General features: G+C 41.0%; 14 protein-coding genes and 4 non-coding genes across 25 annotated transcripts; 7 read left to right on the top strand and 11 right to left on the bottom strand.

Moving 5' to 3' along the window:
- Positions 1–546: 546 nt before the first annotated feature.
- LOC113127135 (cilia- and flagella-associated protein 47-like) lies at positions 547–36,057 on the bottom strand. Of its 2 annotated transcripts, none has more exons than XM_026301415.1 (67): positions 35,748–36,057; positions 34,730–34,887; positions 34,491–34,606; positions 33,692–33,830; positions 33,329–33,413; positions 33,075–33,215; positions 32,545–32,714; positions 32,076–32,182; positions 31,672–31,901; positions 31,393–31,591; positions 30,876–31,101; positions 30,482–30,631; positions 30,067–30,265; positions 29,848–29,944; positions 29,394–29,610; positions 29,059–29,303; positions 28,657–28,787; positions 27,162–27,284; positions 26,937–27,068; positions 26,769–26,846; positions 26,428–26,575; positions 26,219–26,304; positions 25,871–26,060; positions 25,663–25,748; positions 25,159–25,375; positions 24,106–24,325; positions 23,176–23,293; positions 22,661–22,788; positions 22,256–22,356; positions 21,907–22,026; positions 21,549–21,774; positions 21,352–21,423; positions 20,619–20,756; positions 20,320–20,401; positions 20,003–20,086; positions 19,541–19,718; positions 18,863–18,960; positions 18,350–18,466; positions 17,890–18,024; positions 17,356–17,468; positions 15,956–16,106; positions 15,792–15,880; positions 15,382–15,468; positions 14,876–14,940; positions 14,610–14,746; positions 14,201–14,306; positions 13,606–13,832; positions 13,281–13,416; positions 12,734–12,861; positions 12,344–12,409; positions 11,869–12,012; positions 11,128–11,301; positions 9,650–9,761; positions 9,104–9,151; positions 8,883–8,980; positions 8,455–8,630; positions 8,102–8,209; positions 6,988–7,099; positions 6,485–6,589; positions 5,641–5,797; positions 5,448–5,531; positions 4,853–4,997; positions 4,394–4,578; positions 4,011–4,185; positions 2,044–2,205; positions 1,171–1,339; positions 547–883 (listed from the first exon to the last, which is right to left on the bottom strand). In XM_026301415.1, exons 1-67 carry the CDS (start codon positions 35,889–35,891, stop codon positions 704–706), a joined length of 9,270 nt encoding a protein of 3,089 aa, XP_026157200.1. In that variant the 5' UTR covers positions 35,892–36,057; the 3' UTR covers positions 547–703. The 2 variants fall into 2 exon arrangements, with proteins under 2 accessions (XP_026157200.1, XP_026157201.1); XM_026301416.1 differs by having other exon boundaries at positions 4,394–4,582; positions 4,878–4,997.
- On the top strand, positions 11,627–11,697 carry trnag-gcc (transfer RNA glycine (anticodon GCC)). Its single transcript has one exon. It is a non-coding gene; the product is annotated as a tRNA-Gly (tRNA).
- On the top strand, positions 32,244–32,315 carry trnad-guc (transfer RNA aspartic acid (anticodon GUC)). The gene has a single exon. It is a non-coding gene; the product is annotated as a tRNA-Asp (tRNA).
- A 522-nt stretch (positions 36,058–36,579) lies between the features above and the next one.
- LOC113127137 (sodium-driven chloride bicarbonate exchanger-like) lies at positions 36,580–73,243 on the bottom strand. The gene is made up of 26 exons (XM_026301422.1): positions 73,164–73,243; positions 71,467–71,496; positions 58,473–58,554; positions 54,867–55,010; positions 54,563–54,704; positions 54,163–54,323; positions 53,491–53,679; positions 51,749–51,837; positions 51,234–51,391; positions 51,003–51,090; positions 50,094–50,240; positions 49,406–49,506; positions 45,157–45,331; positions 44,938–45,071; positions 44,552–44,797; positions 43,819–43,924; positions 42,935–43,096; positions 42,550–42,663; positions 41,960–42,121; positions 41,603–41,854; positions 40,850–40,918; positions 40,166–40,339; positions 39,952–40,074; positions 39,765–39,829; positions 39,152–39,265; positions 36,580–38,401 (listed from the first exon to the last, which is right to left on the bottom strand). The coding sequence occupies exons 1-26, from the start codon at positions 73,209–73,211 to the stop codon at positions 38,326–38,328; spliced, it is 3,351 nt and encodes a 1,116-aa protein (XP_026157207.1). The 5' UTR covers positions 73,212–73,243; the 3' UTR covers positions 36,580–38,325.
- Positions 73,244–74,872: 1,629 nt separating this feature from the next.
- On the top strand, positions 74,873–83,836 carry stk24b (serine/threonine kinase 24b (STE20 homolog, yeast)). The gene is made up of 11 exons (XM_026301425.2): positions 74,873–75,639; positions 77,354–77,584; positions 77,891–77,947; positions 78,132–78,240; positions 78,546–78,703; positions 79,164–79,349; positions 79,439–79,587; positions 79,878–79,995; positions 80,311–80,379; positions 81,002–81,138; positions 81,730–83,836. The coding sequence occupies exons 1-11, from the start codon at positions 75,598–75,600 to the stop codon at positions 81,764–81,766; spliced, it is 1,293 nt and encodes a 430-aa protein (XP_026157210.1). The 5' UTR covers positions 74,873–75,597; the 3' UTR covers positions 81,767–83,836.
- A 1,500-nt stretch (positions 83,837–85,336) lies between these two features.
- Positions 85,337–93,795, bottom strand: slc15a1b (solute carrier family 15 member 1b). 2 transcript variants are annotated; one of them, XM_026301424.2, is made up of 23 exons: positions 92,462–93,795; positions 92,270–92,298; positions 91,976–92,060; positions 91,667–91,808; positions 91,243–91,362; positions 91,060–91,159; positions 90,434–90,524; positions 90,263–90,346; positions 90,041–90,123; positions 89,794–89,880; positions 89,617–89,706; positions 89,353–89,397; positions 89,192–89,224; positions 89,020–89,108; positions 88,556–88,637; positions 88,353–88,469; positions 88,124–88,264; positions 87,862–87,908; positions 87,526–87,633; positions 87,321–87,432; positions 87,084–87,221; positions 86,828–86,935; positions 85,337–86,109 (listed from the first exon to the last, which is right to left on the bottom strand). In XM_026301424.2, exons 1-23 carry the CDS (start codon positions 92,466–92,468, stop codon positions 85,861–85,863), a joined length of 2,187 nt encoding a protein of 728 aa, XP_026157209.1. In that variant the 5' UTR covers positions 92,469–93,795; the 3' UTR covers positions 85,337–85,860. The 2 variants fall into 2 exon arrangements, with proteins under 2 accessions (XP_026157209.1, XP_026157208.1); XM_026301423.2 differs by having other exon boundaries at positions 92,270–93,795.
- A 123-nt stretch (positions 93,796–93,918) lies between these two features.
- On the bottom strand, positions 93,919–138,628 carry dock9b (dedicator of cytokinesis 9b). 4 transcript variants are annotated; one of them, XM_026301420.1, is made up of 52 exons: positions 138,280–138,628; positions 124,869–124,985; positions 120,900–120,989; positions 119,750–119,832; positions 118,546–118,615; positions 117,822–117,917; positions 117,305–117,439; positions 116,953–117,127; positions 116,511–116,566; positions 115,939–116,013; positions 115,661–115,801; positions 114,664–115,011; positions 114,490–114,572; positions 114,061–114,183; positions 113,879–113,958; positions 113,591–113,778; positions 112,968–113,033; positions 112,437–112,529; positions 112,121–112,232; positions 111,785–111,903; positions 110,984–111,070; positions 110,768–110,857; positions 110,510–110,625; positions 110,150–110,219; positions 109,920–110,045; positions 109,644–109,715; positions 109,406–109,552; positions 109,133–109,216; positions 108,913–109,024; positions 107,878–108,056; positions 107,554–107,661; positions 107,262–107,370; positions 106,943–107,073; positions 105,019–105,133; positions 104,855–104,921; positions 103,409–103,456; positions 102,766–102,902; positions 102,032–102,147; positions 101,805–101,942; positions 101,427–101,609; positions 101,175–101,288; positions 100,723–100,938; positions 100,529–100,586; positions 99,670–99,776; positions 98,855–98,977; positions 98,319–98,432; positions 97,292–97,438; positions 96,760–96,970; positions 96,144–96,334; positions 95,958–96,058; positions 95,439–95,577; positions 93,919–95,004 (listed from the first exon to the last, which is right to left on the bottom strand). In XM_026301420.1, the coding sequence occupies exons 1-52, from the start codon at positions 138,391–138,393 to the stop codon at positions 94,888–94,890; spliced, it is 6,237 nt and encodes a 2,078-aa protein (XP_026157205.1). In that variant the 5' UTR covers positions 138,394–138,628; the 3' UTR covers positions 93,919–94,887. The 4 variants fall into 4 exon arrangements, with proteins under 4 accessions (XP_026157205.1, XP_026157203.1, XP_026157204.1 ...); XM_026301418.2 differs by lacking the exon at positions 138,280–138,628 and adding an exon at positions 131,698–132,258; XM_026301419.2 differs by lacking the exon at positions 138,280–138,628 and adding an exon at positions 127,750–127,978.
- Positions 138,629–139,665: 1,037 nt separating this feature from the next.
- On the top strand, positions 139,666–165,052 carry LOC113127263 (bone morphogenetic protein receptor type-2). Its single transcript, XM_026301685.1, has 13 exons — positions 139,666–140,612; positions 149,173–149,358; positions 149,718–149,897; positions 153,184–153,291; positions 153,472–153,563; positions 155,846–156,076; positions 158,263–158,377; positions 159,640–159,800; positions 160,235–160,382; positions 160,692–160,828; positions 161,235–161,407; positions 161,503–162,836; positions 163,235–165,052. The coding sequence occupies exons 1-13, from the start codon at positions 140,534–140,536 to the stop codon at positions 163,486–163,488; spliced, it is 3,198 nt and encodes a 1,065-aa protein (XP_026157470.1). The 5' UTR covers positions 139,666–140,533; the 3' UTR covers positions 163,489–165,052.
- Positions 165,053–168,354: 3,302 nt separating this feature from the next.
- On the top strand, positions 168,355–170,586 carry fam117ba (family with sequence similarity 117 member Ba; the record flags this gene model as incomplete). Its single annotated transcript, XM_026302289.1, has 7 exons — positions 168,355–168,441; positions 168,745–168,828; positions 169,013–169,123; positions 169,405–169,548; positions 169,736–169,943; positions 170,045–170,165; positions 170,361–170,586. Coding segments are annotated over 7 exons (981 nt in total), but the record flags the coding sequence as incomplete, so codon positions are not given.
- A 2,162-nt stretch (positions 170,587–172,748) lies between these two features.
- ical1 (islet cell autoantigen 1-like) lies at positions 172,749–181,717 on the bottom strand. 3 transcript variants are annotated; one of them, XM_026301995.1, is made up of 15 exons: positions 181,634–181,717; positions 180,868–180,900; positions 180,539–180,713; positions 178,925–178,997; positions 178,554–178,677; positions 178,217–178,415; positions 177,991–178,116; positions 177,701–177,799; positions 177,540–177,625; positions 177,259–177,308; positions 176,983–177,027; positions 176,152–176,709; positions 175,392–175,676; positions 175,206–175,298; positions 172,749–175,070 (listed from the first exon to the last, which is right to left on the bottom strand). In XM_026301995.1, the coding sequence occupies exons 2-15, from the start codon at positions 180,876–180,878 to the stop codon at positions 174,955–174,957; spliced, it is 2,040 nt and encodes a 679-aa protein (XP_026157780.1). In that variant the 5' UTR covers positions 180,879–180,900; positions 181,634–181,717; the 3' UTR covers positions 172,749–174,954. The 3 variants fall into 3 exon arrangements, with proteins under 3 accessions (XP_026157780.1, XP_026157781.1, XP_026157782.1); XM_026301996.1 differs by having other exon boundaries at positions 180,868–180,895; positions 181,634–181,707; XM_026301997.1 differs by lacking the exon at positions 176,152–176,709.
- Positions 181,718–182,316: 599 nt separating this feature from the next.
- On the bottom strand, positions 182,317–186,159 carry wdr12 (WD repeat domain 12). The gene is made up of 13 exons (XM_026301750.1): positions 185,999–186,159; positions 185,587–185,681; positions 185,395–185,489; positions 185,152–185,258; positions 184,849–184,964; positions 184,613–184,767; positions 184,482–184,527; positions 184,309–184,394; positions 184,049–184,189; positions 183,709–183,814; positions 183,474–183,606; positions 182,744–182,816; positions 182,317–182,644 (listed from the first exon to the last, which is right to left on the bottom strand). Exons 1-13 carry the CDS (start codon positions 186,037–186,039, stop codon positions 182,567–182,569), a joined length of 1,272 nt encoding a protein of 423 aa, XP_026157535.1. The 5' UTR covers positions 186,040–186,159; the 3' UTR covers positions 182,317–182,566.
- Positions 186,160–186,644: 485 nt separating this feature from the next.
- Positions 186,645–190,889, bottom strand: nop58 (NOP58 ribonucleoprotein homolog (yeast)). The gene is made up of 15 exons (XM_026301721.1): positions 190,734–190,889; positions 190,251–190,327; positions 190,087–190,139; positions 189,724–189,848; positions 189,502–189,638; positions 189,251–189,315; positions 189,010–189,144; positions 188,724–188,869; positions 188,359–188,485; positions 188,008–188,171; positions 187,792–187,926; positions 187,472–187,533; positions 187,238–187,380; positions 187,013–187,146; positions 186,645–186,897 (listed from the first exon to the last, which is right to left on the bottom strand). Exons 1-15 carry the CDS (start codon positions 190,776–190,778, stop codon positions 186,832–186,834), a joined length of 1,614 nt encoding a protein of 537 aa, XP_026157506.1. The 5' UTR covers positions 190,779–190,889; the 3' UTR covers positions 186,645–186,831.
- Positions 188,242–188,325, bottom strand: LOC113127612 (small nucleolar RNA SNORD11B). Its single transcript, XR_003295454.1, has one exon. It is a non-coding gene; the product is annotated as a small nucleolar RNA SNORD11B (small nucleolar RNA).
- On the bottom strand, positions 188,565–188,648 carry LOC113127614 (small nucleolar RNA SNORD11B). The gene has a single exon (XR_003295456.1). It is a non-coding gene; the product is annotated as a small nucleolar RNA SNORD11B (small nucleolar RNA).
- Positions 190,890–192,314: 1,425 nt separating the features above from the next.
- On the top strand, positions 192,315–196,072 carry nufip1 (nuclear FMR1 interacting protein 1). The gene is made up of 9 exons (XM_026301819.1): positions 192,315–192,620; positions 192,896–193,080; positions 193,177–193,239; positions 193,330–193,406; positions 193,535–193,627; positions 193,753–193,928; positions 194,354–194,491; positions 194,647–194,888; positions 194,997–196,072. Exons 1-9 carry the CDS (start codon positions 192,398–192,400, stop codon positions 195,534–195,536), a joined length of 1,737 nt encoding a protein of 578 aa, XP_026157604.1. The 5' UTR covers positions 192,315–192,397; the 3' UTR covers positions 195,537–196,072.
- Positions 196,073–196,212: 140 nt separating this feature from the next.
- On the bottom strand, positions 196,213–198,030 carry LOC113127363 (glucagon-1-like). Its single transcript, XM_026301847.1, has 6 exons — positions 197,939–198,030; positions 197,701–197,807; positions 197,299–197,454; positions 197,018–197,134; positions 196,397–196,540; positions 196,213–196,299 (listed from the first exon to the last, which is right to left on the bottom strand). The coding sequence occupies exons 1-6, from the start codon at positions 197,939–197,941 to the stop codon at positions 196,260–196,262; spliced, it is 567 nt and encodes a 188-aa protein (XP_026157632.1). The 5' UTR covers positions 197,942–198,030; the 3' UTR covers positions 196,213–196,259.
- Positions 198,031–198,616: 586 nt separating this feature from the next.
- Positions 198,617–207,289, bottom strand: LOC113127558 (dipeptidyl peptidase 4-like). The gene is made up of 26 exons (XM_026302243.1): positions 206,874–207,289; positions 206,712–206,799; positions 206,240–206,335; positions 205,883–205,974; positions 205,708–205,782; positions 205,567–205,619; positions 205,347–205,419; positions 205,102–205,222; positions 204,345–204,499; positions 204,096–204,193; positions 203,857–203,986; positions 203,317–203,355; positions 203,072–203,170; positions 202,814–202,884; positions 202,645–202,698; positions 202,403–202,515; positions 202,265–202,312; positions 202,081–202,179; positions 201,036–201,105; positions 200,736–200,930; positions 200,419–200,473; positions 200,189–200,288; positions 200,033–200,091; positions 199,850–199,922; positions 199,438–199,511; positions 198,617–199,290 (listed from the first exon to the last, which is right to left on the bottom strand). Exons 1-26 carry the CDS (start codon positions 206,874–206,876, stop codon positions 199,198–199,200), a joined length of 2,226 nt encoding a protein of 741 aa, XP_026158028.1. The 5' UTR covers positions 206,877–207,289; the 3' UTR covers positions 198,617–199,197.
- Positions 207,290–211,619: 4,330 nt separating this feature from the next.
- LOC113127430 (grancalcin-like) lies at positions 211,620–217,268 on the top strand. The gene is made up of 8 exons (XM_026301993.1): positions 211,620–211,776; positions 213,571–213,807; positions 214,270–214,339; positions 214,748–214,791; positions 214,925–215,072; positions 215,223–215,336; positions 215,580–215,638; positions 216,287–217,268. Exons 1-8 carry the CDS (start codon positions 211,753–211,755, stop codon positions 216,311–216,313), a joined length of 723 nt encoding a protein of 240 aa, XP_026157778.1. The 5' UTR covers positions 211,620–211,752; the 3' UTR covers positions 216,314–217,268.
- Positions 217,269–242,065: the final 24,797 nt, after the last annotated feature.

Genomic DNA, 242,065 nt, shown 5'->3' with positions numbered 1-242,065 from the left:
AATGTTGGAATAAAGGAAGTCTGTAACATTTTACTTGACGTGGACTTTGAGGCGTAATAGAGACAATAATTATTAGCATTTGTTTCTCATCTGATCTGAGATATGCTGAATGTGTACACCCCCAGGAATGTCACTGGAACATATAGATTTTTCTAGGTTAATCTTCTCCAATCACAAAGGACAAAAGGATGAAGATAAGCAGATGAGCTACAGTATAAAGTAAAGGTGGTGTGAGCCAACTTTAGCGTATGTGACAAGTGATGGGGACTTTGGATTGCTGAATTAGGACGGGACTTCAAGGTTTAACAATAACAAAACTGTGATGAAAGTGGGTTTAAGGTTGAGTAAAAGCACAGAAAAAAAATTGAGCATCATTTCTTCACTTGCCATAGGGCATGCAAAACCATCGTTGCATCGACAGGAAAAAAGCTCATTAGGGCTGCTGATGAGAAACACTAACATGACTAATGAACCACTTTCAGGGAAAATCGAAAAATGGTGAAACTCATTATAATCAATGTGGCAATGACGCTCTCTCTCAAATGCTGAAAATGTAAAGGAATCTCTTTAATTCAAGGTGACCATTGTGTGATAAATGTTACCAGTTGAAAAGCCACAGTGGCTTTTAAAGTAACATAAAAAGTCAAATGGGAAGTGAGTAAAAACTGGACATCCTTAGCTGTATGGGCTGGTGCTGATGTTTTCATCTGTTGACTTGGAGAGGAGACGAGTTAGCCAGGGAGGGAAGTCGAAGGTTGCGGACCACAAAGTTCCGCTGCCGTTCACTGGCTTCATGAGGAGCAGAAGAGCTGCCATTGGTGAATGTGGTACAGTGGGGCGGTATCTTCCCTCTCACCTCATAGGTCCACTGCATGTCTGCTGCCTGTAAGGAAAGGGGTCATCTGTCAGTCGTGCAGCTTTGATAGCTATATTTTTTAAGCATGTGATTGGGTCTACACTGCAAATGATGTCAAATACTTTAAGATGCATGATTTTAATTTGGACCAATATACTTTACCATCGTTTCTATTCCGAAAACTGATGTATTCAAAACAAAATTTCTCATAAAACTCTAAAAGTTGTTAATGAGAAAGACAAACCATTTAGAAAGAACTAAACAGACATCAATAGATAGAAAAAGCAATAGCAGAGAATAAATAAGTGAAGTACCTGGACAGTTAATCTTGCTCTGTGCTTCTTGCTGTTCATGGTGGGTGTGAAGAACACTGTGATGAGGGCTCCACTGGAGCCAACAGGGGGTAACATTCCTGAAGCTGGAGTCACCGTGAACTCACTGCTGCTGCCCGACAGGAATGTTACTGTGAATGGCTCTGGTCTCCTGGAACCCAAACCTCAAATTACTACCTGACAAAAATGACCCTGTGTTGCTAACAATAGTAATAATATCATCTACTTGTGTACAGTTTGCAGGGTGAATGTTACTGTGTTCTTTCACTGATTGCCAATATTGCATTTCAAATGCTGCTGCTATGTTTAAATTGGAAAAAAGAAGAGTCTAATTTGCTCAAAGTTCATGATGTGGCAGATGTGATATATATGCAAAAAGAAATCCAGAAAGTGGATTTGATTTCAGCTTAGTTCCTTTGGTTGCAGAGTTCCTCTAACTTTTTGGTCATAAAACTGTTTATGACCAATGGCTTATACTTTCTGATGACCCAGGATCTCTTGGGTAATCAAGTAAACAAAGTGTAATTTGATTATTACATGGAGGCTTCGTACTAAAGAAGAATGAGATAAAACCCTTGCAAACAGAAGTTCAATTTCCATCTTTACATGTCTGCTTTGCATCCATTCAAACAATGCACCACAGCAAAGCAAAGCAAAGACAAATTAAAAAAAACAATTACCCTTTAAAGTCAGTTATCAAACTAATTTTCATATTAAAAAAATGGACAGAAAAAGAAATTATAGTTTAGCTATATGGCTACATGTCATGTTACAGCTGTAGTGTGTTGCAATTAGCATTCAATGATTAAAAAGAGGATATGAAACAACGCAAACTAAGAATGTTAAGACACAAACCTGGTGGTGCTGGTCAGGCGGAAGCCCACAGCTGAAGTCTTGCCCAACTCAGTGGCTTCAATGAGGATGACATCATCCACCTGAGGCTCTGTAGCGATGAGAGCAATGGGAAACTCCCAGGTGCCGCCGGACACATGCTGCACTACTAGCAGCACTGAGTGCCTAGTCATACACACACATCAACACACAACTCAACATAGAGAAGTAATGTCAGCTGAATCAGCTTGTTAAAATACTCAACTTAAACAATAATTTTTTGACATCAAGTTCAGATATATCACAACATATAATGACCTCATGGTGGCACTGGAGAAAAAGCCAGAATCACCAACATTAATAATAAATAACAACAATAATAATACATTTTGCAACAATTTCAGGACGTCACCCTAAGAAGTTAGTAGATTCCCAGTCTGCAGGGTTCATCCTCTAATGACCATGAAAGCCTGTCCCAAAATTTTCTATAAGTCCATGTCCAAGTCCATCTAAACGTAGTGTAGACCAAAGTGATGGACTGACAAATAGACATCCCTACAGCTAGCCCTCCAGCATGGCTAAAATCCATTAGAGCAGGGATGCTCTATATTATATGTGATGAAGAGGCAAATATATTCTGTCTTGTATCTGATACCAGCTGATTTTTCTAAATACCTTTATTCAGAGGTGAGGAACTCATCAGTGAAATAAGCTGCTGTAGGCTTTAACTGAAATAAAAGTTGGCCCACAGATGAATAGCTCTGATTTTAAGCCTTCCATGCACTAGTCTGTTTTCTTCTGAGCATTTTTCCACTCTAATCTATCTTGAAAAGTGTAATTTGAGCTTAACTATTTATCTCGCCAAATATGATTCGTAAAACGGGTCTTTAATATTCCCACTTTCGCTACATGACACTTGGTCCTCTCATCGTGTGAGCCAGGACAGAAAAATAACATGGCTAATGGAAGAGCCTATTAGCAGCACCACACCCCCCGTCATTTCCTCATGGAGGAGTCATTAGCTCTCCGAGATATTGATTTTACCAAGGCACGCCTCATTAATGGACTCCACAGATGAAGACGGGAGCTGATAAATGAATGCACTATTCACTCAGCAAGATGTCACATGCAACGTATAATAAGGACAGAAAACACGAAAATTCGAACTTAGTGAGATTATGAGGCATTTTTCCATTATTTACATGTCAGAATGGATATTTGGTATTTGGTAACAACAGCAGTCGTAGTAAATGAGCTAAGTGACTGCTCAGTTCTCTGTGACAATGTGGCTAATTGTAAAAGCACAAGGTCAGGTGGTTTAAACTCTGAAAATGTTTCCAGGTCACACCAATGATAATGTATTGCCTACGGGGATCTGACTTCACGTGTCAGCTGCAACTGCTGTTGGGGCAGAGGCAACTAATGAACTGGCCTTCCCTCTTACCTCAGAGAGCCCAGCAACCTTCAGACACAAACATTAAGACTCAGCACATGTAGACAGTAATAAATGAATGCAGAGGCCACACCAACTTAAGAGAGAAGTAGAGAGAGAAGATAGTAGAAAGAGTGAGGGAGGGGGATAAGGGACTGTAGAGCAAGAGAGACGAGAGATAAATGAATGCAGTGTTTACTCACAAGGCTGAGTGCTAGCGTGCTATCTGTACTTAACACAACAGAGGGAGAGCAACGCCACACAGACTGTGTTGCTATGCCTTCCTTGCTGTTGTGTAGGTTGTGTTTTTTCACCTAACTATATGTGTGTGAGAGGATGTTCTAGTCCTGTATTTGCTTGTTTTGTTTTTATCTTATTATTAGCACCGTTTTGTTTTTTTCTCAGTGTGGGTTCTCAGTACTCTCACAGCCTGTGCGTGTGTTTAGTTCCCTCTATTTCTTGCTGAATGTGTGTGTATATTTGTGCTTTTGACTGGATTTATTTTTCTTGCATACTAAAGTTTTCTTCAAACACGGATATGTGTGTTTTGTACAGTCACCTGCATGGCTCCACGGGAGTGTAGAGTATATTAAAGGTGAGTGTTACATTGCCAGTCTCAGGGTTCCTCGCTGCTGCCTGAATGGAGGCAGAAAGGTACTCCTCCACGTCAGCGTGCTTCGCTTTGCTGTTGGGACGCACCTCACACAGGAAGTCTTCTACAGCCACCCAGGAAGCTGTTAGAAAGTAAAGAGAATGGACACAAGCAACAACTCATCTAGTCATCAACTCCGTTCGATTTCAGATTTTGGTGTGAACAGTTATGTTCTTAAATGATGGCCATCAAAATACTACCATCAGCATAACTGCAGTGGGTTTAAAATGTTTTCTGATATTGCAGGACCACCTGGACAGAATAGAAATTAGACACAAACTATTGCACACCTTCCTGTCCTTTCCGGTGTTGATTGCCCAGCACACATCCACTGAGCAAGACTTCCATCTTCTTCTCCAGCTGGCATCCCGCTTCACACTGGAGTGTGCCAAGTGGTGAGTTCTCAACAGGCTTTTCCTTGGGAATCCCACAGAGAGGGTAAATCCAGCAGATGGCTGACAATTCTTGCTCTGGCCTGAAATAGTGTAGTGCATTGTTTACTTGTCAGTATTTGGGATTAGTAATGAACCATAACTGGATCTGAAATATGCCTTTCTAAATTTGGATATATGTGCCAACTTTGCTCTGCAGTGCTGACTAGACCATTTTACTGGTCTTTTGTTTACAGTGACTAACTTCTGAATAACAGAAAGTAATGAACTTTACTGGATTTCAAGAAACTTTTCTGACACTAGGCAGATACTTAGATTTAACAGCTTAGGCAGACAGTAAGATGCATACATACATACCTGATGTTGTCTGTACTAAGGTTACTGTTGTCCAGTCTGCTGATGGGGTTCATAGTGATGCAGAGCCAGGCCTGTCGTAGCTCCATAGAATTAGGTGCAAATACCACAGGCACATCAAAAGTGGCCCCTTCGCTGATCTGTATACCTGCAGTCAGGAAACAACAGACGTATGACCTGGACACCTGCAAAACAATTTTCAGATTGATTTCAAGCAAACCATCAAAAACAAACTTATCCCCGGGGAGTGTTGTCTCAGGCTGATTTATTTACAAGGTGCTGGAGCTCTCCACATTCTTACAATGCTGTCTGGACATCTACAAATATGTTTGTCTTTTGTTACCAACTGAAATGATTTGTGTCTCTTTAAAAGTTGCTCCCTTTAAACCTAATGATTTTCATAAAATCAAACCCTACTTTAATATTGTTTTATGATTTTATTACAAAAGCCATGTTGTTTACATTGTATAATTACTTCATATACCAAGCTAGAGAAACTTATGATCGATGTTTAAAGAATTTTACGCATTTCCTTGTGAGATATGTTTATCGAACAGTTTATCATAACACGGTGAAGAGCTGTCATCAGTCACCGAACCTTCAGGAGGGCTCAGAGGGACAAAGAAGACCTTCTTGTCTGTAGTGCCTGGATGGCAGTCACTGATGACACTTGGGTCATAATCTGAAGAAATACCAATACACAGTGTGTTATAACCATGTCTGAGTGTGTCACATGCATGCAACAAGAACTAATGACTGTGTGGTGAAGACAGCCAAGAAGTGCCTGTGACCTGTAAGTGTGATAGTGAGGGTGGCTGGGTGCTCTGTGGGATTTGTGAAAGGAATGATGATGGAGGTGCTTGTGCCAATCACAGATGAGATGCTCAGAGGTTCTTCTGTCTCTGGTTTAAGGCCACGCCCACTCAATAACGCACACCATTCCTGCAACTAAAGAGTGAAAGATTAACACATGCACACAGGTCCATAGGAAGAAAAATTAAAGCGATTAATCTTGACTCTTGGCAAAGATGCTAGTTTGTTTATTATGTATTTTCCACAACATGGAACAATTTTTCTTTTAAAGTTGCAACAATATCTTTGAGGTGTCTAACTGCAGGTATCTGAGACTGTAAATAAAATTTCTATGCTGACTGTATTTTTATCAGACAGAGCATTTGTATCCACCAACACTAGTTAGTTAAACGTGTGTGTGAGCTGTCTGTTCCATATGACTGGAAAGAAACAGCTTTGTTTTTGTGATGTGATTGGGTGTTAGTCTGTTGTCAAGCAATGTAACTCAATGTAACTATCAGAATTTTAACTTTTCTGGTTGTTGAAATATTTCTATTGGTGTTTAAACTGTTTACATCACCCTTGGCCAGTGAAAAGCTTTATGAGCTGATCATAAACTGAGCTGATCATCTACATAAAGCTCCCAGCTTTATGTAGATGAGTGGGAGCGATGAGGCAGTAAATAAAATGAGCACCTGCTTTAACCAATTTAAGAAGAAATAGAATGATGCCTGCACCTAATATACATGTATGTGTATGTGTGATCGTGTGTCCAATGAAGTCTGGGGATGGTGATTTAAGACCATTTTCTGTGTGTGTGTGTGTGTGTGTGTGTATTTGTACCTGAGGACATGTGAAAGTGATCTTTCCTGTGTGATTCCCTTCGCCAATGGATGAAGGACTAAAGCGGACATTAAGCTGTGTGGAGGAGAGGGGCTCCACAACAAACTGTACACACACACACACACACACACACACCAACAAACACAGATAATAGCTGTCATGGGGACAATAACGATGGATAATCACACTCATGCTTAAAGACACAAACCCTGTAAATCACACTGCTAGACAGCCCACAGCTTTCCACCCAGATATACAACAGGGCTTTTCCCTCCTGCTGACAGTGACTCCTGGTTATTATTAAACATGAGCAAAAGGACAGAAACTGGGTTAAAGTGTCCTGATCATTGAACCACCACACTATCAGATCTAATGGTAAATCAAATTTGCCAAGGGAAGAGCTGAACATCAGAAGAACTATATGTTGGTGACAAATGAAGCTCTAGCTGAAAGAATGAAATACGGAGCAGCAGGCACAAAGGTGGGTATGTGTATGTACTCACAGTGCTTCCTGAGTCCATTTCTAGTGTGTAATTTCTGGGGTTGCTGTTAGCCACAGTCAGCGCCAGGGTTTCAGCTCTTGGGTTAACCAGGGGAATGGTCTGCCTGATCCATCTGGCACACACATTCAGCAAGGTCAAAATTGTACAATATAAATCCCACACAAGTGATTAATATTCCATGATTAATTATATTAGGAAACTCTAGACAAACTGACAGAGTAGGAGCATCCAAATATTAGAAGCAAGGCTGTGAAGAAGAGTACTCAATTTTATATAACCCTTTAGAAAATGAGTTCATATTCAGTAGTTGACAGCAGAGACATTTTAGAGCTTTTTATCTCATAATGAACTCGCCTTATGAATAACAGCCTTAAAAACAGATTAAGGCTGTTTCTGCTGTTTAAGCAGAGAGGAAAAGATACACCTGAGCCCTACAGGGCTTAAGTTAAAAAAATGAATGCCTGGTGAGGTCTCTCTGACCCAAACGCTGCATTCATAATTTATTGAGCTAATTTACAGTCTGTGCAATTAATGTGCTGCTATAATCACCATTCATTAGCTGTTACTTTGGTGTTAAAGGTTGAGTTTTAAGCAGTGGAATCTGAGTTCCTCTGACATAATTACCATGCAAAGCAAAGCGATTATAGTCAGTGGTAATTCACTGCTTTGTCCCTGATCCAATAGAAGTAATGACTGTATTTTTCAATCTGTTGATACGTTCTGATCTGAAGTTAACCCCCTTCTCAGCAGGGTAGACCAGGCTATCATGGTGATGTACAGCAGCTAAAAGCTTTTTATTTTGCAGCAGTGTAACACAACATACAATAGCCATCACTACATTGTGTGTTCAACAGGTACATATTGCTATTGAAAACACCCAAAAAAATGAGGCAAAGAAAACTTTCTGAATGTTTGATAAATTACAAAGTGTAACAATCAACTGAAGGTTGAGGATTAGTAACCATTTTATTCAGGGTGTGCACTAATGAGCCAGTCTAAGCACAAAGCTATGGGAAATTTTTGAAGATGGGATTGCAGGTAAGGACATATCCACAATATTGTGTATATGTATTTCTGGCAGAGAAATAATGTGTGCTGACAAGTGTGCACCTACTTGCCCAGCTGACAGCAGGCCTGTGGTAGTGTGCTGACAGGAGGAGGAAGAGCATAAAGTTCCAGTTGATACCAGACTTCCCCCACCAACTCTGACTGGAAAACCACACTGGCAGAATACACACACACACCCAACAATGTTCCGAATGTACAAAAAAAGAAATGCTGCCAGCTTATGGTAGGGTCTACAGTACATTGTATTCCCAATAATAACAGGATGCTGTTGCAAAATTGTGTCAGTTTCAGGAAGAGTACATCGGTTGTTAGGCATTTAATGAGCAGTGATCTTTAAATGATCAATTGTCTAACGACCCTTTTCTTACATCTTATCTAAGGTTAAACTCTGAGTCTTACCTGCCTCTGCTCTTCCCTACTCTGCTAGGAGAGAAGGTAGCTTTGTAAATGAGGGTCTCTCTTGGGGGAATTGACACCAAGTTGGCCCCACTCAGGTCATCTCCTTCCAGGCACACATTTAGCACCAGCAGTTCTCCTTGTGGGTTGCTGACAGGAATCTCTATGGAAACTGAACTCTGGAAACACAACATTTCAAAGATGTTGTTCTTGTGATGCTCTGATAATCTTTTGATCTAAGTATAATGGAAGCATTAAGTCCCAGCAGCAGAAAGAGGGCTTGTGTTTTAGAAAGTTATTTTTAACTCTAATTTGAATTTACTATTTCCCCTTTTGTTTATTATAGTTCAGATAAGCAATCATTAGACCAATGCTCTTTAAGCTAGCACAAATGTATTGTCTTGCTTACCAAGTATGTTTGCTGAACTTACCTGAGCAGCACACTGTACTTCCATGACCTGGATGGGTTCTGCTGGCTCACAGATAATCTCCAGAGAGAAATACACCTCATAGCAATGGACTACATGCCCTGTATAAAAACAGCATAGACGCAAACACGTGGAAACACAATTGACGCAACATTAAAATCTAGGGAAAATAGTGGATGTTCTTGAGCTCTAATGAACAATAAACGGTAGAACAACAATCTTACCTTTGTCTGCCACTTTTATGTCATTGTTTTCTACAAAATACACACAGCCTGCAAGAAAAGTTACAGATGCAATGTTCAGTTTAGCTTTTTAATTTATTTTTTATTTGGGTTTGTAGTTATTCTACTGTTGTTTAACTGAATTAATAAAGTTTATGTACACACACACACACCTGTACACATACATGCAAAAGCAGTTTTCATATCCTATGCAAACATACTCTAATAGAGAAATACAACTTAGCTTTACAAGGCATGCAAAGCATAACACTCGTGTACACAAACTACAGTATTTGGGATTACTTAAAATAGAAATTAAAACTAAGGTTTAGTTGTGTCAGTTTAAACAAATATAATTTAAGCTCATATTTGACCACAACTGCTATCCTCAAATAACAAAGTCCAGTAAATTCCAATCTTGCTGTATTTTGCCAAAATAACCTCGTTTGAACACTATACAAAGCTCATTGCCCAAACACGGCCTGCCTCCATCGTCTTACAGACAGTATTATTATTACAATAGCAAGTACACAGCAGGAAAAAAATCACCTGTCTCTTTTCCTTGTTTCCACGGAGACACAGCCATTGTGTATGGCACAGTACAACCAGCGTTAATCTCCAGGCAAGGGTTGCCACTCACCACAGATAGGTCTGTCACCACCTATGTGCATGCACACAGTGAAGCCACACATAGTAAAAACATTGCTGATTTCTTTCTGATGATCCTTAATGAACAATGTTTTTGTCCAATAAATTCTACTAGTAAGTGTGTTTGTTTGGCTGTTGTCCTTTAAGCTCCTCAGGGGTTGCCAACAGACACAGAACTTAGTTGATGCTTTTAATGTGGATTCCCAGTTAGTCTTGTTTGTACAGTGACTTTAGCTGTGTCCTTGTTACAGGTTCCATAAAATTCCCTTCAGAGAAAAGGGGTGCTCTTTGTACCAATTTCCTGTCATTGCATCCTTAGTTTCTGCTGGGGCTCCAACTAATGATAGTTTCATTATTAATTTATGTGCAGATTCTATCACAGAAGACTACAAAATACATAAACTCCTTACATTTCAGGAGCTTTAATTAGGAAATGTTTGGAATTATGGATTGAAGATGACTTACATCAGTGGTCCCCAACCACCGGGCCGTGGCCCGGTACCGGTGTGGGAAGCATTTGTTACCGGGCCGCACAGAAAGAAATAATTCATATAATTTCCGTTGTATTGATTTTTAGGGTCTGAAAGGTATTTCATTTTGACGTAACATTCACCTGTGCCTCTTGACACGTCAAGACGCACGTGTCGGTCACGTGATACGTTACTAAAAAAATAAGCCCGCAAACTAATGAATGAGTAAAAACAAGCGTCTTTGGAGAGCTTCTTTTCAAAATGGAAAGGGCCAACTGAGGGGCCAGAAGAGGAGCCTATAACCTCCAAGAAAAAGAAAGCTTCTTTTAATGGACAATATCAGGAGTCATACTTAAAATACGGGTTACGCTCTGCATAATATGTGGCGACGAGCTCGCCAACGAGACAATGAAGCCTTCAAAACTACTTCGGCACATGGAGACCAAGCACCCTGGATTGAAAGATAAACCTTTGGAGTTTTTTGAAAGAAAAAAAACGTGAGCAAGAAGGACAGAAGCAATTAATGAGGGCCACCACATCAACAAATGCACATTAAACCGGTCCGTGGTGCAAAAAAGGTTGGGGACCCCTGCCTTACATGACTAATATCTTAGCTATTTCCTGCACTCTCCAGCTTGATTCATTAAGAATAGTAGTTAAAAATCGCAGCACATAATTTTCACCAGAGCATCGTTGATTTTCCTCTGCTAATCACAAAACCTTAAGGCAACTCTGCACTTACCCCAACACTCCTCTTGTATGCATCACATAGTGCAGCAATTGCTCTATTTGGTTCCATATGACACCGGGCATTCTTTCCTTTAGAAGGATTATGTAGTGTAGAACTGTGGATGTGTGACTCTGCATCAGAATAAACTGTCAACAGCTTCCTTGCATGTATAATTATACCTTGAGAGTGAGTTTGTTCTGGCTGTAGTTGGGGACATCCAGCTGAGTGTGTGTGGTCTTCCCGACAGGACAGTGTAATACCACATGGTCCACAGGCAGGGGGTGCTCTCCCACTCCTCTGAGCGTAAAAATGTGCTCAGTCCCATCGCAGTCATTATGTAAGAGCAGGCTGCCCTGTGGGGGTAGTGAAACATTTCAGGCAGGCAATCCCCCACACAAACAGCTTTTAAAATGAAGTGCTCACACACAGGAACACCAGACACTGTACTACAGTCGAGAATATGAACAATGAATGGCTGATTATAGACTCCAGAAAAAGACCTTTGAATGCTTTTGAAATCTAATCTAAAAGACATTGGGGGATTTTGTATTTCCTGTCCTTCAAATTCCCTAATCAAATTTAGACGAAGAGACACAAAGTCAACCGTAGCACTGCATTTTGCTACTGGTTAATAAAGATAACCTTTTCTAGCCCCGCCCCCAACACAAACCATGTACTGCATTGGTGGTTCAGTGGTAGAATTCTCGCCTGCCACGCGGGAGGCCCGGGTTCGATTCCCGGCCAATGCAAAATACTTTTCTCCCTTAAATTTTGATCTAACAAAGCACAAAGGTACATGCAGAGGACTACATATTTCATAATATATCACTATCTAGCTTGGATTTTAAATGCCCAGAAAGTAACAAAGGAAGATTGAAACAAATGAAAGAAACAATGAACCCACAAAAGAAAAGAATTACCATGACAATGCATTGTGCAGAAGGCTGAAATGTGAGAGGGTAGCATGCTCTCGTCCCAGCTGGTACATTGAAAACTTTTGGACCAAAGAATCCTTCACCAGACAGGTCAGCTTGCATGTTCCAGTCTTGCTGGGTGTCATTGTGCTGGGGTAGACACATAAGAATGATCACTGGACTTGAACTCACCATTAAGCATTTGAGGAACATGATGCAAGCCAATTTTACAAAACTACAATGATAACCATATCTATGTTCAAATGTGCATGTCAGTTTGAGTCATTGTGAAAGTCATTTAATTATTAAAAAAAACATTTAATAAATGCTTTCTGGTTCCTGTATATTTAGGACTATCAGGAAAAGCCTTATCTGTGTGCAAATAGTACAATCACTCACACTCACATGCTTTTGGTTAGCAGTACACACACACACACACACACACACACAATCTGACTAACACACAAGGTTTTTGTCTTACCAGTGGTATGTCTTGTGTGACTGAATGGTGAGCAGGCGAACTGAAGTCCAAGTGAACAGATGCTTCCTGTGGTTAAAAGTGAGATTTGGTAACCTAAAGCTTAACTTGAACTAATCCAGCACCGACTGAATATACTGTTGTGCTCATAAATTTACATCCCCGTGGCACAATTTGAGAAATACTGGCTATTTTTGGACAATATTTCTAAACATACAGAACATGTCTGCTTGTAGAATCATGACAACTTCAATTTGCAAAGATACTATGTGACCAATTTCTTTATAAACAAAAGTTTTCTGCGTGATCATTTATAGCTTTTAAAAATGCACAGTATATTCCAAATTGTACAATTTAAAGGTTTAATAAGCTCTGAAATCAGCTGTTATCTACCTGTGAGGTAACCAGTGCCTCTAGCATGTAGGTCCTGGTATCACACCAGGACCTCAGGACCACCTGGCATGTAAACTGCCCCACAGAGTCTGCCTGGAACCGTAATGGAACATCCACACAGCCACAATCTATTAAACAGAGAAAAGAGTTGGTGGACATCCAAAAGACAGAGTGTTAAAGGTACATACATAAATGACAAGCACGAGTGAAACTATTATGTCATTACAGGAACTTACAAGAACCTTGAGAGGAATGGGCAGACAGGGCCAGCTGCAGAAACACTAATGCACTAATGCAGAAGCGAGAACCTACAAAACTTTTTATGCTTGTGTGCTCAGTGTGTAATGTACAAGTGAGGCGGTTTCCATTCTGGAGTCCAATACTGTTGAGCGTTAGTGAGAGGTAAGTGCTATGAGACACTGAATTATAAGATGGTACTGTCAATCATTCAGTGTTTCTTCATCAATGACACATAAAAGATGTAGTCTATAAAATATAAAGTGGTTTGAATGGCAATGAGTGTGTGTGAGTGTGTATGTGCATATACCTGCAGGATTCTCCCATGGTATAGCACCGTCTTCTTTTACAGGGATCTTAACAATACTGGGTAAAGTGAAGTACTGTGGCAAAGACACCCCCACTCTGTATTCTACCACTTTACTGTGGTCAGTACTTCTTATTGGCTGGGCCAAAAGGAAAACAAGCCAAATGTAAAAGCAGGTAAAATATAGACACCAGGGAAAACATCAAGATTTAGTGTTATGGAAATCCTCCTCACTGTTTGCCTGCTTGCCCAGCAGCCAGCCAAACACAGCTTCCTACTGTACATCCAAAGATCTGCTTTCCAGTGTGTGTCTATGCATGTACTGTACCTGCTGTTTGAGGAGCTTGCGTACAGCTATGGCTGTCCTCACGGTGCTGCTATGCAAAGTGTGTGTCAGCAGCCGCCTCCTGTGTTCACTGGCACTCATGCTGTGTTGACCCCACATGGCCAAGGCTTGTTCCCAGGCCATATTGGTCAGTGGAACATGCATCACCTCCTCACATACCTGATTCACCTTGCAGCATAGGCTTAGTACTGATACACACACAGGTGGGTCTTTTGGTGGAAAAAAAAAAATCAATATGGATAAAAATGGCTGCAATACTAATACAGTATACATATTTAAGAGGTACAGCTAGAAAGTAAATATTGTCGCCACCTCTAACATTTGAATTTAACAACAGTAAATGGTATGTCTACTTAGAAACAACATACTCCAAGCATATTACATTTTTAGCTTTGTAACAGGACCACAAATATTTGCATTCAAAGGGTTAATGATTAATAATTTGAAATTTGATATAATACTTTATAGTGTTCATAATGTTCAGTTAACTGAAAAACAGCAACAATAAATAACATTTTGCTATTTCCCCATGTCCTAAAAAGTAATATGATTAATGTTTGTGTGATAGGTTTCTTACCAGAGTTGTTGGGGATGGACACGATGTTAGAACTGGGCCTGGCAATAAGGGGGGAAGGAAGAGGCAATTCAGCTGTGGCCTTCACCATATAGACCATGTCACCTACCTAAAGGGACACACACAGACAGACATACAATGCTCTGAGCAAATAAAGGTCTCTGGTTGGTCCACACTGGTTGGTAATATTTAAGTAACTGTCCTACAGGATAGGCCTGGTGTTTTTCTTTTTCTTTTTTTGGTTATTTTCCACAAATCTAAAGCAGAGCCTAAAACAGACTTTCTATACCATATGAGAAATTAGAATTTTCTCTTCAGCATGTCTTCAGTCATCTCTGCCATTTGAAACATACAATTAGAATGGCCAATCTAATAAAGAGAACTGAGAGACAACCCAAACACACACACTGACCTGTGGGCAAACTAGCAGCACAGAGCAGTACTTGGTGCCTGGGCAGAAGGGCAGGTAGTGGATGTTCAGAGTGTCAGCTTGGCCTGACTTCAAACAAACACTCCTCACTGGACTCAGGAACTCAGTGGCTTCACTGTCTGCACACATACAAACAAATGTAGAAACTGTAGACCACAACCAAGGAGGCACAAATAAAGTAACGTTCACAAACATGTAGAAACAGTAATCACAGGAGTACAGAGTGCAAAGCATGTATTAGTACATACTGAGATCTGAGCACTTCTCTTCCGTCTCCTCCCCACATCCCCTGTCATAAGTAATCTTCTCTGTGCTGAAAGGGGATGGAGGAGAAATGAAAATCAGTAATTCATACATCAGACTACACAACCTGACTGTGATGAACTACAGATGACCTCAGTTCTACTTCAAATCCTCATGGTTTTACTGTAATTCCTGATTAGTAGAAGCAGCTGGAATGTTTGGCTTTGAAGCTGTCTCAGATGGAAACAGGTACAAACAAACTCACACTTCTTTTCACTTTCTGAACACCGTTTGCCACATAAGCTCCTTAAAGTTATTTCAAAAAAGCTACTTTTACTGTATAGCCTTTTAAAATGGTAGAACTGGGGGAAATGAGTTGGTTTGTGTCTTTTTCTGAGATCTGTGTAAGAAAAATCTAAGCTATGTAGATCTAATAGAATTCAAGTGCAATTAATACTGTGTACAATATGTGGGTCCCTGTGCTCAGTGTTGTGAACAGTGCATGTGTTACTTGACACTGGAGGAGGCCATTTCAACCAGGCTGTCATTTTTCTTTTCAGGCACTAGTGGGTTGAATGGAGATTGCACCAGCACCACACTAAACACACACACACACACAACAGGAAAAGAGAAATCTTAAAACTGAAAAGGCAATATAACATAAAATCATACTGTACTGGAACTTCTATAGAAAGTCACCATTACGGGGGAGTGAACATTATTTTTCAGTGTGGTAGGCAACACAAAAAACTGCATTAATCTTCACTGTAATGGGCAGTCATACAAAGCTCAAGACACACAAAACATAAAGCCTAACCAAAACTACCTGGACAGTTTGATTCCACTAGGTGGAAAATATTTTTTGGTACTTTGGGTGCACAAACTTTTTACATTTTTCACATGAACTTAAGTCATACTTACCTGAACTTCGCTTCCTTACTGAAAGGATTAGTTATTTGCAGTTGGATCACACTCGGCTGGTAGCATGGAGACTTACACTTCACTATGTTCTATGGAGAGAGAGTAGGTGCAGTAGGTGTAACTGTTGATGTAGTGATTTCAGCCCTTTACTTAACTATACTCACTGTGGGTGTGATGTGACTGACGTGGGTCTTTAGACTGAAGGTGAGAGTGGTGCCATGAAGGCCAGAAGTAGATTTGGAGATGAGCAGAAGGACGGCCTCAATGGACTGCAGGAAGGAGCAGCTATAGAGGATGGTCAGTTCAGTGCTCGCTCTGTGAAAATAAGCACATTATTTCATTACTGTTCAAGAAGCATCAAACAACATTACATGATTTCACTGTATAAACTGTCAGGTATGCAGGGTACAGGTCTGCCCAGAACAAGTTATTTTGGATGTGCAGATGCAAAGACAGCACTTTTTCACTAATGATGCCAGTTACAGTAAAGTATCTGTTGTATATGCAGACTACAAAGGCTACAGTGCTTCATAATTACAATGTTTTTTAATCTTCAAGGATATTAATGCTCTAACCTGGAAAAACATGGGAGCATTTCATTATGTACTGTGTGTTTCCTGAGCAGACCGTTTGTGAACTACATAAAAGTGGGTTATTGTATTAAAAAGAAAAAAATGCTAATTTCAAGAACTCAACTAGGACAACTTGAATCTGAATCCAGCTAAGTTATACTAGGCTGCTTGTTCAAGTATAAAATAATAGTTGTAAGATGTTTCTTTTAACTTTTTGTCATTGAGCATTGGCAGATTTAAGTTCTAGATAAAAAAGAAGCATCATACTCTTCATTTATTATTCTGGAACCCCAGGGAGTAGAACATGGCAGAAAATGGCATATTGTAAGTATGTCAGATTGGCAAATTGCAAGAGATGTGGAAGCCCCTTTTTAGAGCCCACGAAATGATTCACTCATATGGTCCAAATGTTTTTAAATGAATGAGTACCTATAGAAACGTGATGTAAAAGAGCATATAAACAAACCCTAGCATGCTAAATGTCTTCATTTACTTTGTTTCTAAAGTGGAGGAACACTGTTAGAATATCTTTCTTCAGACATTCACATTTGTACTAGTTGGGATGACAAAGCTGGATTTTAATGCTTAACTGTCACAGTTCATTCATAGTAGTAGCTTTATAGCTCATTGATTTTTGCAATAAATATACTAAAGATCAACCTCATACTTATGTGTAATACCTGCAGTGGTGGTAGCAGAAGTCATTATTACTTAAGTTGCTGTTTAACTTAAATAAAAATAACAATTACTTTATATACTGTTATATATACATTTCTAAATAAAAACTGTAATCTTAAAATTACCTAGTAACCACAGCTGTTAACTAAAAGTTAGAATATCAGCCTCTGAAATGTAATAGAGATATATACATTTAAGTATATTATAGAAATACTCAAAGTGCCAATACCTCAGATATAGTAAAGCACTGCATTACATGGGAATCACTGCTTTGATAAGAGAGTGCAGTGGTTTTCATTTTCTAAGAACCATACTTTGGAGGAATGGTGACAGTAGACCCATCAGGTAGGGAGAAGAGATGGGCATCCTCTCCTAAAATGAAGGCCTGGTATTTGACAGTCTTAGAGGATGGGTTCTTCAGGCGCACCTGTAATACCCACACACACACACAAAAAATAGTGTGTGTTTTAAACATATTGTACAAACACATCTGTCAGAAAACTCCACAATAAAAGCTGTCCTGGTTAGCAATGACAAACTGACGTCTGTTTTGTTAGGCCTCTAATGTGGATTATTATCCAATGTATACTTCTCCATGTGTGTAAGCCTGTTAGTGAATATGTGTGTGAACATGTGGGAGAGTGTTTGTAATCCTGTTAATGTGTGTGTTTGTGCTCCCTCCTGCACTGTCTGCATGTCTCATTATCTACTCAGGAGATTATTACTCAAGTCATTTTTATATTCAACAGTGCACTTTAACTTGATTTCCAAGCCATGCAGTTAAACTTTTATTCAGGTGTCTTTTAAGACCAACAGATTTGCTATATATGTGTGTGTGTGTGTGTTACCTGCTTGTTGACAGCGGTGTGCAAACCTCCCGACAGAGTGATAGTGCGTAGTGGCAGGTACTGAGGCAGCCTCTCATACAAGTGAACACACAGCATTAACATCTGCACTGGATTAGGATCTGACAAGTCTGTGGGCTGCACGCACACGCACGCACACACGCAAACACACACACACACACACACACACACACACACACACACACACACACTGCATCAATTGTGAGCCTTTATTTAAAACTACACAAAAATATTATCCTTATGGATTTGTAAGCACATATGTAGAATACCTGCGCAGACAGCTGGGACCTGAATTGCAAGCCTAGTTAACAGAGTTCAAGCTTAGCCTGAAATAACCTGACCAGGACCAGGCTGTGTTATTATTTAAAAATGGCCTGGTTTACTGGGGTAGCCATGTTTTAAGAGGTAATGTTGCTTTATGTAGCGTTCATCTGGTATTTACCTGTACACATATATTAAGACACAGTGCAGTTAAGGCCTGGACCACAATAATGTTGTTGTGGAGGATCTGCTCCAGGCTGATGGATGTGGTGTACATCCTTCGGAAGTGGCTGTTGATCTAATTAGGAATAGTGGATAAGTGGGATGTGAACAACATGACAGGATTCATCTGTAACATCACATTTCAGTGGGTTGATCTCTCCACTTTCTCTGCCACTCTGAACCGTATTTGGCTTGCAACAATCAAAACACATCAACTAGATGGTTCCATTACAAAAAATACAAAGCTGCACTCTGTCAACCACTTACATTCGCACACACACTCACACACTGCTCAGCATTATAGCACACAGTGCTTAGCATGATAAGAAGCTTCTCTAATCTTGTTCAGAACTAATTGAGTCCTCATCACATCATTCACAGTACAACCTAAAGGGATTAACCATTGCTCCCTGACTTACACACACTGACGATGTTCAACACAAAATTAACACACACACCAACACACACTGACCAGATAAGGGCAGTAAGCAGCAAGCAGAGCAGCTAGGACCAGTCCATCTGTCAGGTCCCAGTCAAAATTCACTATCCAGCGTGCTGATGGGATGGCACCTGCAAACCATTACCATGCTTACATTCATTTGGTTTATTAGGGCATCTAAGAAGAAAATATAGCCCCAAGCCATACAGCATAATATTAACCAATGTTTCCAATGTTGAAAAGATACTTTCACAGGGAGTAGCTTAATTCCCACAGAATAAAAAATATAAATATAATATAGTGTTGCCAAAGTGGTTAAGTCCAAACAGTTTGAAATTTGCTCAGCAAAGTTGTATTGATCACAAAAGCTGATGAGCAGTCTAACATGACAAAGCAAAAGCAGCGGAGGTATAATTAGGTATGTCAGTATATACTCTACTTGTGTAGAGAATTAACAACTTCTGTCCTCTGTACACTACCACTGCTATCTTTTTGCCTTCATGTCAGAATTAGTCCTGAAGTGAGGACAGCAAGAGGAGAGAAAAAGGTTGGGAAAACCTGTGACTTGAACTACAAATGTCAAACACAATGTGCATATACACAGCAGCTATCTGTGCACCCACACACAGTGGCCTTTTTGGTCAGTAAATGACCACTAACCCCTCTGAACTCTGAATCTTAATAAAAAGTGTGTATGTGTGTGTGTCCTACCTGCAGCCCAGACAGTTTTCCTCATGCTCTGGTAGTGCATGTTGAGCCATGAGAGCAACTGGAGCTCAAATGAAGAGTAGATGTTACTGGCCAATGGCTTGACAGGGATTCTGTCTACTTCTTCCTGGGTCTGAAGTGCATTCAGACTGCTCTCTGACACACGACACAACACCAACACCTGAGCATGTGCAGAGGAATAACCAATACTGGTATTTGAAGAGACGGGATTGATGGTTTTCACCATGAGGTTACCATTAAGTTGCTGGAAGATTGAAAGCATTGTACCAATGACTAGAACATAAAGACAACATAAACAGAAGGGACTGACAGAGGGAAATTGTGGCTTCTATTAATTGCAGTGGTGCAGAAAATGAGGACATAAATGTATTTTAAGAAAGAAAGTCAAATACAGCACACTTTAGCAAAATTACAACATTTCACAATGAGAAAAATATGTTTCACCTTGTATATTTGTAGCAACACATCAGTCCAGGATCGCTTGCTCAGAGACTCATAATCAGCACCACAGTAGTTTAATTCATTTGACTGAAACACAAACACACATATTGTACGGCACGAGAAACTGTAAATGTACTGTACTTAATGTGTGAATGAAAGTGAGAGACTATGAGGGAAACCAAGAGGAATTTTTCAGACACTACGATAAAGCAATTATTTGGTCTCCCAACACCCCAAAATTTGATTTTAGAGAACACGCTATTTAATTTACACAGTGCAGGTCTGGGACCAATGTGTTGTGTGTTCATGGGTATTTATACCTGCAGGGAGCACCAGTGTTTGAACTCTTGCACGTCAAGCAAGTACTCTGGTCTGATGTGGCTCAGACATGCCCCCTGCACCCTGAAAACCAGCAAACATAACACTGACAGTCTCCCAACAAGTTGCCAAAATGTCATCAAAGTCATTTTCAGACATAAAACAGTTGGCTTCTTCTATCAGTTAAAGTAAGGTCACATGCATTATGTGGCCATTACATAAATGTTTTTTTTATTATTGTTTATTCTGATCTAAGATGTGAGCTGCATTGCAGGACTGTATCTGTGTGAGTGACACATACCTGAGAAAAACAAGCACAGCTTCATGTTGTTTTAACAGCTGCTCAGTGCGTTGGTCTTCATCACTAGAAAATGGCTGACAGACAGGAATACCAGGAATCCGTGTGCCAGTCAGGTGATGAAGCATGTCTACTACAGACCTAGACACAATACAGTGCAGTCATGTCCATCATGTCTGAAGCCAGATGATGAAATTACATTAGGCTCAGCTGTAGAGTCTAACCTCTGGTTCTATGACATCAGTGAAAATAAGTGATGAGAACTCTGTTGTGAATAATCTAAATTTAAGTTGTTCTTTTTACATTCACCAGTTATGTTTTTAAGTGTTTGCCACAAAGTTCTGGGGTTTGAGGTTGCTTGGATAATTTGATTTGGAAAACAATCCATTTTTAGATTTACACAGTTCCATGATGCATTTATTTCTAATCTGCATAAATTGTGATTTTTCTCTCCTGGGTCTTTGATATTCTGTACAATTTAAGGGAGGCAGCTTTCTGCTTAAGGATTTGTAATATTTCAGAGTTGATCCAAGCTAGTTTGCTGTGACGTCCTCTTGTTTTTTTTTGGGCAGAACTGAAATTTTTATGGACTATTTCTACTTTTGTATGAAATTCCATGTTAATGACAGTCACAATGTCAGCCTTCGCCACTTTGCAGTACATTTGCTTCAGGCACATAACGGCAAAACTTTACTGCTCAGAGGGTGTGTACTGAAAATTGACCACACACACTCACCTGGAGTCTTTACTTTGAATGACGCGATATGTCTGCCCACTGGACTGATTCATTTGAGTTTTTGACACAACCCTGGAAGGAGAAAGGGGTTGGTTAACTGATAAATATGATGGATGGCCAAGACTGTAAAAGAGGGATGGATGACTACACCGAAATGTGGCCCCTGAGCTAAGTACTGAAAAATCTTTTCAGTATACCTTCGGAGCGTGTGTGGTACAGAGATAGGGTGAGGTCCATTCGGCCAGCCAAAGAGGCTAAACCACCTCTCCACAGCCAATAATATGCTCTGGTGACAGAGTCCTTCATCTGAGTTGGCAGCAGGGAATTCTAGGACACCAAGACTGGCTGGGGTGTTTCTCTTAGGACAGACCACTTGATCTCTGCTGGCCTCACTGCTCACACTGCCACTGTCTGGAAAGGAGTCTGAAGGTGGCAAGATACATACAGTGGTGAAACACATACAAAAATACAGAGATGCACTCAAACATTACACACACATAAATCACATAAATCCATCGTGCACGCAAACTCCGTATATATATTTCATTTGCAGACCTGAGAATGAGTTCTTGTTTGCTGAGCTGTTGTGATCAAATGAGGAGGACGATGATGTCAGAGCAGAAGCAGGACTTGGTGTGTGATAGCACTGAAGGATCGCCTCCACAGCCGTGCCCCCTTAATCACAGTCACACAATAATGATAAACAATGTTGACACAGTTCTGTTTTAAAGACACAGTGCAGTTATTTAGGCATTGGCACACACTGACAGGCTCAGTACTGTCACTCCCATTCACTACTAATCTACTGACTTTTAAATTGATCATGAGGTCTACCCCTTCAGTCTCCACCTTCTCTACATACTATACAGAGTGCATGGATGTAGGTTTGGACATGTTACAGTACCAGTCTTGAGAACTATCTGCTGCTCAGTGCGGTGCAGTGCCATGTAGGGCCAGACTGTCAACAGACAGTTGTCAGCTGTAGCACACAACTGAACCTTAAACCTGGAGAAAGAGACAGTGGTAGAGAAAAAACAAGGTGTTACCTTCATTCAACTTTGAATTGACAGTTAAATATAGGTTTCCCAAAAGTATAAAGTATAAGTTGTGAAGGTAAATTACAGGCATATGATGAAATGAAACAAAAAAAAGACCTGAAAGACCCTAAAACCACTCATGGTTCAACATAAAAAAGACAGAGGTGGATTTTAATATTTCGTGACGAGACCAAGTGGAACCAAGTAAGAGAAAGTAGGACAAAGGAAAAAAGGAAAGAAATGTGAGGAGTGGGGTTATAATAGTAGAATACCTGTTGTGGAGGTGGTCAGTGAAGGTGATGGTTGTGCAAAGCGACAGAGGGACAGTGGAGCAGAAAGACACGCTGCAGATCAGAGTGGACACATTGGATTCCTGGCTGTGGATGCCTACTGGATGTCTCTATGGGTGCAGACAGAACAAAAACTGGGATGATTCCACAAATCACAAGGGATTTCTGTTGAAATGTCACCCAGCAAAAATCAGACACTTGTCATTTTAATCCAGTTCTTTTCAATTTATCACAATGATTCTGTGGCAGACCTGAAAGAACATAAAAAGGGTTTTCCTCCATTAATATCTTCACTGAAAGAAAGAGTGAAATCACATGTAGCAATTACATGTAACAACTGATGAGATGTGACTTTTCACAGCAGGAACTATTTCTGAGAAAACATCTCTGCCACTGTAACTATAATAAAAAAAAAAAAGAACATATGACACAGAATTCTTCACTGAGATCTGATGGATCTCTTTTAGTTTTTCCATGACTGAGTCCAAGCACTGTACCTGGTCCTGGTTGTGGGCAGGGATGGAGCTCCCATCAGGAAAGATGACAGAAACAGGCTGTATCGTGGTGCCATCCTCCAGTTCCACCTCATCCACGTCAGCTGACACCTCGGTTCCACTGTAAAAACAGACAGGCTATAGTAACACCCAAACGAGATTCTGCTATATATAAATCTAAAATAGACACAGATACCTTTAAACTGTAGAATTTAGTCAACATTTACATATCCATGACAAAAAAATCTTTCTGCTGATGATCATGTGACATTGCCAAAGATTTCCAACAGCTGCTAAAAAGGACCTTTGTGTCACAACTGAAACCTACTGGCAGATTTATCCTAATATCAAATACTTATACAAGGACTGTTTCTGTGCATTTGCAAGAACCAGGTCAAAACATTTCTAATTCATTTCTGTGTCCTAGATATGATCTGTTGTTAAGAATAAAGATCTTTATGGATGTGTTGTTTTTCTGTTCTGATTTGTAACAGCGCAGCCAGATTTCCCATTCACCCTGAAACCAGTGTAAACCACCTAGGACTGGGGATTAGTTTGCTGGCCAACATGAGTACAGACCTGCCAGTTAATAAGTCCTGGCCTCATTGATAAAAATCCCATGGAAATGAATAATCTAATTAGAGTGTGGCTTTGTTTCCTCTGCATTCATGTAGATCCAGCGCCTCAACACAGGTGGTGAATTGCCACAAGCTAAAAAAAAATTAAATACAATAAAAATCCATCATCATTATGGCTCAGCTCACCCATAAAGCTAAAACTACATATGCGACTGCTAAGCAGTAGTCCATGTGTCATGATCGAAATAAAATGAAATGCTCATAAAATTCATAAAATGTAAGTTTCTGAAGCAGATCTTGACATAGCCCTTGGTGGGTGAACAGGAAACACTGTGTCTGTGGTGTGCATACCAACCTGGGATATCCTACAGCCATCAGGGTCAGTGTGGCTGTTGTGCTGGTTCCCAGGGGTACTGGGGTCAGAATGAGCTGTGGAGGGTGGATGGTGATAGTGGGAAGCTGGAGAGTAATGGTGATGGACAGCTCTCGGTAGGGCTGATGTTTCTCCCTCATGCCCTCCCCACCTTCATCTCCCAGATAAAGAGGGAGGGACAGCCTGGTCAGTTTACCAGACACTAGGAGAAAAAAATATACAAAGAAAGAAGTTATGTCAATGACCTGGTCACATATGGTACATGGCTCTGCCACCAACTAGCATTCACCACATTGTTACCCACATTTAGTTTCCAATTGGGTGTTACAGTTGTGGTTGGATGGATACCTCAGAATGAGTTAGTTCTCAGAGTCTCTAAACAGCATTGTATTTGGCACAAATTAAACTTTAAACATTAATCATTAATTCTTTACAGGTAAAGGTTAGACGTGCAGGTGAAATTCATTTGTGACTAAAGTGTGTGCACGACAGAAGGGTGACCTGTCCAGGGTGTGTCCCGCCTCCTTGTGTCTTTTAAACCTTCACATAAATAATCCTAATGGCTATACTCTGGATTTGGAGTGAAAAAGTAAAGTACTCTTTATAAAACCACTGGGCAGAAATGAAAAGGAACCACTGACCTCAACCTGACAAGATGAAGTACTATCTTGAGAGTCTAGGTCCAGGAGTGAAATATAATTTAAATTTATGGTCCATCACTAACGATTAATAAGGTCCTTTGATTTATCTCAGTTGTCTTTGTTTTATTTCTTCTTTGTTTTAGCCCATGTGAAATTATATACCCAGGGAAAATACACTATTAAGCTGTGACATATGTTGTGTATTACCCAGTTTTCCACCTGACATGTGGAAGATGATATAAATTGTGATGGTGTAATCTCAGCATGTGTGTGAGAGAAAAATGAAATTTACAATGCTATGACAAGGCACTGAGAGACAAAGTCATCCATCATAATGTGTATATGTGTGTGTGTGTGTGTGTGTGTGTGTGTGTGCTTTCCAGTAATTTCTCACCTGTTCTGATAGCTTCAGGCCTGATGCTGACCACCAAGCAGATGGACTGGCTGGGCCCCAAAATGCCAGATGATGGAGAGACTGTACATAGGTCCTCCTCTCTCCTGCCCCCTATTGGTTCTGCTATGGCACTGCAGTCAAACCACCAGTACACTTGCTCCGGGATGACACCCCCCCAACAGACACTCTCATTACACGCTGCTTTCAGCTCCACTGTCTGAGAGAACCAGAAAGTAAGGGAACAATGCTGAGTGACACAGCAGAAACCAGACACACATATGATAAAAAGTAAGACTACTGTATTTCTTCAGTTATTTAATATTCAACTATGTGATCATGTTTAATGGCATAACAAAAATTAAGAGCAAAAATGAGAACAAAGTTGAATGAAAATGTAATAAATGCATTAAAGTTGAAGGAATGACCTAATGAGACCAGAATATTTAAAACATGTCAGTGGAGGAACCTGATCAACCTGATAAGGAGATACATATTTGCTGATACCTTAGTGTAAGCATCAGACTGCGATGCTAAAGGTTCCACATGGAACTGAAGACTAGTCGGGGCCATTTCCAGAGGGGCACACAGCACTAAGACATTAGGGAAACAAAAACCTTTTAGCTTCATGAAACCTGTGCTATGTGATGATGCAACAGTATTTCAGCATCACTCACTGACAAAGACAACACCAAGTCCACATTAATGTCCCCACCTGTGGCCTGTATGCGTGGTGTCGCCACAGTGACAGAACGAGAAAGTTGTTTGGCCATGTGCTTGTGGCTAACAATGGACAGCGAGGAGGAGGTAGATGATGAGGACGGAGTGTGGAAATGAGATGGAGAAGCAGTGGGCCATGTCACTCTGTTGACCATCAGCGGCAGGTCAAAGTCATAACTGGCTGCCTGTAGGAAGACATTTCCTTTACTGTTCCTCTGTTACTTTAGATTTTTTCACGCATCAGTTCTACAAACATTTTAAAGATATGAAATTAAAAATAAAACAAGATCAGTAATAGACCAGTGCTGGCACATTTTTTTAATGTAAACTGTGTATTTTTCACCTGGGTAGGTGAGAAGACGAGGGAGCAGTCCACAGTCTGGCTGCCATGCACTTCCACAACACTCACACCTGGCTCCTTCTCTGCTTCTAGAAATGCACAAGAACAATCACGAAAAAAAAAAAAAAAAAAACGCTGTGTATTTATTTGTGTCCACCATATATCAACTCTAACCCTGCTTGAAATGCTGCATTGTGTGCGTGAATGCATACTTGTGGAGCTCTTAGGCAGCTGGAGAGAGAAATCAGCATATTCTGACAGGTTAAAAGTAACCTGGGCTGCAGCTGACGAGTGGTTTATCAGACTGAATGGTATCACTCGCCTAGAACCAGCACAGACCCCATCAAACTGGAAATGGGACTGAAAAGATGCAAGGAGAAAACTTAACTGCAACCACCCATCTAATCTACACAAGTGTACCAAAGTTCAGTTCTTTTCAGGAACTCTGAACAAAAAGGTTACAGAACAGCCACGTCACAATTGTCCTGGTTCCTACACTGACTTAGGTTAAGGAAAACAGATTTTTATCATGTTAACACACACAAGAACTCACCACACTGATTTCTACATTTGGAGGTTCCACTGATCCAACCACTCTGAGTTCAACACACTTCATGTTCCTCAGAGCTATCTGTAACACACACACATGCTTAATGTCACTTATCCTGTCTTACACACACAAACACACACCAATACATGAAAATAAAAAGCCTTTGTTCACTTCAATTCTGGTGTCAAACTTGATGACAGAGTTAGGGTTGAAGTGGATCTTGATCGCAGCCTGCCCTCCAATTGGCACCACACCCTCAGACGGACTTAGAACCATGCCTGGCAAAGGGTACGCATCTAGCACCTGCCTCATACAATCACACAGGAGAAGAGAGGCTATTTTACTTGCTTAATGTGCAAATGTATCACAAACAAGTATGTGTCTGTGTGTGGGCACCTGGTAGTAGGCATGGTTCTGTCCAGTGTTGTGTAAGACTGCAGTTCTGACAGAAAGCATGTTGAGAGGCGCTGATCCAAATATGATCTGTTTCTCTGCCAGTTGCACACGAGTAGATTCAACCTAAGAGAAGGACAAACAGGAAAGAAAGATATTTCTCCCTATGCTGTACAGTATTTTGGCATTCAGAGATATTCAGCACATTTATTTATTTAGCACATACAATGCAGATTCTGGTTTTGTACTTGACCTGCTCTACCTTATTCCGCCCTGGTCTCAAAGCACTTGTTTTGGGAGCAGATACACGGCTCAGTGAAAAGAGCAATAGTGATGATGGTGATAATAGAACAGTCAATGAGTGAGAGCTTTTCCACTAAAAAAAAGTCACAAACCTGACTTTTAAAACTCAATTTTTGCTGAACTGCGTTGTGGTCTACTGAGGCTGCTGTCAGAGGAGAAATCAATATCTCTCTCTCTTTGATGGATTTGGCCTCAATTGTTGAACACCGGTTAAAATTTAAAAAGTCTGCAAAGAGGCTCCATTTGATCATGTTCCCCTTTAATTTATCATTGATATTTTAGACTACTAAAAATCTTGTGCTATTGATTTTAGCTCTTTTGGTGACGTCACATCATTTATGTTTTGCCACTTATTCATAAAGGCAGGAAATCCACCACAATGCAAACAAGAAGAAAACTCACCAGAAATTGCAAGACAGTTGCTTAAGAATTGGATTTTCCAACTGTGTGTCATGAGTGGATTGACAGGTTTCTATGGTTGTTTTGAGACCTCAATACTGTTGTAAAAACACTCTCACTGTTAGAATCAAATGCAGCCATTACAGCCATCCTTTTACATGAAGGCACAAACACTTTTAACAGCAGAGATTGAAGGGGTACAGGGGTTGGCTGTTTGATATGCAAGTTTTGGACCCTTGTGACAGAGAAGGTCTCACAAATGAATCCAGGCACCTGCTTTAAAATCAAAATACCATCAAAGACTAGAAACATGGTGAGGAAATAATCAATGATTTTAACTGATCAGGCTGGAACCTAGTAACTGTTTCTGTAGTGTTGGATACTGGATGAGAAAGATGATGCGTGATGAGAATGGACATCATTGTCCTCTTGTATAATTCAAAGAATTCAATGATCCACTTACTTTAGTAGCTTGATCTTTTTATGTTGGCAGTGCATTTCTTTGTCCAACTTTATAACAGTAGCTGCTGAAGCACAGCTTTGCTAAAATGAGTGACCGGCTTCAAACACCCCATCAGACATCAGTCTTAACTAGCTGCAGGTATTCACGTTCAAAAGCCCTGATATAGACGGGTCTTGGAGGTGTGGATTATGTTGCGAGAGTGGGTTCAAAAGTTTCTATGGATTACAATGTGAAAGTCAACAGTGGATGATGAGTACTTAATACTAAAGTGACTGATTTTGGGGTGTAGTGTCACCATGTTGTTCAAACCCTACATGAATTCCTTGGACTTACTTTAGCAACACAGTGCAGGCGCCCTGTGTTGCCCTCATGGACGCAGAAGTCAAAGTCTCCTTCTGCAGAGGAGGAGAAGGAGGGATGCCACACCACTTCACAGTCCAATTCACTGTATGCTTCCACTGTACCTGGAGTGGACAGAGTATATTTACTGCATCACCTGTAATTTAAGCAAATCTTTTGATTGAAATTGCCTATTGACAATAAAGCTCCTTAATAACAAACAACTGAGACAGAGGGATCACAAAATACCTCCCCTGATAATTGACTCTGACCTTGCTAATCCAGGTACTAATGGGAATCAGTTTCTGTTTGTCTTTGTGATAGAGTCCTCTTTGAACATTCTCCTTTACTTTCTACAGTAAAGTGAAACTGTGAAACTGAGCTGTGTTGAGGCACCTGTAGCTGGTCGAATAGAGAACAGGATGCCACTCTCTGTGACCACTGGCCTCCACGTGAACTCTGCAGCATGGTTACGCTGGTTTCGAACCGTAACTGAGCTTCTGTATTCTGACTGGGCAAGCAGGGTGGGGTTGGAGCGGAGCACCAGCAGAGTGGTAGACAGCTCCAGGGCCAAGGGAACGACTTGGGCCTGGACCAGTATCTGACCAGGGTGCCGCTGGTTTATAGAGTAGGACACAGTCCTGGAGGATAAAAACATACATATTTCCATTTGAACTGAAACCAGTGATTTTCATATAGTAACAGAACGTTGAGCAGCTTCCTGCACCAACCTGAAGAAGTCACGCAGCTTGTTGCTCTGGAACGTTAGAGGTATGGAGTTGTGGGAGCAGGGTGGAAGGACATGGGAGAGGGGTGAGGAGCCTTGCAGTTCTAGGCAGTCCACCTCCAGCTGCACCCAGACATACGCTGGCAGATGATTAATCAGCTCCAGCTTCTGAACACAAATCGAATGCACACACACCTTTCCAAAGTCCACTAATGATGGACCTAAATAGGAAAGAGTAAGAGTTTGACCAGGCTTATCAATGTGAAGACAATTCGGACATATCAGATCTGATATGTATAGAGGAATCTGTTTGCAGATTAGATTCCTTTCAGAGGACATACAAGGAAAGAGAACACAAAAACCCCACACTACTACTAGTTATACTTTTATAGTATTTTGTTTGTACTCAAGCTATTATTAGAAACAGGGAGTAGAGCTTCTAAAACTGAACGTCCTACCTATGACAACGTTGTAGAGCTCCTGAGGAGTCAGAGTCCTGCTGCAGTCTGCCACCTCCTGGCTGTTAGAGGGGACTGCATGCATGCCCTCTGAGAACTGGAGAAAATGCAAAAGGTAGGGAGATAAAAAGAACGATTTTCCTGAACCCGTGCACTCAAAGTGTACTCTTTAGAATGAATTCAAATGGTAAATAAACCAATGTTTTCCTCTGATCTCACCTGACCATTGACCTGCTGGGACCTGGATGTCATGTCTGGGGGACAGCTGCATTTGATCCTTGGGAAAGCAGAGCTGTAGTTTGTTTTGCTTTCTGAGACCTCACTGTTCCACATGTCACTGACACAGAGCTCAGGGGGAACAAGTCCTTGAGAAGGAACAATCCCAATGTCCACGTCATCCTCTGCTTTTTCATGGCATCTAGCATGAAAAACAAATATTCTGTAAGGGTCAATTTATTTTTGAACCGCATGCAGAGTCATAGCACCTACTTGAGATACAGTAAAGATGTAAAAACTAATAATAAAAGCTACAACACTCCTTTACTGAAAGTAATTCCTTTCTACCTTTTGGATACCCGATGCTCTTCCTGTGAAGCCTCCCAGTCAGTGGTCAGGTACTCCTATTAAAACCTACCTCTTCATCCTTGACAGCCGGGTCTGTCTGAGCTGTTTGATGAAGTCTGCATAAATCTGTCGATGCCGTCGTTTCTGCTCCTCTTCCTCCTCAGCAAAAGCATAGTCAGTGTCCACGTGGTGATAGCGGGGTACACCAGTAAATATGGTCCTGAAGAGGATAAAGACAGGAATACTGTTGGAGTACAACATGAAGCAACAATGCGGGTTTATAACCTAATAATTGTTTTTAACACAATAATGATTAAGCAGCAATTAATAAACCAAATCTTTCTGTCAAATGACTGTATGCACATACTTCAACATCTATTTCATGTTTTGAAAGGATGTGAATTCAGTCTTCGATAAAGAAAAGTTGGAATCTGTACTGAATTTGTCAAAGTGGGTTTTCTAACCTGTACTTTCTACATGCAGACCCCGGCCTGATGCTGGAAGCTCGATAGTTAGGAAAGGCCAAGAACTCCTCCTCTGAGTTTCGGCTCCTCGCGATGCGGTGTGCGTGAAGTTGCGTTTCATGGGTGCTGAGGACAGCAGGAAATACCACCCCACGACAGCGAGGCAGCTCACTGGACAGCTTGTGAGGCTGTGACCCATTTGGATTGCTCACTGCTGGAGTGATGCCTGGGAGGCAGCCAGTCACAGCGAATTACACCCAGCAACTCCAGCATGTTAGCCAAATAATCACAGCCACTTAATTAAACTCACATTTTCTCTTTATGTCTACACTGTTTTTGTTTTACAACATATTTACACTCTGCCACTGGAGGGGTAGTGTAGTTATTGTATTTTCACATAGAACAAAAACACAAAACAAAACACACTGAATTCCAAAAACTGAAGAACTCTGGGATGGCACATTAAACATCAATCTGTTTTGCATGTAAACGTGTTCTACTTTTTTAATATTCATACCTGGATTAAGCTTGGGCCTGGGATGTGAAGTTTCACTCTGGCAGACAGCAGACAGGTGGAGAGTGATGGCGTGGAAGCTGCGAAGCTCAGCAGTAACAGCTGTGTTGTCACTGCTCTCGTAAACATGACCTAACACATCTATTATCTGACGCACCCGGAAGCTTCCTTGCTGTCGTGCAGCGAAAGACAGAACTACATCCTGGGGAAAGCAGCAGAGATAAACTAGTCCCCACATCCACTGCCTTTGAAATACATAACTGAATGAAGCAGCATCCTTACCTGGCACTGCCCAGGGGCTATGGTGCCTGTGGAAGGCTTTGCAGTGAAATGTGCTAACTTGCGAAAGTGGAAGTTCACTGGAAGTTGAGGGCAGAGGTTCTGCAGCACACACAGTAAATCCACACGCTGGCCTGTCACACAAGTGAGGAAATCAAATCTTCGGGAAGGACTGGGGACCAGAGACACAGGCAGGCCTGAGCCTGTCACTGCTAGTTCCACACTGCTGTTACCTAAAGAGAAACAAAGGGGGAAACAACTAAATGAAAAAAAGATCATCTAAATATGATCTAACTTCAATTATAAGTGATGATTTAATCTGTGAACTGTGACTTCATAAGCTGGACCAAAACTTGAAACAGTCCTTAGAGCACATTGGTACAGTGATGTGTGTGAGTTGTGAGTACCATTACGGTGAGTGAAGCCATGTCTGCTCCCCACTGACTCAAACAGCAGGAAAATACAATAGTCCTGCCGTGCAAGTGAGGAATCACGTCTCTTCTTTTCAGGTTCACTAAAAAAGATGTATCATGGTTAGGATAAAAACAGACTGTTCCAACCTTCTTTGTATCAATTCCTCGTTAGTATAGTGGTGAGTATCCCCGCCTGTCACGCGGGAGACCGGGGTTCGATTCCCCGACGGGGAGTGATCGTTTTTTCTTTTCTACTTCCCTGTTGGCCTGTGGAATTCTGATTATTTTTATTTCTACTATTTTAATAAATGTTGCTGTGGAATAATTACATAAATACAGCAAGAGTGACTTTTGTAGAAATTATTTTAGTAACAATTGTTTGCATATAAATAACGTTAAGACCCATGGATAGTTCTAACTCTATTTTAAATGCCTTAGTTTTCAGATACACACAGACAATCACCTCCTGCAGATGGGGCTGAAGCGTACTGCCATAGTGGTTCTGTCATACGGCTCCAGTCGACCCTGGTGAGGGACACATGCCAGGACCTGACTGACTTCCTGTTTGAGAGGGCTGCACTTCTCAATTCCTTCCAGCAGGGCGGCGTCTGAGGACCTCTGCAGGTCTGTTCCCTGCATCAACATAGATAAGGCCTTGTTTCATTTCAGGGTATCTGCACAACATTTTGAAGTGGGCAGAATGTTTTACATCAGTAGCATTAATATCGATATGTAATACTGAAGGACAATAGTAAATGCAATGTATTTCACTGTTATGAATTAAAACAAAACATGAAATAGTCTAAGACAAATCACAGACAACTGCTGCATCACTGACTGTCTCTACTAGTCTAAAGCATCACCTACACAAACAAACGCAGGCTTGCACAAATGAACATGTTAAGGACTGCAGTCAGACACAAACTGTAATCACCAAAGGTCACCAGAAGTTCTATCAACCTATCTGTACTATGTGGAACAACAAATTCTCACCAACTCAGTTCCAGCAGCAGTATCCTGGACAAGGCAGACCCAGTCGCAGGTCTGAGGTGAATTGTTACTCAGAACCACATTCTTTATGCGGGAAGTCCCAAAGTACAGGGGCCCAAACCACAGACACGAAACTGGAGCCCCCTGTAAAACAGCACAGCATTTTGTTTCTACAGACAGAAATGGTGAACTTTGTTTTCAATAAATCACATACTATATGAAGTACTAAATGGGTTCCACTTGGACCACTGGATTACCTGCAGATCAAAGACCTCAAGGCTTTGATCCACCACCTCAGCCCTGATACTGAGAACTACAGGAGAGCGATTCTGGAGTTTGATCCTAGGACAGAGGCGGTGCACAACTGTTACTCAAAGCAATGACTTAATTTTATTTCATTTTCTTAACAGTTATGTTTGCTCTTAACAATAATCAAATGTAATACTAACATTTTATTTACTAATAATATTTTTCCCATAAGGAAACATTATGAGCTAATTTCACGTTTCTATAAAAAGGCCTTTAAATATTATTTTTTTATTTAATAAAAGGGGACATTGTTTTCTCCTTTCTGTTCAACTGGCTGCAAACAGTGAACTGGGGTTATAAATCTGTCTTACAGAGCCTTGTCATCAATCTGCTTGGGTCCATCTGTGCGCAGTTCAATTTTCAGCCACTGGGTGGAGCCAGCTGCAACGATTCCACTACGGGGTGACAGTGAGACAGAAGAATCTCCACTGTACTGCACTTGGAACACACCTTCAATACACACAAATACATATATTTTTAACTTAATGCAATACTGTCTTATGTTATACTGATTTCTTTCTGTACATTCTTATTGTCAAAATCTGACAGATATGATTTTATTTTGATGATTTAAAATCTACTCATATTATTATTTTATAATGTTGAGGATTATTGTTTTGAATGTGAAAAATAGGTCTGAGGTCTGTGATATGGAATCAGTAGATTATATTACAGCTTTATAGGTCAACATTGGGATTTGAGCTTCTTCTTCGACTGCTGTTCTTCTACTTGTTATATTGGCGGTGCCATTTGAATGAGTTCTGTAGATGTTACAGCTAATGTTCTGTATGCTGCCACCTGCTTTACCGGAGGCCAATACAGCAAACATATCAATTACATCCAGTGGGATTTTTTCATAGAAAGATTAAAAATGCGAGAGAAACACAGGAAAAACGGGAGGGTTGACAGGTACATATATATATATAAATAACTGTTGTTGTTCTCATCTATATAGGTTGAAGTATTTGCAATTCCTGCATTATACCACTGTTAGTATCTGATTAATAAAAACCATTTGAACACATTTTTCAAAAAAAAAAAAAAGACATGTCATTGCTCATGAACAGGCTGAATATAGTATCATCAGGCCAAAAGACCCGTCTGATTTACCTGGCACTGCTCCTTGATTGGTTATAGGATGATGTTTGCTGATCACCTGGCTGTTAGCAGAAATACGACCAAAGTCTAACATAGAGTCCACTAGGAGCGAGCAAACCCTGGGTAACCTACAGGAGTGGTACAGTGACTTAACATTTCAATATATTAGTGATGTAATTGTCCACAAAAACTAATGCACAGTACATTTATATCTTTAATGAATATCACACAATATGTCGAGGCCTGCTTACCCCAGCAGTGGGATCTCAATGGTCTCTGCACCTTCTACATGAATCAACAGGCAGTCTCTAACCTCCTCCTCTTCCTCTGGAACAAACTTCAGCAATCCACTTACAGACAGACCAGGGACCAACACCAAGCCTGGGCTACTTGTTGTGAACTTGAACAACTTCAGGAGAAATAAGGAGGAAATGAAGAAGAAGCACTTAATGATACATCCATCCCAAATAACGAGTAGTAAATTTCGTGTGCACTCTAACAGACGTTTAGTTGGTTAACTTCTTCAACTAAAAGTATCTGAGCAAATGACAACACGTGCAAACCTTGCGCAGACCGCTCTATTTAAGTGAAGCTTTTGCACGTTTTTAACGTTTTGCACCTGGAGAGTTTGGAGCGCAGGAAGAAAAGGTGCAGCCGATTGAATTAGAGGATGCACATAAACATATTGGCGCTTCTTCTTTTCCTTTGGGCTCCTCCCTTCAGGGGTCGCCACAGCGAATCATCTGCCTCCATTTAACCCTATCCTCTGTATCCTCCTCACCCACACCAACTATCCTCATGTCCTCCTTCTCTACATCCAAGAACCTCCTCTTTGGTCTTCCTCTAGACCTCCTTCCTGGCAGCTCTAACCTCAGCATCCTTTTACCAATGTATTCACTGTCCCTCCACTGCTCCCTGCTCTCACTACAGATGTCAATACAATGTCATCTGCAAACATCATGGTCCACGGAGGTTCCTGTCTAACTCGCTGCTTGTTGATCAGGTTGCAGGTTTATTGTAGTAAATCAGGCCCATAGAGACAAACAAACACTCGCTCCTATTAGCACGTTATTGTCACCTGTTAACCCAACCTGCATATCTCACACGGAGACAACACGCAAACTCCAAACACACAATCACACCTGTGTCAACTGTTTAACATTCCTCAGTGTATTTTGACATAACATATCAATGGGCCCCTGCAATTCGAATTGAATTAGTAATTTAAAGTGACTCTGTAAATGTTCAAACACAACATATTAAACTCACCTTTAACGCAGGCTGTCCAATTATTATTTTCTTCGAAGTCTTCCCGACGTTTGTCGCTGTTACTCTCGTCCTATAAACCTGCCCGACTTTTACGTCTTTGAACTCGACAAACTTCGGTTCAACTCGAACACAACTTCCAGCCATGATGGGACGTTAAGCTTCGTATTTATTTACTGACTCTAAGTGTCATAAATAGTTTTTTCCTCCCGTTAAGCGGTTTTTATCACCGCATACCGACACAGCCTCACGGTGTTTTCCTCGAAGCAGACGTTGACAGAGCAAGTGGTTTCTGGGCAACGTAGTCGCGCTCGTTTTATAACACTGGACGGTCCAGGCGGGCGGGGAAGCTGCTGCCGCCCTACATGTCATCATGATCTTTTCTGTTTATTTCAATTAGCTAAATTAAAAACAATCACAAGACATGACAAGACAAAAAGCATGTTTTAAAACACGAATCTTCTCGTACTGCTGTAACAGGGTTCAATGAAGGTGTACATTTGTTTTGATTCTGCAGCGTGTTGACATCTAAGTAACAAACACCAGAGGAATGTTGTTTTTACATGTTTGTTCTTTTGATGAAGGAGGAATGAAAATAAATAAACAAAGGTGAAAAAAAACATATATTGTCTATTTTTTGTTTGTTACATGTTCCTGACACTGTAGTTGTCACTATATTTGTGTAGGGTCATCATGGTTACATGTGTTGTGACACCTTAGACGCTGCACATTAAACAGCTGTATACAATTACACTGCCCCTATGTTTGATGGAATAACACTGGAAAATAATAAAAAAAAAAGAACATGAAGAAAACATCACATGATGTCAGCAGAGGTGGTGTAATATCTTTATTTATGCTCTCACTCGCTCGCTCTCACACTGTCCTGAAACAAATCACAGTTGAACAACAGAGATGAACCGGTAGAGTTCTATACAGGTGGCTTAAATTATTAAACAGAAAGTGTACAGCTATCACTACTGAATTTAAGGCAGAATTCCACATAAAGGTGGTCAAAATATTTCATACTTTGACACATTATTGTTTCTCTAATCAACTAAGAACCATCAATTAGACAGTGGGAAAAGAACATCTACAACAAAATCCTGCCTTCAACAATGACTTCATGTTAGTAATCTATCTGTAACATTTTACATGAATAAAATATACTATGTATTATACATTAAGATTCTCGACCATTTATTACATGTTGCCCTTCCCAGAAAAAAGGTATTATTGCATCTCTAGAAGTAACCATGGTCCTGCAGCAAGACAGTCAGGTCGGTTCCACCGTCATGCAGGTTTTTTTTAATTTTTTTTTTAAAACAATTAGCTTCAGATGCTGACACATTTAGAGTCATTTGGAGAGGAGATGTCCATGGATGACACTTACCGACAAAATGTATGCAGGTGGAAAAACAGATTTCTGTACAGTCATCCTAAAGTTCAGGATTTGCAAATTTGATGAGTTTTTAAAAAGCCAAGACCAAGTAGATACTTAAGTTCCCAAACTGTGCTGCCATGCTAGCTTGAAAATATCGTTTTCCAATAAGCTGCCCCACCTCCCCCCCGAAAATACTGTCCTTAAAGAAACAGTTTGACACTTATTTGCTGACTTCCCAAGAGTTAGATGAGATGATCTGTTTCTTGTGTCTGTGAAGTAAATATAGTTAAGACACCAAGAAACTTGTAGAGCCAGAAGGTGTTTTACACCTTGGTTTATATACAAATGGAAGAAAAAGCCTTTAGCACATTTCCATTGGACAAAGCCAGACTTGCTGTTCCACTGTTCAGTGTTTTGTGCTAAGCTAAGCCAGCCGGCTGCAAATGGACATGGTGGTATCAATATTTTCATCCAGTTCTTGGAAAGAAAGTGAATGAGTGTATTTCCCACTTCCTTTAACTGGCACAGGAAATGCATTCCTGGAGGAGATATACATGTAAAATAGCAATGGAGAAGACTCTTCAGTGATATGAGCTATCATTGTCACAAAACATATACAGAATATATAAAATGTATATTTACTGGAATACTTCAAAAAAATTTACTAGATTTGTTATATAGCCCACTCTTGGATAGCAATGAAATATGTTAGTATTGGCAAATATCTACTCTTTAGGTTTTCTGTTGTGAGGTGCATCAAGTCAATAGCGGCATTAAATACTGCACACAAAATCCACACAATTGTGGTTTGCTGTGGCAGGTTTTTAAAAGGACAACACACAGTTGTTGGAAAAATATACAAACATACAAAATACAAATAAAGTTGATTTAAAAATTGTTTAAAACTTTTCTGTAATTGGCCCATAAACACAGCAGTTACTGTAAGTGTTAGTTCTGGCTTCCTTCTGTTGCTGGTATCACCAAACACTAATATACATAGAAAAGAACACTATTGTGTCGTGGTTCCTGGCGGTAATACTGTTTCTAACAAATGTTTCTTTGTTTTACACAACTTGCACACAGACGTACATGACAAAAAAACACAGTGTAGCACAGTACAGAGGTGGTTGAGTGTGGCATGGTATAGATTTTCGGATCTACTGATTGACAGCACAGTGGCACTGCCAGTATGTGTCATCACAAACTTGTCTCCCTGTCCAAACTCTTGTCATGCTTCCGCCGCTTGTGTCGCTTTTCACCACCACCAGAACAACTGCACAAAAACAGACAACAAAACCAACAGAAATATCAAGAAGACAAATAATAGTGAGTGCATCAATGTTCATGTTTTGATTCAGAGTGCAAATGCATTGCCAACTGGATGACTATCAACCCATCCAGATCCAACAGCATGCAAACATGGATTTTAAACCTTAACAGCAGTCTGCCCTAACTTCAGTGTCTCGGACAACAAACTGCTACCACTTATGACTGAGATATACTGTTAGTGCTGTTCATTTAACAACTTTTACAACATGCTGCAACTGACATCACTGAATGTGTCCTTGAAGAAACATGCACACTCAGACCACATTATGTTGCCAACCCACCAACATCCATTTCCTATTGATTTATCTCAGTGTTTACTAAGTACAGTAAACCCACATTGTGAAATCTGAACTTGCAGCACAGACCAACAATGGTTTTATCATGCAACAATCAGGGACTGAGACTGGGAACAACTTACCTTTGGGGTATCAGCTTCTGAGAGGTTAGGAAGGGGAGCTAAGGGGTGGAATTGAATAAGAGAGGCAGGCATGAGATATGATGTTAGTCTACTCTCTGGGAAATCTGTGTGGGCAGGGCTTCTCTTAGATAAACCCTTTTATCCAAACATGTTTTTTTTTTTTCAGTAAACAGCTTCCAACTAAACACACAACCCTTTGAAATTGATTTCTGTCTTTATGCAGAATTTGGTATTAAAACCAGCTGATGTAGTACTGGTACTGCTCAGGGGACTAACCTTTTAACGCTTGCTTCCTTCTTAGTGCTCTCAGCAGGGTTGACACTCCTCCACACATTCCCAAAAGCTCCTTTGGACATCTCATCCGTGATGTTCACTGTGGATGGGTCACTCCTTTTAGAATACATCAGAGAATGACAAAGGGTATTATTTCACTGTCAACATGATGTTCCTCTAAAGCAGCATACACATGTGTAGTTGTGCATCTCTGTACTTGTTATTTTTAGATTTTTAGGTCATGGTGAAGTGCCAACTTACAGGGATGTTTAGCCTGTCACAAATTACTGCCAGCAACACAAATCTTTGTGTTATGTTTCCTTCTGCTTTCACTTTGTTTCTCTGTCCAATTCTCTCACTCACTGTTCCAATATCAGTCTCTACCTCACCAGGTATTCAACAAAACAATGGCACAGATTTCACACCTGCTTTGAACCGTAAAATACATATTGCATGAGCTTTTTATTAACTGCCACTCAGTACCATCCTTTACTAAACAAGGACAAATGTAATTTGACTGTTTAGCCTGCAGTAAAGACAGCTCTCGGCTAAGGACAATGTGACACAGTGGCTTTTGCCTGAAGCAATGGCAAACAAAAGGCAGAATGAGCCTCACTTATAATGTCCCTCCAGCGGCACTTGCACAATGCCTTCCTCCTCGGCAATAATACTGTGTTCCTCCTGAAGAAGAAGACAAGAGAAAATCTAAAACACAGCACGTGCACGTTAGCAGCTGCAGCTGAGCATGTTCAAAGTGATCAGAGGCAGCTTCTAGTCATCTAAGCTGTGGTCTCTTAGTGCACCTCTTGTGCTGCATCCTCCAGCTTCTTCTTCTTCCACTCTGGCATCAGATCATCCAGCCAGCTCAGTTCTCTCTTAGTGAAGATGAAATCCAGCAGTTTACGAATGAACACCAGGGCCAAGACCTGGAGAGCAGAAACGGGTATCAACAATTATATGCATTATGCACACAACACAAATAAACAATGCGCACATACGCAAAAATGTTCAGGTTACCATCATGGGGAAGACAATGGCAGCCTTGGAGGTCTTGATGATCCAGAGCAGGACCAAGCAGCTGAGCTGGATGATAGTGAACAGGTGCACTTTCCTCAGAGGGACGTGACGAAGGTAGATGAAATCTGGCTGATGTTTGGCTGGCATGCCGAACAGTTTCAGACGGTCAAAGAACTGCAGACAGATCCAGATACAGACAGAGATTTAAAAATTCATCCTGTGTTGTTCTGAATTAGTTCCATCCATCCATCCATTTTCTATACCCGCTTATTCCTTAACCAGGGTCACAGGGATCTGCTGGAGCCTATCCCAGCTCTCCTCAGGTGAAAGGCAGGGGTCCACCCTGGACAGGTCACCAGTCCATCACAGGGCCACATAGAGACAAACAACCTCACACACTCACACTCACTCCTATGGGCAATTTAGAGTCACCAATCAACCTGACATACATGTTTTTGGACTGTGGGAGGAAACCAGAGTACCTGGAGAAAACCCACACAAGCACAGGGAGAACATACAAACTCCACATAGAAAAGGGTGGGTTGCGAAAGGGTGGGTTGCAAACCCACGACCTTCTTGCTGTGAGGCGACAGTGCTAACCACTCATCCACCATGCTCTTTCTCTTCCTCTTTCTCTGAATTAGTTCTTCTCATTAAATACCAGCAGGAAGCATCTGGGCTCACCTGAATACCTCTGAGTGAAGAAGCCCCCATGTACAGAAAGACTCCATACAGCACTGGCATGGGGATAAACTGGAGACAGAAATATTCAGAATCACTATGTAGAATATGTAGATGTCTTGTTCATATATACCAGATATAGTTACAGTTTCCCAAGAAAACAAAGGCACAAACTAAGAGACAGTGAAAGCTTTAATCACTAGGCACAGAATCCTAAGAACAATTCATAATATCTCTACATTAACAAAAGCCACATACTGTGACAACATAAAGGCCCAATAAGCAGAACTCCCAGTAAAAATGTCAGAGTGATGCTCAGCTAGTCTCTCTCTTATTGTTTGAGTCAAATCTAAAGACAACATAGGTGAGGAGACCATGGATGAGAAGTTTTCCTATTTATCATCAGCCTTTAAAGTAGTTTGCCGTGTGGCCCAGCAGAGGGCGCTATTAGTTTGATCTATTGAATGTTGACCAGTAAACCAAGTTGATAAATCAAAAAATGAAGGAGCACTGTAGGACATGAATCACACCACACCTTTAAGAATTTGTTTCTTATGTAATAGATATAATCATTAAAGTGAGACTATGTAGTACACTGACCTGCAGCAATGCAGGGCATCTAGGAGACAACAATAAATTCTAGAGTATAAGATAATTTTTTTTTTCAATTCTGGTAAGTATTTTTATGAAACATATGACTAAATGAAACATGGCTACACATCTTGTGTGAGTGTGTATTTTGTATTAGCCTCTGACCTTGAGCACAGAGGTCATGAAGACGGAGCAGCCCATCAGGGTGAAGATCATGAGGCCGGTGAAGCGCTGCTCTCGGATGCCCAGGAACTTGGGCTGCTCTCCGGGGGCTGAGCACTCCGACTCCAGCTTCAAGCTGTTCACGTGGGAGATGGAGAGCACGGTGGCTGCCACGAACCATGGCAGGCCCATTACAGAGCACACGCCCAGCATCACCCCCACCACAAACAGGTCCAAGTGGTAGCCACAGCCTTTCTACAGGAGCCAGACATGAGACACTATTATTTAGCTACAGTACAGTTATTATTAAGATATACTGAAGACTGTTCTAAAGGACTTTACATGGCAGATTTCAAATACCTTCAGTTTGTGCTCCTTCCTGTTAATGATGACAGCTGTGATCTGCTGGTCCATGAAGATGAGGATGGTGCAGAGCAGAGAAGGAATGAAGGTGATGATGACAGTCCACCAGGGGTTTGGCCCCACAGGGTTTATAACCCAGCCACGATCATCCCTGGTTGGCTAAGGAACCAAAGAACAATGTATATTGTATAAATCAGCATATTTAATCAAAGTCAATACGACAGTTGGCTGAAACTACATTTTAATGACTTGATTCTTATTGTAGTTTAGCATTTTATTTCATTTGTGCCTTTTTCATTGTGAGGCTTATGATAATTCATCACTACAAACTAGTTTAATATAAATCAGCTGTTTCTTTCATCTCCCATAACTCCATATTGTTATTGTGGTCATTTATCTATTATTTTTCCATATTCTTTTGAATAGTTGTTTCACTTCTCTCTCCATTTCTTTTATTTTTCCTGTTTTCCTAAGTATGAAAAATAGAAGAGAGAACAAAACCTACATTCCTGCCAACATTAAGCTTTAACATGAACTCTGACTAGTATTAAAATTGCTGTGCTGGGGAGGCTTTTATCTGGACTTACTTTGAACTTGTTGGGGACCTGCAGTTTAGGTGAGGGGATTCCCAGGGCATAATCTACCAACACCATAGTGAGGATGGTAATGAAGACAGCAAAGTCACTGATGATGGACCGCACCTGGAGGAACAAATACATAGATACTTTTCCAACAGAGTCCATGCTACATCTAGATGTTACCACACTTATTACCACAAGGTGGCACCAGTGTACTACAGATTACTATGTCAGCATCACGCCACACATTACACTCATGACTGTCATCTCAATGATAACTCATAGAAACTGCAAACATAGAATGGCCACACAGAATGCAGGCCTTTTGCTGTTTCATAAAACAACCAATTGATGGCAGTATAATCTAACTCTGTGACTGTTGAACGATACCTACTTTGGTGGGGAAGTAGCGGCTCGTCTTGAACTCCTTGAGGAAGGCAGACATGAAGACGGTGGAGAAGAAGAGGACCACGCACCAGAAGAGGACGTCAGGGATGTAAGGACCGTGGGGACCACAGGCGGTGCCCTCGAACTCCCCATGCAACATCTCGCACTCCTACTGACGCCAGAGGACATGGTAGTGGTGATGATGAAGGTGATATTAATCAGGATGAAGAGCAGAGGAACGACAGGGATAATGATGCCCATAAAAATGACCAGAGTGACAGTGGAGATGAGGGCATGGATAGATGTCGGTCATAAATTAGTGAAGTCTGAATACCAGCAATCTTCTATTTCTAGTTATTACAGTACTTAAATTGTATATGTTGTACAGATATTTATATCACCCAACATGATTCTGCTGTTAGTCTGTCTACCAAGCACGTGTAGGAGTGATGCAGCACTGCCACCACTGGTGTGACTTATTTGTGTCTGACAGTGAGAGAATCCACTCTTCACACTACATCTTCATGCTGATTCTGCACAGCAAAATCCTGTGAAATCCTGCCCACGTGTTCTTAATCCACGCCTAGACCTATGACGCGTCTTGATAATGCAAATGAGTGACATAGTGTGGTGGCAGACTATAGGAAATATCTAGCTTTGTGTTTTTGGTTGGAGTTTCTGGCAACTGTTAGCCTTTTCCCTTTCCTCCTCTACTCAGGATGATACTTTGATTTACCATAACAGCTTATAAATCCAGATCTGCTCTGGATTCTTTATCCAAACTGGTAGCTTATTTTGGCCACATATGTCTGTGTCACAAATAACTCTTATTGCTATGTAACATATGCACAGGTATGTTGTATTTTCGCCCAGATGTCAAGGGTTCCCTACCTTGACCTCCAGCATGCTCCAGTTGACCTGCGAGGACGTGATGTTTCTGTCCTCCCAAACACGCAGAGTCTCATTGCTGGGGTCCCTGGGCTCCACACAGGCACATCTGTGAAAGATAGTTTTATTCAGCTTTCTTAAGATACAGATGGCATGATGATACTATGAAGATAAAATGGGGAAAAAAAACATAGTGAAAGACAGAGAGAGAAACAACAACAGAAACACTAACCAAAGCCATTTGACTTTCCATTCAAAAAAAGGTAGGATGCCAAATAAAGACTTCTTTTGTTTACCACAGTTTAATTGTACTGATATTTTTTCCATGAATAATAATCCTGTACAGTTATTTAAAAAGTGTAAAAACAGGGGGTAGGCTAAGTGGCTTCTGCCTTGAATAGCATTTGCAGATATTCCTTTCAGGCTGTAAAGGTTAATCATTCTGGGGGTGTGAGAGAGAGGGGACCTGAACCAGGTATCATTTGTTGCATCATTATAACATTCCACATATTCCAATAATTTCCACTTACAAAATGCTTAGCCACTAATATGAAATTACTTATTCTGCTGGCATTTTACAGAACTAAATGTCAGCATCCCCTGCTGTCCACTACACCAGAGCAGAAAACCACAGAAGTGCTAACTGTATGTAGCAGGATAAGGCACATTTTTTATTCAACCAACAGTCTGAAACCAAAATTCTAATGACAGAAATGAAGAAAACAGGAGCACGTACGAGTACTGTGTGAGTTTCTGAAGGTTGTTGTTTTTATTGATGGGGTAATGCACTCCCAGGTGGATCAGCTTCTCCAGGGCCTCATAGATAAAGATGATGCAGATCAACGCAGCGAAAGCTTCTTCAGTGAAGCGTGTGATGTAACAGACAAGCGAGCTGGCATCTGTGGCCACCAGCAGTAGACAGAAGAAGGCCGTCCACAGGCCAATACAGGTCCTCAGGGAGAGGTAGGAAAGACCATACTCCCTGACAAAGGACAAGACACACACTCAGGAGGGGAAGAGATGGATATGTAACTGGACATGGCAATCCACATGCGCATCTAGCTTCTAAATGTAAATATTACAAATGACATATTTGTACATCAGAAGAAAAAGATGACCTACTTGCAGAACTTAAAGAGGATCTTCTCAAAGACAAGAACAGGCCCAGTGCTACCCAGGATGGTGAGGGGCTGACCAGCAAAAAGGGAGTAGGCTATTCCAGTCATGGAGGCCCCAAACAGTGACTCAATAGCACTCTGACAACACAGAAAACAAGGCCACGATTCAGCTACTTAACATCAGGATCACAAAGTCTCTTGTGATAAACATTTTGCTGCTTACCACACGTCCCTCTGTGGCCTCACCCAGGAGTCCACCAAAAGTGATGACGGGTGACATGCAGGCGCAGTAGAGGAAGAGGAAGGAGGCCAGACACTGCAGACTGATGGCATCTGTGAAGTCGGAAAGGTAGTGAGGAGCCTTTCGCTTGATATCCAAAAAGAAACCGCCAAAAAACCTGTACAGAAACAAAAATTCACATTAAATATTCCGTATGAAACATTTGAATATGCATGAGAAATCACCAACAAACTACACTATGTCCATTTGTATGTTAAATAAAAAAATACATTAGATCAGGGGTGTCAAACTTACGGCCCGCGGGCCAGATGAGGCCCGCAAACGGGTTTAATCCGGCCCGCGAGATGATTTGAAGTTTAAATTAGCTGCAATTTTTCAATGAAAGAAACTGCTATTCTAAATGTGTCCACTGGGTGTCGCAATAGCGATTATGTTAAGCAGGCAAACTGTTTATAGCGGGGCTGAGCAAGTAGGCCTATACCTGTCAGCCCCCTTGTCGTTCTGCCTATTAAACCTTCTACTTCGAACATTACGCGCTTCAGAAGTTTTTACCTCCGTTTGTATGGTGTGGTGAGTTAGCTCAGGATTAAAATGTGGAAAAGACGAATGAGGTATTCGATACTTAGAGTATTTTGTTCAATCCCAGATAGCCTGTGACTTAAGTTTAAGTTTAAGTTTAAGTTTAAGTTCCAATCACTGAGGCATTGTGTTCTTGAAATTGCACCAATTTTTTCCTCAGAATTTTCAACTAATTTGAAGTGTTTTGTAAAGAGCATTATTTGTGATGTGTTCAGAATGTGCTTGTACTATTTTGGACTAAAGTAAAACAAAGGAAACAAATCTGAAGTTGTCGTTATCTTTAAGTTATTATGCCATTATTTTACCGGTCCGGCCCACTTGGGAAGAGATTTTCCTCCTGCATTAGATACATTATACATTAGATACTGTCAACCAAGGGTTTTTACAGTCCTGTATATCAGCTGTAACTGTAGAATCTTCTATGTGAGCTTGAAAAAGACCATGTGGTTAATGTAAGACAAGGAAATGACAACTATGGTTTAGAATTAATCTATATCTTCTTAAAAGAATACTTTGACATTTCAAGAAATTCTCTTTCTTGTATAGAAATGGGAGCGAATGACACCCTCACTCTAATGTCAGTCTTTTCAAAATGACTCTAAAGCCAGGAGACAGTCTCTGTTATCACCTTCAGTGTCTTTAAACTCATTCTGACTGGTTGTTTGTAGTAACCTACAGGTTGAACAGGATGGGTCTGTCAGGGTGACATAGTTGTAGAAGGATTTGCGGACTTGGGACTGGCATTGAGAAACATTACAAGCGAGTCACTGTGTATGTGCAAGGCTTGTTTAAATATGATTGGACGACTGAAGCGTAAAGCCAGCATAAACGGCTGTGATTGGCACGGCTCCTTTGAGGCCGGAGGAAAAGACTGTCTATGGCAGAGGTTCCAGACCCACGTTCTTTCACTAAGAAAGGACTGGGTCTGGCTGACCAGCCTAGCTCTGTCCAAACAAGATTAAATATTTTGAAAAACTAACGTATTCTATTTTTTTTTTTAAATTTAAAATGAATTCAAAAAGCGACATGGACCAGAAACTAGCATACATGTTACTTCCACACTTTGGTTGTGTGATGTCTTTGAACAGAGCCAGGCTTACTGTTTCCACCAGTCTCCAACCCCCAGCTTCACATTTCTAAAACAAACATTAGAGTGGTATCACTGTTTTTACCAAAGAAAGAAAGTGAATAAGGTTATTTCACATAATGTCAACAATTCCTTACTGCATTGATTCGGACTGTATCACCTGCAGGATGGTGCTACTGTTCTCTACTGCTGAACAAATGTTTGTGTTTTTCAGGATATTTGCAGTGTTACTCAAGTGAATCACAAGACAAAATACTGAAAAGGGGTAAAGTGCCCCCTTGCTGATCCTACTTCTGTGTTGTATCTGTTTATTTCTTGACAAGTTTGTGTGAGTGTGTGTGCAGTCATCAACTCATGCATTCAGCTTTACTATAGTGGTGAATTAGCTGGGGGTGGCTGCTATGGAAACAGTGGGAGGGACATTATCCTTCCAGTCTGAGCAGTGATGCCATGTCCCAGGAGGAGATAGCTGAGACTGGGCTTTCAGCCAACCTTAGCAGGAATAAGGGCCTGTAGCGCCGCATACCGCAGTTCAGCAGCAACACATTACTCACTCCTCTGCTATTAATCCACCGAGATGTACACTAAATACCTTTGCGCACTGCACTACCATTTCATTGTGTCGAGCTGGGGTCCAAGAATTTCCTAGTAGTCATGGGGTAATGACAGCATGACATGTTTTAATCTTTAATCTCATTTGCAAATCCCAGTAATGGCCCTGTGAAGTCTTACTGTCCCTTTGCACCTGAAAATTAATGTGACAAATTTGTATCTTACTGTATGTCTGCTTTCATCAAAGGGTCATAAACAGGAACAGTTACAGACACATTCTGAGTTTCAGTCCCTAAATGCATTGGGTAATTTGGATAGACATTGATACATCTGCACTGAGCTGTACCAGTCACTATGTTTGTGTGTAAAATCCTTCCCAATTTCCTAACTAATGATTTTCAAACTGTTTACTGATTTACTAAACCAGGTTGTGTCACTAAAACCCCTTATTTGAGCAATGGGCAAATCTGTACAAAGTCATTGTAGCATCAAAAGCTACAAGCTACAAACAAAAGTTTTTGGGATCAACTGATATGTTCAACTTAAAACATCTTCAAATCTAATCAATTATCACTTGCTTCAGACACATCTTCCTATAAAAGGAGGACAAACAAGAAGACAATATAAGTTGGTAGCTCCCTGCATAGCAGCGAAAACAACAAGACACTTGTCAGGTTCTAAAAACAATATAAATGCTAAAGAGACTGAAGAGAAAAGTATCCAGTTTGAATACATTACATTACAATAAAGACGCATTTGGCAGGATAGCATGTGGTCCAGACCAGACATGTGAATTTAAGGGTACAGCCACTATTTAAAAAAACCAGCAGGCATGCATATTGTCTCATTCGGTCTCTCCTGTTGTGAATTAAAGTGATTAAGTACTGTAGATAGTTTAAAATGAGGAATGTTGAATGATTGAGTTACAATTCAATTTCAGAGCAGAACAGAAATTGCCCTGCTATTAGCACTGATGAGATGATTACTACACTGAGGAAACCAGGAGTAAAGAGCCATCACTGTGACAATAGGCGTCAGTATAAAAATACTTACACACACTAACAGTAAACATGTAAGCAGCTAGACGTGCTTAGGTTTTTAAAGTAAAAGCACAAATTCTGAAGAAGAAGGTGGTCCTCAGTGATACATCATTATATATGACAATTTGATTGTAAGTGACATGTCACTACTGTAGCTGCTTGAGTTGGAACTATTTTAACTACTTTATTTCCAGTGTAAGTGCAAGTCCAAGGTACCAGGACCCTCCAAAGGGCACCAGGGTAAATCTGATGGGTTGTGAGATAATTAATGGGAGAGGATAAAGTTCTGCTACACAAATTTAATTTTGATAACCTTCATTCTGTGGAAAATTTAATGTGGCTTTTTGTGCCTAGTTGTTTCAGTGATAGCATCTAATGTGAAAATCCCTACTTGGTGGAACTGCTAAGAATTTATATACATGTGACAGGACTCCCAGCTATCACTGCCTTCTTGTAAGGGGTTATTATGGTTTAGAACCCAAAAGATGAGAAGCCACTAGTTTAACTTATGTTTAAATGAGGTTTTTATGTTTTAGAAGTGAATCGTCCTAATACATGTATTGGAGTAAAAAGTATAATATATCCCTCTGAACTGTGTATAAAGTAGCAGAAAATAGATGTAAGTGCAAGCAGCACTAAATTGTACTTAAAGTGCTTTAATGCAATAATGAATGTGAGGATCAGTGTGCAGGTGCAAAGTGTTAAATAATGTAATACTGCTGCAGTACTGAAGCATGTGACTTTATGTGTGGGATTGAGTGCTTGGATAACTCAGAACTCATACTGAATTAAAACTCAAACAAAAGGTCTTTGTGGAGCTGAAGCATGAGGAATAAAAATGGGCCCTTAGGGTGATCTGCTTCTCAAGAGAGCTAAATTTATAGTTTGGCCGCAGCAAGGCAGCAAACAGGCGACAGGAAGACTGGTACAAGCCTGTACATCACAAATCATGCTATGTCTCTTTAACACTTACTTCCCAGTGCGCTGGAGCTCAGGGCCACCATGCCCTCCATGTTCGCCCAACTCTCCGAGATCTGTCACCCCGTTGGGAACAGGAGGAATCTTCCGCTTTTCCTGTGTGGTTAAGGTTATTGTCAGTCAACTGTCTGCTACTGGTCATCATCATAACAATAATCACAAGTGTCATTACGGCATTTTCCGATACAGACTTCATCAGCAGAACAAGCCTAATGACAAAGGAAAAGACACGCAAGACCATGACTATACTGTGACTCACTATATTTATATGCATCTGAAGCACCTTTCAGTTAGATAACAAAATTTCTCTCCGGGACAAGATGGCAGATCACTTTTCAAAGCAGACCAAAATAACTATTGGAGGAAAAACAACTGATGTTCTAGAGGAGATTGAGAGCAGAACCCTGGGGAGCACCTTCAAAGCACAGAGTACAACACAGTTGAGATTAGAGCAGAACGCAGATGTTAAAATATTTCTCAGCAGGCAGTACGAAGCAGAACCAACTTAGGCACATTATAAAAGCAGAGTAATTTATAGACAGAATCTCAAACTCTAAAGTGCTTCAAGATGGCGAATTATGTGGTTTACCTTGCAGAGCAGCACTAATAAACCCTGTCATCTTTTCTAAGCATTTCATACAAGAAGAGTTTTCCCTCATTGCTGAAAGAGAAAAGAAACACACCTGAGAGGGCACATTTTTGGGAGGCTCTATTCTGATGGAGGGATCCCACTCTCCAGGGGGTAACACTGTCACCTGGTCCAGAAACTCGTCAATGCCTGCCACCAGGTCATTCCTGTCTTTGGCCTTATAAGCAACATCATGGAAAATCTGTGGAGGAGATAACAGGAGAGTCAATGAGTAAAATATTCATTTTGATAGTTCACTATGAGCCCACCGAACACATTTTCATACATTTATAGATAAAGTCTCATATCCCACTGCCATAAAGGGTTTGTGCGGGAAATAATTCTCCCCATCTCCAAACAACCTTTAGGTAAACTAAATGCTCACTATGGATGAAAAGCAAAACATAATGGTGGATACAGTTTATTACCATGTATGATGAAGCAGGTTGACATCAGTACGCTACTATTTTAATACATCCCAGAGGACTGCTGCCAATAAAAAAGGCAACATCTGGTTCTGCTGATGGTCAGTAACATTAGCTCATGGCTGCACTGTGGGAAATCCCGACAAACTCTGTTGATCCTCAAACCCTTTTTTTTAACTTAACATAAGGTCAGATTTGGCTTTAAAAATAAAAAACAACCACAGAGCTGGTAGGTGCACTTCTAAATCACAGGGTTGTTCTCCTACTCCATAAGCCACCCTATTAAAATATAAGCATAAGAATAGTCCATGTTCATTGTTCCAAGTTTGGGATAAAACTATTAGTGTTTGACCTTAAACACATTATATACTAAAAAAATAAGATGTCTTGGGTTTGAATCAATGTCAGGATTTACTCTCCTACTGTACATTTAAAACTTCGTTTAACAGAAGAAGTCTCAAACAGATTGCAGATTAGATAGCCCAACATCAAGCACATCAAGTCAGCTCCATCTTTACTAACTACAACAAAGGTCTCACCTCATCAGTCATCAGTGTAGCAATAGACCGGCCAATTTCATGATACTGTGGACCTTTTCCCAGAGGGCCAAGTAGGATGAAAAGAAACCTGTGCAACACAGAATATTTTTCAGAGCTATATCCTTTTTTAATGAAGAATTCAGGGGATTATAATATCATCTATCCAGACTTGATAGAGAACACAGAGAGCAAGGAACCGGACCAAGCAGTAATCTTTTCCGGCATTTTTACCTGGTGGTGATGGGAACCTCAGCCAGACCATTCAGCAGCACGGCAGGAGCCAGGCGGACAAAGGCCACCACAGGGCGGTCTAGGAATTCCAGTTCTCCCACTAGGACATTGGATGCCTCAGCACCAGGAGGAATCTTCTTCATGAAGTGCAGGTCTATCTGTGAGACAGAAAGAAACCAAAACAAGACTATAGTACATGTTTGGTCGAAAGATTAGTATAAATGTGTGTCCTGTTTTTACCTAAAAATATTAAAAGACTGGAGGGGGTTATTACAGTATCATCAGTCACCTAAATAAAATCAAAATAATGAAATAACAGCTGGATCTGACTCTGATACAACAAAAGAAAACAAGATAACACTTTCTAAAACACTGTCTGTTTCCCAGCACAAGAGGCTTTCAGTGACCATTTCACACGTAACCCAGTCTTGGTTAAATATACAGCACCAGTTGTTTGTCTAGCTATCAGTGCCTGTAGATAAACAGCAGCATCAGTGGTGGGTCTGGCTGCTCACCTTGCTGAAGTCCACAGCGCTGTTTTCTCGGCTGACGTCCTGTTTGCCCTCATTGTTGGCCGGCTGGGACTGAGGTGAGACCGTTTGGCCTGTCAGGCAGAGCAGGAAACCAACAGCATGTCAGGGTCACGGAGGCTCAGCCTATCGCAATACTACTTTCCCACACAAAGACAAAGGTCTCCAGTGAGTGGCTACAGGGTACAGTTACATTCTCTGAAAAATGTGATACAACACTGGACCCTTTTGTTTCAGGTGCTGTGCCTTTATTGGTGAAAAGGTTTAGCCCTGATGACAAAGGATGCAAAGCTGCACTTTTCTTCAGAGTGTACCTGGTGACCTTTATTCAGATTATCTGATGAATGATTAGTGGTAATTTTAACTAAACCTTAGACGGAATATTTGCAAATCAAATTCAGTAAAGTAAAAAGGCACAATCTTGAACTTAGTATCTTAGTAATTTAAAATTTACATGTGGAGAAATATCTGTGCTCATTTAAATTTAAAATTTGTTTTAGTTTTTCTAAAAAGTAAAAGATTGCTCCTTTTGAAAAAAATCAGCTTGAAGCAATTTTTGTGATGTGAATTGTAGCTGCAGCCAATCAAAGCTCATGAAGGGTGTGGTTTGTTCACTGTTCAACACTGAACTACTCCTTTAAACAACCAGCCCTAATGCAACAAAATGAAGATTATGTTTCATGTTACTGGGTTAATTTCAAACGAAGGGCTCTACTAGTAATTAGTGACTGTTTAGAATGAGTGAGAAAGCTCCTGTAGATCCTAGTTGTCAGACACACTACTGTGAACAAAATGAGGAGAGTATTATCAAAAAAGGTACATAAATGACTACTACATAAATGCCATCTTACCTCTTACCCAAAGATGCTGAAAATAAAGAAATGACATCAACTTTTCTTGTTATTGCCTCGTTTTGTCTCAAAAATAGAGCAGCAGCAACATGTGGATTGTCGGCTTTATTTAGGGAGAAAGTTGCATGACATTAAAAGCTTTTCTTTTTTTGTCTTTTCTGACGACACGTCAACCATCTGTAACCTCTCATGATGATACTCTCCTTTATTTATGTGTTCCTGTTTCTACTACTATTACTACTACAGAGTCTCTAGACTTTCAGTGTTAAGCATCAGCGATGTTCTGGTTGCCTGTGCAGATTTCCAGCTCGGTGTCGTCCTGTGACATGGGACAGTAGCCTAGGGCAACTGTCTGAAGGACATTAAAATGTCTGATCTTGGTTTCCCCAAAGGGCGTGTCTGGCGTCATGTTGCCATGGCTCAGAGGTGATGGAGGAGTAGACAGACATGGCACGCAACATACTGACCGTGGCCATGCCACACAGGAAAATGCTTCTGTGGGTGGGGCATTCTTGGGGGGTGTTTTTTCAGGCAAACATTTGGGAGAGTTTGTGGTTTGATAATAAAAGCCATTTACTGGTTAAGTGAAAGATACATGCACACACACGGACATGCCAAGTAAAGACAAGAACAAACACATACACAGACACGGAGAAACACAAACAAGAGGAAAAATTGAGATATCCAATAGTAAAACAGCAAGTCACAAATGGGCACTAGAAAAAAACATGCAAAAGATTACTGCATTATATTTACATACAACAACATATATGGTCACCATGGAAAGACCAGAGAATAATACAGGGTGTAGAGAACAGACTGCAGTCTTGAAAACTGGCAGGTAGTGGTGGATGTGTGTTCACACCATTTGCTCACCATTTTTGTCCATTGAATGAGGCTCAGATTGTTTCTTGCCGATATCAGCAAAGGAGCGTACAATGGGAATGCGGTTGGCCAACTTCTTGTGGTTTTGATGGTGGTGCTGTTTGAGCAGGGCCTCACGGATTCTCATCCTGGCATCTTGACCTAGAGGGCCCAAAGCCTCATGCTGATCCAGAACCATGTCTGAGAAATAAAAGCAGAAGTGCACAGATGTAGGTTTGGACAATTATTCTAAGCAGTTCATTTTAATTCAGAAAGGTTGTCAATGTCTCCTGACAGCCAGCAATGCAAAGCTGATTATTTCAACAAAAAGCAACCCACTGCTGCTGATTTAATCACATCAAACCAGGTTAAGTTCAGCAGATCTCTTCAACAGCACAGTTTATCAGATAAACAGGCTCTCCTGCCCTCATAAACTAAAACACAGTTCCCCTATTCCTTTCTACACCAGGTCTAGCAAGTCTGTAAATGAAAAAGTGAAGCATTTTAGTTTGTTAATCAAGCACATTTCTGGGGGTACTTCTTTTGACATATCAGGGCAAGTTTATTGTACTTTACCTTTTAACAACAAGACAAAAGCCAGGGAAGCTCGCAGACCTGCAGTCCTGTTTTAGTTTTAGTCACTGAGCTACAGAGGCCCGTGAGACACTTTTTAGCCCTGTTTACCTGCAATCTCCTCCAGCGAGTTGGCCCTCATGTCCAACATCACAGTGCCATTCATGATGCAGCTACGAAGCTCGAAAAGACTATGTAGAGACAGAGTGGCTACGTAGGGTTTACTCCACCGCTCTCCACCGTCTTCAACATCTTCCTCAAACTTTAGCCATCTGCAAACACAGAAATTTAAAAAAACTCCATTTGTGCTTGATAGAGGAACACAGGTAAAAGATGAAGGTTTGTGATGTCATCCAAGGCTCAAGATGATTTATTTTTTGCCATAAGCATAAAGAGCCCCATGATAAAAGCTTGTAGTCAGATATAAACAGAATCAAAGTCTCAGGTGCAACAAAGGAAAAACAGCACAGCTGGCCAGACTCAGCCCATGTGACTAACTGGAGCAGTGTACCTGGCTGTCTCCTTCCATTCGGCATCCTCGCCCTCCCTGAGGCAGATTTCATCCAGCTCAGTGAATAGAGCGTGGGGGATGTGTTCTTCATCACCATCCTCTGTCCCCAAAAGAAACTGCACCCTCTGAGCTGGTGTATCTACTGGAACAAATGGGGTGGGATTATCAATGGAAAATGACAGTGATATTAATAAATGAAGAATGACTGGAGTGAACTCTCTGCATAGTGTACATTTTAAGTCAGTAATTAAGTCAGTCAACTAAAACTTATTCGACTTTGCTTTGGTCCATCTTGGACACCTACTGTGTGAGGGGGATTCTCGTCCATCATCAGTGGTAGAGTCCCTCTCCTTGGACCTCTTCCTGTGTCGGTGTCCATGGTGACGGTGACGGCGGTGCGACCTCCTGCCCAGGGGTACATGGACCCCGATGTAGAGAGTGCGGTGACCTGGAGACAGTATGAAGGAGAAAACAGTTGATTTTTTTATCAGCTTTGCTGCTTTTCACCACCAGGTTTTGCTTTAATTAAAATTTAAACCAGCATAGAAGACGTGAGATGTAGTCCTGTATGTAGGTTCTATAAATGAAACAAGTCCTCTGAAGCAGGGATTCCCAGTGACACTTAACACAGTTGCCAAAGGGACAAGGAAAGACTGGAGTAACTCAAATTTAAACCTAAAGAAATTTTATTTTTAAAAATCTATATTTGGATATTAGGCAGCATTTTCTCCAGATACTCTGGCTTTCCCCCCCAGTTCAAAATGTCTGTCATGTCATGTATGTTAGGTTGATTGGTGACTCTAAATTGCCCATAGGAGTGAGTGTGAGTGTGTGAGGTTGTTTGTCTCTATGTGGCCCTGTGATGGACTGGTGACCTGTCCAGGGTGGACCCCTGCCTTTCACCTGAGGAGAGCTGGGATAGGCTCCAGCAGATCCCTGGGGCCCTAACTGGATAGATGGATATATTTGCTTATCGAGTCACCTAAACTATAAATTAGCAACAAATTAGCAGTTTATTAACTATCTGTTTTAACAGACGAAATGTTAAACCAGCTAAAAGAGATGGTCTGGAAATGTAAATAGTGAAGGGATCACTCCTTCCTTTAAACTGTTCTGTCAAAATATTCTAATGAAGACTGAGTGGTCAGTTGGGTTGAAGCCCTTTCTACTCTGTGCTATTGTATATGAATAACTATAATTTAAGGTATTATTAAAACCCAGCAGTAGGTAATATCCAGTTAGGCCCTGAAACCAGAAAAGCTCTTAATACTCCAGGCCCTCCTTTGCCTGTGCTTGAATAAGGGGCTATTGCTCTCCTTGAGGATGCTGAAACTGATCTTGAAATTCAATGGCTGTCATAATTAGAAGTATTTCCATCTTAAGTATCATCAATACAGAACAAATAGACAAAATTCAAAGGAACATTATACAGTGTGTGCGTGTACGTGCATGTGCATCCACAGGCTCAGTGTGAAGATAATCTGAGCTGACTTTATCCTCTTTTATTGCGGACGAGCTGCTGGGCGTTGCCTCCTTCCCGCCGGCCCTCGGCTCAGTGTCTGGACACAGACAAGACTATTGGACACCCTGTTCTTTTTATCTGCCTCCTACACAAGATTAAGCACCATAGCGGCTGCTATAATGTGACACCAAACTGATCTGCACCTGGGGCAATGTGATGCTCAGGAGGAATAGGATGTGTATAACAACAAAAATATTCCAAAGTGTATTTGTTAAACTGTAATGGAAGAATATAGTCTGTTGTTAGTGCTTCTTTCTTTGTTGGGGTTTTATTTCAAGGCCACTATACTGTGTCGGCCTAAAACTGCCAAAATCCCAGTGAGAGGAGGAGGTGATTGAAATGCTAAAATGCTTTCACTTATTGCCAAGCACTTAAGCTATGAACACAGGGTAGGATGCAGTAGGATACTGTTTTATTATTTCAGTTTCAGTGTTCAATCTAAGTACATTTTTTCTTTTGCATGTACTCTGAGGTGGAAAAGAGCCCAGTGCCTGGAACTGTTTTCATTCACGTGATGACTAGTCACACCACAGTGCACCCTCATCAGATTCAGGCAAAGCACATAACATGAATCACCAAACAACATACTGACATCAGGACATTTAAAAATGCAAACTCAATACTCTCCACCAATAGGAAAGCAGAATGGAGGTTAACTGAGGTCTCAGATAACATATCAAGAAAACTAGCTGCATGTCCAAATGTGTTAGTAAATGTTTAGGAGTGGCTTTTGCTCTGTGGGAGGTTGTACTGCTGTACATGCGTTGATCCATAGCAAATTGTTGTTAGCACTAAGTAAATTATGTATTTCAGAAAGAGGGGAAAGACTTTGCAAATTTCACAATAAAAGGCACATTCCAGCAGACAGGAAGAGAAAAGTAGCAGAACAAAACATAAGGATGGAGCAGTAGAGCTTTAAGGTTCATGAGTCAAGACTCATGAGTGGATGACTAAAATAGCTCTCCTCCTCCAAGCCTGAACTACTGCTGATGTCATTTCTCTTTTCTTCTGTTGCCATGTCTCAGTAGCTTTTAGTCAGCCGAGGCTTGAATTCACACAGTGGTGTGTGATGTGCTGAGTTTTGGTGTTTCATATCCTTAAGTTTATATGTGTGTATATGTATGTACTGCTTCACATGGCCACAGAGGACAGTCGGGCATTGTGAGTTCTGTTTGGCTGGGTATTGTAAAGTCTCCATACTTTGTTATTCTAAATTGCAGTCATTCTTATAGCTGAATTTACTTAAATGCAAACGGCTAAATGTATTCACTGGTACCATACATTCATTGTTGGTTTTGATATTTTTGCGTGATCTAATGTTAATAGGAAAATTATACAATATCCACAGAGTTATTCTCTAATATGACTTTATCTTTACATTTTGCCATTTGTTTTGACTTTTGTACCGGGTGTGGGATCTCAAGCTACATGCAAACAGCCTGTCTTACTGCTGGACAGTTGAGAGTGTGAAATGAATACCTGTAGAGAATATTCTGGGCTGAAAAAGTGGTCTACTGGTCTTGCTGGTCTACAATTTTGCATGTTTTATAAGTAAAATCATTTTATCTACATTTCAATTATACTGAATGGAACATCAGTCATCCTGTCTAAACTGCCTGTAATGAAAGCTAAAGATGATTTAAGGAAGGTTACAGTGTAGAGGTTTACATAGCAATTCTAGTGTCTTCTGTACTACCAATATCACAGAAAACACAAAATAAATACAAACAACATTACCCTCTCCTTCAAAAAGGATGAAATGCAAACAGATGTACTGAGAATAAAGCCCCTGGTCTTTGATGGAGCAGGACTCACATCAAAACCTAATATCCATTTGTAATGACAGGTGGACTGACAAAACAACAAAACAAAGACACAGAGAATACCAATGATGGTATTTTTTAGAGTTTGATGTGTTTTTTTCTTGTTTCTTTTTACGTATGAAATTCAGTTTATGGTCTCAGGAAATCAGCCTCTAAAAACTGTTACATATTGTAACGTCACCTGCAACACTGGAGGGAACTGAGAAAATAACCATGCTGCTCATTTTATCAGCTTGGGCTTAGAGAGTAGAAATTTATAACGTGTTACAAGCTGTGGGCAAACTGTGAAATGGGTAGAACATGGACCTGAGAATGAAAGACGCTATTGAGCTGTGTTATGGGAAATACAGGATCCAGCATTTTACATTGCTATGCTAGAAAAGTATTGTCTTATCTTAGGGATTAAACCACAAGTTTTCATTCAATTTGGTCAATCTTTCTCTTTTGTCTGCTACTAAATATGTTCTTCAATCTGTCAGTGAAAATTCAGACAGCCACATCACTCTCAATTTGTATTACTCTCAATTGTTTAATGCAAATGTTAGGTTGTATCTATGGCCGTTACCTTCTAGTTCTTCTTTCTCAAAGTTGGTGTTGAGCATGGAGCGTGTGCCCCCACGGTCCAGCACCGCCTCCTCATCGGTTCTCTATGGGAGACACACACAAGGTTGTTGTTCAGCAGGAGCAATCAGGTAGTATATTTTATGTGAGTATGAAAATTTTGTATATTCGGTAACGATAAGACACATGCAGGGGTAATATTACATGTTTGTCCAGGGAGCCTTTCTGTCCTTGCTAAAGCAAAATCCATATTTCATGTAAATGCTACAAGTTGTTACATAAGACTACACAGCTCCCTGTCCAGTGGGAGGATGTGTCCTAAAATAAACACACACACACAGACACACACACGCACACACACACAGACACACACACACACACAGACAAAGAAACTCAGCATTATAAGGCTAACTTCCACTGGCTGTTGCCATGGCAACAAAAGGCAGCCAATGGCAAATTTGATGTTCATCTGTCACGCTGCTTTTGAATCGCAGTTTTAACATCATTGTGTGAAAGCCTGTGATCATGGTAAATGCTCTGCTACTGTACACACACCTCTGGAGCAACCTCTGGAGTGTAGAGTGGAGGGAACAAGAACGGGTGCTAATGGATGCAACCTAGTGCTTTGCTGTTTATTCTGTTCTATAAATAACACTGACCTTGAAAATTGAAAGTATAGCTGATATTTGAATACTCTGCTTTTTAATATTTATTGAAAACACTGGCTTGTTATTCGTGGTGTTTCAAATGTTTTTCACTAGGATGCAAACAGACATGATCTGATCCTGCAACATTAAAAGCGGCCTCCCAAAAATACAGCTACTTAGCAAAACATCCATTCTGAAACTGGAGCGTTTGGTAGTAACATGAAGCAGCATGTATCCAATCACAATAACTTAAGGCGGTGGACACTAATATTGACAGTTTTAGCTTTGGTAAAAAAAGACAACAGGCCCTTCCTGTGGTTATATTATCAAACTGAAAAAACTTGCTGTTTGAAGAGATCCACAGTAATACCTCCAGGCCACGAGCACCAGAACAAAAAGCTGTCATGACCACATCACCTTCTCCCTTCTCTTTAGAGTCCAGCTCTCCGCAGTGACTTTGCTGTGAGTCCAGTTTTTATCATTAAGATTTTCTGCTCAGCCCTCTGGATGACCTCTGTGACTCCATGGCTCCTGACTGGGTATCTGTCTTGCAGCAGCAATTATTTTATTTACTGTCTGAGTTACCTCATTGTAAAGGTCTAGATTATGGATTTAGGGAGCCAGCAGTAGCCTATATAAAATACAATTAGTCCATCCCTCCTACAGTTAGTTAGAGGAGTACTTATAAACCCCATTATTATTTTCCCATAATGTATAATCTGCTTGTATAATCTGACTAGGATGTCCTTCACTGCTCTCCATGTGATTGAAAAACATAGTGCATCTGAGGATGTTATGAACTACAGTATTGGGACAGACTCTCAGCTGGTGTAACTGGAGAAGAGCGCTAATGCACATGACCCCAAAAACATAGAAGCCTGAGGAAGCCGCAGAAACATGTTTTAGTGCATGGAAAACACTGAGCAGCTTTGACATCTTCATTTGACCAAGTGTACTTGAGCAACAAGAGTTTTTGATTTGACTTGAATTTTTAGAACCTGAATTGAGCTTATTGAAACAGAACAACTTAAACACAGCTTTTGAATACTTGGGATGTGAATTTCCTATCTGAACTTAAGAAGTTCAAATGAATATACACTGAAAATAAAGTTGGAACTATTGAGAATGGTGGAAGGTGGAAATCCAACCACATAAATTCAGAAAGTCCATTTTTTTACTGCAATAAATTCAGTGGCTTAGCAATTCAGACTTAGCACTGATTTGCTTCCAAACTAATAGGAATGGACTGAATGGGACTGTGTGCAATGAGAAAGTAGCTGCAGTGACTACCCTGCACATCTTTTATGGGACTCAGTGTAAATCTTGGGCTGGCTTTATGCCTCTAGAGTAGGTGGGTGATTTAACTTCACCTGCACTGGTCAGTGATTCTAATCCAATCCAGAGAGGGTCATTTTTCACCCCCACCACAGTAATTACAGTCTGCTGTTTCTTGGCAAACTCAACACTCATGCTGTAATTTCCATCCTTTCTGGAGCAGGTCCTTACATTTTAAATTGGATCTCTTTGAGTATTTTTGATGTGTTGATCTGCTCCTTCTTCTATTTTTTGCCTTTTTTGTCAGCTGTTTGCTGAATTCTTCATTAACTCAAGCGTGTTGTCTACTTGTTAGTGCTAGGGACACCAGTTGCTGTGTCAGACACTTGTGTCAAGCTTGCATAGGCACTGAAGAAGTAAAAGTAATAATCATAGCTTAAATGCAGCTTTAAAAGAAGAATTTAATTCAGTTACTTTTCAGTCAAAACTCTGCTTTTTCAACCTTGTTCCTACAATAAACAGAACTGTAAAAGTACTGCTCCTCGATCCCTGGTGGCTTCACTAGTCTGTACACAACTACATTCAATAATAAATGACCCAGGAGGCATGTGGTACACCCGGTCCAGCTAACGGTGGCCGATGGTGGCCATCAATCTCTGATCCTCAGAGATTAAGCAACCGGTAGTAGGACAGTCTCTCACACTCACAGACACACATGCCCCACACACATGGACGACCATGTGAGGAAGAGGCCAATGCGTCGCAAGGAGCATGTGGACAGATGCTGAGAGCTGACATGCAGATCTTATTCTACACAAGGACATTAACAGAGGAATTACAGCTACTCTCAGAGACATGTAAACACACAGCACAGACAAGCCCATGAGGATTCATATGTTCCTTTAAGCAGACTTCCCTAGACTTCCCCTCTGAGATAGTTAATGGTGAACTCAAAGAGTTTGACACTTTCTCTGTGTTAATTTTGTCACTGTCCATGACTCTGCATTCCAAATCACTCTGCTTCAACCCTTTACAAACACGCTGACCACTGCACTCTATCAGCTACGTGAGGAATCACACACATAATCAGCACTCAAGACTCAAGTGAGATAATATTCCAGTGTCAGAGTGTCAGAGTGGCCAAAAGAGCTGAAATTGACCTGGGAAAATGTCCTGTTAACAAATCTATTTCAAAGCTTGTTTATCCTCGTGGTAGCGATGGCAGCAAAGACGCAAGTGTTTGTGACAAGCCTGGGAGAGGACCAGGGGGTTAGCTTAGCCTGGCACTAGTGCTTGGCCCTGCAGATTCCCAGGGATACTCCCTCAGTCCCAGTAACACACTGTGTCTCCCTGCAGACAACCCAGGAGAACAAAACACATCTAAATTCAGGGAGTATGTAGCTCAAAGCCCCAGGACAACCACGACCTGGGCCAACATTCTGAGGACTTTTAAACCACCATTGTGCTGCATGAGTTAGACTGTGCATAACCTCCTCTGTCTATCCAGTATACATCTAATGTGTGTCTACAAGTCTCCCCTGTCTATCCCACATCTCCCCTGCATTAGCACTGCAGTGGCCACTGCACCACTGTACTGTATATGACCAGGAGACTAACACACTTTGCTTCACAGAGGAAAACAAACAGTACAGTCATAGCTCAGTGTAAATAGTAGTAAGCTTAAGACATGAAGTTTGTGGTGAACTAATACTACAAGTGAGAAACAATTTCTACTGTTAAATCAGCTGTGCAATACTGTTTAGTGATTTTTTAAAGTTTCAGCATAACAGAAAATGGAACTGTCAAGTACAAGTATCAGTACCAAAATTCATCATTCATTCAGATTGATTACAACTGAATGCTATTAATAGATCCTCTTTGAAGCCAAAGGTGCTCAGATGAAAAAAAAACAATGAAAAAAAAAAATTACTTTGCTTTTTAAGCCAGACCATGTTGTTGCTTAACTCCAACTGAACATTGGCAAAAATAGTCATATAAACATATTTATTGGCTTATTTACATCTACTCTGTAGAGACTGAGGAGACCCTGACACTAATGAGTCGCTGTGTAATGAGAAGTCAAGAGGACACACATGCACACAGATGATCAGACACCTCTATACTGTGAGGATCACGCTCACAGGAATATGATTAATCAAGTTTCCCATGTTTCATGTAAACATCACATCCTGACTAGAACCAAACCGGAATAAAACTCATAACTGAAACACTAATATACGTGTGAACATGTACAATAATATCCTGTACAGAATGAACATTTTGTTTAGCATAGCTAAAGTCTATATATTTATTGAAACCTCATCCAGCTTACAGTCCAGTTATTAATTTATTAATTAAGCTTGCTCAGTATCACATAAAGAATAAATGTATGCAATGTACCCTCAAACCACCAGATGATAACTACCACAGTGCTTTTCCTGGAGAGATATTGCACGCATCTCACCACTCTGACCTATAGTATATGAAAAGGTCATCGCTAGCAGCTACAAAAGGCATCATTCATTATTTTACAAGGTCTTAGCAGCTACTGTAAGAAGTCAAATCATTCCACATTTGACTTATTCACTAAAATCTTTCCTAAATTCTTTCCGTATTAAAAAAAAATCTGCCATGTACAGGCTATATTCTGATGTTCACTGACAGTAACTATGGAGTATGATTTATTTACTCTTTTGCCACCCTCACTGAAACTGTATTATTTTAATAACTTAGTAAAATAAAGACTACACTCTTAACTTTTTTCCTCAAACAATGAATTAGACTAAATAAAATCTCCTTTCTCTATTGGTTTCACTTTTTTATCTTTTACTCTTTCCCCACTGACACCAGTTTATCTGAAATAATGACTATCTCATTTCTCTAAGCCTGATGTTATGCCCCTCTTATTTGCTCCAAACAAAGCTTTACCCTGCTCACTACAACAGATGAGCCAGAATCTCTTGCCTGCAGGTCCCTGCTTCTATTTATAGAAACTGGTTTCCTCTACTTCATGTTGCTGACCCCAGACCAGCCCAGAGGGCCGCATCCAGGCTCACCAATCTGGGTTGAGATTAATCTGCCAGCCTTTACAGCAGGATAAAACCTTGTCTTTGACCATGGGATGAGTGATGGAGGGCCCTAAACTGTGGAGAGCATTAAATCAACTGTTTCTCAGTTAGTCTGCTAGTCAGTGATGAGGGCTATAGGAGGAGCAGGTGTCCAAGAATCCTGGGTAGTCTGGATGGGAGAGGTGGAGGAGGGGAAGATAGACCTTGGAGCTTACTTTCATCAGAAGCCTTTTTCATTTACAGGTTATTGATTTGTTTCTGTGTGCATATATTAACTGTATATGTGCAGCAAACACAGTGTAAAGATTCATACAATGGAGGTTACACATGTACAGTATATAGAGGGACACATTTCATACATACTGTAAGCCTACTAAGGTACACTGTTTCTCCGCAGGCTGTGGTGCAGCAGTGTGGATGAATGAAATAACACACAGGCTTCAGTCCTGACACAATGAAGGACCAGAGGACGTTCTATTGTCATACCATGTTAAGTGTGCCTATGTCTGTGTGTGTGTGTGTGTGTGTGCAGCATTTGTCCAGTGATGGTAAGTGGAGCATCATGACCTTCAGGAGAAATGCCTGACACTGGGTTTCATCTGATCTACATTCTACAGATGTATACAGTAGAGACAAGTGAATATCACCAGGCTCTAGCACTGATGTTCTTCTTCCCATAAACTCACAACTGGCTGTTGTTAGTTACATGTCTTTGTTTAGGGAAATATTTATGTGGACTTTGCATTGGTAATAGCTGTATTAAAGTTTGCCTTGTAACTTTTAATATAACAAATCTGCCTCTCACAAATGAAACATTAAATTTATACAATAAAATCCTTGCTCAAGGACTTTGGATTTTTAAGGACTCAAGGATTTTGGTGCTATAGCCTTTCTTGGACTAGAGAAAGGTGGAAGCAGAAAGGTGACCTCATTTCAGTAGCTTATAAAGGCTGATGTTAGCTAATGTAGTCAAACTAGAGGCAGATACTATAGACTGATAGTGCTGAACACATTTGCTGATTTAATGACACTCTTCTGTTTACTCCCCATTGCGTACACTGCATTTTTAATGTCACTGATCATCACAAAGCAACTGATTCACCAGAGTCTTGGGAAAAGTTACAATAATGTGTCATCCAATCTTCATCACAGAGGCCAAAGACACTACACTTCTGCAGCTCACTCCTCACCTAAAGGCTACATTAGCAGCTACAGGTACACCACACCAAAATCTCTGAATGAACTGTCAGTGGTTAAATTGCATTATGGGTAATTTGGGGGCACTGGAGGAAGACAATATCTCCAAATCAGCTGTATCAGGCTGTTTTTTAACTGTCCATTATAGATCCAGTTTATAGGAGAGAAAGGCAAAGACATTTAGCAAATTTATAACCTTGAATAAAGGCAATTGGTTATTTCAATGTTTCAAAAATGTATTTAATGTAACAAAAGCTTTCTGATAGGCAAAAAACATAACACATTAAGTGACAAGAAATCTTTTCTATAGCTGAAGTACTAATATCCCTCAAATGAACCCCACCAGTGTTCCTCTCTAAAGAACAGGTGTCTCTATAAGTACTGGATCTAGAGTTACAAATTTCCAAACAGGTGAGGCCATAGTTTCCCACGGGCTGATGGTCGACCCCCATTCCAGGGGAAACATGTTGTCAGTCAGGGCTTTGAAAGCAAGAAATGATAATTACAAAATCTTTTGAAGGGCATATCCGCACAAATTCTATACACGGGAAACAGTGGAGTCTTTTTTCAACCAATTCATCTGCCACCTCTCAACACCTCATTCCACACCTCTGGCTGCTACACGTGGTCTGTGTCAAAACCACTCTCCTGATGAGTTTCATGTATTGCATTGTCACGGTGCCTGTGGAAGATCAAGTGATTGACCCAAAAGGACCAACAAATCCACTGTGTCCTTAGCATCACCTGACAGCCACCACCCTAGAGAAAGTGACAACTCAGACATCAACCCTGTTAACCCAAATTAGAGTATATCACAAACTAGCATGAGTAAGTTTAACTGTGTCAAGTTATGAGAGATAGCTTAATTGTCATGTGTGATAACGCGTGAATATTCAAACTCAGCTGAGCTGTCCTTTGAAGACCTATTTTGTGATCAGTTGAATATTCCAATCATAAATTCAAGCAACAGCAGGAATCACTTCTTTTCCATGTTCAACAAAGATGAAAAACTTTAAATTTAGCTCCTCGTACCACATATTTATTTTAAGATATCATAAGGGTCAAAACTGATTTCAAACCAGTCATTTGGAATGAGGATCAGTCTGCACGAAAATGGACTCTTCACACAGTTAGGTTTCTACCAGCGCATGGGAATGCCAACAAAAGATGTAGTGGAAAAAAAGATCACATCAGCTAATGCAACACTAGCAGATCATATTATCTATCCAGTGATGTTATCTTTTAGGCGTAACCAGTTATAAAACAACATGCAGGATGTCTTTGAGTGTCAGTGCCTGATTTGTCTGAGAGCTTATATTCTATTTTCCTGGCCAGGATAAATCACAGACCTATTGATTCTCACAAGCTCCTTTCCAGGAATCTCTGGAAAGGGATGATCACATCCCTCTGGGAAGCAGAAAGGTGACCTCATTTCAGTGTTGCTCAGGGACCTCTCCTGAGGCTTTCTCAACAGCATGGATGATGAATGTGTACATTACTATACCTTCAGATCTAGGCCAGGGAATGAACAGTAAAAATCATATTAGATTAAATAAGTTTCATTCAGTATCTGCAGTAAACCCTGAATATTCAAGCAGGTGGCATTTCATGAAAAATCCTTAAGACTAGTTCTTAACGTACATCTATTTACTTTCAATCTGCTGTACTGAGCTAGAGTGATTCTATAGTATGTAGCTAGCTGAGAGTGGAGATGGATTAACAGCTGCTGTACAAACCGTGTGATTGGCTGTCAGCTTCTGTTGTCATGGTTTTCATCCCTACAGATGGCCACGGTTACCTTGGCAATGGTAGCACGATCTGCATCGAGCATCACAGGGAGGAATATGCTAAGAACACCGGGACCATCTCTACATCACGTCACGTGCCTCTAACCTTATCGGACAGGGAGATAGGAAGTGTGAATACTGCCCTCCAAAAAACTGAAGGATGGCAATATTTTGACCTAGGAAGTAGCAAAACTCTAAGACAAAGACAATACATACTGTACATGTACATATACTGTACATGACAAAGTCCTCACACAAATAAATCCAATGTTTACCCATTCCTGCCTCAGAGATCACCAGGGTCAGTACAGAGAGAATAAGCTCCTCTCTCACCCCAGAATGACAGTCCCATCTGTCAGCCAACCTCCTCTGGACCTTTCACAAGCACATCAGCACAACTGGCCCTCACTGCAGCACAGGAGGCAAGCCTCCTGCAGCCTATTAACTATACATGCATTAGCATTATGCAGTTAGCGAAACAATAAGTGCGCATACAAGCTTCCAACTATTACTATTCATGTAGATACTGTTTAACCTCCATGCCACAATACAAGTCCACAAAATCAGTCTGAAACTTGACCCGAAACAGATGCATAGCAATGAAAAACAAATAAAACTCAGCAGTGGCTCACCCTCTAACAGACTGAAGTTAGAGTAACCCACCTGATAAATAAATCCTTTACAGTGGTCCACTGACAGCATGGTGGAACTCCTCCAGGTTAGGGCACAATGCCCGGTATCTCCCCTTTTATTCGCAGCAGTGGTAAGATGAGAGGCTAAGGCTCAGGGCCTGAGCTCAGAGTGTGGTTTCTGATTGAGAATGAAAACTCAGAATAGCAGAGGAAGGCAGAGTCAGCTTTTGTGTTGTGGCCCCAGTTAAAGCCTCTCCATTCTTCAGTCGCTCTCCTCAATCGGTCTTCCCATGCTGGAATATGCCTGCAACCTCATTCCGAAAGCGCCACGAACACAACATAAAAACAAAAGCTGGGAGCTCAGCACAGCTCTGGCTCTTCCTCTGTGTCTCCCTCTGCCTCCAATGGCTTTCATCCAGGGTGGCATCAAATGTTTCTGACAAGCGTCCATCCGCCAATCCCCCAGAGAGATTAGTGCTCTGACATCACTGATGCTGTGGCATGCACAGTTCTGCTCTGCTGAGCCTCCAAGCTCTGTAGCTCTGTTATCTAAGAGAAGTCTTAGGTCGCAGGGAGTCAAATGACAGCATCCCGTATGAGGGGCTTCACACAGCCCCTGTGCGCCTCACAGCAACATGTCCCATGGTCACTGCACACACCTTAAGCAAAAAAAATTGTGAATGCAGTCTTACTGTACACAGTATGTGCATCTTTAGATGCACATTTGTGTGTCTGCACAACCTACCTGAGGCACAGAAACTGCACTCTGGCTGTAGTGCATTGTCAGCAAAACTGTGATCAAGACATTGTGTGCTAGAAACGGATCAGGAGGAAGAAGCAGCAGTTTCTGCAGCACTGCCTGATATGACTGTCAGACTGCAATAATACTGTCTCTGTATATGTCATCTGATATTTTGCAAAGTTATCATTAGCAAGGATGACATAAACTAATATATTATTTACACATGAAGATCAGACAGCCAAACAAACACTTAACAATATACAATCTAATTTTCTATATGAGTCTGTCCTCACTAACCATCTGTTCTCCATCCAAGTCTGTACCCTCTCCCCCTACCTACCTCCATGCCCTCTGCAACCTCCTCTCCACTGACACTGCTATAATTAACCAAGGAAAGGAGCACAGCCGGTCTAGGCTGCTAGCTGCAGTGGGAAGACTTCCTGCCTGCCCGCCTGCCTGCACAGTTGAATCACCAAATCGAACAGAGATTTCACAGTGATCCAAGAACACCATGCTCAAAAGAACAAGCCCAGGCAACTCCAGCAGACTCCCTTCTTCTGTTTTCACCAATCTTCTCCAACCCGTCCAGTCAACCAGCTCTAACTGGACAGCCTGACAAAGAGCCTCCCGTTTTGTCAGGGTTGCAATTAGGATCACACCAGTCAGGTCCAGGACCAGATCCACTTGAGTTCTAGTCAACATGTGGTTGACAAGTGTTCTGAATCAACAAAAAGATCTGTCTCTGTAACTTTCAATATACAACTTGATATACAGTGGCCACAAACTATGCAGTTATCTGACTGGTTGGCATTAAAATCTAGTACAGGAGCAAGGTTTACTAAATATTAATATCAAATATTAATCATGTCACTTCATCTGCTAACTCTCAGGTAACACAAGTGATGTTTAAATTGGCAAACTGCATTTTCCATTTTCCAAAACTCTAATTATATGAAGATGTGAGGGACAAAAATAAAGTTGTAGTAAGTGGAATGGTCACATACTTTATTCTGAGTCTTTCCCTTAGTCTGGCTCAAAGCAATATTTTGTCAGATCAGACAACACACATTCGTCTAATTTCCTGTGTAGAGCTAGTTCCTTTTTCTGTTTACACTTATACTATGGGTCAAAAGCTTGGACACACCTCCATTTTTCTATTTTTTATTTACATATTAATTTTAATTTTTTTTTAAGTTTAATTTTACAGCCAAACACACTCATGGCCTCCCTGTACAACAGATATCAATATTTGTTTAAAAAGTTCTTCCCAACACCATTGCAGAAGTTCACATACACATGTTATACCTGAGGGTGGGTTTGCTTTCACACTCTGTCCAGTTCATCCCAAACCAGTTTGATGGGGTTTAGGTCTGGAGACTGTGCTGTGCTGCTTTGTACTGCTCACTCTTCCTGTCAGTTTCCTCCAGTGCCTTTTGATGATGCAGGAAACTGTACTCACTGACACCTTGGCTTTCTTTACAATTTCTCTAAAGGAAAGACTTATTTACACTATTAAGGGTTATAATGATCTGGTTGTCTTCCTTTGTTAATTGTCTTTTTCCCACCATTATGAGAGCTATATACAGTTTGCTGAAGAACAACACTTAAGACGGCGTAGTAACAGTCTGTTCCAACACTGCTTTTATACAGACAGAGCATAATCATCAAAAGGTTTGCTAAACAACTGCTTTGACGATTTCCAGTCAGGTTTTAGGCCCCATCACAGCACTGAGACTGCACTTGTCAAGGTGACAAATGACATTCATCTGAACATCGAAGCTGGCAGAGTCTCTGTCTTAGCACTGTTGGATCTGAGTGCTGCTTTTGACACAGTGGACCATCTGATCCTGTTACAAAGGTTAGAGGACTGAATAGGTATCTCTGGTACTGCCCTTAAATGGTTTAAGTCCTATCTTGAAGACAGAAAGTACTTTGTTGAAATTGGCAACTGTGTCTCAGACCAAATGGCCTTGACATGAGGGGTCCCCCAAGGGTTCATCTTGGAACCCCTTTTGTTCAATCTTTACATGTTTCCTTTAGGCCAGTTAATATGCAGCAGTAATGTGTCCTACCATAACTATGCAGATGACACTCAGATTTACATATCACTCACAGGAGGTGAATATGGACCAGTCGATTCACTGTGTCACTCTATTGAACAGATCAGTGTGTATGCAAAACTACTTTCACCAAATAAAGTGAGACAAGACTGAAATAATCATCTTTGAGCCACAGAAACACAGAGAAAGTGTCAGCAGTCACCTCAAGTCTCTTTCTCTAAAATATAAATATCAGGTTGGAAATCTAAGGGTAATGATGGACTCAATAACATTATCAGAATTTTACCCCCTTAAAAAACATGGCCAGAATCAGAGGGATCATGTCTAAACCAGACTTGGAGAGACTCATCCATGCATTTATCTTCAGCAGGTTAGATTACTGTAAGGGCCTGCTCACAGGGCTCTCAAAATGAGCTGTAAGGCAGGTGCAATACATTCAGAACGCTGCTGCTCGCGTCCTGACTAGAACCAGGAAGTACAACCACATTACTCCTGTTCTCAGATTTCTGCACTGGCTTCGTTTTGCTCAGAGAACAACAGCACTGCTTGTGTATTAGACTCTTCACTTTTGAGGCTTCCTTTACTTCCATTGCTGCAGAACAGTTCTAAGTTATTAACCCATTACTTCTTCCTGGAAAAAGGCCTTTTTGTATAACTTTGGAAAGTACATTATTATAGTAACCTAAAATTTTTTTCACTTGTGGCAGTTTTCCATTTACCTCTGTAACATTTCAGGTTATTCACTAGACTTGGACTAGTTACACTGCAAAACTACAAAAAGTGGTGGTATTCTAAAACTTTTGACCAGCAGTGTACATTTGTGCATGTTTTTCCAAGACATTTCACATATTAAGAGCCTAAACTTCACTTAATTCCTATTATCTATTATTTATTTACCAGGGATGTCCTTAACCATGTGTGTCTGCCAGATGCACAGTGGCATATGTGATCACTGTGATGTAAAAATACATAAAATTGGCTAAACACGCTGACTAATTAAAGCTAAAACCAAATAAAACTGGGAATACTACTGTTGATTCTAGGTTATAGACAACATGAACTAACATCTAAATGTGATCAGACTTCCGACAGCAGAGAAACTCTACAACTGTTCTGAAATCTGTCTACAATTTTATATTATTAGCTTTCAGTCTCAACTTCAGTTAAGGTAAAAGTATTCAAATGGTTTACTCAAGGACAACTACCAATATAACAATAACAAAATACTCAAACTCCTACCAAAGTAAGAGTTCAGTAGTATTATGAACAAAATGTACTTCAAAACTCAAAACACTGTTTTTGCAGTAAAATGTCCCATTGCTGTATTGGTGGTACTGCAATTCTTTTATGGACTTTTATGGATTTTACTTATTTAATTATGGGTCTTGAACAATTATTTAGCTGAAACCTGAGAAGCTGAGAGGGAAATGTTTCTTTGGCAGAACTGCTAACAACACACAGACATGTGACATCTCATTTAGAAACAACAGCTCTAAAGCATAAAACATTGGAAACCACCACCTAATTGATTTAAGAAAACGTAGCACTGATATTTGCAGGCCAGTTGAAGTGAATGAGAAATGTACTCACCACATCTTTATTTTCATGGGAACTTTGTTCCTGTAAGACAAAGAACGTCAAGAAATCAGTCAACAGGGCAAGCACTCAGTGTGTCGGTACATTAATATCATATCAGATGACTTGTTCTAAAATACGTCCAGACATTATGCACTCAATTGCTCCAACTCAAAAGCAGCACAGGGACAAGGCATCGGCAATGATGCTTTCAGATACAGTCCTTCCTGCTGTAAATACTCCCATGTTTGACCTTGGGAACCAGGCAGCCTGATAAAATGGGGCATAATGTGATGCTTTTTCTAGTCTTGTGCACTAAGGAGCCCCTGAGATTCTTACTATACCAACACCTCACATACCCATACACATCCCGGTGAAACCATGACAACACATTTGCTTGCTGCGTAGGCAGAGGGACCGGGGACGCAGCAATGAGTTACAATGACAGGGAAGCAACCACACTGCATTGAGACTGCAGGGGAAACAGAACGGCCATCCCACGCCGCATCAGCCCTGTCAGGCTTCACTGTGCACTGTGAGCTCCGGAAAACCTAGTCCTCATGTAACATGTCCACAAATAGAACAAACAAGCAGAACATTGATTTGCCTCCAGAGAAATCACTACTTTTAAACAGGGTGACAACAAAGCAATACATTTCATTTCTCTCCTCTGGCACCGGTGGTGCATCCGAGGCAGCGGACATTTTTTTTCACAGCACAGCCTCACCTGAATGCTAATGAGGAGAGGCTGACCGCAGAACTAGGTCCTGCCTTCAGGTGGCTCAGTGTTGCTTGTTTGAAATCTTGCCGGTGAACTCAGAGAGCTGTGACCTAAGTGGACACATTAGGGACCAGTTTGTCCCTTGTTGTACTCCTCCTGATCCCAGACTACAGAAAATAATGTAAATAACTCTTCATCCTTCTGTGCGTCAGATGTAACTGATTGGTGATACCAGGGGAATGGGGGGAATGCCAGGAATAACGGTACACATGTGAAACAATCAGATTACTTCTCATGTCATCACGTGTTGCACGCCCAAAATGGGCCAAACGGGTTATGAAAATGTTGAAATAATCCAGCAAAGCTCCTTGTGGAAAGATGTACAAAAAATATCTCAACATCCAACTGATGAGACCTATACCACCCTCTGTCTCCTCACTGCTAGGCTCATACACCTATCTCAGTGGAACATCTTGGACCCGCAGTACTGTATACAAAAAGCAACAGCTTGTAAGCGGGCATCATAAAAAAGGACTGTTAAGCCGTATGATTTGGCTGAAAGGCAAAGTATTACAGATTGTTTCTATAGGGGGAATTTAGGCTGTAGCTGCCGTGTTAACATCCTATCCACCTGTACAGCATCACTAATCTCTTCTGTGTGAAGGCGCAGGCGCTTGTAGTGTCAAATATAAGATTTTGCTTAGAAATGAAATATGCACATTGAGAAAATATCAATCTTGTCAATCTATGCTGCGCAATGTCCATGTTAACATGATGTCCAGGCGGCACAGCCAGTAAAGCAGCCAAAATATGGGTCATTTGAAATGCATATGTATTAAATAACAGCTATATTAACGTGTCTGGTTTATTCTCAAAAGAAATGAAATAATCTGAGAACCAACAGTCTGATCAGGGTCGTCTATGATTAGAGATACGGTAGGCTACATGACACAGAATAAAAAAACAATAAAGCGTGTCTATTTTGCCTTACCGTTGGTAAGAGCGGCTCCATTTGAGCGCCTTGATCCGTGATGTCCATCTTTTCTTCTCCTTAGCTTCACTGTAGGCGAGTCGTGATATGTTACTCCGTTGTCTGATTAAAGACGAGGTTTGCTTTTTAAGATTACTGCGTTTTTTTTCTCTTTCACATTCACCGGCCGGGTTTTCTCAAATGGAGGTAGCAAAGCATTCCCGTCCTGCCCTACATAATTTACGCATGAAGGAGGGAGGTAACGCTTCCCATTACACGCGTTCGACCCTGGACGCGGCGAGGATGGGGCTCACATAACGTGTGCGCAGACTGTCATCTACAAACTGTGAGGGGTATTCCTCCATAAATGCGTACTTTCAGTCTAACAAACAGGTGTACGGGGATATATATGAGTCTAAAGTACAGACTCTAAAATAAATAATATTCTGCAGCATATTTATGGGGACGTATGTAACATATCAATTCAGGTCGACCTGGTGTCTCATCTATAGGCTGTGCTATGTGCACCATAAAGACTGTTTATCGTCCTCTTCTGGGCTACAGTTTACGCAAAAATGTTCTTTGGCATCTGTTCAGACCATTTCGTGAGCATTGAGCGGACTCCCCTTGACAATGACATCCAGTTTCAAGGCAGCAGCAATAACCACACGGTCATGCGGGCACTGTGTGGGTTCCCCATGTGGATTTTCTGCGCCACACAGGCCCTTTGTTAGAACAGGTTGAAAGCAGCCGCAGCCATCGTTGTGATCAGACATTGTTTGAGCTATAAATATATTGTATTGTATCCCGCACAACATACTGTATATATTCTGCCAGCTGCAGTAATGAACCATCCCATCATTATTTCTAGCCCCACACGCGATGATGGACCGGCATCAGCATCCACATTACACAAGGATGCTGCTGTGCAGCGATGCTGATGCACTGGCGCCCTCTTGTGGCCAAATTCAAGAAACGTCAATTAATGTCGCTGCTGCACAGAATGGGTTGGAAATCATTCAGATTTGATTGGCTCCTCATAATGCGACTGTGTTATTCCAATTCATGCACAGCTGTAGTGATATTAAGGGAGTGTGATGACTGTAGTCTGTAGAGAGACTACAGAGTATATGACTGTAATAAAGTTAATGAATTAATCCAGTCTTTCATGGTTTCAGTAGGATTGCAGGGCGCACGGCCTTAAAGGCTCCTGACAGGCTTTTATAAGGTCCCATGAAAAAGTGAGGCTGTTCATGTGTTTTCTTGCCATACATGGACATCACCACACACACACACACACACACACACACACACCACACACCACATACACACGCATGCACGCGCGCGCACACACACACATACAGAAACCCCCCAAAATAAATAATTACTTTATAACTTTTCAACATACAAGTTAATTACGCTATTACTTTATTAATTACTAGTAATTAATACAATTTAAATAATATGAAATGTAATAACTTTAAATTAGAATAACTGCTGTAACAACTGAATTGCCCCTTGGGGATTTATAAAGTTCTTCTTCTTCAAATGGACTGGTCCATCCATGACTCTTTATCAAATGGACCCCCGACAGCTGCAGGGTTTTGTGTAGCTGTCTAAATGGGTCTTTTCACGGATCATGGACTTGAAAAAGTTTCGGAGACTCCGGTCCATCCACCGGGCATCAGCACCTGGATTACACACAAGTCAGGCTGTTGTTGATCCGGATCCGGATCCGCCTATATCCAGGCGTCACGGCACCGACAAGATGGCCGAGAGTACTGGACGAAAGTGAGGGAGGAAACAAAAACATTGGCGAGCTATCTTTGCCGCAAACAGCACAGCCGTAGAGCAGCCGAGGACAAGTTAGTGCAGAGATAAGAGCTGGGTGATCGGTGTTTTCCAAGACTGCGCTCTGTGCGTGACATTTGCGGTATGCAGACAAACTGTGGTCCGAGCCAGCTCGCTGACACGACGTTTGTCAGGTCGTTGCGTGTGTTGGCTAGCTAGCTACAGAGCTAGCCATGTTAGCTAGCTGACAACTAAACCGCCTTTAGAGTGTGACACTTTTTGAAATCATCTGAAATAAACAGCTGCGAGCTGAGATCAGCTGCAGCGACATAACTTCCCCGAGTGGGAGATTGCATTTTACGCACCGGTTGACGCTTAGCCAGCTGGTTAGCAAGCTAACATTGCGGATTTCTTGTTTGCAGCCTCGGAGTTAGCATTAGTTAGCAAGCGTTTGTTAGCTTGCTCAGCTGTTTTGGGTCACTTGGATTGTTCCGACCCAGGAAAGTACACCGAGGACATTTTCTGTCTGCAGAAACAGTCTCTGAGGTGGCTCTGTTCTGGGGCGGCGCTAACGATAACGGGACTGTAAACACAACACTGAGTCGAGCCGAGGAGACCTCAGCCCTGCGTTGCTGGACGAGGCGCAGACTGAGCCAGCACCACCATGGCCCACTCTCCCGTTCAGGGGAACCTGCCGGGGATGCAGGTAAGACATATGTTCCGCAAGAAGTAGCTGAGGTCGTTGGCAGAACAAAATGTGCGGTCTTGGACTCCCTGCTGGGGCTTTGTGCAGTGCGCACTCGGCGATCTGGGGCTTCGCTGGCGAATGTGTTGGCTATTAATGCTGCAGTGGGAACACTGGCTCAGAGGACTTACATGGTTGAACACGGGTCCTCAGCTCAGTTAGCGAACTTTAACACATAACAGTCGGTGTTAGTTTGTACTTGGCTGTGCTGCCGTCAGTGACATGGCACAACAGACAAAAGGCGCCGGGCGCAGCGGTCCCATATTTCACCCGTCAGTCAGTGCAGCTCTCCATCTCCCCGTACTGGCTCTTGCCTCTGCTGCTATCTTTAGCACAGTGTGTGTAGGGGATAACTGCGTTGGCTAGATAGCTGGAGGTGATAGCTGCTCTAATGTAAGTGCAGCTTCACAGCATCACAGGCAGACAAACCGCTGGGATTAGTCCATGTAAGATATTATAATGACCCTTAAGACGTTTTGAACAAGTGACTCCTGCCAGGCATGTGATGACTGTTCGCACTGACTGTTAGTGAACTACAGAAAACCAAGGCAGGTGGAAGTTGTTGCTCATGAGTGTAATAATACAGGTCTGAGGCCAACATTGGTAAACCTGACTGCAGCACTTATTTGCCTGCCTTTGACCAGGCGCTCTTGTTTCTGTTTCAGCTCTTGTGTCCAAACAAAGCGTCACTGTATCACGTCTTCATCTGTTCTGCACCACACTTTCCATTAGCAGAGTCACTGTTTAGTTTCTTGAATAAATAGATCTTTCAAGGCACCAAAAGGATCTTCTTTGTTTCCATAAGGATCTTGTCCTGCGTAAGACAGCTGCTTCATTTTTAGCTTTCTCAAAACAGACATATTGACCCTTCTCTGCTTAGAAGAGGTCATACAGGAAGCAGTTTTATCAGTGCCTGCTCTTGTGTTTCCCACATTACAGCCTCTGGAGAGTTAAGTCATTTTAGTTGACTTCCTGTGGTGTACAAGTAGGGTTTTTTTTTCACTCCACACTCAGACATACATGCTACAGGGGGCTACCATAGAAAAGATGAAAGTTTGCCTTAGCTGTCATTGGATTCACTGAACAGATCAAGTGTTTCTTTGTCAGAGCAGACTAACACAGCATGAGATCAAACAGAACTACCTGATTTGTCTTTCTTAAGATGTAAAAGTAATCTGACGCTAGACATCTTTCTTTACTGCATCACCTATTGGCTTATTTTCATCTATAGCACCCAGTCTGTTGAAAACCAGTCGGTAAAGAAGTGCACCCAAAGGTGACAAGACACTTCTGTAGTTGTCCCAGTTCTGATTCAGCTATTCCATAGAGATCCATTAATGACATTTTCTAGACTAAACAAAGATAGTCCACGATTAATCTGAAAAAAGGAAAATATTGATGGAAATAAAAAAAATAGCAGTAAATCCAAAGATGTAGCTGCATATTGAAAGGACTAAAATCTTTTGTGTTATTCAAATTATTATTTTTTTTATCTGCATGTTATCCAAATGTTATACTCTTTCCCTATCATTGGCCCATATTTTGCCTTTATGTACACAAACACAAGGTGTTGCAATGAGTGCATTCATGTATCCTGTAAGAATGGTGTTTGTTTTTTGTTTTAATCCACCTTCCCCTTCCTCTCCTACTATTTTCCCATTTCCATCACTGCCAGAATGCCAAAGTGGACCCAGAGGAGCTGTTCACCAAGCTGGAGCGCATTGGCAAGGGTTCATTTGGCGAGGTGTTCAAAGGCATTGACAATCGCACCCAGAAGGTAGTAGCCATCAAGATCATAGACCTGGAGGAAGCAGAGGATGAGATTGAAGATATTCAGCAGGAGATCACTGTGCTGAGCCAGTGTGACAGCCCCTTTGTCACCAAGTACTATGGCTCATACCTAAAGGTGATGTCTCTTGCACACTTGGGCATGGATACAGCATTGAAAGTTTGTGTATTTTTGTCCCCTTCAAGTCAAACCATCAAGTGAGCAAATGGAATGAGGCATAAAAGGATTTCTCTCTCGTTCTACCCACATTTTCCCTCAATAATCCTAAATTAAAAAGGGATTAGCCTCAGATGACTTCAGACTCCCACCAAGTCTGTATTAGTGTCATCATGACTTGTTTAGGAATACACCTGGCTGTACCAAAGCAGTTAGTGGCTCATCTCAGGAAGCTCATTCTCTTTTCCTCTGTCTCCACTGTGCCAGGACACAAAGTTATGGATCATTATGGAGTATTTAGGTGGAGGCTCGGCATTAGACTTGGTAAGTGATTCCCTGTACTATGTTTTGGTTACACTGACTTACATGCTGTATATTTTTTCTCTTCACATCAGAAAGTCAGTGACATTACTGGGTTACAGGTAGATTTGAAACTAGATGCACTGCTGCTTCAGTACACTTGGATTTAGCTAAACTGCAGCATGTGGTTTGATATTTTCTTATAAAGATGGAGCCTGGAGCTCTGGATGAGACCCAGATTGCAACGATCCTACGAGAGATCCTCAAGGGGCTGGAGTATCTGCACTCTGAGAAGAAGATCCACAGGGATATTAAAGGTAGTTTACTGACTGAGAGGACACTGTTTTCAGCTGACTAAATGGTGTCTGTGAGCACACACAAATATCACATAGCGTGGTAATGGTATTGATGTTCACTTGTGGCTTCATTCATGATATAATTTGTATTTCACTTGGGAATTAAGGTGAATACTGCAGTGGTTTGCTAAAAGGCTTCTGATGGTTTTTTTGCTCTTTATTAAATAAATTCATGATGCATATAAACAGCCTGAGCATAGATGTGTGGTATAGCGTCTGTGTCTAGTCTGGCCTGGATCACATCAACCTTCAATTTCCCTCCATAGCCGCCAATGTGCTGCTGTCCGAGCAAGGAGAGGTGAAGCTGGCAGATTTCGGGGTGGCCGGCCAGCTCACAGACACCCAGATCAAACGCAACACCTTTGTTGGCACGCCGTTCTGGATGGCTCCCGAGGTCATCAAACAGTCGGCCTACGACTCTAAGGTGAGGTCACATCCACTGGGTTATCTTCACACTGTACACTACTTTACATTCAACAACTCTTTTCAGACTTTTCATGATCAGCCATTTTTGTATTTTATAATCATTAGAATTTGCAGATCAGCTTACTGTGCTGAGCTGCAAAGTCATTTCTGGCAGCCTGAGACTGTAAAGTTATAAAGTGGTATTCAGAGTTGTTTTGAGCTGAGGTTTCTGGTCACTCTGGGTGATCCAATTCTTCTCAAAGGTAAGAGATTTCTCCAGAAGTTTTGTGCTGAGCATTTTTTGCTGCACTTACAGTTACAAGCGCATCTGAGAATAAGCATTAGGCTTTAGAACTCTAAAACTGTAAGCAATAAAGGCAGCAAGGACCAGGCTTAACCCAAATTATGAAAGAAGTGGATGACTGTAGTAGCTCAGATTGGGGTATCCAGTCATCAACATGTGTCCATGTGTATTCCAGGCTGACATCTGGTCTCTGGGCATCACAGCCATTGAGCTGGCAAAAGGTGAGCCACCTCACTCAGAGCTCCATCCCATGAAGGTTTTATTCCTCATCCCAAAGAACAACCCACCCACACTGGAGGGCAACTACAGCAAACCGCTCAAGGAGTTTGTCGAGGCCTGTCTCAACAAGGAGCCCAGTTTTGTAAGTTCTGTCTCACCTCTGAGGTTTTGCTTTCTGTCTGTGCAGTCTGCATCCTGCACCCATCTAGCTTTCTTTTTTTGTTTCCACAGAGGCCAACTGCCAAAGAGCTGTTGAAGCATAAGCTGATTGTTCGCCATGCGAAAAAGACCTCCTACTTGACTGAGCTGGTGGACAAGTACAAGAGGTGGAAGGCAGAGCAGTCTAGAACCACAGAGTCCAGTTCTGATGAGTCTGACTCGTAAGTCTGATGCTGTATGGTGAAAATTATCTGTAGTCAGACTACTATTTCAGTAGTAGTTTTTTAACTCCTGACTGTATTTTGTAACTTTTCATCTTGTTCTAAGTCTGTTATGATTTCAGCAGCTCTTTACTCCTATTTTAAAAAGTACAAAGTCAAATTAAAGAGAGAAGCCTCCTATGTGCTCCTTGTCCTCCCACACTGGTTATGAGCTTTATACACCTAATGTGCATGACTCCATTACTTACACAGTTAGATGTTCCAGTCCTCTTTAATATCTATCCAATCAGAGAGCAGGATGGCCAGGCGTCAGGCGGGAACGACTTTGGCAATGATGACTGGATCTTCACCATTAGAGAGAAGGACCCCAAGAAGCTGCAGAATGGGGAGGGACAGTCAGGAGACCAGGTGAGACATGAGTGCATCTCAGTTTAAACAGAGAGAATCAGATCATTCTTTAGACTCGATTGTGCTGAGTTCTGACATTAACAGTTTCCATCCTCATCACGTTATCAGCGAATACATTTGCAGACTGTGTGCACCTTTTCACATGAACCAACCCATGATAAGATAGTGTGATGTTACCTGAGGGGAATATGCATGTTGTGCCGATTTAAAAAAAAAGAAAAATAAATAAATAAAAAAGTCCCTGAGGTGAAGCTGTGCTACTTTAACCTGTCTCTGCTCTGCTTGTTCTGATTTCACATGCCTTCAATTTCACAGACGAAAGACATTCCAAAGAGGCCTTATTCACAAAGCCTGGCCACAGTCATCTCTCCTGCATTAGCTGAGGTACGAAGCTCCATCTGCAGATCCATCTGGACAAACTGCAGTGGCCGACGATAAACAAGTCTCCTTCCCACTCACTCTGTAGTACTACTGTGAATATAGTCAAATGTTATGATCCCAACATACACAACACCTTCATTAGTGTTTTAGTATTTTTTTCATGCAAAAATAAACTTGCTGCGTTCTCAGATCGGTTGCATGCTGTAGCAAGACAAATTAGTCTGCAGCACTAGTGCTCAGGAACATTTTGTGACACCAGATGAGAATTCAGTGCCTTGGATTCAGTAAAGTGCAGCATGAATTGCTGTCAGTCACTAAAATATGAATTCCTCATGTTGGTCCAATCGCAAAACTGACCAGAACTAAAAGACAGACCTGGATCATGATTGGGAGCAATAAGTCCCTGAAAATTCCCTGGTTTAAGCAGTTACTGTTCTCTACACATATATAACCATAATAATAATAATAAAAATAATACATTTTATTTATAGAGCACCTTTCTAAAATATCACAGAAACAACAGACTGGATATTTGTCTTAATCAGATTGGTTCTATCACCTAATACCTAAATGTTTTGTCACTGATCAGTAACCAGATCTCTACCTTATCGTCTGTGTCTTTCAGCTGAAGTCAAGACAGGAGCAAGTAAATGGGAACCCCATGGTCTTGGATGAGCTGAGGGAGGCCATCCTGCTGGCTGAGGAGGCCTACCCCGGCATCTCCGATTCCTTGGTGGCCCACATGGTCCACAGGCTCCAGAGGTAACAGTTCCACTCAGATTTCAACAACAAAACAACCTGATTATTACGTGATTATGTAATCTAGATTATTAATCTCTGTTTTAGCATTTTTCAGTCTGTGGTGTCGATTAGAGGGTCTTCAGCTCTTGACAAACCTTTTAAACAAGTTTCCTAAACTACCATTACATCCTATCACTGTACTGTTTTCAGCTTTGCAAATAAAGCTTTTACAGTCAGTTGTTACCTTATGAAACAAGTTTGCAAGGAGGAGACTCCGAAGGACATAAAACAAATGCACCCTGAAACTAACAGACAGTAAACACAGCAGCAGCTGCTCTCAGAGGGCAGACAGTGAATCAGAGCTCAGTGGAAAAATGAATTCCACCGTGGTCAGTAGGTTTCAGTCACCGTACGAATGTATTCACACACAGCAGACATTTCTATGATTTTATCACTTCAGTTGTGCAATTATTAGAACTTACTTGTAAGAAGTGCCTAAGCTGGTACATTTGCACGTATTTGTGCACTCATGATCAGGAATGTACCACCTCTGCCTCACTTTGAGCCAAGAAAAACCCCGTACTAATCTGTACCATTCTTGTCTCCTTTCAGTTTCTCCACAAGCAGGACGTCCTCCTCCTCCCCATAGTGAATGCTCTGTGCCCCAGCCCTGCTCTCCCAGGCCCCCACCCCTCCAAACACCACAGCCAGGTCAGATGGTTAAAAGTCAGGGGTTATGTCATTCAATACCAGCTGACCATGTTTGACCTCCTGTATGGAGGGGGGGGGGCTCTAACCTAGCCTGTAAAAAAAAAAAAAATTACTGAACTCCAAAGCGGAGGATAACAGAGAAACTCTATAGAGTTTTTCTTAGCCACTTATGAGAAGTTTGGGGAGAGCAGAAATTATGGAATCGGCTGTGATGGGATGAGACTCAAAACCAGAGCATTCCACCAGAAACAGAACAGCCAAGTGAGACTCTGGGCTCTGTATATGAGATTTCTCAAGCCTCACATCGCAGTGTCGCTACATGGAAATTACTCGACGAGGAGCTGAAAATCTCCTCCAAAATCCACGACAAGACTTCAGTCCCCCACTTATTGCAGGCGTCATATCCCCAGAACCTCTGAAAGCATGCTTGATGAACCTGCAGGGATACTATCTTAGTGTGAAAGCTGCGTGTGTGTGTGCTTAAGTGCACAACAAGGGTGTTTGTGTATGCATGTGTGTGTATGCACATGTGCTCTTGCGTATGTAAGACTCCCTGTTTAGGCAAATTGCAGCATTCTTAATGAAACCTCAGGTAAAGTGCTTTAAGTGGACTTTGTCCTCCAAGGCAGTGGGAGGAGGAGGAGGAGGAGGAGGGAGGGGGGTCGCCATGCTCTACACAATTACAAGTTGTCATTGCGGGAAAGGAATCACTGTGTACAAAATGGTCATGCACATTTTGTAGATACTGATATGTTTAAAAGTAGATATTTAAAGATTTCAAAAGTTACTCCTACAGAAAGAACAGAAAATGCCTTGCCTTTTTGAGATACACACATCTGTGTTCTGGCATTTCATCACAGAAATTCAGTTCAGTATTCATTGGAGTTTTCTTTCTATGTGACTGAGTTGCAATCTTCCATTTCAATCACCTGCTGAATCATCGAACTAACTTCTATACTAAGCTTACTTTGTTTAGAGGGAGAAGCTTTTCCTTTGTGTTTGTAGTCAGGGGGAAAAGTCCTACCTGTGCTTTGTTATGTTTAGACAATTTCAGTCAGTTTTTAAATTGTTTAGAACAAGAATGAAGTTAGATCTGTCTCAACAGTGACTCTTGAATAACAATATTGAGTGGAGCCTAGAACAATTACAATGGGGAGGGCTATGTAAAATGCTGATATCATGTGAAGTATTATTTTTCCCTTGGCTTGTAATTTGTCCTTAGCGTTACATAGAAACTGAAGTGGAGGCGAGAAATAACTGGCAAAGATCATTATAGGCAATCACATCATGGCACCTGCTCATGGCCAAACTAAACCGTAGATGAAGACAAGCCAAACCGCAGAAATCAACGCCACCATTATTTCCTCACTCTAGACATTTCTGTTTTCACTTCAACATCATGCTATAGAAGTGCCATGTCCTCTTTTATGCTTTCACCAGATGTCTAGTATGATTTGCACCTTTTTTCTAATTTTCAGATCGAATTTTTTTTTCTTTTTTTTTTGTTTTTTTTTTTTTTGCACTTTGAAAGTGTCAAGTATTTAATGAAACCTGTATGAGGAAAAAAAAAACAAAGCAAAATGAAAAAAGCCGCTAATAGCCATGTTTTACTCTATGTTTACTTAAGAGTTCCAGAATTTACTACTGTGCTAATGCAGCAATAACGTTGAGGAGTTGCATCAAGACGCACTTGTCAACACAGGGACTGAAAGAAATTAAGAAATATCTGATATTTTTATAACTGCAAAGAGTTAAGTATGGAAATTATGGAATGCTTTACAGAAATGGGCACCTGCCTTTGGCAAAAATATCTATACCTTACAGAAAAACATATGCTACAGGAAAAAAATACAAAATGTGTACATTTGGTCTCCTTTATCATAGCTGACAGTTTATAGTACTGTATATAATCTTTGCTTGTGTCATTTGAGAATTCCCAAGTTAAATGTAAGCTCCTTGTAAGCTTTCAAAGTGACATGAGAAATAAAGATCTAATGCTAACTGAGAACTTGTTTCCTAAGTAGTCCAGTCACTTTAAAGTGTCTGCAGCTCCAGCTGGAGCCCGGCCCACAGCTGGATGTCACACACTCAGTCGTGTAAAGACAGAGGCATATAAATTAACTATACAGTCACAAGAAGCCGTGAATGTAAAGCCACAATATGTAACTTCTGAGAAGTGTATATAAGTGGGAACTCTACTCTGTAAAATCAGTCTGCCAATTCACGCAGCCCTTCACATAAATCGTGAATGCGCACGCAACACATTATGCAGGTGGCGCAGGCCGGACACAGTGAGCCAAAGTGGTGAAATTAGTGGCAGTAAAATAAGGCAACTCATTGTGCTGCTGTGTAAAAACAGCACGGCGATTTTAAAAAAAAAAAAAAAAAGTCACCAGGTGGACACCTTTACAGCCAGCACAGAGAAATAGTGAGTCGTGCACGTCCGCAGAAAAGTCAGTCAGCTCTATGTGACGCGGTCTCACTCGCTCCTGTCACAAAACACGTGACTACTACGAAGTAGCCAAGTTTGCAAACACTGATGAAGTTAAATAAAACAAACAGTCGAGCGCGGCTGCACCACAGTAATAACTGCTGAGGGCGACAAACAGCAGAATCACAGCAGCTGCAGCAAACGCCAGTCCCCGTTAGCTGAACATTCAGCAGGTGGACGGTAAAGCAGCTAACTAGCATAACGTAGCCGAGGTTAACTCACCGTCACCAATTCACTCAGTGCGCATTTCCGTGCAGGATGGTCGCCAGCAGCCGCAGGCCGGGTGGTCCGTGGATAAACCTGGTCCGCGTGCATGTCGCTGGTTAGTTACCATCATATTTAGTTGGTTTGTTCTTGCATTTCTTCAAAACTTTATTTTCTTGAACTTCTTTTCCCTGTGCTAATGCTGCTAGCCTGTCTGTAGCCATAGCAACGGGTGAAGCACGTTGACATGTTGATTGAGTGCAGGTGTGCGCATCTGTGACGTGGCACTCTGTGATTAGTTCGAGGTCCAGGTCTGGCAGCATGAGTCTGGGTCATTGGAGCCTTTGGTGGCTCCTCTGCACGTTCACAGTTTCTGTGGGATATTTCTACTAAAAACATTTTTAACAGGTTACATACGGTAGCTTTAAGTTTGTCTGCTTCCATATCTTGTTTTTTAATCGTTGCAACATTATGTAGGTAATGTTTGACACCTTTGAATATGACTAGAATACCCCATATAAACACTAAAATGACTTCGTCCATATTTCAAAATATTTCTGACATTATTTTAGCAAGTGTATTTTTAAACACCATGACTTACTCCATCTGTTTATTTTGTTCACTTATCTACACACTGTTTATACCAAGGTTCAATCAGAAAAGTACATTTATTTAAATGTCATTGTACAGGTTTAATGAAACAACTGTTGATACACATTTATGAACAAAGACATATGGGTATTTTTTATTATTATTTTTTCACATGTTTTGCATCATCTTTAGCTTCTCTAACAAAGACATTAAAGAAGAGCAGTTACAATAGGGTAATAAGTATTCTCCCAGGTTAAAATTAAAGCCAAGTTTGAATGTGGAATATGATGAAATACTGTGAGATTATAACCCGGAGTAGGTGGGAACCTCGTATGTATAAAATTGTGACACTATATTACAACAGATATAACACTGCATGGAAATAAATACAAATGGTTGAATATTTTCTTATTACCTCATGCTTTTAAACAAAAATTATATACCCAGGTGTATTGATTATATGAGTAACTCCTTAAAAAGGAATATCCTCTTAAGATTTTAAACCAAAATGGCAATAATATTGTTTGAATTATCTCTGTCAAGATCCTTCACTAACACTGTCCACCAAGAGCTTAACAAGCCCAATTTCTGTCTTTATCGGTCTATACAACTTTTGGACTATTTTACTCTGGTCACCCATTCATTCTAACCACTACATGTCCAGCAGTGCACTGGACTGCACTGACCAAATGACCAAAGGACATGAAACAGAAACAAGCAGCATGCACATAGGAAGAGGGAAAGCTTTAGATCTTGGTCTGTTTAGCTTCCTCCTCATCAGAGCTGGAGTCGGAGCTTCTTCTGTCCTCCTTATCGTGTTTAAATGAGTCCTTGCAGGCCATCTCCAAACTCTTCCTCTTCTTCTCTTCAGGCTTGTTCTGGGCAAACTGGGCTTCTACTTTGGTTGGGTCGATGTAGGTGTAAAAATAAGCCATTACAGCAAAGATGATGCACACTAACACCAGCAGAGAGGCGAAGAGGATATACTCGGCCCACTGGTGAATAGAAACACACACAGTTAGTTTGGAGCTAAGCTGATGATGATTGTGAAGAACATATCTGACAGTATCTCTTATTTTTACAAGCAGCATTAGTTATCAGACTGCTAGGTCTGAAGTTACCCAATAGTGTGAATGGGGCTATTGCATTGTAAGTGCTGTTACTATATTTTTCAAAAACTTCTAGTACTAGTTGTCTAATAAATTTGCAAAAAAAAAAAAGCTCTTTGGCCAGATGAGGGAATCAGAAACAGTTACACAGTAAACACATTGTACTGAATGTATTCTATATTTTAATACATTCTCTTAAAACAGGTTCTTACTGCAGCTGGAAGGAACACCAATGAGAGCCGTCAGAGGCAACCCAAAGCTGCAGACTGAAACCAAAACACTGAGTGGAAGAATCTAAAATGCTTCATAAAGCTGAGAACTGTAGAACCTGGGATAAGTCTCTATCTGCAAAGTAGTCTTGATCCACATTTTACTACAAAAATATTGATTATAGGTGCTTTACTATAAAGGGGCATTTTTATACTCTGGTACTGCTTTTACGTAAGTAAAACATGAACCTCTTCCAACGGTCTTTTATGTTGTATTTTTCGTCATGTTAGGTAGTATGAAGTAAAACCTTGAGATGGATATTTTTTTACTGTCATCAAGAAACCTTGAAAAGACCATGAGTGCAAAATGAATGGTCTCTTTGTTGTCCACCTACCTGATCTGAGAGTGTTGCAGCCTCTGCGACAATTAGCACAATGATGTTCCCTACAGCAACAGTTAACAGCCAACCAGCCTGCAGCACAGACTTCATGTTGCTGGGTGCCTGGAGAGAAAACGAGGATTCAAATAAAACTAGATAATACAGCAAATGGTGTTGACATTAGGACAGACTTTTATGTGCCACTTTTATTTTTTGTGTTTTAAGTACTTTTCAAGCTGCTGTGGCAGTGTAAGATATAAGTTCACTATACCTGTGAGTAGGAGAACTCCAGGCCCGTGACAGAGAAGACCACCTCTCCTGCAGTGATGAGGAAATACTGAGGAATCATCCAGGCCATGTGGATGGTGTTAGGCCTGATATCCACCACTGACTGGATGCTACTGTCACACTACAGTACACAGACAGGTACTCACATCAGATGTGTTACCTAAATACCAAAAAGGTAGACTCAAGCAATGCAATGACTGAAAATGTATTCATGAATTACATTAGGCCCAAATGCGAAAGTTGATGGAATGATGATGGTGAAAGAGCTGCCGAAGCCCAGTTTCTGACTGTAGACACACTCTTGAGCATTGTTCCTGATCTTGAACTGAGCACTGCCATAACAAGACAAACACCAGTCAGAGCAAATAGTCTTGGGTCTGGGAAAAATAATATGTGATAATCAGTATATAGTGAAGTATTCTTACTCTCCCTGTGGAACTGCAACATAATCTGACATATTGTTGGTGACAATCAACCCGAAGTCCTGGTTACCCACTGTTACATTCAGAGCTGAGGCAAATCCATTCAAAAATCTGGGGAAGGAGAAATCAGCACAGGGGGTGAGAAAACAGTCTTCAAGGTTGATGGTTGAAAAATTGGCAGATAATATGATACATAAATTATACTAAATTCTAGAAATAATAAAAATGATTAATATTTTAATTACAAGATGAACCAACATGAAACAAACGTGAAAACAATATCACTCAGGCCTTCTATACAAATTCATAGCTGTAAGCTTCAAACTATTTTAAACTTGCCTCATTGCATTAGCGCCCTGCTCCGGCTTTGCGGTGATGTCGCTGAACTGAAAATAGAGAGACATTTTAGAGTGTTCACATTTTTGTGCTTTAAGTTAAATTGATATAATCCAAGCATGAATGAGAAATAGATTTTTTCCTTTTAGTTTCTGATTTTGTTTCTCAAAGGGGAACACTGGCCATGTGACAGAGAGAGCAAATATATTTGTTGGTAAAATGTTATTTTACTCAGACTCAGATCTTAAGGGACAGGCATGCTCACAGCTTTAGGTTCAAGATGTGGTCCATTCTGAATGATGACAATTGTATTCCGGGTGCCATTTTGTATAGTTGTATGATAAGTGTCTCTAACTCCCAGCTGCAGCTCAAATGGTTTATCAAAGGTCAGGTAATCCTCATTGGCCTGTCAGAAAAAAAGATTACTTAATTTACTCTGTGTTCTTCAAACTAGTATTTGTATATTTGATAGTTAACTGTATGCTGTGTCTTACTTTGAAAGCATTCAAGGTGAACCCATTGGATCCAGCTTTGATCGGCAGCGGATTGTTTAGCATGTTGATGAACTTTGCTTGGCCCACAGTGCTTGATGGAAAAGTAGGCAGGGTTTTCTAGAAGCAGAGCAGAGTTGTGTGAATTGTGCTTCATAGGTTCATGTGTGTTTCCCAACATGTCACTTTATGTGTATTATTCTTACATCAATCTGAATCTGAACCAGAGCTGCAGCCACGAATGCGAGAGCAGCGAGGAACATCCCTACGGTCATCCTTCGTAATGGACTGTAGGACACACACATCAGTTAATCTCTAGAGCTCAGCATTAATTTATTTCTCCTGTTTTCTAACTTCTTAGGTGTACAAAACACAGAATGAACGACTGAGTATAAAAAAACATTTATATAAGCTTAAAAAGAATATATTTCACAACAACTGTTCTGTAGTAATAATTTGAGTCATTGCTACTATAGATTTTTTTTTTTTTTGTATTTGGGGTTTCTGGCAGCTCTGTCAACAAAATAATAAGTCTGACTTATAGTGAAGTTTGTGTTAAAAAAAGGATTTCAAAAATGGGTGAGGGCAGCTTAAAGATGCAAAACAACCAAAATAAACAGATTTATTTACCATTACACAGGAAAATAAATAAATAAATAAATAAACTCACGTGAAGTTTAATTTACACTTGGAAATCAGTGGGTAGAGCACGCTGTCTACGATTGGCACCAAAATCAGGATCAAGATAGGATTGACAGTCTGATGAGAAGAAGGCAAGTCAATCTTACTATAATAACCACTGCAATAACATAAGTAACATGCGAACAACACCAGTGTCTCACCTGCATCTGATCGGGCTGGATCACGAGCAGTCCCTGTTGAAGAAAAGAAGGAGAGAGAAAGACAGACTCATTAAGAAACAGGCCCTTTTGTGGTTTGGGCTCTGAAGTTTGGCACTGCACAAATGCTTAAAAAACAAAAACAAAAAAAAAAAAAAACGTACAAAGTCACCATCCATGGTCGTTGCCTGCAGCGTCCATCTTGAGCCCTGTAGAAGAGACACAGTTCTTATTTCGTCTGTATTAGGATTCTGCCAGCACATTTCTGGAATGAATTATTTATTACTGTTTCTGTGCATATTTGAATAGTGGATGACCTGGAAAGATGGGAACCCAAAGCTTTATCACAAAAGCTATTCTGTCAGTAGACTAAGAAGATACTCTGAGAAACTCACATACAGTGTACGAGTGAGAAAAGTGGTGAATACCTGCTGATCAAAGAGAGCCCAGAACATGGGCAGAGGGATGTACAGGAACAGCACCTTCAGCACCATCTTCACCTGGGCAATTAGGAGTTTCTGGACCCAAGCAGAAAGAATTCTTAGTAAGTGACTGTGCTGTTTGCATTTGCACTTTGTGTGTGTTTGTATGTATATTGCACTTACATCATATTTCTCCTCAGCCCAGTCCATCCAGTGATCTCTCTTTGGGTACTGAGGAGCACGATGCTTAAAGCGGTTCTTGACTGCAAACTACAGAAAGGAGAAACAACATGAGTATGTTAGTTTTGCTTCTAACTACAATTCATTTTGATTCTGTAACTGAACGTTTCCAAAAGGTTCATTTCAAAACCGTTCAAATCCAACCTGAAAACACTTAGAGAAACATAGCCATCTTTGAGAAGCCACTCACCCCAATGCATTTGCAGACTTTCACCATGATGTTGCCTTGAGGGGCAGTCTTGTTGTACATACGACTTCCGACAATGAACACAACTGCAGACACACACGCATCACATATATAATTATAACATTATTTGTGAAAGAAATTACCAAGGAAAATGATGTCATTGTTGCATTACAATTATGTTATTTGTTATATTCACTATCATTCAACTAAAACTAAAGTTCTTACTCAGAGCCACCACCATCAGAGCAGCAGGAACACCAAAGGCCAGTGGGTAGCACTTCTGCTTGGTGTGAATACCACATTCCTGACCTGGAAACCACACAAAGTCATAAAACACAAGCTTTAACATGTGTCAGTTGCATATTTTTGCTGATCACCCTCAGCATCCAGTCCTACCTCTGAGGATGGGGGTGATGACAGTGGACAGCAGACTGCCAGCATTGATGGACAGGTAGAAGATGGAGAAAAAGGTGCTCCTCTGCTTCTCCTGTTACACACAGGAACTTAAACAAGTCAAAACACAAGGCACTGATGCACATTTTTAAGACCATGTTGAATATATTGTTAGAAGCTCTTCCATTTTAACATCATATGCGACCAGTGTCATTAATATTTGATGGTCTTTGTGTGGCCTTGAACAGTGTTATAAATTCACAGACATGTACCCATGGGTGTTAGTTAATAACCAACTAGATTAGATTAAACAGAAATACAAGAAGTGCTGATAAGATGTACTGATATCTGAGTAATGCACATGTGTCCATGCGTGAAAGAGATAATGGTAGTGCATGTACAATTGTTACAGAAAGTCCCTTTCGCTTTTTGCATATCTGTATAATGCTGTAGATTGAATTTTAAATTGATAAAATTTCTATTTTCCTCACAAAGCTACACCAAATGACTCATGATGGTTTTAGACATGTCTGGTGCCAGTTTTCTTCATGAACTTGTAAAGTTGTCTCTGTAATTTTGTCTCCCTTCGTGTGTGTTACTGTATGTGTGTGTTTGGGGAAACACCCCACCTGATGATCCTGAAACTGGTCTCCACCAAACGCAGCCACACAGGGTTTGATTCCACCTGTTCCTAAAGCAATAAGGATCAAACCCACCATGGACAGAGCGCTGAGGACAACACAGCACAGACATTGTGTCAGTACAGGTCTACATGTGTTTATCAGTTGTGTTCTTGAGTGTACTCAGCTCACATGTGGAAGCTCATGTTGTCAGGGGTACCGTCTTTGTTTGCATCTGTGATGTCATGGATAGCACTCACAGCCAGAATGACCTGCCCCACTGCATAAACGATGGACAGGTAAACAATAGTCCTGTGCAGAAGAAGAGAAAAGTTAAACAGGAGTACAACAGGTTCAGCCAGAGAAAAGGTAAACAAGGATCAAAAATCCAAGGATGACACAGCTGACAGATCTGCTTTCACCTTGACTCTCCACACAGGTTTTAAAGCATTTAATATGTTAGCAGAGCACAGGAGGGAACAACATATCTACTGCAACACATTAAGATAAAACTATATAAAGCAGTTTACAGGATTTTGACACTCTCTTAATGAAACCGCTAAAAATCAATTTTTGTTTGGTCGCAGGTAAAAGATTTGTACGATTTGAAACGCACTTGAACTTGCCAAGCCATGAATCAGCCACAATGGCTCCGAGGATGGGTGTCAAGTAGCAGAGAGCCACGAAGGTATGGTAAATGGTGGTAGCAAAGTCATCATCCCACCTCAGAAAGTACTTAAAGTACAGCACCAGCACAGCTGCATACAGCAAAGGAAGTGAATGGAAAGATTACAGAAAGTACAGATGAGTGACAAAAAGTATTCAGACCATTAACTTTAGTAAAATTAGCATTTAAAAATACTCAGAAGTGTAAAGATATAAATAAAATCAAAGAAAACTGCCAACAATCACAAATAAAACTCACCTCGCATGCCATAGTATGAGAAACGCTCACAGAACTCATTGACCACAATGAAAAAGATGCTTATTGGGTAGCCACAGACAGTAGCCTAAGGAGGAAAGGGAAAAGGTTACAATATTATATCACTAACAATATCTGTGCAGGCAGGCACAAGTAAAAGACTTACTGTATATAACCAACCACCTGTGTAGTATATTGTAATGCTATCATGTTGGTATTCAGTAAATAGCAGTAAAAAATAAACATCCACATTTTCCTAAATACTACATACAGTATAATAATAACGGATGGACTTACACATTTCTGCTTGGGATTCTTCAGGTCACCTTTACACAAACAAGTCATACATTAGGCATATTTATATTGTGAAATACACAATGATATTAAATAAGTAAATTCCCCTACAATCTGCAGGAAAAGAATTCCTAAATATCAGTATAGGTTCTTGAATGTCTCAGTCACATGGTTCCCATCCAGACTGGGACTCACCTGCCATGGCTGCTCAGTTTGTTTCTGGGTCCCTTCTACAACAAAGTCCTTCCACAAAAGGAGACAGAGACTAGTGACTCCTGTCTATATCAACTAAAAGAGGCGAGGCCAGCTTCTTATGTGACCTGCTGTCAAACCTCCTGCAACGCCCACTGATGCTGGACTGTGAGTCAATGCACAAGTTACCATTATTCCCACCTTTTACCACCTTCTCTTCATCATTATCACAGCCGCAAGTGTGTGTGTGCATGTGCGTGCGCTCATGCCAGTAACGACTTTATTACTCAGGGAACCCAGGCACAATGACAGTCTTGTCTTTCAGATAAAGAGAATTGGCCAGGTCAGCTGATAAACATGGCAAAATGTAGATGAATTAAAAAATAACAGTTAACTAGTATAGTGCAGACAATGTATATATGTGCAGACAATGTATATGCAGTACATACTTTTCAGTGTCATATGGCTTTAACAGTGGCAACTTTACACAATGACTATTTTTTTCACAAACATGTAGAGGCTCTATATTCAGTTTGTCTACATTGCAGCTAATTATTTCACAACAGGGGATCATGACATGCTTGTCATGAAATTTGAGACTGCTCTGAAGGTTTTTCCAGAATCCACAAACCAAAAGACTGGGGCTACATTTTTAAGTTGCATAGTGAAAAATAAACCTGTAAAAAGGTTACGTTTATAGAAATCTAAATTTTGAATTCTGGTGTATTGCACTAAATAAGGCCTGGCATAAATGCACAAGGGGAGGGGTTTTAATAAGAGAGAGTCAAAGATTTACTCTGGAAGTTCTTGATGTGTGGAGCTACTAAACTGGCAAAATGTAGTAAAATGTTATCAATTATTGAACCAATAGTGTTATTTGTTAAAAGATCTTGTCCCACAATCAAATATCAGTGTACAGTAGAAATACAGCATACAGTAAGTGACAGTGAAGTAGATATCAAGCAACTTTTAAAAGTATTTTCAAACTTACCCATGGTGGCACATGGTGTGTCAGTCATTGGTGTTCTGTATTTAGCAGAAGACTTTCCTCTTCCAGTGAGATGTGAAAAAGCTTTACTGACATTTGGGAGTCTGTAGCTTCTGCTTTACAGATAAGGGACAGCTCTGAGTGTGATCTGAAACAAGCTGAGGGCATTAGAATGTCAGAATCATAGAGTGGATCTGCTAGGACCCATCTGCTCTCACTGCACTGACAAAGTCCCTAAAAAGTCGTACACTCTCTCTCAAAAAAGTGGAAGTAAAATTAAAACCACAACAGCAAAAGATGACAGTGGAGATCAAATGAGTCATCACCATATCAGATACGGAGCTGAATTTTAGAAAACAAATTTCTTACCTGTAACATGAAATGTGACAGGCTGCAGAGTATGCTTCTCCTCGAAGGATAATTGAAGAGACCAAAAATACTTAACAGCAAGCATATACAATCACTGCATGGAAGAAGTACAAATGTTTTCTTTATTGTACCTAACATGTAATAAAAGGCATCTACATGAGAGACTAAGAAACAAACGGGTAGGTTACAAATTGTTGCACCCCTTGTCTTACATTGCATATCATCTTTTTCTAATGTCTTTGGCAAGAGTGGCTTTCTGTGCAGTAGGTAGCAATAGAAAATGTAGCACAGTTCTTTGCTTTACAGAATCTAGGTTAAAACATTGTGTTTCATTTGGCTTTTAGACAGTTCCTATACATGTCCTGAAATAGAGCAAATATAAAATGTCCTAGTTGAGCGAAAAGATAATCTGAGCACAGAAAAATGTTTGTAACACGGCCTCAGTGGATAAGTATAGAAAAAACAAATGTAAAAATGCTGTGCATCAGCTGAAGAATATATGTACGTTTACAGCAGTGGCATTTTTTAAATCTTTAATAAAAACCTTTTTGAAACACCCTTACAAACACTGTACATAAATTGGAGGCTGATAGCTAAAAACAGATCTGAGCCAAACGCAAATACCAATGTTTCTTAGATTTATTTTAACCTATGAACCATATCTATTGGGTTGGAGCTAAGATACCAGGGCAATTAAGATAATATAACGTCAGTCATAGTGCTGGATACACACTTTCTGAATCACATGTGCTCCAACCCACCTTATACAGAATAAAACAAGCTCTGCAGAAGAACAAATGACCCAAATCAGGCAACAAGCTAATAGAATCACTGCTGTCAGAGTGAAAGTCAACAATATTCACTGAAGTCTCCATAGGAAACAAGAACAAAGAGTCTACCAATAACAGGGAGTCAGTCACATTTTCCAGCTCATGTCATGTACAGAAATAACAGGGAAGAAAGAAATGGCTTCCATGTACTGAGATGGTCTCCTAATTAATTCCTCTTGACTGGCAAGTAGTGCAACCAATCATTAAAAGGGAAAAAGGCATGAGACTGGTGTGAAACATCCTTAGAGTATAGTGGTTGATCCATGAGGGTTGGCACTGGTTGGTGTGCCACTGATGGCGTTGAAGATTCCCATGGAGTCAGACAGAGTGCTCCTTGCCCCATCGTCCGTTGGGGTTATCTAGAAGAAATGGTCTGTTAGAAAGATCAGGAAAGATATTTACTTTATCCTGTGTAGCAGTAACATGTACATTTGCATCTTCAACGTAGGGACTTCAGGAAAATTATTTAGAGGACCCGATTTAAAGGATTTAAAGTTTAATCCACCACTTATATATTTTCCACACAGTCCCTTACTAGTTATCTAGAGTACAACAATAACTTTCAATGACAAAAGCAGCAGTACCATCCAGTCTGCTCCGGCCAGCATGAAGAGGGCAGGAGAGAAGACATGATTAGTTAGCTGAAAATGTCACATCTCACAGTTGGCCAGTGACTAACAGGTTACAGAACAAGAATTAATCTGGACATAGACAAGTAGTTGTAGAGAGCAGTACTGGGCTCAAACTCAACACACTTTTCTTAAACTTTAACTTGCTTAATAGGAGTTCCTACGTGTTCGTGCATGATGTTCGACAGCTCCCTGGTTAGCTCCCTGTAGTTGGCCTTCATCTCATCGTGATACTCCTGCTGGTCCTCTTTGATCAGCCGCTCGTTCACTCCCAGAGCCTGACCACAGGCGTCCACAAACTGCCTGGAGAGACATGCATGAGCATTTTAGTGCTAAAATCTCACACTGCAGAAGACAAAGTGAAAGGTGGAAGGCCAGATTTCCACAAATAAATATATAATGCATGTGTATTCTCCACTGTACATTGTTTTTTTTTTTTTAATTGTACTGAACTTTTGCTGTGGATAAAATACCATAAAAATACCAACATAATTCAGACCATGCAATCAGCTCAGGACGTGTGCTCATGTACAATAGTGTACACACACCAAAGGCACTATGTACACTGAACAAATTACATTTATATTTTCAATTTGTTGTATTGTGATGTGTGAAAACAGCAATGCTGTGTCATAGAAAAAAAAAAGTTTACATATACAGATATTTCTGTTATTAATCAATACCTGAAAACCTCTTTAAGCTGTTTAACCTTGTTGTCAGGATACTTCTTGGCACTACTGTCATCTAAGAATGCTCTGGCATAAGCGAGAGGCCCAGCATTTACCTGGGAAATAATTCAAAGATCAAAAATTGCAATGAAACACTCATTTACAGCCTTTTAAATAACAGCATGCTCTCATCATTTGCACCTGAACACTGATGCTGCCCTGTAGTTTGAGCTGCAGGCGGATCATGTCCACTTCGGAAGCCGAGCACAGCTGCCGCAGCTCGGCCACCTTGGCGCTCATTTCATCGATGGCCACCTCTATGGGGCTCAGGTCGGTCTGGTGTTGGTACATGACTGCTATGCGCTTCTTCACATAAGGAAAACAGTGGGTGGCTTGGTAGAATTAAGATTGGGGGAGGAAAAAGTATGATTTTAAAAAATGTCCTCTCAATCATACAAAGCCAGTTTGTTATCAGGAACTCTACAGTGTCATGTGAGAGCAGCAGCATGCTGGTGCTAGCTCGGAGGAGATTAACCATGTTCTACCACCAGTAAGCAGTCCGTAAGTGAGTCTGTTCTGCAGGTCAGTCACTATCAGTCAATCAGTGTGATTATTAACAAGGCAAGATAATGCCTGAACTTTGAGATAAGGTGGACAGTACAATAATCCTCATGTAGCCATATCAGATTGTGATTAATGTTTTAGGTGGATGACATTAGGCGAGACACCAACAGGAATAAATCTTCGTTCTGTGCCTCTGTATTACACATTAACATCACAATATATTTCTTCTGGCTGTCATTGATGCATGACCTACTGGTTAGTACAGTGCGCCGTTTACACTGCTCTTCCACTCCTCCCTGCTTCTTGCCCGACACAGTGAATGGTGTCTCAAACACAAAGCGCCGGATATTGTGGCTTTTCTCAAAGTCTGTCTTCCTCTCCTCAAGCTCCTTGTCTTCCAGGTAGGGTGTGACGTGGGTCACCTGGATGTAGGCGTACTTGGAGTCTAGGTCCTTTGGGTTCACCTGATAGTGGAAAGAGATATTTTGGTTTGCCTGAAACATAGATAGATCTCTGACTTCTTAGCCTCTAAATGCTCCACTATGTTCAGTAGCTAATTTTGTTTATGTGGTAAAATATAAAATACTATAATAAATTATATGAGTTAAAAACATGCATATTGGGAAGTATTTCAATCTGAACTGGGCTGTAACCATGACCTTTCTGAAAGCCACCCCTGAACTCTGCACTACAAAACTTTTATAAAAGGTTCTCCCAGGACCATTGCACAACCGGGGTCTACCATTTCCCATTACAGCTCTATAAACACACAAATGTCAACCCACCCTGCCAGAGTCCTGGATGATCCTAACATTTTCCTGGCCAAATTTGTCAGAGTAAAGCTTCAGGAGCCTCTGGGAAATCTCAGACAGCGGGGTGAACTTTGGCTCTTTGTAGATGTATTCCTTTCCATCCTCATCCTCAAAGAAGCCCTGCAGAAGAGAGGAAGGAAGTCAGAGACAACAGCCTGGTCATGAACTCTGGCACTGTCAGCTGCTTTATCACCTGCCACTATCTTAAGTTCCCAGGATGGAAGTCAAACTTTGAAAATGAGTGTTTCATTCTGCTGGATCATCTTTGACCTATATATTTCAAATCCATGATCTGCATGTTTTTCTATGTTGATATGAAAACACTGTTCAACATTTTTTTTTCCCTCAAATTAAACTTAAAATTTCTTAAGTAGCATAAACAAAGGATAATAATCATTCAAAGAAACTACTTCTTTAAGAAAGAAGACTTAGGGACATCAAAACTAATAGTAACATGCAGACAGTTAAATACTACTGGGCAATTACAATACATAAAAGAGGGGGTAAACATGCAAATATCTGTTCACAGCTGTACTCAAATGTGCGGGTGGCAAGAGGACAGTACTCTATAGTCACTGAAGGAGGAGTCACTGAGGTAACATGGCTGACAAAGGCAAAGGTTAATGGTGAGGTAACCCAGAGCAAAATTACCCAGGATTACAGAAAAGAGTCCATGTGCAACTTTTGCAACTCTGATCCAAAAATGAAAAATACAGCAATGAGAGTAAAATACAGCCAACAGACACAGCTAAAGCCCTACACACTTACCGCAGCCTTGGAGAGGATAAGAAAAAAGAAGAGAAATCTCAATGAAAAACAGTTTCAGTAGAGGTAGATTCAGACTTAGTGCCTCATATGTGTATAAGTGAGTTGTCCACTGAATGTACATACAAACAATAAGGTCAGAGGGTTTTTTTTAGCATTCATACAAGTCAAAAGATGTTGTCAATTCAATCTATTACAACATTTCTGTTTGTCCTGTTGGAAACTTGCCCGTTACCTGTCCAAAGAAGGCCACTCTGAAGAATGTGCCCAGCAGCCTCTTGCCAGTGTGCATCACCTCCATCACTTTAGTGTAGGCACGGTGGAGAGTGTCATACAGGTGTGTCAGTTTCTATTCCACAAAATACAAATGGGGGAACCGTCATACAAATCAACCAAGAACATGATGAGAGAAAAGTTCTGAATACCTGAATTTGAGTGAATAGTGCAGTGGAGAGTAATTCCAGCTAAATATTTTAGTTGCTGTTTATTTAAAGTGCTTTTATCATCTGGGAAGTGTACGTTTTGGACCCTCAGCCTGATGTATGCCTCACCACAGAGGTGATTAATGGCACAGTTTTGTCCTGACATGCAGGGTGAAACCTTATACACACAGTTGTGTTTCTCAGTTTGCCACATATAGACTCCAGTTCTAGAGGAGAATTAAAAGCAAACCTGATGCACCTGAGCACAGTCTGGGGCCAAGTCTGAACAGTTCTGTAAAGGGGAGATTTTAATTTGTGATTTTGAATATATGCTCCTGGTGGGGATTACCTCAAAGTCTCTACGCTGCTCATAGATGGGAATGATGAGCCTGTAGACATCAGCGATAAGCTCATAACGCTCTGCCTTCCACAGGCCATCAGCACACTCCTCCAATAGCTCCATCAGCACCTCCTGAACACGCAGATAAATAAATGTATTAAACTTTCATGCCAACTCTACACTTTCAGCACAGAATAATTGCTGCAAAGATAAACATTTGTGCTTGTTATTTGTTTTGATGTTATGGTGAACTTAAACTCAGCAGAAACAGCAGATGGGAAGGAAATGGATTTATCTCCTTTCTTTTTATTGGGGAATGACACTGAATCCAGCTCATAAAGAGAAAAGCTTCTCAGAATAGATGGAAGGTAAAAGCACTTTTCACTGCCTACATGTCTGTTGACCAACTCATAAAAGCTCACACGTTCTCTGGCCATCACTTTTAATTTCACTGTGCTATCAATTTACCAGGAGACTTGGTTTCAGGCCTCTGTGTCAACAAGTCTCACTCTCTGCCTCTGCTGGAGTGTCCATGAACTAAATCCTGAACAGCCTTAACAGTGCTGACACCAAGACTGCTCCTTTTCTTCCAAAACAGCACATGTGCCAATCCCTGTGTCAAAGTCTACAGTTTTTTCATTTCATTATTAACTGCACAGAGCAGCTGATACTCCCTAAAGAGATAAGAGCTCTTCTAACAGTCATTATGTAACACGTGATGCCAACGAGGAACTTAGAAAAACATCCTAAATGCTTGGTCAACAGAGGGACCGACTGCGTACATTATATGGCACGTAGAACAGACTGCAGCAGAAAAGTCTAACCTCGTTGAAGTGAACATCCTGCATCCCTACATCCTCCATCATGGCTGCCTCCTCATCAATGTTTGGAGTAATGACACGGAAAGCTGAGCATCCCTGCCTGAACATACCTGATACACAGTATATTGTAGACACAGGTGGAACATGAGTTAATCAAGCACTGTACAAGAAAAAAAAAAACAAACAAAAAAAAAACCACACTTTCAAATGTCACTCATTTCTGTCAACAAAAACATGTGTTGATAAGCTTTTCTTCTGTTGAAAACAAGACAAGCTAAATAAGACATAACTTTTCAAAAGAAAAAAACATTACTACATGTTTTTGTAAATGTGGGTAATCACCCATTTTTTTGTTTCTGATTAGTAAAACAGACTGCATATGTTCCTGTGTGTGGCAACATACAAACTTTACTTTTCCCAGTTAAAGACTGAAGAAATCCAGGAAAAACATTACAAATAAAAAAAAAAAAACCTGCGAAACATTTAAATCACTGTTTATATGAAAATTAGGTAATTCATCTTATTTATCTAATCATTGTTAGTGTATTGAATTACTGAATTATAGTTCCTTTAGAGGAAATCTGCATTAATAGACACTCAGACACTGAGATTTGATATGTGTGGTCTAAGATATAAAGTGTTCTTATTACTGCACATAATCTCTCTTCAGTACGTCAAATTTATGGGGTATATTAAACCATAATTCAAGATAATCTTCTTTCTATTGTGTTATCCCCTACCAGTGATTCATTATATGTCCTCTAAAGTGGGATCATAAAAATACCGGAATGGAGTTCAATGGTGTTAATTACTGTAAAAGAAGTCTAACAATTCCAGGAGAAGCACAAAATCACCAACTCACCTTTCCTCCACAGGTACTCAGCCACCAGAGCAGCAACATGAACGTAACACATGGCTGCCTGTAGGTGAAGCACAAAAATATTTTTAAAATTGCCATTTAAAACATACAAGTGCACCACACTACCCTATTTCTTAACTTGCCCAACTTCATGTAGAGTTACTGTAGGCCTGCTACAACTGAACTTTAAAATGTACCTCTGAAAGATCTCCATTCTTGATGTGGATGCGTGCCATGCTGTCCAGCCAGGTCTTGCGAAGCTCAGGTGTGCTGGTGTAGGATTTGGCCAAACTGTACTGGAGGTCCACCAGCATCTCCGGTTCGTTTTCATGTTCTTTCATCTGCTCTGTGGCCATCAGCACTGTCCTGATGCGTTTAGTCAGGTCCTTCACATCTGAAGGAAATGCTGTGTGCTGCATATACAACAGCAGCATATCAGGCTTGTGTGATTTTGCATGAAAATATCATGGGTAAGTATAGAAACAGAAAAAGGCTTGAATTAAGCCAATTTACAAACCTATTATTAACTATTATTGGACAGTACAAGTAAGGAGCATTGTTGCATGGATTATAAATATACCACCTATCATGGGTAACAATGGGACACATTTCATGCCTCAATAGGCTAACATATTTTGTAACTACCCACCTTGATGTTCTTGTCACTGTTGGCACAGTTGTTGATGATAGACAGAGACTGCTGGAAACGGGTACCCCCGATGCCGATGACATCAGCAATCAGCTGACTGACAGCAATTACCACCTGAGAAAGCACAGGAAGAAACAATCAATGCTGCACGAATGCACGACTCAGAAAACAGAAGGAATTCAACTGCATATGTAAAGTTAAAAAAAACAGCAATACTGAGAACAAGTTGCACAGACCCTTCCAGGAACATACCTGCAGGTGTGTTCGTACAAAAGACTTGCGGCCTGTGTATTCAAAGTTGCTCTTCATGAGGAAGTAGAGAAGGTGGGCAGCATCGCTGCGGATGGAGCTCAGCTTGGAGTTACAGCACTTTAGGATTTCATAGCACAGAGAGGCACACATGTCGGCCCGGCCGTCAAAGAAGGTACAGGGGAACTGAAGAATGCGTGGAGACAGACAGAATGTGGAGTAATGCACGGCAAATGAAATTTTGTTTTGTGGTATGAAAAGAAGATAATGAAAGTAATAAAACTAATCTTCCAAATCCCTATCCAGTGGTAGGTTAGATCAACTGCCTTAAAGTGTGACATGGCTACAGAGACGGTGAACCAAGAAAGGGAAACTTTTCACCTTGTAGATGAATGTCCTGAGTGAAGTGAAGACCTGTTTCAGTGCTGCCTCGGACTGATGGATCTGCAGGAAGCACAAATGCACCTGGAAAACTTTCTTCATCAGGGGGTTGTGACCCAGATCTGAATTTAGCTGGGTCTGGGGACACAGGAGAAAGTAATTTGTGAATAGACATGTTCTGCATTGTGGTTGTTTTTCTTTTATGAAAATACAATCTCAGTTAATACCTTGAACCCCATGATGAAGATGCTGAGTGTGTCCAGCACAGTCAGACAGACCTCTGTCGAGACATTGGCCTCTAGCAGGCACTGGTTGCTCACGTCTGCTTCCGTATGAGAGTACACTGCACAGAAAGCAAAGACACAAGGTCACCTTTAGAGATAACGCTTTATTGGAGCAATAAATATGACTCTCCCCTACACTGCACATCAGTTGGAGAAAATTGTTTTTTTTTTTTTTATTATTGTATAATAGCTAATAGCTCATGTGCCAAGTGCTTATTTGTAGGAGAACATTTGTTAATATATGATGAAATTATATACTAAGACACTAATAAAACTAAGATTATATCATGATCAGCTCTCAAATAAGCCAACACAAATTTAAGATTAACTGAGAGTTCAGAATCAAAAATGTCTACACTTCTTTTTACTTGTTAACTAATTTACAATCTGCATCATGGAAAGTCCTGATGCACTGGCCAATAACAGTTCCTGTTCTCAATGCACAGACAGCAGCTGAAGAAAAGTATGCATCTGATGGCTCTGGGCTAAGATCTGAAGTTATAATTTTTCTGTGACCTCTAAATGGATTTATGTATGTCCTCAATATAAACCACTGCCACCACTGCAAAGAGCGAGTTCTGCTTATTTTAGTCAAGGGTGTGTAATGTCTGGCTATCAAGTTAAGACACTTGTGTGACACAGGAAAAAATACAATAAAATTTATATTAGGGACTTACTGTTGTTGAGGGTGTGAGCATTTTCCAGCGTTCCCAGCTGCTGAAGGCGAGCGTGCAGGATTCCCGCCCTGTTACGAGACACAGGTAGAGTCAGCGACTTCCTTTCTGGAGCTATTGGCCCTATAGTCTCCTGGCTCCTGTGGGGAAGATGAGAAACCCCATTAGTGCGAAGTTCAACAACTGTCCTGGGACAGCACAGTTAATACATATATGATGTGCAAAAGAATCAGATGAAGAAAAAGTAAGATGAGGTTAAAGTGCTAGTATATAGTATGGTTTTCAAAGTAAGACCACAAAGTCTGAAAGTATGAACAACAGTCATGAAGACAAATGGCAGGGCCATGCATTCAATTAAGCAAAGTGAGGGAAAAAAAAAGACAGGGATATCTCTTACCCATGCAGGGAGCCCTGGGGCCACGACATTTTAACCACAAAACAACTTGCCAGCAGTGTTACAGATGAGGACAAACCAAGAGCAAGGGGTTAAAAGCTTCAGTAAGAATTTAAGTTTGTAAGACTGTATGCAAATTGAGTATTATCACTGCATAAAACAGTTTGAGTTGAAGTATTAATTTATGAATTCTGTATCACATAGTATATGGGGTATAATCTAGTTCCTCACACAGAAGAACATTTACTCTACCTGGTGATGAATCTCTTTCCCATGTATCTGAACTGATGAAGGCAGACTCTGCAGGACAAATACAACCAGTGGAGCTCAGTCAGAAAAGGACAAGCACTACTACTTACTCATTATTTACCTGCTGGTTATCAGGATAGTTTACCTAAAGAATTATTTTTGACATTTTGGAGTTAAATGAGAAGATCTATTCCACTCTCATGTCTATATTATCTACAGAGCCACAGCTGAACCAACCACCATTAAGAGCGGAAGCAGGGGGAAACCAGAAAATAATTCCCCTTAAAACTATAAATTGTGCCTTTACATGTCAAGCTGTGTGAGTATTAAACAAACTAGCTTTAGACACTAAATGCATCTGAACTTTGGACAGATCCAGGCTGGTTGCTCCAGGTAGACAAGCTAACTCCTGGATTTAGTGTCAGTTAATGCACATACATGAATAGTATCGATCTTCTCACCTAACCTTCAGCAAAAAGTGAATCATATTTATCAAAATGTTCAACTATTCTTTTCAAACAAAGAATTAATAGTCTGGTTGGAATAAAACAAGTGCAAACAATGCGATTTGACCGAGGTTTTTAATCTCAAATATACATGTACACATGTATAGTGGTTGTCTAACTCTGCACTTACTGTCAGAACCTGTTGGTTCTTGTTTTTAAGGACCCAAAAACACTCAGAACTGATAATCAGTGCAGGTAAGGTTTATTAGAGAAATCAAAAACTCATGGAACACAGGCTCGGGTTAAAGAGAAACAAAAAGGGTAGACGCCAGACAAGACAAAACAGAACCTGGAACACGGACACAACACTCAGAAAAACTAAGCATACGTCTGGTCACACACTCACATGGGGACACAGACTCACACGGGAACTCAGGAACGGTCTGGTTACACACTCTCACGGCAACACAGACTCACACGGGAAACACAGAAGAAAAACAAGGACAGAACACGGGGCATCCAACCTGGTTCACGCACACACTCGGGGAACTCAGCAGGGGACGCTAACAGAACATGAAACTCGGAACAGCTTGGGTGACGCAGACACTGGGGAAACCACAGGCCGACAGAACATACAAGACCGACATATAGACATAGACTGGGAATAACTAGACATACACAAGACACAGAGAGGAAAACTCAAAGAGACACATAAAAAAGGGCTACTTAACAAACGAAGCTCCAAAGACAAAACCCAAACAAAGGAGAAAACTCTGGCAGGGTTGGAACAAAGGCTAGGTAGCTAACTCTGACTAAAAACAACACAAACAACCTGGCAAAGATTGAGGGAAACAGAGGGGTATTTAACTAAGGGGAAAACAAGACACAGGTGAAAATAATCAAAATCAAAACAAGGTAAAACGGACAGACAAAGTGGATCCTGCAGAGTCTTTCAAAATAAAACTCCAACAAAGGAAGTCCACGGCAGGATCCTGACACTTACTCTATCAATGTAAAGAAGTCCATTAGTTCTAAGGGAGCTGCCTTGTTCCAGTAAGAAAAAAGGGCCTCTGAGGAGGATGAAAGGGTAAGAGAACATGAACAAAAATGTTCTCTACACATTTTTATATCAGCTTGTATTAAACTCGACTACAAAGACTGTCCTACCCTCCGACATGCTCTTGAGGATATGCAGGAAGCACATTAGTAGGTTTTTGATCTCGTCTCTGTCAAGTTTGTCGCAGCGCAGCACAGTGCTGCCCAGAGTCACTGTGCACGGGGTCTGATGTACAGGAAGAAAGTAAAGAGAGAAATGAACAGGTAATTAATCAGACACCAGAGCTGCAGAAACCTTTAAACTTCAATGAGATAAAACAACATCACTCAAACAAACTGCATTTCATACATGAGAATCTTCCTTGATAGATACAGTACACACACACAAAAACAACACACTGGATGCAGCAGCTCTGTCCTCAGTTTTGAAGAAACACACTGAAAGTTACATTACAGCATCCAAGAAAATAAGTGGAAAAGGTGCAGAGGTCAGCTCGGCCTCCACACTGGTAAAAGCATACACACTCCCTAAAGTGGGACACTCAGAAGAGAGGAATGCTGGGAGGAAGGATGGGAGGATTTTGGACATATTGTACAGATATGTGTTGACCACATATGTGCTGGTTTCTAAACTGGAATTCACAGACACAAAAAGTAGCAAAAGAATCAGGTCTGGTTAAGTTTAGAGTTTTGTAAGATTTAACTGGACTCTACAATTTTAGTTAAAGTCAAAAGGTCAGAAATCCCAAACAGAATACTTGTATAGGTATGTTTTCCTCATGATTTCCATCCACCCTTTGGCCTGCAGTCTGTCTGTCATTATCAATGTCACTGTCCTGCGGCAGGTCAGGCAGGGGGACTGTGAGTAGGGAGAAGTCCATGGTGACCCGCTTGGTTGCATGGTTCAGAGGTGGAGCTTGGCCCTCTGGGTTCAAGCGGAGAGGGGGCACATTGACCGAGTGCCTCCTGGTAAACCTCTCTGTTTGGTGGAGTTGGGAAGTTACTAAGCAAGAAGGCGTGTGGGAGCTCTGGAGAAGGTCGAGGGGGGAGAGCATTCATGTCCCAGTAAGCAAAAATTACAATTAGGATAAAAGTAAAGTATCTTTGGAGCTGAAGAGCAAATTTCATTCAGTTTCACACACTGCAAACTTCAGCCAACACATGAATGTGCTGCATATAAACATATAGTTGTCAGGATCTGTTTAGAGGTTCCTGTTTTGTGCTTTTATTTTGTAGGTTCCTTTAGGATTTGGTTTTGTTCTGTCTTGTTCCACTTTACTTTGACCCAATTAGTTGATTGTTTTCACCCATGCCTCGTTTGTGTTTTCCTTCATATACCTTTGTTTAGTCACAGCTCTTGCCAGATTATCTGCCCAATATGCTGTTATTCTGCCATTACTGCCAGATCTGCCGTCACTGCCTCCTGCTCGGAACTGCCTTGCCCCCACCCCTTTTTTTGGATTTTGATCATGGACTGCCCTTTAGTCTGTGTGCTTGTTTCCCTGGAGTCTGGTGTGTCCCCGACGTGTATGTGACCCCAGACCTTTGACCCTTGTCTGTGTGGAGTCTGGTGTGTCCCCGAGGTGTGTGTGTGACCCAGACGTTTGTCCCCCTGAACTGGTTCCCTTGTAGTCTGACGTGTTCCCTGAATATGTGTGATCTTGACTCTCCTGTTTTATCTCCTTGGCTCGTGTTGTCTTGTCCTTTTGCTTATGTACCTATGTCCATTTAGTTTCCTGTGTTCATGTTTTGGCTTCCTTTGAGTTCTGTGTTTTTGAATAAAGTTTGTTTTGAACCCGAAGTACCAGAGTGGGTGACTCATTGGTCCGAATTGCAACCCTGACAAAAGTATGGAAACTGCATATACAAATATGGAACAACATTTCAATCTGTAATAGGGAGGAGATCTTTTATAAAAGACACATGACGAGCAAACGTGGTACTTATGTTTCAGTGCTCATATGAGCATCTGACTAGTAATTTAAATGTCAGCATTAATTCAATAGTCAAGCAGATCATTTAAGCATCTCTCTACCTTCTCCAGTGAGTTGGTCCTGTCACTGGTCTTGTCCAGCAGACTGTTTCCAGAGTCAGTAGATATCAGTGATCCTCTGGAATCTGTGTGAGGAACTGAGCTGACATTTGGAGTAGAGCTGTGAGGAGAGGCTGCAGTGACAGAGCACAAAACACACGTTACTTTGGTGTATGTCAGAAGACGTGGATAAGTTACCTAGTCATGGTATCAAAGAAAGTACATCGATGGGAGAAAGTCTAATTACAAAAATTTACAAGAGAATTGCAGCTGCTTTAGTTCTGACAATGTGCTTATCACTGATAGTGAAGAAAGAAATCACCTGTTCCAGAGATGACCCCAAACACATCTTTATGGAGAGCATTCTCTATGTAACTCCCAGGTTTCTGAGTCACCATAGAGTTCACCCCCAGAGAGTCCTCCCTCACATGCTGGGACAGAAACCAGCAAAGCATTAGAGTGCTGTTGTTGTGAAATAACAGTGTGCTTTCAGCTGAGGATAAAAACACTAATGTAAGAAAGTGACATGCTGAGCTGATATTAAGTTTAGCACTTGCTAGTAATTAGAGATACAAGTTGGAATTCGGTCTCCTAACACTAGGTGTCATGCTTACACTGTGGTTGCTAAAGGGAGCTGACTCCTTGATGTCCAATCTGTAGACATTCTCCTGGAGCAGGCCAAACAGAGGGAGGTAGAGGGTGACAAGTCTGGCCTGTTGGCTCTGGAATGACATATAGAGAAAGATCAATTGGCAAGAAATTTAGTATGCTCAGAAAATTGATACAAAAGGTTTATCAAATAAAATGATTGCTGGACTGCGGTTAAAAAAAAAGAGCAGCAGAGTGACTCATCCATCTGATTCATCATCCTTTTCAAAAACAAAAAGTGGTTGTTCAAAATTAGGCGTCATTTAATGTGATCAGGCTGTAGAACTCACTTTCGTAGCATAGCGTTCGTCAAATGTGTGTTTGATCAACAGCCCCTTGAGCACCTGGATGGCAATCTGTCGGATCTCTCGGACCTCCTGAAGAGCTCCGCCCACCTCCCTCAGCAGCAACCCCACCAGAAAGTGGTTTCGACAGAAGTCATCGGTCAGAGAATAGTCAAGCTGGAGATCTGCAGGACACATTAGTTGGCAGATTTAACAGTCAAAGTACAGATACGAAGCCATCAGTGAAAACAGGCTGCAGAGAACAAATATAAAATGAAATTCCCTTAGATCAGAGGTGTCAAACGCACGGCCCGCGGGCCAGATGAGGCCCGCAAACGGGTTTAATCCGGCCCGCGAGATGATTTGAAATTTAAATTAGCTGCAATTTTTCAATGAAACTGCTATTCTAAATGTGTCCACTGGGTGTCGCAATAGCGATTATGTTAAGCAGGCAAACTGTTTATAGCGGGGCTGAGCAAGTAGGCCTATACCTGTCAGCCGCCTTGTCGTTCTGCCTATTAAACCTTCTACTTCGAACATTACGCGCTTCAGAAGTTTTTACCTCCGTTTGTATGGTGTGGTGAGTTAGCTCAGGATTAAAATGTGGAAAAGACGAATGAGGTATTCGATACTTAGAAGAGTATTTTGTTCAATCCCAGATAGCCTGTGACTTAAAGTTGTATGCCTTTGTAGATAGAGTAGATAGTAGATAGATATGAGACGAAGTTTAAGTTCCAATCACTGAGGCATTGTGTTCTTGAAATTGCACCAATTTTTTCCTCAGAATTTTCAACTAATTTGAAGTGTTTTGTAAAGAGCATTATTTGTGATGTGTTCAGAATGTGCTTGTACTATATTGGACTAAAGTAAAACAAAGGAAACAAATCTGAAGTTGTCGTTATTTTTAAGTTATTATGCCATTATTTTACCGGTCCGGCCCACTTGGGAAGAGATTTTCCTCCATATGGCCCCTGACCTAAAATGAGTTTGACACCCCTGCCTTACATGAACATTGAGATAACTGTCTTTTTTCTTTTTTACCTTGGAATCTCTGTATTCTGCCTTTTCCAAAGGGCATGGGCAGATTGAGAGGAACATAATGCTCATGGTTGCAAACCACCCTCAGGAACTCAAACTTGAATTCATACAAAGTCTGGAAGGAACACAAGGTCATGTAACTCTCCTGGAAATCTGTTTTCTTTTAACATCATGTTTAAAAACTTGCATAAAACCATTAAAAAAAGCAATAGAGACTTTTAACCTTGGGGTCTCCAGGCATAAAGCAGTTCATGTAGTTATTGATCTGCTTGAATACAAAGCCTCTGTCCATGAAGGTGAAACAGCGCTGAGTGAAAAGGTAACAAATACAGTAAAGAGACATAAATGAAAATTCTACAAGCTGACTTTCACTTGAACTGAACAGAATCAATGAACTGTTAGTCATCAGACAGTCTAGAGTGAGGATGATTTATACATGGCTTTAATATGCTTTATAAGGGAATACTGCATTGCAGGTGCTGGGAGGAGTGCCAACCTTGATGAAAAGTGCCAGGCTGTGGTTGGCATTGCGAGCTGCATCCAGGTTGTCTTTGTATTTCTGGGTGATGTGTGGCATCAGCATATTGACCAGAGTCTCCACTGCATGGTAGAATGATGCAGAAAAACGCTGGTTCCGAGAGAGCTGGACGAGGGTAACACAGAGAAGGAGGGGATGAATTAGACTTGAAGGAAAGGGGTAAAAGAGGAGAAGAGAAGACTTACAGAGAACCTACCTTAACCTTCCCACTCTCCATGAGATAATGAGCCATGGATTTCACCAGAGCTTCAAAGAAGTACCATGAGTGCTGCAACACAAACCCAAAGTCATTGCAAGGGAGATGGCCAAATTAAATACATGAAGGTTCATTTACAAAATGCTACACATCACAGCAAAACATATACATTTAATGTAATGTCTATGAACAAAATGATGACGATGTTTGTAGTGACTGTGTTTTCTGAGGGATTTTTCTAAGCATTCATAAGGCACAGGTAGTTATGAGTGGTACCTTCAGCAACTTGTTGCTAGTTAGGAAGTCAGTGGATGGCTTGAGTATGGCGGTCATGGCTTTAGCCAGCTCCTCATGGACTGTTTTTACATTGGTGGAGGAATACGGCTCAGGCTTAAACACAAACTGGGGAAAGAGGAAGGATTAGATAAAGCAGTTTCATTTCTACAAAAACAAAGCAGCATATAAAAGATTGACTCCTATCAAGAAAAAAACAGAAAGTGGCTCACCTTGGTATAAGATCTCAGGTAATGCTCAAGTCCCTCTTCATGGCACTGTGCTACAACATGGACCATGACTCTGACGAGAAAAGAGAAGTAGGTAATAACAATGCAATATTAAAGAATGAGGAAGGAAGCAAACTTCGTAGAGGGAAACAAGCCAAAAAGAGGCTTTACATTTATTAAATTTAAGGCACTGACACCTCATTTGCACACTGCCTACAGAGCTTCAAAGATTAGTCACACACAGTTGAGAAATAAAACAAAGACAGTGTGTGAGACAGAGCTGATTGCCTAATGAATAACGAAAAAACTGGAAGTATAATATTTTTCATGTATTTCGTGTATGTGTGTGTGTGTGTGACTTGCCTGGTCACATTGACAGCCACATCTTCATGTGTGGCTCTAGTTAGGACAGAGAACAGCTGGTTGAGGATGGTGGGCAGAAAGTTGACCATCACATGACCCTCCATCGCATGGAGACTCTAGGAGAGGGAAGAAAATGAATAAACCTTTGCTTATTGTACTGCATTGAATGTCCAATGAAAAGAATCTACTTGATGGGGCATGAACAAAGGTTTGCTACAGTTTCCTTATGAAAATAGAAATACATGGAGCTCTGCATACCTTTAGGTATTTAATCAGCTCGCCCTCTGAGGCCTGCTCTGACATCTCTATGCTCTGACAGTGGTGGAAGAAGTTGTGCAAATGCTGGTCCTAAAAACATGTTATTTTACAGTTACTTGCATTTTGTGGGTGTTTGGCTCATGTTTTTTTTGACCCAGAACAACCCGCAATGAATGAGCTTAATGGATAGAGTCAAACAGATATGTGTGAATTTACCTGACTGTAAATTGTGGAAACAAGATGAGTTGAGACTTTGAACAAAGGTTTTCCTCCATCTACCCATTTGATCTCTGAGCCAGAGTGCTGAAGTGACAAAAGCCCAGTGAATATCATCATAGTTATTGTTGCATAGTTTTCATTTTTGTAACAGAGGAAGGCACATTGTTTTGCCATATGGCTGAAGTGTACTGTAAGAATGACACACGTAAGGTTTTTGTTTCAAGAATTGTGCTTTTTTGTTCCTGGCTTTGCAACACAATTGATAAATTCTGTAAAACAGCAATAATGTTACTGTATAAGCTGATTAAAATATTTCTTGGCTTCTTTAACCAGTGAAACCAGAGACCCATAATTGCTTTGTATCATATCCTACCAAACCTTAATGCTCATTTTAAGAAAATTGCCTCCTACACAGGCAGGTAAAAGTTTGGAAGCATTATGCACATAATGATTATTTAATGACCCACTTTGGTATACATTATGAAAATGTTTTAATTATGTTTACACTAACCCTCTTAGCCCTGCATCAGAATGACTACAGGATGACATGCTATTGATTGTTAGCTTTAGACATTAGCTAAACATTTTAAAACTGTTCAAGCAAACTCGTCCAATCATATTTAATAAGACCAACACAGGAAAATACTTTGACCTGCAAAATAATTTAAACCACTCCTTAAATCAACATGCAATCACAGATTCACCGTGATTTTGTTCGTAGATGGCTTTAAAACCTCAGCAGATTATGGGTTCACAGTGAGAAAATGTTATTAATAACCTTTTTGTTGTTGTTTTTACCTTAGTCACCCCATCCTGGCAGCCCAGGTACCCAGCAGGCAGATTGGCAGCCACTGGCAACTGTTGTTCATTCATGACGACTCTACCATCCCTTAGCAGAGGTAACCATGCTGAACCCACTGTGGGTAAAGAACAGGTACATTAACATGTCTAGAACAGTGTTAACACTCAGGAAGTGCAGCAAGATCAGAATTCCTCCCAGATCATAAAAACAACCATCACAATGTGTAAAGTATGCCTGTATCAGACTATTTAGATTAACTTGTGTTTTGTGACACTAATTTCCAGCAGCTGTGTGCTCATTATGAGGTAAAAGTGATGAGTGAAAGATCCTACCTGGAGTCTCGACCTGGTCTTTCTTCTTGCTGTTGCTCTCACAGCTAACATGGTAGAAGGTGAAGAGAAGGTGATGTTTCTCATGCAGTTGAGTAGGTAGCTCTATTTTTATCTGAAGGGGAGAACATAGATTCCTAGGGTTGGTTCCCAAATACAAAGGCAGGAAAATCAAAGAGAAAAATGCCTGTGGTGCTTTTCCAGTGAAAACTCCAGTGAATAGGAGTGCTGTATTTTCACACTCAAAAAATAACATTGACTCTGAAAAGTCTAATTTCCACTACAGTAGTGGATGGAGTAGGATAAGCATGGATCTCACCTCATCGTAGAACTCAGGGTTCTGCTGGTGGTGCAGGACAGCTGCATATGCCTGCTTAGTGAACAGAGGACCTCCTGGACGACCATATATGCACTGCAGTAGAGAAAATAAGTGTGTTTTGAAGCATAATGCAGTTATCACAAGATGTATGTATATGTGTATAAATGTATAAATAAATTTATATGTATATGTGTATATAATGCAAGTTGTTGGCTGTGGGACAATAATGTTGTTTTGGACAATAAAGGTTGCATGTCCTGTTCAAATAACTCCAGTCAACATGTTTGTTGGTTTGAATTTTGCAAATATTTTTGGGGCTTTTTTTCCTGTATTAATCATTCATGGAGAGGCTGATGGCAAACAGGGGAGACAAAAAGGGGAAAGCGGAGACCTCATGTACATGGGCCAGCCGTCAGGATGGTGCAAATGTTGCCATTTTAACTTCTGCTTTAGCAGCATGCAAACAACTAAAATCAAAGTCTGTTCAGCATTTAATGTAAATGTGTGTAATGTATTTTGATGTAAATAAACCTTCAGTGGCTGGGTTTCATCCTCATCAGAATCCTTGAATTCAATGCAAACAGCAATATTCCTTGCCTGAACAAAAAAAAAAAAAAAAGGTCATAATGATTATAATGAAAAAGCAAGAACCAATTCCATCTCAACCCTGTTGGGTTTAAACCAATTTTCTGCAGACAGTATCTACTGCACCTTTGTGTCCATTTCTCCATTAGTTTAGAAAAAGAGGGAACTATTTGAGTCAGAAGACTGCCAGGTCTCATTTAAAATAAGAGGGCACAGAGACAGATGGAGGAGAGAATGCAGGTTAGTTTCCTGCATGAAGCTGACCTAGTGAAAATAATATCCCACTATTCCTGTATTAACCAGAAGCCATGCTCTGTGTAAGGATTATTCTATCCAGCTCTGCTGCTTGGCTGAACAACCTTGAGACGGTTGCCAGTTGTCTTCTAAGCTAAACAGGAAAACAAAATGATGATCATCAGAAAATACCTGCCAAACAAAAGCTTTATTTAAAAAAAAGGTCAATGTCATTTTCAGTAATAATATTTTGTGGCATGAAGAGGGGAGGCTAAAATCAAAGAGTAATAGGACATTAAGTCCTGTGTACTGCTATGCATCCATACTGCACGTACCTTAGCAAAGGATTTCTGCCCATCATACTTGAGATGTTTCGGGTAGACATAGAGGTGGTTTTTATAAATGGTGAATGGCTGGGAGCACTTGGCGATGCAGGGTACAAACTCCTCCACCTCCAGAAGAGCACTGCCTGGCCCATTGCCTTCAAAGTTCCTCACAGGGATGTAGGAGGAAGTGACACAATCTCCAAGTGGAAAACAACAGGGTTTACAGGTTAAGGTTAAAGTCTGATGGCTATAAATAGCTGGTCCAAAATTATCTTGTAAATATTTAGAAGCATTTACTGGCTACATCTGGGGCAACACTGTCAATAGTCACATCTAAGTTCCCGAGGAGCAGAGGGAGTTTGGCCATTTTCTCTGGTCTGTTGGGAAGCAGAGATATAAACATCAAATAAAACAATGTGCCACAACCTGTTAAAGTGATGGCTTAAAAAGAGGGAAAAGAGAGGGGGCAAAAACCTTACTTTCTGAAGTCAGTAAGCAGTTTGAACATGTCCTCATCTGACAGCTTGCTGCTGTCCTGTCTGTAAAGAGCTGAGAAGCGAGCACTTTTGTCCAGAGTTCCTGATGCATCTTTGAACACAGGCCTGCAGAAATAGAAAAGAAGAAAAATCACTGAATTTACTGAAGAAAGACAACAGTTTCAGTTCAGTTTCTGTGTCAATTTAGGTTAGAGGCAGTATGTAAAATCTGAATCAATGTGTGTTTGAGAATCTGTCCTCTTGATTTTTCTCATCATGTGTCTAATTATTGGTACGACAGCTGGTAAGAGAATGATTTTCTGCTGGTGGAAGCCCCTTCATTCCTTCATGTTGAAACAAAATTGGCTTTTATCATGTGTGAATATTATTATTATTTGGGTGACTACAGAAATACACAGTGGTGTTTCACACCTTGCAGCCCAGGCGAATGGCATCCTGTACTGTCCCAGTCTGCTGCAGGCTGTCTTAGCATTCTTCAGCACCTTCTGAGCCATCTTGTCAAGAAAACAGGGGCTTAATTTTTGTAACTAATCAAACAACTTAGGCACACTGTTATTCAGAGTCACATCTTCATTACGTGTATACCTTAGTAGAGTCTGAGTTCTTCATATAGGGTTCAGTGCAGTGAGTGATTCCCCCCTGCAGGACCTTCTCAACCCTGGCCACCAGGAAGATCTCTGGGTGGGGGCATGTGACTGAGAACACCCCCTGTCTGGGGTACTGGAGAGCCCCCTCTGGTAGCCCACTGGTCAGCCTGTAGCCACCTAGCAGTCCATCACCGCTGCTTCCATTGATTTGCAAATCCTGTCCGTTACCAGAGCCCAATGTCATTTGTCGGACCAAAGGATGGTTGAGATCCACATGGAAGTCAGCTGAGATCTTTCTACTGTTCTGGATGTCAAAGAGGGACAGGACCACATAGAATGGCTCCACCTTTGATCAGGGAGAGGAAGGAAAATATTTTGTGGTGAAAGATGAGAGACAAACCAAATGAGTGGTGGTGGAGTAACTGCATAAGGGATAGTTGCACTTCTCATTTTCCAGTTAAAATTTACCACTGATCTATTTCAGCTTCCCATTCAGTCTTTCCACCATGTATTTCCATTACACAAATCCATTTGAGAGTGAGTCTGTGCACTGGAGCTAATAGCAGTGGTTTCCCAGCTGAGTGCTGAGTGCAGACATACTCCTACAGAGACACAGATCTTGTAGAGCGATGGCAGGAAACAGCATTAGACTGGTGCTAACGTGTGGTAGGAGACCCAGACTGGTTGCCATGGCAGCAACCATTCCTTTTGCCAAAAACACCAGTGGTGTCAGGGGCACAGCCGAGTGGGCCATCTGAACTGTCTGTGATCTTCTTAACTGATTTAGACACACCCTCATTTGCTAAAGGCCTAGAATTATGATATGATATGATAAGATAAGATAAGATAAGATAAGATAAGATAAGATAAGATAAGATAAGATAAGATAAGATAAGATAAGATAAGGTTTATAAAGCCCAGCAGGCATTTCAGGTGTGTCAACATAATATAAAATAAAAAAACTGCCTTTGCCACTAGCTTTCACTGAAACATACATTAGTTGTTGGGCCTTCTTCATTCTCAGCCACACAGCCCTGCAGGTTAAAGGACAGGTCATTACAGCTGACCAGGATTCTTTTCCCAAACTTCTCTTCAAACTGACGCACATCTGGCTCAATGCCAGTAAAGTCCAGTTTCTGGAAATAGAAACAAAACAAATTTGGTCATGAAATAAATAAACAAAAAGGAGTAAAACTGACTGTGGTTCTAGTGAGAATTCAAATGCTACTCACAGAGAATGGACAGGACTTTTTCAGTTAAGTATCTTTGTTACCTGTGTGTCAGGATCCAAAGTAAACAGCTTCAGGCGAGCTTCATTTCTCATTTTGGACTCGATATCCCTGACAGACTGTTACAGACAAAGCAAAATTTTTGAAAAAGAACTGGGAAAGTTACCATAGTGGGATTTTATATTGTCGTAAAAATTAAAAAATATTAGTTGACTTTGTAAATACAGTAAATGCCAGACAACATCTTAAGCTGTTTCCATTCAGCCTGCCACATTCCACTGCTAGACTTCTCTACAACACCACTGTTGACCTCATCTAGCCTTTACATTTGGAGGCCATTCACAGAATACCAGATGTTTGCTTAGTTAGCACCAACAGGAACATGTAGGGACCGGGTTGCAGGAAGCACATTTATTTATACAGATGACTTTGCTCAAACCAAAGCTCTAGCTACAGTTCAGATCACTTGTGAAATGAAGTCATGCAGACATCTAAAGTACCTCCTCAGCATGAGGACAAACTAATCCCTATAGGGTGAGCCCTGGCTTATTTTTGGCCACAAGCAGGCGCTTAGTATTGTTTTAACATCTTACTGTAGCTGGAAAAAGCAGGCTACCTGAAAGCTGTCTTGAAAACTTCCAGAGGAGAGATCTGTTTTCCCATGTTCCTCATCTGTTGAAGAGATTAACATGAGCTCTGTTAGCTGAAGCACTTAAATAAAAACATGCTGACGTCCTGATCTCTGGCTCTCTATGATGAGGAAAGAGGAATTACATAAGAACTCGTGATTATGAAGTTATTTATCCAGCATGAGATATTTCCATGAGGAAACATCCTGTTGGATAGATGAATTATTCCATTAGGAACAACCAAATTGAAGAAGCCATGGTTGCAGCAGGTACTGAAACGTGTGGAGATGAACACATGAAAATGAATGCAAACAAAAACACCATAACACAAGCAAATTAAATTTATGTAAAAATAACTAAGCTGCTAAAATAATTAAGCTGCTAAGACAGACAACAAAGATATCAACAAAATGTGAAAAACACACACACCATCATGGAGGTCGCCGTTCCTCTTCTCCTGCATGGCTTGTTCAAAGCTGCTGTGGAGAATTTTGTTGAGGGTGCTGATCCACTCCTCCATTTCTGCTTCACTGTCGGCAGCCAGCAAGAATGTGCTCTTATCCTGCATCTTCAGCTCAAAGGCGAAGCGGCGCACTTTGCTATTCTACAAGAACACATTCATATAGTCCAATTGGATTCTTCCTTTAATTCACTTACTAACTACATTAAAGCTCCTGAAATCTTAAAAATCCATTTTCTACAACAATTTATAGCACAAACACTTTAATCTTTCGAATTTCACTTTCTGCTCTGTGGTTTCCTGATGTGTAAGCTACTTTACCTGAACAACCCCCATGCATGAATCAAGGAAGATTGTTCCTTTGGGCTCTTTGGAGGTGTTTTCATCTTTGTAGAAGTTGAGGTTGTAGGATCCATCTCCTAGCTGAGCCAGATGAAAGTACCTCCTCTTGAAGGACTACATGGAGAAAACAGAAACCGTCAACATCCCAAATGGCCTCTTTCGCTCCAAAAATACCCTGAAGTGGACACAGGGCATGGGAAAGCTCAGTGGCAAAAAATAGAAATCTGTCATGAAATGTGCTGCCATAACAAAAGGCCAATTCAATTTCCATATGCACAGAGTAAGAAAGAGTATTACAACACAGTTTGTTTTTACAGTTTGATCTATATTCACATGAAAGTACATATGATGGTGTTTTTACTAGTGATTGTAAAGAATGTAGAGTCAAAACTAACAAACACTGTAGGCTGTGCTGCTTTTAGAGGTCAAAGCAGAGAAAAATGAGAGATGGGAGCTACATTAAACAAAGGCAAAACTTTTACTCTATCATACCCACCCGCATGGTAACACTGATTGCACTGTTCATGTTGCCTTTGTACAACCAGCCATGTTTAGACACTCCTCCCTTCTGAGAGCTGAGGGAGGCTGTGTCCTGCAGGAGGAGAAGCAAGAGGGAGGACACACATCAACACATGTATTCATCTTAGATTTATTTCTATATACCGTATGCCTCCCCTTCTTCCACTAATGTATAAAACATTAGCACACTCCTACACACACACACACACACACTGGACACACATTCATTTACACATTTTGCTTTGAGTCTACAAATTTGCTGACCGCCCAAGAGGCCAGTGGAAGGAACAAATTGACTATCCATTGAGTCCTGAGAAGAAGCAAGGCCTTTCTAATCTCAGGGGAGTTCAGTCGTGACAGTGTCCATTACTGGCTTTCAGTTAAATCCAGGCCTCAAGCAAGTAAATTATTGGGAAGGGAATCACTCCTAAATGCTACAAATTTCATGAAACCACATGGGCGTAGAATATTAAAGAAAACATCTTAAAGTTGGCTCGTAAAGAGGAGTGAAATTAAATAAATACTACAATGTTGGGCCATAAATTAAAAGAATAGCATTTGTGCTCTGTTAACCTTATAATCGAGTTTCTGTCTGAACAAGGTTTGTTGAGTCTTAGAGGGAGGTTGAACATAAACATAATCAAATTATGGAACAAACTGTTTCTTGGAGAAGCAGGGAAGCTTAGAATTGGTGACCTTACTTCATCTTTCTCCACATCTTCATCCACCTCAAACAGGTGAGTTGCCAGTTTCTCAGGTCTCAGGACTTTACTGGAACAAAAGGAAAACAGATCTGGCTTAGTTCAACGTGATCTTCATCTTCTCATACAAATATTAATAGACCAGCTAGTTAGAAGTTAAGAAACAAACGTTCAAAGGTTCAACAGCAATAACAGGCTTTAAAGCACAGGACCAATCTTGATTGTGAACTAAAGAGACAATGTACTGAACTAAGGGGACAATTAGCTTAGCTCCATAAGATAACAGTGGTACATCTTCCTCAACACTTTTTATCACCTAATCAATTCTACTGGTTATGCAACCATGTAGAAAGATTAGTATTGTACAGTATTGTACATCATCAGATTTGGGCAGGTAACATGCTTCACAAACAGCTCAAACATAAGAGGTTGATCAAAAACTATAAACCAAATATTCGATGGGCTGAGAAATATTCACTTGTTTCAGACCACAAAATGTGCAAAATAGTAAATGATTTTTAAATGTCAAGGCATCTCAGGAATGCTTCTAGCTTTAGAGGATATAAATGAAGTACTGCAGCTGCTTTGCTAAAAGTACTTCAAACCCCAGAAGGACAGTTTGCCCTTTGACCTTTACAAGCCCAGCTTGCTCTGGGAGACTATATGCATCAAAGCCAAAGCTCGCCCAGCTTTCTAAACATGACACACAACATATTTAAAGCCCATTCCTGTGCTTAAGTGCCTGGACCAAGGGCACATAATGTATTGTTGGATTTCCTTTAGGTTTTATTGCTATAAACAGTAGTCTGAGAATAGCCCTGCTTGTCCTTGGTACAATAACAAAGGAAGCTTGCTATTGTTGTTGCAGATAGGTTTGGATCCTCCAAGACACAGATTTCCGTCTTTTTAGGGTTCTTGCTGAAACATTGACTGGGTTGTAAACAAAGGGCAGTTTCCCTGATCCCAGTAAGATTTACCATGTCTGGTAAATGTCCTGGAAGCATAGTGTGGCATCCAGGAGAACACTACTATACCATATCCACCTTCACTGTGGTGACTACCACCTCAGGGAAATGTAAAAGTAGTGCAGTCCCAAATTACATTAACACTGACACCACAGTGAGATGATGAAATATGGTCTAGACCTCAGAACACCTGTCAGTACTGCTAAAGCACACACAGACATAGACACCCCCTCACGCACTTTGGGAGCTGGCGGAAGTCTCCAGAATACTCCTCGTACTTGTAATTAACCACATGCCAGTCAGACTTGTAGGTTTTGATACACTGCAGAAACAGAAAGACAAGAGGCCATGAAGGATCATTTAAACCAGAAGGACAGTTTGAAAAATCACAGACATCCTGTGCTCAGGGCAGGTTTAAGATCATCGAACTGCACAGAAAATATTGGAATTATTCCAGAGAAATAAATCCTATCCAAATGTATAATTCCTGTATAATTTTGAAATTCAGACAAATATCATTAGAATTTATATAACATTAATTGATTTTCTTTTCATTATCATAAAACAAACTGTTCAAGCAAACATTGCAAAAGTTGCCAAGAGGTTTGCTGGTTATTAAGGGATTATCTTGAGTAAAAATCCTTCATTCTTTCATACGGACTAGAGAAACAAGAGATGTAATATTGTAAACACTAGGGTTTACAATATTCCAATGTTTTTTATCAGTTCATAATATGAATGAAGATAAATTTATAAAATACATATGTGAGGCAAGGGGTTACTATAAGGCAGAAAAATAAATTTTGAAATAGAACGTCCCATCTGTATAAGGACGTGCAGCTTCTCCAGATGTAGTTATGATGTAATTCCTGACTGCAACCAAACGGGGACTATCCCCTATCAGACTCCCCAACTAACCCCAGCACACAGGTCCTCTGAAACAACATGACGTGAAACACTAGTGGACCGTGGCCAGTGCACCACACTATCAGGAAACATGTGAGGGTGGGGAGCACAAATGGAAGTTCATGTAAAGGTTAACAGCAACATGTCTGACATGCACCCTATCAGTTTTCCTTTGTCTCGTTTTTCTTTTCAACGGGCTTTCTCTGAAATCCAGCCTGCCCTGTTTTATTCATATACATATAAATCAAAGTGAATCCTTGACTATATTCATAGCTATAGTCATGAGTCCTAGTATCTGATGGGTTTCCAGGGCATGGGAGTCAGTAGCATTATCTAGATGGAGGCAAAGCACCTCTGTTTGCATGAAAGGAGGGAACATATGGCTACACTCCAAACAAAAGGACAGAGTAGGGCTTTGATCAAGATTGAGAGGTTGAGACTTTGGCCAAACTAGGCTCATGTCCAGGTATGTATTAGTTTTACCTCTCGGACAAACAGCAAGTGAGCTTCTTTCTCGGCAGTCTCTGGCACTGTGGAGAACACAGTCCTGCCTTGGCGCCGCAGGGTGGAGACCTGAGGAGAAAGATGGGAAGCAGACATGAAAAACAGACTGATAAAAGAGATTGGCACAGCAGATTTATCCTGCTAGTGTTTTTAAACAACAGAGCAAAATCACTCCCATAACAGTCCCATCTCCTGTTTTGGGTGTATGTTTAGCATTGGATTTACTGCTTTTTGTGATTATATGAAAATGTATTGATCCCCATAGGAAAGTTCTCTCCATATTTTCTTTCAAAAGCAGTCCAGGATCAGGGAAAGCTATAGACCAAGCTTTCCTGGAGCTGACAGGGAGTGCTCAGCTCAAGTACACTTCTGTGGGGGGGGTGCTACCTGCCATGCCTCTGACAAAATGTATTAGTAGGGGTAGGAATACAAAGTTAACCCAATCCAAAAGATCACAGTGAGCTTCAAGATTTTTTTAAATTATCTTAGTTCAGCTGCTGATGACAGTTATTTTCAACTCGGCCACAACCACACATAATAGGGTCCTACAGTGGTCCTGGCCAGTGTCAGACCATCCACGGGTTCACTGGCAGGACAAGACAGTGAAGTGCTTCAAATATGATTAGTCACATGAATTTGAAGAAAGCTCTGACATAGAGGTTCAAAGTGCACCGTTCAAAGCCAGGCTGTTTTATAAGAGGCAGTATCATTTTAAGGTTTCTCTGCAGATTTTCAACGTTCCACAGTGGAAGCGGTGTTAAAATTCTAGTGTCCTGTTGAGCAGTGAAACTGTTAAAAACTGTAATAAACAAGGTTAAAAGAACATGTTGCGTCTGTTCTCTTGAGTTGCTCAAAGAAGAAAATACCCAGTACTTCAGAAAATTTTCTGCAGTCTACCCTTTCCCGGTCCTAATTCTTCTCCCTACCAGCCTTATTAGACAGAGAAAGCCAGAGAGAGCAGAGCGAGGATGCATAGTCGTGGAGAAAAGGCACCTTGGGGCATTAGGACTGTTGGGCTGGCAAGTCTTTCAAGCTATTGGACGCTGCATTGCTCCCACTTAGTGCTCTGCTTTTCTACTCAACCCACAGAGATGATTGGGAAACAGTGGCACAATGACCTAGTTTGGTCACAAATCTCTTATTCTTACACTGGAAAGTTTATATAGCTATTGAATCTCTGCACTCATTTGTCCAGTTCAGTCTCTCAACAGATTTATCAGTAGCCCAATATGAGCTGAATTTATGCAGTTCTGTTGGCAGGTCTATAAAAAGTACTAGAAAACCAGCACTCATACTGAAATGCCTGCAGAGAGGAAAATATTCAGGCTAATGATGTAGTGGTTTTCCTACAAGACTTGAGCTGATTGGAAAAATTACACTGACTTCTCATGTTTTTGTTGCTGCTGTAAAAGGTAAAAAGAAACAACTAGCCTTTCTCAGTCCAAATGTTCTATTTTTATCCATTTTACTGTAAAAAAATATACATACACTTATTTGCTTTTACAAAGGTTAAGATGGGATGATTGATACCACTCCATATCAATACACTAAATATGAAGCAGATGAGTAACTTGTGTCAGAATAAAGACAGAAAGCAGTTGGATGCATTAGCAGGTTTAAAGGTTGCTGCTAAGTATTTCTATAGTTTTGGATAAAGCCAGGTTAGGGGTTTACCCCTGCTTTCAGCCTCTATGCAAGTCTAAAGAATTTGTCTCCTGCTTCTTTAGCATAATGACATGATCACAGTATTTAATCTTCTCACCAAACTTAGAAGGAAAGGGCATATTTCCTAAAATGTTAATCTACTGCTTTAACTCAATAGTATGTGAGCATGTTGAGATAAACCTACAGGGGACAAGTTTCTCAATGGTGAGTAGATGATGGCAGAATTTTCATTTGTGGTTGAACGACCAATTAGCATGACCCCAGTATAACACAGTATAGCACTGTGGTACTTCAGCTGCACTAGGAAACGTTTTCACCAATCACTTAACCACACACAACTGGTCTGTTTGACCAGTCATTCACACAAGACTTTGAAGTGCACTACTGTCAGTCAACTGTTAGCAAAACCTGCTGGCTGCCAATTAACAGCTTTCCTTCCTCAGTCATTAAACCAGGGCTTTGATGGCTTCCGCTGGGCCAGATGAGCGTGCTCCCACAGGCAGTGACTCTGCGGGGCAGATAGTGTAAAGCCAGGCAGGAATTAGGTTTTTTTTTTTTGTTTTTTTTTTGCATGCAGATATCTGGGCAGAGTGGTTAGGGACAGAAGGAGAGAGTTGGGTTTCCTGGAAGATGAAAGTGACTCATTTTCTTCTTATCTGACCATTGCTTTAATAAAACGTTACAACTGGCTGGATATGAACTACATTGAAACTGCATTTAGTTCAATATCTAACCAAGCATATTTCTGTATGCATGCTATTCTGCAAAAATGTGCATGTGGGGAAAGTTAATTCACAAATCGTCTTTGCTTCTCTTCCACCTGCTCTTTCATGCATGTGTAATTACTGTATGTTCGTGAGTATTCACGTGTGTCTCCCCTTTCACCTCTCTAAGCACAGTGATGTAAAACATATGGCAGGTTATACAGATGGATGAACTGGGTCGGGCCAGACTCACACCCACACACCATGTCCTGGGCAGTTACTAATGGCTGTGCACTGTAAATGGCCTCATAACAAAAACCACCCATCCACTGATTGTGAAACAGCCTAAAAAACAGACCATAAGTTTGTAGATTTCCCAACACATACTGTTCCCTGGCTATTCACAAGTGTGTCCATTCTGTTCTCTTGTTTTGTTAACTTAATTTCCACTAGTGATTATATGTCAGACGCTGTAGTCAGCAATTACAAAAACAGAGAGGTGTGTGTGTGTGTGGCACTGAGTCAAAATAAACCACAGTGGCCATGCTCACTTTAATGAAGGAACATGATGTGTTTTCGTAGAGTAATAAGCTAAATCAGATTTTGGTTGCACACACATAAGAACTAAGGAATGACAAACATTTTGACCATGAGTCTCTCCCTTTTTTCTCTCTTTAAAAACTGGGAGTGGACCCTGCTGAAATCCATCTCAGCCCCACAGTGATGTAATGTTGACACAGTCTTTGAGCTCCTTTGAACACAAGCAGTGGCTCTGCAGAGCGTGTCAGTGTTTAGAAGACCATGAGCGAAGGAGTCCACGCAGTACATGGAGAAGTTGAATTTATAACCCATTTAACACACGGGTTCCTCAAGTGATTTTACTCACAGTTGTCATATATTCAGTGTACTTTAAAATAAACACTCCTATGATAATTCATTTATGCATAGGTTTTTGATTAAGCACAGACTCAAATAATTAATTAGCTGGATTTTAATAATAGTTAGGTGAACTATTCATTCATGTCAGAAATTCTTACGATGACATTAAACGTCTCATGTGCAACCAACATAAATCTATCAGGTAATTCCCACTTTATTTCACAGTCCAACTAATTCAACCCATACCATGGCAGGATGGTTGTTAGGGTTAACAACCATCCTAACCCTAATCCTACACTGGACCGGATAGTTTGAAAAGAGAATTTTTGGAAAATGTATGATGCCCAATGATTACAATGAACTATGGCTGAGACCTTTTTCAAAATAATTTCTAAATGGTGCAGTGGATGATCTCTGCCACATGGAAAACCTGAAACACTACTTCAGCACTACACTTCAGGGAGGCTTAAGAAGGTTACATGGTCCACTTTTCCAACTTCTTACCTAGCTTGTTGAAGGAGTCTGTTTTTGGAACGTTTTTTTTTGTAGGTGTTTGCAATGAAGCTTCATTATCACATTTTCGTAGCACCTCATAAATGTGTTGTTTCCCACTTAGATTTAAGGCCACTGCTCTGACCCATTAGAGAGGGAAAGCTGAACAAAAATGTACAGGGTTCATATAGTTCTGTCCATGTCTTACCTGGAAGTCGTCCATGGGGAACTGCAGCATGTCCCGCAAAACATCACTGATTATCTGGGTCTTCCTCTGTAGAAGCACATTCTCATAGTCCAGAGGCTCGATGATCTTTGGCTTTACCTACAGGCGCATTCGAAATGAGAGTGTCAGTCCAGCTTATTCCTTTGTGTCTCCTTAAACATTGCTGATTAATTTCATACCATCATTTTCTATTCAATTTTACCCATAAAGGTACAAATAATAAGGGTGTCACTACAGTTGTAATCTGGGATATGCACTCTGTGTGGACAACAAGTTGCCATTGTCTGTTCAGACTAACTGGTTGACATCTACACCAGAAGGAACTGGCACAGAGACAGCAATGAATGTGGGTTAAGAGAGGAGGCGATGCGAGAACCGAGTGGTGGATGGATGAATGAGAGGTTGTGCGTCTCATTGTACCAGTCACTGCGTCATGAGCTCACGTACAAAACCTGGACTACATGGTAATTAGTGGGACTTGCTGCTCTGTAAATCTCTTGTCTGATTATACAAAAGAAGGGGCATTACTTTCTCATATACCAGTGCCCACTGCACTAAGATACACAGTCCAAACAGGATCCTTCATTCCAAACTAAATCCAGATGAAAGTTGTAAGCATTAATGCTTGACAGTAGGTATGGTAGCAGAGCCTAGTTCGTGAGCTAACAACGATGAAATTCTTCCAGTGCCACCGACATCAGCTCTAATATTCCACTGGATAGACCCAAGGGATTCCTGCAACATGTCCTCGCTCAGAAGGCCTGACTGTAATATCATGTGTAACTGTGTGTAACTGTGAGTAACTGAAGTAAAGAAAAAGCTTTCACACTTTAAAGCTGTTACTTTAAATGACAAAAAAAGTTTCTTTGCACTGCACATTACTATTTAAACCTGGAGATTCAATTTCTGTACATTCATTTCAGGCATAAATATGGACAATATGTTTCTTTCACTTCTATATAAAATATAATTATATGATTATTTTCATCATCGTGTGCCTGATCAAATATAGAGCCAAATGCATTATTCGGTTTACAATGATATTAAATACAGAAGAGCAGTAGATTCTCAAAAATTAAAGCTCTAATGTGAATTTAAAATACAGTGATTAAGTCTTATGTGCTAGGTGTTGGACAAGCTAAATGAGAAGACCCAGATTCAGACATGAGGATGAATTGAAAGAAAGGAAAACAGGCTTTAATCACAAACAATAGACTTATTCGGAAGAACAGAACAAAGATATAAGTGCATAATGCAGGAAAGGACCTAACACAACTGTACAATTATACACAAACTAGGCAAACTAAGAACACACTGTAACTTAAGGAAACCTAAGAGGCAACAAATAATAAAGAGCAACAACAAACTAATCAGATTACAAGGAACGAAGAAACCAAAAGAATGTCTAACCAGAGAAGCAATGAGGGGCTGAGTCTGTCTACAGAACAAACAGCAAACACACAGACATGAATTAAGCAACATATAATATCATAGGCATGTTAAACACAATCTGACAGCTGGCAAAAGATGAGCAACTATACATACACAAGGTCAGACTAATGGGTGACGAGAAAACAACAAAAGCTGGTAATAAAAAAATATAAAGGCAAGAAAACAAACCAGGACTAAACTGGAAGTAACACTAAAGTAAAAGTCCAGTACAGGAAGTACATGGGCACCATTAGACAGAGTTTCTACAAGCTAAACACTAGGTATCCTTCACAACCACTAGAGCCCTTGGATATAATTTAAACAGTAAAAAATATGCCCCCTTCTATACTTGAATAAAAACCCACTAATGTGTGTGATGTATTAACACAGATTTACTAAAGCCTCTTATTTTTACCATCTACTTGACTACCTGCAATTATTTATTTTATGCCATCCATGGATATAAAATATGCCAGATATGGTTGGCTGTTAATTTATTACCCAGATTTATCACATCACTCTGTAGATTTTATACATTTTTGTAGATTTCTTTCCTGAATGTGGTCTCTAGGCATGCTTGGGATCCAGATTTTTTGGATTATCCTCCTGGGCTGGGTCCAATGAACACATAACAAACTGAGGCCAATTAAATGTCTGACCATACATTTATATTTGATACATCCAACCCACCCTCCTGATGATGTAATAAAAATATCCCTACATAGCACTCAGACCTTTGGCTGTAAAAGCTCATCTGATAAGTAGAAAATCACCTACTCTGATTCCCAACTGGATGATTGCCATTCAAACAGAAGATAACACGAAGCAGCTGGACCTGTCTGTCCTGCCAGTAATTAGCTCACATGAATACATAAGAGACAGTTAAATGTTTGTCTTAAATATTGTACAGCCTGATAAAGATTTCTCTAACGTCAGTTTAATAACACCACTGCCTAACTGGTGAACTACAAATTATAGTCTTAATTTGCAAATCAAAGCAAAATCAATTAAGCTACAGTATCTTGGCATTTAGATGTGTTTGAAAAAATTTTTTAATCAATAATTTATTAAAATATATAAAAATACACTTTTTTATAAGCAACTATTGAGCCTGTCATTGTTATGGGTGTGCCAAATTTGCAGGGAACGTCTTCAACTCCCTGACAGAAACGGTTAATGAACATAGGGAGCCACAGATGTTCCATTTTCTAAAAAAAGATCAACTGCTAAGCCCCTGGAGAGGAATACCCTTAAGCTGCTATTTTCTATTTCCTTCAACCCCTTTAAGAATCTTCAAGGCTGCTCTTGAGAAAGAGTTTGAACAATCAGATCACATTCGTTCTATTTTGCAAGAAACTTTCAGGGACAAGAGTGGCTTTATCAAAAAACTCAGATTTTCTTCTATGTAAAAGTTAGGACAGCACAGACTTACCGCTGCCACCTGTGCCCCAGCCTCCACCTCTGCCTCAGTTTCAGCCAGGCTCTTGTACTGCTGTGGAGACTCTATCACCATCTCCCTTTTGGGGGCTTTGCCTGCCCGCCCCTGCATGCTGGTCAGTGCTGTGTCTAGCCTATAAATCAGGTGTGACACTCACTGCACACACACTGCCATGACACAAAGCTGCCTGCAGTCTGTGAAGCTTGTGAGAGCTTTTCCGACGTCCAGTGAGATTCCTTCTGTTCTCAATCACACAATAGCCCAGCCTCCTTCTTCCTTTCTGCCTCCCATCAGATGGGCAGGGCCACTCCCACACAGCTGCACAGCTGTGAGGGTGTGTGTATATGTACAGTATGTGATTTGAGAGAGGAGGGTGGAGGAAGAATCAACCACTCCCCCAATTAAAACTGATCATGGCGTCATCTGTCTGATCCACCTGCCTATTGTGTGTGAGCTGAAAACAGAAAGTGGCAGTGGCCAAATTGTACAGTACCACTGTGAGTGGGAAACACTATATAAATGCAAAAGAAAAAGGTGAACAAACTTTTCAGATGTACTGTTTTTCAAGAAAAGGAGTAAATGAGGTACTGCTTTACAGTCACCATAATTGGCAGCTACATTATGAATAATGGCTCAACAGGGGACCACTTTATTGTACAGCCCAGCTCCCTGGGGCTTACTAAGAAAGTTCTGTCAGACGTTTATCCTGATGCAAATTACGCAGGCTGCAATTCCTCATGTCCAGAAAATGAATTGAGGCAGTAGCTTTAAACTTAAATTAGTAGTGTAAGTGATAGTATTCAGATACCTAATCTAAAATATAATAATGTGACATAAAAGCTGATCTAGGTTACTTTTTGATTGTCAGATGGTTCCTATATTGCATCCCCAAACAAAGCTACCATTGAAATAACTAAAGGTATTAGCAGTCACAGTTAAAGTATTTCAACACTCAGTCTGTGGTGATGAAGTTCTACTCTCCATTGATATTTTGCTCTGCTTTGAACTGTTTCTGCGCCGTATCCGCTGCAGCAGGCACCCACAGCAGGGACTGTTAAAACACACATCCCCCTTATCCGGATCTCAGACGCAACACACACTCACATACACTGTCATGCTGCTTCAGGAACAGTTTGAGTTGCCCCTAGTTTCTTCAGCTAGTCAGCATTCTCTGTGAGGAGAGTCTTTCGCCTTTAATGTTTAAGCAACGGAGGCGCCTTAGCTCAGCTGTTTTCTATTGGAGTGTGTGTGTCTGAATTAGATTTTAAGTTTTCAATGAGAAATTAATGTGGGTAAAATTATAATAAAACAGTCCTCTGGAGTTCTTTTCTTTTATACTGCATTACACAAAACTCTTCTTTACCCCCACTGAACCTTACTCAGCAAGCTGGATTAATAACTTATTGTCTCTATGGCTTGAGAAGTTAGGGGCTTTCTTGTGGGGAAGACAGGATGGGGACGACATGCTACAGGTCAGAATGATTTTAAAAGCCATCATCTCTCTGTTGCAGTTTCATAGTGTTCACTCCTAACAAAATGTAACACAAAGGCAGGCAAGGGTGTATGTGCCTTTTTGTACTGCAGGGTTCTCTGATGTGTTGAGGCACCATGCATAATTTGCATAACTTGTTTAAACTGTACTTGCTTCAAAGGAACTTTCTGAAATGTACCATTCAAAGAAATATTTTCTTTTAAAAGCACAGGAAACTGCACAGAGGCTTAAAATAACGTGTCCAACAGGGCATCTCTGAGATGAGATAGGACAGAAAAAGCTTTATGGGCCACAAGGCAAATCCTGCACAGGTTTTTGACTTCATTTTCCCCTGGCCTCGACTGCACTGTGTCCCTTCAGTCCTGCCTCAGTGACAGCGTCACCAGCTCAGCGTGATAATCAGCCTCTTGTCAAAGACCCTGGCTGCACTGAGGTCATCCAGCTTCATTCACCCACATCTCTGGAGAAGTCTCACGGCATCATGCCTCCAGGAACTACTGCTGGAATCATGCCAGAATACCTCATTGTGTGTGTGATGCGTGAGGGGAGTGCAAATTAGTTTACAAGACCATCTGCGTAAGAGCTTGACATAAAAAAGTTGGGAATAGGGGGTGGAGATGGATGGCGCCCATTTGTTTTTACGCAGCTTGGACCCATTAGGACATGAGAGCCTTCCACACCCTTCCCAACAGGCACACACACATGTACATATACTGTAAATGCATCAGACCAGTCTGTGGAGAGTTGCATAAGGGCAGGTTGACTCACTGTTAAGGAGCCAATGCTACAGAGAGAAAGTGTGAGGGTGTTACCTAAAAAGAAGTGAAACTCCCCTTTTAGCCTGATCCAAGTTAGCTCCCTGACCTAAAACTTGCTCATGTGTCACAAGCCAGGGTCTGCCACAAAAAATAAAAGTGCATAATGTTGTTTAATCAAAGATGGGATCGCTGGTCTGGCTTGTGATCAACACTTATAGTTTTAGAGTATGGAGGGAACATGTGGGATACGTTAAATATGATATAAGAAAGGGGTATGTCCTACATTGCTGTGATGTCAGAGCATTCAGAGGTGCAGAGAGTTGCACAGCAGCATCAACTGAAGCAGAGAAAGACCCTGAAAGTGATTAGGCCACAGGAACTATAAACTGTAGATTTAAAAAAAAAAACTGTGTTTTGATTATTGTTTGATTATTAAACTGCTTCAGGTGACTAGTGGTCTGAATCCATCATATTCAACAGATCTGCTCTGACATTTATCCTACTGTGATTGTGTATGACAAGTGGTGCGGGAATAAGGCCCATGTACCTCAGCATTGAAAAGGAGAGGAATTAACCATCTGGAACACCCCTCTATGAGAGTAGAAACTGCTCACACTCATTAGAAAGTTTTCCAGCTGGTAATCACTGTAATTTGGATATTAATGGAAAGATAGATTCCCTTGCAACTGCAGATGTAATTATTGCTGTTAAGGGAAGACAAATAAAGCTTAATGGTTGTAAAGGAAACACTACATTCAAAAGTCTTAATGGTCTATAGTAACTGTCCTTGACTCAGCATGCAGTAGCAATCTTACTTCACCCCCTCGCTATTGATTGTCCATTAAATCTCTTTGACTGAACACAAGACAGGCTACTGGCTAATGGAGCTAACTGGGGAAAGTAGCTTAATGTAGCAGTGCATAAATCTGAATGGTAGACAACATGGCTTATGAGAGAAAAACTCAGAAAGAACTTCAAGACCTAGATTTTACTTTTCTTGCTTAGTACATCCAAATGCACACACATCCTGAAAATTATCTTATATTTGCTTGCAGCCAAGTGTTAAGCGTTTGATGTGCAGCAGTAATTGTGTGATCAGGGGCACTGAAAGATATACTCGACTGCTAAATCTAGTTACTCAGGGGAGTCTATTAGGGCAATTATTAGCCAAAATTCTGCTGATCCGTCCAGTTACTCATGTTTAATCTGACAAGCCTCCCCTCTATGTGTAAATTATTCATTTTTGTACCTCTTTTCAATTTTTCAATTCTCAAAAAGACTTATAGAAAAAAGAAGCTAATGTTATTTTAGCTGATGTTCAAATATACTGAAAGAAAAGCAATAGAGTTCTCCTTTAAAACCAACCCAGAGGAAAATACAATCTGTGAACTCATGGAGGAATTCTATCAAATGCTCATTTTCTGCAAGTCTGTCCAAAAATACAGAGGCTTGATGGCGTTTCTGTGGATAAATCCTCCAACCAACATGAAGTCTGAAATATATATTAAAAACTAATTTTCACCAGTAACCTTGTATGGTTAACATGCTCGTTAAAAACTATATTAAAAAAAGAACAGTCATTCTACAGGCATGCTGGAGTTTAATTTAACCAAAATTACAACTGTAAAGTATTAAAAACATTTTGGAAATCACCCACATATGCATCAGGTTGTGTTTGAACATGGGATTTACCAGAGCAGTGGTGGGAATCCAGAGTTGAGATCCCCTCAGACTAAATGTTTCCTCCTCCTCCTCCAGAGCCCCCAAGTCCACCACCCCCTTAATGTAGCCACAGTTCCTCTCAAGGATGGAGCGCAGTCCCTGTAAAAGAACCACGCTGGTGGTGCATCCCATTGTGCCACCAAATACTCACAGCCAGCATGCAGAAAAAGGGATCTCACTGTTGGAACCTACACTTTAAATTTAGCTCCAGGCAGGCGCAGCAGTCCCAGCCCAACCTCTCAACCTTAAGCTGTTCCACATGTAGAAGTCCTCTTACAGGTCTACTGACGGGTTTTGAAATTCACTCAGATATCAGTTTTCCATAGGATCCCCAATCCCAAAACACAACCAATGTCTTGAGCTCAATTGCTGGGCCACTGAGTCATATCCTCCAGTCGGGATGGACTGCTGAGGGATGAGTGTGCAAAGCAGCGAAGCTGAGCTATTCATTCAGTCAGAGCAGCGAAGCTTCAGCTCTTCCTTCCTCCTTCCTTCTGCTGGAGGATTAGGATGCTCAGACGCTCCTCTTCGCTGATTGCTTTCACTCTCTCTCTCTTCTCAACCTTTGCCACCGCTCACTCATTCTCGTCACTTTCACTCCTTCTCTCCTTCTCTCCTCCTTTGCTTCTCTCTCCCAGCAGGCTCCCTCCCTCGCTCTCACAGCTTAGTCATTTCTTTTTCAGTCTGCATGCCTTGTCAACAGAAAAGCAACACACACACACACACAAACAGAGTTTTACTCCCGCATACACAAACCAACTGCTATAGACAATGTTTGACTCTTTCCCTCTTGCGTCATAGGACAACCAGGACAAACCTGGCAACCCTTTTCAAAACACCATCTAATTAACATCACAGCATCCTCATGTCTCTCTCTCCAGGGGGAAAGGTGTTATTTGAAGGATACAGGCTTTTATTGAAGGCTAATTTTAATGCACATACTAACAACTCTCTGGATTTTCTTCTGATCCACTGGTGGCTGTTGTAAATATTTCATCAGCAGCTGACACACTCACCCACTTTTCAGTGGATGGTGCAGAAAAATGAATAGGACGAAGGTGAGTCATTTTCACAAGACAGGTAAAACCTACCATTAGCAAAGAGCCATGAAACTTGACCTGTAATTGTTGTCCACAGAACTACACATACCTAAAACAGTTCCTGTGCCTTTCAGTGTTAATAACATTGCTTTTTGATGGTACTCCTTACCTGATTTCTGGCCAATAGGGGGAAGCAGAAAGGATTTGTGAATATTGACATATTACCACATTGTTTTGCAAATAGCTCCCTGTTTACAGATCTAGTCAATAGAGAGTAATATAACATTCACTTTATTTCACTGCTGTATTTTCAGGCATATTCAGAAAACCCCAGCAGCAGTCTCCAAATAATATTACATTAGAGCTATTCCTCAGAGGTTGCCTTCATCTAATGAAATCCAAACTGTACGATTTTGTAATATGACAAAGCCTTAATAACACAATGACTTTTATTCTAAAAAACAATTACATACGATAGCTTAGAGCTTATTTCTTGGCAACAACTGCTATGTTTTGAGAATGTAAATAAATGGATTTGAGATATTTTTGGTGGACATTCATTCCAATACACATTATTCCCAAACCAATTATATGGACAGAGTAATAGCTAAATGCTGAAACTATAATAAAGACAAAACAAAACAAAGGACACAAGAGCTTCTTCTGAACTGTTCTATAAAAGGACAAATCTTTGTTTTCATATCTTGGGATACTCACAGGATGATAATGTATCTACTCTACATCTAGAATAGAGGATTGAGTGTCAAGGTAGGAAACATGCATCACCACTGCCTCCAAGAGGCTGCTCCAAACACTGCAACAACACTAACACCAGATGACTCGCTGGAAAAAAAGCCGAGTGATGTCTCTTACCTCATCTTTTCTAATAGACTTTGGTACCCCTTCCTCCACATCTACATGAATCAGAGCAGAAATGACAACAAGCACGTACAAAAGGCTGGAGATGAGTAATCATGAAAGCTTTGCCCAAAACATGTTGTAACGGGACTCAAAGCAGAGCAATGATCTAAGACACATGCATGGCAGCTATGGCAGCAGCTGCCATAGCATTCTCTGGTTTTACAGTTGGTTGAAAAAAAATCAGTGTAGTATAGTTCAATTGTCATATTTTTGGGATGCAAAGGCTAAACGTTATGAAACGTTAGTAGCCGGAGACAATTCTGTGACAAGTGGGATCTAAATTTGGACATATTTTGGATAATGTGGCTTTTGCTAAATGAAAACTATGTACAGTTATGTCTAATGCAGTAGAAGCAGTCATGCTCTTGTTCAAGGATTTCTTTCCAAGAGTCATTCAGAAGTAGTGAGCTAAGATTGTTTTCACTGTGCTTTCATTTTATACAGTGCAACCTTCACTTTGATTCTTCTCATCTCAGGGACGTAAAAATAATAATGCATGCTTGTGTAGAATCTGGACTATACTCGTTATCTGGTTATTCAGTAGCTCATGAAAGGCCTGCAGGTAATTTGACTGGGTTCAACGCTCTTCGTGAATAACGAACCAGCAAAGTGAAAAACTAGCACACTGCTGCTGCAGAAGTTGATATAATATTCTTACTAAGTCACTAGTTAATGCTGTAATTCTTCCCATCCCTGCTGAACTTTTGCATGGAATGATTTTCAGGCAGACAGAAGGGCCACAAATATTTTCCACACTAAATCCTAATGGCTATTTTTACTGTGTACATTACTACAGTGAACTGGCTGTGCAATTGTGTCAACTGGGTCAAAGGAAATTTTCATGGTCACTGCCCATTTTTGAAGGCAGAGCTAGCTGCACTGCTGAATGACATAACTGTTTAGTTAATAACACTTACATGGACAACATAGAATCAGAACAAATAAGTGGCACAAAGATAAAGGGGCACTTTACTTTACCAGCCGGCACTTTATGTGTTATGAACTGAAAGAGTGAGGTTTGGAAAGTGTAGCCAGGCAGGGTCTAACCCAACAGGATATTGGATGCATTATGGGAACAGTGACTTTAGAGTATGATCCTTTTAGTCCCTAGCATTATGGACTAAAGCACGGGATATCGCAGACTCTGCTCTGCCTATCTTTAAACAAGCTCATTATTTCACTGCAGGAGTATGCCTATAAAAAAAACTGTTCTGCTACTACACAATCAAAAAAAACTAAAAATGTTTTTATGCAAACCGGTTTGAGTTACTAATTACTATTCCATAAATGGCACAATGTTTGCAAAATCCTTACAGGTCATTTCTACCCATTCAAAGTTATGCTTTACATACACACATACACAATAAACTGTGATTGCATCTGAAAACAATCACAGCCTATGTAGATGCGCATGTCTAATATTGTTTTTTTTACCACTTTAGTGGTGTGGCTCTAGGGATGGAAATGGTCTGATGGTCCACTGCTTTGGTCCAGGCTGAATTTTTTCAACAACTACTGGTTGGATTGCCATGAAACTCTTACTCTGTCAATCAATCCTAATGTTGTATCTTACGTCTTTTCTAAATACTGTATAAATGTAAATCTATATGGCACACTCTTATTTGCCCAAGAATTTTACTAATTCATCCACTGAGGTATTGATCATTTCTGTTTTGAACAGTTTTTCCACACTGTTACCAGACATTTTTACAGTAATAAGCCCATAATTAATAAAATCTGTTTTGATAGCAAGAGTTTGTGAGACTGTCTGCTAAACTTGAAATGTAATGCTCTAATCTAAAGCAGACTGCACCAATAAACAACTAAAGAATCCTCAAAACACTAAAGATGTTGCAATAATGCTGAAATTTTTATCCACTCACTTGAATCAACACTGCAGGCCATACAACAGAAACAAAAACATGTAGCAACAATCCAAAAAAAAACAAAACGATGTGGTACTCAAACCAGAACAGACTTCAATTTGCGAGCCTGCAGGCTCTGAAGAATGACAGCCTTATTTGCTGAATATGGTGAAAACTGGCAACATGTCAAAATCATGTCATCAAGCAGGAATTTTGTCCTGGATGTTGAATCTTGCTGTTTTCTGTCTTAAGAGAGAAATGAAGCTTGAGGGAGACAAATGACACTCTACGTATATACAAAGAGACACATGCAAGACATGGGTGTTTACACCAGTGTAATGGTGGTAACAACACAGCATAAAGTAGTCTAAATAAAGAAGACATGGAAACCATTTGGCCAGAAAATCCCTAGCCTCAGCAGTGAGCTGGGACTCAACCACTATCCCAGAAGACCACCGAACGCACTGCTTCATCCTCACTCATGTATCATGACACAAATATAGGTCAGCAGCGCTAAAGCATCTGCAAATCTGCAGATTATCTCTGCCAGGTTTTTATGCCCTAATCAGACCAAATCCTCTATAGTGGAGTTTACTCTTAAGTGTCGTTTGAACCACCAGTCTTAACCAATATAAATGGGAGGTGGTATTAATAAGGTCTCAGGTTGCATGTTATGACGTTTGTGTTTCTCACGCTATATAGGGTTTAGGCCTCTATTTTAGGTGGATGTAGTGTACAGGAGTGGAAAACTGACTCAGGCTCAAAGCTATACATATACAAGAGAAATTAATTTGCAAATATAAAAATATAAAAGACAAAGAGACTTTCTGTGTTTTGATGCATTTTCTGAGGAATGTAGCATATATGTGTGCATAATGTGAGTAAAGACACTCATTCAGCAAGGCAGGAAGAAAAAAACTCAAAGCACGCATTTCCCATGGTTGGAAGTGATTATTAAAGCTGCAGGGGCTGTCTTTACTACTCTACTCCTTGACTTCCACTGTTTACTAAGGTTTTGCTGTGCAGCCACGTCTGTAGCAACTGTGGCATGTGTGCATGCATCCAGCTTGGTCCCTGAGTTGGCTTCAGACCTTAAAATCTTTTAAAACCTAGGCCTTTTTTTAGATCTCTGCCCAAAAATTGCATATCCATATTGAAAAGAGTATATCTCTGCAACCACTCTGTTTATTAATCGGTCCACAAGGTCCTCAAATTTGGGTCTTTAGGGTGGTAAAGGTTTTCATCTAGGTGATATATCACATGTGCAGGTATTTATATTTGATAGTCCCAAGTACTTTGTGTGACACCAAGTTATAAAGGAGAAAGAGGGCACATTTAAAAATAGCCAGCACACCTACCATCATCTCATCCATTATTAAACACAACCTGGAGATCTGATCTGACACCCATTATGCCACTCCAAATACTGTGGACAAGGATAGAATTAAGAGGCTACTATGACATAATTGCCAAGTGCGCATATAAAGATTAAGACAAGAATGGATTGTGTTACATGCACCACGAAGAGAACTATGTATTACAATACATTTAACACCTGTGCTTCACTTACAAAATGCACCCTGTATTCTTATTCCTGTAACATTTTGATTTAAACCTACAAAACCTGTTTGATAAGTCTGAATCATGCAAATTAAATATCACAGTACATGCCAACCTGCTTCTTGCTGGGTGAAATCCAAAAGCTATTTAAAAACCTGGACAAAAAAATGTAAAAATAGTGCATTTGATCACGAGGTATAAAGTACATAATTAAACTTCTCCCAATACAATCTGTACATTGACAGATGTCCTCAGAGGGGCAACAATGCCCAGTATGTGAGTGGAACATGATGATCCATGCCTAACCCCAAGACAAAATAGACCTCATACATGGTCACTGGTCAGTGCCTCGACCACTGAGTTTCCCCATTATGATCACAGAAAAAACTGAAAAAGGCAAAGCTAAAACTACCTGTGCTAGGTAGCTGGATGCTTGGTTCCACAAACCAAAAGTAGTTTTAACCAACACAAGGAGAGCCAGCTTTACAGACAGCAAAAGCCATTAGTTGCAGAAAAATTACATATTTATTATGTTACACAATAAGACACTTCCACAGAGTTAGTCAGGTCAGCGCTGTAGACAAATCTCTAAGGATGACAGTATTACAGAAAGTAAAGTGAGCAAAAACACAAAAAGAAAAAAACCCACGAACAATCTACATTCAAGGCATGACTTATGACGGAATAACTTTGGCACTGAATGTTTATCATTATTCACCTGTTTCTGTTAAACCTACAAAATCTGCACCTGAGGGGGTCAGATGACAGATTAAACTACAAATCTGCATTTGTATGTGTTAATGTGTGTTGTCTTTCTCACTGCTGTATAGATGGCAGTGTGTATTACAGTTACCTGGCAACCCCTTTAAACATGTTGTAACAATATACAGCCTGCAGAGTCAAACTGGAATATGCACCAGCAGGCCACTGCAAAACTACAGAAATGCCACGAATTTCCAATCATCATTTAAACTGGTGGGTGTGTAGTAGATGCTGCAGCTTTTAATTAATAAGTCAATGGTTTAAGATCCCAAGGCATAAAAATGTGTTCCAATCCCCAGACCTCCTAATGAGCAGACAGGAAGCCTTTAAATCAATATCCCATAAAATATAGTTTGTTTAAGTCCATTCACTGCTCTTGTAAGTGTATATAAACTGAACCCTACCATCATCACTGATGTCCTGACAGCCTCAGAGACGCTTTGCCTCAGCTCCGCGGCAGTGCCCGGTTTGTTGAGTGCCCGTGTAAACTTTCTCGCCTCGGCTGGAGCAGAAGCCATAGTTTTGCCCACCTTTCATCAGTCAGGTATTTAGAGAACTAGTATATGAGCTGCGCCGAGAAAGCTGAAGTCCTGCGCTCCAGGGTGCGTAAATGCGTACTGGCACTGCTTTATCCTGCATTCGTGCTTCTTTTAAACTGCATATTAGCTCGGTCACAGTAGACACAATAGTGCTGGATACCGACGAGGACTTTATGGGTCAACTAAAAGCGTAGAGCAGCATCCAAAGGCTCCAGTGCTCTATCCTGTCAGCGGAGATCCCTTGAACAAACTGCCACGCCCCCTTCACCATTATAATAAGTGGGAGAGCACTTTATTAATTACTAATTTACTTTACTAATTCACTCGTCATATTTTACGGTGTATAACGGGATTGAATAAATGCTAGTGTATGCTATTATTATTATAATGTGGCTGAGAGTCGAATAGAGTCCACACAGGGTCCCGCTTTATTTTCTGTCTTCTAGATCCTAATGTTTCAGTAACAAACAGCATTAGGAAACTCAATAGCCAATTTAAAGTAGCAATGATGGCTTTAAATGTTGCATGAACACAAAAAGTAAAACAAAGTATTTTGAGGTTACATAACTACAAAGAGCAGGGTTTTACTCTAGACACAGGCTAACACTGCCACCTAGTGGAAAAACGTTTTGTTTTAACTGTGCAGCCTTGTTAAGGATCTAAACTCTGTAAAGTTGTTTTGCCACACAGCGGCAATAAGGTAACATTATGGTTTAAATGACTAGTGATGCCTTTTAAAAAATCAGACACTACAGTTTTCATGAATTTTGAGTCTGACGTTTGTGATTGTGAAACGTTAAGATGAGGTTATCGCTGCTATTAGTACTACAATTATTATTATCATTATGCTTTTGCATATAATTAACACTACTTTATATACTGAAATTTAGTGGTTTCATTCTTTTGAACGGAATTTGTAAATTGGTGGCATTTGTATTTTTTTTACCCCATTGTGGGACAAATAAAGGTTTTCTTATCTTATTTAAATACTGGGGTTACACCTTTGTGCAAGCTATGCAGACCGTTGTTTTGCAATGCATGCTCAAACATTAGACTGTTATTCTGCAGCTTTATAAACTGACAGTGTGCAAACATGCAAGTCTCACAGTGTTTGAAAGCACCCAAAAGGTCTGGGAATTATATCGAGTGCCTGAATGCAGCATGTTGTATCCGTAGTCTGCGGCACAGTGGCGCTGCAGCACCCCTCCTGGCTGTGTGGGACTGTCCTCTACCCCCAACACCAACCCACAGCAACCTGATACCGGAGACGAGCGGTCCAGACAAGCCTGCAAACGAGGCGTTCCCAGCCGCCCTGTCTGTCTGCCTGCCTAGCGGAGCTCCGTCAGTGCCTCGGGGAAGATCAGATCAAGAGATATCCTTCTCCGCCGTCCGTCGTTTACAAGCACCGGAGTAATGGTCTCTGTCTATCTCAAACCAGAAAAGCTCACTCTGGGCGCAGCTGACTTGTGAAATGTTTTCCCCAAAACGACGATCGGGAAATGAGACGGGACGCGGAGAACTAGCTGGCTAGCGATTAGGCTAACGTCTGGTAGCCTCTGTAGCAGTCTAACCGAGCCAACTGGCTAACGTTTATGTGCCAAACTCCTGGCTGGTGTGTCTAAAGAGTGGATGATTGTGAAGATGTATATGTGAGAGGGGTCTGTATTTAAACGGATCGTTCGTCCATCGGTTATTTTTGCGACATTTGCCCTCTTTGCCTAAGTTTTCCAGTACCAGACAGTCGCCCTGAGGAGCTAGCATGTTAGCCAGGCGATATGGACGCAATTCGCTGGCCGGTTGTAAAAGGCAGATCGGCCAAACGAGTTAGCTGCTCGGCTGTGTCCGATCTCCGCTGGGGTCGATAGCAGCACCGACTTAACTTTGTTAGTTATCACATCATCACAACGAGCGAGCCCAACACAACAGCGCCTCTTATTTTCGCACCAGGTTTGGATGTGTTTGGTCCATGCCTCGGAGAGCAGTTCAAGGGACTGAGCTGACGTGAGGAAAAGAGGACGAAAACAAAGTGACAGCAGCAGCAGGAGAAAAGGACCAGAAGAAGTACAGCTAGACTTGGAGGAGCTGCGCGACCACCAGACCAAAGTGGATCCACACCGTCATGACTGTGGGTCGAATCACGATGAAATCACTCGCCAAATTTGGGTTTTGCCTGACCATCCTCCTGACCTCTGTGGCCGGTAAGTGGCTTTTTGGTGAATTGATTTTTTTTTTTTAAATGAGGGAAATGTGCTTCTCGTAAATAGTTGATGTTTTCCTGTTGGTTTCTGCTGTCTGCAGTCTGTCCACATAAGCAGATTTGGTGCAGAGAATGTAAGCTACTTTAGCCTCTTCCCAAATGTTTTTTTTTTTTGCACTGAAGCAGCTCCAGTTGTGATTATATATGTATATATACATTTAATGCCGATCATCTTCTATGTATGTAGACAGCATTACAAATCATTTTTTAAAAACACCACAGCCTCCATGTATGTTTGTGTATCTGTCTGCCCCGTATCTGTCCTTTCCATCTTGTTGTGTGTCTGGCTCATTTCTGTGGAGCAGATCTTATTGTAGTTAGGTAAACCTTCACAGATACAGACCAGCAAATGCACTCCTTGGCTCCTTCTAATCATTCTGTGTACAAAGGCCTGGAAAAACACGGCCAAACATACCGCAGTCCTTGTCTGCCAAGTTGTGCCCCCTGTTCGAGACTTTGGGCTGAAGCCAGGCTTCTGTGAGACCTTGAGCATGATAAGATAGTAGCAGGGCTGCACATAGATGGAGGACCAGTGCATGCAGGGAGAAAGAGTGGAATGTGTGGGAAGACAGAAAAGGTATTTTACACGATGGGTAATTTAAATGATAGAAGTTCAACATGGTGCTTAGGCCTTGGATGTGTTAGAAAATAGGTGGTCTTGTGTGGCCCAGTTTACTCATCCGGTGTTACTGCTGACTATGTGGGTGAAAATGTGCGTAAAAAACAACTTCTTAATAATGTATTATCATTTCTGTAAGTGCGTGTTATTGTTGTGGCTCCTCCATCCATTCATAGACAAGTTATTATCACAACCCTAGAATAATAACTGCTGTTGCAGGGGGAAATAATGTGTGTGGAGCGTAATTTGAATACTCACTGTGACTATGTTCATTACTTAAAGCTGAGTAGTGCCGAGAGACTGTTCCCGTTTGCATTTATATTTGCATTTAACAGATTCCCACTTTAGTAAAATAACAAGGAAGATAAACAAGGATTGTAATTGTTAATGCTGCAGTGTAGTTTTGCAAACAGTATTTCTGGCTTCCACTAACTGAAGTGATACATAATGAGGTTGAGGAGAAGACCAAGCTGAGCTTACTTTAGTTTAGAATTAGAAACAGACAGGACTGAGTAGATAAGTAAGATATGGGAGAGGGGTGACTGGGTGGAGAGAACAGGACATGAAGCATTTCCTGAAGAGATGAGCTGAGATGTAAAATCAGTTACAGTGTAATAATCAGTAAAATGCACAGCTGCAGTTTATCATTTTAGAACATGAGCTAAACATTTCTCAAATATTATGCCTTGAAAAACTCATCTCCACAAAACATGCAAATTAGTATTCCCCAGAATTGTTTAATGACAACAGTGACTGGCATCGAGGATTGATGTATTCACTCAAAAATGAGGGTATATTAATATATACTTATATATAAGTATATATATCATATATGTACACATACCCTGTAAACAGCCAACAAACCTAAATTGTTGTAAGGTGCAAAATTAATTAGGGCAACAGTCAAATTTGTTGGCATAATAACTGAAGAGACAAATGCTGCTGTTTCATGAATGCAAAGCAGAAATATTCCAGTGCCCATTTTTTTAAAGATGATATTTGTAATGATGAAGATGAGAGGAAGCAGATGGCCTAATAGTCTTCAAGAGCATGTTAGTCATCACTCTGACCCCGGCAGCTTTTCCTTTGTGGTCTCTCTCTCTCTCTCTCTCTCTCTCTGTATATATACTCCAATGACATTATTTCATCCCATCATCCCCTTTCCCCGGCTCGTCTATTACCTATGTTAATTTCTCTTTCAAATTATTATTCATTTCCTTCCAACTGGCATGTGTTTAACCTGTTTGTAGCTGAGCTTGGGTTGTCCTTCCGCTCCCTGTCCCCTGTGACTAATCATTATGTGGGTGTATGCCTGCTGCTCCAAAATCTGGAGTCGAAACCGTTCCAAATACAGCATCAGCCTGCAGACACTACCTGCGGCATGACCACAGGTGTTCTTAAGCACCGTTATTATCCCAAATTCTTATCATGTGAAGTCCTAACTTGTAGCATAATCGTGCTTTAAGTGTATGCCACAACCCACATTCAGGTCTTGTTTTTACTGTTGTCCCAGGTGACATGGAGAACTAGAGGAACCAAAGAGGATTAGAGCAGAAGTATTATACTATAGTATAAAAAGGAATGCCCATTTGCTCTGCTTGTCCAAACGTTAAAGCTGTGTCTCGTGAGCCCCATACTGTGGCATTGACAGGCCCACTGTTCACCAACTGGGCTGTCTCTCTCTAGCCGTCCTGACCCATTGGGTACTCTTCAAGCTGTCAGCTAAGCGACCACATGAGTGGCTGGACAAAAAGTGAAGTTATTGGTTTGAGATTACAGACTTGCATGCTAGCTCTAGGGTCCTACAGAATTTGATGTGCCAGGTACAGATGACTTATGAGTTTTTAATGGCAAGATAGGTTGGAGAAGACAAAGATGAGGATGAATCAGAATTACTTAAATGTCAAGTACAGTAAATGCTTGAGGATTTGCGTTGTTGACTGCAGTACAGACGTTAAAAAAACAGGAAAAGGAATGGCTGTAAAAAGAAAAAAAAATCCAATATCTCTGGTTCTGCTATGTCAATTTTTATCCTTTTTTTTTCAACTGTCCATTTGGAGCCTGGCAGTGTTATAGGGGTACAGTGCTAAGCTGGTGGAGTACTCTTTTAATTGGACAATTACTCTCTTCATTAATCATTTGGTATACAGAATGTCAGGAAACTGTGAAACATCACTATTTCCTAAAGTCTGTGGTGTGACAATTTATGTGACATTTTGTGTTACAATTAATGGCACTGATCTTGCCCAAAGCACATGGGCCCATAATACTACATTCTTACTGGCCACTGCTGAATGTGCATTATGGTCTTTTTGGGATATGATGCACATTTACCTCACATGAGATAAACACAAGGATAAAAATGGGAAAAGGTATCTTATAAAATGCTAAAATCCGTTGTAAAACTTCAAGGCAACCAGGGAGCAGATGCAAAAAAAACGTAACAAGATGATGTGTGCATACTATGAGCCAGAAATTGGGTAGCATTGTACAATTGGAGCTATACGATTTCTACAGGAAAATAAGTATTGTTTACAACTAGTAGATATAAAAGCACTGCAGCCCTTTGATTTCGTAATATCTTGCGCCTAGTTCACATCATTATTTGCTGAGACGACATTGACTGCAGCTAGAAACAGGGGGGGAGCAGAAGGCGATTTGGTCTCTAATACAGCTAGTCTTGTGCTCTATTAGATTGAAAAAAATCAATGTCTGTCTCTTTTAGTACCTTGGTTTGAGTTGTGAGCAGAGGTAAAAGCAAAGTGAACTACAATAGAGCAGTGTTCAGCCAGTCTTCTGTTGTGGCAAAAAGGAGAAATTAGTGGATGCTTTAGAAAACAAAAGGTGCAGCCTTGAGATGGTAACTTAGAGTGACAGCCTGTGATTAACATGAAGCATTCTCCTTGACCAAGAGAGACAATAAGTCTAGAGTGCGCCAAAAATGTTGCGCACAGTGTGGATGAACTATTTTTCTTTGGAGTTTTATCTTGGCTAGCAGTATTAAAAAGATATTTGTTATTGGTTATTCAAACTTAAAGTACTTGAAGTGAGATCTTGTTTTTCTGGCAACATCTGTGGACTTTGCTGTCTTACTAATTCATCATTTAAGCTCTATACTTTTTAAAGAGGTCTTAGTTTGCCAGGGTATCACACCACCAGTTCTCTCTGACAGAACAAGTGAAAGCCCCTCATACCAGACAACCACAGTTGACAACCCACTCAGCCTCCAGTTGAGTGGGTTGATGAGTGGGGAAAATCAGCCTGTCGAGTCTGTACTGTCTGCTCATTTATAAAACAAGGAAATGATGTCATAACCAGAGTCAATTCAGACACAGCCTAAAGCAACACTTTTGCTTGTTCATAAATAATCTGAGATTATACCCCCCATGGTGTGATGGCAAACATCAGTTTGGTCACCATGTCGTGTTTTCATCAAAGTTAAGGTACAAAATAGGGAGGGATGGGGTCAGATTTTGGTATAGATGCATTGTGGTCAATAACGGAGGTCTCTAAGCTCTGAGGGTAGTTTAAGACCTCAGATTAGCACAACTGTACTAGACCCAGACAGATACAGACTGAGCAGTGATGCGCTGTTTTGGGGGGCAGTCCCAGGGCAACAGATGGGACAGATTAAAGCCCACTCGCCCCCCTCCTGCACCTTTAAACTCAACTATGGGACTTGGAAAATTAGGGATGTCAGCAAATAGCCCTGAATCCCATCCATCCTACCTCAGCAACAAGCCTGCACCCAAACAGCAGCAGCAGGTATGATTAGGGCCATAGCTGTCGATGTGTAGCAGCTTGCAATAATGAAAACACACAACACGTGGGCATAGATAGTGCCTGTTTGCTTTTGAAATTTTTTTCTGTAGAGTCACCATCCATGCAACATGGTACCATGTTGGCGAGTGGTTCATGCAGTGTGCACATTGGTAAAATAAATAAGACCCAGAGAGAAGCAGGATCGTGAAAAATGTGCTTGTGATTTCTGACACAGAATTAGCACTGTACAAAGGTGATATATGGAGGCATTATGATAGTTGTCCCTCTGAAAACCCAAGCAAGACAGCTCATCTTGTAGAGTTTGGAATAACTTGCACCCATGTCAGCAGAGGACAGGGTGCGTGCATGGGTACATCAAGCACTTTTCAATCTTTAGTCAGAAAGCTACGTCTGCTTTTTTTCCACCTCTCTCACCCTGATTCTCTGTCTAATATTGGATGTAAAATGGGAACCAGTTGTGGAGAGGTAACAGACAAACACATCAATGTGCTGGGTGACTTTTAATCAAGTCTCAGACTGGCCTGTCTTGCATTGCTTCTACAGGCCTTGGCAGTAGGAAGCAGAGAGCCAGATTAGATCGCTGTTGTTTTTTAGCAGCAATGCTGAGGAGAACGGGGTAGTCCGAGGGGGTGGGAGGGTACACTGAAGGCCAAATGGGGGGAGGACAGTCGGGGGGGGGTGGATTAGCAAATAACTGGGCCATGGGTAAACACACAGCAGTGCCCACCATCATCCAATGAACAAGCCTGAAGCAGAAAACTACTCAGAAGCCTTTTGATATGACTACCCTCTCTCTCTCTCTGTCTCTCTCTCTCTCCCTGTCTCTCTCATCTGACTCGCTCCACTGGCCTTGCCTGCATACTCTGACCCACAATCCATTACTGCAGTGAAAGCCAAGATCACACAGCAGAACCGGGGACAAGGGCTGCCATGGCCAATCAGAGATGAACACAGAGATTAGCATCCAACCAGAAACACCTCTAAGAAAGACAAAATTTGGTCAAAGAACCAACCATAGCCATGGTCCAGACTGCAAATGAGTAAACCCTTGTTTGCTTTGGTTTGATCTCCGTCCCATGCTACACTGTCCTCTTCCGCTTTTTTGTATATTGAGCTGCTAAATCCAATAAATATATTTCAGGGGGTGAATATGCTATCTCTTTTATCGTTAGGAAATAGGCAGCAAGGGAAATTAAAGAAGCTATTTTGTGATCAGTCCATGCTCTCCATGCCATGCCAGCACAATGAAACAATTTAATGTGACTTATAGAAGTGAGTGTGTCATAATGTTATTTCAGTCAGACAGCCGGTCACGGGTTGAAGTTGGGTGGGGGTGAATGGTTAGGGGGTTGTGGGCATGTTTCTTGGCACTGCCTGCCTTGGATAACACAAGACAAAGTGGAGGATGGGGGTTAAAACTGCAGTCACACATATTATCAGGATACTTGATACCTACTACACACTTGTGTTTATATGGAAGCACTGTTTCTTTCTTTGCATTAATGCAGCTAAAATGTACTGAAATAACCATCTCCTCTATGAGAGTGAAATGCAAAAATCAATTATACTTGTGAATGAACACCCAAAATCAATTTCTAGATAAAACTAAGCCTTTTATCTGATGGTTTTATGAGATCTTCAGGGTGAACATCATTATGAGGTTTTTAATTTCATAACCTTGAAATATAGTAAAAATATAAATAATTAATGTTGAGAAAGATAGGAGATACTTAGTGGGTTTCTGTTCTCCCAGTCCTGCTGCACAAGGTCAGTGTGTTTGTCTAAGTGTCTATGGGTGTTGTCACCAGCTCTGCACTTCCTTCTATTGTTCCTTTATGTTTCTCCCTTTTTACTAAAGTTCCTCCTCTACAGCTTATGTCCTTATTGCCATCATCCACTCTTCCTTCAATTGCTGTGTGGAAATTATTAAAAGCTGAAAAGATTCCTGTGGAGGCTGTCAAGTTTAGCCTTGTACCTCGTTAGGAGTGCCTGTCAGTTTGTTAAAAAGTAAGGAGATTGAGTTTTACAAACAAATAAAGGACATGGTGTCTATGAAACCACACAGCAATGACTCAATTTAAAATTCCCAAATTCAAAGTTGGAGACTTTCACCTTGGGTGGATGATTGTCTCATCGGCATCATTGTATTTGAGATCAATTTGAAATGGATTGTAAGAAAGTTTTTCTGAACGTTATCACTATGAATGAATATCTGCCTGTGATGTCTCCCCTAGTAATGTTATATTTCAGCTTAATAGTGGCATTGTTTTTTGGGGAAAATCATGGTTCACAGAGATCAGTTATTTTTCACATTCTCCAGCTGGAAGCAGCTATCGCTGAAATAAAAACACATCTCTAGGAGTCGACTGCTTTCTTCTGTCTGGATTTATCTGCTTCGTATTTACTTGTTACATTTGATATATGAAGTAGGGTTAGTTTTAAAATAGCATTTGCTTTAATAGAAGGTGGGAAACACTAGTTGATGATACATAGGACCATAGTATGACATAATATGTGTGATAATTATGGCATGCATGTATTATTTGGTGGTCATTTTAATCTATAGCTTATAAATGCAGACAACTGGAGGATTGTCTGCCTCACAGGGAAACTAACTGCCAACCCTGGCACTTCTCATTGTAATTCAGTTTTCTCATCAAAATCAAAATCCCTCCACATATTTAACCTTTATTTTGAACTCCTTTCCCTGGCTACATGTATTCAGTGTGCCTCCCCCTGTTAAAGTCAGTCTTACAGAACAGTAGGCAGTAAGGACCCACAGGCTGAGGGCAGCCAAGGCCCACAGTAGGCCAGGGTTGATAGCTTTATCTGCAGATGGGAGCAGAGGAGGAAAGTTGGCGCCATGCCTAGCAGAGCTACCACTCCATCGCGTCACCCCCTGCCCACACAGGCTAGCTTCACCTTGGGCAGAGCACAGCCACCCTTCCCCAACGCAGACTCCCCATCCTCTCCCCCCTCCCTAGATGGAGGAAAGGGAGGAGCTGGGAGTAAGGGAAACAAACTGGCTCATCATGTTTCCCTTATCTGAAATTACCCACAGCGCAGGCCATGTACACAAACACACAGACAAACACTGGTTCAAACTATTTCTCCCTGGTGTGCCTCTCAATCACTGAGGCATTTTCTGCAAATCAGCTGGCCAACTGTCCATTTCACAACTGGGCATAGTCTGGCTTTTCTTTTTTCTTTAAAAGACACAATATGACAGCTTCTATAAGTTCTATATTTTTGGTGAACCCAACTTTAAAAACAAACTTTAGCCAGTGGCTATAGAGTAAATCATCTAGGTTTGTCAAGCACACGAGTTTAAGCTTTAATGAATGTGTCTAACATCCATCTCCCATCTGATGGCTCTTCATTTTCTCCACATGGTATTTTCATGGTGCACTTGAATTTTTTGTTTATGTTTTTAATTAGGGTCGCTTCGAGCACTAAGGTCTACTTCTCTGCACCACTGTATGTATTATGTCCTTCAGGCTACAGTTTAAATTGGCATTTCTATTGATCTTTTGGCTTGTGAGAAACAGCAGACTTTACAGGGAGACATCTATTTTTCATTTGTGGATTATTCCTGCATATGCAGAATCTGCAGTAGTATTAGTCAATATGTGTAGCAGGCCCAGTAGACAAGACATGTACATGTTATGTACATGTACATAGCATGTACATATGAAAAAATGATTATATGTCAGCATGTGTTGGTCCATGCAGTTCATCGGGAAAAGGCCTAATACAAACAAACCTAATATAAAATTTATCAACACTGAACTGAAGGGTTTTTTTTTTTTGTTTGTTTTTTTTTGTTATAAAATGTGAATATTAAAAAAATATTGGTGTGTCTTTGGAATGAGTCACAAATTGACAGATGTGATCAAATGGCATAAATGAATGAAGCTGTTGAGCATTGTTTATTCCTCTCTCCTCACTACACTTGCTCATTAAAATACAAACTGCCACCATCTTAAAATTTCATGTGCCTATTTGTCATCAGACAGTTTTACTTTGTTACTGCAAAGCTCAGCCCTGTTTTGCTAAAAAGGTAATTCAACTCATGTCTAACCCTTCTGTATTTTTACAGCTGCACAAGGCGAAGAAAGGGAGTGTGCATTCACAGACCAGCAGCAGCAGTGGGACGTAGAGCGAGTTGCAGGGGGTGAAGGACGGGTCTCCCCAGAGAACACCACAATCCGATGTGCCAAGGGCAGCCACTGTTTTGGCCTGTGGGAGAAAAGTCCTCCAGGCGAAGTGCGACTCGTTAAACAAGGTACAGTGGGACCATCTATGGTGTTTTACTTGTACAACCAATACACATGCAGGCAAACAGACGTGTGATGTTTACTTGTAACATACTAAGTCACTAAAAGGCACATGGTCCATTCACTAATGATGTGCTCAACATCTTGAAAACATTTGTTTAGATGGCCAGAACCAGGCTTGATACTCTAACACTTAGTCGATCAGTCAAATAACCACAATAATTGTATTATTTTTAGACAAATCACAATATTTGGTACAGAGTGTTGTTTTACTCCCTAACAAACTATCTTTAGCTAAGCAAACAGACACAAACCCATGATATAATTTTTTCAGTTATCCTCAATTCTTCTGTCACCTCTCTATCAGGCTGCTGGAATCACCTGGGTGACCACCAGAGTTGCCGTGACGACCGCTGCGTGGTGACCAACCTCCCTCCCCAGATCCAGAATGGGACCTACCACTTCTGTTGCTGCGGCAGTGACATGTGCAACGTCAACTTCACAGAGGACTTCCTTCTGCCCAGCCCTACCACTGCACAGCCTGTCTGTAAGGACACACATTTTCACAGAGCTTGCTTACAAAATCTTATTGTGTATCACTCATCATTATGCTTTGTACATACAGTCACACAATTAATAACATTCAATATATGCTTGTCTTGTAGTGAATTTCATTTTTCTTATGCCAAAGGGAAGAGATTCCTTTCTAGTTGCACGTGTCATTCTTTTTTATGACCAGACGGCCAACTGACAAAAGCAAGTCAGCATTGTATTTTCAAAGCCAGATCTCAGCCCTCACTAATTTTTTTTTATTAATGGGTTTTATGATGACCAGAAATAAACTGACTAAAGGAACTGCTTTCAACAGTTACAGAACAATTCCTTGTACCAAAGAGAATTAAACATTTGTGCAACGGTTCCAACCATTATTTATACAATTGGGTCAAACTGGGTGGAGGGAATAAATGAAAGAAAAAGGACAATAACAAAGAAGAGAATGAGAGAAAGCAAATGCAAACCCACACAGATCTGACACATAATGCTATAAAAAGAATATCAATTAAATTCTTAAAAAGAATGAAACAATATTTGATATCATTAGAGGTCCTACACCTTCTTGCAGCTGATTCTCCTTCACTGCTTCATTATTCATCCACAAGGCCTAAATACTGAACTGATTCCTGATTGCTGATCTATTGTGAATTGCAGACATAAATTGGTTTGCGGACAATCTGGTAGCATTTTCAGTGTGTTCACTCAGAGCAGGGATAGAGGGCTAGGAATGTGGGTGACATTGAACTGTATCTGCATTAGTGCATATCTGCTGTGTTTTTTAAGTCGTTGGTGACTTCTTTGTAAAATGGCAGACAAAGCAAACAGATGTATTGTTAATTGTTCCTTCCTCTCAAGCTTTAGCTGTGAATGAAAACAGTGTGTGTACTCGGAGGGGGAGGGGGAACGACAGCAACAGCGGCGGCAGCTCATCATCTCTCCTGCCTACACTTAAACACAAACATACTCTCTACCATCTATGCCGTCTTTCTGCATTCCACGGATTACAAGGTGTCTACTCTATCAGTCTGTCTACGGGCATGTCTGTGACTGTTCCACAGAGTAGACGGATGACGAGACAAAGACAGGAAAAAGTTAGGAAAAAATTACTTGTTGGCTTCTGAAAGAGATTTGATTAATTAATCAGAGAGCGTCTGAATTGTATTATGACTTGAAATCCTAATTCTGCTTTGGCTAGATTGTTAATTCCCGACATGTCCGGGCAGATTTATGCCGTTATTATTACACATAGGAAATGGTTTGTGTTAGATGGCTGAGTGATCTTGAGCCAAGAACCGTGAATGACGACATCTGGGGCTGGGTGATGGGAATAGTTCTTTTCAGCAGTTCACAGTGTAGACATACTCTGTTACATATAAACATTTGGCAATAAAAGTTTTACTAATATTAGCATAAAAATATAATTAAAGTGCCAAATGTAAAGTTACTCCTTATGTACAATAACCCATGTCACAGTCATATATATTGCTGTATTATAAGTTATGATGCATTTACGTGTAAGCATCACTTTTATATTGCAGTTGGTAAACACTGGGGTTTAATTTTTACCCTATAAAATATTTAGAGTAGCTACATTGTATATTTAAGAGATCTACAGAAAACAGATCAGCAGTTATTTTGTCCATTAATTATTTTTATTTAAGCAGAAATGCCATGTATTTTGTTTATTATTTGTTTTTGTATTTTTTCCACCAATATTGTCTGACTGACATTTGAAGGGAGCCCTGTCAACCCTCGTGTGTATGTGTTCTTGTGTTTGTATGTCTGTCAGAGCATGTGCATGCATGCTCATGCTAGTGTGTCAGTCAAAGCCGGCCCAACACTGTGGAGGTCATCAATTATTTAAAGCTGGTGTCTCGCGGCAGTGCTACTGTGTTGACTGATGTAACGGATGCAGGAGAGTGTCTTTCTGTATGTATCCAGGCAGCTGCTCTCGGTAGAGTAGTGGTATGAGTGCGGGACAAGTGTTGGTATATTTAAGGTATGTGTGCGTATGTTTGTCTCCAGAGTAGCTCTTACAGCAGATGCAGTTTGATTAATCACAAATACCAGACAGCTGAAACTGCAGCCATCTCAGCTAACTGCTACTACCTGCCACTGTAACCACATTAATTTGACCCACTCTTTTGTGTTTTTACATATTTTTTTCTTTTGCTCTCTCCACTCACTTCCCACACATGCTCTGTTTCTCTGCATTGCTTTCCAGTCTGTTGACCATGTTTTGTGATCGTTTGGCGTAATTGATGTTGTGTTTTCTCTCCATGTGCTTCACGGCATGCCTGATCATCCGCAAATTCAAATAATTTCATACCCAAGACAGTTAAATGTGTGTGTATTAGCTTGTGTTGTAACCGGTTATTCACCTGCTCTTTGGGAAGGGAAAAAATAACATGTTCTATGCCTTTGTCTGCAGTGCCTTGCTGCAGTTTCTACCTGAAGAGCAGCAGAAATAAAAAAGTAAAAAGCTATTCTTTTTAAATGTAAAAATGCTAGACACTTCTCAATAATATAATAATAATAATATTAATCCTGACCTCAGAAACTGTTTTTTGACACAGTGCAAAGGAGAAGAATAAAATGTGAATAAAAACATGAAGGAAAGAATCTTACAGTAATAATATGTGCAGACAGAGCCCAATAGCCAAGAGGCTTATGGTGTGGCTCACCATGAGGATTAAAGGTGCCCTGTGGAGTTTCCTTGTAAACAAACTATTCCTGGTTTGATGGTTGTGTATGGTGCTAAACATGCTGAAATATTAAAAGGCCGAGTGTTTCTTAAATAACAATGCATAAAGTAAAAGACCTACTAAGAATGAGACTCATTACAACAGAATTGTTTTAACTGTCACCCAAGCTATTGTATATTGCAGTTAAAAGCTAAAGCTGACTTTTGAACATTGATCTAAATTTGCCACACTCTTTTTACTATGTGATCTTTTGCTATTTGAGATAACACAATGGTTTTGAGTTCATCTTATCTATCTTTACTCAAAGTGGCTCTCTTGAAAAACACTATATCTATATGACATCAAACTAATAGACAGTCGTAAATTGACACAAGGCCTTATTGCAGTTCCACTGCACTGTATTGCATCAGATTACTTATGTACTTAATAACCTGGTAACTCAAAGTATGTGGATATTCCTCTGGCTCCTGCTCACAAATCAAAGGCCACTGCATGGTTTCAACCATTGGTCACTCCTACACAAAGGTCATGGTTTAATTTGTGCTTTTGTTTTTGATGTGTTCCCCCTTGTAGACCCTCGCACACTGCGCTACGAAGAGACAGTAATTATCGCCCTGGCAACAGTCTCCATGATGGCTGTGGTTGCTGTAGCAGCCTTCTTTGCTTACCGCATGATGCATGGTGAGTTACCATGGCGCCACGCTTTGATGAAGAGCAGAGAACATTCATTATTCAAGGCCATTTAAAGGTTTTTGGTAGAATAGCAGTCAATTTCAAAATGGAATCACAGCTGATCTTTAGTTTAAATGCATCTGCATATTTTGTATTTGAATACTGAACTCTCTGTATACATACTAACAGGAGATGGCAAGCAAGGTCTTCACAACCTGAATATGATGGAAGCGGCTGGCTCTGAGAGCTCTCTGGACCTAGACAATCTCAAACTGCTGGAGGTCAGTGCCCACAGTGGTTTGTCTCTGTCTATCTCTGTCTCTGTCTACACAAGATCCAACTTGCACTTTATTATTTTTAGTTCTGTATATCACAGTCATCTGATCATCAGTTCAATCCTTTTGTTTTCTGGCCTAGGAGAGAGCCAGGGTATTTAGTGTTGCGGTGTACAGTGCCAGCACAATACTGCGTAACACTGCTCTAACCAAATAAGCCAACAGGGCAGCTATGGTAATTGATTTCACAAATTTTTAACTAATCTAGATGTAGTAATGTTACTGCTATGATTCCACACACTAACATATTGTTTTAGTTCTTAATGGTAATGGTGATGTTTATATGGTCATATGAAAATAGCATTAATGCCTCCAAAAAGTATATCCCTTAACAACATGGCTCACTCCATTTTTTATTCCCCCAAATCCTGTGGATTTATACTTGCCTGATTTTGGTAGATGAACGCTTGTATCATTAGTCATGTAGTCACAGGCTTCAGCATTGCTGCATTCAATGTGTCTGTCAGGGAGTGAGTGAGGGGAAAAAAGAGTTAGAAAGGAGAAACCAAAGGCAATGAGGCAAAAATACACCCAAAATACATCATAGTTTAGAGTTACATTTGTCATTTCAATGTGACTTTTATCATTGCATCATGGCAGGACGCATTAAGCGCACAAAAATAGGAATTTGCTTACACTGACACAAGATCTTGAAATCCCTATATCAAAGTGGGGGAGCTTATACTGTGATAGGAAGTCAATGAAATCTGGATGATATTCAGCCACTGTGTAAACAGGATGAGGGGATCAAAAAGCAAGTACGGGAAGGGAACACAAGCACAGCATGATAGCAGATGTGACAGTTTTACTCTTCTGAAAAACAAAAGAAAACATCAGTCACTGAGTGAGTTATTATAGTTCTGTCTTGTACAGGCTCATATTTTGTGCAGTAGAAAACATGCTCAAATTTAAATTTCCAAACCGATACGTGGCTATTATTGTGATGTTTACAAGCTGAATCATCAGATAAAAGCCTAATGGGAAGATTTCAAGCTGAGTCTTATTTTCATTAATTGTGAGTGCGGGTCATGCTGCCTTTGTGCTCACTACCTCTTATAATAATTGGGAAAATCAATTGTGCGACACAACCCACAGTAGATAAGGATAAGCTGCATGAAGAGCTTCAATAGCTTTTCAGACAAACTTAAATTTTACAATAATTTCTGTCTATTAAAGGCACCTTAAATCAGCAGCAGTCTAATCCAGCACATCAGACCAGCAGTTTTATCAACTGCATCTTTGCTTTTTGCTGCTTTACCACATAATAACATTACTGAAAAAAACAAAAGTAAACACTGAGTTAGCTTGTCTGTCTCAAGTGACTTTCAATTCTCTGCAAGTTTGTCATACTGGAACAAGGAAGGAGGTAGAAAAAAACTCTATGGTGTGCTTTTAAAAATGGTCTATAACTGTAAATGATTTCTTAAAATGCTAATAGAGAGGTGTGATATCTTCTGTGTGAAATGTTAGCTGTTTCAGAAAGTGATGCTTTTGCTGTGAGACTGTTACTGACTAGCTACAGAGATGCAGTGATGATTTTCTCCTCTTTTGACAAATGTTTAATGCAATTCAGACCAGTTCAGTGCAGAGATAGTGGTATCTCTTCAGGCAGGAGTTGAATTCAGAATGCTGTCCTTGTGCCTTATCAAATGCAGGCACACGTTCTTTCACATCAAACTCATTGCAGGGATGTGGAGAGTGGGGGTGGGGGGAACCTTCCGCACAGACAAAACAGTGTCCAATGTTTTCACTTTATATTTTATAGCCACAGATAAATGTATTTAGCAGTGCAGAGGTGGAAATCACAAATGGAGTCCTGAATTTGTTTTCTTACACCTATGCATATGCTTTTAAGCAGAATGTTTGGATCTTAATGGTATGCTGTGCTCTGATTAATTCAGGATGCTAATTGAATAATTTGGAATCAACTTAGAGCCATTTTAGCAGTTTAACCCAGCTGTTCACCTGTTATTCATTTAATTTTCCTTCTGCTTGCCTGGCTGTATTGTTTTTGTTTGCACCTCACTTCATGTATTTCTGTTTATTGCCACTCTGCCAAGCAACCTTTCTGTATCTTTTCTAGTCAGTATTTCTGTGACATTTGAAAGTAGCACAAACAGAAATATCATATCATTCACTTTTTTTCTTATCAGACAAGCAAGCGCCTAAGGTCTAAAATTACAAAGAACTCTATTAATAGTCTTCTCTTATCCCACCACCTCTTTCAGCTGATTGGGCGTGGCAGATATGGCGCTGTGTACTGTGGCTCTCTGGATGAGCGGCCTGTTGCTGTGAAGGTGTTCACTGCAGCCAACCGACAGAACTTTCTGAATGAATGCTCCATCTACCGGCTACCACTTCTGGAGCATGACAACATCGCCCGGTTTGTGGCTGCCGACGAGCGAACAGGCCCAGAGGGACGCACAGAATACCTGCTGGTCATGGACTACTACCCACATGTAAGTACTTATGTTGTAGGAATTTTTAATTATGGAGTGAGTGGGTGCAAACAGCCCCATCTTTATTATTGTTATAATTCTTAAGATTTCAGTCCATAAGAAGCAAGTGTAAATTATTATTATTGTCAGAAATGTGCTTTTAATAAAGTCAGTCAATAATTGACCTTTTCCAATCATGCCATGAGTATTTATGATCTGCACACCACTGTGTATTAGCAGGTTAGCATTAGTGGTAAGTTAATCCAGCTCTGAGGCAGCTGTGGGAGAGTGAACAGGAAGAGGGATACTGATCACTTTAAGCTGTGCTGAATTTGCATGCATGTACTATTTCAGCAGCGTGAGTCCTGTGTGAAATTAAGATTCCACCACTAACAATGAATAACAGTATATAGAAAGATAATTGGTAAGGTAATTTAAATATATTAAATAACTATTTACGGAATACATAATATTAAAAGTGGCATTGTTTTGTCCAACAAACTTTACCCTTTTTGACTCACCTCTCATTTAAGAAGCTGAAACTAGAAAAAAGTGAGCATATTGACTCCACAATTGAATGACTAGCCCCATACAAGGGCTTGGTTTCACCTTTTTCAGAGTTTATAGACTTGAACATAGAAATGATGGCGAGAGTAGTCACTGTCAATTAAATATATGATCATTTCCCCTATGAGCCTTTCCTGCACATAAACATGCAGACAAATTAACACATGTCAACACAGAATGCTGAGAGCTGCATCTTTTATATTAACATGGCTACACCTTAAAATTGACTAGTTTCCTGTCAAAGCCTTTAGCTTCATAATTACAAGTCAGCTGATCCCCAACCAGCCTATTATAGGAGCCGATTATGCATAGTAACCATTGCTATAATACGTGTTGCCATGAAAACGCAGTGTGAGCAGGACAGGAGACTGGGACACATAATGCATTCAACTAACAATATAATTTATTTAAAATGAACAGATTTAATGTAATTTTCTTTAGTAGCGGATGCACAAATTGCCTTGTGATTGATTTTGAGAGAAAAGATTAAGTGTATGTGCGTGTGTGTCAGGGCCTGGTTGATGGAGATAATTGAGAAAGGAAATTAAAAATCTCCAATATAATTTCCACTAACATTGTTGTGGAGCTAGGACATCATCATCATCATCATCATCATCATCTTTACAAATTTTTCTTAAACCAGAATTACACAATTCTTGCTTTTCTTATGCATGTAACTCAAGGAAACTGCATTGTCTTTAATAGGTGGTAAAATATATTCTGTAAAACAGTTTTATTCTGAAACCATGCTCAGGGAGGTTTAAAACACAAGGTCAGCCTTTTTAAAAAGCTCTTTTATAATGTGAATATCATCATCCTTGCACATAATTAGGTGAAAAAAGGATAAATTGCATGCAGTCCAGATTGCAGGTATTCAGATAGTTACACATTTAAAATTTAATAATGGATACATAAAAGTGCCAAGCCTCAGCTTTAATTTGCTTAGGTTTACATCAATATTGAAAGACGTGTGTGGGAGATTTGTATTTGTATCTTTAATTAAGAATCTGATAAACAAATTATGCCACTGTCAACCTGGTTAACATTGTTTAAATACAATTGCACATTTTTAAAGTCTACAGAGGGAGCTGTGTAAAGTCCTTTCTCTCTCATAAACGTATGTGTACACATATACACACAGAATAGAATACCCAACAAATTTACCCTTCTACCTTAATCTCTAAGAATATTAATTTTGTGACAAGTGAGATAAAGTATTGTCTTATCCCTCTTTTACATCCACATATTCATCAGGTCCTCCTGTCCTAGCATCAATGGTTGAACACACATCATTCACTGTTTGTTGATGTGTTTGAAATGGTACCAAGTTGGTACCCCTCTTGTCTGTGTTTCTGTCAGATCTTTAAAGTGATTCTTATGATTGAGTTTTTCTGAATTTTCTCTACTCATTGTGCTGTATAAACATCCTTTTTTACTTTTTTACTGTGTACTCTCCTTTATATTTGTGTCCCTCACTCTGCACCCTTATTTCTTTTTGTTTTGCTTTTTATGTTTTTTCTCTGTGTGGGTTAGTTGTGTATGTGTGCTTTGTTTGCAGACTCGCTGTCTTGATTTGCTGCTTGAAGGGACCAATAAATTATCCTGAAAATGAATATGTGAAATTGAAATGTTGTCCTTAGGGTTCTTTGAGTCATTACCTGAGCGTCCAGACCAACGACTGGGTCAGTAGCTGCCGGCTCGCTCACTCAGTCACCCGCGGCCTGGCATATCTGCACACTGAGCTCTTCAAAGGAGGTGAGCTGGAGGGTGTATGAAGACACACACATACATACATACACTCAAAGTTAATTACATAACTGCTCAAAGTTTACTCAGGCTCAAGTTCGAAAGTTGCTGTTTCCATCTGTTACTGGAATACAGTCACATATGAGAAATTGTGGGGGGAAATGGGAAAGCTTTTGTATGTTTAGCCCAGTGAGTTTAGATTATTTGCAAATGCTTTAGATTTTATGTGTTTTATGCCCCCTAATCCTGTCTCACTGCCTAGAGCTTCATCCTTCTTAAAATCTGTGCGCTGCACTTCCACATGGGTCTGTTTGGCTTGGAACGTCTTGTATCCCTGCATTTTCACAAACACACATGTACATGCGGTGTGCACACCCAGTCTAAGGGTATTTATAGACTGACCTCAAGCTAGCCTCAGAGAGTAAAAAAATGGAGAGAGACAAAGTAGGGGGAAGGAAGGCAAAGGCAAGATATGGATTCAGATGACACGTGATATCTGTGGCTCAACAAAATCTACTATAAGAGGAAGCAATGATAACTGGACTGAGCCTTAACTGTTTTTTTTTGTTTGTTTGTTTTTTGTTTTTTATTTCTCTGACTCCACGAAGTCACAGCAGTTGCACTTGGCCCTCCTCAATCTACTCCTTCATGAACACAGATACACATCAAACAGTATCAGAAGTGTGGAAGAAAGAACCTTCACTTGCAGTGTATAAAGGCTGTGAAGGAAGTAGAACTCATTCTACATACGACAAATTCACGTAGGGGGCATCCAGCAGTCTAGTTCTCTGCTAAAGTGATAGCATGATGTAGAAGTAACAGAGAAGGAAAGAGAGCTGTTGTTTGTCAGTTCCATGTGTAGTTGCTAACAGCAGAATCTCTGCCTGTGGTACAGTCGTCATCCTCCCCCATTTCTCCTGCACATCAATAGCAGGCAGCAGATAACCCTGGTGACTGACAACTTTCTGTAGCCCTCAGCCTCACTGCCCCCTCTGCTGGACACTAAAATACTGCAGACAGAAGTGACTGACATGGTCTTAATTAGATTAGATTAGAGGTTTTAGCTGTCTGTTGGCAGTGCATCTTGCTATGGTGAACAATGAGAAATCAGAGGGAGCAGAAAGCTATTACTTGTTTATTCTCATTCATTAGCTAATATCACAGAAACAGACAGTGTATATTGTATCTGGAAGGGAGGGAATTGTGGGAGTGATGGCTCAAAATTTTAATGAAATTTCTTCTGTCTCCTTTCTTGGTTTTCATCCATCAAGACTTGTACAAGCCAGCAGTTTCACACAGGGACCTGAACAGCCGGAATATTCTCGTCAAGGCTGACGGCACGTGTGTCATCATCGATTTTGGCCTGTCCATGAAGCTGACAGGAAACAGGCCGACACGACACGGGGAGGAGGAAAACACTGCTATAAGTGAGGTGAGTTTTCAGGACGAAGCATCATTAATATTAAAGCTTTTGGAATCTTTGTATAAAAGCAGCATCACAGTTAATTGTTGTAAACACAAGAATTGTTTGAAATCTTGTGTCACTTTCTAAATATGTAATACTGTAAATGGATTATTATTCAATTTCTGTTATCTAATTCAATGTGCATCTGTTATACAGTGATATTATTTTACCATGCTCTTGTGTAAAAGTGTGTCCTACAAGCTGATTTGTGTGTCATCCTCTCTAAAATTACTGTCACAGTGGAACAGAGCGCAAAGGTGTTCGGCTTAATGATAGTACACAGTACCATTGCCCCTATGATGGACAGTTGCCTCACTTTATCTTTTCATCACTTCCCTGTTCTTATCAGCCACTGCGGCTAATTTCCACTCACCTCCACTTATTCCTCCTTTGTTTACAAGGTGGGGACAATCCGCTACATGGCTCCAGAGGTACTGGAGGGTGCAGTGAACCTGAGGGATTGTGAGTCAGCACTGAAGCAGGTGGACATGTATGCTCTGGGCCTGGTCTACTGGGAGACCTTCATGAGATGCACAGACCTTTTCCCTGGTGAGACAGACAGATGAGAGACAAGATTGTGTAAAATAGGGTAGATTATGTAGTTCATAGGAATCACATCAACTACACCAGTCCAAAAACACATATGGTTGTACTATTTATTTTTTTACTACCATCAGCATAACAAACAAGAATGAGCCCCTATGCCACATGCAGCAGAGTGTAATTAAATACACACTGATCATAGGGGAAAACACAGACAGAAACATCTTTTATTGTAAAGAAAGCACGTTTATAAAATTTCTGCTGCATGAAGATCTAAGACACATCCTTCATTTTCCTGCCTTGTCCTACCTCTAGGAGAGTCTGTGCCAGAGTACCAGATGGCCTTTCAGGCAGAAGCAGGGAACCACCCGACGTTTGAGGACATGCAGGTCCTGGTATCCAGAGAGAAGCAGCGGCCAAAATTCCCTGAGGCCTGGAAAGAGAACAGTTTGGTATGTTTTTGTATGTGAGCAGGAGAGAGAACAATAGTCTATTTATAACATCGCAATAAAATATAAAACAGTCAGCAGATTGTGAAACAATTAAACAGTGTACAATTGTAGTTATTTTCTGTACCCTGTGAAATATCTTGGGGTTCTATATACCTTGTAAAAAAAAAAAAAAAAAAAAAAAAAAACCATTTTCAAACCTTGAAAGTTGTGGGGAATTAAGTCTAAAGTTTAAAAAAATATTTCATCATGTTCATATTCTCTCTTTACTTCCCCTAAATTAATCTGGGAATATCACTGTTGACCAAACAAAAATCTATTTTTTTTTTACACATTGGTTTTTGTATTAGTTGGTATAGATGTGTTCAATGATATTGTTGTTAGCATATTAACGCAGTGTCTCTGTTAGGCGGTTCGCTCTCTGAAAGAGACGATGGAGGACTGCTGGGACCAGGACGCTGAGGCCCGCCTCACAGCGCAGTGTGCTGAGGAACGATTAGCAGAGCTGCTCCTCATATGGGACCGCTCCAAATCTGTCAGTCCCACACTAAACCCCATGTCCACTACACTATACAACGAGAGGTAGGGATACATCTGCTTCTGTCATTGTGTTGCCTGATTCATGGTGATCTCCTTAGATATGTCTTTAATATTTTCCTCCTTATCTTTTTTACCAGAAATCGTATGACACCAAAGTCTGGCCCATACACAGACCATCCTTCCACCTACATCGAAGAGCATGAAAGTGTGGCCAAGAACACACAGGCAGATACCACTAACTCTGTGAGCGGCCGAGCTGGGGCTGGGACCGGGGAGAGAAACAGGAATTCCATCAACCAGGAGCGCCAGCAGCAAGCTAGTGCCCGTCTGCCCAGCCCAGAGGGCAGCAGCACCAGTATGGGCGTGAGAGGAAGCCCTTCAGCCTCCACCACAACCACCACTCTAATATCTGAGTCTGAGGGACCTGCAGGGGCTGCCACAGTCCCTGTGTGTCTCCACCTGACTCAGGAAGATCTGGAAACCACCAAACTTGATCCAAAAGAAGTGGACAAGAACCTGAAAGAGAGCTCGGATGAGAACCTGATGGAGCACTCACAGAAGCAGTTCTGCTCCCCAGACCCACTGAGCCCCGGCAGTTCCAGCCTACTTTATCCCCTCATCAAGATGGCCACTGAGGCTTCAGGCACATCTGATCCTGCTGCCCCCGTGCCCACCACCATCTTCCCCCTGCCAAAGCAACAGAACCTGCCCAAGAGGCCATCCAGTCTGCCCCTGCGCACCAAGCCCACCAAGAAGGAATCATCATCATCTTCGCTCAGGTTCAAGTTTGGACGCTCTGGAAAGTCCAACCTGCGGCAAGTGGAGGGAACGAAGATGAACTCTGGTGCAGCAACTAGCACCAACACAGCTGTAGAGGCTCAACGGGGAACAGGCACAAACAACATACCCGTTCTAAGAGATATGCATGTCAATGGTAGCGTTAATGGCATTGTTCATGCCAGTTCTGGCATCTCATCCATGGCTACAGGGGGAGCAACAGGTTTTGGAGGATCGAACCTAACTCAGAACAGGTCCGGAGCTTTAAGGTCAGATGACAGCCACCTGAGCCTTGGTGTTATCACAGCCAGCCCCGACGAAAATGAACCTCTTCTGAGCCGAGAGCGAGAGCAGGCTGATCCAAGAGACACATCCTCAGGCGCCACTGCCCTCCGCTCTGCCCGACCCAACACCAATAACAACAACAGCAACACTGGACATGGCCAGGGGGATGGAGAGAGTGATGGAGAGAGTGATGGAGGAGAGGAGGAGGGGAGCGGAGACACAGGAAACAGGGAAGCTACGGGGCACCCTGGAGAAAATTCGGGGTCTGGGTCTGGTGTCATGGACCCACAGGGGGAAGCTCCAGTCACCATGAGAGGGGAAGCCCTGCTCAGGCAGCCCAGAGCACGGAGGCCTGAGAGACCCAACTCCCTGGACCTGTCCTTCACAACACAGGACCTAGCCTCATTAGGTGACTTCATACACCTCACACAAGAGCACTTTACATGTTCTCAACAGTCTCAACAAATGTAGGACCAAGTGTTTTTGGAGCTCGACGGGCCTCTTGGCCCAGGAAACTCTTGCAAAAGAGATGTTTAATCTCAGTGAATTTTTACCCTGGTTAAATAAAGTTTAATAATAACTAGACATCAAGCTATCTCTGCATCTGCTATTTCTTAAGTCTCCTAATTTTATTAAAGTGTAATTCTACATTGCCATAGCTTTCACTAGTAATGCTAAAGTGTCCATTTCAAGGGCTACAAGTTCTTCGATGGCTAATTGTAGAACAGTGGTGTTGAATATATTTCCTGTGTCATGACGTAAACCGTTGCCAGAGTAAACTGATCACTGTTTTTTCCACTTTTCCAGGGGAGGGCTTGGTACAGGCAGACGGAGCCTTGGGGACAGGAGATAAAATCAAGAAGCGGGTCAAAACGCCATATTCCCTTAAGAAGTGGCGACCCACCACATGGGTCATCTCCACAGACACCAGGGGGCCAGAGGTCAACAATAATGGGTCCACCCATGGTCAGGCTCACAGTCACAACCGTCCCAAGTCCAGTTCAGCTATCTACCTGCGGGGGGGGAGCTTGGCCAGCGAGCCCAGCGACACACACGTCTGAACTCAGATCCTCTGACAAGACTGAAGAAAACACCTGAGAGCATTTTGTGTCTCTTGACCTCTCTGCTCTGAATCAGCAAGAGGAAGCTATGGAGTGTCTTGTGAACAAACACCTGAGTCTGATAATGTACAGTAATTAGGTCTGTCTTGCTCCTCGTGTCTTTCTGATGATTGCATTGCTTTAAATGGAATCCAGCTATGCAGCATTCTCATCTGCTTCTGTTTCTGCTTTTTATTAATCTCCCTTTGTTGGTTTGTTTAATGTTTTGTCCTCATGAGCATAGTGATGTTTTGAAAGGATTTTTTTTTCTATGTGCACTTTGAACCAATTAAAATCAGTGTTTAGAAAATCTGTCAGTTGTGACCATGACAAGAAGTGGTCTCTAAACTCAAAATGAAAGAGCGATGATAAACAATCAACACTTTGAGCGTTCTTTAGCCTCCTTTGCTGTATGGAGCAACTGGAGAGTAGGCTCTAAAAAATTGACAGTCTTAAAAGACAGAACAAACTACTTTAAGTTTTATTTCCATTATTTGTATGCAAAGCCAATTTTGTCTTTTTTTGAGTATGTATCCATTTTTTGTATCATAATTTTTCATTGTGCAATAGGATGTAGCTTTTAGATGCTTTTGATGTTTTTATAATTTCCATTATGTTGGTCATTTTATCCCATCAATATTTTGATATGTTAATCTCTGTTGCACTTATAAATAGTCACAATCATTTTGTAAACAATCCACCACACTCTATCACCCCCTTGGCTTGAGGAGAAAATGGATGACAATCCTTTCTTTCCTTCTTCTCTGGACTATCTTTAAGGGGAGGCACAAACACTAACAATTAATCCCAGTGGACTGAATACATGGGTTTTTATGGAACTTATTTGCTTGCACAATTACACCAGGAATGGCTCAATCTCTGGGGTTTTTTGACACTACAATCACAAGATTCAAATGGTTGGAGGGATTTGTTGCAGTGGCCGACTCAATCACTGTACCACTATCACCTGACCTCACTGTGGACTCTTGACTGTGTGTTTAGCTCTGTATGTGACTGAAAAGACCAGAAACACTCAAAAGCCCAAATTCTGCTCTTTGAACTCTGTTGGAAACAAAAAACTAGACTATATAAAGACAAACTCTTCAGAAACACGCTGGATATTATTTCTGCTTCTTGTTGTCTCATCTCTTGATGTTGGAATGACTGATTCTTGTGTGTGCGTGTCTGTGCACATTGTTATGTTTCCTTTTGTCAACAAGCATTACAACTGCTGGGGCCTAGCGCTGTACAGGCGTGCTGAAATGTTACTGTACTCATTTTGCAATTTCAGTGCTGCTTCAGGGCATATGAAAAGATCTCATTTATGTTTTTGTAATCTGTAATTTGATGACTACATATGTATGTGTATTGCATTGATATTAGCATAATTTTTATGGAATTCTGTTTTGCATTCAATGGACATGGCCTTTAAATCCATTGCTATGCGTCTGCTCGGTACAGTTTCTGTAAACATTTTCAAGTCAATATGGAAGAAAAAAAAATCTCAATAAATGTATGAAATAATTGTTTTGTTAAGTCTATTAAGGACGTCTCAGATGGATTTTAGGCCTTTTTAAGGTTTTTCAGAAAGTAATGTTAGGAAAAATATAAGAAATTAAGGAGACATTTGGATCTATAAATTTAACATTAGCTAGTTATAAAACTTTGGTTCTGAAACAAATAAAATGGGGAATACAACTCACATTCTATTAGCCTAGCTTAGCAGCTGGTGCATTCCCAAACTAACATTATTCTTTATAAAAACTTTCACTTACTTGCCTATTTATGTGTAGTTATACTTTTTAGGGTAATTTAAAGTAAGCAAGTCATTTAATGTAAAAGTAGTAAATTTAAAGTAACGCTAGGAACTTTTATTATTATTAAGACCAAGCAGTTAACTATAGACAATGCTAATAATGTTACCTCCACATACCTTCTAGGGCAACTGTTCGTATTCGCGCCGCCAATGGAAATGCCGAAGTGACATAGGTTTATGTTTCGCTTAGACCCGTAAAATTTTATTTTAATTTCCACCGTGGCACAATTTTCCCAATATTTCCTACCGCCGTTATTAGCACGGCTAGCTAACCGTCGCTAACGTGGGGATTTAAAAATGGCGGTTGGGGATGAGGTGACGCATTAGCTCAGTGCTCGACCAATCAACACGCATCTACGTCACTCATCGTTCTTTTGTGATGGGAAAGTACCTGCTCGATCATCCTCAGTTCATACAACGAGGACAAGCTAAAAGGGGCCACACTATTTATTTTGTACATCAGAAGAAGACCCCCTACGTATGAGGGAACAGTTCTGTAAATGATAATAATAAAAATTATAATTCCACGGTGCAGTCGTAAATCTTGCAACGTTATAGGTGTCCCAGAGACACGGGAGGGAGACGCTTGTTTACTTCGCCGCTCAGCCGTCTGCTCCACGCGCCCTAGCAACTGCAGCATCAGCACGAGCAGTTGGTACGCTACGTCACTGTCAAGTCAACCAGAGGTGGTCATGCCAAAACCGGAAGCTGGCCAACTTGCATCCAAAATAAAATGTCTATGTGGAAAACCTCTATACGTGGTCAGAACGCGACACCGCAAACATTTTACTTTGAAAACAACAACAGGAAATTGTATTGTTTATTCCAGGGTGCTTCACTCTGGTCCCTCTCCCTTCGTGTCTACCGAGGTTAGCCCAGCATCACAGCCTTCTTTCTAACCTTTCTGCATTGTCTGTCCCCCTGTTATTTTTTCTGTCGGTTTCCTCACCAGCTCAGCAGGTGCACAACGTATCCACCGTATTTTATAATATTTTTTTTCATCAATCGGAAATCGTTTTGGTAACCGAGAAACGACGACGAGGAGGAGGGAGGCTGCGAACACAGCAACGCCCATTTTGACACCTCTTGTACCACTTGTCTATCCACGAAGCGGTGTTAGTACCTTTCTATGTTTCTTTGTTTATATCTGAGAAGGCTTTCCTCAGTCCTAGCCTCCACTCTCCTGCCCTTCTGGCCTGCGTGTTTCCAACGCCTCCGTAGCATCTTCGAGTAGCGGCAAATATACACAGGGGCTGGGCTGCTGGGAGACCACCTTGCCCCTTTGCATGCAGCGCACTGAGATCACATTTCTGCAGGTGAGCATGTTTTATTCTACACGTTTGACCATCCGCTGTCTGGATGATGCCCTGCTGTCTTACAGTATTGTGCAGGGTGCAGGTTTGCACTAGCCTGGAGTATGTTTTGATGGTGGTGATGATATGTGAGGGAATGGGTTGCATGCTTGTCTCCCAGTAAACAAATCTGGCCTACATCACACTGTACGGTCTGCTGCATGAAGATTACACATGCAGTGAGCAATTTTTCTTTTTTCTCATTGATTCTTTGAGTATGTTTTCATAAGGTATATTTATTTACAGAGTTAATCAGTTAAAACTGCAATTTGCAAAATAAATGTTTAAATTTTAATTTATGTAAAGCCTTTTTGTTTTTATTCATTTATTCCGTGTTTAATCAACAGACAGTTAAATTGTTACTGTTTTAATAAGCATTTCATCCATATTTTTAAAACAAAAATGCCAAATAATCACTGGTTCTAAATGTCACATGCTAGTTTTCTCATTTCACTCTAATATAGAGTGAATTGTATAATAGTACAGACAAATATGTTTGGTTTTGGAGTATTGGTAGGACAGGAAAAGAAAAAGAATAAAAATAAATTTAAACAAAATTCCTAGTCACTAATAAATACTAACTTATGAAATTTTTGGGTCCACCAAATGATGAATGGAGAAAATAGTGTGTTTACATCCCACATTTATTGCATTATGTGCAGGTTGGCTGTACTACTTAACCCTCAGCATAGCTATGAATCTATGCTCATTGTCACAGTGTCAACTGGATTCTGTATCCCACACAAATTTACAATAACGCCAGGTGTCTGTGAATAGGCCACACGTCAATACTGTGCATGTGTGTTGTCTGAGCCACTACACTACTACTACAGCTACTCCTACCACCACTGCTACCAGCGTTACTATAGCTGTCAGCCTACAGCATGCTGTTGCTGATTTGTGGGCACAGACTGAAACAGAAAAAGCAGCAGTCAAAATGAAAAGCATTTTGCTAGTAGACCGATGATGCACAAACCCTGTTTACTTACACACTCAGGCTGCAGCTGTGTGTTAATGAAGATCAGTCGGCACCGTTCCCTAGCAACAGTGATGTGTGCTGGTCAAGGCCCCTGCCAAATTTAGCTGCAGGACCAGTGCTGCTGGTCGATGCTCTGTGTTTATATGTATGCATGCATGCTGCAGGAATGGGTATATTTTCAGCTCTCATTGTGCAGCCGTGGCGAAAAATATATGCATTATTTTATCTGAAAGGGGCTGCTTTAACCTCTTTTAATGTTACTGACAAGGGAGCTGTGTGAGGCTTAGAGGGGGGCATATCCGCTCTACCCAGCATGGGACGGATTAACATCAATCTGGCAATGCATACACTTGTGGACAGAAATGCACACAGACAGACGCAAAGCTAGACAGACAGAGCAAGACAGCCATGAGCTTATCCCGCAGGCCAGCTGTATGCCCGTAGATTTCTTGTGTGTTTGTTATTGATAAATAACTTGTTTTTGTCATCTGCAAGTCTAACTTATCTTAAATCCCACTTCTTTCTCCTCAGACTGCTTCTGTGGCCTTAGCCTCCCACATCTCTCTGTGCTTCTCCTCCGCATCCCCTAGTGTCCCCCTTCTCCCTTTCTGAGCGCTCTGCTCCTCATTCTCCTCTTAGTCTCCTGCCATCGTGTCCAGCTGTGGCCCTCACAGGGCGCGTTCGCTGGCTCTCACCTGACAGGTCCCTGGCCTCAGGACGACAGCCAGCACCAACACGTTCCCTACATGAGGGACAAAGCAACGCAGGTGAGTGCAGTGTGTAACTAGGTGTGTTATATATGTATGTGTGTCAGTGTTTAGGTGGATGCATGAGTTAGAGTTTTATGGAAATCTAATTACAAACACTGGGATGTGCATTTTTACATTTTTATAGAAAAAATAATTTTTGAGAAATGTCTTGAAACGGGACAAGAAGGCACATTGCTACAGACAGACTGGAAATGGACTTTCAGGATGTTAAGTCTGGTCTTAGTATGTAAACCCTAGCTTTGCAGCACCTGTGCTTGTGCATTTGTTGGTCTAACCAACATGTGTGTGTGCATGTGTCAGACCCCCAGGGCCTGGGCAGATGAGAGGAGGAGGGGCTCTCACAAACGCTCGGCCTCCTGTGGGAGCACCGACCAGCTCAAAGAGGTCAGTGTTCAATCTTGATCTTGATCAGCAACCAAACTGAGAAAAACAGTGTTGAGTTTTAAATACATATATATGGTTTTTCAGCACATTGCGCATTACCTTTCACTTAATATATCACCAGTGATAGACATAGATTGCCTGTATGTCTGCATTACTTTGTCTTTTTGTATGTGAACCTCTCCAGATTGCCAAACTGCGTCAGCAGCTTCAGCGCAGCAAACGAAGCAGCCGCCATAGGAGGGATAAGGAGCGCAAGTCCCCATTTAATGGCAGCCATACCATCATCCAGCCGCAGGTGATTAATAGACACAGTGTGCACGGAGAGTGGGTGTGTGTCTGCCAAGTGGTGGCATCTCTGAGAGGAACTAGGTTGCATCCGTGATCTGGAGAGTTTTGAGGACGTCCCAGTTTCCTCGTATCTCTATTTAGCTCTTGGTGCTGTTACTTCTTATATGACTTCAACATGATTAGTTGGCTATATAAATGAGAAGCTGATGACAGTGGAAGTCTGTGATTGTGAACAGGTGCAGAGTCTGTATTAAACGTTTGTGCGGTTGTGTCTTACGTGTTTTGCAGTCGCCCATGCCCAAGACCATTCTGATACCCATCCCTATATCCAAGTCATCTGCCCCCCGTTTCCGCAACAGCGTGGAGGGCCTTAACCAGGAGATCGAACGCATAATTATCCGAGACACGCCTGAGAAGGACGAGACCATAGTTGTGAGTTCCACTAACTGAGACTTCAGGGTTAGGGTTCTGAAAATGTACTGTTTTGTTCATCAGAAAAGTAATATTCAGACTTTTTTCATTACAATATCATTCACACACCATCAGGGGTGGCCAGGGGTTAAGCCCTCTGTGTAGCATTGTTTTTGTGACCCCAATTGTGTATGTGTGTGTTCAACAGCCACAGGATGTCCCAGATGGGCACCGTGCACCCCCTCCTGTGCCCCAGCAGCGCAGCAGCAGCACCCGCAGCATTGACACACAGACACCCTCAGGGGGTGGCCTGAGTGGTAACCATAGTAACTGCAGTAGCCGTCCTGACTCCATCTCACCCTCCTACCTCACAATCCTCAATGACACGGGGGGAGGCAGCCCCTACGAGGACAAAGGTGACACACACACCGGGGATTGCAGCATATATATATGTAGAAGATTGCCATAGCACAAAATCACCTTTGACCTTTACCCTCCCCTATCTGCCTCTCCTCAGAGCTGGGCCCCTGCTCCCCACTGCCCAAATATGCCGCCTCTCCCAGACCCAACAACAGCTATATGTTCAAGAGGGAACCTCCAGAGGGCTGCGAGAAGGTCAAAGTGTTCGAGGAATCCATGTGAGTAGTAGAAACAGAAAGGTCATTTGCTCAAGTCAGAGGAAATGATTGTATTTTTTTATACAAATAACAAGGTTTATTAATCTTTAAACATAAAAAAACAGTGTTGCAAACATAACTGATTGAAGTCTGTAACATTGGAAGCCGTGGTATGTGTAATAAAGTTTAACTGACTCCCTGCATGTGTGTTCCCAGGCCCAAACCTCTGCAGGAGATCCCTCCCTTCCTGTGTCCCGACCGCAACAAGGTCAACTTCATCCCCAACAGCGGCTCTGCCTTCTGCCTCGTCAGCATCCTCAAGCCCTTACTCCCTGCCCCGGACCTCAACTTCCGCCCCGGGGTGGGTCTGCGAAGCCTGTCGCCATCCCTGGTGCCTCTGTCCACCCAGCCCTGCCTCCTGGAGGAGCCTGAGAGCTTCTGACGAGTCTTTTAAGTCACAATAACCCCCACCCCACCCCAAAACAAAATCAGTGAAACTAGGAAGCAACCTTTCTGCTCCAAAAATGCCTTCAGCATGCCAGCTAAGCTCTCTCTGATGTCCTTATCTTGTTGAAAAAGCGCTTCCCACTGCCTCTCCTCCTCAGACAACTACAACACAAGTCCTGCAGCCCTGTGTGGAGGTTTGCAGCTAACATTTCATCACTTTCCTCTACTTTAGTGCCGCTCATGTTCTGTTTTTAAGGGGGACAGGGCGAAAGGACAGACTTTTTATTTCATCGTATTATACCATAGCGCCTTTCCACGGACATATCTCTTTTTCTATTTGTTATTTCTCTTGATATAAGATATGCCTTCCATTGTGAAAAAAATGCCTCTGGTTTCCTTGATGACCAACAGATTGACCATGGAGGCTAATTTTGGTGCTGCCAGATATATCGTAGCAAAACTTGAAGGGTCGTGATAAGGAGATGTTAAAAATGTGCCTGATATTTTAGACCGCTCAGTTTCCCCAAACCAGCTTAGTGCTCTGATTATGTGTGATCTTTAGCATGACACACACATTCATTGCACTATCTTGGCCATAGATACATGCAGAAGAGCAGGGCCGAGCGTAAAAAATATAAGGTGGTACAAAATCTACACCTAGAAACAGTATATATTTAGGTGTGTGACCCAAATCTAGACATCTATTTTGTACTTTTATCAGCCATTTACCGTGAAAGCTGACGGTAAACTGATGCCTTTGTTATACTAACTGGTAGAACTGAACCGGGCCTCTGCTGGGAGGTGTGTATCTATGGGAAACACAGGCCAGGGCTCTGATGTGCAGCGTGTTCAACCTGTGTCTGCTTGCCCCTTCTTTTAAAGCGACAGCCTTTTGCTCCGTGTCCTTTTTTTTTACTCCACCACCATCGCAACCCTCCTCCCACCCTTCTGTTCCTCCTCTTTCTCTACGTGTTGCTGTAATGCTCATTTCCTTCTGTCTTGCTCAGCCTATGTTGTTGTGAAGTGTGGGGCTCCGTCTTCTCTGGACACGTCCCCTCTGGCTTGCCAGGGCCTGATCATGGAGAGGCCGGTGAACCCAAATACTACACTGCAGACCATGGGGGTACATTCATTTATAAGAATCAGATTCAACCTATAAATAACACCCTGATTAAATCCTCAGTTTACTTTTTACTTTCTGGAATCATTGGACTGGAAATAAGCTGAAGTTAAACATCTTGAAATACCAGCTCAATATATATTTTTGTATTGTCCTTAAATAGTTGGCAGAGTATTAAATGGCAGTTTCCTCGATTGGACTAATGTTGGCATATGTGTGTGTGGGGGAGGGGGGGATCTTGGTGACTGGAGTGTAGCTTTGTTGGTCGGCAGCCTCTTCATGTCCCGCCCCATCCTCCTGTACATGTCATTACTTTTTGACTGTGCCTGCCTGCTATGATGGGATAGGAATGTACTGGATTTGTAAATATAGAGGCACACTGTGTTTGTAGTGCTGGCTGACAAAAGATATGTATCTGAATGAATCAACAGTTGTATCATATAATCGCTCCCCTTTTTTTCCTCCACTGAGTACTGTGATTTACTACATATGACATTATGGTGAATAATAATGTATTTATTTATCAGACAGGAGTTTAATTGGGTCTTCAAAGAACAGACTGCGCCATCCATCTCAGGATTGTTGTAGTGAAAAGGATACAAACATCCTGATATACTAACGTCTAGCAAACGAACACCTGCTGTCTATGTAGCCTCACACAGTGGAAATCCTGAATGATGGAAACCTGTAGCAGAACAGAAGTAGAGAGAAGTGTGGAGGTCCTTTGTTCAGTGACCCAACTGAAACTAACAACCAGTTGCTATAATGGCTGTGTAACAAAAAATTTACTGAAATTGTGCAAGAAATGAAGAGTTCTGTTCCAAAATGATATATCCACTTGCTGAAAAACAATCACACCTATGGCGACATGTTCTTATTTGTCATTTTTAGATATAACGTTTACAAGTAGTTTGAAACAGCAGATTCTTACACTTGGAAATACAGATCAGATTTTTTTTCAAAGTGGATTAACAGCATTTTTGGAATGAGGCTCAAGACAAAAAAAAACAAAACAAAACAAAAAAAAAAAAACACGATTCTCTGTTTGCTTGTCCAGTTTATTGGAAACACAACTGCCAAGTTTTCATCTGTTAAACCCCTTGAGTGAAATAAAAAAGGCATAGTTGAATTAAATAAAGCATTTGTGATTGACTTGAGAAATACATTCTTTTCTTTTAAAGTGTGTAAATCAAAAGTAAACAGTGTCATACATGACATGACAGAAATACTAATACAGCATCTTCCCTTGTGACTGATAGGAGCATTGGTATAGTTCATCCTCACATCTTCATCTCAAAAAAATTACAGTATTGATAGTTACTGTGAAAAGCAAAGATAATAGTGTGCTGCTAGTATAAAAATTCGTTTTCTGAATCCCATAATGCACTCTGCTAACCTTAGCTCTGCTGAGTGCGTTTTTGGTCCATGTAGATGACATGACCACAACTCAGGTAACCGCTCTTTTCTTGATTTAATCTAGAAAATACATTTTAGTAAGCCAGCTCTGCCTCTAACCAATACATAAACACTTGAAATGGCAGTTTTTCCATCAAAGAAAAATCAGTGGGAGCTGAATCTGCATCAGACATCTGTTTTTATGATAAGGTAACAGTGTTCCAGTGTTGATCCTTTCCCCGAGAAGTTATGATATATTACCAAAATGCAGCTGCAATTTGCAAGACACACAACATGGAGCTAAAAATGTGAAGTATTTTACAGGTGTTTCATGGTGTTACTTCAGTAGTCTTTACAGCGTACTGCAAAACAAATACATCTGATTTCACTAGCAGTGACTGTCATAAATAAGTACGTACATTTTGATGCAGCATTGATCTTGTATTTGTACATTTTCTGCACTTAGCAAAAACTACAATTCCTGTGTCCTAATTTTTAAAAAAAAGTTTTATCCTTCACACATTTTTCTTGGCCTAGGACTGGTATGTGTGAAATTTAACCGACAGATGGGATGGGAGACAATTTCAGACACTTTGTGGTTTTAGTGTGTTACGTTCAGCCCAACAGAATCAGGGATATAGGTGGACAGACAGTGAAAGGCTGCTTGGACAGTTTGGATTTCCACTGTCCTTGTAATCTGACTCCAGTTCAGTCCCTTGTAATGACACCATCAGCTGCCTCCAGGGATTAGATGAGCCCATTAGACAGAATCTTCTCACAGATGGTTAGCAGAGTGAAAGCACACAGTCCTCACAGGGATCAATAAAGCAGCACATTATCAGCTTGTCCAGGGGTCTGTACCACAAAGTAAGCTTGTTGTATCAGCCAACTCTGTGGGCCTAACTTTCCAGTATTACGAAGCTAGCTTATTTTTAACTATATTAGATCACAATGTAATCTATACCACAGAGCTAACCTCAGGTTTAGTTGATCACACCTAAACATCTTTTCTAAAACACTGAGTTGCTAAAGAATGATGTAGCTGTGTATTAGATTCAATAGCTGAGACAAATACCAGTCTGCATCCCTGTGAGGGCGTGCTCTGGCACAGCTAAATTTGCGTGCTAACATAGTGTCATACTTATTTGATCTCACAAATGTGAACCTCATGGTGGTGCTGTTAACTCTGTGATAACCAACTTAATGACACTGAACTGAACTTGCTTTGTGATACAGAGCGTTAATGCAGTTTGTTGCTGTGTGCAAATACAGGCTCACGGTCCCATCCTATCTCATACACACACTGTGCCCAATGTATATAGACTCTGTTTATCCATATGGGCTACTACTCCTAAACAATCTTATGGATTAAATAGATATATGAACATCCTGGGTCCCACCCAAAAAATGCAAACATTAATAAAATACAAAAAAAAAAGCACACAAGTAATGTCCAAAACAAACCAGGAAGTCAAACATTCTCTCTGCCCAACAGAAACTGTAATAAGGTAACACAAACCACATGAGGTTTGTTGTGTTAGTGTGCATGAGTCAGTGGCTTCGTGTGTAGTGTTTGGAGTCTCAGAGCAGTTTCTGAGCTGCTGAGGAGAATTTAACACTCATCTCAACTGACAGTGTTTCCCAGTGTAAAGTATCATTTTCCAGTGTAAGATAAATATGATTTGCAAGTACAGATATGAACACATCTCTCCTGGTAACACGAATGAGTGTGAGGTCTGTGTGCGCATGTGTTTGTTTGCTTGGCTGCTGACCGGAAAAGATGCTGAAATCCAGATCAAACACTGCTGCACACACCCACATACACACACAATACACACGCACACACCTTCAGGCATTTAGCAGCTCATCCGCCGAACGTCCAATGGCGTCGGGGTTGGAAAGGGGGTCCAGGTCAGCAAACAGGTTGAACCAGGCAGACATGTCTTTGGATCCACCCGGAGCAGCTGCTCTCACACACACACACACACACACACACACACACACACACGTCATTATCCACAGAAGGTATTTGAGCACGTGTAAATACAAACAAATGGGTTAGAAAAGTGTGACGTCAGTGCAACAGGAAATTATCTCACCATTAGCTACAGAGCTTGGACCTGGCTGAGCTGACTGGCTCTGACCAGGAGGCTGCAGGGGTGGAGCTTGGAACATTGGGGGAGTTGACCAACCTAAAAGAAAAGCAGGGTAAGTAGACTGATAAAGACCCTGTTATTGTTTATGCAATGGGTCCACGGGGGGGACCACGAGTCAGTGTGTCTAACCTGTGGAACTCAGACTGTGATCCAGCAGCTGGGAGGGCAGGAAGCCTGTTGGGCTCGGGGGGTTAGACAGAGCACAGGGTGCTTGTCCAATACTTGGTACCCCTGTGCCTGCAGGAGGGATGCTGGGAGGGTCAAACATCCCAAAAGCATCCTGCCACTCTTTGCTGAATTCATCGCTAATCCCTGGACCTGGGCTGAGGAGGTCTTTGAGGAAAGCCATGTCACCCCTTTCACCGTCTTCATCCTCTGGTCTCAGACCTGTCCCGGCAGGATGGGGTGGGCCACCTGAGAGCATACCACCATGAGAGAAGGAAAGGGGGGACAGAAAAGTTGTGCTTTGTTAATCCAGAGATTGTTGATTCTAAAAAAGCTAAATGTGTATGAGCAGCTGTTTGTTGCAACTCCAGCCAAGAAGCCAACTGGCACATTTCCCAACAAGTCAAAGAATTCCTTTAAGCAGATCAGATTTCAACACGACACTGACATTTTTTAGTAAGGTGAACATGTTCTGCAAATGGAACTTAGAAGACAAGAGACTCAGAAGTGAAGCGGTGTTTTTCCTAAAAGACAGTGGTAAAAGAAGTAAAGCCCCTTTCTTCAGCCACACAGACTGAATGCAGGTCCAAAGTATAGAAGGAAGCAGAGTAGAAATCCCAAAAGTGTTCATTTCTAGACCAGACCACGCAAGGTGAGATGTGAAAGCTGAGAATTAGTGATGTAGCATTGGGATGAAGAAAAAAGAGACACTCAGCCAGTTTACCGGCAGCAGGCAGCTGTAAGAGACTGGATGGAGGGTTTCCAAAGCCCCAGGACCCATCCTGGTCTCCAGCCTGAGGAGGAGGCAGAAGCTGAGGCTGCAGTGGGAGGCTCGCTGGAGCTGGAAGCTGAGGATGCAGTGGGAGGCTGGATGGGGCTGGGAGCTGAAGCTGCAGTGGGAGGCTGGATGGGGCTGGAAGCTGAGGCTGCAGTGGGAGGCTGGATGGGGCTGGAAGCTGAGGCTGCAGTGGGAGGCTGGATGGGGCTGGAAGCTGAGGCTGCAGTGGGAAGCTGGCTGGGGCTGGAAGTTGAGGCTGCAGTGGGAAGCTGGCTGGGGCTGGAAGCTGAGGCTGCAGTGGGAAGCTGGCTGGGGCTGGAAGCTGAGGCTGCAGTGGGAAGCTGGATGGGGCTGGGAGCTGAGGCTGCAGTGGGAAGCTGGATGGGGCTGGGAGCTGAGGCTGCAGTGGGAGGCTGGATAGGGCTGGGAGCTGTGGCAGATCACAGGCCATGAGCATCAAGTCGTCTTCAGAGCCCGTAGAGAGTCCGCCGAGATTGTGTAGGGCTAAAGCAGCGGTGGTATTGTTTTGGGATCAAAGGGTCATCAAGCCAGCAGGCATTCGATCCACATAATCAACAATGCCTACACACACTGTTTACACAAGTGCTACCTACGCAGAGTGCCTCATTAACACCAGTTTCTTTGGAGGTTCTCGACACACACAGACACACACACAGACACAGACACACACACACACACACACACACACACACACACACACACACACACACACACACACACACACACACACACACACACACACACACACACACTTACCAGTGCCATAGTTCTGGCTCTGTCCATCACTGTAGTGTGTGGGGTCTGGAAAGAAAATGTGTGAACATTCATAATTGTTACTTGGGTGGTAGGCTGATGATATTGTAAGACACAATTACACAGAAATACAAATGGGTATCATATGTTTCTGTGTACTAAGCCTACACATGAAAAGAGTTATTTTCTACATTTTGAATTTTACCATAGTTTGTGAGAAACATAAAAACATAGAGGCTGTGAGCTCCACTATGTTTCAGCCTATGGGGCAGCACATACCTGCATCAGAGATCCTTCCTGATGACTTGTCTTCATCCAAGGACAACAGACTGAGGAAGTAGGATGGAGATAAACATAAGTGGACTTATCTATTTGCTACTTTTGATGATGCAGCAGCCTCTGCGGGATTCAGGACTGCAACATGTTCACTATTTTAAAGCATGCCATGAAGTACCACATAGGTGTGCCTAAGACAGGGTCCAATAACATCAGAGCAACATCAGAGTGTATTTGATGTATTATGTATGAAACTTTCTGGTAACATGAACATGTTTTCTCACTTGTCTGTGTTGCTCTGTAGTGGCTTCTCATTCTTGTCCTCTTGTTTCTGCGAGTCCGTCATCTGCTCCAGCGGGTCCCGCAGTGCCTGTATGATGGATACGTGTTTAAACACATAGCTCCAGCACTGCTACAGTCGCAGTGTCTCTTTAGCCTGAAGTACCTTGAGTGTGGTGAACTGGTATGGTACGTGTCCCTGGAAGGCCTCATGGATTCCCGCCATAGAGCTGGCAGTCTTCTCCCAGAACTGCAGCAGAGTGGTCTGCGATATCAGGAAAGCATGGATAGACAGATTACATTGTCTGATTTAGCCCACAGAAAAATGTGGTGTTTGTTAGGAATCTTATCAGTATAACAGCCAATCGCAAAATCTGAAAAGTACCGATCTTCTTGTGTAACACCCAGCGTGAAAGCAAATAAGTGTAAACGCTTTAGGCAGAGGCTGCCACACACCTGGTAGGTGCAGAGGGAGTGGGAAAGCATGTTGCAGCGACTCGCTCCCAGCATGTCCACCTTCTGACATACATCATTCTTCAGCTTCTCAAACTGGCTCTTGGTCCCTCTGACCTGGGCTTGGACCTGACAACAGAAAAATAAAGAAATACACACAATAATAGAACTCACAGATAGGTGAACGATTGTAAACACCCACCGTTAACCTCAGGTAAGCTGCTCTTACCTTGCGGAACTTTTCTAGCTGTTTGTAAGTGTCTGGGTCTAGTTCTTGGGATACGTCTTTCATCCAGAGTAGAGCTCCTCTGTACTCGGTGCGGGCCTTCTCCATGCGACTGACTGTCAGCAGCGTGTCAGCGATGGCACGCTGCCTGAATGTCTCCACTTCTTGGTGCAAACGGTGCAGTGGTGGGCAAAGTGCCATCCTGTGGAAAAAAAAAACCACAGCAGGAGGACGCTGGATGACTTTTTATTACTTCAAGCATAAAGATTGACTGGGATGCATTTATTAATGCCTTCAGTAGATAATTGTGGTTTTATTATTTTCTGCTGCTGCTGCTGACCTCTGTTTGGCTGAGGTGCACAGGGCCTTGCTGGTGGCATCCATCATGTTGCCAGCCTTGGTGCGATCGTGCTCAGCCTGAAAATGCAGGAAGAGACCAAGCTCGTTCTCCTCCTGCGACAAGCCTGGGGAAAGAGTTCATAGTTTGAACTTCTGCAGATACACAAGAGCAAAGCAACCTGGGGAAATCGGGAAATCTCTTTTGAACTGAAGAAGTGTTTTCCCAAAAGCCTCATATGAGACTAAAGCTGTGTCCAAAATCAATCCATATTTAATCTCTAGTGCACTAGATTTAATGTATGCCATATTATTTGTTAGCTTGTTGATAGACAGCAAATATATATATATGAGTCTAGTTTTCACATCACTCACGTGTAATCCGGTGCTGGTACTTCTCAATCACCTTGAGCAGCTCTGTGCACGTGGACTGAACTGAGCGGAAGAACTGCAGAAACAAACAAGCCAAATCAGAACACACAACAGGTTACTGTCAAAATGTCAGCTCTGTGTTTATTTGCTGTGTTTCAGCACCAGATAGTTTGGAAATTTGTGTTAATTTAAGGTCAGTTATTTTCCAGATATTTTTGGGTGTGATATATGTCCCTCTGCTTCAGTGCGACACCGCTCTGAATCAGCAAACACAACCTATTTTTCTCTCTCTTGCTATCTGTCTGACAGTCGGTCGACTCCCATCTGGCACACAGAGACAGTTACTAAAGGATGAGCCGTGTGTCATAGCAACACAGACTTCAAGGCCACTCCGGTGCTGCTGGGGGACGAGTGAGAAATTAAAGGGTCACTTCAACTTTTAGCCAACGACAGCTGCAAGAGTTTTTGATCCAATGGAAACAAGAAGGTAGATCAGAGCGAGGAGGTGACTCAAGCACAGCAAGAGTTAATGATTAACGTCAGAATAAACAGTTGCTACCTACAGTTTGTCTGCCCCAGCAGCGCCCGAACACCTGTCAGGGTCAGAGCTCGGACTGCTCCTGCACGACACACCACCCGTCACTTTACTGTTTGTTAATAATGTGAGCAATACTGATCAAATATATAATATGTTCATTTACTGCTATCGGCTCTGTCTGAGAGGCAGCAATGTGGCAAGAAAAATAACAGAAGCAGGTGGAGATAACTATCTATGTTTGTGAAATACACACACACACACACACACACTCAGGTAACAATCGCTTCATTTACTTCAATCCGTCACATGGTCGCACTGTCAGTGTTTTCTCCATCATCGTGATTCATTACAGATGTTACATCTGATGTTTCACTCAAGAAGCTCTGAGTTCGCAAAGCAACATCAAGTAAGATGAAATTTGAAAACGCACTGAGGCAATGCTGCGATAAAAACCTGATAAAATTAGGTTAGGTGTTTGGAGCGGCTCCAAATCTAATCTGTCTTGGTGACTTTTGTACTTTTGTTGCATGACAGAAACTGAGGAAAGCAAAAATGCTACAAGAGAGATTAACTTCAAAAATTTGTTTTCATACATAGTTCTCCTTCTGCCCTGCACTCTTCCTGTAATGCTTCAACACTTTCCTGTGTTTTCTCATTCTGTCTCTGTCTCACTGGGGCTGGATCCTGGGACAGGAGCAGGAGCAAGTAAGAGGCCCGATCTTGTTCCAGAGCAAACAAAAGCCTCCCAGTGTAACTCCATCATGACAGACCACACTGCCTGTCCCAAACATTTTCACAGCTGTGCTGGGGTGTGAGACGGCTCACGTATAATTAGAACTGTTATAACTAGAGAGCAAGAAAACAGCTCTGCAAACAATGGACACCTTGTGCCAACACACTTCTCTGTATCAACTATGCATCTACATAAGTCTGATCCTTTGCAAATGTTCCCACAAGCTGTTTTATATATGTCTGACTCCCACATATTCAGTGTAAAAATTATATTTCCCATTACAGCTCAAAACAAACAAAATCCAGGCAGCATGGCAGCACACCTGAACGCCAAAACTCATTCCTACCTCGAGCTTGGCATCCACATCAGCATCTGAGGCAACCACATACTCGTCCTCCTTCTTGCCCGTGGCTTTGATGAAGACCTGCTTGGTCTTCCAGAACTTCTTCTGCATGCGGGCCATCACTGAGCTGTCCTCGCTGAGCAGAGCTTGGCTGCCGCTGAGCATGCCCCCTGCAAACCTGCAGCCAGAGCAGCGTTTCAGCCAGTGACCACTACGAAAACAGCCCAGTGTTGCCTGCCTGTGTAGTTCGTGCTCATAAAAACAGTGTTTATATCGGAAAAACAATATTAGCTACAGTTAAAAGATTGTAAAAGTATGAAATCCACACATACCCATCCATCATTGGATATCTCCCCTTTGCTGTTCTAAGAACAAAAGACAATTGTAAACAGAGAACAAATGAGAATAAATGCCCCTAATAATGGCATTAATGACAGCAATAATGACTGCAGTGACTGTCCATTAGAAACTATAACAAGTCAGTCAAACCCTCATTGTCTAACAATGAATGAAATAACAGGAAAATGAAGTGCTGGTGGTTTTCCTGCATATTTGTGCTGCTTCATACAAGAGCAAGCATAAAAACAGAGCTGACAGATGTTCCCCCACTGACCTATAATCGAGTTACAAGCGGTTATTACATGGCAAATACAAAATAAAAAAAAACCCTCATCATTGCTAAAGGCTGGAAAGCTAATCTAATATGGGTCTGGCAGCAGGGATCAGACACCTGCAGCCTCCAGGAGTCAAGGGAGCTGACAGGCAGCTAACTGGCGAACAGGTGCTCACTTACAACACAGGCTGGCTTCGCTAACACAGAAAGAAAAGACAAAACGCCACCATGACACTATTTGTCGTGTCTATTTTGGGAATAAAACGATGACATGGTATTAAAAGGAAAGCCATCGTGGGAATAGTGGGAAACAAACAGACAGAACATGTAAAGGAGCTTCAGTGCTAGCAGCAGTTTAGCTAGTAGCAAGTATCGTGGCCAGACCATGTAACGACTCCTAAACATGTCAGAATAAAAGCAGAACAACACTTCCGTTTTGTATCTTACAGCGGGATATCTGATTAACACCGCCTTTCAAACTGTACCTTGTTTTGAGATTTGCCCAGAAGGTCGAGCATCTATGCAGCACAGGTCGGCTAGCCTCCTCTTCCGATCGCTATCGTCATCTGAGTCAGAGAAACAGGATATGCAAAGCAGCTGTGGCGAAGCCTGGACACACGGAGGCGCTGTTTCGCAGCACACAACCAAGATCGTCTATTGCAGGGACGAGCTGAACCGCTACTAAACTGGTTTGACCGCAATTTCGCGTCATCAAACAAATAACCTGAAAAACAAGAAACGCAGAATCCTCCAAGTCCCATTTGTCCTGACTTACGAACAATTCAATGCCCATGTGGTGAAGCTACTTCTCCACCCTGGCCTTTCTGTAGTCAGGTCATTTATTTCACAAGACATTTCTTTCCACATTATTAACAATGCAGCAGCATAACTCATTTTTTACATTTTTTTCCTTCAAGACAAACCACACGCACATCATATGGTGGTATAACATAAATAAACAGAGTGATACCTCTTCGATTTAGCTCCTCTCTAGTCAAACCAGTTCATGTCTACAGAAGAAACCCAACGCAACTTGACTGGACCATTTTTAGTTTTCTGAAGGTTTAGTTTCCATCCTCAAATTGTGCTTCAATTAGAAGGACAATACCAATAAAAATAAATTAAAAAAAAAAACTATGAAATGCAGCATTAACTTCAGGAGACTTCATTTTAGGAGTCAATAGATTTATAGTTTTCTTGGATTATAGGAAAACAAAGACAATCCATAAGAAAATATGTGTAAAAACTAAGGGGTTAAGAAAATAACCAGGACAGCAAAGGTTCCACATCACAAAATACAAAATCCCTGCTGCTTTTATGTGTCTGTCAAAACTGATGCCATGTAGCCATCTGTCCCATCCTGAGCATCTGTGGTGATGGACGTCTTGAGTCTAGGCAGGTCATACTGGCTGTTGAATCTACGCCCCCACATCTGTCTGACATGCTGTGTATCTGTAGGTGTACAGCTTGTTGTCTGCACCTGCGCTCAACATCAGCTGAAAAGGAAACAAAGGAGACAGCAAGTTACACAGTGACGTTGTGTATGAGGTGTTGCCGTGAGGTTGAAATCTTAGAGGACAGCAGGTGTGTCTTACATTGCTTTCCGTCCAGTCCACACAAAAGACTTTGTCCTCGTGGGCAGCCAGGTCATACAGAGGAGCCTTACAGCTGTAAGACAATAATAGTCACATCTGGGTGATGCCTTTAACAATCTAAATTATTCACATACAATTTAGATACAACTCAGTACAAAACCAACTAATTCTTACTAAGTGTTGTCATGTTGTACATGCAGGCTGAAAAAAAAAAAAAGGCCCCTCGGTTTTGTGTGCCATTCTGACAAAGACAGGAAGCCTAGTTTCATAAAACAGGCGTCACTGGCAGACAGATGTTTACTCAAAGATGTGTGGAATGAGCAGGATGTCTCGCTCCACACTCTGCACAAGTGACCTTTCACTCTGTAACAGCATTATCCGGTGTATGATCTCATTAGCTACTGAAAATGTCTACTGAGGAATTCTATTCTGTTTCTGCTTGCTCTGTGTAGAGAGTACAGCTTGTACAAATAGCAGCGTAACCACGGTAACCATCTGTCCCACCAAATTGCATTTAATTAAGCAAATTGGGCCTAAAGTCGGTGAATACAGGAAAGCACATAAAAGCATTTTTAGCCATGTCTCACAGATTTCATCTAACTATATCTGAACCATATTAACATTATTTTAAAGCTGTTTTCTACTAACACCATAAAAATCTAAATTCCCCTTTACTGCCAACAGGACACATATTTTATAAAGTCTACAGTGAGTTGTGAGCTTCGCAGACCTTCTGGTGTCCCATAGTTTCACCAGGTTGTCAAGGGAACCGGAGACCAGCTGGTGTTCATCCGAAGGCGCCCATTTCACAGCCGTGACCCAGCCAGTGTGGGAGGTCAGAGACAGCAGCACCAGCGACCCGTCTGGAGGCAAGAAGAGCCGTGAAGAGGGGAAGAGACGGGCGCAAATGCAGAAAAATAGTCTTTCACATTAAGACACCTGCACTATTTATATCTAGGTGGTACCTTTGGTGCGAGGGTCCCACAGTCTGATGTGTCTGTCAGTGCTGCCTGAGGCCAGTCGTCGACACAGAGGGGAGTAGGAAATGCAGTTAAACACTTTACTGCCCGTCTGTGGAAAGTAGAACAATGTCGGTTTATTATGGGAAATGCCACATAGTCTCAAAATGATTCCACGTATCTATTTTTCACTTATGTACAATGCTTACCTTTCAGTTTTAGGTATGTACCAACATTTTTGCAGTTAGTATTTATGCAATTTTTATGAAAATATGGAGAAGTAACAACAAAAACGTCATGAGTTCAGTGTTTCACCTGCTAGAATTTGTGTCTAATTGTGTCTCACCAGTGTAGTCTTCATCTCTCCGGTCTCGGCGTCCCACACCCGAATGGTGTGGTCCCACGATGCACTGCAAACCTCCTCACTGTCACACCACAGGACAGAGGACACTGCCTCACTGTGTCCAGACAACGTCATCAGGGGGGTCTGTGTCAGTGCGTGAACATTAGAACCTCATGTTTTGACAACCCTTCTTGAAACCCATTTGACATGTTAACTTCAAGCCATCAATTTTGAGGCGAGTTATTCTCCAACTCAGCACTTACCCTGGTCAGGCCCAGCTGCTGAGTCTTCTGTTTCTTTCTTGGTCTGTCAGCAGGTTCTTCAATCTCATCTGCTTCATCTGTGGGCACTGACAGCAGACCGAATATGTTGTAGCTACATAGAAATTTCAGTAAAAGTACAGTAATGCTTAAGAGTCATTATTCTGAGCACATACCTGCTGACCAAATTTTCAACATTTTGTCCCAGGAACCACTGCAGAACTAGAAGTGAGTGACAAAAACATTAGACTGATAAACTGAAGCCTATTTTGACTTCATAGTTTGTTTTAATCCCCTTCAGCTTTACCTTTGAGCCAGTGGGGTCTGTGGAAACGGTGTCGACGCTCCCGGTGTGTCCCCGACAGCAGTGTCTGGCTTTCACCTTGTTCCTCTCAGAGTTCCACTCCCAGAGCAGGATGGTTTGGTCCAGAGAGGCCGTCAAAAGCAGAGAAGTCAGACCATCTGCACAGAAAACATCCCCAAATATGTTTTAACAAAGTTTATTATTAACAGTGTGAATGTCCACTATCCTGTCCCACTCACCTCTTTTGACCCAGGCTACGTCTTTGACTACATCTGTGTGTCCTGCCACCGTCATCACCGCCTTGCCCTCCACAGACCAGATCCTGGCTGTCTTATCATACGACCCTGATAGGATCCTGCCAAAAAAAACCACAGGGACAAAACAGATCTACAGGATCTTTGAATTTCAAAGTTCACAGCTTGACTAAAGCAGCATCATATGTTTCCCAATAAATAGATCATGTAACAAAAATTACACCTGGACTAAAAACAAACAAAAAGTTACATCAAGGTGGCAAAACATTCCCTGTTTGTGCTTCTCACCATTCAGCATCTGCATCTATGGAGCTAATCCAGTCATCATGCATCATGCACTCCTCCGGCTCTGGCGCTGTGATTCGCTCCACATACTCTATCTCCACCACTTCTTCCTGAAACAGACACACAGCTGTCACAGTCCTGTTTGTGCTCACGCTTTAGGAGAAACAGATCCCCATCAGATCCTTCTCTCTGACAGTCCATCCCTCCCTCATCACGCACAGAATGTGCCACTGAGGCTCGTCATACCGTTGATATGCCCTCGGTCTCCATGTGAGTGGACAGCGGCGTTCGCAGGAACTGACCCTTGATCAGGAAATCGAAGTCCACTTTCTTGTGAGATGCTGTTGAAACAAAAAAAAAAAAGCCACACATGCATTAAAGTATAACAAAAAATAAATACTGACCTAAAACAGAAGATGAAACTAAATATACATTTACCATGTTTAGCCTCCAGTAGCTTGTTGATGACATTGCTGAGGTCCTGCACCTCGGAGCCAGCTGGGATGGAGAATGGCACATCATCTACAACATACCTACAGAGAAACGTTGTAACTTTAGTTACACTAATCAAAACCACACCTGCCATTGACATTTAAAGGCCTCATTGGCCATAGAAGTTACTTTATACCACATAAACAAACACAAGGAAGCACTCAGTCATATCCTGGGATTGTGAGCTTTGGTTTGATAAAAACATCAGCAGTAATTAAGCCTCAGCCAGAGTGTACGTAAGAAAACGACAGTGTATAACAGTGTGTGTTTACTGGAAGACACAGCTAGTCGGCTAGCCCGCTAACTAATCCCGTCCTTTCCATGGGTCCTGTGTTTGGTCAAAGGGTCCAGAGCTCACCTTTGGTCCTCCGTGAAGAACCTCGCCTGTAGCTGCGACATGTTTTCTCTCAGAGGTGTTATCTGTGACGGTGGTTCTGTTAGCTGGACGGTAATGCTGGTCCTTCACAACACATCTGACTCGTGTAGCCAGGCCACGTGGTACGAAGCAAGGACGCCAGCTGAGCCCAGATCACATCGATCCTCTGCGGATCGGTGCTCCTCGGGTAATGCCTGATATCAGCTCTCACTTCATTCAGCGACCTCGTGTGGAGGCTGACAGAAAAAAAACTAATAAACGATTTAAGTGCCACATTCATCTATCTCCAAATTATTTCTCCATTATTTTCACGTATTGATTTAGGCAAAGTCAGAGTCAGTTTAACATTTTAACTCACTAGTGACTGTCGACTTCTTGATTGTCAACTTTACAACTGGTGCTGTTTGTGTACCAAAGTTTTTCATCTATACAAAACACATTGTCATTTCTCTGAAATGACAATAAACCCAGTAACCATGAAATAGTCTTATTTCATGTTCCCAGACATTTCTCTGTACAAACTGTTTTTTTTTTTTAATGTGATATCTGGCTGTTGTCCTTCAGTGTAAAAGATTGAAGTTCTGTCACCCAGTGTGACATCTTTCAGATGTACAATCAAACCACAGAATTAAAGAAAAATGTTTATTGACCAGGGCAGATGTTCACAGTCTTAGACAAGGATCATCACAAGAGAACTGGGAAACCCTTTCAAATCATTGCTCTGTGCTTGAAGCAGGTCTGATACAGATGTATTCAAAACTAAAAAACAATCAACATAAAAACTGTAAAATGAAGTATATACACTGTCGACTCTTTCAGTCATCTTCTTCTTCTTCCTCCTTTATCTTCTTTTTTTTCTTCTTTTTCTTCTTCTCTGTTGACTGAAGAGAGAAAAAAAAGGACCAGTTAGAAAATATTAAAACAATTCAAATAGATAAACTTTATTAGTCAAATGTGTCATGAGTCAAATTTATTGTCTTTAAACTTGTGTCTCACCTCTGTTACAGCTAACTCTTCTTCTTCCTCCTTTGGTTCCTCCAGCTCAGCCTCCACATTCTTGTCCTTCTTTTTCTTCTTCTTTTTCTTAGGAGTCTCCTCTGTTGCTGCCGATGTCTCGGCTTCTTCTGCTTCTACGGAAATAAAAAACACCAAGGAGACAAAACACCATTAGCATCATGAGGTCCAGTGTGGACATTAAGACAACAGATGAGCTTCACTCACCTTCTGTTACTGGTTCCTTTTTGGGCTTTTTAGATTTGACGACTGGTGTTACAGCCACATCCTCTTCCTCCTCCTCAAACTTCCTTTTCTTCGAAGTGGAGGGAATTGTAGAATCGCCGGACGGATCATAGATTCTCACCTCACTGTGGATGGAAATGTGGGTATTTAATACCTTTCATACTACGCATGGAAATATACATGCCCTTCGGAATTGAGTCGTTTAGGAATCCTCACCTCTTGTGCTGGTACTTGTCTGCCTTTGCCATCGCTTTGCCTGTTCCACTGATTCTGCGGATCTAGAAAAAAAAGTTGTGGAGGGGGAGAAATTAGATGACAAGCAGAAAGAAAAGTAGACATCAATTCACCTAATTTATCAGAACAACATTCTAGTCAGTTCACTAAAACCAAACTATGAACTGATCAGCAGCAACCACTGGGATTGGGGCTGAGAGCCACAGAGACTGACCAAAACACCTTTTTATTCAGACTGATAAGTAGAAAGAAGTAGCATAATATCTGTGGACATGGTAAATGACTCTTGTAGCTGTACTTACACCCCGCTCCTCCAGCTGCCGCAGCCTGGCCTCCAGTTTGGCTCGGTTCTCTGCTCCCATTTCTGCATTTGTGTCCTCGCCCAGGGCATCATATCGAATAGCCAGTGCTGCTTTAGCTGCCAGCATCCTGGAGATCTAAACAACAAGCACAGCCCAAGTTTTTTACTGGACTCACAAGTTATTACCTAGCCCAGTTACCAGCCCTTCTGAACTCACCTTGCCCTTGTTCTTGGCAGTGGTCTGGCCCACAAGAGAGGCGTGGTAGATGAGACCGTACTTGGGCGTGTCTTTGCGTGTCTTCAGGGCTCTAAAAAGAGCCTTCTCTGCGCCGAGGATCTGCACCGTGGAGGCTGGGTGCTTTGCCAGATTCAAGAGCGAACCTTGACATAAAGCAGAAAGAAACATGTAAATATAAATGTGCTCACTAGTACCTGCTCACTGAGTATGTAAACCAAGCTCAGATGAGGTAGTGACTTAAAACCCATCACTCATTTTCAGGAAAGTGACATATAGTCGCCATCATCACTGCTTGGTCGGTTTTCGCACAGTAACCTCTTTGCGACTTACCAGCATGTGAAATGAGACGGGCGCCGACCAGCTCACCCACCATTACTGTCAGGTTGGGGGCGATCGCCATCATTCGATTCTTCAGGTAGTCGTAGAGCTGAGCGCGGTATTCTGAAATCTCTATCACCTGGAGGAGGCAAACTTCCTGTTACAAGTGGCAGCAGCCGAGGAGCGAACACATTAAAGCATCACAGGAGGTGTTGGTGTGACAGTTCAGAAGAGGTAGTGACTGATAACCCACATGGACTGTTTCAGGACAAAGACAACTGTCATCATCATCACTACTGTCACTAGGTTTTCCTGACAGTGAAATAAGAAAGTAAGGACGTATTGGTCTAAACATTATGATGAAAAACGACACATACCTGATCACATAGGTGCTTAATATTGCTGATGTCCTCCTCTGACACTTCTGTTCCCATGGAGATCTCAGCAGCCAGTTTAACCTCGGCCTCGATTTCCTCGGGGAGGATGTCTGACAGGTCCGAGCCGGCCACGTTTGTGCGATCCCCTGGAAACACACACCAGCACTTTGAGCTAAACAGGATCCACCAGTTTTACTCAAAGTCCAGCTTACTCTTCATAAGGAGCCTTACACTAAATGAATGGAGTATGTTTAAATAGTAATGTACAGAAGCACGTTATTTTTACCAATTTTGCGGACACTTTTGCAGTAAGCCAAGTTGTCCGTGATGATTTTTCCAAGCTCAGGAAAGTGCCAGCCGTACCACTCTCTGCAACGCATTATGTAGTTGTTGAGCTCCTTATCCAGGTCGTCCAGAAGTGCTGAAGAGTCAAAGATAAGAAACACTAAGTCACCAAACATCATATTCATAAATACATATTTTTAGATCTATTCTCATACAACAAACCAGCAGAAGTAACAACTTACAAATGGCCTGCACAATCATGGTGTCCACTTTGTCCGGACTGAACTTCAGCTTGTAGCGAGATAAACTGCAAACACACAAGAACACAGGTGAGTATCTTCACACACTATGGTCAATTAATATGTGTTGATGAATGCACTGCCTCAGTGGTAGTGACGAATGCTGAGAAAAATCTACAGGAAAGTTTCAGACAGCAAGTGTAATCACAGGCAGCAGTCACGTTCATGCAATACTGCAGCTGTGTGCTACCAACCTGTGAGCCAAGCCCAAGGACATAGCACTGATCTCTCTGGGAGGAAGCCCAGGGATGAGACTCTCCATCTGGTTCCTGATGCATCTCATCAGTTCAGCCACAGCAGGACTGTGGACACAGCTCAGGTCCAGCTTGTCCTGAAAACCACAATCTATTCAAAACAACGCCTGCAAATAATGCTCAGCTGCTGAACGTTAATTACGAAGAACTTGGGTCACGTACTTTAATAACTCCACCGAGTTTTGCATCACTGATTGCCAGCTGTTCGTGAGCCTCCTTGGCCACTACTTTCTTCAGCACCTTTTTCAAACTCTTGCCAATTTTTCCCTCGACAAGTGCAGTGACAGCTGAGAGGAAGAAGATGAGAACATTGCATCACATGAGCTGTAACACCTACATAAACTGATGCATGAGAGTTAATGGCAGAGGGCTCAGTCTAATACAGATTATAAAAAAACTTTTTATTAATCAGTTATTAATGTTTACCTTACTTAAGCTAAACTACCTGCTGATATGAAACAATGTGGTGGTGACAAAGCCTGAGATTTCTCATGTTTTAACCTCATTACAGACATGTCCGATTACCTGCTAAGGCCTCTGTTGTGTCCTGAAACTTCTCAAAGTGCTTCAGCTTCACACTGACAGGGACAAAACCCCAAAACAGTGGTTACTTCCTTCTCGTGTATAAGAACCACACTACACAACCATCAATGACAGCCTTTTGGTAACAGTCCCAGCTGAACACTTACATTTTGTTGGCCTTCTCGGGAGTCTCAAAGTCCTTATACAGGCTGTCGACCTGCTGCAGCTTGGATTCATCGAGGACCTTGAATAAAAACACTTTGTATTAGTGGCCTCACATTAAACAGTTGGGATTACCACTTGGCTGCTGTGAGGAGTACAATTGGCCACTGTTAGCCCCATTGAGTTATCGCCGGTGTGCACACGTGGCTGCAGGGCCTTCAGATTGCTAACTTCATGTTAGCCTGTACGTTAACAAGTATCACTCGTACCAGCAAACCGCTTTAAATCACACACATCAGGGCGCTTGAATAAAAATCAAAATACTGCCCACTCGCTTTGCTCACATCTAGCGATGTTAACGTTACATACGAGTGAATGAACCTTCACTGCGCTAAGTAGCAACTGGGCTAAGCCGAGCTAGCTCAAGTAGCGACATGGTATAAAATGCTCTTTCTGGAACTGGCAGGAAAGAAAGGCCGACTACACACCTTGAAAATTGCAAATCCAGCTGCGGTCTCAAATAAAACGAGCATTTTGGCAGCGGCTCTCTTAACCTAAACTCTGCTTGTAGAGTTTGCTCTCCTCGCAGAGCAGACAGCCTTCCCCGTTTCTAAACGCTGCTCCTACTCTCTGAAACACACGTGGTGATAGAGGAGCAGCGGGCTACGGCAAGCCAAACATGCCAAAATCACTTTGTTACTACGAAAACACAATTGCACAATGTTCATAGATAAATTTTAAACCAATTAAGCAATATATATATGTACATATATACAATACCAGAAAATGAACATTAATTCTATAGCACGTTAACTATGTATTGAAAATGTAATATTTGTTGTGATTGTGTTTTGTTTGTTTTTTTAACTCAAAGTTGTGAGCTGCTGTGTGGGGCTGGGACAACTAAAAGTTGGACTTCTTTTTGTTCTTTCATCACATCAAGACCCCAGAGACAGCTGCAGTTCTGTGTAAATAACAAATCTATCTTGCATGAAGAAACAACCCGTCATTCATCAGAAACTGTGTGATTCTCAGATTTCCTTTTTTATAGTGCAGAAACACTGTTTTCATTCAGTGGACACAACTCGTATACATTTCAACACAGTCGTCATAAATCCTGAAATCCTTCATGTGCTTGTCCATTGATTTTACTGACATGCAGGAATTATACAGATGCTTTTGTATAGTTCACTAGTGATGGGCAGGTGAAGGCTCATGAAGCTATTTCCTTCTAATTGTATCGAAAAAGATTCACAGCTTCAAGGCTTCAGTGACATCTGATGGACAACTGAACCAAACTATTACTCATTGACTAATATGAGCCTTAGGTGTAATTGATACTGTATGTTTCCTACATTGGCCTCCGGTACAGCAGGTGGCAGTATACAGAACATAATCTGTAACATCTACAGAACAAAACAAATAGAAGAAGAACAGCATCCCGAGGAGTTGGCGCGTCCAAAATCAAAGTTTTAATTAGTGATATGTCCCATGATACAATCTGTTGTTGTTGAAAGCCTGAAGCCCGCACACGTGTTTTGTTAGGAGCAGCACTGTAATGACGCTGATAATAAGATTATAGGGTGTAGTATTTAGAGTTTTTTTTACACCGGGTTATGTAATGGGGGGTATTTGGTGCTGCAGTCAGGCAGTAACACTGCTGGATTTATTCTAAATGTGTGTGAGGCATCAATCATTATAGATTTATTGTCTTCTGTTCATCACCTCACCCTCTGTGTTTGCGCAAAGGTTTGTTTTCTCATAGGTCACGAGCTGCGCGTGAGAAGTGACGTCGCCACCTTCAGGCCCCATTAGTGTGTAGCAAAGTTTCTAAACGCGGAGGGCCCCTGTCCCTTTATTCGTGTTTAGGACCCGCCCCCACCAAGCCAGGACCTAAAATAACACTAAGACTATTTTACAATGCAAAGAGAAGAAAGTGTTATACTTTTGTTCAGTAACCACCAACTATGATTTCTCTTGTGCGAATTTAAAAACGAACAAACAAACTAAATAGCTCTGTAAGCACGTGTTTCCTTTGCTTCCTGCTTTCCCCGGAAGTGACGAGCGTGTATAAGCAGGAGCAACACAAGCACGTGAGGTTTGTGTGGTGACAAACCTAAAGTGATCTAGTGGAGTCCGCAGGGTTAGCAGTATGAATGAGGCGGGACATTATCCCCCTCCGGACTTTAGTAGTCCTCCTTCGAGCACCATTCAGCCCCGCTCCAGCAGCTTCCATCCCAACATGTGGAGCTGGACCGAGACGCCCTCCGAGACCAGCTGGGGCTACGGTGGCCAGGCGGGTTGGCACCAGGGGCCGATAGCAGGGTTTGGTTTCCCATCAGATCGTGTGAACTATGGACCGAACCATTCATACGGTGAGGAGTTTATATAGGACTTTGTTGATCTGTATTTTTCTCGATTATATCAGAAGTAATGCATGAAAACAGCCGGTTTTAGTGTCAGTCACATAATACAGTTTCACAGGACATATTAATGCCTGACCTTGTAAGACACTATGCATTTTTACAGCCTGTAAAATCAATGAAATGTTCCTTTAATGGCTATAAGTAATAATACAATATGAGTAATATATGAAGATTTTCTTGTGCATGTTCCACTGTGGTGGCTATAACTTCAGTCATGTCTTCAGGTCAAGGCTTTGCTCAGGACTGGCATCGAGGTGGGAGACAGAATTACAGGCCCCCCGGCAACCAAGGAAAAAAGGTTAAGCAGAAAAATAAGAAAGAGCCAGAGTTTTCCCATTTTTGTGACACGTGTGACCGTGGTTTCAAAAAACAGGAGAAATACGATGAACATATATCTCAGCATGTCAAGGTAATTTCAGCTCTTGTATACAATATATGATCCTCTGATCCTACGCTGTGTATTTTGTTTAGTGAGTGTTTTCATTGTCCTCACTCTCTCACCCAGTGTTCTGTGCCCGACTGCAGCTTCATGGCTCATGAAAAAATCGTCAATATCCACTGGAGAAATGTAAGTGGAACAATAATGTACAGATGTCACATGTCAGACTGAGACACTGTTTATGTTTTATAATGTGTACGTTTTCTATCCTGACTGCAGAACCATGCACCAGGAGCTAAAAGAATAAAGCTGGACACACCAGAGGAGATTGCAAAATGGAGAGAGGAGAGACGCAAGTCAGTATTCATATCTGGATTGAAGAATCTGTTGCAGCCATTCTCCGAAGTATTGATGACATTGTGCCGCAAGATGATCAAGATTATGTTTTACATATAATGATTTTGCTGGTGACTTCTATTTTCAGAAACTATCCAACACTTCAGAACATCAAGAAGAAGGAAAAAATGATGGAGTTGCGGAAACAGACAGGAGGGGTCTTAGAGACAGTTCAGTTTGGGTGAATATGCAAGTTAGATGTGTAAATTACATATTTTACAACCAGACCAACACTGTATCTGCCTTTTATTTACTTTGACATGACGCCATCTCAAAGTCATGTTTAAATGTGAAATGTTTTCCCAGGCGAATGAGAGGAAGAGGAAGAGGACGAGCACGTGGCCAAGGTCACCGTGGGTTTCAGGAGCGATGCCCACGCGGCCCTCCCCCTGTAGACAACAGCGCTACAGAGAGACCTCCGCCTCTCGCCCAGCCCTGCAGGGATGGGGACCCACTGGGAGCGCTGGCCAGCAGTGACCATGGTGAGTGAGATGCACTGGGGACATGGAACAGTTTTTACACAAACCCTGTCGGTAAAGCAAGGCCAAGTTATACTTATAAACCCCGAAACTTTATAGGGCTGTATTCCCCATGCAGCTCTTTCTGTATTGATATAAACCTACTAAAGTTAGAGTGAGACTTGGTTCTTTAGTAGTATTAAAGCAGAAGCACAGAGCCAGAAAAGAAACAAATGTATAACCTGAGCTGTGTGTGTATATATATATATATATATATATATATATATATATAAATCAATCTGCAATACATATAAGAAATGCTGAAAATATAAATTGAGTACATATAGGAAAAAAACAAAACATTGATTTTCCATTTTTTATGTATCATGATTTGTATAATGTCAGAGACTTCCTAAAAACCTGGAAATGCTTTTCTTATGTGTTTCCAGAGTCTGACGGAGAGGATACAGCTGAGGAGTCGAGGACAGCTGGCCTGGTTGTGGCCCCTAAACAGATGAGCTCAGCTCTTGGCTCCTTATTGGCAAACTACGGCTCCATGAGTGAGAGTGAAAGTGAAGAATCGGAGAGTGAGTGTTGATCAGAACCATATGTCTCTAAGAACCATCTCTATGTCAGTGGGGAGTGTTATCTGGTGTTATACTGTCAGTAGTTAAAGTACTCACATCTTTGTACTTAAATGTAGTACTTGTGTAAATATACTGCTGTTTTCCTTGTGTTTCAGCCAACCCTATTCAGAAAGCTAAAAATCTAGTGCAGGAAAACCAGGTTCTTCTAAACACAGCACCACTGACATCCCAGGGCAGAGGGTCCTGTAGAGGCCTGGAGACCTCTTCACACGGAAGAGAAACAAACCAAGTCCCCCAGCCGGGCTCTACTAACAGCCGAAAAGGAAGAGGCAAAGGAGGAAGGGGAGGCAGACACCAAGAGACACCGCAGAAACGTCATCCAACTCTACTTGAGATGGTAAGGAGCCATCTGACATCATATCAGCATATTTCATAGTTTTACCTTGAAAAAAATCAGGCATTTCTCAACCACCATGTCCTTCTTTGTTTTCTTTCCTCTGTGTAGTTACTAGCCCCAGATATCCGCCATGAGAGGAATGTTCTCCTGCAGTGTGTGCGTTATGTTGTCCGCAACAACTTCTTTGGCCTGGAGTGGATCAGGACCAAACCAGCAGTCACATCAGGGCATGATGAGAGAAGGCAGGAAGAACTATCGGAAGGAATCACAGCGGGGTCCCAGTCTGCCTCTACAGCTGGAGGAGAGAGAAGTTCAACAGAAACTGGCACAGCAATCCCAGAGGATGGCAGTGAGGAGGATCTGGAAACAAGCAAAGCTGTTGCAGTTGACCCGCCGCAGATCTGTCGGGACCGGGCCTTACCAACTGACCATGTTCGCTCAGAACAGTCCAGGGATCTTTCCTTGGACACAGGAGCACGAGCTGAGCAGGTTTTAGGGGAATTCATCCAGAATGAAGAGACAGCTGGCAGAGGATGCCGCAGTGTCGAAGTGACCACAGATAAAATCACACCTACCTCTAATGTGTATGATGACGAAATATGGGAGAGCCCTGGTGGTGTTCAGTCAAATCCTGGCAGTTTACTCTAATGGATTCACCTTTGGTTCCAAAACTGAAAACTGAGCTTTGTGTCATTCAGATGTCATGTTTATATACTTCTGTCCATTTTTTTTTTTTTTTTTTTGTTTTGTTTTTTTTTAAGTAATGTCTTTTTTATGTTAGTATGACTAAATATCAAGTTATATTTTTGTAAAATGGTATGCTCTGAATGACATGCTGTTTTTGGTCAAATAAATCACAAGTAGTGACAGCTGTTGTATTTTAAACATTTCTTTTTAAATGATAAATTTACAATCGAATCCAATGGGGTGGAAGAAACACAGTCTAAGGTAATTTAGGTGAAAGTCATTGAAGATATCTATGTTTGCAAATGAGACTGATGCTGCAAACGCAATGAAAAACTTTTATTTTGCAGAGCAGATTAATAGTATGCAGTGAAAACCAACTATGTTTCTTGTGTTTTCAATAGGTCGACCTGAGATTTCACTTCTTGTGTTCTTGTTTTCACCTTTAAAAACATAGAAAATAATTAAAATATGTAGAAAAAATATATCCTCAATTGCACCTCTACTTTCTGGTGTATCATAAATGCTATGGACGAGTAGCAGGTTTTGTATCTGTGCATCATGTATGGTAATAGAGTTTAAAAAAAAAAACTTCGAATTTTAAATATAACATTGACATTACAATATGCAAAGCAGTATGGCTTTCTCTTCTTCGTGAATATGGCTTTGTGTGCAGCACACAGGCATTCATTGAGAAGTGTCACGTTGGTCCACTTGTCTTTTTTTACTGTAAATGGGGGAAAAAAATCACAGTCACACTAAGTCTGATGATTAAAAATAGACCTCTAGCAATTATCAGATCAGTCATGTGACTCAGTATTTACCTTTCCCCTGAGGGTTTGGAGGTCATAACCCAGAGTAAATATTCCTTGGCAGCCATAGAATCCAGCACCTTGTTCACATCACTGGTGAAGCTTCCATCTACATGCCTCCTGCTGAACACATCCTCCCGCCTGTTCATTTCAGATCTGGGTATGTACACAAGGCACACAGTGTAAACACCGCCCATTAGGGGGCACTGACCCCACGGTGTGGAAACCTGCCATTTTGAGCTCCAGTGTTTGATGTGCGTTGTTCTTCCAAAAAAAATATTCGTTGATTATTTTTGTGAAGACAGGTAGCTGTGATTGGATTTATGATTGGTTCCTTGTCTTTTTGCATGTTTTGGTGTGAAAAAAATAATCTCACAGTCATCACACAGTCTAGAAAACATATCAATCAACGCAGTAGAACAAGTTTCGGTGATTTATTTTAGCACAACCACAAGAAACAAAGCAAAGAAAGGAAAAAGTTGAAGTGGCACAAGAAGTAGGTTAGCAGTTGATTAGCACTTTCTGACTCAACATGTCTCTGTCTCTCTTGTCAAGGTGGAATCAGACACAGGCAGGTAGGCTGTTAGGGGTTTTGGTACTGTAGGGGAGGAGAAGGAAAGCGAGACAGCCTACTCTCTTCTGATTTGTCCAGACTTGAGCTTGGCAACAAAGTCTTTGATTGCCTGGTCCTTAAGGTAGGAGCTCACATCGCTGGTGAAGGTCCCCTCTGCATGGCGCTTTTCTGTAGCACTGAAAAACACACAGTGAGACATAGTGTAAAATTAAACCAGTGAAGGTGATCCTGAGCTTGAATGCAGCTAGACTAAACATTCAAGAGAAAGACCCAAACAAGTGAAAACCTGTATACAGTACACATCTGGTATGATTCTTCTGATTATTTTTTTCACACTGACCCGCTTCTCTTGTTGTTCATCAGCCACCGAACAAAGTCCTGGGCCTTCCTTTCCTCCAGGTATTTGCTGTAGTCGTTTGAGAAAGTTCCTTCCGAGTGTCTCTTCGTGTTCGACAGCTCCCTTGGCTCATCCACTACTGTGTCATCTGCCTCGAAACTACAGTACGGCACGAAACGTCTGACAATTACTATCAATTTGTAGTATTTTTACACAGCTGTTAATGTATTTTCTTTCTATTTTCTTTTTATTAATCCAGTTTTTTATTCTGTACTATAGAATTATAGCTCTGCTTAGGTGTATCTGTTATTTTTATTGAAATACAGAGTACCTGTGTACCTGTGTAGAACCTGTGTCCCTTAAATAACAACATAACTTCATTTAGTTTCGATGTAATTTCTGTACCTCGAGCTGTTGTCAGCCTCCAGCAGAGGAACCTGCCAGCTACTCTGGACGCAGCCAAGAACCAGAAGGATGTTGATCAGGGAGTAGATGCTTTTCATGGTTATAACCTTTGCCATAGAACAGCACATAGAGCCATAGAGAGTCACCATACAGATTGAGTTTATAAAAAAATCCTCATTAGATTAGAAAAGTAAAAAAAAAACAAGTGACTTTAGCTTTGCAGCAAAATATAACTCACCATTTCGTCTTTCTTTGCAAAGAATGGTGCTGATAGTTCCTCTGCTTGTTGCTGGTGTCTCTATCTAACTGTCCTGTTTTGCTAGTTTGTCTTATATAGGATAAGATGTGGAGGAGGAGTCTGCTCAGGTGGGCCAATTTTTACCACTCTACCAGATTCACCTGTTACTCTCAACCCATTAGACATGGACACTGTCTCATTGGCTGCATGAACAACCAGAGCGTTCGTTCAGAAAGGAAAGATGGCATTCATGCATGATGCCAGCTGCTACTTAGGTGTTAAGATCAAACAAACACAGCTCATCCTGTTAAACAGAAAGTAGGGGAGATGCTCTAATGTGCTACTGTGTCATCATGATGGGAAGAGATACATGTGCTGACATATTTGGGAGGTCAGTCTGTGGATTCTTCCCGATCAACTTTAAAAGATGGGGAAAATTCCCAGTTTTTATTGCATCAATAGCACTTATCTCTGTTTCGCAAGGTAGAGGTGCACGATTTATGCTGTATAAATAAATGTTCATGTACAGGTACTGCTGTATGGGGTGGCTGCGGCTCAGGAAGTAGAGGTGGTTGTACATTGGAACCGTTGCTATATGAGTGTGTGAGTGGGTCAATGGCAAATATTGAAAGAGTGCACGTGAGTGTAAAAAAAAGGTCCATTTACCATCCATGACTGTCATATGCATCTCACATTTTATTATCAGTTGGTAAAAATGAAAGATGTATCAGCATGGTGTCAATGCAGGAAGTGCAAAGTACTTCTCTGAGTTATATTCAGAAATTCCCATCAAGCAAAAATAAAGTATCAGACTATAGGAGCCGATTCAGGCCCAATTTTATTTACATCAAATGTTTTCTATGCTTTTAGAAAATACAACATTCCTTCTCATTTCTGCATTAGTGAAATGTGGCTGCATATCCACCTAAAACAAGGTGAAGTTTTCCTTCTTTAACTCTTCATTGTCTTAGAAAACAACTATTATGTCAAACAATCAACAATGTCATACATTTCTTAAAACTTTATAAAATCACAGTGGTGTATTATATTTCTGTGCATAACTTAATACAATACTGTAAAAACCCTTAGATGTAGATGTTGTACAAGTGCAGTTTCACTTTTCAACCTTCACATTATAATCATTGTTCTCTCTCAGGTCATTTGCATTTGGAGCACTAATACTTTAAATTAGTCTTTGAAAAATAATTTTTAATTTTAGAGACAATGACAAAAGATGATGGTGGTGAGTCTGTGGACCTTCATTCAAAGCACCTCTGTAGGAAGTGACTCATGTGGGTGTAAACGTGTTGATAGGCTGAACCGTCGAGTCCATGGTCCTTGTCCGTGTACCACTGAAAACGAGAAAAAAGAGTAAATGCTTTGCACAACTCAACAGCCATATCTTGTCTATATGCTAGTTAATATTTTTTGAAATGCAAATCTTTATGAAAACATATAGTTTCCTGGAGAGTCCACTTTGGTTTTTCCAGATTGCTCACCATCGCCTCAAAGTCCACATGTTCCTCCACCAGAGCCTCTGATATCTCAGCCGCCTGCTGGAAGTGAACATTGTCTAGAAAAACACAACAAACAAACAAGTAAATAGATTAACAAGGATTTCACTGGTAGCTGCTTATTTTGGTCTGAAGGGGGCTGCTGAAAGGAAAGCAGGCCACCAAGAACGTGACTGCAAATTTAACAGTGTCCATCCATTATGTTTCTGAGGTGACATGTCATGACCTGAGGCTTTGGTGAGGGACAAGGGTTGAACTCATGGTTGTGCTAAAGGTCAGTAGGTTAACAAATCCTACATTTTCAAGTTTCCACACAAGGATTTGTGGTATTTATAAATGATCAATGCTGAAAATATCTAATAAATACATAAATAAATAAAAGCACCCAGTAACTCACCATCAGCTGTTCCATGAACCAGAAGATACTGCACTGAATGGAAATTCTTGGCCCTCTCAGTTACTGTTGAGTTCTGTATACACGCAGATTTGTGTTTATTGGTGCCCACAGACTAATAATAACGGTGAAACGCATGAGAAAGGAGCTTTTTGTGATCACGATGTCAGTGAGCATGAAACTTACTGCGTAGGCGAGATAATTCTCTGATGGTTGCATCATATAACGCTCGGTGTAGATGGAATCTGGGATAAACAAATAATCGCAGATGATGTGTGTCATTAAAGTGAGTGGATTAGATCTGGAGAGATTGTGAACTTGCTTTAAAAGACAAAAATCTACCATAATATTCCCATTTGGAGACTGGAGCTACTGACATTCCACATTTGAAAACTCCACTGCCAGCTCCCAGGGCCATTGATGTTACATACCCACCGTAAGACTGCGAAAGATAAACAGCTCATTATTGTAGCTAATTCCTGGTCTTTACAACAGGCCATGCACACTGACAGTAGGGTGAAACATTAACTTTTAGAGAAATGTATTGACCTTTGAACTAAGAAACAACTTACCCAGCCCCAGATAGCCACTCTATCTTTGTCAATGAAACCCATTTTGATGAATTCTCTAAAAATCAAAGCAAACAAAGATGCTTATTTTAGATGAGGGCAAGGGATCAGATTGATTCATCCCTGACAAACAAATGGAGTGTGCTGAGTACCATGACTTAGAGATAATCATGAAATTTCCACCAGGTATGTGTATAATGTGGGAGTATTTCAACCAGAAAAACAGGTACAATCCAGTTTTGACAGGCTGTCCTGGAAAAAGGTGAAACTGTTTACTTGAGATGCACTGACTTGTCCAAACTGCCCCTCACTTTCCTTACCTGGCTGCCGTTATCTGATCTTCCACCTCATAGGTTCCCAGACGTTTGTAGATTTCATGCATTAACTTGTCGCCCTGGTAACCACTTCCTCTTCCGTCAAAGCTGGCGACGATGATTTTCTCAGTGCTGGCCAGGTAGGTGGACCAGCTCACCCTGTAGATGAAATCTGCTTTCTGACTGCAGGGACCTGCGTACCTGAAAGTTTGGGTCAATTCAGTATCAGTTTATAGTATAGCCCTGCCTAAAAAAAATCCCTTCTTTAATTTTATTTTATTGTTTTTTATAACTAAATTCTCTTACACATCTATCAGTAATGGGTACTTCTTGGATTCTTCAAACCCTGGAGGCAAAAACATCTGGTACCAAAGATCTGTTAAGAACAAAAGACGTGATTTATTGTTTTCTGTGGTAAGGTTTTTTTTCTGAAATAAATGAAGCTATGTGACAATGTAAAAATACTGTCCTACTTAAGTGGAGAATGATTTTTAGAAAAAACATGTATGTATTTATTTATTTTTGCCTATCAGCTGCTCGCGTTAGGGGTCGTCACAGCGGATCAATTTGATCCACATGATTGATTTGGCACATGTTTTACGTCAGATGCTTTTCCGGGCACTAAGAGTGTAACAACCCCTGGTCTTCCAAGGCGGTCTCCCATAGTAGTACTAACCAGGGGGAGATCTAACAGGATAGGGCAAAGCAGTATGGCCTTCATGTATGTAGTGATCTAAAGTTTCAAAAATGAAAAGAACTACTTCTACAGAAAATGGCTATTTGTTAAAACTGTTACGTGGATATTTTTGGCATGATGTGGAAAATGCTCCAGTGAAGTTAAAGGGAAGTATTTACAAGATATTATCACAGGCAGCCTGTTTCGATTGTGAGTGTAGATAAAATATCTCTGAATGTGACATGCTTTCTTTTTCATTTATTGGGGGCTCACAAATCTCCGAGCACTATTTATTTTTATTTAGCTTTTATTTCTTATACAATTGCTAAGTCAAGCCCTCTTATCATCTGTAATGGCGTGTCAGACTCTTCATGTTATAAATAGTCATAAAAATTTTGTCCTTACTAATCAGTACTTCAGTATCAGTTGTTACAGTCACAGTCTGACCTTGATACCTTCTAGTCATCACTTCTTCATCACAGACTTAATCTAAAACTTAACAACTAACTTTATTATAGGAAAAATTACAGTCATTTTAAGAATAGATAAAATGGAAATACCCAGAGTACAAATACCTCTTACTTGTACTTAAGCACAGTGCATGAGTAAATGTAAATGCTTATTTCCACCACTTGAACTGAATATTCTTCATTAGTTATTCCTGAATTCACTCACTGTATCCGCCGAGTCTGATGGTGCCACGGCGCATGGTGGGCATTCGGATGTCAGCTATCATGCTGCTGAACGCTTTATTGTCCTCCAGAATTTTCAGTTCTGAAGATGTAAACATAGAGAAGTCTCAGCTGAACAAATGTTTCTTCCTCCTTATTTCAGATTCAATTACAAGCCCGTATAGTACCTTTATTATTCCTGCTATCCATGAGATAATAATAAGGAATGCCAGGACCTTTAAATACAAAGTACATTAACATTATTTTTATAGAAACATACAAATGATTGGATATTACAGGAGCCTGAAACAAGAAGTATAACTGACCAATGCAGCTCATACGATAGAAGGAGGCATTGTGGCTGAAGTAAGCTGAGTTATATTGACAGTCGTCTTTTTGTATCCCGCAAGTTAGACATGTGGTCCCTTGTTTGGTCCACCTAATGCAAATGCGCGCACACACACACACACACACACACACACACACACAGAGTGTAAGTCTGAAAACAATCAACATTTCTGTTCACACATAAGTAAAAATGTGAAAATTGTGAAATTAAATCCTGTACTTGTAAACATTCCTTCCTCCTGGCTTGCCACCCTCTTGGTTACTTGAATAATATCTGTGGAATAATTGACATCATTGACTGGGAGGCAACTTGAGACATTACTGATATACTTGTTTGTGAAAGAGAAACACCGTGTGCATATCAGGCCTTATGCAGTTGACTAACTTACACACTGTCTGCAGTGACTTTCAGAATGTCAATGACCTCCCATTGTCCAGAAGTGATCGGTGTAGGTGTACCCTGCATGAATCAGTCAGAACAGATTGTGTGAGAGGTGGTGATGTCTCACAGTAAACTGTTCATGATCTTGTGATATTCTATAACAGGACATTGTGCATGACCCCAAAAAGAGTTTTTTTTTAAACTTTCAGATAAGATATGGCTGCTGAACGAGCCAGTGTCATAGCGGAGTCATCATTCTACCTACCCCAACCACATGATGGATGTGTTTGTACCCGTTGGTGTCACTCATCAGCAGGTAATAGCTGTTTGTGTCTGGAGCAAAAACAGGTTCTGGTGGAGAGAACTGGGAAAAACATTTATATTACAACATAATATGGAATGTCTTTTATGAGTGCAGTTAAGGCTGCCACATTCATTGGTATTTTCACTGTTACTAAAAAGGATAATTATAGAATATTAAATATGGGATATCCTGTGGACGTAACATACCCTTCCAATCCAACCGCTGGAACTCTTCAGCTCGAGGTGCTGTAGAAATGTATACAAATCACTGTTCAACTGTTTTTTCAACTGTAGATAGATTGTAGTGCCTCAGTGTCTAGAGGTTTACTGGAATTTCTTATTCAAGCCAATAGAAATAAGAGAACCTCTTAGATCTGCGCATAACTCTTTATTTAATGTACATGTGGATGTGAATGTACATGTGGATGTGAAGGTTTCTAGACAGACCTGGGAAAACGTGAACCATCCTTTACATTGTTTATGTGTAGCTAAATTTAACTTGAGGATGCATGGCAGCCGGTCACATTAGCAGGTGACATGAAAGCAATTTAGACAGCATGAACTAAACACAGGTCTATAAAAGCTTTACCTTCTCCTTCCATGCAGTAAAAAGTGTTGCTGTGTCTAGTTTGTGTACTCATCAAAAAGCTGCTTGTCTAGTTTTGCTGTGCAACACCTAGTATCTCATTCTGTATATTGTTCCAATGAAAAACAACAATCATACTTGTTTCTAACGTTGTGTTTTACCTCAACAGGTTCCCATTTGGATCCATTAAAATTGTAGATCTGGAGGATGAGGTGGTTTTGTACTCTCTTCAACCATTGGACAGCAATACGGTTATCTGTCACCCAAGTCACAGAAGCCAGGTAGTGCTCACTGAGGGGAAGATAAAAAGAAATCTGGCAAAATCCTCTGTTTGTCTTTTAGTTTTTGTGGCGGGTAGACTTGATCCGCATAATAGAAATTTCATCATAGAAACTTTTACCTTGAGCTGAATGAGATGGGAATAACAACCTCAGTTATGTTTGCCATACTGTCAGTGTCAACAACAAACAGTTTCGCCAAGGGGTTAGGTGTACCTGCCTGCACAAGAAAAGTATGTAAAACGCACCTGATAATAATCATTTTGCCAAGCAAGTTGAACCCTGAACACACAGTTCAAGACTATAATGATGTCAATAGAAGAGTGTTGAGTAAAAAGGTGAGTAAACAAGCTCTGGATGGAGGTTCCCACCTTTGGATATGGAATAGAAACAGTGCTGGGGTATTGGTTCTGGCCGTACCAGGAGTACTCTATAGTGTGGACCTCTGTGTCGTTGAACTCAGCATAGGCCACATACTTCCCTCCAGGTGACCACCAGAGGCCCTGATTGGATGAGAACATCTCCTCTGGAAGGGAGAAATTGTGAAGACGGGTTAGGATTTAGGACTTCCTCTAGAACAGTTGTGCTAAAACCTGTATGCACTAGTGCTGTGCATCTGTGCTGTTGCGTGACAATATTCAGGCTTCACTTTCTTGTTTTCACTGTAGCTGAAGAGTTTCAGCACTCAACGTTTAAACAAAACTGTGTTGTCATGAAATATTTGTGCTTACTGAAATGTGGCATGCTGCAGAAACAAAGAAAAAAACATTCTCTGGTTTTGATTAGACCACACAGCTGCAAATGTCACTTTGAAGTGGATACTGGACTTTCTGAATGTCTAAATGCTTCTTTCTACAGCATCTAAGTACCAATTCAACAAAGTAAAAATACTCTATTACAAGTAAAATTATAATAAATATACTATAAATGTAACTGAATACTTTAAATTATTATTTATTATTCACAATCACATATTGCAGTGTAAAAACCTGTTGGTATAAGCATTAAGTGGCATAAAATGGAAATTCTCAAGTAAAGCACAAGAACCTGACAACAGTACTTAAGCATAATACTAAAATAAATGTACTCATGTATCCAGATACAGACTGTGTTAGATTTACCACTTACCCTCATACACCCAGTCTGGGATCCCATTTAAAATCAGATTCTCCATGCCATTGAATGTGACCTGCTGTTTTGGGGACTCAGGGCTGGTCTTTATGAACACATTATTTTTCCAAACAAAAGCCTAGAAATACAAATACACAGGCTCTGAAAAGGTAGTTGATCATCTTATCCATCTCCCACTTGAAAGCAGAAATGTCGCTCAAAGTTTTGTTCATATAACCACTCACTTGACTGGCCAATCTTACCAGTTTGTTCCCTACAGGAGCCCAGGCAAAGTATTGAACTTCATCTGGAATGTCAGAGGGTGTCACAGATTTGCTGAAACAAATAATAGTAAAAAAAAACTTTAAAAAACTAAAAACTAATTAAATTTAATCTTTATTTAATCTTTTATCATATGTGCATTTTTTTGTTGTTTTTTTTTGTTTTTGTTCTTGTTTTAAAAAGAAAGTAATGAAAACTTACTTCAATTCCCGGTTGTACAATGAATATGAAGCTGTAAACGAGTGCCTCCACAGCTAATGGGACAAAAGCAGAAAAATGATGTGTGATCACGCTGCAGCTTTAAACACACATCAGATTAATGTGGATAAACGTTTAATGTACCTTGGAATAATTGCTCATGAAAGCAACATATTTGTGGTCAGCAGACAGCTGGTAGTCATAAGCACTTACTTCCTTCTGTGTTGGGGGAAAAAAGCGTTGGGAGAGTTTCACAGCCACCTCCGCATGATCTTATTGCTTATACAAAAGAAGCCCAGAGATGAGGACGATAACTTACAAACTTGTCTCTGCTCAAGAACTCGGAGGAGCTTTCTGTGACCACGTTGTAGAGGTAGACCGATCCTTCGGACTTATACAGATAATCACGATCTGAAGCAGAAGATGAGGAAAAATGAACATACCATTGCATGAACCAAATATTTCCTATGACTCAAATGTACCATAGCACTTTATAATGAGGGTGCAAAACGTGCTTACGTTATAAATCACTGCATGAACCCTGATGATTTAATGCAGGATGTATTATTTATTATAGCATGCATTTTGTAATTTTATAAACTGTTTTACTGTCATTGTTTCTTGCGGGTTGAACTTATTCTGATGATGGGTTAGGGTTAGGGTTATTTTGTCCCACCTGAGATCCAAATCATGCTGTAAGACTTTGGTTTCAGTGAAGAGTTGAAGACATTTTCTAGGCTGAAGTCTCTGTTCTTGTTTTCCCCCTTCTCCTCTGAAACGCGTTAGAAGGAAAGTTACAGCCTGTTACAGATGTGATATCCCAATATGATCATCATCATCGTAAAACAAGATTAGTGCTTGGTGCTCCGTGTGTACTGAGTGTGTTTAATCTACGATGTGTAAAGGCATGCCACTGTGTCAGAAACTATGATTTCAGTCATAAATAACTAAATCATGTTCATTTGAAACGTATTACTCGTAAATCTAAATTGTGATAGTTGAATTCCCATCTGTATACTGACGACGTGCCTTTTAACAACTGTCCAAATATAACGCGTAATGACGTGTGCGTACTGTACTGTTTATGTGTATGAACGGAGCAACGCGTTTAATGACAACATCTTAACTATTTAACAGCAAAGACTCACCTTTCAAATATATAGCTGTGGGTACCGCTATTAAAATGACAACGACTGCTAACCCAAAGATCCCGAGGAGCACTTTGCCGATGGAAACCTGTTCAGTGTAACAGACAAAAGTCAGAAACTCTAATCATAACACCGACATGTGAGTATTTAACAACCACCAACCATTTTTTCATGAACCCGTTGTGGTATAACCAAAATGTGTCCAAATCACAACTCCATCGATCCAGTCGGCTGTACGGAGAGAATGAAGTGGTGCTGGCTTTTCTGTAAAATATTATCTGAGTTGAAGTTTCAAAGGTGGGATAATAAATGTCCAGCGGAGTAAAGTTCGTCAGGTTTGATGGTGTCCCAGCGTTTTGAGGAAGTGTGCAGCTGCTTGGCAGGCTCTTCCCCAAACCATGCACTGTTCAAAACTCAGTTATTCATTCATATGCACGTCCAGTCGCAGATTACTCTACTTTCATAACAGTCCATATGAAAAGGTCCAACTACCTGCAGCTGGAAGGAAGTTTTTCCCGTGTTACATTAGTGCTGTGCTGTTTATTGATTTTTAGCACGAAATAGTGGTGCTTTGACAGCACAGTGAGCAGCCTGATATACAGTAAGTGTGAAGTATGAAGACATGGGAGGTGAGTCATGATACGAATTCAGCTGTTCGTACATGACAAAACCTTCCTTTTATTGGAATCAAGAAAGCAAGTTAGACGTCTCCACGCAGCAATCACTCCTTTAGAAATAATGATCCACTGGGGGTGGGGGGTTGTTATCTCCATTGCTCTTTAACCTTTACAAGGGTCACTTGTTGGAGTTGAATGGCTGCTGTACGGGATGCTTGGTGGAAAGTAGAGTTGTTAATCATTTAATGTATGCTGATAGCCTGGTAATATTTTGGCAACACTGAAAAAATTAATAACAGGTGAGTTTAAATATTTTCAGACTACATTCATCTTTTTTTTTTTTTTGCTGAGAAACATGAAGAGCAATGACAACAATTTAAAAGCTTATTTCAACCCGAGTTTATTCTTGACAGAATGAAGAGCATTTGATGAAAGCAACGTTAAAGGTCCCCTATTATGCAAAACTAACTTTTGGGCCATTTGGCACATTTATATGTCTGTCTGGTGTCTGTAGAGACACACCAAGCGAGGTAGAGACGCTTCTTTCCTTCCCTTTTCCTGTTTTTTGAAGAGAAGACGTGAGACGATACGTTTTCCACTTCACTGTCTTGTAGACGTACGCAAGAGGCAAGTCCCGCCTCTGGCTCTGCCCAAACTCCGCCGACAGAAAAGTTCGGCATAACTGGGCTGTCCGCCATTTTTGGACCCTGGTTTATAGAACAAAAACCGCTTCATTTCAGAACAGTCCTACAATCTTTCAGTGGTGAGTTTCTATATTTTAACTGCGTTTTTTTATTTATAGCAATGAAGTGTTGACGTTAGCCACGTTAGCTGCATAAGTTAGCTAGCGCTAATGCTGCCTGGCTAACGTGCTCTGTCTGCTCATGGCCTCGTTTTTACCCTGAAATAGGACATGTTTTCTGTTTTCTTGCTACTTTGAAAAAAGGGAAACGTTTAGATAACAGTTTTTAGTGCGTTTGTTGGTTGGTCTGTTTATTTAAAATTATTAGAAGACTGAGTAAAGATGTAAAGAGACATAACGCTAGTTGCTGTATGTTGTCTTCAGACTCCCACCGCTGCCATGGAAACAAGAATGTCGTCAGAAGGGGAGTTCACCTACAATAGCAGGCACATCCTTGAAAGGGCGTGGCCACAGTATTTTATGCAAATCGACACCAAAAACTGGTTGTTTTCAGCGGCGCAAGTATCCCGAATACGGCGTGTAAGGTATTTCATCATGACAATATAACAAACATATTTAAGTGACTACAGGACCTAACCCCCCCCTCAAAATTTCTTTCTCTTTAAGATCATCAGACAAATGGACATTACATTTCCAAACAGTTGACACTAATAATCCACTTTAATAATCCAAATTCATAGATCTGTTGTCTTGAAAGCAGTGTGAGAACACAAAGGTGGAGAATTTCTGTGAAAAGTTTTAAAAATGAATAGTGACATAATACTTATGATAGAACAAAATGACATCAGCAAGCACATTTCAGAGCAGGGGGACCATGAAATAAAAGTCTTTTTTAGTCCATTTTGCAACAGATTGGATGTTTTCCTCTTTGTACATACTGTAAGTGCTGAGCAGTCATTCTAAAAGCCTGTTAAAAGCTTAACAAATATAAAGCTGTGCTTTAATGAGGAATAGACATCATATTGTGCACTTGTTCCTCTTACACCGGACATCCTCAGCAAACAAATAGACAGTAGATGTCTTCCCTAATGCACCACGACTTGTTTGAAGAGTGTTACTTTGTTGATGCCGTGTTTTACCAGACACTAAATGTGACGAAGAACATTTATAGGTGTCACTTTGATCGCATTTAGTCTTATTGGGCAGGTATGACGCTGGTGTTGGGATATGGAGAAAGAAGACAGAGAGAATGAATGAAAAAAAAAACCCAGTGATTTATGCATTACACACAGGTGAACAAGGTACAACTTGAGACAAGTAGTGCAAGTTGTATAGAACACAATATAAAAAAATTCCAGATGATGCTAAAAAATTTATGGACACACCAGGACACACTCTGGACACGTGTGGTTTGTGCCCAAAAAAACTGTGTAGACCATAAACTCTGTCATTGACATACTATTATTTGTCACTGGTTTTGGAAAATGAGCAAAATCCTATTATTTGTTATAAAAGTGAGGTTGATTGTGCAGACTGTTTATATCCTGTAAGGGATATTGGGTGTTTCCTCTTGGCAATAACCAGTTCTGCTAAGCTTTCTCCAATGGGAGGTGTCTTTTATTTATTCATATGTTTATTCATAGGAATAGACAGATACTGGACTTTGATCCAAGTAAATGTACTGTGTCAGTATTATAATGGCATTTTTGGCTTGTGGGTGAACAGTATTTGGAATTTATTGTTTAAGACAACAAATCCTACAACAGTTATTGCTATAGCTGTTTGGGTTTTTTTCAGTGAGTGAGTGTTGGCATGTCACTGTGGTCAGACAGTTGCCTTCTCCCATCATGGATGATTGGTTAAGTTACAGTCATGAGACATTGTGGAGATTGGCAGGAAGCTGTGGCATCCTCTGCACCTTTAACCACACTTTCCGTTGCTCGCTTCTCACATCACCCAGTAAATGGCTTCTTCTGTTCAGTTCACAGTGCAGTTCCTTTTAGTTTGACTGAAGGGTGAAATACATTGCCGGTGTGGCCCCCATTCCAATTTTCAGGGCTGTGGATTCTCAGTTTGTAACTATAAATCCATTTCTCTCACAGCTAAATTCATCATTCATCCTTTGCTATTTTCACATTTAGCATCACATGCAGATGAAAATATACCTTTTACAATACGTTTATTTTATTCTATAATTTTATTCTGCATATCATTGATTTTATGTTTCCTTCCAATGTTATTGTATGCTGAAGGCATGCCTGTATTCTATGTAAAGCACTTTGAGCTGCCTCTGCTTCTGTTCAGCAGCTGTAAGCAAATAAACTCTCGTTGCCTTGCTGTAATTAGAGAAATCTAGCTGATTGTGTTAATATTGCTTCAGTCTCAAAAGTCTCACAAGCGCCATCTAGTGGTGAACGAAATCCATGTAGAAGTTTTTTCTTAAACATGAAAAAAAAAAAGAAACATTTTAATTAGTTATAGCTTTGTAAAAATAAAGCCATGACATAATTTGCATTACTTACAAATAAAAAACATTGGAGACATTTTAGTGTATTAGTTGTATGAGTAGAATAGTGGGGATTCAAAATATGAAATATCAAAATATGAAATATCATCCTTTACCAACCAAAATATGACAGTCAGCGACTAGTGCGCATAGGTTTGACAACAGGTTTGGAGATACAAATGTTATTGTTTCATAACTAATAGCATGGCGTGGCTGTGGTTAGCGCAACCGCCTCGTAGTTATACGGTGCTTGGTTTGAACCCCTCCTGTGCGGGGCCACACACGGGATTGACTGCGATGAAGACAGTTTGAATTTCGATATTCGACAGATTCACCCTCTCCCGAGCAGTTTTAGGGACATAGAAGGACATAAGGACATAATGGACATAAAAGGGAAATAAAAGATAAAAAATTGACCAAAAAACAGAAAAAAACAAACAATATATTCATTTTATAAGAAAAATTATATGAAAAGGTCGGTGGTCATTCATTTTTTAATGAATGAATGTATGAATAATTTAATAATTGACATTATTTCTGATTAGACCTGGAAGCGAAAATTTTCAATATTACATATAAGAATTCATTTAAAAATGCATGTAGCGATATATTTGAATTGTAAAAGGTGTCTTGTGCGGACAGATGAGGCCTATAAATTCTGCATGATTTAGAGTTGTCAGGTCACATGACCTGGAAGCTATTTGGCAAAAAAGTTATATAAAATATTGAAATGTGTAACACACTGAAATTGTGGCCTTTTGTGGTTAGTTTTTATGTTTTCTTTTTCTTCTCTGTCAATTATTGAGTTACGGTCCCTAAAATGGATCCGGAGAGGGTGGATCTGTCGAACATCGAACTTCAAACTGTCCAGCTGTCTTCACCGCGCTATGGGGATGTATTTTCGCCCCGTGGTTGTTTGTGAACTGGCCCTCTCTCCAGGTTCTCCACCGTCTCTCGCTGTCATCTGGAACTGGCCCGTGTGTACACGGGGGAAAGGGTAGCCAGTTCCAGATGACAGCGAGAGACGGTGGAGAATATATATATATATATATATATATATATATATATCTGTGTATGAATTACGAGGTGAACGTAAACGCACCACGTGGCCTTGTGGGCGGAACTTCTCGCTGTCAGTCAACTTGGTTCGGCCGCTTTCGTCAGCTCGGATGTGACGAAGCTGCTCAGACTTCTCGGAAGTTAGTCTTGTACAGTCGCTCGTATTCAGTGTTACAACACTTTAAAGATATTAAACTTGTGAGATTTCGCTTCGATATGGCTTATCCGGGATATGGCGGGGTGAGTAGATTATGTTGAGCCGTAGTTGTGATGAGCTACGTTAGCTAGTTGAGAAGCTAGCCATGTTTCAGTGAATGTACATTAATTACGCACCAGCTGTGTAGAGACTTGTACTGCCTTATATAATAACATGCAATATATACAACCTCATGTATTAACTAACTATTCATAACTATACATGACGTCGTATAAGCCTCAATGTAATGTTACGTTAGAAAAATGTAACGAAGTAACGTAACATGTATTCAAGTACTGTACTGAAGTACATTTTTTCAGGTATCCGTACATAAGTATTTCCGTTTTTTTTTCGCTGTATAACACTTGATATGACATATAATGTGAGTCAGAGACAGATATTAAATATTTGCTGTTTAGTTACTGGTTACTTTTTCTAATCCTTAATATTCGTAACACAGGATGATCATTGAAGTTTATTGATCCCCAGTGGGACATTCACAAGCTTGCCAGCAGTATGTGAAATAACTCCAATTACCACCATGTAACACCAGCTCCACCTTTACCAGCTGCAACAATACAGTGATGAACACAATAATGCATGAGTAACTATAATCCAATAATATGAAATACTTTAAATGTGCCATTCTGTACAATAGCTACTTTTACTTTTGCCTTTGCCACTTTGATGCTGATATTTCTGTATTTGTATAAAATGCAGACTGCAGACTATGACAGTATTATTACACTGTAGTATTTTTAATTTTGCATAAATAAGGGATCTTAGTACTTCAACCACCACTGCATACAGGACTACTAATGAAAAACAGCTGTGTATATCTGAAAGTTCAGTGTAGTAAAGCTATACTTATTAAAGCCTTCTTAATAAACTTTTGCAGAATAAGTTTAGTTCAATGCATTTACAATAATAAAAAAAATATTTAAAGCCAGACTCAACCTTTGTCTAAGAAAACTAAAATGTTAAACATCATTTATAGCTACTCCAGGTACTCCGGTTTCCTCCTACAGTCCAAAAACATGTATGTCAGTTTGATTGGTGACTCTAAATTGCCCATAGGAGTGAGTGTGAGTGTGTGAGGTTGTTTGTCTCTATGTGGCCCTGTGATGGACTGGTGCCCTGTCCAGGGTGTACCCCTGCTTTTCACCCAAAGAGAGCTGGGATAGGCTCCAGCAGATCCCTGTGACCCTGGTTAAGGAATAAGTGGGTATAGAAAATGGATAGATGGATAATTTATAGCAAGGTGAAGGTGACTTTACTATGTTGTAAATTAAGCACTTGAAGGATGTGAATTGGCCAATACCAAGCCCCCACAGGTCACAAGGTCGGGCTACACTCCTGTTCATAATTCAGATTACTCATCAATTATTACAACCAGTGCCTGTACAGTTTAATTTAGATGTCATACATTGATGAACTATGTATTCAACACATCAATGTTTTGTTCATTATATGTATTACTCCAAAATGATCCAACAGTTGAATGAAATGTTCTGACACAGTTTCAACAAAAGCATTATCAACTTCATGAAGGTGGATTTATTTCTGTACTGTTGTATTAGACTGCATTAGTTTAAATCAAAAGTTTTACCTATAATTGGGAAAGATCTTGTATCTTGCACAACCTCTTCACCATACATTTCCAAAGTGTGGAAAGTGTGTAGCTGCTGTTTCTTGTCTCCTGCAACCAAGCTGTAAGACTCAGGTTTATTTACGGTACAAGACGAAACTTACATAATTCTTTTTGACAGTTATTTTGACACACTTACGAAACAAAACCTTAGCACTAACCACCTGCCTTTTTTCTTTTTTTTCCTCAGTATGGGGGTCCAATGCCAGGTATGCCAGGTATGCCAGGTCAGGGAATGCAACCCCAGGGAATGCCAGGGGGCCCCATGGGAGGCCCCATGCCTGGGAACATGGGTGGGCCAATGGGAGGTGCACCACCCCAAGGAGGATATTCCCCTTATGGAGGCGGCTATGCGGGCACATATGGTGCCCCACCCCCTGCTGCCAATGATCCAATGTGGGGCTACTTTACAGCCATAGCAGGCCAGGTCAGTGTGGATAAACTGTAGCATGATTTTTATTTTAATTATTTTAATTTAATATTTGTGACTGAGCAGATGTTGGACAAGGAAAAGAAAGACATTGTGAATCTAATTTCAGGGTTGAGAAATGTTTGGACTAGTGTTACCTTGATTCTGTTCAGCTTCAGTTAAATGTTCCATCAGGGTGTGGATAATACCCAAATCAGGAGTTGTAGGAGGCCTAGGGCCTATTGCCAAATTAGATGTTTTGTATATATGTTTTCCAGCCATATCCAAGTATGGGAGTGTTTTGTCATGTTATAAACAACTACCTGAAATCACTTCATGTTACAGCCGCTTTAAACTCATATTTTTTGTTTCTCAGTTCCATTTCATATAGGGCATACATGATTTCAGTATCTTCACTTTACCAGCAAGATTTTCACTCCTTTGAAAGTCTCACCTGACTGAAATTCCTGTTTTGCACAGGATGGAGAGGTTGATGCAGAGGAACTCCAGAAGTGTCTGACCCAGTCTGGTGTCACTGGCACCTATGCTCGTACGTTCACTAATCTCCATTTCTCATTATTATCTTGAAAAATAAGTCTCCTGTCAGTTATGTAACTGGGCTTTATTCAGTTGTCATCATGTATTTGACGTATAAATACAGAAGTTTTCACAAAAGCACCTGTTGTTTCATTAGGAACCTTCCTAAATTGTGTTAGAAGTTCCACATGGGAGTTTCGTTTAGTAACTTGCAGAGAGAAACCTTTATTGAGGAACTGAGAGAACGTTTGTAGAGTGTATCAACAGTGGTTGAATGTTTACTTCCCTCCACGAAGTTACAGTTACCTGTGGTCACTGTGACCACCATTGTTGAGTTTTGTTGTGGTCTTTAGAATGAAAATACATGGACTGATCACACTTCTGTTCTAAAGTGTTTTGGCATTTTGATTTGTCTTTGCAGCGTTCAACCTGGATACCTGCAGGATCATGATTGGAATGCTAGATGTATCCTTTGTGTCACAACAGTTCAGTTCAATTTAGAACTAGATTTAATGAGCAGCTTACATTGTCACATGCGCATCTTGCAGTCGTCATTAATGTGCCAGCAGTTATTAAAGCTTAACTGGACTGTCACCAGAGGGACTTTACCGGCAAGATGGGTTTCAATGAGTTCAAGGAGCTGTTTGCAGCTCTGAATGGCTGGAAGCAGAACTTCATGATGTTCGACCAGGACAGGAGTGGGTCCGTCGAACCTCATGAAATGAATCAAGCAATCAGTGCCATGGGTGAGAATTTGAACAGTTTAACATGATGTATATGTAGTGGATCATTTATTTTCAGGCATTAAAGTCATGTTCAGATGTGCTTTTAATTTGACTTGAAGCACTGGTCTCTGCCATATCATTAAAGTCTGACACTTTTTTCCACTCTGCCAGGCTACCGCATCAGTCCCCAGACTCTTAATACAATCATCAAACGCTACAACAAAGGCGGACGAATCTTCTTTGATGACTATGTGGCCTGCTGTATCAAACTGCGAGCTCTCACAGGTACTACACAAACCCAAGATCTGTGTAACACATGACCTGCTGTGTTCAGGGTGCTGATGCATCCACTGAACATGGACTGGCCCTCATATTAAATGTTGTTTCACTCCTCCTGCTTTTCTTGTTATTAGCTTTTAAGTGCTGTTACTTCGTGCACAAATCTGTGCCATAAGGATTTGTTGCAAACACTAGTTTTTTTTTATTGTAAGCATTTAGTGTTGTGACTGTCAAGTTTTCCTCTTACAGACAGCTTCAGGCGGAGAGATACCATGCATCAGGGAACTGTCTCATTCCAGTATGACGACGTAAGTACTTTGGGATTTATCAGCCTAATCCAATGGTCACCGATCTTTTCCAAACAAAGATCACTTCTCGTGTCCAAATAGGCCATGTGTGGATTTATTTCTGTTTCTATCATGTTAAGTTCTGCACCAGTCAGTTGCTAAAACCAGGCTTTCCCATCATACACTGAGGTCTTATAGCTGCTTGGGGCACCAAATACTGCAGTTGCCTTGATCTAGTCAGTTTAGCATTGACTGTTTACATGACTGATCTAGTCAGTTTAGGATTGAGTGGTCCTTGAACAATGCCTGGAGTGTTCAGATCAGTTTGAAAGAAGAAATTGATGTTGTGTTATCTTCACATTAATATCTTTATGTGACACGTGACTTTACTGCAGTTGTGCCCCTGTGAAGATAGGGAATATGGACATTTATACAGTACGTTATTTGAGGAATGCATTGATGAATAAAATCTACATATTTGGTGTTTTTGTGTCAAAACAAACTCTAGGTGCTTTTTTGATGACTGAAGTCCTGATACAGAGAATGAGCTCTTGTGATCTGCATCCTGGAAAATCACACTTACTGTAGATGAGTCTCAGCATATATGAAATTATCGTTTGACTTTGTGGTTTACATTCTCTATCTCCCCCCTCTTATCGACGTTAACAGTTTATCCTGTGCACAATGGCCATCTGAGTGCTGCTGTCTGTTTCACTCCACGAGGCCAGGGCATTTATCGAACCACTCAGCGGCTCGTTTTGGACCAGCGGCTCACAAGAAGGCAAACAGAGGCTAATAATATTAGACTGAGTGGTCACAACAGGGAAGTACCCAACGCTTATAATGCTTGCTGTAACACAGGGACCATGCTTTTGATGTATCGGGTATACGCATATACACACATATTGTATAAGTTCCAATCATCATATGCAATATAGTACATTGCTTCTGATTAATTAGAATAAATGAGAATTAAAAGGCTGTCCACACCAACAATTTTACACATAAGGGCTTCAAACTGTGAGTGTGAGGGTTTCATTGGAACATTGTAAACATTAACATAGTAGTTAAGTAGTAGGCATATTATATTACATGCAAATGAACTGATACTCTAAGGATGTGGTGATGGGTGAAACATCTATTGTGCCATTATAATCTCTGAATGTATGGGATAATATATTAATAGCGTTTATACAGAACTTCATAGTTAATGAATAAATGTTAGTGTTAGTGCAGTTGATAACATGATTTGATTTTACACTGAACTTCAGGTAGTTTTGAATTTTGTTATAGCTGATGCATCTTTTCATGTGCATCATCTGTTGTAAATGGTTTTTATTTTTGCGGGACACAATACACACTTCTTTTATAAAACTGATATTGAGCCTAACTACCGTAGACTGTAACAGATACATATAAGCTTGATGTTTAACTTAACAAGCCAAAGTGACTGTGATGCCTGTTTCTAATGATACTGAGATATAGAAGTATTGTCATATAGCTCCAAAATGTTCATGTGCATGAGATTTCACAATGTAATGTTTTGTTTTCATGTTTCAATATAAACACAGCCATGTTTTCCATGTCTATCCATAATTAGTAATGTAGATGAGTGTGTTACATTATTCACAATAAACACTTTTGATCGGTATACATTATCTTTAATGCAGCAGAAATCCAGCAATTTTTCAGGAAAAGGTAAACAAATATAAGCTCAGGTTGTATTGTGGTTGGGTGTCTGTTGTGGTATCAGATTTATAGAAACATACATTGGTGTTTAAGTCCCACTAGCTGTCTCTCTGTGCATTTTTTAAATTTTTTTAAAAAATTATAATGACAACTGGAATTACTAAGCAAAGAAAAAAAAAAATGTGTGATCATTTATAGCTTTTCACAGTGTCCAAATTGATCCAAGCAGAGGTTTTTGATTTTACAGCCAAACAGTATCGTGGTGTCTGTCTCGCATTGACATGTAATCTTAGAAGTCGACCAGCAGATGTCGCAATAGTTGATTCAAAGAGTCTACACATATCAAGTCAATGGCTTAAATAATAAAGACCATAAAAGCTGCAACGAATATAATGGCTGCAGTCTGAAGACTGCGACTTTTTTCGCCGTCTGTGGTTTATGTCCACAATTGCAATATCAAGGTTTTGTCCAGCAGACGGCGGCGTTGACCTCCACAGCCCCGTTGTTCACATGAACACACCAGAAAGAGTTTGGCCAATAGAGTCTCTACAGGGAAAGGACTCGACCAGACTCTGACCTGCGTACTCCCCATTAAAGAATGTTAGTCGAATAAACGGAGAGACGGAGGGAGTGACAGCCAGTGACATGGATGGTGTTTTAGACAAAGAGTGAACTCAGCGAGTCATAATAAATATTAGAAATCGGATCTAAATATAGATAATAAGAATAATGCTGAATGAAGTTCACACCGCGGGTCAGTAGGCGGATTAAAGTAGATTAAAGAAAAAAAATGATTCTACATATATCAAAAAAATGTATCTACATTTATCTTCTGCTTCTTATCTTAAAATATATATTATATATTGGATACTATAGTGGCATAGAAAGTAGGTAGGTAGGTAGAAAGGTACATAAACTGTATAGGTGGCTGCGTAGCTCAGCGCTTCGTGCCACTGCCTTTGGTGGAAGAGCTTGTGGATCAGGGGTTTGAGTCCCGACTGGTCAATAAAAAAATACAAAACAAATGCTACGGCAAGGGGGAGCCAGGACGCCCGGTTGGGGGGGGAGTAGTGTATCCCCCCCACCCAAGATTAGGTAACAAGTCTCCTAAATTTAAACTTAAACTTAAACTGAAGATGGCCACTGAAGTGTGACAAAGATGAAGACCAGAAGACTAAAGAAGACTAAGGCATGCCCCCAACAAAGAAGGCAATGAAAACCCCCCCAATTGAGAGAGCATGAACAAGACTTGTTACCTAATCTTGGGTGGTGGGGATGACATCCCCCCAGTGTCCTGGCTCTAATTGGAGATGATTGGACATGCATGTAATTTTACATGCATACAGATACAAATATTTTCAGTTATTATATGTACAGTGTATATGTATTACTGTAATCCATACATGTATAAATAATAAACCAATATAAATATGTAATAATAATTTCTGTATGCATATAAAATTATACATATGCCCAATCATCCCCACACTGGGCGGACTAACAGGGCGTCTCAGCTACCCCTTGCCCCATTGACCAGTCGGGACGCGAACCCCTGATCCAGAATCTTTTAGACCAAAGGCAGCGGCACGAAGCGCTGAGCTATCCAGCTACCTCCACGGTCGTAGTAGACATGCCACTATAGTGTCCAATATATAATGTATATTTTAAGATAAGAAGCAGATAAGTGTAGACATATTTTTTTGGATATATGTAGAATCTTTTTTTTTTTTAATCTTTAAAGCAGGAATCTTACAATAATATATCTTACTGTAGCCACAATAAAATATCCTGTTTGATGCTGATCTTCATCTGAGGCAGTCTGATGAGTCAATCGGAAATTATTTCGTAGTGTTTGTGCTACATGAAAAGACACACACATGTCTATATTTGCACATATAGGGTGGCTGGATAGCTCAGTGTTTCGTGCCGCTGCCTTTGGTGCAAGAGATTGTGGATCAGGGGTTTGAGTCCTGAGTGGTCAATGTATATGTTATACATCGAACATACGCATATATATATATATTCTGTATACTGCAACTAGTATATAAATATATAATATTTATATGTACACATATGTACATTTAAATGTATGTATGTTTGTGTGTATATACATCTCTATAGATGTACATATAGATATACATATTCAGTGGGTACAGAAAGTATTCAGACCCCTTTACATTTTTCACTCTTTGTGTCATTGCAGCCATTTGCCAAAATCAAAAAAGTTCATTTTATTTCTCATTAATGTACACTCAGCACCCCATCTTGACAGAAAAAAACAGAAATGTAGAATTTTTTGCAAATTTATTAAAAAAGAAAAACTGAAATATCACACGGTCATAAGTATTCAGACCCTGTGCTCAGTATTGAGTAGAAGCACCCTTTTGAGCTAGTACAGCCATGAGTCTTCTTGGGAATGATGCAACAAGTTTTTCACACCTGGATTTGGGGATCCTCTGCCATTCTTCCTTGCAGATCCTCTCCAGTTCTGTCAGGTTGGATGGTGAACGTTGGTGGACAGCCATTTTCAGGTCTCTCCAGAGAAGCTCAATTGGGTTTAGGTCAGGGCTCTGGCTGGGCCAGTCAAGAACGGTCACAGAGTTGTTCCGAAGCCACTCCTTTGTTATTTTAGCTGTGTGCTTAGGGTCATTGTCCTGTTGAAAGGTGAACCTTCGGCCCAGTCTGAGGTCCTGAGCACTCTGGAAGAGGTTTTCTTCCAGGATATCTCTGTACTTGGCCGCATTCATCTTTCCTTCAATTGCAACCAGGTCGTGATGTTTCCCGTCAGGATGCTCTCTATGGTGCAGGAGTGTGCAATGCATTCTCTCTCTCTCTCTCTCTCTCTCTCTCTCTGTCGCTTTTCTCTTCAATCCGCATTTGACTGACGTGTGGCGTCTCTGTCTGCGCTGAGCAGAGGGGGGCGGAGTTACACACACAGCAAATAGACGAACAGGAGGGAGGGACCAAAACACAAATGGACTGGAAAGGTAAAAAAAAGTTGAGAAAATGAGTGACAACAGAAAACGCAGCAAAATCTGGACACATTTCAATTACATTGACCAAACTAAGGCAGAACGTAGAGTCTGCAAGACTAAAATCTCACATAGATCTGGCTTGTAAATAGTTTGTTTGTTTTTGCGCTTTCTAATTTATTTTTTTATCGCTCTGTAGAGTGTATAAATAAAGCTGAACTTATATAATCAACAGTGCAGTTTTTAACATTATTGTTGGTAATAAATGAATTTAAGCACCAAAAAATCTGAAGAACCACCGAAAGAGGCTCTTTTCAGTGAGCCGAGTCAAAAAAGCCGGAATTCCCATCACTAACTTCCACATTACTGATTATCTCTCGGCCACGCCCCAGGAGCCGCTTTCTCTCTCTCTCTCTCTCTCTCTCTCTCTCTCTCTCTCTCTCTCTCTCTCTCTCTCTCTGTACCTTCTGCAGGTGTCCCTGGTCCTGGAGCTGTATATTGCTGATGTGCAGTTACTGGCCCCACCAACCTGCAGTGTCTATTTGTTGTTTATTGTTAATCATCTCAAGGCACTTTACAAAAACTAAAAACCCAATAAATCCCTTATGAGCAAGCACTTGGCAACAGCAGAAACCTCCAGCAGAACCGGGCTCAGTCTGGGCGGCCCTCTGCCTCGACCGGTTGGGGTGAGTGGACAGAGGAGAGAGAAGAGAACAGCAACAATAAACAACAAATAGACACTGCAGGTTGGTGGGGCCAGTAACTGCACATCAGCAATATACAGCTCCAGGACCAGGGACACCTGCAGAAGGTACAGAGAGAGCGAGAGAGAGAGAGAGAGAGAGAGAGAGCGAGAGAGCGAAAGAGAGAGAGAGAGAGCACAAAGTTAGTGACAATCAATACATATATATGAGGAGGATGGTTTAATATGTGTCAGGAAAATAACACAATAATGCAATATGTGGAGAAATTGTGGTGGAAAGTGAAACGTGAATGATAAACATTTTTGGGTCATGTACTGAAAGTGTGGTAAAACTGAAGCATCAGTATCAGAAGTGCTAAAAATCCGATGAGTAATGAAGAGCTGGTATAAAGGACTAAAATGAGGTGTTTAATGTGAAATAAAGTCCAAGAAATGGTTTAGTGTAGATGTGCTGAGAAATAAGAGGTCGGTTTATTTAGGACTACACCTGTGACTATAGACTCAGTGAGATGACGTCATCTGTATGAAGGTCATAGGGTCAGGTGCAATGAGGCTCTTGAGGGGGCGTGGCCGAGAAATAATCAGTAATGTGGAAAACGTGCGGCGTATTAGTCGTGATTTCCGGCTGTTTTGGCTCAGCTCACTAAAGAGCTGGGTCTTTCGGTGGCTCTTCATTTTTTGGTGCTTAAATTCATTTATTACCGACAATAATGTAAAATTATGCGCAACTAATGTAAAAAATCATGCACTATATGAACTGTTTATTATATGAATCCAACATTATTTATACACTCTACAGAGCGATAAAAAAATAAATGAGAAAGTGCAAAAACAAACGTTCAACTATTTACAAGCCAGATCTATGTGAGATTTTAGTCTTGCAGACTCTACGTTCTGCCTTAGTTTGGTCAATGTAATTGAAATGTGTCCAGATTTTGCTGCGTTTTCTGTTGTCACTCATTTTCTCAACTTTTTTTTACCTTTCCAGTCCATTTGTGTTTTGGTCCCTCCCTCCTGTTCGTCTATTTGCTGTGTGTGTAACTCCGCCTCCTCCCCTCTCTGCTCAGCGCAGACAGAGACGCTACACATGTCAATCAAATAGGGACTGAAGAGAAAAGCGACAGAGAGAGAGAGAGAGAGAGAGAGAATCAAAGCGGCTCCCAATCAGGAGCCTTATTTCTGAGGCCATTGTGGACTGAGAAACAAGGAAATGAATGATGTCTGATATCTGACGTTCATGTATTTGTCACCTGACACCCGACACACATTATTGATTCATGGGATCATAATTAATTAGTGGTCTTTGATTCTTGTAGATGTGTGTAGTGTTATTGTGTATATAATGTAAAGTGTGATTGTAAATAAATACTTTCGAAAATTATATCAACATGTTGATTTTGTGTTATACTCTGCCACAAATCGTTCATCGTTCACAGCTCAGGCTGTGTGGCGAGCTGTACACTCGTTCTCGGATCGGTCCCTCGTTCATTTGTCACGTGACAGCTACCAAGTCACCGTGGCGCTGTTAAACAACAATGGCAGGGAGGATGCAGGACACGAGTCACTTTATTGTGGTGTGTATTTGCTTTCCTAGGTTTTCACATGGTCTGAATTGCTTGTGGCATTTTGTGTATTATAATATGTCAGCTGAAGCAAACCATGTTGTCTTCAGTATATAGTGTTTGAGAACCGCGGCCATTTTTACAACGCCCACAAGAGGGCTACAGCGCCACCTGCTGTAAAATGAACGAAATGACTCAAAATGATTCGTTCAATTTACTGTTCCAGAGTTAAAGATCCGAGTCAGTTTTTGTGCAGTATTTTTGTGCATTGTCAGGTGATGGGTGTGGTTGGACCGTCCAGTGTGGCAGACGGCTTACCTCTGCTGCACCTCAGCCCATATCTTTCTCCTCCATTGCCCTTCGGCACAGCAGTAGTGCGGCTGGTCATGTGATCTCACCTTTCACCAATCAGGAGAGGCGTGAGGGGATGCTGCTCAACCTGCTCATTCCCTTTGTATTGACAGTGGGGTCTGGAAGCAAAGATACAGACTTTTTTCTGATTTGAGGCAGTTCATGAATAGTTTCTATGAAATCAATTTGGATGGTGTCTAAGATGCATCGTATCTAACTTATATTTGCATTTTGTCAAGATTTATTTATTCACATGAGGTTTATTTCTGGTCTTGTGGCAGCATGCAGTCTTTTAAGTGTTCTGTTTCTGGTCTGGACTGTTATTGCTGGTTACCTTGTAAACAGATTAGAAATCTTAGGGACAATCTAGTATAAACACGTCCGTTCACCTACCGTATAATGAAACTATGTTGTAAAATCAATGACTTTGATCCGTGCAGGTTGTTCCTCCATAAAATGACATTGTCGATCCCACAGTAGGTTTTTTCACTTTCACTTTCTCACTTTCCACTTCCTTTTGAGCACTGACCCTCATGGTCTCAGCTCATCTGCTGTGCTATCTAACCAGCCCCCTTCCTAAAAATCTAAAGAGGGCCCTTCGGCCCCAGGGCCAGGGAGCTCTGTCTCTTCTTCTGTGTTAGCTGTGAGTCTTTACAGCTGATGGGCCATCACCAAAGTCAGCCTCTCTCCCATGACACTTTTTGACAAAATGACACTTTAGTTGTATTTTTTTTTTGGTCCTGTTTTATGAAATTGTACTTTTGAGAAATGGATGTCAAATCTGTTTAACCCCTATCCTACACACTTCAAAAGGAATGAAGGGGGGATTTAAAAAACTAGACACCTCCAGTTATTAGTACAAACGTTTCTTTTCTCTGCGTTGCTACTCCAGCCCCTACTGTCCCCTGTTGTGTTTTCGGTGTATGAATCATGGCAATCATGTGGTTCCTTCGCTGCTACGTATTTCTGCATCTTTGCGTTTGTGTCCATCTCTGTGATTGAACCAGGGTGGCCAGCGTGCAGAGTGAACCGGGCCAGCAGAACCTCCTGATACAACCTCCATTAGGAAGAAAGCGTGGCCTCAGACAGGTGAGACGCCATCATCGTCTGTCATCTTTTATACAAGCACAAACACGCATACATGCATTGAGGATAATATGGTGGATTTATAGATGTATCATGGTCATCGAGCAAGTGCAAAGGCTTTGGAATAATTGTGTTTGTGTAAAAGTGGTAGTGTGGAAACAATTCTCTATACCTAGTTGCTGTTACTTGTGAGTTCTCTGCAGATACGACGCCCCCTGCTGTGGATTCCAAAGAATGAACCACGAGGTCGATCTGGAGCGAGACTTTCCACAACCCGCAGGAGCATCCAGCCCAAAAACAAACCACTGGGTAACAACCTTCACATGTGTCTGAGAGTTAGCGACAGTAAGGATCAGTGAAAATCTGAAACGATTTTGTTTTACATTTTAAAAAGGGATGAGGCTACACTTATTCCACACTTCAGATTGAGCGCACAGGCCAAAGGTGGACTGATAAAAATTGATATTTAGTGTCTGTGTGCAGATTTGAACTGACTTGCTTCACCCCTCCACAACCTCTGTGTTTATTCCTGTGCTGTTTGTTGTATCACCTGTCTTCAAACTGACTCTTCTCACTCTGTTCTGTCTCATGCCCTGTTTCGAAAAAAGAAACTTTATTGGACTGTGAAGGTGAGACCCTGTCCCTTTATCCCACACCTCCTCCCTCCACCGCTCCCGGTGCTGGGTACTGCACCCGCCCCGGGCCCTCCGCCACCACCAGCGCTGCCGTTGACCCCGCTTCTTCCTCCGCCTCCTCCGGGGCCATCCAGGATCAGAGAAAGCCCCGGGGACGAGGACACGGCGGCACTCCTTCCACGCAGTAATGCCCTGCTGCAGTTCAGCGAGGATGACAGCACAGAGAATCCCCTCCTCACCCCCCTGTTGACCTGGACCTGGATGAGTCCCATGTTTGATGAGGCGACAGGTAGATTGATTCTCTAGCTATTCTATTCTCAGGCAATGAGCTGAATGTATAACATAGTTTATTTTTCTGTTATGTTATGTCATCAGTGGTGTTAATGATGACATAAATAAAGATCAGACATTATCAAGTGATTAATATATTGAAGTTAAACATATGTATAGTGAGAGTAGAGTATATACATCTAAGAAGAAGACGCAAAGTTTATTATATGATATACATGTAGTGTATATTGTATACATTATATACAACAGTCTGGAGAGTAGTCATCCAAAGAATGGATTTTTATAAGAAAATATAAGATTTAATTATCGATAATCAAATCAATCAGTATTAATTAAAGTTTATTGTACTTGAATTTAAGTTCTATATTAAAGTTTGTATTAGTGATGTTGTCTTATTCCTTATAACTCATTTCACCGGTGAAGCAATGTGTCATCATTAGCTGTGTTTAACATTATGTGAAGATACAATCATATCTTGTGTGTAGTCTTTACAGTAGTAAAGTGGACTTATGCATATGGGTTGAGTTTTTCACGCTTTTTTGAAGAAGCGTTACTGTTCCCTTTAAATGTGCCATTTCTGTCTAATTATGTAACTGTGTTTGTGTGTAGCTACAGGAATATATGATATACAATAAACGTCATATTTACGATATCATTTTTTGTTCTTTTTTAAAATCATAACTTCAATAACTAAACCATGAATGTTTTTTTGCCAGATCATTTATAGCTTCTCAAAGTGTCCAAATTGATCCAAACAGAGGTCTTTGATTTGACAGCCAAACAAAGTCTTGGTATTGTCTCTGCCATAGACATGAAATGTTGTTTGGAAAGTTCCAATATCGCATAGACGTGTAATCTTAGACGTCGACCAGCAGATGTCGCCATAGTTGATTTGTCCAGCAGATGGCGCCCTTGTTGACCGGCCAACGCTTGGAAACCGTGAACTTCTTTGTGTCCTTAAAAACGAAGAGGCCCTTCCTTAAAAAAAGTTCCATTTCATCGTAATTCTTGTACATAGAGAGAGCTTAGTGAGCCGGAGTCAAATCGCAATCTTGGCCCATAAAGCGGAATGTGATAATAACAGGCTACGGACGGGACTATTGGATCTTCAGTATGAATGGCGTCTGGAAATGTATGTTAGTCGGATAAAAGGAGAGACGGGGGGAGTGACAGCCAGTGACATGGAAGGTGTTTTAGACAAAGAGTGAACACAGCGAGTCATAATAAATATTAGAAATCGGATCTAAATATCGATAATAAGAATAATGTGGAATGAAGTTCACACCGCGGGTCAGTAGGCGGCGGTAAAGCAACTTTGGCGAGGCTGCAAGCTGCCATGAGGAAATGGGTGAGGAAGAGAGGATCCACTTCCTCCCATAAATCCCTTCGGAGAACGTCACTTCCTCTTTGACATTCGGCGGAGCCAGACGGAAGAGCTGCAGCAACCCGCGTTTGGCTCAGTAACGGCGGAGATTCGGTGTCGGCGGCGGCGACAGAGGAGACACACTCGGCTTTAGTTGGACGGTCGGACCGCGTAGATGGACGTGGCGGCGGAGGATGGCGGCTAGCTAACCGGCTAACCGGCTGGGCAGTTAGCAGACGGACGCCACGTGTGAGAGTCGCGGTCACGTCAGGGCGAGTTGTCCAACATGTATATGAAAGAAAACGACTCTCTGTACCTTTGTCGTTGTCACGACAATAACAAGAAAGGTCTAGAGAGGCCGGGGGGGAAGACACGGGGTTCATAGTCAGGTGCAGTAATTGTTTTCGTGTTTTTCATGTTTTGATGAAGGTACGGAGCACGGGGGACGGAGGGACACCCGGCGGCCAGATCCAGACGGAGTCGTCGACCTCCAGGAAAGGACGTCGCTGAGTGTTAGAATAAAGGACAGCGTATATCGTAAGGTGTGGGTTTGTAGTTCTGAAAGTGTTTGTTCAGACAAACTAGTTTAGGTCAATGCATTGGAACATTTGAGTAGCACATACATGTTATACCTTTATCTGCAGTCATCTCCTAGCCTTAGTCATGTCAGTTGTTTCTTTCCAAATCATATGCAGTCAATGTATTTCAGTAGATGTAGATGTGATAGATGAGCAAAAGTTTAGAAAAGTGTTAAGACTCAAGGGAAAGAACAGTGTAGGAGAGGGTGTGAATAGATGTGCTACTTGTGATGTTTGTTCTTTCTAATAAAGTGACATGTAAAATCTGACTCTCTTGTCCTCATCATTGTAACTAACTGTAGCATGAGACAGCAATGTGAGTATGAAAGAGTAAAGGGCTGTCTAATTATGTGGGAAAGAAGGGAGTTCAGGTGTCAAAGGTTGTGTAGTGGTGGTAGAGAACAAATGTGTTTTTCATTGTTTGTGAGCATCATGTGCCCCTCATATTTATATCAAGCAAAAGAAACAAAGTTAATTTGAAAAAGCAGTAATTAGACAAACAGATGGGATAAGTGTAAATCATCTTTATTGGTGGAATAAATAACAGTTTCTGTTGTCATTGCAGGATCCATTCAGAGGCCTTTTGGTTCCTGCTGAAAAAAAAAAAAGAAAATATCTTTAATAAAAACTGAAGTGTCTAAAAGTGGAAGAAGTCTTTTTTTGTGTCTTTGTATAAGAAAAATGAAGTTAAACGTTTGACTTAAGTTTACCATTTACTTAAAACTTTATTAACTTAGAAAGTGCTTTTTGAAGTGTCACATTCAAGTCAAATCACTTCACAACAACACACAGACCTTTAAGTCCAAAAGTTGCAAAGTCATTTCACTTAAATGCACAAAGTAGCAAACATTCAAGTCAAGTCACTTTGCAACCACAGCTACACTTCCTTGTCTTTGTGTTGCAGAAATGACTTCACCTCAATGGCTGTTTCTTTGTCATCCAAGGCAAGCATGAAGAGTCCAGGAAACCTGAAATGAAAAAAAAAAAAGTTTAATTTTATTATGGATTGGGGTTGATAAGAGGGTGAGATGTTTACTTTTTCTGTGCTATTGACAATCATCTCCACATGTAATAAAATACAAAACATGTTTCTATATACTGCTTGTCTTGTACTCACTAATAAAAGTTACCTTGCAAACAAGCAGTTTACAAGGCAGCCAACAGCTTCTCCAGGCCTCGTTATTTTACCTGAAAAACAAAAATAGTATTTCCGGAAGAGGAAGCCTCAGCTACAATCCTGAGACAAAGGAAACGGGGAGAAAAATAAACTAAACTGCTCCGTCGCACGTCTCTGAAATTAAAAACAATTTATGAATTAAATTATTATCCTCCACAACAGCCCCGCCCGGAAGTCGGAAGTTCAGACTACTTTCATTCCTTCCGCCTGTGACGACACATCCGGTGCCTTGACACTAACCCCGCCCTCCTCTACAGCAAAAAAGAAAAACCACGTTATTTCTGCTTCTCTCGTCTGTAAAACAAACAAAGATCTCCGTCCACAAACGCCATTAAAAACATGCGGGGACTCCGGGTCTGCTGCGCGACTCCAACCCGCTTCAGCACCTGAAACAAACTCCGTTAACACCTGCTACAAACATTTAGCTCCGACGATAAACACACACTCTGCCTTCTCCGCCGACCTGTAGGAAACAAACACATTACACAAAGAAACACTCCTCACAAACCGCCAGCCCCGGACTCCAAAACTGACGCTGTTTGCCGTCGTCCCGCAGTCACACCTGTAAACCAAAAACCAAACCAAACTTTCACGCCGGTCTCGTCCTCAGCGGAACGAACAGCCCGAACTCTGCAAACAAAACACAACAGGTCAGAAACAAGTTCAACTGAGCATCGACTCGTCAAACGATCGACCAGCTCACGCCGAACGTACTGAACCCGTCTGAACCTGGACCTTAAATGAAACCGGCCCGCCTTCCCGCAGACGCTTAAATAAACGCACGCCACGTGATATAGCCGCCGTCCAATCGCACGCGAATCCTTTCTACGCATGCGCCGTAGGGATGTGTCGGTCGTTAACGAAACGGCTCTGAGAGTAGGCTGTTTGACGTGAAGGACGGGAGCCGGCTATGTCAATGACCAAACTAAGGCAGAACGTAGAGTCTGCAAGACTAAAATCTCACATAGATCTGGCTTGTAAATAGTGAAACGTTTGTTTTTGCACTTTCTCATTTATTTTTTTATCGCTCTGTAGAGTGTATAAATAAAGGTGGACTTATATAATCAACAGTTCATATAGTGCATGTTTTTTCACATTAGTGTTGGTAATAAATGAATTTAAGCACCAAAAAATCTGAAGAGCCACGGAAAGACCCGTCTCTTTAGTGAGCTGAGCTAAAAGAGCCGGAAATCACATGACTAATGCGTCGCACGTTTTGCACGTTACTGATTATCTCTCGGCCACGCCCCGGCTCCTGATTGGGAGCCGCTTTGTTTCTCTCTCTCTCTCTCTCTCTCTCTCTCTCTGTCGCTTTTCTCTTCAATCCACATTTGATTGACATGTGTGGCGTCTCTGTCTGCGCTGAGCAGAGAGGGGAGGGGCGGAGTTACACACACAGCAAACACACGAACAGAAAACGCAGCAAAATCTGGACACATTTCAATTACATTGACCAAACTAAGGCAGAACGTAGAGTCTGCAAGACTAAAATCTCACATAGATCTGGCTTGTAAATAGTTTGTTTGTTTTTGCGCTTTCTAATTTGTTTTTTTATCGCTCTGTAGAGTGTATAAATAGAGTGTGCATTTATATAATAAACAGTGCATTTTTTTAGACCCAGCTCTTTTGGTGAGCCGAGCCAAAAGAACCAGTTCTCTAAAAACAGACGGAAATCACATGACTAATGCGCGCGTTTTCCACATTACCGATTATTTCTCGGCCACGCCCCCTCAAGAGCCTCATTGCACCTGACCCTATGACCTTCATACAGATGACGTCATCTCACTGAGTCTATAGTCACAGGTGTAGTCCTAAATAAACCGATCTCTTATTTCTCAGCACATCTACACTAAACCATTTCTTGGACTTTATTTCACATTAAACACCTCATTTTAGTCCTTTATACCAGCTCTTCATTCCTCATCGGATTTTTAGCACTTCTGATACTGATGCTTCAGTTTTACCACACTTTCAGTACATGACCCAAAAATGTTTATCATTCACGTTTCACTTTTCACCACAACTTCTCCACATATTACATTATTGTGTTATTTTCCTGACACATATTAAACCATCCTCCTCATATATATGTATTGATTGTCACTAACTTTGTGCTCTCTCTCTCTCTCTCTCCCTCTCTCTCTCTCTCTCTCTCTCTCTCTCTCTCTCTCTCTCTCTCTCTCTCTCTCTGTGTACCTTCTGCAGGTGTCCCTGGTCCTGGAGCTGTATATTGCTGATGTGCAGAGTTACTGGCCCCACCAACCTGAAGTGTCTATTTGTTGTTTATTGTTATTATCCACTCACCCCAACCGGTTGAGGCAGAGGGCCGCCCAGACTGAGCCTGGTTCTGCTGGAGTTTTCTGCTGTCGCCAAGTGCTTGCTCATGAGGGATTTGTTGGGTTTTTAGTTTTTGTAAAGTGCCTTGAGATGATTTGTATTGTGATTTGGTGCTATACAAATAAATTGAATTGAATTGAATATGTCATTTCAATGAAATATTCCTCTTCTGTGCTACGACCGACTTCCTTCACCTTACAGGATTTTTACAGTCATACTGGGGGCCAAGACTATAGAGCAGGGGTGTCAAAGTCATTTTAGGTCAGGGGCCATATGAAGGAAAATCTATACCCAAGTGGGCCGGACCGGACAGACAAGGCAGCTACCTCCGGGCCACCTAACAAGTATAGGCCTACTTGCTCAGCCCTGGTATAAACAGTTTGCCTCCTTAACATAATTGCTATTGCGACACCCAGTGGACACATTTAGAACAGCAGTTTCTTTCATTGAAAAATTGCAGCTAATTTAAACTTCAAATCATCTCGCGGGCCGGATTAAACCCGTTTGCGGGCCTGATCTCGCCGTAAGTTTGACACCCCTGCTATAGAGAGAAGAGAGAGGGTAAAGTAGGTATATTATAAGAAGAGGTATGTCAGAGGTTTGTAATTGCAAAGTACAATAACCTGTGTGTTATGTGTTAGTCATACAGGCTTTTATTTCCTTAAGAAAAGGTGGTTTGTTTCATCAGGTTTTGTAGTAACATTAACTAATACGGTGAGAGAGAAGAGAACAGCAACAATAAACAACTAGACACTGCAGGTTGGTGGGGCCAGTAACTGCACATCAGCAATATACAGCTCCAGGACCAGGGACACCTGCAGAAGGTACAGAGAGAGAGAGAGAGAGAGAGAGACAAAGCGGCTCCCAATCAGGAGCCGGGGCGTGGCCGAGAGATAATCAGTAATGTGCAAAACGTGCGCGCATTAGTCATGTGATTTCCGGCTCTTTTGGCTCAGCTCACTGAAGAGATGGCTCTCTCCGTGGCTCTTCAGATTTTTTGGTGCTTAAATTCATTTATTACCAACAGTAATGTAAAAAAACATGCACTATATGAACTGTTGATTATATAAGTCCACCTTTATTTATACACTCTGCAGAGCGATAAAAAAATAAATGAGAAAGTGCAAAATCAAACGTTTCACTATTTACAAGCCAGATCTATGTGAGATTTTAGTCTTGCAGACTCTACGTTCTGCCTTAGTTTGGTCAATGTAATTGAAATGTGTCCAGATTTTGCTGCGTTTTCTGTTCGTGTGTTTGCTGTGTGTGTAACTCCGCCCCTCCCCTCTCCGCTCAGCGCAGACAGAGACGCCACACATGTCAATCAAATGTGGATTGAAGAGAAAAGCGACAGAGAGAGAGAGAGAGAGAGAGAGAGAGAGAGAGAGAGAGAGAGAAAAAGAGAGAAACAAAGCGGCTCCCAATCAGGAGCCGGGGCGTGGCCAGGTGATAATCAGTAATGTGGAAAACGTGCGGCGCCTTAGTCATGTGATTTCCGGCTCTTTTAGCTCAACTCACTAAAGAGACGGGTCTTTCCGTGGCGCTTCAGATTTTTTGGTGCTTAAATTCATTTATTACCAACACTAATGTGAAAAAACATGCACTATATGAACTGTTGATTATATAAGTCCACCTTTATTTATACACTCTACAGAGCGATAAAAAAATAAATGAGAAAGTGCAAAAACAAACGTTTCACTATTTACAAGCCAGATCTATGTGAGATTTTAGTCTTGCAGACTCTACGTTCTGCCTTAGTTTGGTCATTGACATAGCCGGCTCCCGTCCTTCACGTCAAACAGCCTACTCTCAGAGCCGTTTCGTTAACGACCGACACATCCCTACGGCGCATGCGTAGAAAGGATTCGCGTGCGATTGGACGGCGGCTATATCACGTGGCGTGCGTTTATTTAAGCGTCTGCGGGAAGGCGGGCCGGTTTCATTTAAGGTCCAGGTTCAGACGGGTTCAGTACGTTCGGCGTGAGCTGGTCGATCGTTTGACGAGTCGATGCTCAGTTGAACTTGTTTCTGACCTGTTGTGTTTTGTTTGCAGAGTTCGGGCTGTTCGTTCCGCTGAGGACGAGACCGGCGTGAAAGTTTGGTTTGGTTTTTGGTTTACAGGTGTGACTGCGGGACGACGGCAAACAGCGTCAGTTTTGGAGTCCGGGGCTGGCGGTTTGTGAGGAGTGTTTCTTTGTGTAATGTGTTTGTTTCCTACAGGTCGGCGGAGAAGGCAGAGTGTGTGTTTATCGTCGGAGCTAAATGTTTGTAGCAGGTGTTAACGGAGTTTGTTTCAGGTGCTGCAGCGGGTTGGAGTCGCGCAGCAGACCCGGAGTCCCCGCATGTTTTTAATGGCGTTTGTGGACGGAGATCTTTGTTTGTTTTACAGACGAGAGAAGCAGAAATAACGTGGTTTTTCTTTTTTGCTGTAGAGGAGGGCGGGGTTAGTGTCAAGGCACCGGATGTGTCGTCACAGGCGGAAGGAATGAAAGTAGTCTGAACTTCCGACTTCCGGGCGGGGCTGTTGTGGAGGATAATAATTTAATTCATAAATTGTTTTTAATTTCAGAGACGTGCGACGGAGCAGTTTAGTTTATTTTTCTCCCCGTTTCCTTTGTCTCAGGATTGTAGCTGAGGCTTCCTCTTCCGGAAATACTATTTTTGTTTTTCAGGTAAAATAACGAGGCCTGCAGAAGCTGTTGGCTGCCTTGTAAACTGCTTGTTTGCAAGGTAACTTTTATTAGTGAGTACAAGACAAGCAGTATATAGAAACATGTTTTGTATTTTATTACATGTGGAGATGATTGTCAATAGCACAGAAAAAGTAAACATCTCACCCTCTTATCAACCCCAATCCATAATAAAATTAAACTTTTTTTTTTTTCATTTCAGGTTTCCTGGACTCTTCATGCTTGCCTTGGATGACAAAGAAACAGCCATTGAGGTGAAGTCATTTCTGCAACACAAAGACAAGGAAGTGTAGCTGTGGTTGCAAAGTGACTTGACTTGAATGTTTGCTACTTTGTGCATTTAAGTGAAATGACTTTGCAACTTTTGGACTTAAAGGTCTGTGTGTTGTTGTGAAGTGATTTGACTTGAATGTGACACTTCAAAAAGCACTTTCTAAGTTAATAAAGTTTTAAGTAAATGGTAAACTTAAGTCAAACGTTTAACTTCATTTTTCTTATACAAAGACACAAAAAAAGACTTCTTCCACTTTTAGACACTTCAGTTTTTATTAAAGATATTTTCTTTTTTTTTTTTCAGCAGGAACCAAAAGGCCTCTGAATGGATCCTGCAATGACAACAGAAACTGTTATTTATTCCACCAATAAAAATGATTTACACTTATCCATCTGTTTGTCTAATTACTGCTTTTTCAAATTAACTTTGTTTCTTTTGCTTGATATAAATATGAGGGGCACATGATGCTCACAAACAATGAAAAACACATTTGTTCTCTACCACCACTACACAACCTTTGACACCTGAACTCCCTTCTTTCCCACATAATTAGACAGCCCTTTACTCTTTCATACTCACATTGCTGTCTCATGCTACAGTTAGTTACAATGATGAGGACAAGAGAGTCAGATTTTACATGTCACTTTATTAGAAAGAACAAACATCACAAGTAGCACATCTATTCACACCCTCTCCTACACTGTTCTTTCCCTTGAGTCTTAACACTTTTCTAAACTTTTGCTCATCTATCACATCTACATCTACTGAAATACATTGACTGCATATGATTTGGAAAGAAACAACTGACATGACTAAGGCTAGGAGATGACTGCAGATAAAGGTATAACATGTATGTGCTACTCAAATGTTCCAATGCATTGACCTAAACTAGTTTGTCTGAACAAACACTTTCAGAACTACAAACCCACACCTTACGATATACGCTGTCCTTTATTCTAACACTCAGCGACGTCCTTTCCTGGAGGTCGACGACTCCGTCTGGATCTGGCCGCCGGGTGTCCCTCCGTCCCCCGTGCTCCGTACCTTCATCAAAACATGAAAAACACGAAAACAATTACTGCACCTGACTATGAACCCCGTGTCTTCCCCCCCGGCCTCTCTAGACCTTTCTTGTTATTGTCGTGACAACGACAAAGGTACAGAGAGTCGTTTTCTTTCATATACATGTTGGACAACTCGCCCTGACGTGACCGCGACTCTCACACGTGGCGTCCGTCTGCTAACTGCCCAGCCGGTTAGCCGGTTAGCTAGCCGCCATCCTCCGCCGCCACGTCCATCTACGCGGTCCGACCGTCCAACTAAAGCCGAGTGTGTCTCCTCTGTCGCCGCCGCCGACACCGAATCTCCGCCGTTACTGAGCCAAACGCGGGTTGCTGCAGCTCTTCCGTCTGGCTCCGCCGAATGTCAAAGAGGAAGTGACGTTCTCCGAAGGGATTTATGGGAGGAAGTGGATCCTCTCTTCCTCACCCATTTCCTCATGGCAGCTTGCAGCCTCGCCAAAGTTGCTTTACCGCCGCCTACTGACCCGCGGTGTGAACTTCATTCCACATTATTCTTATTATCGATATTTAGATCCGATTTCTAATATTTATTATGACTCGCTGTGTTCACTCTTTGTCTAAAACACCTTCCATGTCACTGGCTGTCACTCCCCCCGTCTCTCCGTTTATCCGACTAACATACATTTCCAGACGCCATTCATACTGAAGATCCAATAGTCCCGTCCGTAGCCTGTTATTATCACATTCCGCTTTATGGGCCAAGATTGCGATTTGACTCCGGCTCACTAAGCTCTCTCTATGTACAAGAATTACGATGAAATGGAACTTTTTTTAAGGAAGGGCCTCTTCGTTTTTAAGGACACAAAGAAGTTCACGGTTTCCAAGCGTTGGCCGGTCAACAAGGGCGCCATCTGCTGGACAAATCAACTATGGCGACATCTGCTGGTCGACGTCTAAGATTACACGTCTATGCGATATTGGAACTTTCCAAACAACATTTCATGTCTATGGCAGAGACAATACCAAGACTTTGTTTGGCTGTCAAATCAAAGACCTCTGTTTGGATCAATTTGGACACTTTGAGAAGCTATAAATGATCTGGCAAAAAAACATTCATGGTTTAGTTATTGAAGTTATGATTTTAAAAAAGAACAAAAAATGATATCGTAAATATGACGTTTATTGTATATCATATATTCCTGTAGCTACACACAAACACAGTTACAAAATTAGACAGAAATGGCACATTTAAAGGGAACAGTAACGCTTCTTCAAAAAAGCGTGAAAAACTCAACCCATATGTATAAGTCCACTTTACTATTGTAAAGACTACACACAAGATATGATTGTATCTTCACATAATGTTAAACACAGCTAATGATGACACATTGCTTCACCGGTGAAATGAGTTATAAGGAATAAGACAACATCACTAATACAAACTTTAATATAGAACTTAAATTCAAGTACAATAAACTTTAATTAATACTGATTGATTTGATTATCGATAATTAAATCTTATATTGTCTCCTACCCGCTTGTTTGCAGGGTTGTTAGGTAAATTCTTTTAACAAATACACTCAGAGGACGAACTTCGGTAAGATTATATAGAAGTTTTACTTGCAAGGAGTAACAGTCACACAGCACCTTGGGGTGCATTCACACAGCATGAGGGTCACTGGCTCTTAGCTGGGCAGCACATCATTTTAATACTATGATACAAACAGTCATGTGATAAAAGAAGAATGAGGAGGCAGTTTCCCATGAAACTGCAAAACATAAGGGTTTCGATACTAAGTGTCTAATCAGAAAAGAAGGTCAGAACAGACTGACCTTAGGAAGAGACGAGAGATAACAGGCCCTACTCAACAGAGTTTTTGACTTACATTAAAGTAAAGTGGATTAACAAACCTGAGGGAAACATTTTAATTTCTCTAACACATCCCTCCTGTTTATGCTTAGCATAACTACTATATGAAAATGTTTAGCAGATCATACACACAGTAAAATCATAACTACTATGATTAAAAAAACAAACAAGATCACAATCACAGTTCTAAGATGATTAGCATGTTAAATATAACTTGTAGAAGTGAGAAATAAATGTAACTTTCTGTCTTTATGGTCAAACAGTCATCACAACATCACTTTCTGTCAGAATTATCAATGTTGGAGTCATTTGTGCCTTACAGTTCAGAAGTTAAGACAAATCTATCATAGTCGGTAAAAGACAGTCAGGTCTTCCTTCATTGGTTCTGGAGGAGTTTCAGGGTCCAGGTCATCCTGTGAAATAGACTGATACATTTGTTTGTTAATTGCTGTATCAATAAGGCTTTGACAAAGGCCTCTAATACATGGAATGCAACAGCCACCACAGGTAACCAAAATAGCAGTCATCACAGCCATAGAGATGAGTATGGACTGGATCAGACCGCTCCATTTACCAAACATTCCCTCCAGCCAAGAAGTGAATGCCTTCTGGTTCTGCCAGGTCATAAGACTAGTTTTACCTAACGGCTCTGCTAAGCCTCTGACAGCATCTCTAGTGTAGTTAATGAATCTCTGCTGGTTGTAATACAAATAATTTATCCAATCAACATTTTTATAAACGGTTGACCACCAAAACAGGAAAGATTCAACCCCTGCTGCAACTTGGTTTCTAGCTTTGTACTCGTCGGGGACTCCTCTGGGCTCTTATCAGTCTTATCAGTGTAACCTACATATTTTAGTGACATAAATATACTTGTCTGCCCATGTCAGCTGTTCCTGTCACACATTATCACAGTTAACTACTTTATAAAAATCAAACTGGGCAGTTTGAGTCTCATTGGCCCAAAAGATAAAAGTGGGCACATCATTAGGTCTCTTTGTCCTAGGTTTTGTTTTGGTGTTGTTCATGGCATTACCTGGCTGTAGCAATTCCTTCTCAAGGGAGGAAAAGATACCAGGTCTTATCTCAGTGAAGTTAGTAGCATTCTCCGGCTGTTGCAAAACCTTCTCAAAGAAAAACAAAATCAACATAACTGTGGTCAGTGATATAACAATCAATATGCTTATTGTCAGTGTCACTCCACAAAATGGTCTAAAGGGGTCTCAGGGTTGATATATTGGACCCTCCATGGCAAATTGTACTTCTGAGCAGGTCACTCTACTCCTCACTCACCTAATTCCCCTGGGTGTGGTTGGTTTCTTCACTGGTTTGAGACGAGTGGTCCCTATTGGTCCCACCCCCCTTTGTAGCCAGACTTCACCACAGGTTAGTTGGAGTTTAGAGTGAGTCCCTGCTGGTTTGACAGAATTACTCAGACAGTACTTTTACCTCTTTACAGTGTGTTAGATGAATCCAGGAAGGTCTTTCAACAATTCTCACAGCCGTGAGAGTGGACAGCAGTACTTGGTAATACTTCCTCTTGATGATTTTTACAAAGACCCAGTCTCCTGGTTTCACTCCAGAGTCAGGTTCAGGCTCAGGACCCTCCTGTTGTGCATCAATCACAGATACAACATTTTTATTATTCAACATTTTTGCCATGTAATCAGCAATGGTCTCAGTCATGTGAGCATCCTCCTTAATGAATGGTCTTAACTCAGGAAGATGATAACACTGCAGTAAGATGTTTAATTACCTTTTTTACAGTAGTTTGTAAAGACATATGTTGTAAACACTTTGTTTACTAATCCACCATCCCTCCTGCTGACGTATGAACATTAGTATGTGTCAGTACAGCTGCATATCTAAAACTTTTAGGTAAAACTACTTTTTATTTTTACATCTTCAAATGTTATTGTCATTTAATTTACTCTCTTTTCTCTTTGTTTTTGTTGTTACCCATGAGTCTTTTCATTTCTAAGGTTCACTGTTCTGCATGTCTTTAAGTATCTGCTCATCAGGATGTTCAGCTGTAATTGTAGCTTGTAAAGGCAGCGGTTTCTGTGCTACTGATTTAGCAACTTCATCAGCTTTACAATTACCAAGAGAAATCATATCTAGTCCTCACATTTGTGTCGCACTTACTATTAGCAACCTTTTTAGGCAGCTGCACAGCATCTAACAGCTGTAATATAAGATCTTTGTGTGTGATGGGCTTACCAGATGATGTGATCATTCCTCTGTTCTTCCCCTGCTGAGCAAACACATGTACAGTTGAAAATCCATAATTGCTGTCAGTGTAAATATTAACTACTTTTCCTTCTCCTAATTTACAAGTTTCTGTTAAGGTAATAAGTCTCACTGCCTGCAATGATAAATGAGATGGTAGTGATTCAGCTTTAAAACATCTTTAAGGGTTACAACAGTATATCCTGTAGAATTAGATCAGTCTGAGGTTTTTTTCTTTTTTTTTTTTTTTTACAAGATCCATCTACAAACATTGTCATTTCAGCATCTTTATAAGGTGTGTCAGTTTGGTCAGCCCTGGGCAACACTCTATTCTCAGTTTCAGCAATACAATCGTGGCCCACCATCCTCAGCTATAGGCATTAATGTAGCAGGATTAAAGGTTGTACATCGTTCAATAGTGACATGTGGCTGTGAAAGCAATGTAGTCATGCAGGATAAATGTCTAGCTGGTGACATGTATGTTATCTTGTTTTGCAACAACAGGACAGAGACTGCATGTGGAACCTTTAGTGTCAGAGGATGGAACAACATGATGTTGGCTGAAGCTTGGTTGTCTGGTGTCTGTCTAACGGCCTGTGCAGCAGCTACCTCGCCTGTCATTTTCCCCAAATCTGTGGTTACTGAACTGGGTCCCTCTGTAACTAAGTCTAAGGTGTAATAATGGTTTGGTAGCTGAACACTTTCAGTTAAGAAAAGATCACTCTCTAGCCTGACAGCTCTCATCCCCTTCACTGTAGGATGTATCCCTATGTTTAAAGCAGTGAGTAAATCTCTTCCTAACAGATTAACTGGACACCTGTCTGATAGTACAAACTGATGTTGAGTGCTGTGTCCTGATTCTGGATCATGTACTTCAAATGGCACTGTCAGTGGGTTAACATGTAGTCCTCCATTTGCTGCTTTTACCAAAATGTGTTCTTTTGTAGTCAGTCTGAGTTTGTCTGGTGGATTACTAAGAACTGACCTACAAGCTCCTGTGTCACACAGGAATTTTATTTTAACTCATTGCACCAACAATGTCACTTTAGGTTTTTCTTCATACAGCATGAGTTCAGTTACTCCTTCTAAGCTCAAAATGTTAGCTTCAGTCAGATGTGTGTCTCCTTTAACCAGCCCTTCTTTTCTCTGATCCTTCTGATTTCCCTTAGTCTTACTCTCTATGTCCTTCACTAAGTTTCTACAGTCCTCACAGTTTAACTTCCCCAAAAAACCATATTTATTTTTCCATTTTTCTAATTTTTCTAAGTTTCTAGGATCCTTTTGATGCATCAGTTTTGGGTCACCGATGACTAGTTCTTATTACCCATTTTATTTTTTTTATATATTTAGTTACAATTTGTTTTTACTCACTGCTATTCATTTTTATTTATTTCTAATTAATTAATTAGTTTATTATTTATTTATTATTATTATAGGCCTAAACTTATTATTTTAACAGGCTCCTTATCCCCCCCTTTTTTATGTTTTTTAAATTAATTTAATTACTGTTATTGTCTAGTTACTGATCTGATTGGAGGAGATGGAGCAGCTGATTAACTCGCTTTATGTCACATTAATTATTTCTATGCTTTTATATTCTTCCCATGGTACCAATATTCTCTCTTGGCCTTATGCTCAAAAGCACTATCGACGCTGCACCGGGGTTCTTTTTGTTCCGGGTCTCCCACAGACCGTGGGGTTAGTTTACTTTGGGTCTCCCACAGACCACTTTATGGGTTCATCACGAGTTTCTGATTTCCTGAAAGCCCTGCTCGGTTTTATATTTTTCACATTCCACTATTCTTACTGTCTATGTAAAAACAAACAAACAAACAAACAAACAAACAAACAAACACTATAAATCAACAGAGAAATACACAGAAAAAAATGTCTGTGGCTGTGGGATACAGCAGATTGATCCTTTTCAAAATATTAATTGTACATATTCCATAAACAAGTCAAGATCAGAATTGTACGTTAACATTTCAAGAAAGAAAAACTAATATTCTCGCACCACGATCAACACTTATAACTGTCAGGCTACATATCTTTGTATGATCGCATTTCATACTTGGTGTGAAACCTCTGGCTCCACTTCAGGCTCTGCCTGAACACCAGGTACAAAATCATCAACTATAGAACAAACAGATCCAGGCCATCATATCAAAACATTGTTTCATAAATTGTTTGTGAATTACTGAGGAAAACATTTGAAAAAGCGGTTTGACTAATATTACCTGTGACTCGGTAACATGGTGGCGCGGGGGGCCTCGGGGTGCGAGGCTGCTGAGCCGATGGCGTGGCTGGAGAAACGGTGCTGTGATGTCACCCTTGGCAGGAAGGCCTCATCCTTGCTCACCACACTGGGAATGCTCATAGAGTCATCTAGACACAGGAGGATCGAGGGCAGTGAGTTCTGTTCCAATAGAATATGGACCAAAAGAAACGGCAAATAAAACGGGGAAGGATAGTGACCCTCTTCGTCGTCCTCGTCAGTGCGACTGAGCGTGTCCTGGGAGGGCTGTCATGACGGTTGGCTGTCCTGCTCCCAGACTGTGCCGGTGCCTGTGTTGGAGCGTGACATCGTGGCCAAACTGAGGCGATATGCTGACGTAGAGGTGCCCACTGTGCTGATAGATGTTTTGCCCTGGTAAGCTGTTGGGTGGTGGAAGGTAAAATGGAAAATAAACACAAACTGTAATTCAGTATGTCCATCTCAGTCTGAATTCAACATGTACAATCTTCACTATGATGCCAGCTGGGGTTTTAATAATGTAAGCGAGGAAAGAAAGAAAGTGGTGGGAACAAGAAAAGCCATCAGCTGATGTCATTTCTCGTTCATACCCAGATATGCAGCCTGACTGGTGGACTCGGCTAAACCTTCTCTGTGCAGATCCTTCCCTGTGTCGCCGGGGGTGGAGCAGTGAGCTGGGGAAGCATCCAGCATGAAGTTTTTGGTGCGAGAGGCGGAGATGATCCGAGGAGGCAAAAGGATATTGATGACTGTCTGCAGCAGCAGGAAGATCTCGGGCTGCTCCAGGTGGGGGCTGTCTGCAAAGAAAACACCACAGACACCCAGGTACAGCCGATCTGCTATTGCTTTTTGGCCATTTCAATCACAGACTGTCTCTATAAAGACCTACTGTGGGATCGACAATGTCATTTTATGGAGGAACAACCTGCACGGATCAAAGTCTGTACCTTTGCTTCCAGACCCCATTGTCAATACAAAGGGAATGAGCAGGTTGAGCAGCATCCCCTCACGCCTCTCCTGATTGGTGGAAGGTGAGATCACATGACTGAGAGGGAAATCATCCTTTAAGGCCTAGGATGGTGGAAAAGGAGGAAACGGAAGTTAGCCCTGATAGTGGGCGTATGGAACATATTATTTAGGAACACAGTTTTGATGAAGTCAGATGAGTGTAATTGAAGTCTACCTGGATCTGCAGGGCCACCAGCCGCACCACTGCTGTGTCATTTCGTTCATTTTACAGCAGGTGGCGCTGTAGCCCTCTTGTGGGCGTTGTAAAAATGGCCGCGGTTCTCAAACACTATATACTGAAGACAACATGGTTTGCTTCAGCTGACATATTATAATACACAAAATGCCACAAGCAAT

The sequence above is a fragment of the Mastacembelus armatus genome, chromosome 2, assembly GCF_900324485.2.
Source record: "Mastacembelus armatus chromosome 2, fMasArm1.2, whole genome shotgun sequence".
NCBI lineage: Eukaryota > Metazoa > Chordata > Actinopteri > Synbranchiformes > Mastacembelidae > Mastacembelus > Mastacembelus armatus.
Note: the sequence above shows the minus strand (reverse complement) of the source record. Positions and strands in the feature narration are given on the sequence as shown.

Excerpts from the sequence above, each read along its gene's own strand:
- LOC113127135 (XM_026301415.1), bottom strand. The coding sequence starts at position 35,891 with ATGGCTGGAAGTTGTGTTCGAGTTGAACCGAAGTTTGTCGAGTTCAAA. Across the intron at positions 29,304-29,393 it reads AAGCTGCGTGACTTCTTCAG|GACTGTGTCCTACTCTATAA; the intron begins GTTGGTGCAGGA and ends TTTATCCTCCAG. Across the intron at positions 14,747-14,875 it reads AGAGAAGTGCTCAGATCTCA|ACAGTGAAGCCACTGAGTTC; the intron begins GTATGTACTAAT and ends GTATGTGTGCAG.
- LOC113127137 (XM_026301422.1), bottom strand. The coding sequence starts at position 73,211 with ATGGACATCACGGATCAAGGCGCTCAAATGGAGCCGCTCTTACCAACG. Across the intron at positions 71,497-73,163 it reads TGGAGCCGCTCTTACCAACG|GAACAAAGTTCCCATGAAAA; the intron begins GTAAGGCAAAAT and ends TTTGTCTTACAG. Across the intron at positions 40,340-40,849 it reads CTTCACTCAGAGGTATTCAG|TTCTTTGACCGTCTGAAACT; the intron begins GTGAGCCCAGAT and ends ATCTGTCTGCAG.
- stk24b (XM_026301425.2), top strand. The coding sequence starts at position 75,598 with ATGGCCCACTCTCCCGTTCAGGGGAACCTGCCGGGGATGCAG. Across the intron at positions 75,640-77,353 it reads GGAACCTGCCGGGGATGCAG|AATGCCAAAGTGGACCCAGA; the intron begins GTAAGACATATG and ends CATCACTGCCAG. Across the intron at positions 77,948-78,131 it reads GAGGCTCGGCATTAGACTTG|ATGGAGCCTGGAGCTCTGGA; the intron begins GTAAGTGATTCC and ends TTTCTTATAAAG.
- slc15a1b (XM_026301423.2), bottom strand. The coding sequence starts at position 92,317 with ATGACTTGTTTGTGTAAAGGTGACCTGAAGAATCCCAAGCAGAAATGT. Across the intron at positions 88,265-88,352 it reads TCACCTTGAATGCTTTCAAA|GCCAATGAGGATTACCTGAC; the intron begins GTAAGACACAGC and ends TTTTTCTGACAG. Across the intron at positions 86,110-86,827 it reads CTGCAACACTCTCAGATCAG|TGGGCCGAGTATATCCTCTT; the intron begins GTAGGTGGACAA and ends TCTATTCACCAG.
- dock9b (XM_026301418.2), bottom strand. The coding sequence starts at position 131,859 with ATGGGATGCACCACCAGCGTGGTTCTTTTACAGGGACTGCGCTCCATC. Across the intron at positions 119,833-120,899 it reads ACTTGCTGTTTGTCCGAGAG|TGTATCAAAACCTACAAGTC; the intron begins GTAAAACTAATA and ends CTGTTTCTGCAG. Across the intron at positions 116,567-116,952 it reads GAACGGCGACCTCCATGATG|ATGAGGAACATGGGAAAACA; the intron begins GTGTGTGTGTTT and ends TCTCTTCAACAG.
- LOC113127263 (XM_026301685.1), top strand. The coding sequence starts at position 140,534 with ATGACTGTGGGTCGAATCACGATGAAATCACTCGCCAAATTTGGGTTT. Across the intron at positions 149,898-153,183 it reads TACCACTGCACAGCCTGTCT|ACCCTCGCACACTGCGCTAC; the intron begins GTAAGGACACAC and ends TCCCCCTTGTAG. Across the intron at positions 153,564-155,845 it reads ACAATCTCAAACTGCTGGAG|CTGATTGGGCGTGGCAGATA; the intron begins GTCAGTGCCCAC and ends CACCTCTTTCAG.
- ical1 (XM_026301995.1), bottom strand. Across the intron at positions 175,299-175,391 it reads TCACAGTCTGAGTTCCACAG|GTTGGTCAACTCCCCCAATG; the intron begins GTTAGACACACT and ends CTTTTCTTTTAG. Across the intron at positions 175,071-175,205 it reads TCCAAGCTCTGTAGCTAATG|CTGCTCCGGGTGGATCCAAA; the intron begins GTGAGATAATTT and ends GTGTGAGAGCAG.
- wdr12 (XM_026301750.1), bottom strand. The coding sequence starts at position 186,039 with ATGTCGCAGCTACAGGCGAGGTTCTTCACGGAGGACCAAAG. Across the intron at positions 183,815-184,048 it reads GAGAGATGAAGACTACACTG|ACGGGCAGTAAAGTGTTTAA; the intron begins GTGAGACACAAT and ends TACTTTCCACAG. Across the intron at positions 182,817-183,473 it reads AAACTATGGGACACCAGAAG|CTGTAAGGCTCCTCTGTATG; the intron begins GTCTGCGAAGCT and ends ATTGTCTTACAG.
- nop58 (XM_026301721.1), bottom strand. The coding sequence starts at position 190,778 with ATGCTCGTTTTATTTGAGACCGCAGCTGGATTTGCAATTTTCAAG. Across the intron at positions 189,849-190,086 it reads CACAACAGAGGCCTTAGCAG|CTGTCACTGCACTTGTCGAG; the intron begins GTAATCGGACAT and ends TCTTCCTCTCAG. Across the intron at positions 189,145-189,250 it reads CATGATTGTGCAGGCCATTT|CACTTCTGGACGACCTGGAT; the intron begins GTAAGTTGTTAC and ends TTGACTCTTCAG.
- nufip1 (XM_026301819.1), top strand. The coding sequence starts at position 192,398 with ATGAATGAGGCGGGACATTATCCCCCTCCGGACTTTAGTAGTCCTCCT. Across the intron at positions 193,407-193,534 it reads TGGAGAGAGGAGAGACGCAA|AAACTATCCAACACTTCAGA; the intron begins GTCAGTATTCAT and ends TTCTATTTTCAG. Across the intron at positions 194,492-194,646 it reads TGAAAGTGAAGAATCGGAGA|CCAACCCTATTCAGAAAGCT; the intron begins GTGAGTGTTGAT and ends CTTGTGTTTCAG.
- LOC113127363 (XM_026301847.1), bottom strand. Across the intron at positions 197,135-197,298 it reads ATGAACAACAAGAGAAGCGG|TGCTACAGAAAAGCGCCATG; the intron begins GTCAGTGTGAAA and ends TGTGTTTTTCAG. Across the intron at positions 196,300-196,396 it reads TCCAAACCCTCAGGGGAAAG|TAAAAAAAGACAAGTGGACC; the intron begins GTAAATACTGAG and ends CCCCATTTACAG.
- LOC113127558 (XM_026302243.1), bottom strand. Across the intron at positions 200,289-200,418 it reads GAGTGGCTATCTGGGGCTGG|TCTTACGGTGGGTATGTAAC; the intron begins GTAAGTTGTTTC and ends TATCTTTCGCAG. Across the intron at positions 199,923-200,032 it reads AGAATTATCTCGCCTACGCA|AACTCAACAGTAACTGAGAG; the intron begins GTAAGTTTCATG and ends GCGTGTATACAG.
- LOC113127430 (XM_026301993.1), top strand. The coding sequence starts at position 211,753 with ATGGCTTATCCGGGATATGGCGGG. Across the intron at positions 211,777-213,570 it reads CTTATCCGGGATATGGCGGG|TATGGGGGTCCAATGCCAGG; the intron begins GTGAGTAGATTA and ends TTTTTTCCTCAG. Across the intron at positions 215,639-216,286 it reads TCTCATTCCAGTATGACGAC|TTTATCCTGTGCACAATGGC; the intron begins GTAAGTACTTTG and ends CGACGTTAACAG.